Source organism: Bufo gargarizans, chromosome 9 (genome assembly GCF_014858855.1).
Source record: "Bufo gargarizans isolate SCDJY-AF-19 chromosome 9, ASM1485885v1, whole genome shotgun sequence".
NCBI classification, from domain to species: Eukaryota; Metazoa; Chordata; class Amphibia; order Anura; family Bufonidae; genus Bufo; species Bufo gargarizans.
In genome coordinates, this window is record NC_058088.1 from 189971518 (window position 1) to 190216642 (window position 245125).

The 245125-nt window shown below is 47.4% G+C and overlaps 6 protein-coding genes, 3 non-coding genes and 1 pseudogene across 14 annotated transcripts; 8 read left to right on the forward strand and 2 right to left on the reverse strand.

Moving 5' to 3' along the window:
• Positions 1 to 1204: 1204 nt before the first annotated feature.
• Positions 1205 to 33041, reverse strand: LRSAM1 (leucine rich repeat and sterile alpha motif containing 1). 3 transcript variants are annotated; one of them, XM_044306252.1, is made up of 25 exons: positions 32901 to 33041; positions 27101 to 27208; positions 26515 to 26571; positions 26091 to 26135; positions 25714 to 25791; positions 25563 to 25631; positions 25357 to 25441; positions 21579 to 21700; positions 18679 to 18769; positions 18476 to 18606; positions 18096 to 18125; positions 14238 to 14360; positions 14020 to 14153; positions 13786 to 13830; positions 13092 to 13162; positions 12683 to 12782; positions 11614 to 11701; positions 11251 to 11325; positions 8754 to 8834; positions 4398 to 4493; positions 3887 to 3985; positions 3675 to 3806; positions 3516 to 3588; positions 2366 to 2502; positions 1205 to 1953 (listed from the first exon to the last, which is right to left on the reverse strand). In XM_044306252.1, the coding sequence occupies exons 2-25, from the start codon at positions 27173 to 27175 to the stop codon at positions 1828 to 1830; spliced, it is 2163 nt and encodes a 720-aa protein (XP_044162187.1). In that variant the 5' UTR covers positions 27176 to 27208; positions 32901 to 33041; the 3' UTR covers positions 1205 to 1827. The 3 variants fall into 3 exon arrangements, with proteins under 3 accessions (XP_044162187.1, XP_044162185.1, XP_044162188.1); XM_044306250.1 differs by having other exon boundaries at positions 14020 to 14159; XM_044306253.1 differs by lacking the exon at positions 8754 to 8834 and having other exon boundaries at positions 14020 to 14159.
• A 254-nt stretch (positions 33042 to 33295) lies between these two features.
• Positions 33296 to 36353, forward strand: RPL12 (ribosomal protein L12). The gene is made up of 7 exons (XM_044306017.1): positions 33296 to 33463; positions 34738 to 34811; positions 34915 to 35013; positions 35418 to 35499; positions 35756 to 35842; positions 36106 to 36218; positions 36302 to 36353. The coding sequence occupies exons 1-7, from the start codon at positions 33427 to 33429 to the stop codon at positions 36305 to 36307; spliced, it is 498 nt and encodes a 165-aa protein (XP_044161952.1). The 5' UTR covers positions 33296 to 33426; the 3' UTR covers positions 36308 to 36353.
• On the forward strand, positions 34539 to 34662 carry LOC122919988. The gene has a single exon (XR_006386866.1). It is a non-coding gene; the product is annotated as a small nucleolar RNA SNORA65 (small nucleolar RNA).
• LOC122919989 lies at positions 35142 to 35269 on the forward strand. Its single transcript, XR_006386867.1, has one exon. It is a non-coding gene; the product is annotated as a small nucleolar RNA SNORA65 (small nucleolar RNA).
• LOC122919990 lies at positions 35570 to 35695 on the forward strand. The gene has a single exon (XR_006386868.1). It is a non-coding gene; the product is annotated as a small nucleolar RNA SNORA65 (small nucleolar RNA).
• A 14327-nt stretch (positions 36354 to 50680) lies between the features above and the next one.
• Positions 50681 to 55967, forward strand: ZMYND19 (zinc finger MYND-type containing 19). 3 transcript variants are annotated; one of them, XM_044306654.1, is made up of 7 exons: positions 50685 to 51068; positions 51866 to 52023; positions 52119 to 52178; positions 52463 to 52569; positions 52654 to 52794; positions 54206 to 54386; positions 55351 to 55967. In XM_044306654.1, exons 4-7 carry the CDS (start codon positions 52469 to 52471, stop codon positions 55492 to 55494), a joined length of 567 nt encoding a protein of 188 aa, XP_044162589.1. In that variant the 5' UTR covers positions 50685 to 51068; positions 51866 to 52023; positions 52119 to 52178; positions 52463 to 52468; the 3' UTR covers positions 55495 to 55967. The 3 variants fall into 3 exon arrangements, with proteins under 3 accessions (XP_044162588.1, XP_044162589.1, XP_044162591.1); XM_044306653.1 differs by lacking the exon at positions 51866 to 52023 and having other exon boundaries at positions 50681 to 51068; XM_044306656.1 differs by lacking the exon at positions 51866 to 52023 and having other exon boundaries at positions 50685 to 51096.
• Positions 55968 to 65282: 9315 nt separating this feature from the next.
• Positions 65283 to 73801, forward strand: DPH7 (diphthamide biosynthesis 7). Of its 2 annotated transcripts, none has more exons than XM_044306494.1 (11): positions 65283 to 65335; positions 66913 to 67076; positions 67162 to 67298; positions 68117 to 68204; positions 69014 to 69105; positions 69191 to 69357; positions 69639 to 69711; positions 69950 to 70015; positions 70990 to 71123; positions 71199 to 71636; positions 72622 to 73801. In XM_044306494.1, the coding sequence occupies exons 2-10, from the start codon at positions 66936 to 66938 to the stop codon at positions 71588 to 71590; spliced, it is 1290 nt and encodes a 429-aa protein (XP_044162429.1). In that variant the 5' UTR covers positions 65283 to 65335; positions 66913 to 66935; the 3' UTR covers positions 71591 to 71636; positions 72622 to 73801. The 2 variants fall into 2 exon arrangements, with proteins under 2 accessions (XP_044162429.1, XP_044162427.1); XM_044306492.1 differs by having other exon boundaries at positions 70957 to 71123; positions 72622 to 73800.
• Positions 73802 to 80864: 7063 nt separating this feature from the next.
• Positions 80865 to 82445, reverse strand: MRPL41 (mitochondrial ribosomal protein L41). The gene is made up of 2 exons (XM_044268459.1): positions 82349 to 82445; positions 80865 to 81511 (listed from the first exon to the last, which is right to left on the reverse strand). The coding sequence occupies exon 2, from the start codon at positions 81499 to 81501 to the stop codon at positions 81094 to 81096; it is 408 nt and encodes a 135-aa protein (XP_044124394.1). The 5' UTR covers positions 81502 to 81511; positions 82349 to 82445; the 3' UTR covers positions 80865 to 81093.
• Positions 82446 to 85810: 3365 nt separating this feature from the next.
• PNPLA7 (patatin like phospholipase domain containing 7) lies at positions 85811 to 214944 on the forward strand. Its single transcript, XM_044269148.1, has 36 exons — positions 85811 to 85879; positions 107102 to 107133; positions 107796 to 107870; positions 109451 to 109538; positions 123507 to 123589; positions 124322 to 124413; positions 125016 to 125156; positions 125686 to 125845; positions 126603 to 126683; positions 130503 to 130631; positions 132066 to 132146; positions 134083 to 134248; positions 137800 to 137883; positions 140369 to 140469; positions 142220 to 142378; positions 153763 to 153840; positions 155953 to 156158; positions 162289 to 162420; positions 162573 to 162696; positions 167223 to 167336; positions 168863 to 168938; positions 172885 to 173017; positions 176223 to 176303; positions 176759 to 176927; positions 178915 to 179097; positions 182984 to 183102; positions 190258 to 190414; positions 194593 to 194709; positions 196779 to 196848; positions 200479 to 200595; positions 201024 to 201172; positions 202783 to 202935; positions 203922 to 204032; positions 210733 to 210817; positions 212118 to 212227; positions 213504 to 214944. The coding sequence occupies exons 2-36, from the start codon at positions 107104 to 107106 to the stop codon at positions 213579 to 213581; spliced, it is 4032 nt and encodes a 1343-aa protein (XP_044125083.1). The 5' UTR covers positions 85811 to 85879; positions 107102 to 107103; the 3' UTR covers positions 213582 to 214944.
• LOC122946507 lies at positions 156719 to 159466 on the forward strand (annotated as a pseudogene).
• Positions 214945 to 245125: the final 30181 nt, after the last annotated feature.

The following is a 245125-nucleotide window of genomic DNA, read 5'->3' on the forward strand; positions in this document are numbered from 1 at the left end:
GGACGGTCAATGATTTGCCTGCTGTCCGGGAGGGGGGCAGAGTCCGGTTACACATGAGCGTTCTATGTTCTATGGCTCCGGGTCACTAACATATCCTAGACCCCTATAATGACCTCAGGTCCGGGAAACTGATCCCCCCCCCCCCCAGGCACAGCAGCGATGACAGCACGTAGGATGGGGTCCGAAATCCCCTCCGCGGATCAATATTGGGAGTGTAAAGGGCGCTACTGATGTCAGGAACCGGAGGTCTATTAAAGGGTACCTATCATGATCTGATCTGTGAGGGTCCGGATGCTAGAGCCCCCCCAGCGTCTTCGTCGGACCAATACCTGGACACGCGCCTTGTCCAGATGGGACAATCCCTTTAAAAGGGTTTTCTGAGACTTATATACTAATGGCCTATCCTCTGGATCTGATCGGTGGGGGTCCAGCGCCCAGGACCGCCGCCCATCATCTGTTTGAGAAGGCAGCAGCGCCGCAGCTTTCCCTAGGCCATGTGACGTCACGTTCATTGGTCACATGACCTAACCGCAGCTCATCCCCCGCGATACCAAGCACAACCACTATACACTCTACGGAGGGGATGCTCAACCTGCGGCCCTCCAGCTGTTGTAAAACTACAACTCCCATCATGCCCTGCTGTAGGCTGACAGCTGTAGACTGTCCGGGCATGCTGGGAGTTGTAGTTTTGCAACAGCTGGAGGGCCGCAGGTTGGGCATCCCTGCTCTACGGCATGAGCATGCAGAAGGCCACGACAGCTGATCGGAGGGGGTCTAGGGTTTCAGACCCCCACTGATCAGATACTCATAGGTCATCAGTATATGTCTCGGAAAACTGTTTTAAAGGGATTGTCCCATCTGGACATTAAATGGGATATGGATGTGCCATAAATGTCCAGAAGGGAAGGGAAGGGGGTCCCACCTCTGGGACCTGCTTGTATCTCAACAACAATGGACGCAGTGCACATATGGTGTCCTCTCCATTCACTGCTATGCTGAGCGCGCCTATTTTCGGAAGCGCCGTAGCAGTGAATGGAGGGTGGCAGCTCATTTGAGAGAGGAGCGGGTCCCAGAGAGGAGACCTCCACCTATCAGACATTTACATCACATCCTGTGAATGTCCCACATGGGACAACCCCTCTAAACGGACCTCCTGTAACTGCAGTCACAAGCGCCGTTCGCCTTCCTAATTTTTGATCTTTGGAATTTTTATTAATTTTTATTTTAACACAGCGTTCACATTCACAGTATTTCTGGTGGGTTTTACCCCCTTTCATTCATGTGGGAGGAAAGAACCTCTAGATACAATATTTGGGAGGTCTCTCGAGCAACATGGCACCCTTCATACATACAGCAGGACAAAGGCAGACGGATACCTCCGAGCCGACTAAGCCAGGGACGTATTCCACGTCATCCTATAATGTAATAAATTAACCTATAGTACACGTAAAATTACATAGAAAATAAACAGTTTTACAAATGGCTTTAGCCTTTTTAAACCCTGGGCGGAAACAGCAGAATATATATATAGAGCTGAAATGACCCAAAAGAAACACCCCTCTCACCCCTGAGATACTCAAGTACTCAAGTGTCAGTAAATAAAGCTGCGCAGGGAGCGGAGAAAAATATATAAGGGGCGAGAGGCGTCACAAAACCGCGACCACGCCCTGCAATACTGTGACTATCCACTGGGGGCAGACTACAGAAGTATCGCTAGCGGTGGCATACGGAACTAGTCTACCGCTGCAGAGGGAGCCAGGTCTTTACAGCAAATTTTGTTCCTTCATGTAATGCCGGAGGGCAGCAGCGGTCTCCTCTTCTCTGTTCTTAAGTGCTCTGGAAGATGCGAATACGTTGGCTGATGTCCCTGCGGCACAGGGGGCACGTCTGGAGGGCGTCTCCGCAATTGGTGCAGCAACAGACGTGACCGCAGGGGAGAAAGATCGCTTGGGCCTGAAAAAGAAAAACGGCGTGGAGTCGTAATATCAACCTTGGTCAGGGGTGGCCCTGTGGTTGCTTCTGATTGGCCGAGAGAGCCTTAATTAGCATATAAGGCATGGAAGCTCCACCGTACTGGGTCTAAAGGACCCCCATACATTAGATTACCGTCGGCCAATCCAGAGCATTACAGAAGGGCTGGTCGACTCTCATAGAAGGGTCGGGCGCAGTAAATTTCAATGAGAGAAACCACTACCAGAGGTGTCTAGCAGCAGTTTTCTTCTCCCTATAAAAACATGCATGCTCGGCCAAACTGAGCATGCATGTGTACAGCTACTGAAGGAGTATGTGCACTGTGATGGTGACATATACTACTTGGTGCTAAATCTGCTTTTGCTACTTGTAATGACTCCAGGATACATCTTACCTCTAGCTCCATGCAGACCACGCACTCAGAGATCCTGTTCGCCACATCAGGTAATGGGAGTTTAGGAGAGCTCGGGCTGGGCTGGCCAGCTGGGGGGGCGCTGGGTCCCACCTCGGAGGGTGTCAGTTTGGGCGACTCTGTTTTGGAATGAGAAAGACTCACATTACAGCAGCATACTGGAGCGTTAATACTCATTAAGACAGGATCCTACAGACAAAAGAGCCTGGAAATTGATCTAGAAGGTGCAAACTGATCCAGAGATCAGATCTCCTGACCAGTTTTGGAAATACTGTTGATATGTTTGTAAGGACACAGCGGGGAACCAGAGGGGTCTGAATGATGAGGGTCCTACTTCCAAACCATGCGTCTTTATGGTGGCTCTCCCTATGGCACTTTTAAGAACCCTTTAAATTAGCTGCCATTGAACACCCACCTATTCCTTAAGGGACAAGAAGGTTAGATAAAAAAGAAAAACGATGGGCAGAACTAATACACTGTTTATTGCTTAGTGCAAGCACCTCGTGGGCGGAGCAAGGCACAGTCACTCTCCGCCCCTGCAGATCCTGTACTAGGCATAACACAGTATCACTTATACCTAGAGTATTTGAAGCGGTTGTCCGACATATCTCCATTTCATCAAGGCAGCCCCCCTGACTTGAGCATGCTCTTCTTTGCCCTGTGCTTAATCGCGCAGGGCAAAGGCATTTTTTGGAGTTCCGGTGACATACCGGGCTCTCCATGGGGATGCCAGGCGGAGGCTTACACACAGCAGTGAGCCTGGTGATGTCACCGGCTTTAGCGCTGCCCTAGCATCAGAGCCGGTGACGTCACCGAACACGCTGCTGGGTGGAAACCTCCGCCCGGCCGTGTGTTATTGTAAATAAAAGAGCCCGTGCCCCGCGCGATTCAGCGCAGGGCAAGGGAGCGCATCGGAGCATGACATGCTCCGATGCTAACATCAGGAGGGCTGCCTGGGTGAAATTATGGGTATGTCCGGGTTCAGCTCTGAACCCGGACAACCCCTTTAAGGGTGTTTTCCCATTAAGAGTATTTATCACCTGTCTAAAGGAAAGGTTTGTCTCCAGCCAACCTCCTGGCCCCACAGATGGCTGCTCTACACAGGCTGCACATAGCAGGACCCATAAATTACCTCTCCTGAGTCTCCGAATCTCTCGAGCCTTCTCGATAATGGAGATCTGCAAGCCAACTTCTGCAACGCCGATCTGCAGTGAGAGAAATACACCTCCATATAGAATCCTGCTTGAGCGTAGTAAAGCCATGCATACGTAAGAAGATCCTGCACAATTACCTTCTTGAGATCAGCAGCCGTCATCTTCTCCAGCATCTCCAGACAGAACCTATGATGGGCAAATATAGGCAAATACTTCTCGGCTGAAAGCTCCCTGAGAAGGTCCACCAGTTCCTGCTCCAGCCCTTCCTCCTAAGAAACAGAGACAAGACCTTGAGTTCCAATGAAGATCAAGTAGTTGACAAGAGGGCGTGAGGTGATCTAGAACCCACCTGAAGTCTGAGAGACAGAGGCTTCTGATTCAGGAGCCTCTGGTACTGGATCAGCCAATAGTTTTCTTGCTTGGCCTCGCTCTTTGCATCCATTTCCATCTGGAGAGAGGTGGAAGGACCCATTAAAGATACTCCATTAATAAGACTACCCTACTGTGGCCACAAAATGTCTAGTTGGGTACATTTCCATGTCATGGTCATAGTTTTCTCTTAAAGGGGTTGTCTGGTGTACAAAACCCACATTCTTCGTTAGCGGGATAGGGAGGGGTCTTCACTCTGGAGGACCTAGCCATTGATTTCAGTGGGTTTCTTGTAATACTTCATTTTGCCTGCGGTGGTGCTGCAGGGAAACTAAACACTTCTTGCCAGGTTCCCCAGCCGATCACAAAAGATCAATGGAGGTTCCAGTTGCAGGACAAGCTAAGATCAGAAGATAATCTTCGGGGCACCCTTCTAACAATAAAGGATGGTTCATAGTGGACGACCCCTTTAAGATCTCTGAAGAACTCACCAGTACGGCCAACAGCTCTTCTTCTCTCTGTTTCTTGTCCTTAAGAAGCTGCTGCAGGAGATCACTTAGTGCCTGGCGCTGCTCCGCTATCATCCACTGGTGCAAGAAAAACACAGTCAAATACAAGAGGTAATGGGGACCACCGAACACATTTTTGGAGAAAATTTAGTCTTGGGGGAGGGGGCAGGATCCTAACCTAATTGGACTATATATATTGCTCAAAGATGGGATTGGGGGGGGGGGGGGTACTGGGGCAGCAGTGGGTCAAGCGTGATCTATGGATAGATGAGCTGCTAATAGGAAGCAATGGTGCAAAAAAAAAAAAAAACAGAATGAATCGAGCAATTCACCTTCATGTACCCAAGGCATAACTTTCTGTGATAGAGGGTAGGGTCTTTGGTAGGGTATTGGCATTTGGGCCTAGGCTGGCCCTACAGTATAAAAAATGTATATGTATCTGTTTGAGAATCAGACATGTAGTGGTGTGAGAAAGTATTACCCCAAATGAAACTAAAAAATTGTGACCTGCAGTACCACTTTTCACCACACCAACAGGGATTTTTTTTTTTTTTTTGCATAGACAACAATGCAACAGCGCCACCCTCTAAGGTTGTGAAGTCAGACCAAATGTTAATGTAATAACTATGGATCGAAGCAAACCACAGAGATGTCTGGTGCCGCCTATCAGTCAGCACAAGCTGCTTCACCATCTGCATATTTCACAGGAGGAGGAGAAGCTGCTCCTTTAAATGAAGAATTAAAGGGGAATGAACCATAATGGCGGGAGCGTGCATACTTCTGCTATATGTGTGACTAGCATCAGGGTGACGAGATTTGGATTTATTGTTACCAGTGACACAAAACAAGCAAACATATAACTTAAAAGACAAGAACAAAAATAACACAAAGCTAAGAACATAAAGGAAACACAGAAGAAAGACGCAAAGAAGGAGTAGAACAATAACTCTCATCCTAACTGCATTATAGGAGTTCAACTAAGCTGTTAGGGGTCTGTCTGTCAACATGCTTGGACTGGACAAATGTACGTACAAAGTGACTCCACCAGCAGAATAGTGAGTGCAGCTCTGGAGTATAATACAGGATGTAACCCAGGGTCAGTACAGGATAAGTAATGTATGTACACAGTGACTGCACCAGCAGAATAGTGAGTGCAGCTCTGGAGTATAATACAGGATGTAACTCAGGATCAGTACAGGATAAGTAATGTATGTACACAGTGACTGCACCAGCAGAATAGTGAGTGCAGCTCTGGAGTATAATACAGGATGTAACTCAGGATCAGTACAGGATAAGTAATGTATGTACACAGCGACTCCACCAGCAGAATAGTGAGTGCAGCTCTGGAGTATAATACAGGATGTAACTCAGGATCAGTACAGGATAAGTAATGTATGTACACAGGGACTGCACCAGCAGAATAGTGAGTGCAGCTCTGGAGTATAATACAGGATGTAACTCAGGATCAGTACAGGATAAGTAATGTATGTACACAGTGACTGCACCAGCAGAATAGTGAGTGCAGCTCTGAAGTATAATACAGGATGTAACTCAGGATCAGTACAGGATAAGTAATGTATGTACACAGTGACTGCACCCGCAGAATAGTGAGTGCAGCTCTGGAGTATAATACAGGATGTAACTCAGGATCAGTACAGGATAAGTAATGTATGTACACAGTGACTGCACCAGCAGAATAGTGAGTGCAGCTCTGGAGTATAATACAGGATGTAACTCAGGATCAGTACAGGATAAGTAATGTATGTACACAGTGACTGCACCAGCAGAATAGTGAGTGCAGCTCTGGAGTATAATACAGGATATAACTCAGGATAAGTAATGTATGTACACAGTGACTCCACCAGCAGAATAGTGAGTGCAGCTCTGGAGTATAATACAGGATGTATCTCAGGATCAGTACAGGATAAGTAATGTATGTACACAGTGACTCCACCAGCAGAATAGTGAGTGCAGCTCTGGAGTATAATACAGGATGTAACTCAGGATCAGTACAGGATAAGTAATGTATGTACACAGTGACTCCACCAGCAGAATAATGAGTGCAGCTCTGGAGTATAATGCAGGATGTAACTCAGGATCAGTACAGGATAAGTAATGTATGTACACAGTGACTGCACCAGCAGAATAGTGAGTGCAGCTCTGGAGTATAATACAGGATATAACTCAGGATCAGTACAGGATAAGTAATGTATGTACACAGTGACTGCACCAGCAGAATAGTGAGTGCAGCTCTGGAGTATAATACAGGATATAACTCAGGATAAGTAATGTATGTACACAGTGACTCCACCAGCAGAATAGTGAGTGCAGCTCTGGAGTATAATACAGGATGTAACTCAGGATCAGTACAGGATAAGTAATGTATGTACACAGTGACTGCACCCGCAGAATAGTGAGTGCAGCTCTGGAGTATAATACAGGATGTAACTCAGGATCAGTACAGGATAAGTAATGTATGTACACAGTGACTGCACCAGCAGAATAGTGAGTGCAGCTCTGGAGTATAATACAGCATGTAACTCAGGATCAGTACAGGATAAGTAATGTATGTACACAGTGACTCCACCCGCAGAATAGTGAGTGCAGCTCTGGAGTATAATACAGCATGTAACTCAGGATCAGTACAGGATAAGTAATGTATGTACACAGTGACTGCACCAGCAGAATAGTGAGTGCAGCTCTGGAGTATAATACAGGATGTAACTCAGGATCAGTACAGGATAAGTAATGTATGTACACAGTGACTGCACCCGCAGAATAGTGAGTGCAGCTCTGGAGTATAATACAGGATGTAACTCAGGATCAGTACAGGATAAGTAATGTATGTACACAGTGACTGCACCAGCAGAATAGTGAGTGCAGCTCTGGAGTATAATACAGCATGTAACTCAGGATCAGTACAGGATAAGTAATGTATGTACACAGTGACTGCACCAGCAGAATAGTGAGTGCAGCTCTGGAGTATAATACAGGATGTAACTCAGGATCAGTACAGGATAAGTAATGTATGTACACAGTGACTGCACCAGCAGAATAGTGAGTGCAGCTCTGGAGTATAATACAGCATGTAACTCAGGATCAGTACAGGATAAGTAATGTATGTACACAGTGACTGCACCAGCAGAATAGTGAGTGCAGCTCTGAAGAATGTATGTACACATGACTCCGCTGTGGATCTGATCAATTGGTACTAACTCTTTTCATCATTAATCCTGACATCTTCCATTCCGTGTGCTTTTCTCGTTATACTCTGGATCTCCACAGATGGCGACACATTATTCTGTTATTTTCCTGAGGTTTAGGTTGAGGGGGATTTCTCATCACAGAAAACATATTAATACGGTGTCTGGTTTCCAGGTCCCCCTGTGGGAAATTGCTCATTCTGCAAGGGGAATCCATGGCCAACCTCGCCGTTCCCTGCAGTGACCACTACAGGGCAGAAGTAGTACAACATGCGGCCATTCAGCTGGACAACCTGCATCTGCCAGAGCAGATAGTCTTCTTAGAAGGGGGCCCTAACCTTGCAAGGGACCCCGCACCTAACCTCATGTCTGTAGGAGACTTGAAAACTATAGATTTAAAATATAGTATTTTGATGCATCAGTTCAGATTCCCTATGTCACGTTTCCACTGGGGGTGGAGCTAGAAATAAGGGGTGGGGCTGTGACAACCTGCCATACACCTTCCTGGTCGTTACTTTTTTGGTGGAGCAACTTTTTGAATTTCAAGTTTTTATTCACTTTTTTTTCTCCTTGTCCCTTAAAATTTGCCATTTGAGTCTGACCACCAAGAGACGAGACATGAGACCCCCGAGCGTTAGTGACGGGAAAGGACAAGACTGACGAACGGACAAGACAAGACTTAAGATTGAGAAGAAACCAGATAAGACTGAAAGCAAGACGCCCGGGGCAACCATTATAATATGAAGCTACAGTGAGGCTCGAGGCACTGGCTACCTGATGCCTCACTGGTCCCAATCCCAGCTATTCTGATCTACGACGATACCATTATAACACCAGCGGGCCGTCCTTACGAAGGGCAGCATTTAAAGGGGATGCACAGGACTAGAAAAACATTTAAAAAGGCTTGTCCATCCCTGTGCAAAAGTCCTATCTCGTGTTGCAGCTCCACTGCAATACCGCACACAACCTGGGGACAGGCGTGGCGCTGTTTCTGGAAGACGGCAGCCATGTTTTTCTCATCCCTTTAATAATGACGGGAAAATCCCCCACCCCTGACGCCCAGGCAAAATATATAAGAAGCTTCCGGGAATTTTTTTGAAATTTTTTTTTCAGACCTCCCGGGGTAACCACATACCTGAAGTTCCTCCGTTTCCAGTTCTTGCCTCTTTACCTCCAGCTGAGTCAGATGCATTAACTCAGCTTCTATTAATAAAATCTAGACAGAAGATGAGACAGCAGGGGTCGGATGAAAAGGATCTCACCATCAGGAGTGATCGTGCTGATGGAGCAAAGCCTTTGGGGGAGGGGGGTTCTCTGCAGCAGCCTAGGGGTTAACTCCCAGGGGTGCATTAGGCTAGGTATTGCAATGCATGCATCAGACGTCTAATGCTACCTGCATACAACGCAAAGCAAAAGTAGCGCCGCACCGGTTCGCAGGTTGCGTGAGGTATTGCAGCTCAGCCCCATTCACTTCAATAAGGGTGTGCTGCAATACCGGACACAACCTGAGGACGGGGGCGGCGCTGTTTTTCTAATGCCAAGCAAATGCTTAACTAACAATTCACAATCGGTTTGGCTCTCATGGGGCAGAGGAGCCGCAGGGAACATACATCGGATCCCTCCTCTGGCTAAGAGCGGATTCATGGAATTGCTATTTAAGCAATTCCCTGCTTAATTCTTCCAAAAAGCTACAGAGCGACGTCGTAACTGGGGGTTGAAGCAGGATAGTCGCCGTCCATAGAAATACATTGAGTCATGCGATGTGCAGCCTTTTTCATATATTTTCAGCCAATGAGCAAAGGCTTTACTCCCAGACATCTCACAGCTGAGGGTTCGTTACAATGGATCCAGCCTAGACCAGGCATGCTCAACCTGCGGCCCTCCAGCTGTTGTAAAACCACAACTCCCACAGTGCCCTGCTGTAGGCTGATAGCTGTAGGCTGTACAAGAATGCTGGGAGTTGTAGTTTTGCAACAGCTGGAGGGCCGCAGGTTGAGCATGCCTGGCCTAGACAATGAGCTTTTCACACCAGCGGCACAAATCTCTTTCCTGTCCTGATATAAGAACACTGAATAGAATGGATGCAACTGTAGCAAATGCTCAGCGGTGAAAAGCTATTGGATCTTATGGTCATTTCCTCGTCTGGGTGCAAACAAGAATGTTGCTATTCATTGACAGCAAGCAGGAATGGACATGTAGAACTTATACCAGTCGAAAGATTTGTGTATTTTGAGATAAGCGGCGGCGGTGGCGACTGGTAGCCGCTCATCTGACTTCATGGAGGTAACGGTTAAATGTAAAATCGCTTTTTCGCGTCTACGGCCTATAACCTCCACAATGGAGACGGCAGATTCTCCCCATTTTCTTCATCGAGAGATGTGGCGAGAGAATAAAACTAAAAAGAGCAAAAGCCAGGCGGAGGAAGAGCGCAAAACAGCATGCTAAAATGTCAGCGATGAAGGGGAGCGCAGTTCATCTACTAAACCCTGGGGCCAAAGTATTTACGGAAGAGGATACGATAAACCTGCATTTCCCAGTGTCAGGCAGCAGCCTGCACAATACACCGTGCGTCCACTATTAAAGGGGTGTCCCAGGACTGGAATATTCATGGCCTCCTGTCCTAAGGATCAGATCGGTAGAGGTCCGGCTCCTGGCACCCCCATCCGCCAGCTGCAGCATTCCGGCCAGCTCCTCGTTCCCTGCGTTGGTTACCAGTGGCTGTGCCGGGTACCGCAACTACACTGCCCGCAGCTGTGCCATCTAGGCTAGGGCATGTGTCGCACCAATGTCACGCAACATTTTTTGTAATCATAGTCAATGGTGTCGCAAAGCGACATGCTGCAACCTGGAGGAATTCTTTGCCACTTTCGTGTCGCAGTCGCAGTGCGACACTGTTGACCATCGTTATATAAAATATCATGTGACTTTTCGACGACACATGTTGCTGTGTAGCCCTAGTCTAAAAGGGGTTATCCGAGATGCGCCGCGGTCCCATGCGGACGCCACTTCTAGGATTGCGTGCCATACATTGGGCACGTGATCCCAACCTGGAATGATAACCTGCAGAGCAAGCGTGAGTCTGAATCTCGTGCCAAAGTGCTGCGAGAGATTCACACTTAAGCAGGAGCAAAGGGTTCTCACCTCAGGCTGGGATCACGTACCCAATGTATGGAATGTGATCCCGGAAGTGGCAGCCGCATGGGGTCACGGCGCATCTCAGATAGCCCCTTTAAGTAGATGGGAGAGAGCTGCAATACCAGGGACAGCCACTACAAAATGTATGGTGCTCTATCTGGCAATCAATGATAGTGTGGTGCAGCAGGATAGACCCCCATCTCTCCCATATTGATGACCTAGCCCAGAGATGCTCAACCTACGGCCCTCCAGCTGTTGTAAAACTACAACTCCCACCATGCCCTTCTGTAGGCTGTCCGGGAATTATGGGAGTTGTAGTTTTCCAACAGCTGGAGGGCCGCAGGTTGAGCATGCCTGACCTAGCCTAAGGATAGGCATGAATATCAACGTCCTGAAAACCCCTTTAAACACTGTATTATGAAAAGTTCTGCAGAATTTCTAATGTACTTTACGTTTTCTTTACACTTTTTCAAGATCTCTTGTCTACACAAACCCACCTGTTCTCGTATCTGCCGATGCATCAGGTCTTTCTTCAACTGCAGGGCCTCAAAGGCGGCCTTCTGAATTTCTGACTGGAAGTGAAAGAGTTAACAACCGTTACGGGGTTTTCTGCCCCTGCGCATGGTTGGGCTCCGCTCACACGACCATGTCCGTTTTGAGGGCCGCAAAACATGGGACACTGGCCGCGTGCACCCTGGACTGCGGTGCAGACCCATTGGCTTCAATGGGTCCGCAATCTGCAAGATGCAGCGAGGAATAGGACATGTCCTATATTTTGGGATGCGGCCGCATGGAACAAGGGCTCTGCGGTCTGCAAAACGGACACGGTCGTCGTGTGGATGGAGAGACGTCTTCCTTACCTCCTGCAGGATCTGGCTGATGGCTTTACTCTGATCCAGTTGCTGCCACATCTGGATCTGCTGAATCTTGCGATCCATCTCGGCCAAGCTGTTAACAGGGGCAATGGGCACGTATTAGACATTAAATCTCTTTCGGTATGGTCCTGTGCTGATGATCCCCCGAGGCTGCATGCAAACTACTCCACCTAATCTCCTAGTGTTCTATAGCACGTCCATCCTAACTTCCTATGCCATATCTTCTCTGCTTGTCAGAGGAGGAGTATGCTACTGCGCTTGCTCAGCATCCCCTCTGACAAGCAGAGAAGATGCTGAAGGTCCAGAGACAGACTGCTCACCACACCAGGGATCCCTCCACACCACAACAAGGAAGATCCTGATATAACAACGGGGACCTCCGCTGATCAAGAGAACAGGGGTCCCGTAACAGGGACTGCCAGAGAAAGTAGAGCACAGCACTCGGCTATTTCAGGCAGTCTGATGATGTCATGCTCCGCCTGCCACTCCATCCATGATCAGTGGGGGGCCCTAGCGATCGGATCCCCATTGATCAGATACTTATCCCCTATCCTGTGGATAGGGTATACGTTTGTATCTTAGGACAACTCCTTTAAAAGATCATGAGTTAGGGGTGCAACATGACACAGGATGCCATAGCGAGATTCCCTGTGCTATGCTCGGCCCTTCGACATACTACAGTGTTTACGTTTTCCACGGAGCGTCCCTTTAAAGCTATGTTTAGCCTGAGAAGCCTCTGACGAGTCAATAGTCGCCACAGTGGGACCATGAAAGCCATGGACAAAGAGAGAGAGCTTCTTCTAGTAATGTTAGATTTTCCCTTTAAGTCCCGTAGCTGTAAACAATAAGGATGTTTTGCAAATCACTTATCACCGACTGAGCCGATCCCCGCGGCCGCACAGATAGGAAATAATTGACGGACAGTCAGCGATCCCCAGCTTACTGTCTAATCATTAGCATGCGCCGGTTATTAGCTGACTTATGATGAGGCACTGCACAATCATTGACAGCTCGGGCGCGTCGCTCGTGTCAGTGGTGGGTTTTTCCATCTCACCTGGAGCAGGTCTGATAAACCATCTCCTGACGCCGGGACTCGATGGCCACCTGCAGCAGCTTGTTCTTGTAGCTTTCCACTAACATCTGCTGCATTGCAGCTAAAGAGAGAGAGAGATAGAAGAAAACGCCGTCAGGACACATGTAATGCAGGTTGGAGCAGGTTTTATTGCCATTGGAAACCCAGTAGCTATAGGGGGTGGCAAGGGTAGCAATTGCAACAGGGCTCCTATGGCTAGACTACATGATATGGGGCAGTATGCTATGTATTGAGCACTGCATCCCATGACGGTCCAGAATCTCAGACTCAAGGCTGTCCATATAGCTACTGAAGGGTTTGCTACTTGAATGGCACCATGCAGAAATCCTGGAGCACAGAGGTGTTAGGTGGAGAAAGAGGCAGTACTTACACGCCACCTCCTTACGGCGCAGGTTGTCAGCTTCTTCCTGGGTAATTGCCATAAGCTGCTCCATTTTAATCCTGCAAAGCAGATGTGTGTAAGATAAATAGATAGATAAACAGACAGATAGACAGACGGACAGAGAGATAGATATGAGATAGATAGATAGATAGATATGAGATAGATAGATAGATAGATATGAGATAGATAGATAGATAGATAGATAGGAGATAGATAGATAGATAGATAGATAGGAGATAGATAGATAGATAGATAAACAGACAGTAAGACAGACGGACAGAGAGATAGATATGAGATAGATAGATAGATAGATAGATAGATAGGAGATAGATAGATAGGAGATAGATAGATAGATAGATAGATAGGAGATAGATAGATAGATAGGAGATAGATAGATAGATAGATAGATAGATAGATAGATAGATAGGAGATAGATAGATAGATAGATATGAGATAGATAGATAGATAGATAAATAAACAGACATATAGATAAATAGATAGTGAGGAGATAGATATTAGATAAATATTAGATAGATATTAGATACATAGATATATATTAGATAGATAGATAGATGATAGATAGATAGATAGATATTAGATACATAGATATATATTAGATAGATAGATAACCATCCACCCGAGGCTCTAATAATGAAGATCTGGGTATATTACTGGCACCCACCTCTCATCCTCCAGGGATTTCAGGATAGACTCGCTCTGCTTTTGTCTGCAAAATAATGAGAATATTTAATGAGACTTGGCACCTACTGCAAAATGGAAAAAAAAAAAGTGCTCTTCGCTGTAGGTAAATGCAGAAGGAGCAGAGCGTTGCGATCCCCACCGATCAGCCATTTATAGGGCATGGGATGAACATGCCCTATACTCTGTGTATATTGATGCGAATACGTGCATTTACCTGCGGTTCTCCTCCAGCAGGTGAGAGATCCGGTACGAGATCCCCTTCTCCATCAGCTTGAGCTGTTCCTGCAGCTTCTGCCGGTCGTTCTGCAGCTGGCGATGATGCTCTGTCAGACCCTTCTCCAACCGCGACTGCTCCTGAGCAAAGAGAGATTCAGACCCCCAATATATGTAATATGATGTGCCTGCCACCACACAGGGGCACCGCGCACTCACCTCCCGCACCGTCTGTAAGATCTCATTCTTCTGAGAGTTACTCTGTAGGAAGAGCTGGGCGTGTTCCCGCTGCCCCAGGTCCAGGCGACGCTCAAAATCCAGTTTTTCTAACATTTTCTGTTCCTGGAAAAAACAGGCAAAGGATAAAATGAAGTAAAGATGCTGACCCATGTATAATAATGTAAAATATACAATACAATACTAAAATATATAATCCAGTACTATAACATACAATACTATAAAAAATATACCATATTTTAAGACTATAAGACGCACCTAGGATTTGGAGAAGGAAAATAAGATTTCTTTTTTTTTTTTCATCAGATCTCAGATCAGACCCCTATGCTCCATCCGCCTCAGATCAGATCTCCCATCCGCCTCAGATCAAACCCCCGTGAGCCTCAAATCAGACCCCCATGATCCTCAAATCAGACCCCCATGATCCTCAAATCAGACCCCCATGATCCTCAGAATAAACCCCCATCAGCCTCAGATCACACCCCCATCAGCCTCAGATCACACCCCCCATCAGCCTCAGATCACACCCCCATCAGCCTCAGATCACACCCCCCATCAGCCTCAGATCACAACCCCCATCAGCCTCAGATCACCCCCCCCCATCAGCCTCAGATCACCCCCCCCATCAGCCTCAGATCACCCCCCCATCAGCCTCAGATCACCCCCCCATCAGACTCAGATCACACCCCCCATCAGCCTCAGATCAATCACACCCCCCTTCAGCCTCAGATCAGACCAGACCCCCCCATCAGCCTCAGATCAGACCAGACCCCCATCAGCCTCAGATCAGATCAGACCCCCATCAGCCTCAGATCAGACCCCCCATCAGCCTCAGATCACGCCCCCATCAGCCTCAGATCACACCCCCATCAGCCTCAGATCAATCACACCCCCCTTCAGCCTCAGATCAGACCAGACCCCCATCAGCCTCAGATCAGACCAGACCCCCATCAGCCTCAGATCACACCCCCCATCAGCCTCAGATCACCCCCCCCCCATCAGCCTCAGATCAATCACACCCCCCTTCAGCCTCAGATCAGACCAGACCCCCCATCAGCCTCAGATCAGACCAGACCCCCATCAGCCTCAGATCAGACCAGACCCCCATCAGCCTCAGATCACACCCCCATCAGCCTCAGATCACACCCCCATCAGCCTCAGATCACACCCCCCATCAGCCTCAGATCACACCCCCCATCAGCCTCAGATCACACCCCCCATCAGCCTCAGATCACCCCCCCCATCAGCCTCAGATCACACCCCTCATCAGCCTCAGATCACACCCCCCATCAGCCTCAGATCAGACCAGACCCCCAATCAGCCTCAGATCACCCCCCCCCCCATCAGCCTCAGATCACCCCCCCATCAGCCTCAGATCACACCCCCCATCAGCCTCAGATCGGACCAGACCCCCATCAGCCTCAGATCGGACCAGACCCCCATCAGCTTCAGATCCAATGTTAAAATAAATAAATAAACGTACCTTTCTTGCTCAGGACGCTGCTGCTTCTCTGCCGATCTACTCGCCGCTCCCTGGTCTTCCTCCAGTATACGCTGCACTGTGACCTGATGTCGCACAGCGTCAGGTCATAGTGCGCGCCTATGTGCACTACGTCCTGACGCTGAAAGCCTGGAAGAAGACCAGGGAGCCGTGCAGCACTTCCCTCACTACTCCCCGTGTCTCCTGCATACGGATGTCATTAGCATTCGGACTGTAAGACGCACTGCCACTTTTCCCTTCACTTTTGGGGGGAAGATGTGTTTTATAGTCCCAAAAATACTATATGATAATACTATAAAAATACATAATACCATACTATTCTAATATATAATAAAAAACTATCATTTATAATTTACTGCTATAATAATATTTAATATAATACAATACTATAGTATTATATAATATACTGGTATAAAAATATATAATTTATTGGTATAATACAATACTATCAGAATATATAATTTACTGTTATATTATATACAAGTCAACACTATATGCTATGTTTCGCCGTAAGACGCACCTAGATTTTAGAGGACAATAAGAAAAAAAAAAATTCATCAGACCTCAGCTCAGACCCCCAATGTTAATAAGTCCCCAAATCAGACCTCCATGTGAATGACACCCAATAAGACCTCAGATCAGACCTCAATAATTCCCACAATCAGACCTCCATGTAAATGACCCCCATGCTGAGATCAGATAAAAAAATAAATAAACGTATTTCCAGCCGTGCGCTGTGCTGTGACCCGACACGCACGGAGTGAGGTCACTGCGAGCCGACGTCCTCCCACTGTGCACAGTCACAGCAAATGGCCAAGGACCAGGGAGCGGTAAGTATAGAGCTCGGGGACTGCTGCGTTCCCCGCTTCCCGATCCTCCTGTACTAATGAGCGCTTCCATAATGAAAGCGCTCATTAGAATTCGCTCCATAAGACGAACTGAAAAAGTGCTTTAAAAGTGCGTCTTATAGGGCGAAAAATATGGTAACAGAATATAATAATATACTAATATATAATACAATGCTATACTATATATTACAGTATTAAACTATACATAATACTAAAACTGTAATATTTTAACATATAATACAATACTAAGAATCTAATGCTATAATACAATACTATAACATAATGCTACAACAGTATATAATACAATACAATGCTATTTAAATATTTGTCACCGGCAGTCAGATATTCCAGCGATCTATGAGATGAGCTCACTCAGTTAGGCCTCATGCACACGGCCGTTCCGTGCATTGGGGGCCGCAATTTCCGTCCCCAATGCACGGGCAACGTCCGGGACGGATTGAGATCGATTTAACGTGAATGGGTCCGTGATCCGTCCGCACCGCAAAAAAAAATAGAACATGTCATATTTTTTTGCTGTGCGGAGGCACTCCGTAGTGCTTCTGTGCCTCCGTTCCGCACCACAGTTCCGGATTGCTGTTTGCAGGCCGCAATACGGCCACGGCAGTGTGCATGAGGCCTTAACCCCTAACAGATCACAATTTGCCCCCATTGCCACAATATGCCCCCCTTGTCTGATAGGTGTTGGTCCCACCTATGCGACCCGCACCTACAAGGAGAACGGAGCGGGGAGAGCTGTGGCTGGAGCACCCTGCCCCTGCTCCCATTCATTTATATGGGGCAGACGGAAATAGCGGAGCCCCATAAAAATGAATGGAGGGCAGCTGCGCATGCGCAGTGCTCCCTCTGTTCATTTCCCCGCTCCGTTCTCGTTGTAGGTGCGGGTTCCAGAGGTGGCGATATGCCCCCATTGTATGTGATGGGAATACCCCTTTAAAGGGGTTTCTGGGACTGATGACCTGTTGATGAGCAGCTCCATACATCATGTAGTGGCCGTTCTCAGGTACTGCAGCTCAGCTTCCATTCAAGTTGTATGGTGTAGAGTCATCGATCCATTCAGACAGGAGACTCAGGGACCCCCATGTGTTAGTCATCATAGGGGAACCAGCACTCGGAATCCCAGCATTCACACATTGATCACCTACATTTAACACTTCGTGTGCCCTAACAGCAGGATTGTAGGTGTGTAAGGGGTCTCACAGTCCTCAAACGTGGCCTGAAGCTAAATCCACCACCCCCCCATTCCCAATTAATCCTCCAATCAAATGGTTAACCCTTCAAGATGCGCGGTTCCTCCGATTCCGGTCACTTAGCGGGAGCGTATATCAGGCTGCCCATGCCCTCTACTGCCAAAAAACATTGCTCCAGACTAAGGACCTGCACCTCCTAAAGCGGGCGGTCATCAAGCGGCTAAAAACAGGGAAAAACCTGAAAACTTCTGGGTTTTACTCATCCTATCAGAGACCGACTCACCTTTCTCTTCTCATATTCGGAAAATTTGTTCTGCAAGACAGAGAAGACCGGATTATGACAAGCCCTGACTAACAGGTGTTTCCATTCGCTGGCAGTAAGAAGAGATTTTGAAAATGGTGACGAATTGGAAAATACATGAGAAAGTGGCAGAAGGAGATATATGAAACCCCTTTAACTTTCAGAGTCTCTTATGTGCCCAGATCTGACCACTGGATGGTACAGGCCCAAAGCCTGAGGCTGTACTACTAAGACAGACCTCATATACAGGAGCGAATTCAACACGGCTGCTATGCAGGTGCAGTTTACATTGCTTATGCTCTACCAATGGAGGGGGGGGGGGTCTCTTCCCTATAGATAGTTATCCCGCAACAGATACCAACCTGCCATTCAGTTTCCTCTTTCAAAGACATCAGATGAGCGCCATCTACTGTATCTGCCGCAGCATCGCAGGTGTCGTTCTCCAGGACGGAGAGCAGGTACTGGGAGGGTGGGCAGTACTTTATGCCCAGCTCTGCGGGGAGAAGATTATGATGGTCACCCGTGATACATCCACTACTCCCGGAAGTTACAAAGTCACGCTTACCCTTGCATAGATACTGCTGGATCGCCTCTGTCCCCTCGCTGCACACTGAGGCTGGGGGGAAGACCATCCCCAAAGAGTCCAGAGTCAGGGTCTATAAAGAAAGAGGAGAGGCCATGACTGTAACAAATGAATAAATTAATATGAATTAATATCGCCCTCTGCCGTTGTCTTATCCATCTCTGGGAAAGCTGGGTGACAACCAATATGGCTGCATCACAACTTCCACAGTGTCATTCACCTGATTTCCCAGGGTCCTTAAAGGGGTTCTCCAGAAATAATGATTTTTCTTGGCAAGTGTCCTCACCCTGCCTCTTACACAAAAGAGTCATACCTACCTGCTACAGGTTGCCTTCCGCGACAAGCAGCATGGCACTGCTGAAGACAGACATTGGTTGCAGTGAAGCATGTGACCATGTCCATAAATACCGCATGGACATCTGGGAGGCAGCAAGGAGCATCGGAGCGGCGGGGGCAGGTAAATATGAATAATCTGTTTATGGAGAGAGGCTGGGGGCACTTGCAAAAAAAATAGTTATTTATTCCCGGAGAACCCCTTTAAACCCCCTTCATGACACATATGTACGTGGTGTGTATGGAGTGGGCTTAGGAAATGACTTTGCACCAAATGCGGCAGGTGCCGGGACAGGTGATAACGCCGCAAGGAAGCGGATGTCCACTAGAGGGAGCTCACTGCATACAATCATACATTGAGACTGGTGAGCTCCCTCTAGTGGTAGAAGACAAACTGTATCCTTCACATTTAGGGCCCATTCACACGACTAGGGCTGCAACGATTAATCGATGTAATCGATTATATTCGATAACTGGATTCGTTGTCGACGAATCCAGTTATCGAATAATCGCAGATTCGTTGCTATGCGGGCGGGCGGTCGCTGCATCTTTATTTTACCTTTTTACAATGACGCTCCTGTAACAGCCAGGCAGAGCGGACGGCGGCGTAACGTCACTCACTCACGTGACGCGCCTGCTCCGCCTCCTTCATTCATGAGGTGGGCGGAGCAGGTGCGTCACGTGAGTGAGTGACGTTGCGCCGCCGTCCGCTCTGCCTGGCTGTTACAGGAGCGTCATTGTAAAAAGGTAAAATAAAGATGCAGTGATTAGTCCGACTTATAAGCATCGGGGCCGGGGCTGTTATGGGGAGGGGGGAGGATCTGTCTATGGCACTGCTATGGGGAGGGGGGTCTGTGTATATCACTGCTATGGGGAGGGGGCAGGATCTGTCTATGGCACTGCTATGGGGAGGGGGGTCTGTGTATAGCACTGCTATGGGGAGGAGGGGGGTCTGTGTATATCACTGCTATGGGGAGGGGGCAGGATCTGTCTATGGCACTGCTATGGGGAGGGGGGTCTGTGTATAGCACTGCTATGGGGAGGAGGGGGGGTCTGTGTATATCACTGCTATGGGGAGGGGGCAGGATCTGTCTATTGCACTGCTATGGGGAGGGGGGTCTGTGTATAGCACTGCTATGGGGAGGGGGATCTGTGCACTGTTATGGGGAAAGGGATCTGTGCACTGTTATGGGGAAAGGGATCTGTGCACTGTTATGCCCATAACAGTGCACATATCCCCCTCTCCATAACAGCGCCACCCACAGATCCCCCTCTCCATAACTGCGCCGCCCACAGATCCCCCTCTCCATAACAGCGCCACCCACAGATCCCCCTCTCCATAACAGCGCCGCCCACAGATCCCCCTCTCCATAACTGCGCCGCCCACAGATCCCCCTCTCCATAACTGCGCCGCCCACAGATCCCCCTCTCCATAACTGCGCCGTCCACAGATCCCCCATAAGTGTCGCCCACAGATCCCCCATAAGTGTCGCCCACAGATCCCCCATAAGTGTCGCCCACAGATCCCCCATAAGTGTCGCCCACAGATCCCCCATAAGTGTCGCCCACAGATCCCCCATAAGTGTCGCCCACAGATCCCCCATAAGTGTCGCCCACAGATCCCCCATAAGTGTCGCCCACAGATCCCCCATAAGTGTCGCCCACAGATCCCCCATAAGTGTCGCCCACAGATCCCCCATAAGTGTCGCCCACAGATCCCCCATAAGTGTCGCCCACAGATCCCCCATAATAGTGTCGCCCACAGATCCCCCATAATAGTGTCGCCCACAGATCCCCCATAATAGTGTCGCCCACAGATCCCCCATAATAGTGTCGCCCACAGATCCCCCATAATAGTGTCGCCCACAGATCCCCCATAATAGTGTCGCCCACAGATCCCCCATAATAGTGTCGCCCACAATTTGTTTTAATATGGCCTTTGAACATAATTTTTCAAGTAAGATCAGATAAACCTGTTTTGTAATTTTGTCGTTTTTCCCGATTAATCGATTAATCGAAGAAATTAATCGGCAACTAATCGATTATTCAAATAATCGTTAGCTGCAGCCCTACACACGACTGTATTTTTTTATCCGCATCCGTTCCGCAATTTTGCGGCTTGGATGCGGACCCATTCATTTCAATGGGGCCTCAAAAACTGCGGACAGTCCGCATTCGTACTTCCGTGTCCCCTCAGAAAAGATAGAACATGTCCTATTCTTATCAGTTTTTGTGGACAAGAATAGGCATTTCGATCATATGGAAGGACGCTCCGATCTGCAAAACCAGATACGGTTGTGTGAATGAGCCCTTAAATCAAGGCAGGGGATTTGGAGCTCTGTCCCAGAAAGATGCAGATGTGACTGGTCAGTGAGAAATGTATTTAGGGGTCCCTGGGCAGCTAGGCAGGTTTTAGGTGAATGATCCTCCATGCCATTAAAGGGACGGCTGCAATCTGCCCCTGTATGAGCGTTTGTGCTCATAGAGGGGGTCTAGGACATCCACACAGGGCCTACAGATAGGTATACAGGACAGGTTCCATTAATTACCTCCAAGGTGCGGACATGGGCCAGGGCCGGAGGAAGCTCGCTCAGTCTATTCTCGCTGATGTTCAACGTACGTAGACAGCGCAGACTACCGACAGTTGGAGGAAGCAGCTTCAGCTTATTCCCTGGTAAGAAACCGACAGAAATGTTACCCAGATGTACATACGAGATGAGCGGCTGTCAGACACCGCTGATGTATCGAATCTGACGTACAATGGAAACTTTTGCAACTCTGTGCTTCACTTATTTTGTGATTCAATTATTCACAATTTTTTAAGATTTCTGCTTGCTGTGATTGAACGGATTCCACCTTGTGTAGAATAAGAAGACATGTTGGTAAGACAGCTGTCTAAAGCCAGACATACACTGATGGCTATGTCTCCAGATGGTTGCCTGTCCCACCGAAGTCATGGAGTTTGCCTTGCTTTCAGAAAGTTTTCAGACCCTTTCACTTTTTTCACATAAGGTTATCTTGCTCCTTGTGCAAAAATAAAAAAAATTCCAGCCCCGTCCCTCAGTACCACTTAAGAAAATGAGAACAGAATGTTCAAAATGTTTGCAAATTTAGTAAAAAAAGGAAAAACTAAAACCTTCTGCTTGATATAAGTATTCAGCCCCTTTGCTGTGACACTTGACATTTCGCTCCCATTTCTCTGAGATGTTTCTACACCTTGTTTGGAGTCACCTGTGGTAAATTCAGCGGATTGGACCGGATTTGGAAACACACAGCCCTGTCCTATATAAGGTCTCACATCTGGCAATGCAGATCAGAGCAGAAACCGAGCCATGAGGAGGAGAGAACTGCCTGTGGAGCTCAGAGACAGGATTGTGTGGAGGACGTATCTCAGCTTGTCACGATGGAGTGATCCAGCTAGTAGACGATCATGAGGCGCATAACCACAACCCGATGCAGGATACAACAAAGTTTATTACGAGACAACGCGTTTCGTAATAAACTTACAGATTTCTTTTTATATATATTTATTGATGTACTTGCCCACTCAATTGAGTGGATTTCCTCTCTTTTATCTATACATTTATTTGTTCATGCAGATATATACCCATAGATCTCTATATATCAAATTCCATATACGACTTTTAAACGTACATATAAATCTATTTATTTTCTATTGTATTTTTTATTATCCATGTTCCTTGTAGACTTGATAAACGCGTTGTCTCGTAATAAACGTTGTTGTATCCTGCATCGGGTTGTGGTTATGCGCCTCATGATCGTCTACTAGCTGGATCACTCCATCGTGACAAGCTGAGATACGTTTTCCAATATTTACCCGAGTGGCGACCCGGCCTTCGCCCCAAAGGTTCTTTGACGCATCTGGCAGCACCAACCTGCGACCTAAAAATCTCACAGCCTACATGCAATACGGTTGCACCTAATTTCAGTGCAACCAAAACAGGTGACTCTATCGTATCCACCTGCTTTTTGAAGGAAGCTCGACTTATTTACCCTATGAGCTCCTCTCTCACCCTTTGGCCGTAACCTTACAGGATTGTGTGGAGGCACAGACCTGGAGAATGGGACAAAAAATGTCTGCGGCACTGAAGGTTCCCAAGAGCACAGGGACCTCCATAATTCTTACATGGAAGAAGAACCCTTCTTAGAGCTGGTCGACCCACCAAACTAAGTAATCGAGGAGAAGGGCCGTGGTAAGAACGGTGACCAAGAACCCAATGGTCATTCTGGCTGAGCGCCAAGATCCTGTGTGCAGATGGGAGAAACTTCCAGAAGGTCGACCATCACTGCAGCCTCCACCAATCTGGGCTTTATGGCAAAGCGGCCGGAAAGAAGCCTCTCCGCAGTAAAAGACACAGGAAAGCCGCCTGGAGTTTGTAAAAAAGCAGCTCAAGTACCCTCAGACAGTGAGAAACAAGATTCTCTGGCCTGATGGAACCAAGAATGAACTATTTGGGCTCAATTCTAAGCATCATGTCTGGAGGAAACCAGGTGCTGCTCATCACCTGCCCCATACCACCCCTACAGTGAAGCATGGTGGTGGCAGCGTCATGCTGGGGGGACAGGGAGACTGGTCAGGGTGGAGGGAAAGCTGAATAGAGCAAAGTAGAGATATTGTTAATGAGAACCTGATCCAGAGCTCTGGACCTCAGACTGGGCTGAGGTTCACCTTCCAACAAGACAGTGACCCTAAGACCACGGCCAGGACAACACAGGAGCGGCTGAGGGACAACTCTGTGAATGTCCTTGAGTGCCCCAGCCAGAGCAATGAACCTAATAGAACCTGAAGATTTATGTCCCGAGGAAAGGGGCTGAAGACTTATGTCCCGAGGAAAGGGGCTGAGTGAAGACTTATGTCCCGAGGAAAGGGGCTGAAGACTTATGTCCCGAGGAAAGGGGCTGAAGACTTATGTCCCGAGGAAAGGGGCTGAAGACTTATGTCCCGAGGAAAGGGGCTGAAGACTTATGTCCCGAGGAAAGGGGCTGAAGACTTATGTCCCGAGGAAAGGGGCTGAAGACTTATGTCCCGAGGAAAAGGGGCTGAAGACTTATGTCCCGAGGAAAAGGGGCTGAAGACTTATGTCCCGAGGAAAGGGGCTGAAGACTTATGTCCCGAGGAAAGGGGCTGAAGACTTATGTCCCGAGGAAAGGAGCTGAAGACTTATGTCCCGAGGAAAGGGGCTGAAGACTTATGTCCCGAGGAAAGGGGCTGAAGACTTATGTCCCGAGGAAAGGAGCTGAAGACTTATGTCCCGAGGAAAGGAGCTGAAGACTTATGTCCCGAGGAAAGGGGCTGAAGACTTTCCGAACACACATTGTATAATGTGTACGGCCAGCTTAAAGGGAACCTGTCACCGAGATTTTGTGTATAGAGCTGAGGGCATGGGCTGCTAGATGGCCGCTAGAACATCCTCAATACCCAGTCCCCATAGCTCTGTGTGCTTTTATTGTGTAAGAAAACAGATTTGATACATATGCAAATTAACCTGAGATGAGTCCTGTCCCTGACTCATCTCACGTACAGGACTCATCTCAGGTTAATTTGCATTTGTATCAAATATATTTTTTTAAGCAATAAAAGCACAAAGAGCTAAGGGGACTGGGTATTGCGGATGTGCTAGCGGCGATCTAGCAACCCATGTCCTCAGCTCTATACCCCAAATCCCGGTGACAGGTTCCCTTTAAAGGGCTATTTCCATCTTGGACATTGTGGGTATATTATTAGGATATGCCCCCAATGTCTGATAGGTGCAGGTCCCACCTCGGGGCACCTAAACTTAGAATGGAGCCCGCAACGTGCTAGACGGCGCACCACACATACACGGCTGCCCTCCATTCATTTCTATGGAGAAGTCCCAGTGAAATGAATGGGAAATTTACTGCGCAAGCGCGGCCACCATTCCATTCACTCCTATGGAGCTTACAGAAATAGCTGAACCAACACAACTATTTTCAGCAATACCATAGAAATGAATAGAAGGCGGCTGCGCATGCGCGGTGCGCCCTCTGGCACTTTGTTCTAAGTATAGGTGCAGGTCCCAGAGGCGGGAGCCGCTCTCATCAGACATTGGGAGCATATCCTAGCGATAGGTCCTCAATGTACAGGATGAGAATACCCCTTTTAAAAAAAATGTGCAGCTGTGTGAGCAAGGCAGGTTCTGAGCCTCTGTGCAGAAGTCATGTTTCCATTCACTGACAGCAAGCAGAGCTTTAGACAATGGTGAGAAATTGAAACACAACGTCTATTGGAAAGCCTTGCTTTTTATGTAGGGAAGATTTTCCATGGAGTTCGACGACTGCACCCACCTTTCACATTCAGGGTCTGCAGTTGGATCAAATCCCCGATGGAATCAGGGAGCGAACGCAAGACGTTCCGTTCCACGTTCAGCACCTGAGAGATGAAAAATGGAGAATAGACTCAGTCTTAAATGTCTGGTCTTACACCTCAGGGGCCCTCCATTACGGTCTATCAATGACCCCCCCCCCCCCTATCATGGTCGCCGTTCATGTACCTGTAAGGATTTCAGCAGTCCTATGTCAGCAGGGAGGGACGACATCTGGTTATCATGGAGATCGAGAACCTAAGCGGAAAAAAAAAACTGGCTGGGATGAATGACGTCTGGAGGTAGGTGATCTGCAGTACATGGGGCTGTAGGTACTTACCTTTAAGGCGGCTAAGTCCAGGATTTGGCAGGACTTGGGAAGCAGAGAAGTCAAAAAATTGCTGTGAAGAATCAACACCTGTGAAGAGAAACCCATCAGACGTCCTTTCCTAAAACACTCTGTGCTGCTGGGGGACACTGCTCCTATCACTAAGTAGAGTGTGGTGAAATCCGGTCACTGCCTCCTAGGAGATCAGCAGGCTCCTATCCTGAAATACTCTGTGCTGCTGGTAACCACACACCTCTTGCTATCAGCCTCTGCTGTCCGTCCTCCCATCACACATATATATATATAGGCTCCTCCGAGCTGTAATTACCGGACAAAGACGTGTCCCGGATGCTGAGAGTTATAGTCCCAGAGCAGAGGATATTACTGACCTTCTTCTGCAGGACCCGACAGGTGGAGAAAGCAGCATCAGGGACCTGAAATCAAGACAGAGCCGGAGGATGGGAGTGATCATTCATTATAGGTATAGTATATGATAGATAGATAGATAGATATGAGATAGATAGGAGATAGATAGATGGATAATAGATAGATGATAGATAATAGATAGATAGATATTAGATAGATGGATGATAGATAGATAGATAGATAGATAGATGGATGATGGATAATAGATGATAGATAATAGATAGATAGATGGATGATGGATAATAGATAGATAGATGATGGATAATAGATGATAGATAGATGGATGGATGATGGATAATAGATAGATAGATAGATAGATGGATGATGGATAATAGATGATAGATAGATGGATGGATGATGGATAATAGATGGATATTAGATTCACACCTCGGATAATTCACATTTTGAGATGTCCAGGATCTCGTCCGCTCCCGCCTCCTTCGTCTGTAAATACAGGAATATAACTCGGATTCTGATTCGGCTCAGTCGGCCCGGACACTGACTGATGCAGCAGAGATGAATTTGTCATTTATCTCTTTTACCTGCAGTCATTCTAGACCCACCAATAACACAACATGACTTCAACCAAAAGTACAACCTCAGCTCTGCTATATCTGTCTTAAAGGGGGAAGCCCTTGTGACCACACATCTCACCGTGGTCGTGTATTTGGCAGATGAGGGGACACCTGTTGGGTCACCTCTGCCGGGAGCGGCTCAACATTTTCTATAAAAAAGAATATGGGTCTCATTTAAGTGTCAGACGCTGCATCAGCACTGCTGTATCACTGCCATGGCAGCACACAATGAAGGTCAGTACCGGGGCCCCTAGGTAGGTGGTTCTGGACTGTGCTGGAAATGTGACAGAACCTGAGAAGATGATCAGTGATGGAGAACGAGTGCAAGCTCTTCTGCTCCACTGAGTCCACATCAGTGAGGTCATCTCCTGGCAGGAGATCAGCGGCGGCCAGCTTACCAGGCACATCTGATATTCTAGGCGTTTTCTCGCCTCCCCGCTCGGCTTCTGCTTCTTGAAGAACAGCGGCATCATAACTGGCAGCGCGATCCTCCGACAGACAGCGAGCTGTAAGAGAAGACATGCAGAGCTCAGCCCGACAACTCCACCAGACCACTCCCTGACAGCCGCTGCAAGCACAGGGCGCGCAGAGACAGCAGCCGCACGCTGGCAGCCAGGGGACTCTAGAGCCGGCAGGGGGGACAACTGCATGCTATAAGATGGGGGGGGGGACTCTAGAGCCGGCAGGGGGGACAACTGCATGCTATAAGATGGGGGGGGGGGACTCTAGAGCCGGCAGGGGGGACAACTGCATGCTATAAGATGGGGGGGGGGGGGGACTCTAGAGCCGGCAGAGGGGACAACTGCATGCTATAAGATGGGGGGGGGGGGACTCTAGAGCCGGCAGGGGGGACAACTGCATGCTATAAGATGGGGGGGGGGGACTCTAGAGCCGGCAGGGGGGACAACTGCATGCTATAAGATGGGGGGGGGGGGACTCTAGAGCCGGCAGGGGGGACAACTGCATGCTATAAGATGGGGGGGGGGACTCTAGAGCCGGCAGGGGGGACAACTGCATACTATAAGATGGGGGGGGGGGACTCTAGAGCCGGCAGGGGGGACAACTGCATACTATAAGATGGGGGGGGGGTCTAGTAAAGGCAGGGGAGGCAACTGCATACTATGAGCCGGGGGGGGGGACACCTAGAACCGGCAGAGGGGACAACTGCATACTATAAGATGGGGGGGGGTCTAGTAAAGACAGGAGAGGCAACTGCATACTATGAGCTAGGGCGGGGGGGGGGGGACACCTAGAACTGGCAGAAGGGACAACTGCATGCTATAAGATGGGGGGGGGACTCTAGAGCCGGCAGGGGGGACAACTGCATGCTATAAGATGGGGGGGGGACTCTAGAGCCGGCAGGGGGGACAACTGCATGCTATAAGATGGGGGGGGGGGACTCTAGAGCCGGCAGAGGGGACAACTGCATGCTATAAGATGAGGGGGGGGGGGGGACTCTAGAGCCGGCAGGGGGGACAACTGCATACTATAAGATGGGGGGGGGGGGGTCTAGTAAAGGCAGGGGAGGCAACTGCATACTATGAGCCGGGGGGGGGGGGGACACCTAGAACCGGCAGAGGGGACAACTGCATACTATAAGATGGGGGGGGGTCTAGTAAAGACAGGAGAGGCAACTGCATACTATGAGCTAGGGCGGGGGGGGGGACACCTAGAACTGGCAGAGGGGACAACTGCATACTATAAGATGGGGGGGGGATCTAGTAAAGGCAGGGGAGGCAACTGCATACTATAAGATGGGGGGGGGGTCTAGTAAAGGCAGGGGAGGCAACTGCATACTATGAGCTAGGGCGGGGGGGGGGGGGGGGACACCTAGAACTGGCAGAGGGGACAACTGCATACTATAAGATGGGGGGGGTCTAGTAAAGGCAGGGGAGGCAACTGCATACTATAAGATGGGGGGGGGGTCTAGTAAAGGCAGGGGAGGCAACTGCATACTATAAGGCAGGGGAGGCAACTGCATACAGACAGAGGGGACAACTGCATACTATGAGCTGGGGGGACACACCTAGAACCGGCAGAGGGGACAACTGCATACTATGAGCTGGGGGGACACACCTAGAACCGGCAGAGGGGACAACTGCATACTATGAGCTGGGGGGACACACCTAGAACCGGCAGAGGGGACAACTGCATACTATAAGATGGGGGGGGGGGGGTCTAGTAAAGGCAGGGGAGGCAACTGCATACTATGAGCCGGGGGGGGGGGGACACCTAGAACCGGCAGAGGGGACAACTACATACTATAAGATGGGGGGGGTCTAGTAAAGGCAGGGGAGGCAACTGCATACTATGAGCTAGGGCGGGGGGGGGGGACACCTAGAACTGGCAGAGGGGACAACTGCATACTATAAGATGGGGGGGATCTAGTAAAGGCAGGGGAGGCAACTGCATACTATAAGATGGGGGGGGGTCTAGTAAAGGCAGGGGAGGCAACTGCATACTATAAGATGGGGGGGGTCTAGTAAAGGCAGGGGAGGCAACTGCATACTATAAGATGGGGGGGGGTCTAGTAAAGGCAGGGGAGGCAACTGCATACTATAAGATGGGGGGGTCTAGTAAAGGCAGGGGAGGCAACTGCATACTATAAGATGGGGGGGGTCTAGTAAAGGCAGGGGAGGCAACTGCATACTATAAGGCAGGGGAGGCAACTGCATACAGACAGAGGGGACAACTGCATACTATGAGCTGGGGGGACACACCTAGAACCGGCAGAGGGGACAACTGCATACTATGAGCTGGGGGGACACACCTAGAACCGGCAGAGGGGACAACTGCATACTATGAGCTGGGGGGACACACCTAGAAAAGGCAGAGGGGACAACTGCATACTATGAGCTGGGGGGACACACCTAGAACCGGCAGAGGGGACAACTGCATACTATGAGCTGGGGGGACACACCTAGAACCGGCAGAGGGGACAACTGCATACTATGAGCTGGGGACACACACCTAGAACCGGCAGAGGGGACAACTGCATACTATGAGCTGGGGCGGGGGGGGGGGGGACAACTAGAACCGGCAAAGGGGACAACTGCATGCTAACAGACAGGGGACTCTAGAACCGTCAGGGGGGATAACTGCATGCTAACAGACAGGGGGATCTAGAACAAGCAGAGGAGATAACCACATGCTAACAGACAGGGGTTCTAGAACAGGCTGAAGGGACAACTGCATACTATGAGACCAGGGAGGGGGGGGGGGTTATCTAGTACAGGCAGGGGAGGCAACTGCATACTAACAGAGAGGGGGATCTAGAACCAGGAGAGGGGACAACTGCATACTAACAGAGAGGGGGATCTAGAACCAGGAGAGGGGACAACTGCATACTAACAGATGGGGGGGATCTAGAACTGACAGGAGATAACCGCATTCTGGCAGCCAGGGGACTCTAGAACCGGCAGAGGGAACAACTGCATACTAACAGACGGGGGTAATCTAGAACATGTAGAGGAAGCAACCATATACTACCACTCGGGGTAAGATAGAAAAGGCAGAGAAGTGAACACCCGCTCACCGACCCTCAGGGAAATCTTCTAGAACAACCCGACAAAGTTCTCCTGACAGAAATCATCAACCAGAACAACGTCCTAATAAATGTCTATTCTGGAATCTGCAATTATTGAGGGCGATCGCATAGAAGAAGGTGCGGCACAGAACATGTATATTAATGTGACCGCAGCGTGACCATCCAGTGATTCACACCCAGAACTCACCTCTGCTGAACCTGCCCGGGTATCACATAGTATCATGTATGTCCAGCATCACTGCTCCACAGACTGCGTGCGATACCGCCTGCTGAGCTGTGTATCTAAGCCTGCCCTGTGTGATACTGTCTGCTGAGCTGTGTATCTAATCCTATCCTGTGTGATACTGTCTGCTGAGCTGTGTATCTAATCCTCTCCTGTGTGATACTGTCTGCTGAGCTGTGTATCTAAGCCTGCCCTGTGTGATACTGTCTGCTGAGCTGTGTATCTAATCCTATCCTGTGTGATACTGTCTGCTGAGCTGTGTATCTAAGCCTGCCCTGTGTGATACTGTCTGCTGAGCTGTGTATCTAATCCTATCCTGTGTGATACCGCCTGCTGAGCTGTGTATCTAATCCCATCCTGTGTGATACTGTCTGCTGAGCTGTGTATCTAATCCTCTCCTGTGTGATACTGTCTGCTGAGCTGTGTATCTAAGCCTGCCCTGTGTGATACTGTCTGCTGAGCTGTGTATCTAATCCTATCCTGTGTGATACTGTCTGCTGAGCTGTGTATCTAAGCCTGCCCTGTGTGATACTGTCTGCTGAGCTGAGTATCTAATCCTCTCCTGTGTGATACTGTCTGCTGAGCTGTGTATCTAATCCTATCACGTGTGATACTGTCTGCTGAGCTGTGTATCTAATCCTATCCTGTGTGATACTGTCTGCTGAGCTGTGTATCTAATCCTACCCTGTGTGATACTGTCTGCTGAGCTGTGTATCTAATCCTATCACGTGTGATACTGTCTGCTGAGCTGTGTATCTAATCCTATCCTGTGTGATACTGACTGCTGAGCTGTGTATCTAATCCTATCATTTGTGATACTGTCTGCTGAGCTGTGTATCTAATCCTATCCTGTGTGATACTGTCTGCTGAGCTGTGTATCTAATCCTATCCTGTGTGATACCGTCTGCTGAGCTGTGTATCTAATCCTATCCTGTGTGATACTGTCTGCTGAGCTGTGTATCTAATCCTATCCTGTGTGATACTGTCTGCTGAGCTGTGTATCTAATCCTACCCTGTGTGATACTGTCTGCTGAGCTGTGTATCTAATCCTATCCTATGTGATACTGCCTGTTGAGCTGTGTATCTAATCCTATCCTGTGTGATACTGCCTGTTGAGCTGTGTATCTAATCCTATCCTGTGTGATACTGCCTGCTGAGTTGAGTAACTAGCCTGTGACATGCCGCTGAGCTCCAGCTTCCTCCCGGTGTCACGTGTACACGCGTGTAGATATACCGCATTCCTCGGAGGTGTACATACAAACAGCCCTGAGGTTATGTTCGCAGGTAATCTGATTGGATCAGAGAACAAGGATACGCAGGGAAACGGCACGTATCTAAGCTGCCTGCCCTCAGGATGTAAACACTCATCGAGAAAATAAATATACTGCCCCCCCCCAATAGAAATGTTGGATTGCTGCAAAACTGGTCTCACAATAAACGATTAAAGGGAACCTGTCACCGGGATTTCGTCTATAGAGCTGAGGACATGGGCTGCTAGATGGCCGCTAGCACATCCGCAATACCCAGTCCCCATAGCTCTGTGTGCTTTTAGTGTGTAAAAAAACCCGATTTGATACAAATGCAAATTACCCTGAGATGAGTCCTGTACGTGAGATGAGTCAGGGACAGGACTCATCTCAGGGTAAATTGCATATGTATCAAATCGTTTTTTTTTTACACAATAAAAGCACACAGAGCTATGGGGACTGGGTATTGCGGATGTGCTAGCGGCCATCTAACAACCCATGTCCTCAGCCCTATACACAAAATCCCGGTGACAGGTTCCCTTTAAAGGGAACCTGTCACCAGGATTTTTTGCATAGAGCTGGGGACATGGGCTGCTAGATGGCCCCTAGCACATCCGTAATACCCAGTCCCCATAGCTCTGTGTGCTTTTATTGTGTAAAAAAAACCTACACCGCATTTTTACAATGCCACCCTAGGCTGGCGAATGCCGCTGTATGGCAGCCGTCCGAGGCGTATACGTTAAACATGGGACAAAAACCTGATGTGAACACGGCCCAAGACCAGAGACGTCGTTTCATCCCCAGGGACTTATTCAGATCAGTAAACGTTGCCCCTCTGCCCACTTTGATGCCAGTTCTTGTGCCCAGAACCTGTCCCGGGCTCCGCTGACCTGGGGCGTCACCCTCTCCGAAGTCATTTAACCCTTTAAATGACACTCTCCTGTGCCCACTTTGATGCCCACTTGTGTGCCAGTCATTTCTTTGAACTGGTTCCCCCTCAGCTTTTTATTTATTTATTTTTACTGGGAAAAGTTCTCCTCAGAATCAATAGAGAAAACATGACAAATACTAATGATGTGACTATGTAGCCACCTCCAGACATACAGGAGCCTAAAGCGGAGCAGCCACAGTACAGAACAGCTTTACTGACAGCCACGTAAGGTGTGACGGGGGGTACTCACCGATGAGGGGCGCTACAGGGTCACACCGGAGCCCCTCACCGTCCTGTCAGCCCCTCCAGCTCTACAGCCAGCCATCAGACTCTTCCGGGTGTCCAAGCGTCGTCACGTGACCCACAGAACACGCCACTCGCAAGGCTCCCTCTAGCGCTTCAGTCGGCGCATAGCATTCCAAGGCTTCTAACTGACCGGTTATAAGATTTGTAGATTTACCGGGTAAGTAATACAATATAAGCGATTATTAATGATACCGGGCGGTTATAATCGTAACTTGTACGTTATATCTCCCCGTCGCGTAACTAAGGGTTGCCAGCGACAAACATGGCCGCCAGCAGCCGTGGGCAAAGAGGAGTCTTCTCGCGAGACTTCGAGCCCTTGATTAGGCGGCGCCCCGCTAACTCCTCCCTCTTTCTCTTGTCGCTTCCCAGCTGGTAGAGGTGCAACTTGTCTTCGGTCGTCCCGAATCCGGGTTCATCCGACACCGAAACCGGCCCGAGTGAAGCGGATACCCCTTTAGTCCGGCACAGCCATGCCTCCTAAGTTCGATCCCAACGAAATTAAAGTCGGTACGTGAGGCGGGAGAGGGAAATGTGAGCCGCCGAGCGGAGCCCCCCTTCCACGGGCCAGGCCGCAGCGCAGGAGCTGGGCGTGCGGCCCTCACGGTACTTGTCTGCCGGGGTAATGTGAACAGAGGCTTATCCCGCCGGGGGGGGGTGAGGGCGGGGGCCGTGGTCCCGGTTGTTACCGTCTGTCCGCATGCCGTATTTGGTGTAGTAGCTGCGCACGTGACCTGCTCCGGAGAATACGGTAATTCCTCATTGTGAGTGACGGGCGCCGCGGATTCTAGACCCCTGACCGGCAGAGTAAAGCACATGGCGGCTTTATTAATATCTTGGGCTGGTGTGCTCCCTGACAGCAGAGGGAGTGACTTTAAGGGGGTCTTGATTCAAGGGGTCCTCCAATGTAGCCTATGGGACACGTGGAAAGTGTTATCACAATAGCCTGTAGTCTGAGTGATATGGGATGTTGGGGATTGTGATGCACTACTACTCCTGATGGTGTTAGGGTTACTACATGTGCCTGTGGGGGTACAGTCTGATTGACGGGGGGTCCCTGTGTCTTGGGCCCTCTCCAGGGGATGGGTCATCAGCGCAAGTCTTGGAAAACCCCTTTAAAGGAGTTTCTCCTGTCGTCCTCAGGATTGGTGATAAGTCAGTGGTTTCAGGGAGTCTGACCACTGGGACCCCCCCTCCAGCCATGAAAACTGGGGTCCATGTCCTCGGTTTGCATGTGCTCGCTGTGGCTCCATTCAAAGTCTATGGGACTGCCAAAGATGGTGGCGTTCAGCGCTCGGCTATCCGGGGCCCTAGTGTGCACGCCTGACCACTGTCCGTTCAAATCCAGATTGGGGCAGTGGGACCCCCAGTGATCCCCTGATTAGGGAGCGCCCCTTTAATGCTATAGGACTAGATCAGCTCTTGATGTCTGTCTATTGAGCAGCATGTTAATAAGACTACAACTCCCAGCATGTTTGAGTTGTATTTGCACAATAGCTGGCGACTGCTGCTATAACATATTATATCCTAGGATGACCAGTGTAATGTATCCAGTAGTATTTCGGGTGGTCGTGCCCTCTAGCCGCCCGCCACTATGCCGGTCTTCTGTGTCTTGGTGTAGTCCAGTGGTGAGCTTATAGCAACCTCCACTTAGGAAACAGGGCTGCTCTGCGTGTGGACTGCCCTGTGCCGAAAGATGGAGAACACGTCTGTGCCCAGTCGGGGGCGTGCACCTGATGCGCTGAACCTCCATTCATTTCACTTTGCTCTGTTTTTGGTCGTAGTTTTCCTGAGATGCACCGGTGGGGAAGTTGGAGCCACCTCTGCTCTGGCCCCGAAAATCGGACCTCTGGGTCTGGTAAGTTTCTTGAGCGCAAGTGGGACTGGGATAAGCGGCGCCCAATGTGTAAAGCCACTGCTGATCTCCGCTATGAACTCTAATGCTTGGTTTCTTTCTCCAGTCTCCCAAGAAAGTTGGTGATGACATTGCCAAGGCCACCGGTGACTGGAAGGGCCTGAGGATCACCATCAAGCTGACCATCCAGAACAGACAGGCTCAGGTAACGCATCCAGCCGCGATGGACCTGGGGCATGTTTCGGGTGTCTTAAAGTCTGCGCGATGACCTCTGGGGGGTGCATTTTGACTTTTAGGGTTGGTAATAAGTTAATGAAGAGGTTTGTACAGCTGCCCGCCACTGTGCTGGTCCTCCAGTGACTTAGTATAGTCCAGTGGTACGCTAAGAGGGAAGCCCCATCTTAGGAAACAGGGGTCCTTCCCCATGTGATTGACCCTGTGCCGAAAGACTGGGTACACAGGACATCTTAAAGGGGCCGCAGCTCGTGCAGCACCCCCATTCACTTCTATGAAGCTGAGCTGCAATACCACCACTGGACAGGTGCGGGCTGTCCCTGGTGATATGCAGCCGTCTGGTCATAACCTAAGGTCTCCGTCTTGTTCTTGCAGATTGAGGTCGTGCCCTCCGCCTCTGCTCTGATCATCAAGGCCCTCAAGGAGCCTCCCCGTGACAGGAAGAAGCAGAAGAACAGTAAGTTGATGAGCTCTTCAGTGCGGGCTGAGCCGAGGCGCCTCATGCCTCGCAGATCTTTGTACAGCCACCCGCCACTATCGCAGCCTGATGTGACTGTGTATAATCCAGTGGTGAGCTAAGAGAAGATCCCACCTTTAGGAAACAGGTTCCCTCCACCTGTGAGTGACCCTGTGCCGCAAGGATGGGGACACATAACGCCTGGTGGTGTCCGGGCCGCGTCCTAACCCCTGCGCCTCTCTGCTCGTATTAACAGTCAAACACAACGGCAACATCAGCATGGACGAGGTGATCAGCATCGCTCGTCAGATGAGGCACCGATCCCTGGCTAGAGAGTTTTCAGGTAAGGACCCTCGAACTGTCTGTGTACGGCTGCAACGCAGTGTGACTGTGCCGCCATCGAGCTGAGTGGAGGTGCAGAGCGATTCACCAGTTACTCCGACCCTAAAATCACAATTTGTGGTTCTGGGGGTCGCAGCAAGTCACACTGTAAGCCCATTCAGTTCAATGTCTGCGTGGCGATCTTTGGTCACGTGATGGATGCCACGTAGCCCCCAGCGTAAGTTGGTGCACAGTGCCGAGCACTTAAATCTGCCTCCTCCATAGGAACCATCAAGGAGATCCTGGGCACATCACAGTCCGTGGGCTGCAACGTGGACGGCAGACACCCGCACGATATCATCGACGATATTAACAGCGGCGCAGTGGAGTGCCCAGCGGTAAGTGCACTCTGTTACACACACCGCCTGATCCTCGCTACTTCTGTCACCTGACGGCTTTTCATTTTTTTTTCCCCCCACAGAACTAAATGTGAGAAGAGGAGTTAAACATTCAATAAAAGATTTAGATCCACACAATCTGTCATGTCTTGATTTACAAAGGGTCAATGACTTGGTTATTATGATGGGGCATCTCAAGGCTGAGATCGGGGGGCCCGTACAGAGCGGCTTCTGTCAGTGACGGTCTCCAAATTGTAAAAAAAAAGGAGACTATGCAGCAGCGCCCTGCGAATCGGATAAAGTACAATAATGCCAAAAATTATAGTGCTAATGCTGCGCTTATCTATAAAGTGAGATGCTTGGCCAATGCATTTTGTACAAAACCTGCTCACTACATTCATTGGAAGCAGTCTAGCACAAGGAAAGGTAGAGTGGGCTCGGCGTGCAATGTTGGTACCTGCATCCCTTGTAATGGAGGCCATTATGGCACCAAAAATGGTAAAAAGCAGAGTGGATCCAGCATGCATGAGGATCCACACTCCCTGAACTTTATGGCGCATAACGGGTAGTATTTAGTGTTAGGACCGTCTAACAGAGATCGCCTTGACGTTCGGCAGATGGGCTCAGATGGTTTTGTACAAAATGCATTGGCCAAGCATCTCACTTTATAAATAAGCGCAGCATTAGCACTATACATTTTTGGCATTATTGTACTGCTGCATTGTCGTTTTTTTTTTTCCTCTAGGTCTTTGCCATGGCGGCGTGCACCTGTGCACTGGGAGGTGCTGACTAACCCCCTTTTTTTGCAGGTCTCCAAATTGTAAGACACTTAAAGGGAACCTGTCATCAGCTTTATACTGACCTCCCTGAGGGCAGCCTACAATAGGGACAGAAATGCTATCAGCTAAAAGTGGTTGCTGAGAACCAGCATCATAATCATTGAAGCCCAGGCCTTTAAGAGTCAAATCTACTTGAAGAGTCCTGGTATCATCTGCTGCTCTCCTGTCCATCTGCTGATGACTGGCAGTTCTCTCCTAGAGAGAAAGGGAGACAACTAGGTAAAAGACTGTCAGTCATCAGCAGGTGGATGAGAGTGCAGGAATAACCAGGACTCTTTCCCAGGCCCAGTCTGCAATGATTGTGATGTTGGTTCTTGACGACCACTTTTAACTTATAAATGACCGACCGCTGAAATCTGCTCGCCTGTCTCTACTTTATGCTGCCCATGCTCACAGCAGTATAAAGGTTATGACAGGTTCCCTTTAAGGAGTTGTGCTCTACTTTGTGGCCTAGAGACAGGTGTAGGTGATCATCTAGACCAGTGTTTCCCAACCAGTGTGCCTCCAGCTGTTGCAAAAAATTCCCAGCATGCCTGCACAGCCAAAGGCTCTACAGGCATGCTGGGAGTTGTAGTTTTGCAACAGCTGGAGGCACTCGTTGGGAAACGCTGATCTAGACTAATTCGCTCCTTGTCCTCTGCCGCTTGTCTGGGGTCCCTCTTCCGGTTTGCTGTCGCTTCATCTGGCCGCTTCTCCCAGCAGCGGAGGCCAGGGATTGGGCGAGTATTGCCAGAGTGGGTCACGGCTGGTCTGTAATTGGTGTAAGACCCCCTTTTAAGCTGCCTTGACTCCTCCCACATCCAGTCCTTGACGTTCTGCTTAGAAGTCACTAGGGGTGCTCTAGACGTGGGTCCTATTTTACTAAGGGTCCCATTAAGTTCCTTAACCATCATTCCACAGGATGTGAGAAGTCGGAGCTCACCGGTGACTACTCCCAGGGGCCCCTGCGTCCTGTCCACTCTTTGAACGCAGTGGTGGTCGAGTGTGCACTGTGCTCAGTCCAGGGACTGTAAGGTTGCATAACTCATTAGCTCTGTAACATCCATCCAGTTTATTCATATGAATGACTGCTTCAAAATTATTTTCAGTTTAATATACTGCTTAAATACTCTGCACTGCCTACAATCTGTTCTGCTTCCTGGTAGGAGTTGATGGGCTACAGGGAAACATCTCTCCTGATGGTGATGGGCAAGGTGGAGAATGTCACATGCCATGCCTGTTGTGATGGGGTAACAGGTGACCCCCATTTATGGTTTAACTGGTTAAGTAGGCCTAAGGCTCTGACCATATTGAAATGTCTCCTCACTGGGGGCTCCTGTCACCCCCGTCTCCTGCAGCCCTGACTTTGACTCTCAGCCATGTTGTATTCAGTGGCTGGGAGTTGTAGTCCTGCTGCAGGATATGGAACATAGGCCTTATGTCCTGGATTGTGAGGATAGGTGTGAAACCCAAGGTTCTAATCGCCTGCCTCAACATATGGCTGGTGCTGTATGAGAGGGTATCATTAGTCTTAGGGACTCTAAAATGCACCCATGAGGCTTCAGGTGCATTAATGAGCGGGTGTTCAGCTAGAGGCGCCACATATGTGGGTCACCCAGAGATGGGTCTGTGTCACAGCGGTATATGACGGCTCCTCCCGGCCTCGGCTGCGGTCAGCAGTTTGGGGCACTGGCAGGAACGAGTTATACAGAAAACATCTGCCGGGTCAGCGGCCATCACTCGGGCGCTGAAGAATATGCACTGAAATCCTCACCGCCTGAGCAGGTTCTGATTTTCCATTAACACTCGAGAATCTGGGTTCAGTCTGCAATACATACGGTTTTCCAGTAGCAGATCAGACGCATGGCTGTTTGGGGCGGTTAACGAGGCAGATTTTCCACATAGAGGCCGAGTGAGATGGAAACTCCGTCCTGTGCAGAGACCAAAGCTGACCACATCTGGTTCTGCAGCAGCTGTGGCCAGGAACGTGTGAGGACCCCCCCCCCCCAAAGTGCATAGGAATACACTGCGTGCTAGCACAGGTCGGGTATACCGTGGTACGTGTAGAGAAGCGAATGAGCACTGCCACGTCCAGTGCAAAGCAGGAGCACAGAGTGTGGTTTTAGGGAGGCTTAACATCACTGTTATTTTTCTGTTCTGATCCGTCAAAAAAAACGGATCCTGTGCGTCATTTATGCAGATTTTCGGCAACAGCTGTTACCATCTGAGGATGGAAAAAAGTCCTGCATTCAACACCTTTTTTTTTTTTTTTTTTCCTTTCGGATCTGTGGCGGAAATGGCTCAACTGATGCACAGAATTCCTTTTCCTTCCTTTTTTTTTTGTACTTCTGACGGATCAGAGCAACCGGAGAAATAACCGTGATGTGAACTCTCCCTTACCGAAGCCCTTGCGCAGTATTTTTAGGCGGGCCTGATAGTCCTTCCAGACAGTTCTTGAGGACCATGCGGTGACAATCTGTTACATAAGTTCATCTCAGGAATCCGGTCCCTGATTGTTTGGGGCAGGAGTCGATTTAAAGGGGTTCTCAAGGAATTAAGAAAATACCCAAATATTACTATAAGTATATTCCCAAATATCTTTCATTAGTTATAATGGCTGGCTTTTTCTGGGGAGCAATTATTAGGAGAAATAAAATGGCTGCCGTCCTATGAGCGCACACAGAACCTGTCCTACAGGTGAAACGTGAAAAATTTGAATATTGTGTAAAGTTCATTTATTTCAGTAATGCAACTTAAAAGGTGAAACTAACATAGGAGACTCCTTACAGGCAGCGAGATATTCCAAGCCTTTGTTATAATTTGGGTTATTATGGCTTACAGTTTATGAAAACCACAAAGTCACAATCTCAGGTCCCCTTTGCTCAGGGGGTACGGATTAATTAGCTGACTAGTGTGAGACGCTTTGAGTCTAGAATATTGAACCTTTTCACTAGGGATCGACCGATTATCAGAAGTAACTATATTCAGGATTTTGTACATTATCGGTGTCGGCATCTAACCTTGCCGATATACCGATAATGCGCATAAAGCGAATACTAGTATGCGTCAGGAATGGGGAAGAAGCACAGCAAGCGCTTCCGATACTCACCCTCCCTGGTCTTTTGATGGGGCTGGCGCTGCACTGTCTTGAGTAACAGTGCAGCGCGGGCCGAAGAACACGGGAGCGAGACGCCAGAGCCGCGGCGCAGGAGAGGTGAGGATTGGTTTCCCTTAGTCCTAACAGTGGCACAGATGGGGTATTCTGCCCCCGTGGACTGGTTAGGACAGGTTGAAATTTTATTGACAAGTTAAAGTAATTAACAAGACCCTCCCACCCCAATAAAGAGGGGGATCAAACCCCAGTCCTCAGGCAACACTGAAGCAACCAGGGGGGGATATTTGTGTGCCACTGTTGGGACTAAGGGAAAACAAATTATCGTTAGAAATTAACGATTCCCTTACGTCCTAACCAGTGGCACAGATGGGGATTAGCAAGTTGCAGGAACTTGGTGTACGGCTCAAAAACAGAAAAAGCTTGGAGTTCTCCAACTCGTTTTGCAGAAGTGATAGCCAATAAAAAAAAGTAATTTTCCAGGTTAGGAACTTGAGCTCCACCTCCTCTAAGGGCTCAAAGGGGAGAGATGATAACCCCCTGAGCACGCCCGTTAAATCCCATACCGGGATAGGTTTAATTATCGTAGGCTTTAACCTTGAAGCTCCTCTAAGGAACCTCTTGATAAGGGGTTCTTGAGAAATGGACCTGTTGAGACAAGCCAAGATCGCAGAAGCTTGCACTGTGAGGGTCGAAGGTGACAACCCTTTATCCAGACCATCCTGCAGGAACTGTTAGGATGGTAGGTATGGATACATAAGTGGATGACAGCTGACGACTGGAACACCAAGTTGAGAAAATCTTCCAAATTCTTGAATAAGATCTGTTGGTAGCCTCAGATCTGGAGGGCTTTAGGGTTCTCAAGACAGACCCCCGATAGCTCAACCTCCAGGCTGTCAGGTTGAAGATTTGAGGAGGTCTGAGTGTCCCCCGACACCAGTACTCTCTCTGGGGGAAGCCTCCAAAATTGCCCCTGACTCATTTAAATGAGTTGGGTAAACCAAGCTCTTTTTGGCCAGTATGGAATGATGGCGATGACTGACGCTTGGTCCTGCCTGATTTTCATCAATACCCTCGGAATCAAGGAAATTGGAGGGAAGATATAGGCCAGCCTGAACCTCCATGGGATTGACAGTGCATCTATTGCCACCGGGTTGTCCTCCCTGTAAAGGGAGCATCACCTCTCCACCTCGGTGTTAAACCTCGTTGCCATGAGATCTATCTCTGGCATTCCCCACATGAGCGTCATCTCCTTGAAGATGTCTGGATGGAGAGACCACTCCCCGGTTGGAGGACCTCGGCTCAGGCCATCTGCTATCATATTGTGAACTCCACGAATGTGGACGGCTGATAAGTGGGTGAGGTTCAATTCTGCCCAATCCAATATCACACCTATCTTTCTCAGGAGACTTTGTGACTTCCTGCTTGTTGATGTACATTACAGCAGTCATGCTGTCTGACTGTACTCTCACAGCTTTGCCTTGAATGCAGGGAGCAAAATAAAAAAGGGCTAGCTTGATCGCCCTGATTTTTAGGAGATTCGATGATAATAACTTCTCCTTAGGTGTCCAGATTCCTTGGACTGTCTTGTCTAGAAGATGTGCTCCCCAGCCTACTAGGGATGCATCTGTGGTAAGTATGATCCAAGAGGGTTGGATCAGGGACTTGCCGTCCTCGAGATGGATCCACTATCTTAGGGAGGATCGGGCACGATAAGACAGGGAGTGCAGGGAATTTAGTCCCAACGGACTGTGCTTCCACTTGGCTAGTACCTCCGATTGTAGCGGACGTAGGTGCCATAATGCCCAAGGAACCGCCTCTGCGGTTGATGACATTAGTCCCAACATTCTCATCAAAGTACGAATGGTTACCTTCCGAGGTACTGAGAGAGAGCGGGCAGAATTCTGAACAGATAGCCTTCTGTCGGGAGTAAGATGAATAGTAATTTCCACTGAATCCACCAGGAATCCTAGGAACTTCACTGAGGTAGCTGGTAGGAGCTGGGACTTGTCCCAGTTGATTATCCAACCTAGCTGGTGGAGGAAGGCTACAGCCTGCTGAATGTGTTGGGACAGGATCGCTTGGGAAGGGGCTCTGAAGAGCCAGTCGTCCAAGTATGGAATAATGCTCAGACCCTGAAGTCTTAGAGCTGCCACAACGGAAACCACCACCTTGGTAAATGTGTGTGGGGCAGAAGAAATTCCAAACAGGAGGGCCACAAAATGAAAGTGTTTTAGGACTCCCCTGATTTGCACCGTGATCCTTAAGAATCTTCTGGACCCAGGATAGATGGGAATATGGAGGTAGGCATCCTTGAGGTCCAAGGTTGCCAGGAAATCCCCTGGCAAGAGAAGATTGGTCACTGACTGGATAGTTTCCATATGGAAACGCTTGTGTCTGATGAACTGATTGAAGTATCTCAGATCTATGATCATCCGCCAGTCTCCGGTCACCTTGGGTACCAGAAAAACTGGGGAATAGATACCTGCTCCCTGATCTTGAAGATGCACCTCCTCTAGTGCCCCTTTTTGAAGATACTCCAGAACATAGTTCTCCAAAATCCTCTGTTTGCTGGAAGGAAGCAATTTTGTTTGAACAAACTTGTATCCCTGAGATATAATACGAAGAACCCACGGGTCTTGGATGAGTCTAAGACCCTAGAAAATGTTGTAGGCGACTGCCTACAGGAATATGGGGAGCAGGGAGTTCTGGAAATCCAGTCAGACCGGCAAGGTACCCAGAGCCTCGAGGAGGCCCGCAATCAGAGCGTCGAGGACTTCTTGGGGGGCTTAGAGACTCTGGAGGATCTTCCCCTCTCTACAGGAGCCCCAATCTCTTTGGGCTCTAGGCTGAGGTCCCGAACTGGACCCATACCTCTTGCCCTGACCACGAAAAGGACTGTTGGGGAAGGGATTTGCCCTTCTTGTCCGACAGTCCCTCCATTATTTGGTCCAGCTCTGTTCCAAACAGTCTCCCGGGTTCATACGCCATGGCGCAAAGATTGCATTTGGAAGTAGTATCCGCCTTCCAGGGCTTTAGCCAAAGCAGGCGCCTGCCCGCCATGGACTTAGAGGCCAATTTTAGTTGTTGTGGAGCTGAGTGTCACGGACGGTGTACAGGAAACAAGACAAAGCAACATGCATATATGACTCACTGGATCCAAAGCTAAGGAACCAAAAGGGAGACCCCTGCACAAGACCTGAGACTTTCCCTGGCTGCTCAGCCTATGCAAAGATCCGAAAGGTGGGAGGTTGCATATCCACGTACCTCGACTATATAACCCCTGAACACCCTACAATAGTGAGGGGACACAACCACCGGCTCCCTACTCCAGACACGGAGGGAGTCACGGTCACCTGGGATCCAGCAAACAGAAAATAACAGATAAATGTTCAGCACTTAACTTTGTAGCAGACAGGAAAACAAGATCAGCATGCACACACACTCCAAGAGGAAGTATAAGCCGCCCAGTAATGCATTCTGGGGAGGAATTTAAAGGGAAGCAATCAGTTCAACTACATGACAGCTGAGAGAGGCTAACGAGATGATGAACTGAACATCACAACAAAGAAAAGTCAAGGAGGAGGTTCTGAAAGGCTTCTGTCAGAGCTTCTCAGCTGTCTGGTTGTGACAGTACCCCTCCCTCTACGAGTGGACTCCGGACACTCAGAGCCCACCTTCTCAGGATGGGACCTATGGAAAGCCCTGATGAGACGAGAGGCCTTAATGTCCGTCACTGGGACCCACATCCTCTCCTCAGGACCATAACCCTCCCAATGAACAAGGTACTGAAGAGAAACCGCGGACAAGACGAGAATCCACAATCCTAGAGACCTGAAATTCAAGATTCCCATCAACCATAATCGGAGGAGGAGGCAAAGGCGAGGGTACAATAGGTTGAACATAAGGTTTCAATAAGGACTTATGAAAAACATTATGGATCTTCCAAGTCTGAGGAAGATCAAGACGGTAGGCAACAGGATTGATGACAGACAGGATTTTGTAAGGCCCAATAAACCTAGGACCCAACTTCCAGGAGGGAACCTTCAATCTGATATTCTTGGTAGACAACCACACCAGATCACCAACATTCAGGTCCGGACCAAGCACACGTCTCTTATCTGCCACACGCTTATATCTCTCACTCATGCTCTTTAGATTATCCTGAATCTTTTTCCAAATAGATGACAAAGACGAGGAGAAATCTGTCCTCATCAGGTAAACCAGAAGACCCCTCTCCCGAGAAAGTCCCAAACTGCGGATGAAACCCATATGCACCAAAAATTGGTGACTTATCAGAGGACTCCTGACGACGGTTATTTAAAGCAAACTCAGCAAGGGACAAAAAAGAACACCAATCCTCTTGATTCTCCGCCACAAAACAGCGCAGATATGTCTCCAGATTCTGATTGACGCGCTCTGTCTGGCCATTCGACTGCGGGTGGAAAGCAGAAGAGAATGACAACCGAACCCCCAAGCGAGAACAGAAAGCCTTCCAGAATCTGGAAACAAACTGCGTGCCCCTATCAGAGACTATGTCTGAAGGAATACCGTGCAATTTGACAATGTGATCAATAAATGCCTGCGCCAGCGTCTTAGCATTGGGCAAACCAGGAAAAGGGATGAAATGCACCATTTTGCTAAAACGGTCCACCACCACCAGAATCACAGTCTTCCCCGAGGAACGAGGCAGGTCCGTGATAAAGTCCATGGACAGATGTGTCCAAGGACGGGAAGGAATGGGTAAGGGAAGGAGAGGACCTGATGGCCGTGAATGAGGGACTTTAGCACGAGCGCAAGTCTCGCAGGCTGCCACAAAACCCTCAACCGACTTACGAAGCGCAGGCCACCAGAATCTCCGAGCGATGAGATCCAGTGTGGCTCTTGCCCCCGGGTGCCCAGCAAGGACCGTATCGTGGTGTTCCTTAAAAATCTTGTGTCTTAAAGTGAGAGGCACAAACAACCTCCCAGGAGGACAAAGATCAGGAGCCTCTGACTGGGCTGCCTGCACCTCTGCCTCCAATTCAGAAAAAAGAGCAGAGACCACCACACCTTCAGCCAAAATGGGACCCGGGTCTTCAAAATTCCCGCCTCCCGGAAAACAACGTGACAGGGCATCTGCCTTCACATTCTTAACTCCAGGGCGGAACGTGACCACAAAATTAAACCTAGAAAAGAACAAAGACCATCTGGCCTGTCTCGGGTTCAGACGCTTGGCTGACTCCAAGTAGGCCAGATTTTTATGGTCAGTAAATACGGTAATAGGGTGTCTGGCTCCCTCTAGCCAATGGCGCCATTCCTCAAAAGCCAACTTGATGGCCAACAATTCCCTATCTCCCACATCGTAATTTCTCTCTGCGGAGGAGAGTTTTTTCGAGAAAAAGGCACACGGTCGCCATTTGGCAGGAGAGGAACCCTGAGACAAGACCGCCCCCACACCCACCTCAGAAGCATCAACCTCAACTATGAAGGGTAAAGAAATATCAGGTTGCACCAAGATGGGAGCGGAAGCAAAACTCTCCTTGATATTAGAAAAAGCCTTACGCGCCTCTACTGACCAAGAAGAAAAATCTACCCCCTTTCTGGTCATATCAGTGAGTGGTTTAACAATAGAGGAATAATTCAAAATAAACTTCCTGTAATAATTGGCAAAGCCCAAAAAACGCATCAGCGCCTTCTGATTCTCAGGAAGCTCCCACTCAAGCACAGCGCGGACCTTCTCGGGGTCCATGCGAAAACCAGAAGCGGAGAGAAGAAACCCCAGAAATTGAATTTCTGGAACCGCAAACACACATTTTTCCAGTTTCGCATATAATTTATTCTCCCGCAGGATGAGCAAGACCTGACGTAAATGTTCCTTATGAGTTTTGAAATCAGGAGAAAAAATCTAAATGTCATCCAAATACACTAATACAAATTTTCCCATCAAATGATAAAAAATGCTGTTCACGAAATGCTGAAAACGGCTGGGGCATTCATCAAACCAAAAGGCATAACCAAATTCTCAAAATGGCCCTCAGGGGTATTGAAGGCCGTCTTCCATTCGTCTCCTTCTCTGACCCTGACCAGGTTGTATGCCCCTCTTAGATCTAATTTGGAAAAGACTTTAGCCCCAACAACCTGGTTAAACAGGTCCGGGATCAGAGGAAGCGGATAAGGGTCACGAATTAGTGATACTGTTCAGCTCCCTGAAATCCAGACAAGGTCTTAAAGAACCATCTTTTTTCTTAACAAAGAAAAAACCAGCGGCAACAGGTGACTTCGAGGGTCGTATGTGTCCCTTTCTCAGACTCTCAGAGATATAAGCACGCATAGCGATCCTCTTCAGGTTGGGAAAGATTGTATAAACGAGATTTAGGCAGCTTGGCGTCTGGGATGAGATTAATAGGGCAATCGTACTCCCTGTGCGGGGGCAAATCCTGAACTCCACTCTCAGAGAAGACATCCGAAAATTCAGAGAGAAAAGATGGTACAGTCTTAGTAGCAACCTCAGAAACAGATGTCATGAGGCAATTCTCTCTGCAAAAGTCACTCCAACCATTTATTTGCCTCGCTTGCCAATCAATGGTGGGGTTATGTTTAGTGAGCCAGGGTAGCCCCAACACTAGAGGGGTAGGGTAAACCGCTAAGGACGAAACATGACACATCCTCAACATGAGCATCACTCACAATTAAACGGATATTGTGAACTATGCCCTTTAATGATTTCTGAGAAAGTGGAGCGGAAATCAATAGCAAAAACAGGAATATCCTTTCCCAAAGTGCATACCTGGAAACCATGAGTTATAGCAAATTGATTATCAATGAGATTGACAGCTGCTCCACTATCCACAAAAATCTCACCAAAAATGTTCTTGCTCTCTAGCGCCACCCTAGCCGGCAGGACAAAACGGGAACTACAAGCAAACGGAAAACCTTCAATTTCCGCCTCAACCCTGCCAATAGTAACAGACGGAACATTTTTAAAAGATTTTTTCCTGTTTGTTTCTTTATTACTCCCAGAAAACTGCCTGAATCTCCTAGAAGGACAAACATTTGCCAAATGATTTATACCTCCACAACAAAAACAAACCCTCCCATGCGAGCTGAATCTTCTATTGTCAGAAGCAATCAACCCCAGCTGCATGGGCTCCTGCTCAGAAGGGGCTGACAGCGACTGAGACTCCTGCGCACAGAATGGGACCGCTGCACTGTCCTGGAACTGAGTATGACAGGAAGGAGAGATCTCTCCTCTCTCTCTAAGACGCCTGTCAATACGAACGGCCTGAGACATAGCAGAGTCCAAAGAAATAGGCCTCTCATGAAAGGCAAATGCATCTTTCAATCCCTCTGAAAGACCATGGCAAAATTGACTTCGGAGTGCAGCATCATTCCAACCAGTATCAGCTGCCCATCTCCGAAATTCTGAGCAGTATATTTCTGCGGATTGTTTACCCTGGCATAGGAGACGTAGTCTAGACTCCGCCAGAGCAATACGATCCGGATCATCATATATCTGACCCAGGGCTAAAAAGAATTCATCCACTGAACGGAGAGGCCGTGCCCCCTCCGGCAGCGAAAAGGCCCAGGACTGAGCGTTACCTCTGAGCAGCGATATAATGATCCCCACCCTCCGTTCCTCATCACCAGAGGAATGGGGAAGAAGGCGAAAATGGAGTTTGCAAGCCTCTCTAAAACGCACAAAATTCTCACTACCCCCGGAGAACGTATCCGGGAGCGAGATCTTAGGCTCAGAACAAACTCCATGAACGCAAGCTGAACCGGTCACTAGAAACTGAGAAAGAGTCTTACGGAGATCAGCTACCTCCAATGAAAGACCCTGGAAGCGTTCAGCCAAAAGTGAAACCGGATCCATGCTTGAGACGGTTTTGGCGGCTTATAATGTCACGGACGGTGTACAGGAAACAAGACAAAGCAACATGCATATATGACTGAGTGGATCCAAAGCTAAGGAACCAAAAGGGAGACCCCTGCACAAGACCTGAGACTATCCCTGGCTGCTCAGCCTATGCAAAGATCCGAAAGGTGGAGGTTTGCATATCCACGTACCTCGACTATATAACACCTGAACACCCTACAATAGTGAGGGGACACGACCACCGGCTCCCTACACCAGTCACGGAGGGAGTCAGGGTCACCTGGGATCCAGCAAACAGAAAATAACAGATAAATGTTCAGCACTTAACTTTGTAGCAGACAGGAGAACAAGATCAGCGTGCACACACACTCCAGGAAGAAGTATAAGCCGCCCAGTAATGCATTATAGGGAGGAATTTAAAGGGAAGCAATCAGTTCAACTACATGACCGCTGAGAGAGGCTAACGAGATGATGAACTGAACATCACAACAAAGAAAAGTCAAGGAGGAGGTTCTGAAAGGCTTCTGTCAGAGCTTCTCAGCTGTCTGGTTGTGACACTGAGTCACATAAAAAAAATCAATGGCTAGGCCGGCCGTCTTACAAGAGGCCAGAATGTCATCCCTAGAGACCCCCTGGTCCAGGTCAGACTGAATCTGGGCGAACTTGGTTTTAAGGAAGTTCGCCACTTCAGAAGACGCAATAGCGACAGAGGCAGAAGCCGAGGAGTAAACACGCCTAAAGGCGCAATCAGCCTTCCTGTCCATCGGATCCTGAAGACTTGAACTGTCAGTCTGATGGCACCATAGTCCTCTTGAACAACTTAGAAATGGCCATGTCCACCTTTGGAACTGGCCCCCACGAGGACAACTGATCTTCTTTTATCGGGAAGAACGACTTGAACCTTTTGGTCAACACGGGACCCTTTTCTAGTTTCTTCCACTCCGTCTTCATTAGGGATAGGAGGAAAGCGTCCGCTTAAAAGGCCCGCTAGGCCCCTTAGAGGCGGATGTTGAGGCTTCACCCTGATCAACATCCTGGTCCCCCGACTGGATGGATCTCAGCAGCCGCTGGGCCTTTTCAGGAGGGAAGAAGTAGGCGAAACAGTCTTCATCCTCGGAAGAAGAGGAGAGAGATCCGTCTCTGGTATCCTGACCCGACACCTCCATGGCCAGATGAGGAGAGGAAGGTCTCCGGCGCTTGGATATAAGAGCCTGCTTCAGCTCCGCAATGGAGGAGTTCTCTTGACTCATGTTAGACTCCATATAACCCTTCACCCAGTCTACTACATCATGAACCGTAGGTTCCTGCTGGGGAAGAAGCTTCGCCCTACAGGGTGGACATCGGGAATACGCATAGTTGTCGTCCAGGACAATCTGGCAGTCGTGGCACTGGAGATGACGTCTCTTGCCAGGATTCTTCCTGCCAGGATCCCGATCACCGTCCCCGGTAGATGACATAGCTGCCAAAAGAGAAAACAGAATTAACTGTTGCGTTAGGAGAAGGAAAGGAAATTTCAAGCAAGAAGATCTTTTACCCAGACAAAAAAACATGAAATGCTAGAATCAAAAGAAACCCGCAAGGGTAATTATAAGCGCAAGCTGAACAGAGGAACCCGCTGAAAGTGTAAATCCAATACAGCCTAAGCAAAGATAAGCAGAGTAATAATACAACTGCGCTCCAGGAGGCTGACTGACCCTTTAAACCAGCTTTAAAAAGCCTGACTGGCGCAAAAGAATAGGCCTTTAAAAAAATGTAATTATTTTATGGGCAGTAGCTCGCCACAGGGAGCGATGGGTGGAAAACCTATATTATAAAGTAATACAATATAAGGACAAGCTCGGCCGGGAGGAAGAGAAAGGAAAAGGGAGGAAGTGACGTCACTTCCCAATATGGCGGCGCCCACCGGAACAACGCCAGCCGCCGAACCCCGACATAAGCGCACTGCCAGAGGACCTGCAACGCGCATACACAAGAGGAAGTCCCGCCCCTGCACGGACACTCCGCCGAGAAAGGTACCGCATAGCAGCAGCACCTAATGCGGCTAAAAAATCAAGGGGACAAGCAAAAACTGACCCCAACAGGGGTAAACCTGCATAAAGATAGAACAGGGGTCCCCCGGGATGGGGACTGGGGTTTGATTCCCCTCTGTATTGGGTGGGAGGGTCTTGTTAATTGCTTAATTACTTTAACTTGTCAATAAAATTTCCACCTGTCCTAACCAGTCCACGGGGGCAGAATACCCCATCTGTGCCACTGGTTAGGACGTAAGGGAAGGCGTCATTATGGGATCTCAGGAACCTGAAATTAAGTAGAGAACAAAAAAAATAAACTAATTGCAGGATATTAGCGCCTTAGGAAGTGCGTCGCGGCGTCCGGGAGCGGCTGAAAGCTTACACACGATGCTCACCCTGAGGCTCTGAAAATCTATTGAAAGCACAACTCCGGCCATGCTCTGTGTGATGGAATTTGTAACTTTATAAGATCTGGACAGGCTGCAGTCATGTTTTTGAAGATTTATCACTGTACTGGCCCTTTAAATCCTGACACCTGTTGCTCCGCCGTGACGTCACCCGCTGGCGCCTTAAAAAACTATTTTTCCCGCGAAATTGACGTCGATTTCCAAACGGCCCCGCCCCTTCCCCTCGTGGCGTCATAAACAGGCGACTGGCTCCGCCTAGTGAGCGTTCTAATTGGTCGGCGTATACCGGCTGCGCGCAGAAGACTTTCGTTCGCTGCCTTCCCTGATTGGTCAGTCGGCGTCCCAGGGCCCGCCCCTTCTGGGTGTCGCCTGTGAGCGCGGTAGGGGGAGAGGCGGTGCGTGGCATCCCAGGTCTCCCTCGTGTGGCGTCGGGGCGAGCCCGGTCGGTCGGTCGACCTTTCACGTCGCCGGCGGCCGTTACCGTCGAAGTGGGAGGGGCTTCGACTACCGAAGACGTGGCTTTAACCGCGGGAGGCGGGCGAGAAGGGGGACAGTGGCGTGCGTGGTGTCACTCCCTCCTACCACACCGACCATGACTGACTTCAAGCTTGGCATCGTGCGACTCGGTCGGGTGGCCGGCAAGGTGAGAGCCGGGGTCGGAGCGCCTCACGGTCAGTCGCCCACCTGTCGGTTTATTGAGGTAGAATCGGCAGGTTAAACACGTTGTTACGTTCGCCTTGTGTGGACACACCCGCTGGTGGGAGGGGTCTAGCTTGCTCCACCCCCTGAGCGGCTTGAGTTGGGTATGTCGCCTTTTTTGACGCCTGTCACCTCAACCCACCACTTGGTGGCGCCCTGCACTGACTGGAAATGTGCATAGGCTTGGGCGCCCTCTGGTGGTCAACTCGAGTACTGCATTAACATTAATGTATTTACTCCTCCACCAGGGGGCGCACTGATCACCACGAATTACCTTTCTGTGCATGTTTTTGTTGAGGGGAGGGGAAATAGAGGGGGAGTAACTAGTAAGTCTACACCTATCTGAATTTGGGATGCTCTGTCGCCCCCGTCTGTCTGGTTAGTGATATATATCACTGTAGGCCATGACCCTGTCCTAGTGGCTGATAACTAGCGTGTATTCAGTTGCTAGGTGCCCTGCAGGGCCGGGTACTAGGAGCCGTGGGGTATAATTGGCTCCCGAACTACAACTCCCATCGTGAAGGGTTGGCTAATGATTTGGCTGCCTTCCTCGTGCCTCATTAACCTCTCGTTACCCTGGGTGGTGCTAGGTTTGAGATTGTGTAAGCCCCGCAGGTTGTTCCCATGTTGGGTGTGCCTGTACCCAAAGCTGACAGCATCTAAGGACCTTAGTCATTAGTGCATGACACCAACTGCAGCATTCTGATACGCTTTATATTCAAATTCCTCATCCTTTTCAAGATCACTGCTTGCTGTCAGTGAGTGGGGGGCGTTCTTGTTTGCCTCCAGCGGCTGAAAACCTTCACAGACCCAGTAATTGGCACGGCGGAGCATCTGTCACAATTGTATCCAGCCTTGACTGATCCATTATATCAATTGATGTTTCCATTCACTGACAGGTAGCAGAGACAATCAAAAAGTGGCGGGAATTTGCGGTATCCGGTGACTAGATTTTAACTGTAATATTTTTTTTTTTTTTTTTCCCTATTTGCAGATAAAGTATACGTTAATCGATGAGCAGGACATCCCGCTGGTGGACAACTATTCATTTGAAGTAAGCAGTTTTATTGTAGTCATTTAAAAGGGTATTCCAGTAGGTAAAAAAATATCCCATATCCACACACTATCAGATCGGTGGGGGGGTCTGAGCTGTAGGAACCCCACTAGCTGAATACCCCTTTAAGTTATGAACCTCTAGGTGCCACCTCCATGGGCAGCGGCTGCCGCTCAGTCATTATAATGGGTGCCCTGTAATACCACGTTTCACCAGCAGGGGTTGCATTGAGCTTCTGCACTCTAACACTCGGCTAATTTTGCCCTTCCTTTCCCCTCCCCCAGGCTCGGATGGAGGTGGACGCTGACGGGAACGGCGCGAAGATCTTCGCCTACGCTTTTGACAAGCACAAAGGCAGGGGGTCCGGGCGTCTGCTCCATGAATTATTATGGTAAGTACCGGGATATGTTGGTACTTCTGGGGTTACTTTATTCCCCCTGTCATCAGATTTTAACCTTCTCCTCCTGTTTTTTAGGCAGAGGCATAAAGGAGGGATCGCTCCCGGCTTCCAGGTCCTGCACCTCAACGGCATCACGGTGGATAACAGACTGGACAATCTGCAGCTGGCGCCCTGGGGCTGGAAACCGGAGGTGGAAGAAGTGTCAAGCAAGCAGAGGTAATGACTGCATGATGTACCCCACTGAACGTAGGGCGCTGCTGCTGAATCCAACTCCTAGCACACACTGACCGTCTGCAGTTGTAGTTTTGCAACTGCCAGAGAGATGCAGATTGCAGACAAGAGACTGGAAGCAAAGCTATAGCTGGTGCCGCAGTCGGTGTATGTATGGTGCCAGCAATTCCCTGTAGAACCTCCAGCCCCATAGGGGGGAAAGTCCAGGGACCAGACAGTGACAGAGCCCTCTGCAGCTTGTATTATACTCCAGAGCTGCACTCTCTATTCTGCTGGTGCAGTCACTGTGTACATACATTACTTATCCTGTACTGATCCTGAGTTACATCCTGTATTATACTCCAGAGCTGCACTCTCTATTCTGCTGGTGCAGTCACTGTGTACATACATTACTTATCCTGTACTGATCCTGAGTTACATCCTGTATTATACTCCAGAGCTGCACTCACTATTCTGCTGGTGCAGTCACTGTGTACATACATTACTTATCCTGTACTGATCCTGAGTTACATCCTGTATTATACCCCAGAGCTGCACTCACTATTCTGCTGGTGGAGTCACTGTGTACATACATTACTTATCCTGTACTGATCCTGAGTTACATCCTGTATTATACTCCGGAGCTGCCCTCACTATTCTGCTGGTGCAGTCACTGCGTACATACATTACTTATCCTGTACTGATCCAGAGTTACATCCTGTATTATACTCCAGAGCTGCACTCACTATTCTGCTGGTGCAGTCACTGCATACATATATTACATGCTTGCACAATGCATTGAAGCTATTGCTAGTAGCCTTGAATACTTTAGAGACTGAGGCTACCACAATGAACAAACGTAGTGCGGGGAAGACGTACAGTCCTTGGGAACACGGCACTCAAGGGAAAAGCTCTCAGATGCCGCAGTCACAATTGACCACAGGATCTGAGGGGTGAAATGTTTGCGGTGTGAGGCTCCATTCACACGTCCGCATTCGTTCCGCAATTTTGCGGAACGGGTGCGGACCCATTAATTTTCTATGGGGACGGAATGGATGCGGACAGCACACAGTGGGCTGTCAGCATTTGTGGAGCGCGGCCCCGCTCTTCAGGTCCGTAGCTCCGCAAAAGATAGAACGTGTCCTATTCTTGTCCGCAGCTTGGCGACAAGAATAGGCATTTCTATAGGGGTGCGGCGGGTGTGTTGCGGATCCGCAATTTGCAGGTCCGCAACACACCACGGACGTGTGAATGGAGCCTTAAACAGCAGATCCCCGGTGGTTATGATGTTTGCGGTGCTATCTTTAAAGGCCTGGCTTCGGCCGTACATGTATGGCAGAGGTCGGGAAGGGGTTAAAGTTTTGGATATCCTGCCTGAGAATGCAGTGTTGCTGACTGGGTGTGAACTCTCTTTTAGGGAGCAGTCCCTCTATTGGCTGGCGATACAGCAGCTCCCCACTGACCCAATCGAGGACTTGTTTCCACTGCTGAACGTCACCCGCTGCTACAACGCCAATGGAGAAGTCGTCCGGGAAGAGGAGAATTCCTGCACTTACTACGAATGTCACTACCCCCCATGCACCATGATGGAGAAGCAGGTATGTACGGGGCCCCCGAATAGGAGGAGTGCGTCTCTTATTCAGTGGGATCCCTGCTAAAGAAAGGACAGGGGTCCCCAGGTTCCCCCAAGATGGTGCTTGGAGACACCTATTCTTAATGGCGACCCCCAGCGATCATATATTTATAACGTGTCATGTGCATGGGTTATAAATATTGTGAAGGGTAAATCCCCTTTAAATTCTTCTGACATTTATACTGTATTATGGCTATTGCAGGTTCTGCGGGGGCGGGTTTACCAAAAAAAATCCCTATTGTCATGCTCCACCCCCGCAGTACCTAATCTAGGCAATACACAGTGCATTATTTTTTTTTCCAGTTTTCAAGCAGAAGTGAATGGAGCAGTGGTTACTACTAATCCATTTACACATGGGTCTCTGGGGGGCCCCCCCATTCTTGTAAACTGTTGGGGCCCCCCATTCTTGTAAACTGTTGGGGCCCCCCATTCTTGTAAACTGTTGGGGCCCCCCATTCTTGTAAACTGTTGGGGCCCCCCATTCTTGTAAACTGTTGGGGCCCCCCATTCTTGTAAACTGTTGGGGCCCCCCATTCTTGTAAACTGTTGGGGCCCCCCATTCTTGTAAACTGTTGGGGCCCCAGCAATCATACATATATCACCTGTTTTTTATATCAGTTATAAATATTAATTGGAAAACAAGATTTTAATTCTTGGGACCTAAATCAGGCTGTATAATGACTATTGAAGGTTCTGCAAGGGTGGGGCTTAAATAAGAATCTCATCTTGCTCCTCCCCTGCAGTACCTAATCTAAAAAAAAAAATAGTTTTTTTGTTTTGACTAGTTCTTGTTTGGCCCTTTTAAACGGAGTTGTGATGTTAGTAAGCAGTTTTTTCTGCACAGACAGCGACCCCACCTTATTTATGTCCGTCTGTTATTGCAGCCCAATTGTATTTTAATTTAATTGTATTTATTTTTTATTTTGCAGTTACGTGAATTTAATATATGTGGTAGATGCCAACTAGCAAGATACTGTGGTACCCAGTGCCAACAGAAAGACTGGCCCGCACACAAAAAACACTGTTCTGAGAAGATCCGGATCATGAACTGCGAGCCGGACCCCGAGCGGTGACTGGAGCGGCGCGGCTGTTCCATTGCTGTACATGCTCCATTATCTGTGTCCATAGAGGCCGGGAAGTTGTGTTTTTTTGCACACGTACGAGTGACTGGTCGCAGAGGCCCAGAGGCACTGAGGATAATCCTGTGACGCTTGAGTTGGGGGGCGTAGGACCCTGACGCTGGACAATGCCGCCCCGGGTGGAGCGGGGCTCCTCCAGTATTACACACTGACTACTGTGACCGCTCCGGCCGGGGGCCCCTAATTTATGTCGTTTGTAAATTTAAAGTTCTCTTGTTTATTATTATTATTTTTTGCCGTTTTTTATAATGTTTTGGTCTGAGCGCCCGTCGCTCCCCGGATCGGCGTTCTGCCGTATATTTTGTGCCAATTTTTCCTTTACCAGCTCCGAGGCACAAACCACGTGGACGCATCAAGTTTGGGATCTGGAATATTATGCATGTAAATTAAAAGAAAAATAGACTGTCGCTGTCTGGTCTGGCACCTGCTTCCTCGGGGGTGGGTTTTAGGGGGAGGAGGGGCCTATCACTTGCTCACAGTGGAGCAATTTTTTATTTATTTTTTTGAAGAAGAAGAAACAGCGCCGTTCTTGTCGTGGCAGAGTTTGTTATTGCACCTATGTTAAAAAAGAGGGGGTATAATTAAACCCTAATCTCCGCAGAGATAATAGTACCCCGAGCACAGCGCCTTCCTTCGTATAGTGGCTGTGGTCGGTATTGCAGCCCAGGCCCATTCATTTAGGACAGAGCTGCCCATATGCCGTGTGACCGATAATGTCACCAGTCAAGGAAGAGGTCGCAGCCTTTAACCCAGTGCTGTGGCCCCTTCCAACATTTAATTGAGGGTTGGGCCCCTGCCGATCTGATGTCGATGACCGATCCTGAGGCTGGGTCATCACTAATTAAAGGGACACTCCACGACCCAGCAACCAAAGGTCATGGTGCAAAAGAAAATGAAAGACCTCTCAGGAGAGTCCCGGTCCAGCGCCGAGCTACTGGCTCTACGTCCTCGGTGCTGCTTCTGGAGCGCTCTGCACCAAGCCCGACTATGGGTTCCTGGTCTTGGAGAACCCCTTTAGTAAGTATTTGTATTCCCCATGTAATATCATTTCTGGAGCATCTATTCTTATTTTGGGCTCTATTATTCCAACTAAAATTTAGGGATTATAGATCCATCTAGGCGTTTCCAGCTGCAGGTGTGTCCCTGCACAGTCCGATATTGGCAGCACTGAGTGGATGACGACAGGGACACGCACCCTACAGGAAACTCGCAGATGGGATCGTCATTCGTAAACTACTAGTTGGAATAATAAAGGCACAACCTCTATCTACATATATAATATAAATATATATATATAATAGAGATAGAAGGACATATATACCTATGTGTATATGTACAGTGCTGCCCATAATTATTCATACCCCTGGCATAATTTAAAATGAATAAACAGGGCACTCAAGGATAACAGAGACCAGGTACTATAAGCAAATATTAGCTTTTATTACTACAACGAAAAAAGTTGATAAAACAATGTAGCACAATGTATCACAAATATAACAGATAAAACTATATATCATAAGGATTGTAACATGGGTAAGCTGTAGACAGAGTAAATTGTGTTTGATGACCAGCTGATAAATGTTCAAAAATGCGATCTAAATAGGCCTCTTAGTCCAATGGGAATGACTCCGAAAATAATGTCAGTATTTCATTAACTGCAGTATTTCAAATAAATATGGCGACGTCACGCCAAAGCAATCTAGGTAGCGGCGTCCCGCTCCTGAATAGCTTGCAAAGAGAGATAATCCGTTACCTTTCCTTCGACCTGTTGTTCATCCGATGATATTACTTTGAGCCTTCAGGTGTTTTTACTCCCAGAATATGCCTTTAGTTGTTTTTAGCACTATTCCATCAGGATATTGGGGTCGGCTCGTTTTTTCGGTTGCGGTCGGTTGGTTGGTAAATTCAATGTTTCAGTACAGCAATGGGGTGTAGCACCAGACGCGTTTCGGGGTTCAACCCCTTCCTCAGTGGCTGGTTAAAGGGACTCTGTCACCACTTTCTAACCCCCACTTTTAAAACTATAGTTCTGTCCATGGAGCCCCTGTGATTTCAATGGTGTTGTTATATGCGAAATCCGCAGGCTTGTTTTGATAAAAAAAACTTTTATCTAACCTGTCAGTCATGAGGATAAGGTGCCCAGGGCGTTTCTCCCGGTCTGAACATGCCGCCGCCGCCGTTGGTGCCCAGCTCCTCCTCTGCCTTGAATTAGCGCCGCCTGAATGTGAAGAAATACGCCTCCGGCTCTCCCTCAGTCCCCCCTCCTTCTTTTCTAAGATCCCGCGCGTGCAGCAGTGTTCGCGTTATCGGGAGGTTGAGCGAAGTGCGCATGCGCACTTCGCTCAATGAGGCTGAATCGAAAAGTCCGCACGGGCGCATCAGGCACAGGCCTGTGCGCACGCGCGAAATTTTAGAAAAGGAGGGGGGACTGAGGGAGAGCCGGAGGCGTATTTCTTCACATTCAGGCGGCGCTGAAAGGATCAGAGGATGAGCTGGGCACCAACGGCGGTGGCGGGCGGCATGTTCAGACCAGGAGAAACGCCCTGGGCACCTTATCCTCATGAGTGACAGGTTAGATAAAAGTTTTTTTTATCAAAACGAGCCTGCGGATTTCGCATATAACAACACCATTGTAATCACAGGGGCTCCATGGACAGAACTATAGTTTTAAAAGTGGGGGTTAGAAAGTGGTGACAGAGTCCCTTTAAATAAAAGGCTTCCTAAAGTCATTTTTGGGCGACTTAAAAACCTTTTTTATACTGCGATTTTTCACTATATAGTTCTCTTACCCTTTTTTGTTCAGTAGTTTCTTAAAAAAATGCACTTTTATAATATGTAAATTACCTCTCTACCAGCAGGTAGGGCGGTTACTTGCTGGTAGCAGCCGCATCCTGCTTTCAAATAAACGCCCCCTCCTCCTGTTGATTGACAGGGCCAGCGAGCGCTCTCATCCTCTGGCTGGCCCTGTCTGCGTTCTAAATCTCGTGCCTGCACCGTACCGGTCTTCAGTCGGCGCAGGCGCACTGAGAGGGGGACGCTCGCTCGGCCGCTCCTTCCTCAATGCGCCTGCGCTGGGTGTAGATGTGATGTCATCGGCGCAGGCGCATTGAGGAAGGAGCGGCCGAGGGGTATGAATAATTATGGGCAGCACTGTATGTTCCGCGATCACTCAAAAACGCAACCATCCATTTAAACGAAACTTGGTATACACATCCCTTGCTACCTGGAAATAAATCTTGCGGGGTCTCAGCTCTCTAGGACGTACCGTTCCTGAGATATTCCACAAAAATAACCTGCATTAGCCAATACAAGCCTGCCTCGTCATATCCCAACTGCCATACACACGGTCACATGTCCCTTATCAGCCAATAGAAGCTCGCAGGCCCTTAGTCTCCACATACACACAGTTTTACTCCAGGTTTCCATAACAACCCAGCCATTTTTCTTCACTGCTGTAGGTCAGCTTTAGGCTAGGGGGCTACACGACGACACATAGGGCACAACTGTCTATCTTGGATGGATTTTTTGCGACTGTTGTGTTGCAGCATGTCACATGTCGCAGTGTGTTACCATAGACTAACATTATAAAAATAGCCCGAGCATTAAAGGGGCAGGGCCCTGTGGAGGTCGCTGTTAAAGGGGCAGGGCCCTGTGGAGGTCGCTGTTAAAGGGGCAGGGCCCTGTGGAGGTCGCTGTTAAAGGGGCAGGGCGCTGTGGAGGTCGCTGTTAAAGGGGCAGGGCGCTGTGGAGGTCGCTGTTTGGCCTCTTGCACACAAGCACGACGGATTATGTCCGGATGCGTTCAGTGAAACTCGCACCATTTTGCAAGCAGGTTCAGCCAGGTTTGGCTGCGATTGCGTTCAGTTTTTTTCTGCGCGTTTTGATGCTTTTTTTCACGCACGTGATAAAAAACTGAAGGTTTACAAACAACATCTCTTAGCAACCATCCGTGAAAAACGCATCGCACCTGCACTTGTTTCCGGATGCGATGCGTTTTTCACTGAAGCCCCATTCACTTCTGTGGGGCCAGGGCTGCGTGAAAAACGCAGAATATAGAACCTGCTGTGATTTTCACGCAACGCAGAAGTGATGCGTGAAAAAAATAAACGCTCATGTGCACAGCCCCATTGAAATTAATGGGTCAGGATTCAGTGCGGGCGCAATGCGTTCACGTCACACATTGCACCCGCGCGGAAAACTCGCTTGTGTGAAAGGGGACTTAAGGGGGCAGGGGCAACTATTAAAGGGGCAACTGCTGTGGAGGTCACTGTTAAGGCAGCAGGGTACTGTGAGGTCACTGTTAAAGGGGCGGGGTGCTGTAGGGGTCACTGTTATGGGGGATACTGACGACGCACAGAAACATTAGATGCGGTGCAGTTATAATAATAGAAGCTCCAAAACTGTCCCGGGGAATACAATTACTTAGGTAATATCAGGAGGGGTTCCTCTTTAAGAAGTCCTTAAAAAAGTGCATTTTAAAAATGTCAGATATCCTGTAGGTGAGGGACGGCCAAGCAGCAGCTCTCCAGCCATTGTAAAACTACTATTCCCAACATGCCCTGCTGTAGGCAGTCTGGGAGTTGTAGTTTTGCAACAGCTGGAGAGCTGCTGGTTGGCCGTCCCTGCTGTAGGTCCTGAGGTCACTATAGCGTTTTTTTTTCCCCTGCAGAGCAGCGCTCTCTGCATCTACATGACTGTCTGATTCAGTGTAAAATCTAGAAACCCCCCCCTTAGGAATCCAATTTGCACAGAGAAATTCCTATAATCCAGGAAGTCTGATAATCTGGCACCTGTACAATACAGAACTGTATAGATCCGCCTGGTGCCCCCTATCCACACGGTGGAGTCCGATCTCAGGGACCCCCGACCTGCATGAGAACAGAGGTCCCATGTTCTTGGATTGTATGGAGCAGCGATGGGACATGTCCGCTGACGCTCTGTCCGTCACTATGGGACTGAATACAACGCTCACTGAGTAAGGGCTCATTCATATGGCCGTTTTTTGCTGAAATGTACGCAAAAAAAAACGGATCCGCATTTTTGCGTACATCAAAAACATACAGCTGTCTGAATGAGGCCATAAAGGAGCTGCACTGTCATGTGACCTTAGTTTGCAGTGATCTGCATAGGAGCTGTGTACACAAAACGGGAGGACATTTTTGCTCGTGTCACTCTAGATGTGTTGGAGAAAAAGAAGAAAGTGATTGCAGTTCTGTTCTCATGAATACAATCCATCCCTAGGCCTCGTGCACACGACCGAATGTATTTTGCGATCCGCAAAAAATACAGATGACGTCCGTGTGCATTCCGTATTTTGCGGAACGGAACAGCCGGCCCCTAATAGAACAGTTCTATCCTTGTCCGTAATGCGGACAATAATAGGACATGTTCTATTTTTTTGCAGAACAGAAATACGGAAACGGAATGCACCCGGAGTACCTTCTGTTTTCTTTTTTGCAGACCCATTGAAATGAATGGTTCTGTGTACTGTCCGCAAAAAAAACGGAACGGACACGAAAAGAAAATACGTTCCTGTGCATGAGCCCTTAGTTATAGAAACCTCAACCAGAGTCTGCAGCCTGCGCTCTCCCCCAAACACAACGCCTGATAGTCCCCGATCCAGGACTGAGGATCCTCATCCGTGTTCCTCTGAGAAGGTGATAGGATCAAGAGGGGATTGTGTGTGTGCACTTCCCTGAGAAAAGACCATGAACAAGCAGCAGATGTCAGTGTAGAAGACAGCAGAATTGTAAATGCAGCTCTGGAGTATAATGGAGGATCAGAACACGTAATGTACAGTCAGGTCCATAAATGTTGGGACATGGACACAATTCTAACATTTCTGGCTCTATACACCACCACAATGGATTTGACATGAAACGGACAAGATGTGCTTTACCTGCAGACTGTCAGCTTTACCTGCAGACTGTCAGCTGTACCTGCAGACTGTCAGCTTTACCTGCAGACTGTCAGCTGTACCTGCAGACTGTCAGCTGTAATTTGAGGTATTTACATCCAATCAGGTGAACGGTGCAGGAATTACAGCAGTTTGCATCTGTGCCTCCCACTTGTTAAGGGACCAAAAGTAATGGGACAATTGTCTTCTCGGCTGTCCCATGGCCGGTGCGTGTTATTCCCTCATTATCCCAATTACAATGAGCAGATACAAGGGCCAGAGGTCATTTCCAGTCTGATATCTGCATTTGGAATCTGTTGCTGTCAACTCTCAAGGTGAGATCCAAAGAGCTGTCACTATCAGTGAAGCCATCATTAGGCTCAAAAACACAACAAACCCATCAGAGAGATAGCAAAAACATCAGGCGCGGCCAAAACAACTGTTTGGAACATTCTTATAAAGAAGGAACACATCGGTGAGCTCAGCAACACCAAAAGACCTGGAAAACCACGGAAAACAACTGTGGGGGATGACCGAAGAATTCTTTCCCTGGTGAAGAAAACGCCCTTCACAACAGTTGGCCAGATCAAAAACACTCCCTAGGAGGTAGGTGTATGTGTGTCAAAGTCAACAATCAGGAGAAGACTTCACCAGAGTGAATATAGAGGGTTCACCACAAGATGGAAACCATTGGGGAGCCTCAAACACAGGAAGGCCAGATTAGAGTTTGCCAAACGACATCTACAAAAGCCTTCACAGATCTGGAACAACATCCTATGGACATGAGACCAAGATCAACTTGTACCAGAGCGATGGGAAGAGAAGAGTACGGAGAAGGAAAGGAGCTGCTCATGGTCCTAAGCATACCACCTCATCAGTGAAGCATGGTGGTGGTAGAGTCATGGCGTGGGCATGTATGGCTGCCAATTGGACTGCTTCTCTTGTATTTATTGATGATGTGACTGCTGACAAAAGCAGCAGGATGAATTCTGAAGTGTTTCGGGCAATATTATCTGCTCCTATTCAGCCGAATGCTTCAGAACTCATTGGACGGCTCTTCACAGTGCAGATGGACAACGACCCAAAGCATACTGCAAAAGCAACCGAAGAGTTTAAGAGAAAGAAGTGGAATGTTCTGCAATGGCCGAGTCAATCACCGGACCTGGATCCGATTGAGCATTTCACCTGCTGAAGACAAAACTGAAGGGAAAATGCCCCAAGAACAAGCAGGAACTGAAGACAGTTGCAGTAGAGGCCGGGCAGAGCATCACCAGGGATGAGACCAGCGTCTGGTGATGTCTATGCGTTCCAGACTTCAGGCTGTAACTGACTGCAAAGGATTTGCAACCAAGTATCAAAAAGGGAAAGTTTGATTTATGATTATTATTCTGTCCCATTACTTGTGGTCCCTTAACAAGTGGGAGGCAGAGATGCAAACTGCTGTAATTCCTGCACCGTTCACCTGATCTGGATGTAAATCCCTCAGATTACAGCTGACAGTCTGCAGGTAAAGCTGACAGTCTGCAGGTAAAGCCGACAGTCTGCAGGTAAAGCCGACAGTCTGCAGGTAAAGCCGACGGTCTGCAGGTAAAGCCGACGGTCTGCAGGTAAAGCACATCTTGTCCGTCTCATTTCAAACCCATTGTGGTGGTGTATAGAGCCCAACATGTTAGAATTGTGTCCATGTCCCAATATTTATGGACCTGACTGTATGTACACAGTGACTGCACCAGCAGAATAGTGAGTGCAGCTCTGGAGTATAATACAGGATGTAACTCAGGATCAGTACAGGATAAGTAATGTATGTACACAGTGACTGCACCAGCAGAATAGGGAGTGCAGCTCTGGAGTATAATACAGGATGTAACCCAGGATCAGTACAGGATCAGTAATGTATGTACACAGTGACTGCACCAGCAGAATAGTGAGTGCAGCTCTGGAGTATAATACAGAATGTAACTCAGGATCAGTACAGGATAAGTAATGTAATGTACACAGTGACTGCACCAGCAGAATAGTGAGTGCAGCTCTGGAGTATAATACAGGCTGTAACTCAGGATCAGTACGGGATAAGTAATGTATGTACACAGTGACTGCACCAGCAGAATAGTGAGTGCAGCTCTGGAGTATTATACAGGATGTAACTCAGGATCAGTACAGGATAAGTAATGTATGTACACAGTGACTGCACCAGCAGAATAGTGAGTGCAGCTCTGGAGTATAATACAGGCTGTAACTCAGGATCAGTACGGGATAAGTAATGTATGTACACAGTGACTGCACCAGCAGAATAGTGAGTGCAGCTCTGGAGTATTATACAGGATGTAACTCAGGATCAGTACAGGATAAGTAATGTATGTACACAATGACTGCCCCAGCTGAATAGTGAGTGCAGCTCGGGAGTATAATACAGGATGTAACTCAGGATCAGTACAGGATAAGTAATGTATGTACACAGTGACTGCACCAGCAGAATAGTGAATGCAGCTCTGGAGTATAATACAGGCTGTAACTCAGGATCAGTACGGGATAAGTAATGTATGTACACAGTGACTGCACCAGCAGAATAGTGAGTGCAGCTCTGGAGTATAATACAGGATGTAACTCAGGATCAGTACAGGATAAGTAATGTATGTACACAGTGACTGCACCAGCAGAATAGTGAGTGCAGCTCTGGAGTATAATACAGGATGTAACTCAGGATCAGTACAGGATAAGTAATGTATGTACACAGTGACTGCACCAGCAGAATAGTGAGTGCAGCCCTGGAGTATAATACAGGATGTAACTCAGGATCAGTACATGATAAGTAATGTATGTACACAGTGACTGCACCAGCAGAATAGTGAGTGCAGCTCTGGAGTATAATACAGGATGTAACTCAGGATCAGTACAGGATAAGTAATGTATGTACACAGTGACTGCACCAGCAGAATAGTGAGTGCAGCTCTGGAGTATAATACAGGATGTAACTCAGGATCAGTACATGATAAGTAATGTATGTACACAGTGACTGCACCAGCAGAATAGTGAGTGCAGCTCTGGAGTATAATACAGGATGTAACTCAGGATCAGTACATGATAAGTAATGTATGTACACAGTGACTGCACCAGCAGAATAGTGAGTGCAGCTCTGGAGTATAATACAGGATGTAACTCAGGATCAGTACAGGATAAGTAATGTATGTACACAGTGACTGCACCGGCAGAATAGTGAGTGCAGCTCTGGAGTATAATACAGGATGTAACTCAGGATCAGTACAGGATAAGTAATGTATGTACACAGTGACTGCACCAGCAGAATAGTGAGTGCAGCTCTGGAGTATAATACAGGATGTAACTCAGGATCAGTACAGGATAAGTAATGTATGTACACAGTGACTGCACCAGCAGAATAGTGAGTGCAGCTCTGGAGTATAATACAGGATGTAACTCAGGTCCAGTACAGGATAAGTAATGTATTGTATGTACACAGTGACTGTATCAGCAGAACAGTGATTGCAGCTCTGGAGGTTAAAGTTTTCTGATGGATACACAGGGAAGGAGAATGGATGTGATATGTCATTGTTGGAGGGCTGTAGAGTTTATCTGAATCAATTTCAATATTGCTTCTGGAAATGTCAACTCTTGTGGAACTACAAGGCTCAGCCTGCCCGGGTGACGTGACCTCTCTGTGAAATTCTGTTGAATGGAGACAATTGGTTAGTCTCATTCAGTAAAGACGGATAATAGCCATGTGATCAAAATCAGCCAATCAGGAGAGGCGAAACGCTATTGGACGAGGCTGTTGTCCATCATTTCTCTGTGGAGGCGGAGCCTCTTGTGTAGTCGACCCGGAAGTAGTTGTCGAGTTCAGGATTCTGTACGTGCTGCATGCTGGTGAGTGTGGCTGTCTGTGACGTCATCATTGTACGTTCTGTTTAGTATTATAACTTATCTGTGGTAGGCAGTGTGACGTCATTAGTGCAAAAGGTATGGTATGATAACTTCTGCATGACACCTCTGTCTGATGTCACCACTGTACATTATATACAGCATCATAACCTCTGTGTGATGTCATCACTGTACATTACATACAGTATCATAACCTCTGTGCGATGTCATCACTGTACATTATATACAGTATCATAACCTCTGTGTGATGTCATCACTGTACATTACATACAGTATCATAACCTCTGTGTGATGTCATCACTGTACATTATATACAGCATCATAACCTCTGTGTGATGTCATCACTGTACATTATATACAGTATTATAACCTCTGTGTGATGTCATCACTGTACATTATATACAGCATCATAACCTCTGTGCGATGTCATCACTGTACATTATATACAGTATCATAACCTCTGTGCGATGTCATCACTGTACATTATATACAGCATCATAACCTCTGTGCGATGTCATCACTGTACATTATATACAGCATCATAACCTCTGTGTGATGTCATCACTGTACACTATATTCAGTATCATAACCTCTGTGCGATGTCATCACTGTACATTATATACAGTATCATAACCTCTGTGTGATGTCATCACTGTACATTACATACAGTATCATAACCTCTGTGCGATGTCATCACTGTACATTACATACAGTATCATAACCTCTGTGTGATGTCATCACTGTACATTATATACAGCATCATAACCTCTGTGTGATGTCATCACTGTACATTATATACAGCATCATAACCTCTGTGCGATGTCATCACTGTACATTATATACAGCATCATAACCTCTGTGTGATGTCATCACTGTACACTATATTCAGTATCATAACCTCTGTGCGATGTCATCACTGTACATTATATACAGTATCATAACCTCTGTGCGATGTCATCACTGTACATTATATACAGCATCATAACCTCTGTGTGATGTCATCACTGTACACTATATTCAGTATCATAACCTCTGTGCGATGTCATCACTGTACATTATATACAGTATCATAACCTCTGTGTGATGTCATCACTGTACATTACATACAGTATCATAACCTCTGTGTGATGTCATCACTGTACATTATATACAGCATCATAACCTCTGTGTGATGTCATCACTGTACATTATCTTCAGCATTATTACTAGAGATGAGTGAATTTCATATTTTGAAATTCGTTCACCCTTAGTTTACTGGTAAAAGGCGAATTGCGTTATAGATTCCGTTACCACGGACCATAACGCAATTCTATGACGGAACGCATAACAGAATGGCTTTAGAGGGATTCCGTTATTCATTCCGTCATAATAGAAGTCTATGGGCTGCAAAACGGATCCGTCCCGTTTACATTATGCAGGAGAGGACTCTAAAGGCATTCCGTCACAGAATTGCGTTATGGTCCGTGGTAACGGAATCTATAACGCAATTCGCCTTTTACCAGTAAACAAAATTCGCTCACCTCTAATTATAACTTGTATATAAGCGGCGGTGTTGTTATCAGGGGGGTGATGTGGAGGCCGAGCGATGGCGGGACGCTGCAAGACCCAGACGTTACAGGTGATTGATACGGAGTACAGCGCGGACGCGGTGGAGTGGTGCCCGCTGGATGACTGGGGGACGGTGCTGGCCTGCGGGACGTATCAGCTGAAGAAACCAGAACCTGACGTGAGTCTGAACATAACGCCATATAACGTCCTATAGTGTAAGCCGTGTGTGCGTCTCCTCTCCATACCGCTCTCCCCTCCCCCAGGTCAGCGGAGAGGACAGCGACAACCCACACCTGCGGCTGGGCCGCCTTCTCCTCTATCACTACAACCCCCAGCAGTTCTTTTCTCCAGTGACCGAGGTTCAGAAGATAGAGACAGCCGCCATACTGGACATGAAGTGGTGAGCAGCGCGGCTTCCGTACGTCCCCCCGCTTTCACAGACCCCCCCCAGTACTCTGCCTCTCTGTGTGTAGTGAAAAATCTATTTCTCTAAGACCTCTGCGCACTATCAGTGAATGAAAACATCTTTCATTACCTCCGGCGGCTGATTGTCTGAGGGGATCAGGGTGGGCTTCTCAGCTGTTCACTGACAGCAAGCAGAAGGATCAAGCTTAAAGGGGTTTCCCTATTTTAGGCTTTTGTGGCCTAAACGTCTTATAGATGCAGGTCCCAGTTTTAGGAACTGCACCTATCCTAAAAACAGAGGTCCCCATCCCATCAAGGGGGTCGTGGTCCTCCTCATCCAGGCTGCATTGAATGCATAGGGGGACGCTTGGATGGGATCGGGGGAACGCCACTCTCTAGAGGTGGGACCTGAGTAATTTTGGGTAATGGGTTATCCAGGATTTTGATATCCTCAAAGTAGTCCATCAATATCTGATCGGTGGGGTCCAACACCCCGCACCCCCGCTGATCTTGTTTGGGGGCGGCTCCGGCGACAAAACTACACAGCTCCATGTAGTGGACAGAGCCGGAAACTGCAGCTTTCCTGCCATTGAAGTAAATGGCACCAGATTTATAGCGGATCAGTGGGGTGCAGGGTGTCGGACCCCGCCAGTCTGATTGGGGTGCGGGGTGTCAGACCCCGCCCATCTGATATTAATGGAAGGGTAGGCCATCGATATCAAAATCCTGGACAACCCCTTTAAGGCTATCAGCAGCATAGAGAGCAATGTGATCCGATTTATGTATGACCAGTGCGCTATTCTGTCTTCTCAGGTGCCACGTTCCGCTCTCTGAGAGCCCCGTTCTGGGTGTCGCCAATGCCAAGGGCGTCCTGGAGCTGTATAGATTACAAGGCCAAAAGGTAAGTGCCCGAAATCAAGACCTCAGGCAGGAATATAGGAGCAAAGCGTCACCGGAGTCCAGGGCCAGACTATAGGGCAGGCATCCTCAACGTGCGGCCCTCCAGCTGTTGTAAAACTACAACTCCCACAATGCCCTGCTGTAGGCTGATACCTGTAGGCTGTTCGGGCATGCTGGGAGTTGTAGTTTTGCAACAGCTGGAGGGCCGCAGTTTGAGGATGCCTGCTCTAGGGGATGTGCAGTCATGCTGGGGGTTATAGTCCTTAAAGGGGTCATCTCAGGATGCACACTTATCTCCTGTCCACAGGTATCTGATTGGTGGGATCCCCCACTGGTCAGGAGGATCGGGGTCCTAAGCTCCCTGAGTGGCGTAGATCAATCCGTTTTTTATAGGTGGAGCTTTGTACTCGGCTGCCCCATAGACGGTGAATGGAGCGGTGGTCATGCAGGCACTATTCACACATAGGGCTCAGGGACCACCCCTGTCCTAGTGATCAGACCCCCAGTGATCATGCATTTATCACCTACCAATAAAAGGGGGCTAACCCCTTTAAACGTTGCAGGTGACTGATGTCAACATCTGCCAAAACATATCCGTATGTGTGACAGGTGTATATAGAAATATTAGAATACGTAAGGACCCCTTTAAGTACCATAAACCGGCCATTGAGAGTAGCGGGATCAGGCACTGTGCACTAGTTTCCATTGAATTGAATGGGCCTGAGGTGCAGTACCACACGTACCCTGTGGGCGGCAGTGGCGCTGTTTTTGCCGGCTCTCCTCGGCAGTGTCTCCGTGTTCTTCCAGTAGGAAAGCTCCAGAGTGCAGCCCGTGTGCAGCGCGGATTTGGGTGACGAGTGCCTGGCTCTATCCCTTGACTGGTCCACAGGAAGGAGAGAGAGGTGAGACCCTGCACCGCCGTTTTCCGGATGGCCGCCGCCGATGAATCGTCGTAACGTTTCTCTGATTTTTCTCCCGCCGCCGCAGCACTTCTCCTGTGAAGATCATCTGCAGCGACTCTCGGGGCAGGCTCAGCCTTCTGCACGTGGAAGAGTCGGCGGCGTCCGTGGACGTCACGTGTCAGTGGAAGGCACACGACTTCGAGGCCTGGATCGCCGCCTTCAACTACTGGAACTGTGACATCATCTACTCAGGTCTGGCCCAATATGAGGGAAATTGGTGAAAGTGGCGCAGAGCCGATTCCCATGGCAACCTCTGCTCGCTCTGGGATGGGAATCTGCTGTGAAACTACAACTCCCAGCATGCAACATGCTTGGCTGTTCTTCTAACTCCTATAAAAGTGAATGGGGCACTATGGGAGTTGTAGTTCCATAACAGCTGGAGTGCCAGAGGTTGCTGATCCCTGCTCTAGGTAATTGCTACCCCTTCCCTTTTTGCGCCAAGGCTAACGATCTGTGCGTGTCCCTGATTCCAGGGGGAGATGACTGTCTGCTGAGAGGATGGGACACCAGAGCGACACCGGACATCCCAGTATTTACCAGCAAAAGGTAGGACCCCCCCAGTAAAGGCTGTCCAGGATTAGAAGAACATGGCTGCCTTATTTTACAAACAGCGCAGCCACACCAGTCCATGGGTGGTGATCGGTATGGCAGCTCCGCTCCATTAGAGTTAATAGGTTGAGCTGCAATACCACACGCAACCTGTGGTCAGGGGTGGCGCTGTTTTATGTTTTTAAGAAAGCAGCCAATCTTGGACAACCTATATAATCAGTTTTATTTCTCACAGGCATTCAATGGGAGTGTGCAGCATCCAGAGTAACCCTCATCGGGAACATGTTTTGGCTACGGGAAGGTGAGCAGTGTGTGCCAGCCCCACATAATAGACTCTGTGCATTGGCTGACATGTCCCCTATTAAAAAAATAAAATGTATATTATTATAGCGCCACCTGCTGGTGTTCTGCAATTATTACAGGATATGCCATAGTCATACATGACCAGTAGGTGGCGATGTATGACTTTAGTATTAAATACGAAGAATGGAAGAAAATCCCCAATGTTTCATTAAGGACATGTTCACATGTGGTGGGTTTTCTCCCGTGGAATAACTGCAGCGTATTAAGTGGTTGACATTTTACAAAATGTTATCCCTACACTGCAGAAAAATAGGGGTGGAAATTGACCTGCGATGTAGAATTAAAAGGCTATGGACACCTTTGGGAATTTTTTTTATGCATTTTACTTCTTTTGGTCATTTACAAAAAATAAATTCTTTCAATTGGTCTTTATTAAAAAATTTCAGCAGTTTTTGTGATACATGGAGGTTATAAACCGGTCTCTTTGCAAACTGTCGTTTCTGAGTTCCATCACCTGATGGCTCATGTGAAGCCTTATCTCCCATACCCTGACCTCATAAGAACATGGCTTAAATCAGTTTGAAGAGAGTCTAGCAATAATGAGGTCAGGAGATCAGAGGTAAGGCTTCACATGAGCCGTCAGTTAATGGAACTCAGGAGCAACATCTGCAAACAGACTGATTTTAAACCCCGCGTATCACAAAAACCGCTGTAAATGTTTGATGAAGACAAATTGAAAAAAAATATTTTAGCCCAAAATGAGTAAAATGCCCCGAAGATGTCCATAGCCTTTAAATCCACAGCGTGTCAGGTTATGCTGCGGATTTCACACCTCGCGATAAATCTACAAGTAACACATGGCGGATTCACGGTAAAATCCGCAATGGTAAATCCTCCCCACATGCCTGTATTCTAAGCCTGTCCCATTTTGGACCCTAGTTATGACGAGCACGTTCTTGTGTGGGACTTAAGGCAAATGAAGCAACCGACATCCGACACCCATGTACAGGGAGGAGTCTGGCGGCTGAAGTGGCACCCCACAGACAGCGCCCTCCTGCTGGCCGCTTGTATGCACAGTGGCTTCCACATCCTGGACTCCGGCTCCGGTAAGCCCCAGCATTAGGAGAACCGGATTCAGTTAGCCCCACATTCTTCATGAATTGCACTTTGCCGCCCTCTAGGTGGTTGCCCCATCCTGTCTTCGTATGTCCTCCACAACTCCTTGGCCTACGGAGCCGATTGGTCCAGAGCGTTACTTCCGGATGCCTCCGTGCCCAGTCCAGAACTGGAGTCCTTAAAGGCGGTGGAGTCGGATCCTGTCGGCAGTCAGAAGCTGGCGCAATCCATGCAGAACCTGAAAATCTTCTACGAGTCGCCCACCGCCAGCTTCGACGTCGTCCTGGAGGACGACTCTGGAGGATACGTGCCGGAACCGAGCGGAACGACCGACGACCGTCCGGTCACTGGGGTCCCCGGACAAGCGCAGACTGACCTGCTGGCCACGTGCTCCTTTTATGACCACGTTTTACATGTCTGGCGGTGGGAATCCCAGAGACTAAACCCTGCGGAGTGACCGTCTACTGCCGCTCACCGGTCGTTACAATGGTCTACCTCCTGAGGTGCGTTTTTGTTTTCATGAGCACCCATATTAAGGCCCTACGACCCGCCAAGCCCCCCAGCCCTCCCCTGGTTTATGTGAACTGAATTTAGATCACCATAGGGTTCTGTGGAGGTCTAATCTGGGGGCACTAAGATGACGGATGGGGGGTCACGCGCTAAAACTACATTTCAAGGGGGGTAACTTTTTTTTACTCATTTTGGGCTAAAAAAACCCCCACATTTTTTCAATTAGTTTTTATTACAAATGTTCACCGTTTTTGAGATACAGGGGTTAAAAAAAACTATTTGCAGAATGTCTCTTCCGAGTTCTGTCAGCTGACTGCTCATGTGTAGCTCTGATCTCATAAACACTCATTTAAGCCGTATTGTTTAGGTATAATGAGTGTTTATGAGGTCAGGAGATCAGAGCTACACATGAGCCGTCAGCTGACATAAGTCTGAGACATTCTGCAAATAAACTGATTTTTTAACCCTTGTATCTCAAAAATGGCTGACCATTTTTAATAAAGACCAATTGAAAAATTGCCCTGAAAGTGTCTATAGCCTTTAACAAACTTAAAATGGGAGGGAGCACAGTAAGTATTCATTCTACAGCGCAGTTTTAAGTAGAACAGCCTTTCGTGCAGTCAGTTGTACAGGATTAGGCCTCTTGCACATGACCGAATGTATTTTGCGATCTGCAAAAAAACACGGATGACATCCGTGTGCATTCCATATTTTTCGGAACGGAACAGCGGGCCCCTAATAGAACAGTCCTATCCTTGTCCGTATTGCAGACAATAATAGGACATGTTCTATTTTTTTTGCGGAACAGAAATACGGAAACTGAATGCACACAGAGTAAAACTTCAGTTTTTTTGTGGACCCATTGAAATGGTTCCGTATTCGTGTCGCAAAAAAAAACGGAATGAAAAGACTTTCGTGTGGAAGAGGCCTTAGAGGCTACTCCATTTCATTATCTCCCATTTTCATTTGTTCCTTTAGGTCTCCTTAAAGAAAAAAACGTAAATCAGGACCCTGCACAGAAATCAGCAATAATGATACTTGCCTCCATGGACGAGAGCGCCATCCGATTGCATGACAAGTAACATCGGAGGCCGTATACCAGCAGCCGTTACTGGCGATATTCCAAGCACCCAGCAGCATCCGGTCGTGTGTATATATATGAATTTTTTTTAAGAAAAATAAATAAATGTTCCTCTGTCCATGAAACCCTGAGCCGTGGACGGGTCTCATACATGAAGGTTCAAGGGGGTTACCACCAGTGGTCCAGTACCCCTGGATAGAAGACCTCAGGCAGACAGCCTTTGGGTGGATTCACATGTGGCTTAATTTTAAGCCACGGACAAATACACCATAAAATTTTACGCCACGAGTGGCTCAAGAGCTGTTGATTTTCCCGTAGGGAAATTGTGTGTAGAAAAGCTAAGTGGATGAGATTGAAATTAATTTTCCCCATGACCCAGGGGGCACCCGCAAACCAACCTTAAAGGGATTTTCCTGGAGTTCCGTATTGATGATCTATCCTCGGTCAGTCAATATCTGATTTTGGGGGGGGGGGATTCAGAGACTGTTCAATAACAACGTGGTGCCCGTAAACCAATCCATCAAAAGCTGTAAAAGCCATATGGCGCTCCTTCCCTTTTGAGTCCTGCGGTGTGCCCCCACAGCAGTTTACCACCACATATGGAGTGTTGCTGTATTAAGGAGAAAATAAGTAATGGCTTTTTCTCCTGTTTACCCCTGTGAAAATAAAAAAAATTGGGGCTAAAGCAATATTTTATTGGAAGAAATGAAATGTTTCATTTGCACAGCCAAGTGTTTCTAAATTCTATAAACGCCTGTGGGGTCAAAATGCTGAGTACACCCCTTAATACATTTCTTGGAGGGGTGGTTTCCAAAATGGGGTCACTTTTGGGGCATTCCACTGTAGGGGTAACTCAGGGTCTCTTCAGATACAACATGGCGCTCAAAAAGACATTTCAACAAAATCTGCCCTCCAAAAACCATATGGCACTCCTTCCCTTCTGACCACTGCCACGTGCCCATACAGCAGTTTACGACCACGTGTGCGGTGTTCCTGTAAACGGCAGAATCAGAGTCATGCATATTGAGGTTTATTTTGCTGTGAACCCTTGCTGTGTTGCAAGAAAAAAAAAAAGATGTATTAACATAAAAAATCTGCCCAAAAAAATTAAATTTTGAAATTTCACCTCCATTTTCCTTTATTTCTTGTGAAACACTTCAAGGATTAACAAAGTTGGTACCGACAGTTTTGTATAATTTTAGGGGTGCAGTTTATAAACTGGAGTCAATCATGGGTGGTTTCTATTACTTGAGCCCCTCAAAATCACTTTATAACTGAATTGGTGCTGGAAAAAAAAAAAATTGTGAAAATTAGAAAAATTGCTTTTAAAATTCTAAGCCTTCTAACGTCCTAAAAAATAAAATGACATTTACAAAATGATGCCGACATAAAGTAGACATACGGGGGATGTTGATTGATAACTATTGTGAGGTATTTGTGTCTGTCTTAACAGTTAAAATTTTACAAAATTCAGATTTTTTTCAATAAATAAAAGGAAAAAAATATTGCCCCAAATTTACCGTTAACATGAAGAGAAAGGAGCTGATACCTGTGGTGCTGGGGCTGTTAGTACATCTAGTGATATACTCAACTGGCTCACTGTAGATATGGTCCAAGAGAAGTTAAATAGGGTAAATGTGAACAAGGCTCCGGGTCCAGATGGATAACACCCAAGAGTGCTTACAGAGCTCAGTTCAGTCATTGCTGTGCCCCTGTTTATAATTTTATAAAGCTTCTCTAGGTACTGGTACAAAGGCAAGTGATTGGCACAAGGCAAATGTGGTGCCCATATTCAAAAAGGATCTTGGTCCTCTACATGTAATTATAGACCAGTTAGTTTAACTTCTGTTGTGGGAAACATGTTTGAAGGACTCTTAAGGAACTATATACAGGAGTATGTGACTGTAAATAATATCATAAGTGACAACCAACATGGGTTTACCAAGGACAGAAGTTGTCAGACTGACCTGATTTGTTTTTATGAGGAGGTAAGTAGAAGCCTGGACAGAGGGGCGGCTATGGATGTAGTGAGGTAAGTAGTAGCCTGGACAGAGGGGCGGCTGTGGATGTAGTGAGGTGAGTAGTAGCCTGGACAGAGAGGCGGCTGTGGATGTAGTGAGGTGAGTAGAAGCCTGGACAGAGGGGCGGCTGTGGATGTAGTGAGGTGAGTAGAAGCCTGGACAGAGGGGCGGCTGTGGATGTAGTGAGGTGAGTAGTAGCCTGGACAGAGGGGCGGCTGTGGATGTAGTGAGGTGAGTGTTAGCCTGGACAGAGAGGCGGCTGTGGATGTAGTGAGGTGAGTAGAAGCCTGGACAGAGGGGCGGCTGTGGATATAGTGAGGTGAGTAGTAGCCTGGACAGAGGGGCGGCTGTGGATGTAGTGAGGTGAGTAGTAGCCTGGACAGAGGGGCGGCTGTGGATGTAGTGAGGCGAGTAGTAGCCTGGACAGAGGGGTGGCTGTGGATGTAGTGAGGTGAGTAGTAGCCTGGACAGAGGGGCAGCTGTGGATGTAGTGAGGTGAGTAGTAGCCTGGACAGAGGGGCGGCTGTGGATGTAGTGAGGTGAGTGTTAGCCTGGACAGAGGGGCAGCTGTGGATGTAGTGAGTTGAGTAGAAGCCTGGACAGAGGGGCGGCTGTGGATGTAGTGAGGGGAGTAGATTAATAAAAGGAAAAAAATATTGCCCCAAATTTACCGTTAACATGAAGAGAAAGGAGCTGATACCTGTGGTGCTGGGGCTGTTAGTACATCCAGTAATATACTCAACTGACTAACTGTAGATATGGTCCAAGAGAAGTTAAATAGGGTAAATGTGAACAAGGCTCCGGGTCCAGATGGATAACACCCAAGAGTGCTTACAGAGCTCAGTTCAGTCATTGCTGTGCCCGTGTTTATAATATTTAAAGATTCTCTAGGTACTGGTACAAAGGCAAGTGATTGGCACAAGGCAAATGTGGTGCCCATATTCAAAAAGGATCTTGGTCCTCTACATGTAATTATAGACCAGTTAGTTTAACTTCTGTTGTGGGAAACATGTTTGAAGGACTCTTAAGGAACTATATACAGGAGTATGTGACTGTAAATAATATCATAAGTGACAACCAACATGGGTTTACCAAGGACAGAAGTTGTCAGACTGACCTGATTTGTTTTTATGAGGAGGTAAGTAGAAGCCTGAACAGGGGGGCGGCTGTGGATGTAGTGAGGTGAGTAGTAGCCTGGACAGAGGGGCGGCTGTGGATGTAGTGAGGGGAGTAGTAGCCTGCACAGAGGGGCGGCTGTGGATGTAGTGAGGGGAGTAGTAGCCTGGACAGAGGGGCGGCTGTGGATGTAGTGAGGTGAGTAGTAGCCTGGACAGAGGGGCGGCTGTGGATGTAGTGAGGGGAGTAGTAGCCTGGACAGAGGGGCGGCTGTGGATGTAGTGAGGTGAGTAGTAGCCTGGACAGAGGGGCGGCTGTGGATGTAGTGAGGGGAGTAGTAGCCTGGACAGAGGGGCGGCTGTGGATGTAGTGAGGTGAGTAGTAGCCTGGACAGAGGGGCGGCTGTGGATGTAGTGAGGGGAGTAGAAGCCTGGACAGAGGGGCGGCTGTGGATGTAGTAAGGCGAGTAGTAGCCTGGACAGAGGGGCAGCTGTGGATGTAGTGAGGTGAGTAGAAGCCTGGACAGAGGGGCGGCTGTGGATGTAGTAAGGCGAGTAGTAGCCTGGACAGAGGGGCGGCTGTGGATGTAGTGAGGTGAGTGTTAGCCTGGACAGAGGGGCGGCTGTGGATGTAGTGAGGTGAGTAGAAGCCTGGACAGAGGGGCGGCTGTAGATGTAGTGAGTTGAGTAGAAGCCTGGACAGAGGGGCGGCTGTGGATGTAGTAAGGCGAGTAGAAGCCTGAACAGGGGGGCGGCTGTGGATGTAGTGAGGTGAGTAGTAGCCTGGACAGAGGGGTGGCTGTGGATGTAGTGAGGTGAGTAGTAGCCTGGACAGAGGGGCAGCTGTGGATGTAGTGAGGTGAGTAGTAGCCTGGACAGAGGGGCAGCTGTGGATGTAGTGAGGTGAGTAGTAGCCTGGACAGAGGGGTGGCTGTGGATGTAGTGAGGCGAGTAGTAGCCTGGACAGAGGGGCGGCTGTGGATGTAGTGAGGTGAGTAGTAGCCTGGACAGAGGGGCAGCTGTGGATGTAGTGAGGCGAGTAGTAGCCTGGACAGAGGGGCGGCTGTGGATGTAGTGAGGTGAGTGTTAGCCTGGACAGAGGGGCAGCTGTGGATGTAGTGAGGCGAGTAGTAGTCTGGACAGAGGGGCAGCTGTGGATGTAGTGTTTCTGGATTTTGCAAAGGCTTTTGATCCTGTCCCTCATAGAAGTTTAATAGGTAAAGTAAGGTCTATAGGCTTGGAAAGTACAGTTTAATTGGATTGAGAAATTGTATTAATGATATAGAAGATGGGAGTAGTAGTACTGTTTGTATTTTATCAGATGACACTAAGGGTACTTTCACACTTGCGTTTTTCTTTTCCAGCATAGAGTTCCGTCACAGGGGCTCTATACCGGAAAAGAACTGATCAGGATTATCCCCATGCATTCTGAATGGAGAGCGATCCGTTCAGGATGCATCAGGATGTCTTCAGTTCAGTCGTTTTGACTGATCAGGCAAAAGAGAAAACCGCAGCATGCTACGGTTTTATCTCCGGCGAAAAAAACGGAACAATTGCCTGAAAGCCGGATCCGGTATTTTTTCCCATAGGGATGTATTAGTGCCGGATCCGGCGTTCAGAATACCGGAATGCCGGATCAGTCGTTCCGTTATGCGCATGAGCAGACTGAAAAAAAGGTGAAAAAAATAAATGCCGGATCCGTTTTGCCGGATGACACCGGAACGACGGATCCGGCATTTCAATGCATTTTTTCGACTGATCAGGCATTTTTGGGGTAGCGCCACCCTGGGTTTCATTGCACACGGTTATTTCAGGTAAGCTCTGGTCTCCCTTTGCCCCCCGCTGATTGTGTGGTCAATTCCAGTCCACCGGCACTTTGCCCTGTTTGATACAATTTCCATCTTTACATGTGGGGGTGCATGAGCTGACCGTGCTTTACCTGTTATTGTATGATTCCATCTCTGCATTTGCTTATTACATGGACTGGGCACTGCACCCAAGATCGCTTATTTCCATGTCAGATATTATCTACATTACATCTCTTCATTTGTCTCAACCGTGTGCTTCTTCCTCCCAGGGTGGTGCTGTTTTTTCTCCGCTCCCATCACCTTGTTTCACGGCATCTTATGTATGAATTTACCCTTCTCCCCTTTTTTTCTGGAAATCTTTTTAACTTATTGTAATAAAATTTATATTTTTGGTAATATGAGCTCTCTTTTCATTTGTTTCAGGCATTTTTAAGACTGATCAGGATCCTGATCAGTCTTACTAATGCCATCAGTTAGCATACATTTTGCCTGATCCGGCAGGCAGTTCCGGCGACGGAACTGCTTGCCGGATCTCTCTGCCGCAAGTGTGAAAGTAGCCTAAGCTGTGTAGTACTGTACGATCTATGGAAGATGTCCATAAACTACAAGCTGACGGGAACACTGAGTGATTGGGCATCAACTTGGCAAATGAGGTTTAATGTGGACAAATGTAAAGTTCTGCATCTTGGTAGTAATAATCTCTGTGCTTCATATGTCCTAGGGGATGTAGCACTGGAGGAGTCACTTCTAGAGATGGATTTGGGTGTCCTTGTGGATGGTAGATTAAATAACAGCACAATGTCAATCAGCTGCTTCTAAGGCCACCAGGATATTGTCTGCATTACACGAGGCCTGGACTCGCGGGGCAGGGATGTGATATTACCACTTTACAAAGCGCTGGTGCGGCCTCATCTGGAATACGCAGTCCAGTTCTGGGCACCAGTCCATGGAAAGGATGCCCTGGAGCTGGAAAAAGTACAGAGGAGAGCGACTAAACTGATAAGGGGCCTGGAGGGTCTGAGTTATAGGGAAAGATTAAAAGAATTGAATTTATTTAGTCTTGAGAAGAGACGTCTAAGGGGGACATGATTAACCTGTACAAGTATATAAATGGGCCATACAAAAAAATACGCTGAAAAACAGTTCCATGTAAAATGTGCTCAAAAGACAAGGGGGCGCTGCCTCCGACTGGAGAAGAAGAAGTTCAGTCTCCGGAAGCGTCAAAGCTTCTTTACTGTAAGAACTGAGAATCTGTGGAAAAGACTCCTCAGGACGTGGTCACAGCAGGAACAGTTTCAAAAAGGGTTTAGAAGAATTCTTAAAGGGCTTCTGTCACCCCCCATTTAGCTGCTTCTTTTCTGGGTGTAGTGTGACGTCATCAGCGCAGGCGCACTGGGGAAGGAGCGGGCAAGAGAGCGTCCTTCTCTCAGAGCGCCTGCGCCGAATGAGGACCGGTACGGCGCAGGCACGGGATTTCATGGGCAGACAGGGCCAACGGGAGGAGGAGAGCGCTCGCTGGCCCTGTCTATCAAGTGGAGGAGGGGGCGTGTGTATAGTCCGAGGAGGGGGCGGCTACCAGCAAGTAACCGCCCAAGTTGCTGGTAGTGAAGTAATTCAATAATTTGCATATTATAAAAGTATGATTTTTACTGAATTTACAGCACAGAGACAGGTAACAGTGATATATATGGACTCAACTGACATTAGCAAATAGCTAATGTCCGATACCGAAAATGGCTAAATGGGGGGGGGGGGGGTGACAGAAGCCCTTTAAAAGTAAAAGACATTAAGGCTAGATGCACACGACCGTATGTGTTTTGCGGTCCGACAAAAAAAAAAAAAAAAAAATGGATGACATCTGTATGGCATCAGGTATTTTTTGTGGATCCATTGTAACAACGGACAAGTATAGGACATGTTAAATTTTTTTTTTTGGGGCTACGGAACGGAGCAACGGATGCGGACAGCACACGGAGTGCTGTCGGCATCTTTTGCGGCCCCGTTGAAGTGAATGGGTCCGCACCCGAGCCGCAAAAACTGCGTCTCGGATGCGGACCCAAACCACGTTCGTGTGCATGAGGCCTAATGCTTATGAAAACGTGTAGAAATCTGAGTCTCACTTCCTTCTGGGATTCGCGTCCCCCCCGATCCCTTGGTTGAACTTGATGGACTTACGTCTTTTTTCAACCGTATTAACTATGAAGTACAATGTGTCACCAGAAAACAATCTCAGTATCAGTCAGATAAGTAAAACCAGTCCAAAGTTATTACCACATAAAGCGAAAAAACAGGCCTGGGCAGGAAGGTGAAGACTAGCCCAGGGTAGAAGGGGTTAAGCAATTCCTGCCCACACACTGCGGCAGACATTGGTTGGATGTGAAGTTACCGTACATTGCAGATAGCCACCAGAATCTGCAGCGGAGCACTCCAGGTGTTCTAAAACTACAACTCCCAGAATGCTCCATGCACTTCTATGGGAGTTAGACGAACAGCCGAGCATGTTTGCATGCTGGGAGTTGTAGTTTCAGAGCAGCTGGAGTGACGAAGGTTGCTGGTCCCTGCCACACAGTTTGGCTGCAGGGCGGTTGTGCCTTGTGGAAATATAAAGGGTTCATTGGCCGGACCCCATAACAGAGCTTTGTGCAGGAGCCATGCACTGCTGATGGCTGATCCTTGGGATGAGCCCTCAATATCTGACCAGTGGGGGGCGCCGCTATATAGACAGCCAAGCGTCCGAGAGTTGGACCCCCACCAGTCTGAAACTGATGTCCTTACCTCATCTATAACTGTGGGAGATTAATGGGGTTGTCTCACCTCAGACACCCACACTTATTACTAGAACGGGACCCCCCCCAAAGTGCACGGAGAACAGCTGTGCAGGCGAATGGAGCTGTGGCTGCGCTTGCTCTGCAATTTGGGAACTCCAATAATAGTGAATGGAGAGTATTCAGCGCATGCGCAGCCTGCTCTCGTTCACTTTGGGGTCCCTGTTCTAGAGAGAAGTGCGGGTCAGCACTATCTTTTTGCACAACGGACCCCATCCAAGTGAATGGGTCCGCGATCCACATGTGGCTGCCCCACGGTCGATGCCTGTCAATTGCGAACCATTTGCGGTCCGCAGCACGGACCCGGCCAGCACATGGTAGTGTGCAAGAGGCCCTACTTGTCTGTTCTCCCATAGAAGTGGAAGGAGAATCCTGGGAGTTGTAGCCACGGCTCAGGGCCCCCCTCTGAGTCACCGGCTCTCGCTCTGGACGGCCGGTCACCTGATCAGAGCTGTAGTACTCATGGCCGCTCCAGGGGAGATGCCTGGCTTGCTATGGTTTCCGCATTAATAAATCGGTGTTGGCCGCGTTGGGTATTTTCCGTTTAATTACCAAACTCAGCGCTATAACATGGGGTTAACTATCGCAGTCCGATCGCGGCTACTGGACGTAATTCTTTGGGTACAGCTGGAATAATTTGCCTTCTTGCGTGGGTTCGAATCCGTACTTTTCCAGGTTATTGGGATCGAAGGTGCCGCTCTCAATGTCCTTCTGTATGGCCGGAGCGGCGGTTTCCAGGAACAGTTTCTTGGCGGTCATCTTTTCCTCGGTCACGGCCGGAACCTTGTAGGAGACGTACGGCCGCAGCTTGAAGCCGCTCAGGTCCGGGACTATGAATTCGGGCACCATCTCCTTCACTCGGACAAACTTCTTGTTGGAGGTCAGGAAGCCCACCCTCTTGGCTCCTCTACCCCTGTTGAAGGAGTTAGGTCCCATTTTGCTAGTGATTTTGGCCATTCGGTCGGATCCCCGGACGAAGCCGCGGGCGAGATTCTGAAGCAGCCCCATTGGTGGCTTACTGCAAGAGAGAAAGGGTGAGGGCGGCCATTTTATTTCAAGAAGTTTCCGTAAAATTCCTTTAACCACCACCCCCCCCCCTTCCTGCCGTAGGTGGGTGACCAAAAGTACAATATTTATGACCTAACCTCAATATCTGATCAGTAAGGGGTCGGACGCCTCGCATACCTACTTTTTGGCGGTTTGAAGAGGCCGCGGTGCTACAGTAAGCGCTGCGGACTCCTCACAGTACAGTGGCCTGGGACTGACCTTGTGACGTCATTGGCCGCAGCATTCACGTAGCACCGCCTCAGCGGAGTGCCGAGTCGGACCCCCACTGATCAGATGTTGAGGACCTATCCTCCTATCAGCGTTCTACTCCCGGAGGACCCCTTTAATGCAATGCACTGCCCATTCGCTGCACGGTTTTGGCTTGGGAGCAGAGCCCCGAGAGGTACCGTCCAGCTGACACTTTACTGCAATGGTCAGGCTCAGGGCTAGCTACGTGACTGACGGGTTAACCCCTTAGATGTCACAATAAATAATGACTGCGGCATCAAAGCAGTTAGATCAGGGCTCAGAGATTTCAATGTCGCCCCCGAAACACGCCAATGGATTTCTATGGCAGCAAAGACTTAAAAAAAAAAAAACTCCCAAATAACAAATGTACAAATAGGGGTCACTAGGGTCAGACTATTAGAGGGTGATATTAATCACATCACAAATGGAGGGTCTTAGGAACAAATCCTAGGGGCATGATAAAATCACATCACCTCGTCCTCCTCCTGACTCGTAATAAGCCCCTAGATGATGATTTTTAGGGTCCCCTAGAAAAGAAGGCTAAGGGTTAACTTCTCACCTTCAGACAGCGCCGTCCGTGCAAAACGTCAGCGTGCTAAACCTGCCGCAAAGCAAATCCGTGCGTTTCAAGCCTCCTTCTGAGCGCAACATCCGCCCAATCATCGCGCAGTATTAGTATCGGCACGCGCTGATTGGCCACTTGCCTATGGGAGAAGGCGGAAGCGGCGCATGCGCGATCCAGTCAGGGGCTTGAGTGGCAGGCGGGAAAAGCTGGAGCAATTGGGCAAGGGTTTTCTGAGGTAAAAAACGAAGACGGTAGTCGGGAAAATAAAAAAATCATGATAATGCAAACTCAATAAAAGTGAAAAATAGGAGAAATATGGATAAAGTAGCGTATAGTAAAGAATGGTGCCCATGGACATAAGAACAGACCTAAAAGACTGGTTAAAATTTTTATTTTTATTTAAAATTAGAAAACAATTCCAGTACATTTTTTGTAACAATTTTCAGGTGTTTCTCAGCTATAGCTGTCCCAAGGAAAGTTGGGTGACAACAAATATGGCTTCCCTTGTCACCCAGAATCCTGCGTGGCAAATACGCCCCAATTCCCACACGCATGAATTTTTTTGTTTTGTGGCATTTTTTTCGGGCTTTTTTTTTTCAACAGCGTCTTAACGCAAGTAATTTCTTCATGGTGTTTTTAGGAAGTGATGAAAAAAATGGCAAGAGCGCCAGCATGCTGCATTTTTGAAAATACGCAAAAAAGACTAAAAATGTCACCTAATGAAAAAAAATGCCAGTAGCTAACAAAAACAAACAAGGCTTGTGTGTCCTTCCCATAGACCTTCAGTGGAGCTGGCGTTTTACTACAACAAAAAAATAAAAAATGCCGCAAAAAAAGCCTGAAAGCGCGGAAAACGCCACCAAAATCCCATGTCGATTATTCTAGTAATCAAGTATTCTACTGATTAATCCAACTATTAATCAAGTACTCTAATAAGAAAAAACTAATTAAAAAAAAGTTTTCTATAAAAACTGATCAGTCCCGCCGTGCCATCAGCTCCCCCCAGTGCCATTAGATTCCCAGGTGCCATCAGCTTCCTCCCCTAGTGCCATCAGCTCCCCTCCAGTTCCATCAGCTCCCCCCAGTGCCATCAGCTCCCCTCCAGTTCCATCAGCTCCCCTCCAGTTCCATCAGCTCCCCTCCAGTTCCATCAGCTCCCCTCCAGTTCCATCAGCTCCCTCCAGTGCCATCAGCTTCCCCCAGTGCCATCAGCTCCCCTCCAGTTCCATCAGCTCCCCCCAGTGCCATCAGCTTCCTCCCCTAGTGCCATCAGCTCCCCTATAGTTCCATCAGCTCCCCCCAGTGCCATCAGCTCCCCTCCAGTTCCATCAGCTCCCCCCAATGCCATCAGCTCCCCTCCAGTGCCATCAGCTCCCCTCCAGTTCCATCAGCTCCCCTCCAGTTCCATCAGCTCCCCCCAGTGCCATCAGCTTCCCCCAGTGCCATCAGCTCCCCTCCAGTTCCATCAGCTCCCCCCAGTGTCATCAGCTCCCCTCCAGTTCCATCAGCTCCCCCCAGTGCCATCAGCTCCCCTCCAGTTCCATCAGCTCCCCCCAGTGCCATCAGATCCCGTCCCCCAGTGTCATCAATTTCCCCTCCCTTGTTCCATTAGTTCCTCCCCCAGTGCCATCAGTTTCCCCTCCAATGCCATCAGTTGCTCTCCCAAGTGCCATCAGCTCCTACCAATGCCATCAATTTCCCCTACTGCCATCAGTTTCCCCTCCAATGCCATCAATTGCTCCCCCAAGTGCCATCAGCTCCTGCCAGTGCCACCAGTTTCCCCTACTGCCATCAGTTCCCCCACTTCCCTCTTAGCCATCAGTGCCCAGCCACAGCGCCAGTGAACTAAAATACCGTACTTACTTTTCCTGCAGGGGCGCTGCTGACATTCCAGAGATCTTCCATCCTCTTCTTCACGCGCTGCACTGGGACCTGATGTCACAGAGCGTCAGGTCGTAGTTTGCGCGTATGTGCACTATGTCCTGACGACAGGATCCATTGCGGTGCCGGGCGGCGGGAGACCACGGAGCATGAGAAATAGCAAGCGCTTCACTCACGCTCCGTGGTCACATGGCACAAACAATATTTTTTGCGATGGACAAATCTGACACGTAATCCGCATGCCGTCAATTTTTTCCTGTACATTTTACCCTTTGCAATGCAGATTCCGGGGCGGATTAGTCCGCTGCGGTGAATGACCGTACGGTTAACGGAATTTTATCTGGTTTGTGCCGATAGTTTAGCCTTTTATGGTTTTGCTGCGGTTTACGGCATATCTCAGTGATATCACTTTTCTTTTTTTTTTTTTTAGCAAAATTGTGGCAAAAAAGATGATTTCACTGCGAGGTGTGGACTCCCCCAGGGCTCTGTTCACACGTGCGTCGTGACCACAGTAAAGCGCCTGAGCAGGTGAGCAGCATAGACTGCCTGAGCAAATTCATCGCTTGGGGGATTAAAGGGGTTCTCCGGGAACGGTTGGTGGCAGGGTGCCAAAGTTGGGGGAAAAAACTGTTACGAGTGCTTCGGGTTCAGCGCCAAACTGCCGGATCGGAATCTGCCATCTACATGCAGGTCAATCAGTGGCCCCAGTAGTGACGTGTGTAGGAACAACAAGTCACCACAGATTGGCCGGCAGCGGTGACGGCACGCCGCGCATCAGGTCCAGCGACGAGCTCCGCTCTGGACCATGGGTTCACGGTCTGAGGACCCCTCTCCTGAAATGTCTGTTTTGATAACTCTGTGCATCCTCACGTAATAACTTTTCTGGAGCAGCTATTCGTATGCCTCTATGTTCTACCATTCCTCTATTATTCCTAATAGAAGGTTATAAATGATTTGGCAGCAGTCAATGGGTACCATTGTCTGACACTATCCAATCAGTGCTGGCATTGTCAGACTGTGCAGGGTAACACCCAGCTGGACCTTTATGGCAGACTGCTAGCAATTCATTTCTAAACTTCTAGTAGGAATGATAGAGGAATAGATGCTCAAGGGGGTGCACGGAGATACTAAAACAGACATGTCAGGAGGAGAGGTGACCCATGGTCCAGCGCAGTCAGTGGCATGTTGTTCCTACACGGGTCACTACTGAGCTCCCGGTCTCGGAGAAACCCTTTGATCTCCCAAGGCAGAGTCTATGCTGCAGTCATTTTCAGACTGTTGGAGGAAGCCTGAAGTAGATGGGGGATATGTTGGGAACTACAGTTTGTGAGTGGCATTGTTTGTGGAGAGGGGGCAGCTTGTGGCATCAGATCAGGCTCGTGCTTTAGGTCACCGTTTCCATGGATACATGAATAAGCCTTTCACTATGCCCCTGCCCTGCTGAGCCACTCATTATCAGCGCGCTCACAATCTCCAGAACGTACACGTGGGGGGCGGACACCGGAAGTGCCGGGGGCGGAGGCTTCGCTGTGATTGGTCAGAGCTCTACCGTCCAACAGCCAATCCGCAGCAGGGAGCTGCAGTCATGTGAGAGGCCTGTCAGGTAGGGGAGGCCGGAGCAGAGCGTTGTTTACGGGACCGCCGGTAAGTGTGTGAGGGGAGGGTTAACGCTTCAAAAGGCTTAGGTCGCCGTTCACACTGCGGGGCAATGCTGGTGTCTGTCCTGCGGGGTCATCTCATTGTAGGCGGTCGTATCTGTGCGTGTGGACCAGAGACCTAGAAAGGTGACCCGGTAATGAGAATGGAAACTGCCCAGAAAGTTACAAGGGGGTTGTCAGAGCTGCTGACAACCTGATACCAGGGACTGTAAAGCTGTGGGGTGAATATATCTATACAGTACATGGAGATATATACAGTGATACCTGGATATAGTGTATACTGCAGGGAGATGTCTGTATACAGTACATAGAGATATATACAGTGATACCTGGATATAGTGTACACTGCAGGGAGATGTCTGTATACAGTGCATGGAGATATATACAGTGTACACTGCAGGGAGATGTCTGTATACAGTACATGGAGATATATACAGTGATACCTGGATATAGTGTACACTGCAGGGTGATGTCTGTATACACTGGGGGTGATACCTCTGTATACAGTACATGGAGATATATACAGTGATACCTGGATATAGTGTACACTGCAGGGAGATGTCTGTATACACTGGGGGTGATACCTCTGTATACAGTACATGGAGATATATACAGTGATACCTGGATATAGTGTACACTGCAGGGAGATGTCTGTATACACTGGGGGTGATACCTCTGTATACAGTACATGGAGATATATACAGTGATACCTGGATATAGTGTACACTGCAGGGAGATGTCTGTATACAGTACCTGGAGATATATACAGTGATACCTGGATATAGTGTATACTGCAGGGAGATGTCTGTATACAGTACATAGAGATATATACAGTGATACCTGGATATAGTGTACACTGCAGGGAGATGTCTGTATACAGTGCATGGAGATATATACAGTGTACACTGCAGGGAGATGTCTGTATACAGTACATGGAGATATATACAGTGATACCTGGATATAGTGTACACTGCAGGGTGATGTCTGTATACACTGGGGGTGATACCTCTGTATACAGTACATGGAGATATATACAGTGATACCTGGATATAGTGTACACTGCAGGGAGATGTCTGTATACACTGGGGGTGATACCTCTGTATACAGTACATGGAGATATATACAGTGATACCTGGATATAGTGTACACTGCAGGGAGATGTCTGTATACACTGGGGGTGATACCTCTGTATACAGTACATGGAGATATATACAGTGATACCTGGATATAGTGTACACTGCAGGGAGATGTCTGTATACAGTACCTGGAGATATATACAGTGATACCTGGATATAGTGTACACTGCAGGGAGATGTCTGTATACAGTGCATGGAGATATATACAGTGATACCTGGATATAGTGTATACTGCAGGGTGATGTCTGTATACACTGGGGGTGATACCTCTGTATACAGTACATGGAGATATATACAGTGATACCTGGATATAGTGTACACTGCAGGGAGATGTCTGTATACACTGGGGGTGATACCTCTGTATACAGTACATGGAGATATATACAGTGATACCTGGATATAGTGTACACTGCAGGGAGATGTCTGTATACAGTGCATGGAGATATATACAGTGATACCTGGATATAGTGTACACTGCAGGGAGATGTCTGTATACAGTGCATGGAGATATATACAGTGATACCTGGATATAGTGTACACTGCAGGGTGATGTCTGTATACAGTACATGGAGATATATACAGTGATACCTGGATATAGTGTATACTGCAGGGAGATGTCTGTATACAGTACATGGAGATATATATACAGTGATACCTGGATATAGTGTACACTGCAGGGAGATCTCTGTATACAGTACATTGTTATACACAGCATGTATTTCTCTTCTATGTACTCCTATTCTTTGTATAGAGATTGCGGATATGGTCGCTGTATACTGTAATCACTGTGCATTGTGCGGTATACACAGGTATAACTCCTGTATACAGTGACATCTGTAGTCGCGTTAATAAGGTAAAGTGCGAGGTCCCTTCTGGGATCCAGTGATGGCTGTCGCTGATGTAGACTGTGGTACAGCACTGAGTAGTCTGCGTGTCTAATGACGATAGGTCTAGAAACCAGTAGTAAGAAACTGAAGAAGTCCTCGTCATCGGTGTCAGGTTTTGGGGCACTGCGGTCATCTGTCTGCTTGATATTGTCCTATATGCGCAGTCATGGCTGCTGTCTCCTGTACAAGGCCCTAGCCATGGTGCTGGGTAGCGTCATATAACCAATATCTTACAGCAGGGAGTGGAATACATGTGCCTTAGTTACCATTAAGAGCATCACGTCTCGTGATGTGTCCAGTAAAAGGTTTTATGCCTACCCCGGGATTTGATCTGGTAATGGCTGCTCATGTAGACCCTCTGCTGTAATCACTAGCACGGCTCCAGTTTCTGCATTGGTCGGTTTAGCATAGCAGTGCTGATGGCGGTAGTACAGAGTGCTATCAATTCCTTTGTGGTTTGTGTGTTCCTTTTTCCCCATTTCATCCACCATGACGGCTACACATAAGATTGACATATTGACCTGTATAGGGGCAGGAACACATAGAGTTTAAAAGGCCACCACCCACTCTCACCCTCAGTGTTTCCTGTCCCTATGGAGCACCTCACAGATCTCCCTGGGGGATGTGAAGATTTTATGCCAAATTTAATTTTCGGATACCTTTTAAGAAGAGAGGGTTACTTCTTGTCCTCCTTCCTCCTGCGGTTGCTACTAAAGCTGGGCAGAGGGCATATACGGGAGTAGACTCTTGGGCCTGTTTTCACTCCATAACACAAGGTCTCCCTTCTCTTCTGTGAGGAAGCAGACCGGAAAAGAAAGAGCATGCTGCACGCCGTCCTGCTCATACGCGCAGCAGTCTACGCTCTGTTCCCGGAATTGCTGGAGGGGGCGGACCCTAGGATCACATGGAGAGCGCGTGCGCGCACACTGGTGACCCAGCTGGGTGAAAAAGAGGCAGTGAATTCAACCTGCCGCTGCCTTCACTGTGTTTCCTGCTCCGGAGATATGTCAGCTCCTGATGCCCCTGCAAGCCAGATGGATACCGCAGACCCACCCTCAGCTACTCCTATCGTGAGTTCCCCTGTGGGGAAAATATCTGTGACCTTGCATATTTCATGTGTTTTTAAAATCTCTGTTACCCGGTTGCTCCTCTCTTTATAGGGAGTGAAAGATCCCAAAGTTAAATCCAAATACACAAGATGCGCAACTTGTGCAAAAAGACTCCCTGAAAATCACAAAAAGAAGCTCTGCCAGTCTTGCATTAATGAGCTCCTAATGGAAGAGCAACCATCTATCCTCATGGAGGTTAAATCTATGATTCAAAGTGAAATTAAATCCTCCTTGGCCTGCCTCAAGTCTGTCCCTCCTGCCGAAAAATCCAAAATGTCGGTTCCATCCTCCTCTGATGCAGAGGACGAGGAGGCTTCCACCTCTAGACAAAATATTGAAGAAGAGGGGGAAATCGTGGAAGACAAAAATAAATATTACTTTTCTTCCGTGGGAAGACGTAACCCAGAATCCCTGGGCCTTAGACATTGTAAAAAAATGGCTACAGGATAGAATTTTCCTCAATCCCTCCAAAAAGATTTCAAATAACATCCCACAGTCGGAACGTGTTAGCAAAAGTTTGGCAGGGAGTCCTAGACTTTAAAAAAAAATCAGGCGTGGTATTAGAAGTTCCCGAACCAAAAAGGGAAGGGGCTTTTATTCAAAGTTACTTTTAGTCCAAAAACCCGACTGATCTTTCCGTACTATTATAAACCTAAAAGGGCTAAACAAATCTATAACCTACAGAAAATTCAAAATGGAGTCAATTTCATCAATAATTCCCCTAGTCAAAAAAGGGGCATATATGACATCCATCTATCTAAAAGATGCCTACTGCCATGTTCCCATCCCTCAAAAGTCACAAAGATGCCTCAGATTCGCATTGAAAGATGAAGAGGGCTTAGGGCTCTTTCACACCTGCGTTCTTGTCTTCCGGCATAGAGTTCCGTCGTCGGGGCTCTATGCCGGAAGAATCCTGATCCTAATGCATTCTGAATGGAGAGAAATCCGTTCAGGATGCATCAGGATGTCTTCAGTTCCGGAACGGAACGTTTTTTGGCCGGAGAAAATACTGCAGCATGCTGCGCTTTTTGCTCCGGCCAAAAATCCTGAACACTTGCCGCAAGGCCGGATCCGGAATTAATGCCCATTGAAAGGCATTGATCCGGATACGGCCTTAAGCTAAACGTCGTTTCGGCGCATTGCCGAATCCGACGTTTAGCTTTTTCTGAATGGTTACCATGGCTGCCAGGACGCTAAAGTCCTGTTTGCCATGGTAAAGTGTAGTGGGGAGCAGCATACTTACCATCCGTGCGGCTCCCGGGGCGCTCCAGAGTGATGTCAGGGCGCCCCAAGCGCATGGATCACGTGATCGCATGGCACGTCATCCATGCGCATGGGGCGCTCTGACGTCATTCTGGAGCGCCCCGGGAGCCGCACGGACTGTAAGTATACTGCTCCCCCGCTCCCCGCTCCTACTATGGCAACCAGGACTTTAATAGCGTCCTGGGTGCCATAGTAACACTGAAAGCATTTTGAAGACGGATCCGTCTTCAAATGCTTTCAGTTCACTTGCGTTTTTCCGGATCCGGCGTGTAATTCCGGCAAGTGGAGTACACGCCGGATCCGGACAACGCAAGTGTGAAAGAGCCCTTAGTCAATCATTTCCAGTTCTCTGCCCTACCATTCGGCATATCATCCGCCCCAAGGGTGTTCCCAAAGCTTAAAATTTTTTTCCCTATTTAGACGACTTCCTCATGATAGGAAATTCAGAGCTGGAAACGTCCACACGAACCAATTACGTGATATAAAAAAAATCTCAGAATTGGGCTGGTTGATAAATGTGAAAAAAATCTTGCCTAGTACCAGCGACAAAAATGAAGTTCTTCCGGGTAATGCTAGATTCACTTACCCAGACTTCATCTCTCCCACAAGAAAAGTTGGAATCTTTCAGGGAGAGAATAAGGAACTTCTAGTCTCAGAGACAGTGCTGTATCGGAGGGGCCATGAACATCCTGGGAATGATGACCTCATGCATTACAGCCGTAGCATGGTGTCAGGCTCACACCAGGATAACACAAACCTGGATTCTAGGGAAATGGGACAGAAAACAGTCCTCCCTAGACAAAAAGATAAACGTCCCTCACCACGTAATGTCAGATTTGAACTAGTGGAAGGAAAGGAAAAATCTGTCAAAAGGTGTAGCAGCCTGGCTAACAGTTCCAGAAATTCTAATTATGACAGACACAAGTGGCATCAGATGGGGGTCAAAAGTGGCCTCCTCAAGCTGGCAGGGCAAGTGGTCAGACCGAGTAAAGAGCAGATCATCAAACTACAGATAACTGCGAGCGGTCTGGGAAACCCTAAAAGTATCTCAAGACTTGTTATTCAAAAAGCATCTGAAAATATTTTCTGACAATACAACAACTGTGACCTATCTAAAACACCAGGGAGGCACACGATCTCCAAGCTTGAAGGGACTGGCAGAAAAAATATTCTTCTAGGCAGAGAATAATGTCCTTTCAGTTACAGCAATCCATCTCAAAGGTTCAGAAAACATAGAAACCGATTATCTCAGCAGAAAAACATTAGACCCAGGGGAGTGGTCTCTAAGTCAAGATTTTTTTCAGAAGATTTCCAAAAGATGGGGAGTACCTCAAATAGACCTATTCACTTCAAAAACAAATGCGAAAGTAAGGCGTTTCTGGATCCTTAAATCCCAGAGGAGAACCGTGGGCTGTCGACGCTTTCTCAGTCAGGTGGACTTGGAACCTCGCATACGCCTTTCTTCCCTGGGCCCTAATCGTCTTGCAGAAGATATTAACGGACCCGGTAACGTTGATACTAGTGGTCCCCTACTGGCCCAAGAGAAGCTGGTTCTCCATCTTAAAGGAGATGGCTGTGGAAGAACCGTGGAAAATAGCATTTCAGAAGGACATTCTATCGCAGGACCCAATCCTTCACCAGGACCCCAGCCTGTTCAAGCTATCAGTCTGGATCCTGAAAGCGAAATCTTAAAAAGTAAAGGGCTTTTGGAAAAAGTCATTAATACTTTGAAATCTAGCAGGAAAAAAGTCACCTCTGCTATATATCTCAAAATCTGGAAAAGATACTGTAGTTGGCTAGGGGAAGTCTCCCTGTGTATCCAGAAAATTTCTCTAGAGGAGGTTGGATATCGGCCTTAGACCTAGTACGCTAAAGGTCCAGATCTCCGCCTTGGGGGGCCTTCTATGATATGGACTTAGCCAACCATAGATGGATAAAAAGATTTATAGGAGCTGCCTCCAGACTAAGACCATCTCTAACCTCAAGGGTTTCCCAGTGGGATTTAAACTTGGTCTTTAAAGGACTAATGAAGTCTTTGTTTACTCCTTTATCGGACATTTCAATTAAACACCTTTTTATTCAAAGCATAATTTTTAATGGCTATAACATCAGCTAGACACCTGGGAGAAATTCAGGCCCTCTCCTGCCGAGAACACTACCTTTTGATTTTTCCGGACAGAATACTACCGAGATTAGATTCGGGTCTCGAATTTCCATAGAGATCAGGAAATCATCCTACCTTCCTTTTCTACAAACCCACAAAATTCAACTGAAGTACAGTTCCAGCTCCTGGACGTAAGAGATATACAATTATCCAGTACCTGACGGCTACTACAGAATTTAAGAAGGGGGCGTGGCCTGCTAGGCATGTGAGCGGTTGCACGCTGTGAGAGCTCCCGCATCTGCCCGGCCATTTATCCTGTTTTTACCCGAATACAGCGGAATCTTTGAGCCAGTGTGGTCGGGGGATAGAGCGACTCAGCGCAGTGACAGGACCGGCGGCTGTGGTTGGTGGCAGACACAGACATGTCGAGGAAGCGGGAAGGCAGGGGAGCTGATAGAGAGTCCCAAGATGGCGCCGGGATGAACACGCCGAAGCGGAGGGAGCGCACTACGGAGCTGCAAAAAGACACAGCGGCTAAACTGAGTCAGTTTGTGAGATCCTCTCAGGCAGCCACTAACGAACAACGCCTGGAATGCCAAGAGGAAGCGCCACCGGACTGTGGGGACGACTCTGACCGTGAGGAGCGGGTTCCTGCCACTGCCACGCGGCAGAGCGCCAACAGGTATGCGGCCTTACAAGTGTGTGGAGAGGTGCCGGAGAATGAGCCTGGCGATTCAGATGGTGGGGAACCTACGCTAAAAGATGTGCTACATGCCATCTCAAAATGTGGCAAATCCCTCAGTGCTTTATCAGTCCAGGTGGGCGCAATTAAGGAGGACATTTCCATTATACGGCATGACTTCAGGAAGCTGGCTGAGCGTACCACGGCTCTAGAGGATAGAGTGGGAGAGGTGGAGGATGAGGTGCAGCCTCTAAAGAGGGACACTGCTGAGCACTCCAGATTGCTGAATGTTATAGCGGCTAAGCAAGATGACATGGAGAACCGTTTGCGCCGCAACAACGTGCGCATAGTGGGGGTGCCTGAGAAGGTGGAGGGGAGGAACCCCACTGAATACTTTGAGGCATGGCTGAAGGAGGCGGTGGGGCAGGATGCATTGACTCCTCTGTTTGCGGTCGAACGGGCCCATAGGGTGCCGACTAGGCCTTTGCCTCCTGGGGCGCCTTCGAGAACCGGGATATCCTCTTGCGCAAGGCCAGGGAGCTACCAGAACTTTCCATTGATGGACACAGAATCTCACTGTTCCCGGATTACTCTATGGAGGTACAGAAAAAGAGGGCTCGCTTCCTGGAGGTTAAAAAGAGACTGAGAAACTTGGAGGTCCCATACGCTGTTATATCCGGCTAGATTGCGTGTAGTGGCCCTGAATACCACCAGTTTCTTTGAGGATCCTAGAGAGGCGGCAAAGTGGCTGGACAGGAACGAGCGGCAGATCAAGATGGAGCTTCAAAATCCTACTTAATGGGACTCAGTTTTCATTATGCTAGTGACTATTTCAATGTCTTTTCTGGTTTCCCTCTCCTCCTCGTAGTTATGTAAGGAGTTTATTTACCAGTTTGGCTGCGGAGGATGGATATCCAGCCGCCTGCCTGAAGAGACTTTGCATTTGTCCGGCGGGTATTGGCACTACTGCCTTACCTACATACAGTTTCCTGTTACAGGTTATATATCGGTTTATGGTGCAGCATTATATGCCCCAATTAAGAGAGTTGTGGAAATGGAGGAGAAACTGTGCTGGGTTATGGGCACTGCGAAATCATAATGCACTAAATGTATGTGAAAATGTATCCGTCACAGGTGTAGGAAGGGACGCCTTTAACTGTTTACAAACTGATTGTGGGTCGGGATATTATGGGTGAATCAGTGGATTATCCTGAATGCCACTGAGGGTTATATATTTCTGCTCTAAGCGACATGTTTTCACCCGGGTAAGATGGGGGAAGCTAAAGGGAGATTAGTTATTTCTAGTAGTAAAGTGACTGTTTCTAGGTTACCAATGAAAAGTTAGGTAGCTAGTTTAGGCTACGTCCCTCCGGCGGATAGCCGGGGAATATTGCTGGACTTACCGTTTGGTACAGCATACTCCCACGGGCCTAATTTCTAGGCGTGGTGTGGGGCCAATCGGTTAGCCCAGTGAATTGTAGATTGAAGTTGAGTTGCTGCCACCTGATGGCGGATTTACAGTTTGGGAAAGTTTTGGGGCGGGGTTCGGGACAAGACAAGTTGTGGTATGTGTGGATGCATGACGGGATGTGTGGGGAATGGATGCGGAAGTGCCGTCCTCCAGAGCACAATGTCAGAAGTGTCGGAGTAAAGGGTGAGGTCCTTATTGTGGATATGAGATTATACTGTAACACTAATGGCTGACTGTGTTAAATTCTTTAGCTGGAACGTACGTGGGATCAAAGACAAGACTAAAAGAAAGGCGATTTTGGAAAGCGTCCGTCCGCTACATCCTCTCATATGCTGCTTTCAGGAGACACACCTGTTGCCGGAACAGGTACATTTGCTTGGAATGGCATGGGTGGGGGCGGGATTTCACTCCACATATTCTACGTACGCTAGAGGGGTCAGTATCTTGGTACATAAGAGTATACCGTTCTGTTGCCTTGCTAGCAAGGTGGATGCTGAGGGGTGCTATGTATGTATTTATGGTACCCTATATAACCAGCCCTGTGTGATATGTGGAGTGTATATCCCCCCCCATACTCCCCATTAGTACTTAGGAAAGTTCTTACCTTTATGATGGACTACCCAGGAGTGCCAACTATTGTGTTGGGAGATTTTAATAACGTGATAAATCCTGAGATGGATAGGATGGGGATACAGACACGGGATTTGGGAGACTGTACGGCTTTTGGTAGACTCTTGCGGGAGGTTTCTTTAGTGGATATTTGGAGGGAGAGGAATCCGCAGGTTAGGCAATATTCGTGCTGTTCTAGTACATTTCACTCGCTGTCTAGAATTGATATGGCGCTAGTTAATGCAGAAATGGGAACAGTGATACGTGACATTGCATACCTTCCCCGACAGCTGACAGATCACTCTCCTCTGTCAGTTTCTGCAGCTTTTCGGCCAGCTAGAATAGGTAGAGGTACGCTGTGGTCGTTTAACCCTTTCTGGTTGCCTATTTTGCCGGAGGTAGGCGAGGTCAAAGGACAATTAGAGGAGTTTTTTAGGCTTAACTTACCTACCAATACGAGGTTAATAGTCTGGGACACTATGAAGGCCTTCTTGCGAGGGTTACTTATAGCACAGGTTAACAGGAAGAAGAGTGAGACTAGAGCTAAGGTGCAGGAGTTGGCGCGAGCAGTGGAGGCGGCGGAAGCTAACTATATAATGGAACCAGTAGATAGACGCAGAGAATTGTGGAAGGGGGCACAGAAAGAATTGGACGATAGACTATTACTGAATGCTAGGAATAAGCAATTCTTCCAGAAACAACTGTATTACGAGGAGGGAGAAAAGACAGGGAGGATGCTGGCTCTAATTTCCAGGGCCCAGCGTCCACCTAATTATATAGCAGCTCTTAGGGATTCAGATGGAGTTCTGTGTACTGCTCAGGAGCGCATATTGGAGATTATGAGGGGGTTTTACTCTGATTTATATGCATCTCGTTTGTCCGCTTCTGATGAGGACATGGACTCCTTCCTTGAGGGATTACATATGCCTAGACTCACTTCTGAACAGTGTGGTAAGTTAGACTCCCCTATAACAATTACTGAGGTGGAATTGGCGCTGGCGAGTATGTCAAATAATAAGGCCCCGGGTGGAGATGGCTTGCCAGTGGAGGTCTACAGACGTTTTGCCTCAGTCATGCTACCTCAACTAGTGGAAGTCTTTAAGGAGGCAATGGAGCAGAAAAATCTGCCTTCTAGTATGACTGAGGCAACTATTGTGGTTCTTCCGAAGCCGGGTAAAGATGTTCTGGAGGCGGAATCATATAGGCCAATCTCATTACTTCAAGTAGACATTAAATTACTGGCTAAGGTCCTGGCGAATCGTCTGAATTCGGTTATAGCTACTCTTATACACCCGGATCAAGCTGGCTTTATGCCAAATATGGCTACGGCGGTTAATATTAGGCGCTTATACTTAAATATCCAATGTCAGAGACAGACCTCGGAGGCGGCGGTCGCATCTCTAGATGCGGCCAAAGCTTTCGATAGTGTAGAGTGGAGGTATCTTTGGAAGGTATTGAAGAAGTTAGGGTTTGGCCAGTCATTTATTGGGTGGATTCAGCTCTTATATAGTAGACCGTCGGCTAGGGTTAGGGTGAATGGCAATCTGTCAGATAGCTTCACTCTCCATAGGGGGACGAGACAGGGGTGTCCTCTGTCGCCTCTGTTGTTTGCGATAGCGATTGAGCCCCTGGCGGCGGCCATTAGATCTTCGGTGGGGATAAAAGGCTTCCAATACGGGCCCTTAGAGGAGAAAGTAGCACTATATGCAGACGATCTGCTATTATTTATGGATAATTGGAGGGAGTCTCTACCGGTGGCGATGGAAGTAATCAATGGGTTTGGGAGAATGTCAGGCCTGTGCATAAATTGGAATAAGTCGGTACTGATGCCATTGACGGCGGACCATACTAACATCAGTGCATGTGTGGAGGGTTTGCAGGTGGTTCAATCTTTTAAATACCTGGGTATCCAGGTTTCACGCAGTGAGCTAGAATTTGAAAGGTTGAACATTACTCCGCTGCTACAGAAGTTTAGACAGAAAGTCAATGCGTGGACAAAACTGACACTATCAATAATAGGCAGGACGAATCTGATAAAAATGATTCTGATGCCACAACTTCTGTATGTGCTACATAATGCCCCTATATGGCTTCCTATTAGGATCTTCCGTGTAGTTAACGCAATATTCAGGGACCTTATCTGGAAGAAAGGCATCCCACGTATTAAATTGGAAACATTGTGCAGACCAAAGACTGGGGGAGGTTTGGGGGTTCCGGATCCAAGGATGTATTACTTGGCGGCACAACTGCAGCATATGAGAGGATGGGAGTCGACGGATGGCTTGGGAACTGCAAGTAAAATTATTCAGTCTCTCGTGGGCTGTCAAAACCTGAGATCTGCTCTGGAGGATGGTACTTTTCTTGCGAAGGGTAACGCATTCAAGACGCTCCATTCCATTCATAGGGTTTGGTGGAAGGTCAGAGAAATCATTGGTATTCAGGGCTACTCAGATATCGCCCCTATTTGGCCGAATTTTATGTATACTGAGGTGAACAAGGTTAGTGGAGTGAAGGTGTGGAGTACTTTGGGACTAAAATATATGGGTCAATTGTTTGATAATAATGTTCTTAAAGAATTCTCTAGTCTACAACAGGATTTTGGGCTGCAGAAGTCCCAATTCTATGTATACCTGCAACTTAGGCACGCGTTAAGCGCTCAGGACAAAGTAGCAGCGGTTGGCCAAGCACAGAAAAACGCAGTAGTAGACCTGGTAAAATCAAGTGGAGGTACGAAAGGAGTGATATCATTAAATTACTTGTGTCTTATGGAAGCGCAGTTTAAGAAGCAGGAATTCCGGTTGTATGACAAGTGGAAAAGGGATGCCCCGGATTTAACAGGGGAACAGTGGGATGCGGTCCTAGAGGATTTTACCCAAGTTGCAGTTAGTGAGGCTCAAAGGGTATCTCAGCTCTTGTTACTGCACAGAGTATACAGGACTCCGGTCCTGCTGAAAAAGATGGGGTACAGGAGTGATGATTGCTGCCCAAGGTGTGATGTAGCGAACGCAGATCTCGTTCACTTGATGTGGAACTGCCCCAGGCTGAGGAGGTATTGGGTGGGGGTAGGCAAATTGGTGAAAACCGTTTTTGATGTGGAAATCAGTATGAAAGTGTCGGTATGTTTGTTAGGGTGTGTGAATGCTGAGAAATACAGTGTTCTGTCTTTGTTGTTAATATGAAAAATCTTTAATAAAAAGAATCTGATTCAAAAAAAGAATTTAAGAAGGACGACAACCTCCTTATTCAGTTTGCAGGTCAAAATATGGGGGAAAAAGCTTCCAGGGCCTCTATAGGTCGTTGGATTAAAACCACGATATCCTGCTGTTACTCAATGGCGGGTCTTACTAGTCCCACTGACGTTAGAGCCCCTTCCACTAGGGCAATGGCGTCTTCTTGGGTGGAAAAAGCTGGCGTTTCCCTTGACAGGATCTGTAGAGCTGCTGCCTGGTCAAGTAGAAATACATTCATAAAGCATTATCGTATAGATGTCTCGGCTTCTACAGATCTGAACTTTGTCCAGAAAGTTCTGCAAGCTGTAATAATAATAATACTTTATTGATATATATGTTTGCACCCACCTTGGTAATTTGTAAACAGTGAGCGTGGATGGTGGCCTTTTAAACTCGGTGTTTCTGCCCCTATAGAGGTCAAGGGGTCAATCTCATGTGTAGCAGTCATGGTGGATTCAAGGAAACAGAATTACCGGTAAGTCTAATTACGGTTTTCTTGAGGATAATTATTGAGCGGTGACTGGAGAAAGCAGATGGTTAGAAGGCAGGTAATGAGATAATGTGTGTGTCTGCGGCTCCCGCTCAGCGCTGGGTGTTCTTTCCTCTCCTCGTCATAGTGTAATGCAATAGTTGTGTCATTTGGTACTGCTGAAGTGCACTTCTTGCTTTCCTTCTAGAAGTTGTTTGAATGCGCAGATCTTTAATCTAAGCCGGTTGCATCACGCTGACTTTAGTACTTCGTCACCTTAATGCTATTAGTTCCTGATTTCATATCCTTGGTCAGCACACAGTATTGCTGCCATTAAAGGGGTTTCCAGGATATTTGAACCATCAGCAGCATCCACCTGGGGACAAGCCACTGCTGAGGTCAGACACTGGCTGCAGGGGGTCACGTGATCCCGTCTGTGCAGGGACTGGAAGTCCGGTGAAGACCCCACAGGAACCACAGAGTAGGTAAGTATAGCTCGCGTCACTGGGGTCAACCCTTTTAAGTGTGTTTGGTGCTCCTAGATGTGCACCCTGCTGCCGTGCAATGTGACTCAAATCCTGCTTGTGCTGAGCCGATCGGGGAAGCCTCACAGATGCATCATGGCTCATTATTGGTGATTACTTTTTCTGTTCCTAAAGCAGTTGAGTTTCTAGTATTTTTAGGACATACACAGTTGAGTCCCATTATTCTGACACCTTCTTACGTTCACCGTCGGCAGTGCGTAGCTCATGAAGGAAGTCAGTGTGCCGAGCTGGCTCCGTGTATATGTAAGGTGTTTGATAGGCTGTCTGTTCACATATCACTCGTTGCTGTCATGAATAAAATGGGCAATTTAGCAGAGTTACAGGAAGAGAGGATTATTGACTTTCAGGCCCAGGTGGCAGTATTTCTGAACCTGCGCAGTTTGTGAACTGTTCATGCACTGCTGCGGTGAAAGTGTATGGTGAGTGGACAAGTGGCGACATTGTGAATAAGAGACGTAGAAACTGCAGAGCTCATGTACCATTGATGTGAGAGGTGAATGTCGGCTCTGAAGGAGCGCAAGGGCGGACGAACTCACTCCCAAAATGAGCCAGGGGCTACAAGACCTATCTACACAACAGGTCAGGGAAAATTACTGCGTATGGGGCTCCTGAGCAGCAGGACGGTCACTGCACCTCTGATAACCAAGTTGCATCGGCAGAAAAGGCTTAAATTTTGGCGGCAGTATCGAAATTGGACTCCGCTCATTGGCACAGGGTTGTCTTCTGTGGTAAGACACGTTTTCTGCTTCATGGAATGAATAGACATTGGTGTGTCAGGCATCAAACGCCCTGCGGCCATTGCTGGAAGAACACAAGCTGGTGGGGGCAGCGTTCTGGTCTAGGGGAGGTTTTCAGGGCATTCTCTGCACCCACTCATCCATGTTGAAGGCACTCTAAACCGAATTGGGTGTGAATCCATCCTTGCAGATCACCTACACCCATACATGCTGATTGTCTTCCTTGGGGCGGATACAAGCTACAATTGTCCAACATTGGTTGGAAGAGCATGACCAAGACTTCAAAGTCCCACCCTGGCCCCCTAATTCCCCAGACTTGAACCCAATTAAGCATCTGTGGGACCACTTCGATGGTTGTATTTGCTCAGTGGATCCCCCTCCAGCAGCTCTGGGATGCATTGCAGTCAGCATGGCTCTACATACCGGTGACAACCTACCTGGACGTTATGGAGTCACTCCCAGCCCATTTAGCTGCTGTCCATGCTGGATATTAGCTGGTGGTCAGAATAATGAGACTTGACTGTGTATGTATGTTGGTCGAGACCACCTGCCCCCTCTATTAGCTGCAGCCCCGAGGACCTGGGTCATTTTTTGCATTATGTGGATGGTTTATCAGTCATTGGTGGCATTGACGACTATTGTGTGAAGAGAAGACAGAAGTCCAGGGTGTCAGTAAGGACCCTTGATCTTCGGAGCAGCACTTGGAGTGTGGGTGTTCGGTGCTGACGCCCACAGGCATTAGTGTGGTAGGGGGTCACTTATTTAATAAATGCCTAGCAAGGATTATACATTGAGGAATGTGAAGGGCTCTTCACTGAATGAGTTGCAGGTCTGCACGGCCACTTATAACCCTTTCAAAGACGGCAAAGCGTCCAGCCCTGGACTGATCTAATGTTTGCAGTGGTGACCCCCACCTTTATTTTTTTATAAGGAAATAATGAGCTGTTTTGGTAATAACGCGCCAAAGTCACCAAAAATTGTTTGGCCATAATAAATGATATCAAAGGGGTCTTCCAGGTTCAGGATATTGATGGGCCAGCCCCAGGATAGAAAATCACTCTCTCAGGTAGTGGGAGTCTGACTCTCAGCACCGCTGCCGATCCACTGCGTACCGGGGTCTGTTACCTCATGCCGTCTGCCTTCATGCCGTCTACTTGGCGGCGGTGATACGCAGTATTGCTCCTTTTTTCCTGTTCAAATGGAGAGATTTCCTCCACAGCTGCTACTGCAAAAATACAGGTAGATGGACTGAGGTAAACCACAATGGTGCCCCTGATCGCCGAGGGTGCGGAGCGTCGGCCGCCCCATGTAAACCATGAAGAGGCTGCAGCACTCGCACAAGCTTTACGGCCCCTTCTAACAGCGGGTTGGCAGAGTCTGACCCCAATGGTCTGATATTGATAGGGATAGGCCAGCAGAACCCAGAAACCCCCTTTTAAATATGATAACCCTGATGTTTGCGGAGTGCAGTAGGGTCCCGTCTAATGCTTCATTATAGTCAAAGCTATACTCAGGTTGAGGATTCAAAGTAATCGTTTCCGACACATGATAGCGGCGCAGTAAAGCACACTGAAGCGCTGCGAAGGTCAGGTTTTATTTCAAGATGTTCCAGACAAGGGTTTCGGTTCGGCGTCTGTTGTAATTAAAGACCCACGTCTGTCACCAGAAGGGGAAAAAAAAAAAACTGTCCCGAAACTGTAAGTTCTTAAATTATTCTTCAGTAACACGTTGTTTAGTAACACGTTGTTCAGCTGGTTATACCTGATTTTTGGAAAACTGGGTGCCGACAGAAGTAATCACCGGTATAAATCCGGTTTGCCAATCCTGGTTGGGAAATCTACATTAATTTGGGAGTGGGGGCTGTATTGTGCCTGCCACGTGCTAAGAACTGGCAGTGGTTTACCCAAATTGCTGAAGATTCTCAGCAAGTTCAGGTGACGCACATGGCTCCCCACACGTTTTTGCCTCTGTTTTTTATTTATTAATTTTTTTTATACTAGTTAGAAAAAAAATATAGCCTTTTTTTCAGTTTTGCTAAATTAATTTTTTGTATTTTTTTTTTTTTTAAATTTTTTTTTTTTGGGCAGTAGCAAAAAATTAAGCACTTGTGGCCTGAGTTTCATATTTCCCCTAGACTATCAGATAACATTTGGAGCTGTCGTATTTAACGCAAAAGTTCAGAAAAACGCCACTAAAAAAACTACTTGTGAAGGCATCCTCACCTCTACTTGCTGAGAAACCACCGTCCTGCAGCCGCCTGGTAGAAACCCAGCCTAAGGGCGCATGCACACAAACGTATTTTCTCTCAGTGTCCGTTCAGTTTTTTTTTTGCAGACCGTATGCAGAACCATTCTTTTCAACATGTCCTATTATTGTCCGCATTACGAACAAGGATAGTACTGGTCAGCTGTTCCGTTCTGCAAAATACAGAGTGGACACGGACGTCAAAATACATACGGTCGCGTGCATGAGCCCTAAAACTGAGTGAAATGGCCATTCTGGCCCCTGAAAAGGCCAGATGACGACCTGCAGAGGTCAATTCAAGGGCCTTAGTTTCACCTGCTGACATTGGTACGAACGGCCACCTGTGTTATAGATGGACAAGCCGGGTGCGGCCGTGGTGGGAGCCACTTGGTCATGTACCTACCTGTGAGAGTGAGTTATCGGGTGTGTGTATTTCCTTCCTCACACGTGTGGCTGAGCGTTAACCACTGTCCCTGCTCTCCTTTCTGTCTCTTTTAATGCTGACCCTGTCCTTAGTTGAGGACTTTCCTTCCCATAATGCCTGAGCTACAACCTTCCTTCATGCAGTCCTTACAGGAGGTAGGTCCTGTTCGCTCCATTCTGTCTGTTGATTCATCTGTTCTGCTGACTATCTAATAGCTGTCACCATCCATTATCATATCACTCGTCGTCCCTCACCCATCTTATAAGTTGTCTTTCTAGCTTGGCCGAGGGAGGAGGTAAGAGTAGCTGCCAAACCGACATGGCACTGCTTAATCTTCAGGGAGTCAGCTGAAGCTCTGCCTGGGGACTGTCTGCACACCATAGAATTGGTGGGGTCCCCAACAAAATGCTTTGTATAGCCTGTAAAAAAAAAAAAAAACACATTTTTTTTATTATTTATTTATTTTCATATTTAATTTTTTACAGTAGTTCTTTTCAGGTGGGGAGGGGGATTTTTAGTCGCACAACTGTTTTCTAGTGCTTTTTCAGACACTTTATGGTCTATAGGAGGTAAAGGCTATAGACACCTATTTATGATTTAAGTTTTACAAATTTTTGGCAATTTTTTTTATTTTTTCAATTGGACATTACTGAGATACAAGGGTTAAAAATCAGTCTGTTTGCAGGCTGTTACACTTTTTTTGTTTTCTTTGAATCCCATCATCTGACAGCTCATGTGATCACCTCCCTCTCACTTGGCTGGTCCTGTAAAGGGAATCTTACTTTACTTACCTTCCTAGCCTGCGATGCCCTGCTGGGCTTCCTTGCTGAAAACATCTGGTTTGACGTGGCTGCAGCCAATCACTGGCTGCTACAGCAACTGGATCCCCTTACGTCATGTGACCATTTTTCATGATAGAAAGGGATCTGGTCACCACCCTGGCCAGTGATTGACTGCAGGAGGCGTCAAACTGGATGTTTTTTTTTTTTTGTTTTTTTTTTTTTTAGCAAGGGAGGCCAGCCCTCCTCCCCCCTACTCTTGCTCATTCCCTTTTAATAAATGTTTGAGGTCAGGAGATCAAAGATTGGAGCTGCACATGAGCCGTCAGATGACAGGATTCAAAGAAAACACAATCTGACTGCCTGCAAACAGACTGTATATTAGTAACAGCTGAATTGAAAAAAAATCTTTTAGCCAAAAATGAGTAAAATTCTAAATGCCCCTAATTGCAAAATGGCAGGGATGGGGGTTAAAATATTGCATGTTGTACTTACCGGTTCAAACCTCCTCCGCTCCTCTAAGCTGCAGGAAAGACAGGTGTGGCGCCACTGGAGTGTGTAAATTGTTTTATATTAATAAAGGGGTTATCCAATTCTAAAAAGGGCCCCTCCTATATATCATACTTGCCTTGCTCCCCGACACTTGCGTCTCTCCGGATCCCTGCATGGCCGCCGCTCCATCTCCCCATCGCGCAAATCAAAACATCCGGCGATGTGGGGGGGATGCAGCCAATAGCATCCCTAACATCACAGGTGACGTCGGCGGCGGGGTAAGTGTGATCTATAATAGGGGCCTGGGCATTGTGGGGGCATGTCTATAATTGGATAACCCCTTCCATGCAGTTTAGCCTTTTTTTCAAACTCGGACAAGTCCTTTTATGCGTTTATCTCCACTTGTGGTAGTGTTCATTATGTGGGTTGTGTTTTGCCGGTGGCGGGGATTGTGCAATGTGTTTTTGTCATGGTGCAAAGTTCCTTTTTATTTTTAATTTTTTTTCCTGTGTCTTTTGTTCTAGCTGCACGAGTGGCTTCTTTGTACTTTTCCACTTTGTCATTCATCCATGAAATAGTTTGTGGTCATTAAAGAGTATATATCCAGGAAATTCACTGAGGCGTAGCTGGTGGCCCATGAGCCCAAGGGGACCGAAAAAATCCTCTGCCACAGAAAACACGCCAATATTAGGCCCCATGCACACGTATCCATTTTGCAGTCCGCAAATCGTGGATCTGCAAAATACAGATGTCCATTCCACAAACAGATAGACTATGTCCGCAATATGTGGACCACTGACCTTTTGAAAACAATGTTGTGTTTCGGCCAGGCAAAAACCATTGCTTGCAACTTTTTTTTGTCTGGCTGACAGACGTTATTTGTGCCCGATCAGGCCGTGTGAACGAGCCTTTGAGGAGATCACACGAACGTGTGATGCCCGTTGCCGTATTGCGGACTTCCTTTGCGGATCCGCAATACACGGCACCGTTCCATGCCCACTCCGCATCACAAATGCATTTCAATGGGTCCGCAAATCCGGAGATGCGGAACGGAGGAACGGAACACTACAGAAGCACTACAGAGTGCTTTCTGGGGTTCCGTGCTTCCGCACCGCAAAAAGATAGAGCAAGTTCTATCTTTTTGTGGAACGGAAGGATCGCAGACCCATTCAAGTGAATGGGTCTGGGATGCCCATGCGCCTGCCCCACTGAAGGTGCCTGTGCATTGCGGACCGCAATTTGCGATCCACAGCACGGGCTTCACACGTTCATGTGAACGAGCCCTAACCGAGATGTGAATGAGGCCTAAGTGATCCACTGCTTCATTCTGGACAAAAAAAGTTCTAATAATCCATATGCAAATGATAAGTGCACCGAGGGCAGGCCCAAGCCACTCTGAGCACCGCTGCTCTTCCTCCTTCTTCTGCTAACCCCTTCCTTTCCTTCCTAATTGACTGGACCAGACGAGATTATGACTCTGCAGGAACGTGTCCCTGTAAATCAAGAAGAAGAGGGCAGAGGAAGAAGGAGGAGCAAGGGTGCACAGAGTGGCTTGGGCCTGCCCTTGGTGCACTTATCATTTGTCTATGGATTAAGGCTACATGCACACGACCGTTCAGTTTTTTGCGGTCCGCAAAAAACGGAAGCTGCCCCTGTGCCTTCCTCAATTTGCGGAACTGAACGGGCGACCCATTGTAGAAATGCCTATTCTTGTCCGCAAAATGTACAAGAATGGGACATGTTATATTTTTTTTGCGGGGCCACGGAACGGAGCAACGGATGCGGACAGCACACGGAGTGCTATCCGCATATTTTGCAGCCCCGTTGAAGAAAATGGGTCCGCACCCGAGCTGAAAAATCTGCGGTTCGGATGTGGATCCGAAAAACGGTTGTGTGCATGAGGCCTTATAGTACTTTATCACCAGAATAAAGGAACGGATCGCTAAGTGAAAGGTATCATTCAGCTGAGATGGCTCTTCAGGGCAGTGTAAGCTTGGATTTCCTGTGGACACTCTCCCTTAAAGGATAGTTTCGGATAAGCGAACATTTTTTACCTATTGAAATACGGCTGCGTTTCCAGGACCGATCACTGCTGCTCTGCCCGGGTCTCGCAACATTATAATGACTTTATGATGCTGAGATCCCGCCGGACACAGTTCTATTGTAGTGTAGTAGACCCGCAGTCGGGCAGGAACTCACAGCTCCGTAGATCATTATGATGCTGTGAGTTTGGGTTAGAGGAGTAGTGTTCTGTCCAGGAAACTCAGCTGAAACTGACCTAAAGCTTACGTGTCTCCTTGGTTCAGATTGCGAGGTTCGCACGCTTGTTTTGCACTGTCCCTTTCTCTATTTCTATTGTCATTTCCCAGGTAAAAGTTGGAACTTGAGAGCGAGCCCCTCATTCGTTTCTTTGTGTATACTCCTGTCAGCTCCATCTCCATATGTTGTCTCCCCCTTAAACTACATTTTAGGGGGATTCACACCTGGCTTTCTTTTTCGTTCGCTGGATGCGGTGGTGTTTTCTTGTCTGTGGGGGGTGCAATGTGCCTTTTTTAAAAAAAAAAAAAAATTCTGGTTTTATTTGTGTGAAGTTTGTCCTGGCAGCAAACAGTTTAAAGGGAACCTGTCACTGGGATTTTGGGGATAGAGCTGAGGACATGGGTTCCTAGATGGCCGCTAGCACATCCGCAATACCCAGTCCCCATAGCTCTGTGTGCTTTTATTGTGTAAAAAAACCGATTTGATACATATGCAAATTACCCTGAGATGAGTCCTGTCCCTGACTCATCTCAGGGACAGGACTCATCTCAGGGTAATTTGCATATCTATCAAAGCAGTTTTTCTACACAATAAAAGCACACAGAGCTATGGGGACTGGGTATTGCGGATGTGCTAGCGGCCATCTAGGAACCCATGTCCTCAGCTCTATCCCCAAAATCTCGGTGACAGGTTCCCTTTAAAGAATGCAACATTTTATCAGTATCATTCTATTTCTATATTTTAATAGATTGCATTTGTTTTTTGCAGATATGGCTGATGACAACAGCAGCTGCATGGAGGTATTGTATACGTGTATGCTCTGTACTTGGGTATAAAATGTTATTATGGTACGCTATGCAAGTTGTCACAGTAAGGAGGAGAATTGGGATGACAGGAGTACTGCTAAGAGCCTGGCACTGGCAGTGATTTGTACTCGGTAACTGATTTTGATCCGCCCTTACTTCAGCCCCTTTGCCCGGGAAGGGGGGGGGGGGGGGGGCTGAAGCCGCTTTCATTGCAATTGTCCACAGTGTCACAACACTGAAAGCTGATCCACTGACCTTCTAACCAATGGCAGTGGCTTCTAGCAGCTGTCTGATGCATGGTATGAGGCTCGGCAACTGGAAAACTGTATGTTGTGCCAGTGTCACGGGTAGAAGTTGCGTAGGTCTATTATTCTGCGCTATTTCAGTTTTTGATAACTCCTCGACAGTCTGCGATGGGGCTCCTGACACGAGTAGGAGACCTAGTACTTTTTGGAAACGCAGTTTGCCCTGCTGAAGGGGGACTTGGCAGGTTTCTCGCCATGTTGACCGAGGAGAACCCAGATTCTCAGTCTTTGATTCTAGAGGTCAATCCTTTCATGAGTCAATTTTATATCTGTTTGTGTAGTTTTTTTTTTTACTATATGTGATATGTACTATACATATATGTGATAATCTGCTCTTTTTGCCTTTTTTAGCCGGCCTTTTCTATGGGCGTAGACCTTCGTAGCAGAGTTCTCCAGTTTGTGGAAGAGCGCCTCCAGACGACCATGGTAAGACAAAGACTGTAATAGCAGTTACTATTGAAGGCCCTTTGCACACAACAATTTTTATTTGATTGTTTTGTAGGACACATTGACTTCAATTGGTCCACGTCCGCATTTTGCAGCCAAGAATAGGATATTGTAAAATGGACATATGGGTGCAGAAAGCAAATGGATGTTCCATTCTGCAAAAATAATATTTCCTATACTTGGCTGCAAAATGCAGACCACGGACCCATTGAAGCCAATGGGTCTGCAAAAAATAATAATTTCATCCATATTTTGGAGACCACAAAATGCATCCGGTTGTGTGCATGAGGCCTTATGCTGTCAAATATAGGTTCTGCAAAATCACACAACAGAAAGCCCATTGTTTGACTACAACTATTCTGATAAGACTTAGGGCACAGTAGCATGGAGCAGAATTTCCACTGAGAATTTGCTGTGTTACATGCAACTTTGTCTCGGTTTTTGTTGCCTGTTTGCGTCAGAATTCAATGTGCATGTTTACTTAGCACAGGTTGTTTTTTTTTTTTTGTAGCATACTGATTAGATTTGGTAAAATCTCCTCCACTTTGCTGCCACTCTTTAAAAAAAAAAAAAATCTGCCACATAAGGCTACTTTCACACTCGCGTTCACAAACGCTTCTGTTCAGATAATGCAACCGCATGCTTCCTTTCAGAATGGATCCTTTTTGTATTATCTGTAACATAGCCAAAACAGATCCATCTTGAACACCATTGAAAGTCAATGGGGGACAGATCTGTTTTCTATTGTGCTAGATTGTGTCATAGAAAACGGATCCGTCCCCATTGACTTACATTGTGTGTCAGGACGGATCTGTGCCTCCGATGCGTCAGGCGGACAGAAAAACACTGAAAGCAGCGTTTTGGTGTCCGCCTCCAGAGCGGAATGGTGACTAAACGGAGGCAAACTGATGCATTCTGAGCGGATCCTTATCCTTTCAGAATGCATTAGGGCAAAACTGATCCGTTTTGGACCGCTTGTGAGAGCCCTGAACGGATCTCCGAAACGGAAAACCAAAACGCCAGTGTGAAAGTAGCCTAACTGCCGAGTGTAGCAATACTCTTGCTCCATCAATCGAGAAAAAATAAATAAATTAAGGCCAGCTTTAAAATGTTTTTTTGGTCGTTAGATAATGAGATGTGAAGCGATTCATACGAGCAGTTTTGGCAATGGAAAATGATTCCAGTTGTTTTAAATATGTTTGCATGTATTTCCCTTGAGCAACTTGCGGCCTAGTAAGTCTGCCCATGCCTATTATATAAAGTCAGCAGGACCAGATGACTATGATGGCAGAGGTCAGAAGAAAGAAGGATCTGGCATGCTGGGATTCAACATGCTCAATCTTTTGTTTCTGTGGGTGATGATCTGCTGCCAGAGAGGTCTGACAGCAGCTCACTCCCATATTTCCATTGTAAGCACATGCACGCTGGGTCCTGTGGTGAAGTATGCAGGTACAGCTGTTGGCCTGTCAAGTCTTCAGCTGACGGATATTTTGCTCAGTCCTTGGGGATGAAGTCTTCTCTCTTAACTCCCTTTTCCCCCTCTTTTCTCAATCCTACAGCTGACTGGAATCCTGATCGGAGCCGTTGTTGCCCTTTCCCTTATTGGGATTGTAGTGTTTATTGTCTACAAGAAATTTCGACAGTCCAGTAAGTATTTTGTGCATGTTACAATTCTTTTATTATTTCATAACCCTACTCGGACATATTGTTAGGTGCTCATGCACACTCCAAATCTTTTTCTCTTACTGTAAAGGAAAGTTCAGCAGACTGCACTCTACTATACAGTGGGCCACGGCAAAAAAGCATGCCGTGATATTTATGTAATATATATACAGTGCTCCAGATGGCGACTAAAATGGTCGCCAATGCGACTTAGAATTGCAAAATGGCGATAAGCCTTTGTAAGTCCTATCGCCATTTGCGCCTAGACCCTCCGCTGCTCTGCCTCTTTAAGAAAAAAAGGCTTTCATCCAACAGACATACGCTTCAGACGTCTCCTGCTGGGTGAAGCTCCGCCCCTCACGCTACCCGCCATAGAGGGTGGGTGTGGCTTGGGTTCCTGCATCTTGTGCTCCTGCTTCCAGCAGTCTGGCAAGTTTGGAGTTAAGTCTGTGCTATGGAGCTGAGCTGCTGGAGACATTTCAACTAGGGCCGCACAGAGCTCCCCACACAGTCCACGGCTGATGAGACGAGACGAGTCGCCCATATGCAGATTCATTAGTGTGTTTTATAGGACTGGGTCCCCATGAGGTCACAAGGAGAAGCCAGAGATCAGTAAACCCTGTAAGAACAAGTATGAGCACCGGCTGTGCTGCTTTAACACCACAGTATGTCGGTGGGATCTACTGTCCTGGTCTGCATAGCACTGCCGTGGTCGCATAACATTACATTGATTTATGATGCTATGTAACCCTTAGCGGTCTGGAATGTACTGGACTGACCTAATGCTGTCAGTGTTATCCAATACATTCCAGAACTGTAAGGGTTACATAGCATCATAAATCCAATATAATGTTATGCGACCCTGGCAGTACAGAGCTCCTGCAGGCACACTCTGGTGTGAAACCAGCGCAATCCTATCAATGCACAGACCAGTAACCATTTCTGATCATAAATCATATAATCTATTCGCCTTATTCCACAACACCAGTATTCACTTCCACATAGGGAATAGCAATCAGCTGTCAACCTTCCCGTCAGTCTGTGTTACTGCTGGCAGAATGATGAAACAATGAGACTCCCCCGGCCTAGGGGTTCGCTCAGCAGTCCCAAGGCACGCAGATTGACAAGCAGAGATTGCCGCCTATACTGCGCACGTTCTAGAAAAGGAGGGCGATGTCCGTGCACGGCTCCTTACTGACACGTGGGTGATGGGCAGAGAAATAAAAAGAGGGAAAATAGCACTGAAGCAGCCTATAAGGGGTTAAAGGGGTTCTGCAGTTTGTTTAAACTGATGATCTATCCTCTGGATAGATCATCAGCATCTTATCGGCGGGGGTCCGACACCCGGGACCCCCGCTGATCAGCTGTTTGAGAAGGCAGCAGCGCCACGGCCTTCTCACTGTTTACCGCTGGCTCAGTGACGTCACGACTTGTATCAACTTGCCTGGGCGCGGCTGAGCTTTGTTCACTTGAATCAGTTTAAACAAAGTGCAGAACCCCTTTAAGCACAGGCTAGTTCAGCTGCCAGAGGAGGTCTCATACCATTCACTGACAGGCAAGCAGAGGGGTTGAGAATAAAGAGTAAAGCTCCTGAAGTATTATATTTTTATCTGTTACATTATATATTTTTCCTAAATGTAACCCTCCCCCCCACTGTCATGCTGGTCCCATCCACACGTGATACCTGCTGATGTGGTCACTGGTTGCAGTGGCGACTCTCAAGTGATTTGGCCTTTTAAGGAGTGCAGTGCAGGATAACAGGCCGAACTGGATAGGCAAATGTCTTTTTTCGGCCTTATATACGATGTTACAGTGGGGATAGTTTATTTTAACCCATTCTGTGTCACATATAGAAGAATACTGGTTTGAAACCCCCTAAAAAAAAAAAAAAACCTCCTTAAAGGGTTTGGATACACTAATTTCTGGACCTTTGAGACTGGCAGGACCTTTGTTGGTGATCATACTTTCCTGATCCCCAGTGCGGGGTCCCGGCTTATTTGCTTCCCAGCCTCCGTTGCTTGTCTTGAGTCCCTTAATGAAAACTTCCTATTTGATGCCGTTATAGCCAATGACTGATCATTGCTTTCCTTGCATTATGTTAAATGGTCATGTGATGCAAGGGGAGCAGATCTCCACTGTGGCCAGTGATTGGCTTGATGCCACTGCAGCGGAGGCCCGGAAGCGAATGAGCCAGGACCCAGCACCTAGAGATTACCAACGTGAATCTGGCTAGTCTGACAGGTCATGGAAATGTGTGTACAACCCCTTTAACGGCGTGGGCTGTAGCTTAGGAAACCCCATGCTCCTAAGCATCCCAGCTATATTATATGCATTTTAAATTTGGCTCCTAAATTTTTCAGGTTGATATTATTTTTAGTCTGCACTGATATATACACATACACCATGCATTCGCATTCGGAAAGTCTTCAGACCCTTTCATATTTTTCACATTTTGGTACGTTGCAGCCGTGTGCTAAAATATAAAAAATACCAGCTTTCCACTTCACCACCATGACGGCCCAGAGAGATTGACCCCTGACCTCTGTAGGGGCAGGAACAGAGATAGGTTTAAAAGGACCCCTCCCACCACCATTCACCAGTGTGTTCCTGCCCCTATAGTGGCCAGGACAGAGTAAAGTCCTCTCTGGCTTCCAGGGAGGTGAAGTGGACCTCGTTTATTATTTTCTAGTACCTGGGTGACCGCATCGGTGGTGCTCTTGCCTCCCTTGTGGCTCCTTTTCACCCAGGGATGCGTCCCCTGCTCTCCGGCGGACTCGTTCTCAAGCTGACAGGGGACGCCGGGGTCACGCTCCCTTGTGAGGGAAGCCTGCCCTGAAATGCCGCGGGTCGCCTACCTCTCGGAGGTAGCCGACCGGAAAGACGCTCGCGGCCGTCGCGCGCGTCTGACGTCACTTCCGGGCCGCAGGCCGGAACCCGGAAGTAGATGGTTTTTCATAAAAAGGACGCTAACAGCTTTCCCGCTGCGCTATCTGCATCGCTCTCCTACCAGAGATGTCGGACCAGGAGAAGGAGACACAGCAGAAGGAGCAGACCGCTCCAGAGCGCCCTAGCGTGAGTAGCCCACCTGGGCACGGCGGCTTATTAGTTGGCTACAGGGGGAGGTTGTGCCTTAGAGAGTAACCACTGTCCCCTCCCCCTGGTGGTGTCTGCTGGTATACTGCATTTAATTTTGCTCCTATACCAGATTGACATTAATTAAATGGGCTGCCTCTCTCTCTCTCTCGCTAGGCCAAACTTACTTTAAAAAAAGTTAAGAAGACCGCCAGATGCATCCAGTGTACCGTCAGGCTTCCTGAGGATTACACAAAAAAACTGTGCAAGGATTGCATCACTAAGATAGTGAGAGATGAACAGCCCTCAATCATGCAGGAGTTCAGATCCATGATCCAGGAGGAGGTTAAATCTTCTTTGGCCTCCCTCCGTGAGGATACCAGGGAGATCCGCCCACCGAAAAGACCCAGGGGGGCAGACATCCCCTCTGACTCCGAGGATTTAGAGGAGGATGCATCATCCTCTAAAAAAGAGGAAGACGATCACCTATCTGAGGGCGAGATCATTGAGGACTCCAGAAAATTTTTCTTCACTCCCAGTGAGATGAGCGACCTTCTAAAGGCGGTCAGGGATACCATGGGGGTAGAAGATGTTCAGCAACCCCATACAGTTCAGGAGGAAATGTTTGGGGGATTGAGGGTCAAACGCTCCAGAGTATTCCCCATAAACGAAAATATTAAGGAGATGGTGATGGATGAATGGGCCCATCCAGAAAAGAAGCTGGGTATATCCAAAGAATTCAGGAATCGCCTTGCATTTGACCCTTCAGACTCAAAAATTTTTGACGAAGTCCCTAGAATCGATGTACAGGTGGCCAAGGTCAACAAGAGAACCTCACTTCCATTTGAGGATTCCTGTCAGCTAAAGGACACGATGGAAAGAAAGGCCGACAGCTTATTAAAAAGGTCCTGGGAGGCGGCTATGTTTAGTGTTAAGACAAACATAGCCGCTACTTCAGTCGCTAGGTCTATGTACCTATGGCTGAATGAATTAGAGGATCATCTAAGCAGCAAAACGCCTAGGGAACAGATATTAGATTCCATTCCCTTGTTAAAATCTGCTACAGGTTTTCTTGCGGACGCCTCTGCAGAGACAATTAGATTTTCGGCAAAGGATGCAGCCCTGTCCAACGCAGCCCGGAGGGCGCTTTGGATGAAATCTTGGTCAGGAGACATCCCTTCCAAGATGAAATTGTGTTCCATAGCCTTCTCGGGCGAATACGTGTTCGGCCCTGTACTGGACACGATCCTTGAAAAGGCTACGGATAAAAAGAGGGGTTTCCCTGAGGATAGGATCCCTAAAAAGAAACCTTCCTTTCGTGGTCAAAATACCCAAAGCAGTTCCTTTCGTGGTAAAGGAAAAACCGGACGTTGGAGTTACCCCAAAGGGGGGAGAGGTAGAGGGTTCTTGCTTAATCCCCAAAACAAGGGCGGTGAGAAACTGTGACGCCAGGATAGGGGGAAGACTATCCCTACATTTTGCTCAGTGGCAACAGACTTCTCCGAGCCTCTGGGTGCAAAATCTGGTCAAGTTTGGATACAAAATAGAACTATCTTCCCCCCCTCCGAACGTATTTCTGATTTCTCACCACCCTTCTCCTTTTCAGTACAGCCAGATCTGGAAGGAGGTCCAAAATCTTCTGGACCTAGGAGTAGTAATTCCAGTTCCCGAACTTCAACGAGGGCGGGGGTTCTACTCCAGCCTCTTCTTGGTAAAAAAGCCGGGGGGCGCCTTCCGCATGATCATAAATCTAAAGAGGCTAAACAAATTTGTGATCTACAAAAGGTTCAAGATGGAATCTTTAAATTCTACCATCCCCTTAATCCAAAAGGATGCGTCCCTCTGTACAATCGACCTGAAGGACGCATATTATCATGTTCCCATTCACTCCCAGTCTCAGAGGTTCCTGCGCTTTGCAGTAAGGGATCACGAGGGGTCTGTTCACCACTTCCAGTTCGTGGCTCTCCCCTTCGGGCTGGCCTCAGCCCCAAGGATTTTCACGAAACTGGTGGTAGAGATGGTCGCCTCCCTGAGACCTCAGGGGGTGACGGTGGTCCCTTATCTAGACGACTTTCTACTTATTTCAAACACGGTAGGTCAGTCTATAGCAGATCGAGAAATCTTCTGCTCCCTTCTGACATATTTAGGTTGGGTGATAAACCTAAAGAAATCCTCCCTAGTTCCGAATACCAGGGTAAAATTCCTAGGGGTTTTGCTGGATTCAGAAAAACAAACAACATTCCTTCCGGCAGAAAGAATCCAGAACCTACAGTCATCAATCAGAGCCTTCCTGAGACGTCGCTCCTTCTCGTTCAGAGAAACGATGAGCCTTTTAGGTCAGATGACAGCCTGCATTGTAGCAGTCCCATGGTGCCAAGCCCATTACAGAGCCCTTCAGTCCTGGCTTTTAAGGAAATGGGACAAAAATCTGACCTCGTTGGACAAAAAGATCCTGATCCCGGGCCACGTAAAGTCTTCAGTCCGGTGGTGGCTTCACACAAGAAATTTAGAAAAGGGCATGGTCTGGTTCAAGACCCCAGCAGTGCATATTCAGACCGATGCCAGCCTAAAAGGATGGGGCGCAAAAATTTACTCCGATCTGTACCAGGGAGACTGGCCTCCAAGGATTGCAGCCCAGTCCTCCAACTACAGGGAGCTCAGGGCAGTTTGGGAGACAATACGAACAGCTGCTCCAAAACTACAAAACCAACATATAAAGGTCTATTCAGACAATATAACGACCGTGTCCTACCTCAAGCATCAGGGGGGCACACGATCTCAGAAGCTGGAATGTCTATCCAGGAAAATCTTCCTCTGGGGGGAAAAAAACGTAAAATCAATATCGGCAGTTCATTTAAAAGGAAGCCTAAACTGTGCAGCAGACTTCCTCAGCAGGACTACCATAGACCAGGGAGAATGGGCCTTAAACGCCGAGATCTTCAGTTTGATTGTCCAGAGATGGGGTCTTCCAGTAATAGACCTATTCGCCACAAGGACAAACGCAAAGGTATCAACCTTTTGCTCCCTAAACCCAAGGGACGGGCCCCTAGCGATCGACGCCTTCTCCCTGCACTGGGACTGGGTCCTTGCATATGCCTTCCCTCCATTCCCATTAATCCCAAGGGTTCTCCAGAAGATCATCAGGGACAGAGCCAGAGTAATCCTGGTCACCCCGTACTGGCCCAAGAGGAGCTGGTTCTCGATCCTAACCAAACTCTCTCCACAGGAAGCATTTATTCTCCCAAGGAGAAAGGATATCCTGATCCAGGGGCCGGTTCTCCATCCCCATCCGGAAATCTTCAGCCTCTCGGCCTGGATCCTGAGTCCAACCTCCTAAGGCAGAGAGGTCTCTCTGAGGGTGTTATATCTACCTTAAAGGCCAGCAGAAAGAAGGTGACTAACTCCATTTATTTCAAGATCTGGAAAAGATTCTGCACCTGGTCGGGCGACGAAGCCCCAGATCAAACCAGACCAAATATACAGAAGATTCTGGATTTCCTTCAAAAGGGACTAGAGTTAGGGTTAAGTCCTTCTACCCTGAGAGTCCAGGTCTCAGCACTTAGCGCCTACTTCGATTCCGAATTGGCCAGCCATAGATGGATCCAAAGATTCCTAAGGTCTGCAGCCAGACTAAGACCGTCCCTCAGATCGAGGATGCCTACCTGGGACTTAAACATCGTCCTTAGAGGACTCACAGGTCCACCCTATGAACCCATGGACGCAAGTTCCCTGAAGAATCTTTCTCATAAGGTGGCTTTTCTTATAGCCATAACATCAGCAAAAAGACTGAGTGAGATCCAGGCATTGTCAATAAGACAACCATATCTCAGGGTACAGGAGGACCGTATCACCTTGAGGCTAGACCCTACATTTTTGCCAAAGGTAGTAACAGACTTCCATAGGAACCAGGAGATCATTCTGCCCTCCTTCTGTGTAGATCCTAAAAATTCTGGTGAGGAACGTTTCCATACGCTAGACGTCAGACAAGCAGTACTAAAATACCTAGAGGTCACTAAGAACCTGAGGAAGGTGGACAACTTATTAGTGCTCTTCGGTGGTAAGAATAAAGGGAAGACAGCTTCCAGATCTACCATTGCCCGTTGGGTAAGACAGACTATTACAGACTGCTACAAGATCGAGGGCATCAGTTGTCCAGAGGTCATTCGGGCTCACTCCACAAGAGCGGTATCTGCCTCCTTCGCTGAAAGGGCAGGAGCTTCCTTAAATCAAATATGCCAGGCTGCTACCTGGTCTAATGTTAATACCTTCATTAAACATTATAGGCTCGACTTATCCAGGTCCTCCGACCTCGCATTTGGTCGCAAGGTCCTTCAGGCCGTTGCCCCACCCTAGTTCATATATAATCTGTTATGTCTCTCTGGGCCGTCATGGTGGTGAAGTGGAAAGCCGGAATTAGACTTACCGGTAATTCATTTTCCACGAATCCACCATGACGGCATGATATCCCGCCCTAAAAAAAAAAAAAAAACCTTGGTATGAGGTAATACCAAAAAAAAAAAAAAAAAACACAACACTTTGAGTTGTCTCACTTGTAAACTGGTGATTGTAGCACTATAATCTGGAACTCACTGGTGAATGGTGGTGGGAGGGGTCCTTTTAAACCTATCTCTGTTCCTGCCCCTACAGAGGTCAGGGGTCAATCTCTCTGGGCCGTCATGGTGGATTCGTGGAAAATGAATTACCGGTAAGTCTAATTCCGGCTTTTCCCCCCCATCAATCTCCTATAATGAGAAAGTAAAAACAGAATGTTAAAAACCTTTGCTAATTTGTTGAAAAGGATAAACTAAAATCTTGCATTGACATAAGTCTTCAGGCTGTTTCCTCGGGACATATATCGCGTTCCAAATTATTATGCAAATTATATTTTTCTCAGATTTTGGTCAGTTTTCAAGTCCTCAACCGTCAGAGTATAAATCAAGTTTTATGGAACAAACTTCCCAATGATAATCAGGGCCGTTCGGGACGCGCTCCATGTACAGGACGTTCCTTCGTCCTCCTCCCTGGAGGCAGTGTCCTTCCGCCGTTCTAAGCGGTCCACGGTGGTTTTCCCCAATCACGAGGATCTGGACGCGCTCCTTGCCAAGGAGTGGCGTCACCCTGACCGGCGCCTTCATCTCACCAAGGCTTCTGATGTCCCTTATCCCTTCTCAGAGGATTCGGTTAATCTCTGGACGATTCCCCCTCTGGTGGATCCTCAGGTCGCTCGTCTGGCGAAAGCTACTACGCTTCCCCTGGCTGATGCGGCTTCCTTGTCGGATCCCGCTGATAAACGGGTCGACTCCTTGGCCAAGTCTGTTTTCATCGCAGCGGGCGCCGCCATCCGCCCTGCGTTTGCCGCCTCCTGGGTGGCCAAGGCATGCGCTATCTGGGCAAAGCAGCTTCTCCGTGCCTTACCTGCTGACTCTGACCAGGGGGACTTGGCAGTGCTTGCCTCCCAGATCTATCAGGCTTCCAAGTTTCTTTGTGACGCCTCTATGGAATCGGCTCGCCGCTCTGGGCGTGCGGCCGCCAACTCTGTGGCTATCCGCCGCACCATCTGGCTTCGTTCCTGGGCGGCGGACTCCGCCTCCAAGAAGGCTCTTATCTCTCTTCCCTTTCTTGGTGGAAAGCTTTTTGGGAAACGCTTGGAGGAGCTCATCTCCGAGGCCACGGGAGGTAAGAGTTCTCTTCTTCCTCAGAATCAGCCTCGCCGCCGTCGTTTCCCCGGGTCGTCCTCCCGGACGCAGTCCTTTCGTTCCTTTCGGGCCCCTCCTGTCCGATCTGACAAGAAGCCTTCCAGGCCTTCCTTTAAGTCCAGGCCCTCTTGGCACGCCAAGCCCAAGCCCTCTCGTCCCCAGTCCACTAAGCCTCCTTCCGCATGACTCGATCCCCGTCATGGTGGGAGGGCGCCTGCTCGTCTTTCGGGATGTTTGGCGGGCAAACGTAGAAGACGCTTGGGTTCTCGAGGTGGTCTCTTCTGGGTACAGGATCGAATTCACCGATCTTCCGCCCGGTCGTTTCTTCTTGACGTCCCCCCCCATGTCTCCCGCCCGAGCAGACAGGTTTTTTCAGGCCATTCATTCCCTGCGTGCTCTGGGGGTCATCGTTCCGGTTCCAGAGTCAGAACGTTTTCGGGGTTTCTACTCGAACCTATTCACTGTCCCCAAAAAGGACGGCTCACTCCGTCCTATCCTGGATCTAAAGGCGCTCAATCACTTTGTCCGGGTCCGTCATTTCCGCATGGAGTCCCTCCGGTCTGTGATCGCCTCTCTGGAGTTGGGCGAGTTCCTGTCGTCCATCGACATTCAGGATGCCTATATCCACGTTCCCATCGCTCTCTCCCACCAAAGGTTCCTTCGCTTCGCGGTGGGTTCTCTTCATTTCCAATTTGTAGCCCTTCCCTTCGGTCTGGCTTCCGCTCCGAGGGTTTTCACCAAGGTGTTAGCTCCCCTCGTGGCTCTTCTTCGTGCCAGAGGGGTCGCCTTGGTGCCTTACCTGGACGACCTTCTGATTCGGGCCCCGTCTCCGGAGGACAATCTGTCCAGCCTGAGCATCACCCTCTCGGCTCTTGCTCAGTTCGGGTGGCTTGTCAACCACTCCAAGTCCTCCCTTATCCCACGCCAGAGGATGCTCTTTCTGGGCATGCTTTTCGACACTCGCCTCGGGCGGGTGTTCCTTCCCACAGAGAAGGTCTCTTCTCTTCAGGCGGGGGTGCATCTTCTCCGCAGGCCGTCCTCTCTGACCATCAGGACGTGTATGCGCGTCCTGGGGAGGATGGTGGCCTCATTCGAAGCCATTCCTTATTCCCAATTCCACTCTCGGGACCTTCAGATGTTCATCCTATCCAGGTGGGACAAGTCCCCGGAGGGTCTCGATCGCCTTGTTCGTCTCCCCCCCCTCAAATTCGCCTGGATCTCTCCTGGTGGTTGCTTCCTCGGACGGTGTCCCTGGGCCGGTCCTTCCTTCCTCCCAGTTGGCGGGTGATCACGACCGATGCCAGTCTCTCGGGATGGGGAGCGGTGTTCGAGTCCCTCTCGGTTCAGGGTCTGTGGTCTGTTCAGGAATCCTCCCTGCAGATCAACGTTCTCGAACTCAGGGCAATTTTCTTAGCGCTGTCGCACTGGACTTCTCGTCTGCGCGGCCTCCCGATCCGGATTCAAACGGACAATTCCACCGCCGTGGCCTATCTGAATCATCAGGGGGGCACCAGGAGCGTGATGGCCCTGCAAGAGGCCTCTCAGATCCTGCGATGGGCGGAGGACCACGTTCCCGTTCTCTCCGCCGTCCACATTCCCGGGGTCGACAATTGGGCGGCAGACTTTCTCAGTCGTCAGCTCGTCGACCCGGGCGAATGGTCTCTCCACCCGAAGGTGTTTCATCAACTGTGTCTCCGGTGGGGAACTCCGGACGTGGATCTTTTCGCGTCTCGCCTGAATCACAGACTTCCGCGCTATGTTGCGCGGTCCAGGGATCCACAAGCTCTAGCGGTCGATGCCCTAGTTCTGCCTTGGTCTCAGTTCGACCTTCTGTATCTCTTTCCGCCCATCCCTCTTCTGCCTCGAGTGCTCAAGCGTCTCAAGGCAGCCCGGGTGCCGGCGATTCTGGTGGCTCCGGATTGGCCCCGCAGGGCGTGGTACGCAGATCTCGTGTTCCTGCTCGCCGACGTTCCATGGCGTCTTCCCCTGCGCCGCGATCTCCTTTCGCAGGGCCCTCTGTTCCACCCGAATTTACCGCAGCTTCGTTTGACAGCGTGGCTGTTGAGACCGCGGTCCTGAAGGCCCGTGGTCTCTCGGACTCTGTCATTCAGACGATGCTTCGCGCTCGGAAGCCCCAGTCGGCCCATATTTACTATCGGACCTGGAGGGCGTATTTTGCTTGGTGCGAGTCCGCACGTTTTCGCCCCCTCCTTTTTTCGGTCCCTAATATTCTGGCCTTCCTTCAGGCTGGCTTTGATAAGGGGCTTCGCCTGGCTTCTCTTAGGGGGCAGATTTCTGCCCTTTCGGTCCTTTTTCAACGTTCTGTGGCCGCGCGGGCTCAGGTTAAGACTTTCCTGCAGGGTGTCGCTCGCCGAGCCCCTCCTTTTCGCCTTCCGGTGGAGCCGTGGGACCTGAATCTTGTCCTCGATGCTTTTCAGTCCTCTCCTTTTGAGCCCTTGGCAGACATCTCTCTGTCGTTTGTGTCGCTTAAGGTTGCCTTCCTTGTGGCAATCGCCTCTATCCGTCGAGTTTCCGAACTGGCGGCGCTTTCCTGCCGGTCGCCTTTCCTGGTGTTCCATCAGGACAAGGTCGTTTTGCGTCCCGTTCCTTCCTTTCTTCCTAAGGTTGTCACCTCGTTTCACATCAATGAGGAGATTACCCTTCCTTCCTTCTGCCCTAATCCTTCTCACCCTCGGGAGAAGTCTCTCCATTGCCTGGATGTTGTTCGGGCCCTCCGCTGGTACCTTCGCCTCACGGAACCCTTCCGTCGTTCGGATTCTCTTTTCCTGGTTCCGGCGGGTCCTCGTAAAGGTTGGCCTGCCTCCAAGGCCACCATCTCTCGCTGGGTTCGGTCGGCTGTCAAGGAGGCCTACGCCGCGAAGGGCCGTGCTCCCCCTTCCAGGTTGACCGCTCATTCGACTAGGGCAGTTGGGGCCTCCTGGGCGGTGCGTCATCAGGCTTCGGCTGCCCAGCTTTGCCGGGCCGCCACCTGGGCGTCAGTTCACACTTTTTCTAAATTTTACCACATTCATTCCCTGGCTTCTGCTGACGCCAGCCTGGGGCGTAAGGTTCTGCAGGCAGCGGTGCTTTAGGTTGCCGTCTTGGCATTCTTCTTCCCTCCCTCAGGGACTGCTTTGGGACGTCCCATGGTGCTGTGTCCCCCAATGCCACGCACGAGAAAAATGGATTTTTTGTACTCACCGTAAAATCCTTTTCTCGTAGTAGGCATTGGGGGACACAGATCCCACCCTTTCCTTTGGAGCATTTATTCTTGTTCGTGGTTCCGGCGTTTGCTTGTGGTTGTCGGGTTCCCCAGTTCAAGACTTGTTGGCACTCCGTTTCTTTTTGGTTCAGGTGTGGCGTTCCTACTGCTTTTTGTACTGACTGAGTTATTCTGGCTCTAGCAGAGGGGTATAGCCCACCTGGGTGGAGCCAACACTTTTTTTGTTTCTAGTGTCAGCCTCCTAGTGGCAGCTGGGCATATACCCATGGTGCTGTGTCCCCCAATGCCTACTACGAGAAAAGGATTTTACGGTGAGTACAAAAAATCCATTTTTTCCCATTAAGGTCGACCTAATTCTGCCAGGCACTTCTGTTGGGCTGTGCATGTAGTGACGTTAGGTGCTTTTGATCATCAAAAGTGCTTTATGTCGTGCCAAGAATTTACCAGCAACTTATACATCACCTTGCTCTTATGCCGTCCTTCCCTTTATTTTTTTCATGGAAAGGGAAGGACAATGTGGTTGACTGGTTTTACTTACAACTTAATCAGCAAGAAAAGTTCCATAATAACTGACAAAAATTAGTAGAACTGAGCCCATAGAAGGGGGTCCTGTGACCTGGGGAGCATAATGTGATTATGTGGTCATGAAAATAGCATGTCCGTGATCCTTCCAAGCTGAAGCGATCTCTGATCTCCTGGGAATACAAGAGACTTGGTAATTACCAAGTACATTGCCTGACTGATACAGCAGCACAGACCCTGTACCGTCACTCACCCGGGGTGCCCAGCGGCAATTAAAGGGTATTTTCCTGCTAATTCAGTCAAGGCGATACAAAGCAGTATGTCTGCAGTATCGCTTCTCTCATGAGCTATCGCAGCGCCTCTTTCTCATGTGTCGCTTTTTTTTTTCTGTCTTCGTCCACTTGTGGGTAGTGGTTTCTGTGGGTGCGCTTGCACAGGCAGGATTCCTTGTGTCTTGTCCATTTCCGTGCTCGCTGCCCACTGGCCGTCACTGCGTCTTTGACCCCGACCAAAACATGAGCGTCACACACGGCACCAGGGAAAAAAGGGCATTTGTGGTTTGTTTTCATAAAGGATCTGAGCTTTCACACTGCAGGAATATAGCTTTTTTGTCGCAATCTGCACAAAGTTGCAACAAAATGATGCAGTTGTGCCAAAATCTGCGCACAAATTGCAGTTAAATGAGGCAGTTTTGCTTCTATTTTGTGCAAGAGCCATGTTTTGAGTGTGAAAGCTGTTACAACATCGGTGAAGCTTGTTTTTGTGCTCGCTCTGCTGTTCCTTCTCTTCATACATTTTTTTGTTAAAGTGGCCGTGGATGTAAGGGGCACATATGGGAATATACTGATTTATTATCCTGTTTGTTGGAATTCTCTTTTGTTAACTGGGTTGATTTTCCTTATGTAATAGGTCTAGGAGTTGGAATCTGTGTTTTTAAATTATATATTTTTTTGTTTTGTTTTTTTAAAGGAAAAGTTTGGAATGTGTTGAAAAATCAATATAAAAGAAGCATCACTGATCTCCTCGACTCCCTGCCGTTTTGACCCTTTATTGAGTCCCTGTCTACCTACAGGAAATGCTCGCTCATCCAATCGCTAGCTGAGGTGGGTCACTGTTGCAGTAAGTGATTGCCTGAGCTGCTTTTCCTGTGGGTCAAGAGGGACCAGTAAATGGAGACCAGAAGGGACCCAGTAAGGGTTGGAACGGCGGCGCCACTGGTTCATTGAGCTCCTTTTATAATTTTTAACCCATTCTGCCCCATTTCTTAAAAGCATTTTTTTTCTCATGACCACTCGTTTAATCCCCCTGCTGTGTTGGTATCATTAGACCTGGGAGATCTAGGACTCTTGGGAGGCATACAGTCCTACACAGCCATGCCATTTTGGTCACAGCCCACTCTCAACCCGCTTAGTCACCTTTTCCTCATGCCTCTCTTTGCAGAACAGCAGCAGCCGGAGGTACCACGTTATCGCTTCCGGAAAAGGGACAAAGTTATGTTTTATGGACGGAAGATCATGCGCAAGGTATTGATTTTAATATTGGGTTTTCTTTTATTGGAAATTAATATGCAAAGAGGTGTCTCCCAAGGAATAGAACCATCTCGCCAGCACCACCTCTTGGAAGTGACTCCCTGTGTGTCAAAATCCGTCTTGGGATATGACACGGGAATGTTGGTTCTCATTTCTCTTGGAGCATTCGCAAAAAGTCTCCATACCATGGAGTACTTCCAGTAAGTCTCTGTGTAAGACTGGTCTCTTTATGGAGATTCGGCACCCTGCCTAAGCTTTAGTGGAATTAGAGCTTCATCACCGTGTTCAACAGAAAGATGCAGCTGCTGACGACATATTAGCTCCAGTTATTCACGCTGAGATGCCTTACATAAGCAATAATTCACCCACTAGGTTTGAATAAGAATGATTAGAAAATAGCTTGTCATATCACTGTTTCATTTGCCACTGTTAAAATCTAGGACGTGTATTAATTTCTGTTCTGCAGTTCCTGTTTGTGATCACCAGATGGCATAAGCACTCCCCTTTTGCAGACGTACAGTATATGTTAGGGATTCTATGGGAGACTATTCAACAATATACATACAAAAATCACTTCTAAAGTTTCCTAGTTCTATTTATTTGGAGCAGGTTAGCCTTTTTTTTTATTTATTTTTTATATATATTTATTTTCTTATTATTGTTAGCTTAGTCTAAGCTACTTTATTGTGTGCTGCAAGACAGTGATGGCTTTGTGCTATTCTGCAGGTAACTACTCTGCCGAACACTCTGGTGGGTGGCAATACAGTTTCAAGACCACGAGTGAGGAAACGGGTGAAGGTCCTGACGCTGGCTAAAAGGTAAGGAAGAAGTACACCATATTGGGACATGGAGGGGACGAGCATGGCATACAGCAGTGTTCCTCGCCTCCAGTCCTTAGTCCTCACCTGTTGATCATATTTTCAGGATTTCCTTCATATTGAGCGGGTAATATAATTGGTGTCAATGCATCAGGACTTACCACAGGTATTCATTCGGTGGGATATTCTCACATCCTGACTGGCAGGTGGGGGGCCCTGATGACTGGAGCTGAGGAACGCTACTGGTATATAGAATAGTTCCAGTACTCCCATTGATAATTAACCCCTAGAGGTCAGAAATGGTCATATGTATTCTTTATAAGGGCTGATTCATACAGCTGTGATTAATCCGGAAATCTGTGTTTGTCAGCCGCGGCTCCCCCAAACCAAACTGACTGCATTATGGTGTTTGATGATACACTCAGTTCCTATGTGATTGCAGGTGTACTGTACTCACAGATAAGCGTTATCCACAAATCTTGACTTGCTAGGAGCACACGCGGACAGGAATTGTACAGCACACATGACAAAGGAACTCTGTTTAATCCACTTTTAGAGGGATATATTTGTTCTTTTTATTCGTTTTTTTTTTTAAAATATAGAATACTTCGTTTTAAGAAGGAATATCCCACCTTACAGAAGAAAGAGCCTCCTCCTTCCCTTTTGGAAGCTGATCTTACAGAATTTGATGTTAAAAATTCTCATTTGCCCTCGGAGGTGTTGTACATGCTGAAGAACGTACGGTGAGTACTACGTGACGACCTCTTGCCCGTTCTGTGCAGGTTCTGCTGCCCCGTGCATTAAGCCTTCGTCGCACATTTCTTACTCTTTTCATGGTCACGAACATTACCAAATGCTGCTACAACTTTAATAGCGAGCTCTGACCTCTTTAATGAACATAAATTGCTGCATTTCAATAATGCCCATGTGTCAGGAGATGGATAACTGCTCTCTAATAGGGAAATTGAGCTTTAAATTTTTCTAAAAACCTTTTGGTCTCTGTAAAAAAAAATTGTAAGGTAACCTGCAAATTATCCCAAGAGAATTGCAAATTTCTGATTTTCTGGCATCTATTTTGTGAGCACTTATTGGGCAACTTATAGTATTGTCTCGGTTGCTTTAGGACATACTTTGACTAAATGCTTCCATTATTTCTACTCTTTTACTTTACTGTTGGCTGTTTTATGTGTCATTAGGAGAGGTTGCAGCCATGTTAACAAATCTTATGTTATAATTGTCTGTGATTAATTGCCACTTTGTCCTTTTTGGCAGAGTTCTGGGTCATTTTGAGAAACCTTTGTTCCTTGAACTCTGCAAACACATGGTGTTCGTACAGCTTCACGAAGGAGAGTACATTTTCCGCCCAGGACAGTTGGATAACAGTATTTATGTAGTCCAAGATGGGATTCTGGAAGTATGCATTCAGGAAAGTGTAAGTACACTTTTTATGGCTAAATTATTAAAGGGGTTGTTTCATCTCATACATATCCTAGTCATATAGGTGCGTTTCCCACCTGACCATCAGGTGTGTTGGGGTTAAGGATAAGCAAATTGAATTGCGGTGCCATAAGTTTGACTTTGGGAGCAGCCACTGTTCATGTGCCACTACCCAGAAATGTAGCGACGTATGCACAGTTGGTGCTTCCAAAGCTGAATTAGAGCTGCACTTCTACTTGGACCAAGATTGTCAGGACTGGATGAGATGTTAATCAACAGGCAGGTGGGGACATCCCCTCACAGGTGAAGAATTCTTGCTAATGAGACGAATCGGCTCATTCATCTCTAGTATAGGGCCCTATTGACTCTCCCCCCAATGGAAGACGTCAAAGAGAGAAGGATCGGGTTGCTGGATTTTAAGTGCCTGTTGCCTTTTATTCTCAGACTGATAAGCCATCACCAGGGGTGTCTAACAGCTGTGGCTGTCCCCAATCAGAACACGTGCGTGCTCAGCTGAGTGTACGTGTGTATGTGGGGGATGAGAGCGTCAGCTTTCTATATGGCCAGCTTTAGTCTAACATGGCCTTCAAATGGTAATGGTAGATTGTGTTCAGGACTAGTGTCTCGGCTCTGGGTGATATTTAGGACATTTCGGTTAGTGCTAATGCATAGCATGCATTTCCGTTTTCTGTGACACATATATACTGTATATATGAGTGTCTTTCATGTGTTTTTTTTTTTTTTTTTTCCAGGATGGGAAGGAGATGGTGGTGAAAGAAGTTTTGGCCGGAGAGAGCGTACACAGTCTGCTCAGCATCCTTGATGTCATCACCGTGAGTTCAGCTCTTCCCGTACCTAATGTGCAAGATCAGATGAAATGACTATGGGACGCTGTATATGAAAAAGGACATTGCTGCTTTCTTCAAGAAACAGTACTATACCAGTAAACTGGTATTGCAGCTCAGCCTCATTCATTTCAATGAAGCAGAGGGTAGATTGGGAATACTTCAGCTGTCCTCCCTGGATCTGCGCATGTGGAGGAATATCCACCAACGACCCAGGAGGGCGGATTGGGAACTATGAGAGGTCCTCCTTTTTTCTGCTATAGGACACGGGCCCAGCCTGGTACCACAAATAAATAAAAATAAAAATGTGCGTTCATATGGCCCCCCTCATCACTGCAGGACCACCCTGGTCCTGCAGTGATGAGGGGGGGCATATGAACGCACATTTTTATTTTTATTTTATTTATTTTGAAACTAGGATGCCCAGCGTCAAGTGGGCCGAGAGGCAGGAAGGGGTTAACTGTGTTAACGTTTAAGGCACATTGCACTGGAGATAAGATTTCAGATAATCTGGTGCCGGCTTCAGAGGTGGCTGTCCAGAAAGGGTTAAGCTGTTTTGAGGACCGGGGGCGGAGCCTAGCGGCTTGTGGGAGAGGGAAAGTGAGGCAGGAAGAATTTGCGCCACAGCGCACCCCCACCCCCTGTCCAGAGATGTGAGTAACCCCCTAAGTGCCCTGACACTAGCGGATCGCATATGGGGGAGTGAGGGACCTCCTCCGCTCCCTTCCTTGCCTGTCGTTCGGTGCTCGGTCCCGACCCGCAGCGGATGAAGCTGCGGCCGGGCCTAAGTTTTCGCGCACGGCCGTCCTGGATCTGTCGGTCAGCCGGGGCGCAGAGGGATAGAGAGCAGAAGCGGACGCTTGCGCCCACCTGCCGGGTGATGTCACCCCGGACTGGGAAGATCGCGGGCCGAAATTTCTTGCGGCGGCCGGCATCATACAGGCGTTAACCCTGTGGACGCCGTCTCTTCTGGAGCGGCGCTTGCTGGTGCCGACTCCCGATAGGGTGGATGGTGGTAGCTGCGGGACCGGCGGGGACACCACGGACGGCCGAGTAAGCAGCGCCTGCGAGGATGGTATTAACCCCCTAAGTGGCCGCGTAGCCGGCAGCCTAGAGGAGAAATGAGAGGGGGTCCTGGTGCTACAACAACATAGTGTAGCACAGATCTGCTGCCACCTAATATGAGCGCCCTCAGATCCGGTCTGCTGTTCATACTTGGCAGAACCTAGTGAGGCCCCATTAACAGCAGCAAGTCCGCCCCATATCCTGCGGCAGAAAACCCCTCTAGTTTTTATAAATAAAGCCTTGTGTCTGGTTCCTGGTGCTCAACCCTAGGCAACTATGGAGGGGGAAGAGGGATAAAACATACTTGCCTAATCCCGTGTACTCACCTCATCTTCATCCTCTTCTCTTCACCCTCCCTAAGTGGGCCCATAAGGTTACCTTCTCCAGCAGGGTCACCTCCTCAGCAGCTGGCACCGGAGTGGCAGGATTCTGATATGGCGGGAGGGTCTTTTTGGCGGACCTAGGTGACCCCTTGGCTGGCGGGATGCAGGGGAGCGAGGCTGCCCTGATCCACCTTGTCTTCTGTGGGGCAGGCAGCAGTACGGGTGACCAGCACTCGCGCAACTCAACCCCGGGAAAACAGGGAGGCAAGGCGTCCACTGTTTTCCCATCTGAAGAAGGAAAAAAATAAACTAAAATAAAAAATCTTCAGGAGCTTCCCTGCAGAGCAGGGAGGTCTTGCCTCATATTGACACTAGAAAAAACTGAAGCTCCTCCTCAGGCTGGAGGGGGTATAGCTGTTGGTGGATGAGCTAACAGCTTTTACTAGTGTCAACGCCTCCTAGAGGACATAGCTATACCCATGGTTTCTGTGCCCCCCAATGAATATGGGCAAGAAAAGGTAATGTTATACATCTACATGCGATCACACAACGCCACAAACGTGGCGCTCCTCTCGCTGCTTCATTTGGTAGCAGTTGCATTTTATAGCAGTTGCATTTAAAAAAAAGGATGAGTAATTTGGCAGTACCCGGCCTCTGCTTCTGCGGACATCCAACATGTATTGATACTAGGGATGAAACGATTACTCGATTTGAATCAAGCAATTCGACACAAAAAAAATCCTTGATGCAAATTTTTTGCATCGAAGATTCGTGTGTGTCACGTGATCACGGAGCGGGAGTGAAGTGCTTGCTATTACTCCCGCTCCGTGGTCTCCCGCTGGCCTGCAGTAGTCACCTTTCCATCCGGGGGCCTCCGGACCCTCCACAGCACATCCATGGTCCCGCTCCGCACTGACGACCTGACGTTCGCACGCCGTGACCTGACGCGCTGTGTGACGTCAGACGCAGAGCAGCGCGGAACGATGTAGTGTTTGCGGCGCCCCTGCTGGAAAGGTAAGTTGGTGCGACTAAGGCCGGGTGCCCGGAGTGCACAGCGTCATAGCAACCGAACTGGGGAGAGCTGCTGGCACAAGGGAGGGGGGAGAGCTGCTGGCACAAGGGAGGGGGGAGAGCTGCTGGCACAAGGGAGGGGGGAGAGCTGCTGGCACAAGGGAGGGGGGAGAGCTGCTGGCACAAGGGAGGGGGGAGAGCTGCTGGCACAAGGGAGGGGGGAGAGCTGCTGGCACAAGGGAGGGGGGAGAGCTGCTGGCACAAGGGAGGGGGGAGAGCTGCTGGCACAAGGGAGGGGGGAGAGCTGCTGGCACAAGGGAGGGGGGAGAGCTGCTGGCACAAGGGAGGGGGGGGAGAGCTGCTGGCACAAGGGAGGGGGGGAGAGCTGCTGGCACAAGGGAGGGGGGGAGAGCTGCTGGCACAAGGGAGGGGGGGAGAGCTGCTGGCACAAGGGAGGGGGGGAGAGCTGCTGGCACAAGGGAGGGGGGGAGAGCTGCTGGCACAAGGGAGGGGGGGAGAGCTGCTGGCACAAGGGAGGGGGGGAGAGCTGCTGGCACAAGGGAGGGGGGGAGAGCTGCTGGCACAAGGGAGGGGGGGAGAGCTGCTGGCACAAGGGAGGGGGGGAGAGCTGCTGGCACAAGGGAGGGGGGGGGAGAGCTGCTGGCACAAGGGAGGGGGGAGAGCTGCTGGCTCTGGGGGGAACTGAAGCACTTGGGCTGATCCCACAGGGGGGAAAGAAGGGTGTTGGGTACTGATGGCAGGGGGTCTGTGAGTTTTTATAAAGGAAAACAGTCTATTAATTCATTTTTTCTTATTAGAATACTTGATTAATCGTAAAAAATTATTGATGGCATACTCAATTACTGAAATAATCGTTTACTGCAGCCCTAATTGATACTCTCGATGATTTTTCATTATTCCTGCCCTTGGGATATTTGTCAGCGGTGTTGTGTTGTGTTTTGTTTTTTTCCCAGAAATAATAAATGAAAGCGGGAATGATTACTGTTCCTCGCAGCGTTAGATAAGCAGATTCTATGAGGATTGAAACCCTCCGCTCACTGGGCGCCTTCTAAATTATCTGTTGATTTGCCCTGAGAAAAGTAATATTTTTTTTCTCAATTTCCAAGAGCCTGGTTCTGTATTGTAGTTTTAATATTGCATTTCGTTGGGGGAGGGTGGCTGGCTGTTGATTTGAGGGCTTGTTAGCGACTGGTTTGTATTAAAACTATGTCATCACACACCGACTTCTCTTTTCACAATGTCTTTAGATGCAGCTTGTGCAGTCAAATATTAGTAAGGTTTTGACGATTTTAGTAGTGGAACTGGCAGGTTTGTTATCACCATGATGGATACCGAGAGCCAGCAGCATTTTACCTCACCATATCAATATATATTGCTTTTTCCTCAGGGGCATCCGGCTCCTTACAAGACCGTATCAGCCAGGGCTGCCACAGCATCCACCATCCTGAGACTTCCTGCAAATGCCTTCCAAGACGTGTTTATCAAATACCCGGAGACACTTGTGAGAGTGGTGCAGGTGATTATTGTACCCTATATTATTGTGTCGGGGTATAAACTATTGGACCCTACATAGACTTATGTCCCCCGAGTTGCAAGAAATCATAGGGCTCCATAGAAAAGTAACCCTGGGACCCACTATCTTCACTTACCCCAGCTAGAGATTTGAGGATATTGTTTTGATTAAGTGTGTAGATTAGGGAGTCTACTTCTGTGACATCATCTACATTTACTGTTACCTTGCTGATCTCTTTCCATAGTCTGTGATAAAAACGCAACATTTGCATGCCGCCACTAGGGGGAGCTCAGTGCAAAGACATTATTATGGCTTACGTTGCACTGTATAAACTCCTCTGCCTTGAGCTCCCCCTAGTGGTAGCTGCAGGCAGACAGCTTTGTAACATGTGAAGAAGAATTTATATATTTTGCCAGTTGTCTGGTGTAAATACATTTGAGAAATTTGCTGTTCAGGATGAGCGCCATGTTTTTGACACACCTTTTCCTTTTTTCTGACACAGAAGTCAGAGGGTGACTTTTTTCTTCTTAAAATTTTCTCTGCTAATAAAAAAAAAAAAATCCTGTGCTTTGCATTCTGCAGTGCCTGGGAGTGTTTGACAAATTAGTGGCGTAGGGGTAGGGGGCCCATACTAAGTTTTTCTATGAGATATGTGTAGACCCATGCTTAGGGGCCTGTTGCCATTTTATATATATATATATATTATACACCACATTGTATACCATTGTATGGAATAGTCACTATAGACACTTTTTTTTTGCCTCCACCTAGTAAATAGAGCCTTAGGGATACATTTGGCATGTACTCAATCAGTTTTTTTGCCAGCATAGAGCCATAACTTGGTGTAAATAGGCCCTTATCTGTCCTCTCTGCCCTCCCTTCCATTATCTTCCAGCAACTGTTCACTGCTTCTCACCTCTTGCATTTCTTTCACAAAGGAGTTGTACCCCCCATGCCTATTAAGGTCCATTCACACGTCTGCAAATTGCGGATCCGCTAAACAAGGACACCGGCCATGTGTGTTCCACATTTTGTGGACCACACGTGGCCGGCACTATGATAGAAATGCCTTTTCTTGTCCGTGGCTGCGGACAAGAATAGGACATACCCTTTTTTTTGCGGGGCCGCAGAAAGAAAGTGCGGATGCGTACAGCATATGGTGTGCTGTCCGTATCTTTTGCGGCCCTATTGAAAATGAATGGGTCCGCACCCCTTCTGCAAAATTGTGGAACGGATGTGATCGTGTGAATGGACCCTTAATCTGCTTGTTTCACCTGGGTAAATGTATTATTCTACCAGAAGTCTTTAGAGATCATAACCTATACTAGATCGTATCACATTTTAATAAGTAATCTGTGTCTGACTGTAAATACTAACTGGGTATGCTTTAGTCTCAAAACCAGTGACTATTAATTCTCTTTTACCCATGTTTCCCAGATCATCATGGTCCGGCTGCAAAGAGTGACATTTTTGGCTCTTCATAATTACCTTGGTTTGACTACAGAGCTGTTCAACTCGGTGAGTAGCCCCTTAGGGCTGATTCACATGAGCAGATGCCGTGTGTGTCATCTGCAGCGTGAATGACAGCCAAGCCCCATTCCGGACAGCAGAGACACGGAGCATTAACATGATTAATAATCCTCCGTCTCGCTCTCTGATCTTTTTACTACAAAATCACAGTGAGATAAAGTTGTCACTGTGATTTTGTAGTTAAAAGGTCACAGAGAGGCACGGAGCATTATAAATCATGTTAATGCTCCGTGTCTCTGCTGTCCAGTGCGGGTCTTGGCTGTCATTCACACTGCGGATGACACGCACAGCATCCGCTCGTGTGAAAGAGCCCAGAGATGCCAGGACAGTGCTCTCTGCTCTTTACAAGTATGGAAGAAGGGAATAAGGTACAGCGCCACCCTACATCAGAATAATAGACATTGTATGATGTCCTCTCCTCACAGCTACAAACCACAAGGGAGATTAGAGAGCACCAAGAGTATATATACACATACTGATAGACTAAGGGCACCTAGTGTGTGTGTTGTTTTGTTTTTTGAAACCTTCCACCAGACAAAAGCAAGCAAACTTGATTTCAACCATAACGATAGTTTTCCAGGTGTTTTTTTATTTTTATTTTATTATAAAGGGTTGGATGAGGTATTTCCAAATTTGTCCCATGCCAGTAAATTCTATAAAATAAAAAATATTCCTACATGGCCATGTGGCAACTGTTTTTGTAACAGCCGGCACACAGACGTTTTTTGAACTAATTAAAGGCAGTGGGGCTAGTCACATGGCCGCTTTTCTAAGAGCCAGTGAATGACGACTGTCCAAAAGTAGGACCCCATTGAAATCAGTGAGACTGTTTACAATGGCCATTTAGACAGGAATGCGCCTATCGGGGCAACCAGTAAGGGCATTCTTTATACTGGGGGGCACTAATGGGGGCGTTAGAAATACTTGGGGTCACTAATGGGGCATTAATAATACTGGTGGGCACTAACGGGCAATAAATCGTACTGGAGACGTTATGTATACTAAGACACAGCAGGGGTTGGGATAAATTATTTTTTTTGAATTAATACGTTTTTAATGATGGTTGAAAAAAGGCCATGAAAAATGGACGGACATTTATTTTTATTTTTTTCTTGTTGTGTGAATGTAACCTTAAAAGTCCTGTTTTGAACAGACCTTTGTGTGCCTGATTGATCCAGACTTCAGGTATGATTTACCACCTCTTCTCTCTCGTAGTTGAAATTAATGGAGCAAATCTAGTCGTCCTATCTACTGTCTCTGTCTCACTTTTCTGCAAATTCGTCCCTCGCCGGCTCTAAAAATGAACAAACAGCCAATTAGAGCTCCACAAATAGACATGGTGTCTGGCCGAACATATGTTCGCAAATTCCTCCATATCTCCATCCTAGCTAATGAGCAAATTCTTGGGATTTCTAGATCAATTGTGTTGTGCTCCTTCTGCTTCACACCTCGTCTCTGAATCGGTTTGTCTCATTTTTGTGTTTTTGTTTGATCTTTTAGTTTTCTTATGCCTTGCACATTTTGTAGCCTTCAGTTCAGGACAGTTCTTGATCTAAACTGAGGCAATGATGCTGGGGGTGAGGGTTTAAAATCTTCCCTTACCCCTGTAAGCGATTATAGTTTCACTACCGCTTATAAAGGAAGCATTCCCAATAACATTGCTCAGGGAGTGGACTGTTGGCCTAGATGAGCTCTTGGCCGACAGCTATCTCCATGTATTGGCAGCATGGCGCTTTCACAGTACAGTGCTGCCCAGAAAATGTTATTATAATGGGGAAGAGGGGGCTTATGCCGGACAGCCAGCCGTAGGTCTGTTGTGCACACAATTAAGCAAAGGCGACTACCGGTAGTTACTGTCACTTTAATTGAAACAACTCAGCAAACTTTTGTAATCCTATTAATGTGCATTTAATTTGTTCAACAGGAGAGCCAGGCCATTCCTTTATTGTCAGTAGCCAGCCTGACCTCAAGCACTGGAAACGCTAAGAGCGTCAGAAGACCGATGAACAGTATGTCTATTGAAGAGGACCACTTGGATCGGACTGAGAAGCCTGCTGAGTTCCAGCCAGATCAGGATCCAGGGATTCTGGGTGCGTCTGTGAATCCGTTATGATGCTATAGTGGCTTATAATAATCGATTAAAGGGCTTTTCCAGAACTTCGATATTAAAGGCCTGTCGTCAGTCTAGGTCCTTAATATCCTATCGTCAGGGGTCTGACACCCGCTACCCTCCATCGATCAACTGTTTGAAGAGCGCTGCATCCAGTGATGTCATGTTCTCCAGTCACATGTCCTAGACACCCTGACACTCACTAGAGCGCTATGGCCTGCTCAAACAGCTGATCAGAGGGGGTGTCGGGTGTTTGATCCCAAGATCTGATATTGATGACCTATCCAGAGGAGAGGTCATAAGTATCATGATCTTAGATAACCCCTTTAATCCACAACATTAACATGCGTGTAAATACATGCGCTGCATTGCTATACTGTATCTTGTTACAGTCAGTTTTCATTGCAACATAAAGAACAATAGCAAATCAGTCACCTACCGAACATGCTGTGTTTAACTGCAAAATGTCAGTAGGGTGTCCTGTTATCCCATTCAGGATAGTGAAACATCTAGCCACCTTTTGTAGGTTAGGCCCGATGTGTGTTGCCTGTAGTAGGATGATCCTGTCACAGAGTGGCGCTGCAGCTCTTTGGGCCACTTGTTAGTCTATCGTATTACACAAGAGGATGAGAAACAACGACGAGTGCTGGTGTAAAGGATCTGGAGCCTTTTACATGTCTCCGATTTCTGATTGATTTTATGTTGCAGTAACATATTCTGTAGGTCTGCACACTTGCACATGTCCCTACCCAGGGGGCTCACATTCTGGTTTCCGTAACTTAAAGGGAATGTTTCATCAGAAAATGACCTACTGCTTAAATGATGTTTTTATCTGGCCCATAGTTTTTTTTCTTTTTCCATGTCATTCTACAGTATGGAAAAATATTCCTATTTTCACACTGGCCACAGGATTCACCATTTGCAATAAATGATGGTCACAGCTTAGGCTACTTTCACATTAGCATTTTCAATTCCGCTATTGAGATCCGTCATAGGATCTCAATAGCGGAAGAAAACGCTTCAGTTTTGTCCCCATTCATTGTCTATGGGGACAAAACTGAACGAAACGGAATGCCCCAAAATACATTCCGTTCCATTTGGTTGCGTCCCCATCGCAGACAGAAAAACGCTGCAAGCATAGTGCCGGAGGTTAGCCATCACTGGGATAGGTAATCAATATGGTGGGGGTCCAACTCCAGCACCGCCGCCTGTCAGCTGTCTGAAGAGACTGCGGAGCTCCGGTGAGTGCAGCGGCCTTTTCACAGCTTACCAAGCACAGCGCCGTCCACTGTATTGCAGCTCAGCCCCATTCACTTGATGTCACATGGCCTAGGAGGAGGCCCGGCACTAGTCTCTTCAGACACCTGAATGGCGGGAGTGCCAGGAGTTGTAAGGATAGGCAGTCAATATAAAAATCCTGGACAACCAAGATCGATGGTGCCGAGTTTCTTACATCTGGAGAGTGCCTCCTGAGCAACACTCTCTCAGCAATGTTTGCAGCTTGTTAAATTGTAGCAGCGTGACTACAGGTGTCCGCGAAGATGTTGTAAGTGTGACATGAGCAGATATTAATAGAACCACAATGATCATGTGTAACACTGCGTTATCAGCGTGATCGCAAGGCGTGCAGCAGTATGACAGGAGACAATGAGGCCAGGGCGCTGTTTTTATTTTTATTTTTTATAAATGTAAACTCCGTTAGGCTACTTTCACACTAGCGTTCGATCGGATCCGTTCTGAACGGATCCGATCATAATAATGCAGACGGAGGCTCCGTTCAGAACGGATCCGTCTGCATTATATTTGCAAAAAAAAGCTAAGTGTGAAATTAGCCTGAGCGGATCCGTCCAGACTTTTACATTGAAAGTCAATGGGGGACGGATCCGCTTGAAGATTGAGCCATATTGTGGCATCTTCAAACGGATCCGTCCCCATTGACTTACTTTGTAAGTCTGGACGGATCCGCACGCCTCCGCACGGCCAGGCGGACACCCGAACGCTGCAAGCAGCGTTCAGGTGTCCGCCTGCTGAGCGGAGCGGAGGCTGAACGCCGCCAGACTGATGCAGTCTGAGCGGATCCGCATCCATTCAGACTGCATCAGGGCTGGACGGAAGCGTTCGGGTCCGCTCGTGAGCCCCTTCAAACGGAGCTCACGAGCGGACAGCCGAACGCTAGTGTGAAACTAGCCTTATATGTTATGTCTGGTAAGTGTGAGAAACAACACAAACACAACCTAGCACTGCCCTTTCACCTTTTCGGCCTCTTTCACATGTCAGAGGTGTGCTGTCTGTGGTCTCCACTCTTGCGTATCCATTGACATACTGTGTGTAGTGGGGTTCTTGGAATTGCAAAGAATAAATGCAAACAATGTGCAAGAAAGTTCATTTTTCTAATGTAGTGAGCAATACATATAACCACAGAACACCAGAAACAATTATCTTGCAGCAGAGAAAAAAAGTTGGTGGCAAATTGTGAGCTTGTTAATGGTTATCTGAGGAGCGTTCTGCCACGATGAATGCACGAGGCACGGAAATCATGAAGATCTGCTGCTGGCAGCTCTCTTTGCAGTTGCTGACCAATGACATCCCAGATGTGCTTGATTGAAGACAAGTCCGGAGACACTGCAGGCCATGGTAGCAGGTTTAGACCATGCAGGCTGCTCACAGTAGCACGAGCAACATGCGGCCTAGCGTTATCCTGTTGAGAAACAGCTCCTGGGACTTTTTGAAGAAATCACCAGACCACTGGTTCCACAATCAAATCAATGGAATGCCAAGCTGTTAGTACCTGAAATGAAGACTAAAGTGGTCCTGCTGCCATACATTGTGCCACCCCCACCCCACCCCACCCCATAATCCTGGGAGTTGGAGCGGTGTGATATTCCCTTGTGAAGGCCTCTTCAATACACTGCTCACGTTGTCTCCAGATTAATCTCTGGCTATTACTGTGTCGGAAAGAAAAGTGAGACTCCTCGCCAAAGAGGATAGACCTCCATTCCAGCCTCCGTTACCATCTTGCCATGATAGCTTTTAAAAGCAGTGTCATAAGACCAATAGAACCTGTGTTGCCCAATGTTGTACAGATGCCTTCTGATGATTTGTGTAGATGCTGTTTGCCGCCCTAGGCTTAGGATGTGACAGTTTAACTTGCAGTACAGAATGGATCACTACAAGCCATTCTTCTAATCAGACGATCTGTCCGGGCAGAGGTTCTCCTCTCTGCACCTCTTGCTGTTACGTCATTGTTCTCCCAACCACTGGGACACACAGCTTAGAACCGTGCTGACATCTCGGCCTAGGAACGTAGTCATCTGCCAGAGTGATAGACCAAGTCCTCTCAGTTCAAGGATTTTGTCCCTCTCAGTTTGTCATAGGAGACGATAACCGGCTTGTCCTTCCTGGTGTTGCAATTTCAGTGTTGAGGAGTGTAAATTAGATCAAGTGATCCAAGTCCATCGCATTACATTGATCCAGGTACGTCCCTCCTGTTGCGGCGTTCTGCTAATATCGTTTCATACCTTTTCCCTCTAGATCCTAGCAACTTTACAGCATCTGACGGTCCGAGCACAGGTCATTGTAGAAGTTGCTCTACTTCCAGCCTTGGCGAAATCCCAGGTAAAGGAATAGCTGACTTAAAAAAATAAATAAAATAAAAATTCTGGTGGTCATTGTATGTAGAACCAATTAAAAGCATGAAGTCGTTGACGAGACTTTCTTATTCCTCGTTCATTTTGCCTCTGCGATGCTTTTGGCAGCAATGATAAAGAAAAGCTTTAGTAGCAAAGTTTTAGTTTGCTGCTTTTATTGCTAATTCCTAAAGCCTTATTCACAGAAGGTTTGGTCAAAATTTTAATCCAAAACCAGGATCGGGTCCTTAAACACTCAGCCCCTGTTTCTCCTCACTGCACAATCACAGGAGAAGTTTGAATGGAAAAATGACGGAGCATGTGCTCGCTCCATTCAAAGATTATGGAACAGATCCTGAGGATAGGTGACTCGTGTGTTTTGTGGGACAATTCCTTAAAGAGGTTTTCCAAGATTTTTACACTAATGACCTGTCCTTTTGGACATGCACAGCGCCATACATAGTATAGTGGCCGTGCTTGGTATCGCACTCAGCCCCATTCACTTGAAAGGGGCTGAGCTGCTCCTAGGCCGTGTGACACATGAACGTGTCGTCATTCGGCCTAGGAAAACCAGAGAGAAGGCCTTAGGACTCACAGGATTGGCGGTGCCTTCTCAAACAGCTGATCGGCGGGCATCCTGGGTATCGGACCACCACCAGTCAGATACTGATGGCCTATCCAGAGGATAAAAATCTCAGAAATCCCCTTTAAATGTTTATTTCTTATGCCCTATAAATATTCCATATATTCTTCCACATATGCAGTCTTGCTCTTCTCTCTGGTGTCCATCACTTTAACATAGGCGCGTCCTGTGTGTAGTCTTGTGTGCTTGAGATGACTGTATGCATGGTAAGGCTTCAGCCATTTGTAAGTAGAAATGGTTGCAGTCTCCTGGCAGACATGCGTTTTGCTCCTTCCATCCAGGCCCGAGTTCCCTTCCCCCGCCAGCATGATCTGTGATGTAAATGATTTTACTTCCTCCAACCCCCCCAACAATTAATTGGAAAGCAGATGATTTTTCCCCCCCCATCTCCTACTGTTCCTCCTCCCGAGAAGCCCCTATTTATATCTCCTCGTGTTAGATTAATTAGCACTTCTGTGGCATTCAGCATGTGAGCGGCGTGCTCCGCGGTAACAGCTTAGCTTTAAAACCATGAAAGAAGTTTTCTTTGGCAGCCTTGTGCATGTACGTCTTGTGTAGCTCCTGCTTATGAAAGGAGAACCGCCGGTTCATGGAGTATTAATTACATTTTCCCCTTCTACGCAATGGTGCAAGGGCATGCTGACTTTTAAACAACAAGTCTGCAGTCTAAAAGCAACTACCAAATCATAGCATCGGGCCTTTCTGCAAGAAAGCCTGGTATGGAACTTCTTTCATCCCCATTGTGTAATCTGCAAAGTTTGGGTTAAGCAAGAAAAGCATTCGAAATAGCTGAATTGGGGGGGAAGGGGGGGGGGCCTTAAAATTTTCAACGTTTGGACAGTCCCTATATGTTTTAAAGGGTTATATCCATCTCTTTAATTGGTGGCGTATCGCTATAATATTGTGACCAATGTCAGATAGGTGCTCCTATTTCCAGAAAACCCCCCTCCCAAAGTGAAGGAGAGTGCATTACACAACAGCGACATGCTTTCCATTCATTTCTATGTCAGTTCAGAAAAAAGCCGCGTGAGCATGCTCAGCTTTTTTTTTTTTTGGGGGGGGGGGGGGGGGTGTCCCATAGAAGTGAATGGAGAGTGCACTGCGCATGCACGACCACCTCTCCATTCATCTCTTGGACTGCTGGAAATAGCTGAGCCCGGTGCTTGTCTATTTTTGGGATTCCCATAGCGGAGAATAGACGGTGGCTGCGCTTGTGTAGTGCGCTCTTCTTTGATTTAGGGGCAGTCCGTTCTGGAGATAGGAGCGGGTCCCAGAGGTGGGACACACACCTGTCTGGTGGTATTTGCCACCAATATTTGAAATGGGAATACTTGCAGTGCGGCCTGGCCACAGAAGCCGCATGCGAATCGCCTCTAATTGTTCACATGCCAAGTACAGGGACAGACAACATTTAGCAGTAATTTGGGTGCAGATCCTGTGGAAGGGTCGCCGAGAGGAGAAGAGTGGGCCGCCTGGGCAATGCTTGGATTAACCTTCTTCCAGTGATGGAGCTGCTCTTGGCTCTTCACTAGGACTAATAAAAGGACCTGTAGCCCCCATATGGTCCCTGCATGTGTCCTGATAGCAGCTTTCTAGAGCAGACAAACCCTTTTTAGTGACCCTGTGGCCAGTGGTGGATCCAGAACCTCTGGTGTATAGCTATAGAGCCACTTACACCATCTGTCTCCCATCATCCTCTCAACATTATGAATGTGGACCCTTATTATTATATTGTTTATACATTTTTATTTGGTTCTAATTCACAAATAATAATTGCAGCATATCACGTATGATAATGTTTCCTGCCTTGATGCATATTTTTAACTTCTAGGAAGCCCAAAAGCTGCCAAATCGGACATGGACATGGCTTACGAGAGAGCACGTGTGAGCCTGACTCCTGACGACTTCCCTCCGAGCCCTGTCCTGAACAAGGTGGGCGCGTGCCGCAGTCAGCTCTTGTATTCTAGGGGCGTGAAGTGTAAATTGGGAGGCAGATTGAGCTGCTGCCTGCTTCTCTGCAGGCTTCTCATAATCGTCATGCAGGCCAGTCCTAACCTGTCCTCTCCTCATACAAAGATTCATAGATCAGCACTCGATGGTTTTCTGCAGATGGATGTAATGTGTCCACGAGTTCTCAGGGCACTTGTGTGGTTTTATAGGTTTATGTATTTTTTTCTTTCTGTTCATGCGTAGTTTAGTTTAATATACAAGGTCACCTTTTTTAATGTGTGTATTCCTTTCTTTGGCACATTTTGCTCCTGAATAGCATCTAATTTGTCTCCACGTAAGCTGAGCTTTAACCCCTTCTATCCTAGACCAGTTTTCCCCCTTCTGTCCAGGTCATTTTTTGCAAATCTGACATGTGTCACTTTATGTGGTAATAGCTTTGGAACACTTTTATTTATCCAAGCCATTCTGAGATTGTTTTCTCGTGACACATTGTTCTTCATGATAGTCATAAATTTGAGTCAATATATTTCACCTTTAGTTATGAAAAATCCCAAATTTGCAATCCCCCGGCTTCGGCTGTTACAGCGATGCCGGCGGATACAGAAGGGGCTCGGCTATCGGGGACTGCCGAGCCCCGCCAGTGATCGGCGGCGCAATGCTTCGTGGCTGCCCGATCACCATGACGTAATAGTACGTCAAAATGTGGCAAGTGACTTGCCGCCATGACGTACTATTACGTCATGTATCGGGAAGAGGTTAAAGGGTTTGTCCTTCTTGATGACTAATGTAAAGTGTGTTTTATATGGAACTTACCGATGCACCCCTTTTTAAATTTTTCTGCATCGTTTTAAGTATAGGTGAAGCCACGCCCTCTCTTCTCTATGTGGCAGTCCTGTCCATAGGATGCAGATAGAGGGACTTGTGACCAGACACGTCATTCAGCCTCCTCCATTGGAACACTGCGTCGGCCATCTGTGTGCGCAGGTCCTGAATATTGGGAATGTAGCACAGGCAAAGGCCTGATGCACACAATCTGCAAAACACAGAAGCCGCCCGTGTGCCTTCCGCAATTTGCGGAACGGAACAGGCGGCCCATTGTAGAAACTGACAAGAATAGGACATGTTATATATTTTTTTGCAGGGCCACGGAATGGAGCAACGGATGCGGACAGCACACGGAGTGCTGTCCGCATATTTTGCGGCCCCATTGAAGTGAATGGGTCCGTACCCGAGCCACAAAAACTGCAACGGTCGTGTGCATGAGGCCAAAGTGTGTGTTTAATGGAGGAGGCTCAGTGACAGATCTGGTCACATGCCTCCATCTGCAGCCATCTTCTAGACCAGAGGGAAGGTGGGCTGAGGGTTCACCAATATCGAGGGTGACGCAGGTTTTTGAGAAAGGGTACCATAGTAAGTATCACCTATTCAACCTAATACACATTTTTTGACAGGAGACATGGACGGCCTGTATGTTGTATATGGTGGCAAAATTTTAGGGTAACCATGAACTTACCGAGTCAACCCTTACATACAGTGTATTCTACGGGGTTGTGTTGTTAATTAACAGTATGTGTTATTTTCTATTTAGTTTATTCATTACTTTTCTAACCATCCTTATTATCATTATTATTTATTTTTAATCCTTATTAAATGCCGTAAAAATATTGCCATTGCATTTTTTTCAATCATTGAGCGAGACATGACCCTCCTGTTTTGTTCTGTATCCCCACAGCCTATCCTGAAGAAGTCAGTGACGGTGACAGAAACTCCATCAGCCGTCTATCATTACACAGCAGAGGATTTGTTGATCCCGGAGTTCAGTGTTAATAGACAACTGAATGCCATGTTTGAGGCCGCAAAAAAAGACTTGTCTACTCTTATAAATCTTGAGGTAAGTTCTTCAACTACATATTAAAGGGGTTCTCCTGGATTTACATGTTGATGACCCCCCTCCTCGCAGCTTACCAAGCACAGCACATCAATTGGATAGCGACCATGCTTGAATGGGACTGACCTGCGCCTAGCCCACGTGACCGATGAACGTGTCACTGGCCTCGGAAGATCTGGAAAGGGCTGCAGCCTCTTCAGACAGCTGTGTCGGGCCCTCGCCAATCTGATATTGATTAGCTATCCTGATATTGGTCATCAATATCAGAATCTCTGGAAAAGCCTTTAATCCTACTTAGAGGAGCTGTCGCCACTCCTTACTTGCCTTTTTTAATAGCTACATGCATCCCCATGTAATAATAATTCTGGAGCAGCTATTTTTATGATTCTATCTTGTACCATTCCTCTATTATTCCTACTAGAAGTTATGAATGAATTGCTAGTGGTCTGCAGTAAAGGTATAGGGGGGTATTAACCAGTTGGGGGGGGGGGTTGTCTCTGCACAGTCTCACTCTATCCAGTCAGTGCAGAACTGTTATTACATGGGGAATGTGTGAAGCTATTAAAACAGACATGTCAGGAGAGGGGAGAGGTCCTCTTTAAATCAATATCATGTGCAGGTCTCCTTGCTCACCAGCAGGTGGCGTTGTGCAGCTTTTTCTTGGAGCCCATAGGCAGAACACACTCTTCCTGTAGCTGATCAAATGTGATGGTCAGAGTTTAATTGGGAGCCACAGAGAGAATCGAAAAGAGGTTTTATACCCTGATCTGTAACATTATTAACAGAGATAAAAATCTTAATTGTTAACAAGCGTCTTTTACTATTGGATCACTAACTGGCTCGTTCAAAGTCTACATGCTAGAGCACCTGGCCATTAGCTTTTATTGCTAGTGCGTGCACGCATCACCGCAGGGGAAATGTAGTATTACACCGTGCTCATTGAGTTCCTTCAGTACAAGAGATCTCTCTGGTGACTGATTTTCCTAAGTAGAGAACTAATAAAAGCATGGCTGCACACCATTTCACATACAAACAATAGAACTGAGAAATGGGGATCATTCTAAATTAAAGTGGTATTATACCTACTATAAATGAAAAAATAGAAGCTCTTTGCGCACATTTTTAATCAAACGTGTGTCGGGCCATATACCAGGCGTCAAGGTGGCTTCCGCAGATGGGTACCTAACACTAACAGAACTGCCTCTCTTGTACTTACCTAAGCCTACAATATTCGGGGCAGTGTAGGAACCAGCTACATTTATACTCTGCTCAGTAGTCCCAGGCAGGTGGCAGTACTTATGTAGCTGGTTCCTACACTGCCCTGAATATTGTAGGCTTAAGTCCAAGAGAGGCAGTTCTGTTAGTGTTAGGGACCTATCTGTGGAAGCCACCTTGACGCCTGGTATATGGCCCGACACATGTTTGATTAAAAATGTGCGCAAAGAGCTTGTATTTTTTTCATTGATAGTAGGTATATTAACACTTTATTTAGAATGATCCCCATTTCTCAGTTCTATTGTTTGCATGTGAAATGGTGTGCAGCCATGCTTTTAATAGTTCTCTGTATGCTTGCTTTATGGATATGCACCTGTGGCCATGAATGTGCTGGTCTAAATTTTCTTGTAGTGATTTTCCTAAGTGTAAGGCCTCATGCAGACAAGCAGTATACCGTGCATCGCAAAACCTTTCCCCAAATTCAGTCCTTCTAGGGGAGATCTTTTCTAATATGTAACTTGCAGTTGAACGTGCTGCCCTTCTTTTTTTTTTTTTTTTTTTTTTTTTTTATATATACATACAGTTACAATCGTATTTTGGTCGAGTAGTGTGCATGGCCTCATTAAAATGCAGCTTGTATGCATGAGGCCTAATAGACGCTGGAATTAGGATTTAATTATGTGGGTGTATTGGGGCTATAGGTCGGCTCATGCATATGTAGTATGACATATAGACTGTATGCTCGGTGCTGACTGTATGACTGACTGAGGAAGGACCGTGGACCTGATTAATGATCACACATTTCTGAAGCACTTCAAGCAGACAGGTCAATACTTATTGACTGAGAGACCGTGCTTGGTACATGACGATGGCATGATGGCATGTGTTGTATGATCCATTATAACCTATCGATCTATAAACAAGCGACTCGCCGCGCATCAGACACAACAATGTGAGCAGTCGCCCCTGTGGCTGCCGCCATCATGAATGCCCCAGGACCTCATTTTGACAGTATTTCTATGTCATTGAAAGTACTGAGACTGTGAGTAGAGGGATTCAGACATAAAAAAATAAATAAAAAAATGTTACGTGACACCTCACTATGGACAAAGAACGTCTGCCTACAGTGAGCGCACCCATGATATTACATGGCTAGTGATTGGTTGGAGACTAGCAGCAAAACAATTCTCACTTTAATATTGCAAAGTTGCAGATTCCTGAAACTACTAACACAAGCCGCTTCAGGGAGTGAAGTAAGGCCCCGTTCACACCTCTGTCAAGCAGATCCGGCAGCTGTGCCAGAGGAGAACATCCTGAGAGATTTCACCGGATCTGGTTTTGTCGGATTCTCTAGTTCACCTTCAGATCTCCATTGACTCTAATGAGGTCTGGTGGTAATCCCGCCACTTTTTCCGGCATGAATGCTGTGTTTCGGCCAGACAAAAACAGTTGCATGCAATGTTTTTTTGTCCGGCTGACAGTTGACATTTGTGCTGGATATGGCATCGCGTGACCCCCAAATAGAAGCTGTCTAAGGAGGTCAACATTTAACAGGAGTAAATGTAATAGTTGCTTTTATTGCCGATCTGAATTAAATGGTTGAAAAAAAGTTGGGAAAACCCCTTTCACATGTGCGCCATTTTTTAGTGCAGTCCGTGTATGCATAAGATGGCACGAAGACGGGGAACTGAACATGTCGTCTTTCAGCATGCGACCTCCTAATAAATTTAGTGACTGCACAGAAGGAGTCAGAGACACAGGTAGGTCTCATCGTCTTGATCTCACTGGAGTTGGGATCAGATTGAGTTTGTTTGATAGAGAAGGAACGGCGTGAGGCCTAATGTGGTGTCTGCCGCACTGAATCTCCGTGGAGGAGCGAGTATGAACTCATCCAGGCCCCCTCTGAATGCCGTGGAACCAGAAGTCCCAGCTCATCCGCTGAACTAGCATTTACAGATGGAGCCATGTTAACGACTATATAAGAATGTGACCAAACAACGAACTACAACCTCTTCCCCCCCCCAGAGCATTGTCATCTCCATCTATACACCCATCCTGGCAGGACATTTGTACGGGGCACCATTGCTGTGCTGCAGGGCTCACTCCCAGGTGCTGCGTTGTATTACTTCTGTGCCATCTGCAGATTGCCTCGTCTCATCGTAAATGCTGCAGGCATCTCTAGCGTTGTTTAACCCTTTGGGATTCTGCTTGTTGAGCACTGGCCTTAATTAGTGTTTAGGGCAATGTACCTATTAAACTAATCTATTCGGGAATCCTTATTCTCCGCTCTATCATGGTGCGCCTTTGTAATAATCTTGCACTGCACGCTTGGCTCTGCTACGTAAGAGAAGCATGCCACCTTTTTGCAGGCCGGGCAGCTCTTCTCGTATCATCTTGTACTCTCATCGGGATTGCGATTTGGCTCGCTCCTACTGCGAGTCCGTTTGTAGCCTTGTAATTCAGTAGCTCAAGCTGCTCATTACATGTGTCTGGGATGCAGGCTACCGAGGTGACAGACGCTGCGCACTTGTGGGATGTTATTGAAATGAATGGTTGTGATCTGCGCGGAGAGCTATAATCAACATAATGCTACACGGCAAATAACAGAAATCTGCAAATTGACTCCATGTGCTCTGTAATATGCAGTGATGGGGGGGCAGCTATGAGAGTCCTTTGTACTGACAAGTGGCTTCATGAGTTTCCTTCTAATATAATGAGGGCGTTCAACTCTGCTGTGTTTTAGCTGGAATTAGAGAAGCAGCCTTTTGCTGTCCATACAGGGGCTGATTTCAGCCCTGGGGGACCACTGATGGATGATATAACAAACCAGTCAGGTTGTAAAGGGCCTTGTACACATGCGGGGAATGAGCTGGAAGTGTCTGTCAGCTGATTGGGGGGGGGGTTTGGACATTCACGATCATCGGTCTTTGTAACACTGACAGATTTTCTACCCATAATCAGCGTTGAGGCGACTAGTGCTCATTAATATTTTCATTTTACATAAGGGGTGAATGAGCCTTCATTGATATGATCACTCCTTCCCCCTACTTTATATTGCAGCACATCCTGCTGACCACCAATGATATTTTTTTATTAATTTTTTTTTATTTTTTTTGGGGGGGGGGGTTCACAATAAGCAATTGTTCTGCTCACTTTGATTATCAGCCTGGGTAAAAGCTGGGTATCAACTCTTACAGCAGCTCTGCTTGTATTCTATTCATGCACCAGTAGGCTCAGGATGAACTAATGCTCACTTATGATGGAGGACTGCACGGTAAGAGATTGTAGAAAAGAGTATTAGAATAGAATTTGTTTATACTGAAATACACCTATATTAGGCGTACTTCAGGCGCAGACTAACCGCTGCGCCGCAAGCTGCGACTTCTCCCCACTCACGCCAGGTCTAAAAGAGTGGGTGTGGCGGAAGGTGGACGGGCCGGCAGTTTTTTATAGATAAAATCTACATTAAAAGCTCAGGATATATATATGCACTCCATTACTGGCATTTCACCGATCATGTAATGCAGCCTCAGATATGCAGGTTTAAAGGGAACCTGTCACTGGGATTTTGTGTATAGAGCTGAGGACATGGGTTGCTAGATGGCCGCTAGCACATCCGCAATACCCAGTCCCCATAGCTCTGTGTGCTTTTATTGTGGAAAAAAACAGATTTGATAAATATGCAAATTAACCTGAGAGGAGTCCTGTCCCTGACTCATCTCACATACAGGACTTATCTCAGGGTAATTTGCATATGTATCAAATTTTTTTTTTTTTACACAATAAAAGCACACAGAGCTATGGGGACTGGATATTGCAGATGTGCTAGCGGCCATCTAGCAACCTATGTCCTCAGCTCTATACACAAAATCCCGGTGACAGGTTCCCTTTAATTCTTCTGGTTCTCATTGGAAACAGTCAGCAAGCTTGTTATCAGACCTTGTTGTAGCCATTTGGTGGACCTCCTATAAGGGCCCATCGATTTTAGAAGTTACATGATACAGTGTCGACTAATGAGATTGGCGGACGTGTTTAGGCAGGGCACTGGTCCATACACGGAGTGCCCCTGTCACGCCTGTGTGTGAGGGAGACACCACACTGGACAAAGAAGGAGAGGGAACCAGGCCTGAGAGCAAGGGAAGAAAGAAGGACACCTCCTACTTAAATCCCTAGTCACAATCCTGACTGACTATCAGTATGAACAGACCCCAAAGGTAGGTGTGTTCATACGCAGGAGTACCTAGAGTCCTAACTCGCCCTATAAGACCCTGGCGGTAGTGACAGGACTAAGACTACCTGTTCCTCCAGAAAAGAAGTCTCCCTCAGGCCTACAACAAAGGGCAGGAGAAAAACAACACACAGATACACCAAAACAAAATGCAAAAGGGAAAGCAAACACTTAACTTTCCAGTAGCTATGGCAGCAATAGGAACTCAGCTGAGAACCAAACACCAGCAGACCACAGATACCGCTGAAGCTATAAACCGCACAGCATTGTGGGAGAAGCAACTATAAATAAGGAAAGCTAAAAGACCACAATAGCAACACCTGGAGGTTAGAGGGGTGGCCAGTATCAGAAACAAGACAGGCGTCTATTGATCCACAAGGAAACCTGTCAGATCGTGTTGCCACAGATCTCGTGTCTGTGTGTCTCACAGATCTTCTGTCACCCTCTGTGGCAGGGACGTCCATATGTCTCGGGACGTCCGTGACAGCCCCGGTACATGTGTGCTCTGGTGATGAGGCCCATGTTCTTCCACGCTCTGTGATTATCGTCTGTCATTTCCTATAATGCCGCCTGTTACAATGTGTTGTTTCTGCAGGATGCGGATGCATTGTGCCTCTGTCTGTATTAATACAGTTTGTACCTGTTACCATGGTTCCCATTATTATGTGATACGAGGAAAGTTCCTGGAAATATGTTATACCTCTTCTCTTCCTGTCACATAGTGGGCCGGTTCAGGTTTCTTTGTAAGTATATTTGACATTCTGCAAAAATGTGGAAACTTTGCAAATACTTTTTCTCACTTCTCTTCTGCTGTTTTACTATGTCAGGCAGAAAGCAAAAGTTGAGAATCTCCTGTAGAGCAATGCATTGTGGGAGCTCAGGTGACAGTCACACAGCGAGAGCTGCAGGGTCATATGGCTGTCTGCAGAAGTCGGGATGGAACCAAATATATGTGCTTAGTGTGGGAACGGAGAAGAAAATGTCATTTAAAGGCTATGGACACCTTTGGGACAATTTTTATTTTTTTATGCTTGCAGTTTACTCATTTTGGGTTAAAAATTAGGGATGAGCGAATCAACTTCGGATGAAACATCCGAAGTCGATTCGCATAAAACTTCGTTCCAAGACTGTACGGATCAGGAGTTCCGTACAGTATTAGAATGTATTGGCTCCGATGAGCTGAAGTTACTGCTTTGCGATGTCTCGTGAGACTTCGGGTAATAACTTCATAAATTATTTGTACTGTAAAAAAAACATATCCTGAACCTGGGTTCGGTTCCAAGGTACCACTTGGAACCGAACCAGAGTTTGGGAAATGTTTTTTTACAGTACAAATTAATTTATGAAGTTATTACCCGAAGTCTCGCGCAGGGCTGTGGAGTCGGAGTAGGAGGCAATTTTGGGTACCTGGAGTCGGCAAAAAATTAACCGACTCAGACTCCTACTAGATTTAAATTAGAATAAATAAAAAAAAGCAAGTTTAAATGTCCCAATTCACAAAAAGTTATAATTACCGTATTTTTCGCCCATAAGACACACCTAGGTTTTTGAGAAGGAAAATAAGAAGAAAATAATTTTGAACCAAAAGGTGTGCTTTTGTTGGGATTTGAACTAATGGTAGTCTGTGGATGGCACTGTTATGGGGGCATCTGTGGATGGCACTGTTATGGGGGCATCTGTGGATGGCACTGTTATGGGGCCATCTGTGGATGGCACTGTTATGGGGCCATCTGTGGATGGCACTGTTATGGGGCCATCTGTGGATGGCACTGTTATGGGGCCATCTGTGGATGGCACTGTTATGGGGCCATCTGTGGATGGCACTGTTATGGGGCCATCTATGGGCACATATAGCATCTTATCTTATGTGTCATCCACAGATCACCCCCATAACAGTATCCCTGTGTAGTGAATGGGGGCCGGAATTTGTTTCTGTAATGGCAGCGGGGCCCGGTGCCTGCTTCATTCATAAAGTGGGTGGAGCAGGCGCGCGACGCAGTGAGCTACGCTACGAGTGCCCACCCAGCAGACTGACTGCCAAGAAGTTAGTAGTAAGTAGTACAGCGCTAGATTTAAGATGATTGGATTACTTTAACAATACCCACAAGTTAGATATGATTACCGTATACTACAGTGAGCGGGGCCCGGTGTAGTTGAATACAGTGACTGCACCGGGCCCCGCTGCCATTACAGAAACAGATGCCGGCCCCCAGCCCCTCCTCCCTCTCAGCCTATTCACCGGACGGTCGCAGCATTCGCCCCATAGGACGCACTGCTATTTTTCCCCCACTTTTGCGAAAAATACGGTACTTCTCTACTGTAAGAATAAAGGCCAATTCATGCAGTGCGTCACGTTACCGCAAAACGAACACGTTAAGTGACCATGAAGAAGCTTTTCACATGCTTCACTATACGGCACGCAACGCACAGTTAAGGAGCGGCAATACTTATACTTTCCATTGTGTTGCAGGGAACACAACCCCCATGGTTAACCTCGCCTCTCACTGATAACTGATTAAGTAAATATGTTTTTTGCAGGACTAGACACTTGTATAAGTGAAGGGAATGGATGGTCAATAGTTCAAGACTGAAGCTGTAAACCATTTGAAAAACTGCTGTCATTCAGCCAAGGCTATAAAAACTTGTAAACTCGATTGTTAGCCTAAACTTTAAACATGACTGTGGGATTCTACTGGGGAAATCATGTTTTACAATAAATGCCCCTTCCTGGATCCCCCCACTGCCCGATCTTCAGCAGAAGATCCGCACACAAAGGAGAAGGCAGCAGCTTCCTGGCCAGTAGTTCTGTGGTAATGACATGGATGCTGCCTTTCTTTCCTTCAAGGAATGTATAAAATACATTTGCATATTAAAGGGAACCTGTCACCCAAAAATCGCCTATTAAGCTGTTTACAGTACCTTATAGTGCTGTATAGTCGTTTCCTGATGCACTTTTTGTTAGTTTTGCAGCATGTATGCTCAGTCAGAAATCGATGTTATATTCAGCTGCTGCCCCGTGCTTCAAGTCAGGCTTGAAGTCACGGGGGCAGCGGCCTCGGCGTCTTACATGGCCCTCTCCCCGCCCCCTGCCTCTGTGACTGACAGCCGAAATCCGATTCCGGGACCGCGCTCAACGGCCGCATGCGCAGTAAAGGGCGGCAGGAGCGCGGTCCCGGCTGCCGCGCGTACTACGCGCCGTCTTACTTTCGCCGCACTGCGCATGCGCCCGACATCCTGTATCAAACGCGCCCGCGCCCGGCATCTGGGCGCGGGCGCGTTTGATACAGGATGTCGGGCGCATGCGCAGTGCGGCGAAAGTAAGACGGCGCGTAGTACGCGCGGCAGCCGGGACCGCGCTCCTGCCGCCCTTTACTGCGCATGCGGCCGTTGAGCGCGGTCCCGGAATCGGATTTCGGCTGTCAGTCACAGAGGCAGGGGGCGGGGAGAGGGCCATGTAAGACGCCGAGGCCGCTGCCCCCGTGACTTCAAGCCTGACTTGAAGCACGGGGCAGCAGCTGAATATAACATCGATTTCTGACTGAGCATACATGCTGCAAAACTAACAAAAAGTGCATCAGGAAACGACTATACAGCACTATAAGGTACTGTAAACAGCTTAATAGGCGATTTTTGGGTGACAGGTTCCCTTTAAATACAGAGGAGTCTGAGTCGGAAGTACCAAAAACGGAGTAGTCGGAGCATTTATGTACCGACTCCACAGCCCTGGTCTCGCGAGAAGGTGCAATAACAATACTTCAGCTCATCGGAGCTAATACATTCTAATACTGTACAGAGCTCCTGCTCCATACAGTATTGGAACAAAGTTTTATGCTGATCGACTTCGGATGTTTCATCTGAAGTTGATTCGCTCATCCCTATTAAATTTTTTTTATTTTTTTTGGTCTTTATTAAGGATTTTCTGCAGTTTTTCTGGTACATGCAATTAAAAATTTGTCTGTTTGCAGCTGACAACTCGTGTGAAGCCTTATCTCTTGTCTCCTGACCTCCTAAACACTTATTTAAGACATATTCTTATCAGTTTGATAAAAGTTTAGCTATAATGAGTGTTAGTGAGGTCGGGAGACGAGAGATAAGAGCTGCACATGAGCCGTCAGCTGATGGAACTGACAGTCTACAAACAGACTAATTTTCAATAAAGACCAGTTAAAAATTTTTATTTTTAGCCCATAATTAGTAAAAAAGCAATCATTAAAAAAAAATGCCCATAGGTGTCCATAGCCTTTTAAATGAAAGTTTGTGCAAGATAAGGTGAAGGCCGGTTCTCTGTAAAGTCTGACTCTTTAGGTAGAGGTCGGTTGGACGAGAGAGCGGTCTTTGGTCGGCTCAAGTGTTTGGATAATTTTTCCGTATAGATAATTTATGCGTTTGCCTGGTTATTTGCATATGTACTAATAACTATGGCTGTCAGGTGTCTTCATCTAATGCAGGCTGATCTTTCATCATTGCTGTGTAGATGAGTGATGATTGACAGGATAACGAAAGCGGTGTCTCTGATTGACATACGTGTCAGATAGGGAAAAGTGCTATAACTGACGGCAGGACCGCTCTGACCTCTCTGCAGAAGGCTCAAGTGTTTTCGGGATTTCAAGCTGTTTTTTCTCCTTCCATTTTTACGGTTTGATATGTGCTGCTGCTACATAACCTCCGGGCCTGTCCTGTAGTGAGAGTATCAGATCCTGAATCGGTAAAGGAGAAATACTTTCTGTTCGTCCTGTTGGAGCCTTCCCTCAGACGACTGCAGTATTTCCTCAAACCTCCAACAGAAGGCACCAGTCGGGTAAATGGGCCCCTATGGATATGTTGGTCATATACGCCAAAAGTAGGGCTGATGTGAGGTGAACTTTGCTGCCACAAGACTTGTCTAGTGGTGTCTTGCAGAAAGTGGATGATACCGGAGATCAGTAGCCTTTCCAAACTGCAAACCTAACACATCTGCTCCAAAAACTAATGAGCAGAAGTTGTAATATGTTCTGATTGATTACTGCTGGCCGCTATTAGACTTGTTATACATTTGTGTTTGCCGATCCAACAGGCTGTTCCTGCCGGATAAACCGGAACGCCATCCAGCCCCATTAACTATAACTGGGTCCAGCGGTGATCCGGCAAATTGTGCCGAGAATCAGCAGGACAAAGACCCCTGCACACGGCAGTGTGAAGCAAGCCTTAGACAAGGGCTCCTTACAGTTCACCGCAATCCATGATAAATTGCAAGATTATGGAGATCGCTCTGTGACTTCACTGTGACCAAGGCAATAAATCATGTGCGGCGTTGTGCATATGTTGAGGTTGGAGTCTTCCCGCTGTATTACCTGCAGTTGTACCGTTAGTAGCCGCGGCCTTTCTGTTCTCGGTAACCCGGGGGTTAATGTCTCCTGACAGCAGCGAGGGCATTGCTGCCGATCCTTTCCTGAACAGCTCCTTCATTATCTCGCTTATGAAATGAATCATGTAACAGATCCCCCAACTAAACCGAAATTGCCTCAAATAATTACAGCCCCATGCCGGATAATTATGTTAAAACAACACATCCCTTCATCTCCATGGCGGTGGCAGCCTCCCACATATACATGGCTGTCAGCGCCAGGCAGCACTGCTTATTATCCCCTAAATATATCCGAACCCCAGTGTGCGCCTCTCTTCTCCGTCCCATCCCAGTTTGTGTCTCTTGGATTTTTACATGTTTTAAGATTTCCATGGGTTGGAAAGATTCTGCCCGAGTGGTGCTGGGCAAAGCCGGACGTGGACACAAGAAGGATATCTGCAAGTATGAGTCCATGCAGCTGTCACACCAGCTCATGGAGACCAGGACTGTGGGCCATACTGGGATAAACCTGCATGATGTGATTGTGTGAAGTCTCCTTTGTGTTGTGCTCTTCCTTGGCTCCTGTTCCTTATTAGCGCATTTCTCTTGCTATCTCTCCAGGACCCATCACTGTTGAACGGTCGGTTGACTCTCCACCAAGTCAAGGGCGGCACAGTCCTGTCCAGACAAGGGGACCAGGTAAAACACTTCTGAATCTCATTTTAATATTTGTCTATGACCTCATGCACACGATCAACACGGACCGCAAATTGCAGTACGCAATGCACGGGCACCGACCGTAGGGCCACCGGTTGAGGACGCGGACCCATTCACTTGAATGCGATCCGCATCCAACGGTCCGCACTGCAAAAAAGTAGTGCATGCACTACTTTTTTTTGCGGTGCAGAGGCACGGACAGAAACCCCACGGAGCACTCCATGGTGCTTCCATTGGGTTCCGTGCCTCTGTTCCGCTCCGACCTTCCAGATTGCGGACCTATTCAAGTGAATGGGTCTGCATCCGTGATGTGGGGTGCACACAGCCACAGTCGGGCAACGGCCGTGTGCATGAGGCCTAAAACATAAATGGAGGTTTGCTAATGGTCACGGTGCAGTACTTTCACCAGACCTGCCTTCTGAAGCTAGCTTGAGTAGAAAACCATGTCTGAGCTGGTATATCAACCATATTGCTCGTCACCGTGTGTTTCAAAGTTACCTTTTAATGTGGGAATTTCGTTTAATGGTTTTTGCCATTCAATTATTACCTGTAATGTAGTGGGCATTGGCCATGTTCCAGACAGATGATCGACGGGCGCTCCCCCATTGTTGCCGGCTTTTAATTTATATGTGTTCTGTCTATATATGTATTTTATCACTGCTTAGTAATTTTTTTATTTTTTTATTTTTTTAATTATTTTTTTTGTCACTAAAGCCTTGTTAAGCCTATTTGATTCCCGTATCTTAGAATTCACGGTAAAACACACAGAAAGCATGGTTAAGCCATCACATATAAAATCCTGGACAACCCCTTTAAGGCCAAACCAGGTAATACAGGTTGAGGATTTCATTATTTTTTATTTTTTTTATCATCCTATCTCCTGATTATACTCCATACGCACATCTTACTTAATGTCTCCCAGATGTGAGAGCCATTGCTGCATGGTGTCCTCTCTCTGCAGACTGAATGACAGGACAATGAGCAGCAAGACCCCAGGTTTGATTCAGGCCTTTTCTCAGGTTCAAAACTATCCAGCATTCAGTATTTTTTTTTTTATCATCCCTCCTACACAGGAGCATTCATTGTACACACCAGCACGCCTCGTCTCCACTACCTCCAGCTAATACGTCCATGTAACCTGGGGAAAAAAGACCTGGTAGATTCAGTGACTGTATGTACAGCCAGACCTGAGGGAACATGACTGCAGGCTGCAGTGTAGACTTGTATCCCGTTACTTCTTCCTTGTATCTGGTAAAATAATGAGTGCACCAAGACCCGTCATTATTAACTGATAAAGAGTAAAAGTAATTCACACAGAGACATTGAATACGGCTGGGAAATAATTATAAAAGGATGCAGCTCTGGGGTATAATACAGGATGTAACTCAGTATCAGTACAGGATAAGTAATGTATGTACACAGTGACTGCACCAGCAGAATAGTGAGTGCAGCTCTGGAGTATAATACAGGATGTAACTCAGGATCAGTACAGGATAAGTAATGTATGTACACAGTGACTGCACCAGCAGAATAGTGAGTGCAGCTCTGGAGTATAATACAGGATGTAACTCAGGATCAGCACAGGATAAGTAATGTATGTACACAGTGACTGCACCAGCAGAATAGTGAGTGCAGCTCTGGGGTATAATACAGCATGTAACTCAGGATCAGTACAGGATAAGTAATGTATGTACACAGTGACTGCACCAGCAGAATAGTGAGTGCAGCTCTGGGGGATAATACAGGATGTAACTCTGGATCAGTGTACTGTAAGTCTCAGCTCTTCATGTTTGTTATTTCTTTATGTAAAAATGAATTGGTTAGAGTTGTATATCTTTTTTTTATTTTATTTTTTTATGTAAAATGCTTCTAATGTGATCTGCAGTAGATATGGGGTTATTGCTCACATTTTCCAGCATACAGTTGCTATGGGATTTATTGCAGTTTCTTGGCATTATATCTTTTTGCCATCTGTGTGTATTGATCGATGTAAATTAATTTGCTGTGTCTAACACCACGAAAATGCAAATAGGGGAACATATCGTAGCTTTATGTAGATGTTCGATTAACCCTTTTCTCCATGTTCCTCATTAGGATGTCAGTATCCGGTTTGTCATCTCTGGACTCCTCCATGTTTACCAGAAGAAGATTGACCGCGAGGAAGAGACCTGCCTGTTCATCACCCATCCAGGGGAGCTGGTTGGACAGCTCGCTGTTTTGACGGGAGATCCCCTCATCTTCACCATTAAAGCCAACCGTGATTGCACTTTCCTGTCCATTTCCAAGTGCCATTTCTATGAGTAGGTGACCTCCTGCCTTGTTCCATTTACAATGTTTTTCATTCATTTTAGTCATGTGAGAAATTACTTTAACATATCGTAAGGTTCTGTTCACACTGCAGTCATAGACACTGCAGTCAACAGAGCCACAACTGGTGTGGAAGATTTGAATTCCAGTAGATCCCAATAACTAATAATAAGACCCAACTGGTGTCTGTCAGGGTTGTGGTGTTATTGACAACAAAAACAGCATTACATTCTACACTTGGCAAAAACGCAGAGATCCTAATGGAGAACTTAGTCATCACTGTGCACAGAGCCGAAGAGCTAGTTTCATGGAAACCTATTACCAGTCTGTACACAGATCGAGGGGTGCATGCAAGTTACTGAAAGCTTTGATTCTACAGCCTTGAGCTTGGGGTGACTTCTCCAAATTGACACCCCTGATCGATACCTATTGAAGGCCAAACTGTCCCATTTCACCAGGGTTAGCCTACCTTCTAATGTGTATGGTGGCATCCCGACTGTCCCAAGACGACGGATGTCTGTGGTGAGAAAGGTCTCATGTGTTGGAGTTCAACATGACCAATCCTTTTGTAAGCTGCTTCCAGTGGCTTTCCCCCTTTTACAGTATATGCATGCTTAGCTGAGTATGCATTTATATAGGGGGATCGTTTGACAGATGTCTGAAGTATATGGCCGGCTTTATATCCTTTGTTTATTGGCCTGTTCTTTGAGAGGAACAATGAGGTTGTGCTGTGTGTGTATATAAAAGCCCCTTTACTCAGACGATTGAGCAGGTCATTATCAGGAACAAACAGTTCATTCCCGATAGTCGCCTAATCATAATTTGAAGAGAGCGGCATTTATGTGCGGCACCCCCCTCTGCTGCATGGTAATGAGCAATCGTTACTGCCCTATGCTAATTAATTGTTTCTAGGCAGCCGATTGCTCTTTGCACGGGAAGATCTGCTGCCCAGAAGTGATGCTTTTGGTGTCTGCTGCAGCATTTGCACCTTTACAGAAGGTAGTTATCAGGAATGAGTGCTCCTAGCAGCCCATGTAAAGGGGTCTTAGGAGATCCCATAGTATCTTTATGTTCTCCCGAAGCTCTTGGCTCCCAGAGGTATGAAGGTCCATACATTGGCTGCAACAGGAAGTTGCTGAAGTTGCAATTTTGGTGCAATGTGCCTCTTATAACAGTGACTTCCCGTTCACTTCAGTGGCACACTTGTGCAGCTTTCCTAAAAAAAAAATGGACGGGGAAAAGGCAGAACATGTCCCTGCATTAACCGGAGTGTAGATCTAGCCTGACAGTAGCAGTTTGCTGCAACCATTGTAGAACTACAAGTCAGAGAATGCCATGCAACATTACTGCTTGCCCGGCCTGGCCTGTAGCTGTGGACATATACCTCTTTGATATATTTCTCTGCTGTTGAACATGGCACTGGCTGAGACGGCTCTTTCCTTATGTTGGTGCTGTACATTTTACTTCTCTGGACACTGCCTGACTCGGTGTCTGTCCTCTCGCAATGTATAAAAGACGAGCTCAGGTCCGTCGGGTCGTTACATGTGACATAATGGGAGCAGAGCTTGTTATCTGTCTCCAGGCGTAATTCCCTGCTAATCAGCTGCAGGTACGTCTCCTCAGGGCTGCCCTAGATTTTGGTTCTTGAACTCTGTTTGCTGGTGAGAGCAGAGTTTGAGTTTTTCTCTCTGCGCATTTTTTTCATATTTCTAGCAAAACCTCATTTCCACCCTGTTAGCCCTTGTCTGACTTGGGACATAACTATGAAGAGTGACAGTTTTGGTTGATTTGGATTGAAATATATAGTATATATAGTAGGAGGGGAGAGATTTAATCAAGGTTGGGAAAAAAAAAACAGGGACATATCCACTGATCTGCTTATCAAGCCGAAATCAGATTTTTATTAGAAGATTTCACCAATTTCTGTAGGACCTGCTGACAATCTAATGCCTGGGATGACTGCCAGACAGCCATTAGGGTTCAGTGGCTGGATCTCTTCGCTTGTCCTAGAGATAAGCGGCACCAGACATATCTAACAGCCACTTACTGCCTTCCTTCTCTTAAAATAAAATCTGTGTTTTGCATTGATTGACTACCATTTCTAGTAATATTGATGTCAGTAGGAAAAAAAACTGGTAAAAAAAAATAAAAATAAACCCAAAATGATAGATAGTCTTAGCATGCTGTACTAAAAGACAGGCTAAGCTCTTTCTTGTCCGACAGCCCAAGATGGCGTAGGCTAAGGCTACTTTCACACTGGCGTTTTGGTTTCTGTTTGTGAGATCCGTTCAGGGCTCTCACAAGCGTCCAAAACGGATACATTTTGCCCATGATGCATTGTGAATGGAAAAGGATCCGCTCAGAATGCATCAGTTCGTCTCCATCCCGCTCGGGAGGCTGCTTGCAGCGTTTTGGTGTCCGTCTGACGAAACTGAGCCAAACGGATCCGTCCTGACACACATTGTAAGTCACTGACACAATTTGAGACAACTTGTTAAAAATAATACAAACTGATCTGTTCTGAATGGATGCAGACAATTGTGTTATCTGAACAGATGCGTTTGTGCAGGTCCATGATGGATCCGCACAAAACGCGAATGTGAAAGTAGCCGTAGGGTTAAGAAGCTGCCTCAAAAACTAATCCAGCGGGGTCTCTCGGGCTTCAACACGGAGAATTCAAAGCTTCTAGTCAGGTTCTGGCCATCGATGGCAGAGGACATCGTCTCGCTGATACTGTTGCAAAGCATGTGTTACTTAGGCGTAAAGCGGTGGTTGTGAGATGTGAAGGCGTCAACATTTCTGTCAACTTATACCGTAACAAACGTAAGTACCTTGCTTACCCGAGAGAACACATGAACACAAACCTGTGGGCCATACCACTTCAGAGCACCCAGCCGGATCTCCTGGAGAACTGTAGGAGGAATGCTTCCACACAAGACAGAGGACAGGCTGCTTTGGGAAGGCTGAAGGTCTTTGATGGTATCCCACCTCCCAATGACAAGAGGAAGCGTATGGTGGTCCCTGCTGCCCTGAAGATCGTGCGCTTGAAGCCAAGAAGAAAGTTTGCTTACCTTGCTCGCCTTGCCAAGTTGGCTGGAAGTACCAAGCTGTGACTGCCACTCTTGAAGAGAAAAGCAAGGCAAAGGCCAGTCTGTACTACAAGAAAAAGAAGCTGCTCATGAAACTGAAGAAGCAGGCAGAGAAGAATGTCGAAAGCAAAGTTCTAAAGTACACAAATGTTCTGAAGCAGTTTGGTATCCTCGTCTCAATATCCACACAGGTTTTGGAAATAAATATTTGAAGGGAAAAAAAAAGACTGGCCAAATGTCGACGTGCTCTCCAGGTTCTTCACGTTTTTTTTTTTTTTTTTCTTTGTGCTACTATGACAGTGGAACAATCCCATTTTACGGTAGGTTTTTGGGCACGAGTTTTAGTGCAGATTCTGTGCCGAAAACCTGTGCCCGCCATTGTTTTCAATGGGAGGCCGTGCTGCAGCTCATGTGGCTCAGGCTTTTTCACACCCGTTTTGTTCCATTCTTGGCGTGAATACTTTGCGGACCCCTCACAAAGCCATATTGGTAGCCTGCTCCAAGTTTAGTTCCATTCAATAGAGTTAAACCTAGAGCGGCCATTGCAGAAATCAGCTTTGCCGTGGGATACGCTAAGGATCTTGTTGCAGACAAAATCATCTTTGTGAACCTGCCCTTACTTTCTCTTCATGTTCTGTCGGTTGTTCTTGAAATAATGTTGGGATGTACAGCCAGCGTACTCACTAATCAACACAGACGTGGGCTGCATTATTCATGTGGGGGGCGCAACGAGAAACTAGGCCATGTTAACACAGGGAAGACTGTTATTTATGGCGGGATCCAGGTGCTCCTGCAGTCGAGGAGCAGTGGGATTATGTCATCACTGCTGCAAATACAGAAAACTAATTAAACCCCAGCAGAAGAGAACTCGGGGAGGATGAGAGTCATGGATTGGAAGCAGAAGTGGATATAAGGGTACGTTCACATCAGCTTTCAGTCCAGCCAGCACGGAAACAGCCTGCCATAGTATCTGGCATAGCCTGAATATGTCTGGAGCCACCAGATCCCCATTCAGAGATTCGGCATAAGTACCGGGATTCAGCCAGACAGATATCTCTGCATATGGCGGTTTTTGTCTGTCCGACAGGCGCCATTTATGCCAGAACAGGATGCCAGTTAACGCTAGTGTGAACCCAGTGTCCCTGTTGTGCTAAACCTTTCTGTGCTACAATTCCTAGGTTGGTGATCGCTCTCTATTGCTCCCTGTTATCAGCCACTTATGCTCTGACGTGACGGTCACAAATGACCAAATAATCTGAAACAGTTTAAGCAAGTAATCTCCCTGTTTTGTGTATGCAGCTCCCATGCAGACTTCACTCTGATCTACTGAATATATGTTAGAGGCAGAGCAGATAGAAAGAGTGCATGACTGCAAGATCTCACTACTCCCATAGTTATCAGGTCTGCAGGGGAGCGGTGTACATAAGGTTAGGACTATTTTCTGAATTCTGCTTCATTGTTTAGTTGCAATCTGATGCATCATTCACAGGAAGCGAGCAGCTTTCTTTCTGTCGTTGGTCCGTTGTACCTAGCCAGGACAGAAGCAGGGCCCACGTTGGGAGTAGTAGTCTTTTGAAAGCAAGAAAAGTATATATATATTTCTGTGCAAAATCTCTAAGCTTAACCTTATTAAACCATTTTATCATAGGAGTCACTTTGTCACAAGTGAGACCTTCTTGTTATCCTCGGCTGCCAGTCTTCATCTTTCGCCTCCTGCCCTTTTCCATTCCCATTGCAGTTAGTTGGCCTTGATTAGATCAGAAGACAGAGCGGGGCTAATCCTGTTAATCAGCGACACGGTGGTCTGCACAGCGATCGTGCTGACAAGTCGTGGGCAGCAATGCAATGTCCTGGGGTTAAATACTAGCTTTATGGAATATGCTCGTGAAGTAGGAGTAACTAGGTGCGCTCGGTATTATCATAGTCGAATTAGTAATTTCACTCCCTGTTCAGAGAATAAATCATCCTTATAATCATAATGCAGATGCTAATAGATATCCTATGGAAAAGTGGAGATCTTCCTGCATAACCTATAGTAAAGCTGGTCATACACAGATGAATCTCAGACAAACCTGCAGATTTCAGCAGGACCTGCTGTCCACCCTAATGGGTATGGGGTTGTCCTGACTCTACCCCGGCAGTAGATGTTGGGGGAAAAGAAGGGTTAAGCATGTTGGATTTTTATTATCCCAAGTTCTTACACGTGATAAGATGCTGCTAAGAGATGTCTCATGTGTATGTGGGGCTGTTGGCAGCTGTGAGGGTCATTCTTCCCTTAAAGGGATCGTCTCACGTCAGAAAAAGGCATTTATCGCGTAGAGCAGGCGGCCGCGATTTCCAGAACTCTAGCTGTTCTGAAACTACAACTCCCAGAATCCTCATTTTAATTCCATGGGAGTTACAAGAACAGCCAAGTAAGTGTGCATGCTGGGAGTAGTAGTTTTACAGCAGCTGGCATGCCGAAGATTGCTGATCCCTTATGTAGAGAAAGCCAATACAAGGCACTTACTAATGTATCGTGATTCTCTATATTGTCTCCTTTGCTGGCTGGATTAATTTTTCCATTGCATTATACACCACTCACATCCAGCGGTTGCAGCCACAGTGGATATAGGTGGCCAGGACAGGAGCTGCTGCGCATGCGCCTATGTGTGCTACCACGGTCTCAGCCGCCAGAGAGGCCGGTGCCTTTTCCTATAGTGTGCAAGCACGGCCACCTCTGATGGATTGCAGGGTGGTCGTAACCCCTAGATATGAGCAGTGCATCATGTGATGGAAAAATGAATGAGGCCAGCAAAGGAGGCAATATGGAATCACAATACGTTAGTAAGTGCCTTGTATTAACTTTCTCTGCATGATAAATGCTGAAGTTAGAGGACTCTAGAAGATTGCCAGAAGATCTGAGACAGACTTCTCAGCTTTTGATAGACATAACCTTTCCTCTTAATACAGCCATTACCTAAGTGTTGGTTCTTCACACCTGCCGGAGCTGCACATCAGATGACAAAAGCCTTCATGTATTCTGTGTTTGCAGGATAATGAGGGAGCAGCCCAGCGTGGTTTTGGGGGTCGCTCATACGGTTGTGAAGAGGATGTCGCCGTTTGTGAGACAGATAGATTTTGCTTTGGACTGGATGGAAGTAGAGGCTGGACGTGCCGTCTACAGGTGAGACCATCAATACTACAGTATATCCTCTTGTATTTCTGCAGAAACCAGGTGATGGCTGCACTAGCCCTTTAAGATCATATGGGATGGTCGACCTTGAGTGTTAGTTTGGAAGCTGTAGACTCATCTTATTCAATTTCTTTTTTTTCCAGACAAGGTGATAAATCTGACTGCACTTACATTGTTCTCAATGGACGCCTCCGATCTGTTATTATGAAGGATGATGGAAAGAAGCAGTTAGCTGGGGAATACGGTCGAGGAGATCTGATTGGAGTGGTAAGAAAAAGCCGCATCTCTTCTAAATATTTCCATCAAACCGTCATAGTTTTGCAGAAGATATTGGTTCCCTTAGACTCGGGAGCAGCTTTTCTCACCTCAGTATGTTCTTTCCCGTATGTAATGACCAGGAGGTCACTAGAGAAGCTGCACAGGCCAAGTGCTGCTGATGGCAGCTGCTATTCATACCACATAGGCAAAAAAAAACTTGCCAAATTTGCTGAGTATACTCTCACCCAGGACATCAACTGTATATATTCAGTGTAATAGTTTTCATATTGATGCGTAGATTTTACTGTACTTTAGCTAATTTCCCTCCTTATATATCGACCGCTGTCTGTCGTAGAATCCAGAAAGATAAAGGTACCATATAATCATCTGAGTGACACATCTGGCACATAACTATCCATTTAGCCGCACTACCCCAGATACGCCGTCCTTCTAGTGAGCATTAAAATTCAGCTCCATTTAATTGCTCGGCTCGTAAATCTCCAGACTCTGGAAATGTCTTCATGCCTGTGGGAACAGAGGTCGAGGCAGTCGTCCAGACCACGTGGTTCCCATCTGATTTATCGCTGCCATTTTTTTTTTTTTTACTCGGAGTCGGCAGAATCCTACTGCGCAGTCCTATGTTGTCTACCACTATATGACAGCAGGCGGATGCACAGTCATATCCCATATTTTACACGTGTCTTACCACAGGTCATATAGGATGGAAATAGATTCCAACATTGGTGTTACCCGTTGGGAAAATCTCTGCGAAGTAAACGCAGTTTTCCTTTTTCCCGCTGGATGATTACTTTCGAGACTTTCATGATGCTTCATTGGCTGTAGATAAAGGTTAATGGCTGGGTTCAGGTTGCAGCAGTCATTTTAAAGGGGTTATCCAACCCCTATAATTGACCCCCTTAATGCCCGGGCACCTCATATACTTGCTCTGCTCCCTGGCATGACTGCCGCTGCATCTCCCCGTTGTGCGGACTAAAACATTGGGGGGGGGGGGGGGAAGAAAATAGCAGGCTGTGACGGGGCCGAGCCTCCCTAGCATCGCGGGTGACGCCAAGGAGGCTTGTCGCAGTTGCGGCCTGCTATTTTCTGCCGCCCAAATCCCCCCTTAAACCCAACCCCCTACTTCCTCGCCGGATGTTTTGATCCGTGCGACAGGGAGATGCCGGTGCCAGGGAGCAGGTAAGTATAACCTATATATGGTGCCCAAGCATTAAGGGGGTCATTTATAGGGGTTGGATAACCCCTTTAAGTCAGAGTCACCGTGGCTTTGTGATGTGCAGTCCTCACTCTCTCTTTCTGGTTCTGCCTGTTTTAGGAGACTGATCCTGTTCAGCGTCCGCCCCTGTGGAATTGATTAGCACCAAGGGGGGGAAATTATAAAAGTTACTCTTTATATTAGGCAGGATTATAATGTTACAGCCAAAAAGAAAGTAATCCCAAGAACAAGAAGAAGAAACTCCAAAAAAAAAATGCCCCCCTTTCATCCAGTGCTGATAGACTGAAGTGTTGGTGTAATGTACTGCGCCCAGTATAGCTCAGCAGCGTTCCCGCGGGTCGGGCCTGTCTGGATATAGCGCTGACCCTGTTATCTGCTTCTTTTTCTGTCTCCTGGACCAAAATAGTCAGTGACGCATTAGCGCAGCGTGCTTTATAGTTGCTAGGTAAGATGCTGTTTCCATATTTTCCTATAATCCCCACTAATTGGCCTTGCTGCTGGGTTTTTAGGTCCCACAGGAGCAGAGCGTCGGGGGTCAGCTGTGACGTGATGCATCATTCATGCTCACAGATGCTGAGAGACGTCACAATGGGAGCCTGGCAACAATGGGAGCCTGTCATTTAGTTACTTTGATATGGAACTATTACAACTACAATTTATTAACTTCCGAGATCTAAAATCTGCCGCTCTCTTTTCCATAATTTCTGTTATCCTCATCTGTTCATGCCAGATCTCCAAAAAGGTGCCCAATAGCACAGGTGCCGCCATTTTCAGAAAGTGAAGCTCAGAAAGAGTACTTGTAGAGCGAGTGGTTCTCCTTCGTCCATGGCACTATGACAGCATTTGGATATTGTAGAGGGGGTTCCTCCACCTGACTCCCCCCTTCTCTCTATCAATGCCCGACCATTTGTTGCAGGTTGTGCCTGTCCAGTTTCAGCCGATCACATGGATGTTCCGCAGCCCTTTAAGCTGGCCATACACACTAGATATTTGCCCACAATCCTGCAGGTGTTGGGCGAGTTTGGCCACACACTACTAATTCAGTTTTGTCCGGCAGCCACTTACCCTGTTGAAATCACTAAAGATTGGGATACGTTTTAGATTTGGCGGTCAGACCTATTTTGGAGGGACCGGCCGCTCATCTAATGTTGCTCTCACTTGATGCCAGATATTTGTGTCTTCCAGCCAGGAGGGGAATTGGGAACTCAAAGTGGCCCTGGAAAAAAGCGTAAATGTGGCCGCATGTTGTAGGCAGGGCCAAATCAGTAGAGGGTGGAGCCAAACCAAGTGGGCGGAGTCAACAGGCCATTAGGATGGTTCACACGGCACATGCACACAGATTACCTCCCAACTTAAAAAAACAAACAAGGAGGGATAATAACAGGTGTGCTTAGCGTGCCATAACAAATTTATGCCCCATTTTGTACCCCCTTCACAGCCTTCAATGTCCCTTTAGTGCCCCCACACAATGCTAATACTGGGAATTAATTCTGTTGTGACTTCTATCCAGCCACTGGGTGCCAAAGGATCTGAAGGCAGGTGGCATTAGCAGCCTGTTAGGAGGAGGGCTGGCAGCATGAGGATGAGAGTGCAGCAAGGCTGCCTTTGACCTGGTGCACTTACATCAATACACATGGCAGCCGCCGGTGACTCTGCCGCAATGTGTGAAGTGAGGGGCATGATCCACAGCGTATTGGGGCCATCATGTGTGACAGCCGCTCCTCTTATAACGCTCCAGTGACATTACATCCTATGTGACTGATATCAGCCGCTCCTCTTATAGCGCTCCAGAGACCTTAAATCCTATGTGACTGATATCAAATAGCGCTCCAGCGCTGATATAACCTCCAGAGGGCAGGGGGAGATGTCAGAAGGTGAGGTGGTTGGTGGGCAGGGATCTGTGATGGGCAGGGGGACACTAGAGTTGCAGGGGCTCTGAGAATTACACTTGAACGCAGGTGATGGGCAGCACCTTCCGGACTGACCGCCCCCTACAGTAACCCCTGCTGCTGTGTGTAGGAGGGATGCAGAGACCAGTGAGGGGACTTCATACTTCCAGCACCGCACATGGGGCACATTACCTGAGGTGAAGGCTCGGACTCTCTGCCGCCAGTTCTCATCTTTTCCTGCAGCCACTGTAGGTCCGGGAGGAGTCCCCACCACCTTCTCACACAGACTATCACACTGCAGAGAGGAGGGGGAGCTGCCTTCTCTTGGGGTCAGTAAACTTTAATAGGGGCCACCTGGTGGGGGCAGCTGTTAGTGGCCCCTATTTTGCTTCTTTGCATCAGGGTCCCTGACAGCGCTCCGTACCCGTAGTACTGACGGTGACCCTGCTGCGCTGATGCACACTTGTATGATAATGATAGTCTGGACCTGCAGCCTGTGCAATGTAACTGCCCCGCTGCACTTCTCATTATCATGGCCGGAAGCTTGTGATGTCACACCGCGCAGGCTGCAGGTCCATACTATTTTTATCATACAAGTGTGTGTGCCGCTGCCCTGTAATGTGTATCGGTGCTGGGCCAGGGGCAGGCAATAAACTTGGGAACAGTTAGGCAGGGTGCACCGGCCCACTACATGGTAAAAGGCTATCGGTCCACCTGGAAGTTTCCCGGTGGGGTGAATGGCCAATCCGCCCCTGCTTCCAGCGATGGAGAATTTTCCAATCCGCCCAGTAATGCTGTTGCGCAGACCACTCCTCTTGATCCACACATGGCATTATCCAGACTCTCTCTCCTATTTCTGCTCCTCACATCTCGGACTTGGCGCTCAATTTATTTGTTAACAGTTTGTCTGATACAACAAACCTTCCGCATATTTCTCCCTCCATGAGCTGTGTGATAAATCACCTCTCTACAGCAGCTGGACGGCGGACTGTAACCTATTCGTGGCTGCACCGTTTTTGAGATCAGTAGGAGGATCAGCTGCACTTCCAAGCAATAAGCCGTAATTAAGAGGTCCTCCGCCTACATTTATGAATATGATTGATACTGCAGTGACATCGGACAACCTTCTTTGTCCTTAATGTGACCGGGGAAGGTTTTTATTCACTGACATTAAAATGGTGATGGATTAAAATGCTAATATATTTATATTAACAAGTTGCAAAACCCTTCAGTATACAATGACTCCATGGCACAGCTGTATAATTGCTGATGTGAACATGGATGTTATTGGAATGATTTTTTTTTTGCAGTTGGGCCATTTCATATCTGTTCTTCTCATTTTTACTCGTACTAGAAACCCAGACTGTAAAACTCTACATTGACCTTACCATGTCCTCTCATTGTGAATGCAGGTGGAAGCCCTAACGCACCAACCCAGAGCCACAACAGTCCATGCCGTAAGGGACTCCGAGCTTGCTAAACTACCCGAGGGGGCACTGACATCCATCAAACGCAAGTTTCCGCAGGTATGCCGCACATTATAACCAAGCTACAACCACGTTGCCCCACAATAAGCACAAGCTTTATAACGTTATTATCTTCCAGTTTCATTTCACTTTTATCTTCTGCGTCCTTCCGTGCAGCACTCCTCTCCAATACAGGCCTATAGTACTGGGCATCCTTAGCTTCTTGGTTCATGAATGTAATTCCTGGACCATAGAACTGCAAGGAAAGGGACTCAAGGGTATGTTATATGTGAATGCAGAGCATGTGGCGTGACCCCTCTATCTTGGCATGTTCACATAATGGAAATTCCATTGGGACCTGCAGCATAAATCTGAGGCTGATTCTCACAAGGACAAGAAAGGACAGGCCAAGGTTTTGTATTCCCACAAAGCAGATTGTAAATACACTGTCTGGAAAAATCTGCACCATATGAATTGTGGAGCAAATTCCCATTAAAACCAATGGGCTTATGTTTAGAGGATTTTGGCACACCAGAATCCTCCTCACAAATCTGCCACGTGAATATGCCCTTGTAGTTCATTGCCCGGCACATTTTTAGACTACAGGAGTAGTGTTGAGCGAACTTGTGTTTTAAGTTCGGCGTCTAAAGTTCGGGTTCAGGTTATCGAAGTATCCCGTTATGGATTCTAAATTCCGTTATGGTCCAGTGGTAGCGGAATCCATAACGGGATACTTCGATAACCCGAACTTTAGACGCCGAACTTAAAACACAAGTTCGCTCAACACTATACAGGAGGGTAATAGACTTGACACCATTATATCGTACAGAATAGTAGTTACTGGGAGCTGCTGCGTGCACGTGATCAAGTTTACTAGTTTTGTGAGTCATCGTCTCGGACTACGTCAGGAGTTGTCAAACTTCATGTTCTTTCCTGATGACAATTGTCTTTTTGAGCTGAGATTATTTCTGACGGTCTCTGTATTGGACGGCTCCACTTTCAGCTCCCCTCAGCGCTCAGACATTTTACATCCGCACTGTGGTGTCACATCTAATACACTGGCGAGGACCCGAGGCTCGCTGAATAATTTGTAGCTGACTTGAAGGCTTGCCACTACCGAGAGACCGTCCACAAAGGTTTTTTGAATTACACGCTGGTTTTGGCAGTTTTCTCCCTGAGGCCATAGAAACGTACAGAAGTATAGCAGATCTATACACGGGACTAGAGAAAGTGACCCACAGTACACGGAGCTTCTGCCTTCATATATTTCAGATAGAGGGCCGTAACTCCATTACTTGGTAATTATTATAACATTGTGTATGTTACTTGTCCTCTGAAATATATCACGATGCATAAAATGGTTATGTAAGGGTTAATTAATACCACAGGCACAGGACAGTATCCTTTGAGGACGGACAATAGTAACAGTGAGAGATAATTCAGATGAAACTCAATTACCGAAATGCATAGAAAATCAATAGTCACCCTTTTTTACGCCAGGCTCCCCTGCTATTATCAGCTGATTGATAGTGTATAGTAAATTGGCCAAAACTCTCAAATTAATTCACAGGTTTTTCTCCATTCAGGTGGTGACTCGACTTATCCATCTACTTGGAGAGAAGATCCTTGGCAGCTTGCAGCAGGTCAATGGGCCCCTTACAGGTGAGAAGCAGCACTTGGCTGGCTTTAATCTCTCCAGTTGGCAAAGTGCTGAATTGGCATATTTAGGAGGGTGGCGGAGAGCCAGCTCGTCGTAAATCATTTACTCATTATCTCCACACATACAGACGAAGGCAGAGAATGCCAGCACGTGAGACGGGAAGGAAAGAGCTGTGCACATTGCCATACTGCTCTGAAATGCTGTATGCTATTACCTATGGAAACTCATTTACGGTCTCCGTGATCAGCCCCTGGGATATCTAGTCCTGGTGATCGTCAGGAGCGCTCATTAACCTTCCCTGTATGTTCATGATGGTCATTCAGTTGTAGGACTGTGAAATGCGTTGGTATCAATAGGATAAAGAAGGCAGGGTGTGCAGTGGGCACTTAGAGTCTAGACAGGACCAGAAAGGGGATTTCAAAGAAGATTTTGAGCTGTTATTGTCTTACACATTTCAAGAGCAGCCTGGATGAGGAGAGCAGTCCTCTCTTGAAACATGTGGCCCTATAAAACATTTTAGGTCTTTTTTAAAAGCCAATTAGGACCTGCTTGATCGTACGAAGGGGGGCTGTCCTTTCAGCTGCTCCTCTCCTTATCACAGCTCAGGGGGTCTGTCCTTTCTCCATTAGCTCTTTCCCTATGACTGGTGACAGTTGAAGATTTAAACTGAGCATGTGTGACCACCTCATTGAAGTGGACATGAAATGAGCAAAAGAACAAACAGCAGATGGCGCTATACAGATACATTTTACAGCTCAGTGGCTACACAAAATTTTTAATTGCATATAATTGCAATTGTATTCAGAACTAGGTGCTGGTTTGAAAATGTAGAATGTTTTTTTCGCGGCACAATACCCCATAACTTCAGGAGGCTGTAGTTTTCCCTTCCTCCGGCTGCATGTTCAGGACCTTCTCAGGCCCCCAAATATCAGTCTAGTGTTATGAAGCCGCTATCCAGCAGCTGTGAAGCTACAACATGGCGCAGCAACCTATACCCATTATGCATGCTGAGACTTGTAGTGTCACAAGAACTGGAGAGCTCGCAGAGCACTGTTCTTTACAGTATACCTATAGACGGCCACTTCAGGACGCGGCCGGTGGTTATCACACTTCCTTCCTGTAAGATTGACGCTCGCTGAGACATTGCAATTCCTTTTTATAGGAGATAACAAGCGGCATCTGGGTAATAATGTTATTATTAATTCACCTGAGGGGTCAGCGCATTGATTGAAAAATGGAGATCCTGGCAGCAAGCTAACCCCTGCAGCGCTCTTTGCCCCGACATGGCGTCTCTTGTGCCCCATCAGAATGTGGTTATTGCTGCTTTCTGTACTACCGGCTGAAGCTTTTCCACATAACCTGTTCCCGCTGTTCGGTCAGTGACTATAATCCGCTGCTCGGGATGTTTCCTTGGTTACGATGCGGTGACTCATCTGTCCCAGCTGAGTGCAAGCAATCGCTCGTCTGGTATGTAAGTGACATTTACTTGCATCACTGGTGGGTGCTGCTTGTGGCCGTTTGTGGCCTTAGCCCTTGCACACAGCGGCTGAGCCTGTCCAGGAGCCACAGGTTTGACTCCGGAGCTTCACTTGTCTTTGCTTCATGCACAGTTTTTCGGTGCGGTGCGAATGATTAGATGTCACTTGTAGTCTCTGAAGACAGGAAGTTCTTGGCCAATTCCCTTCATTTTTGCACTAAATAAAATGTTTGTCTAAGAAGTTTTTTTGACCTTTTGAACCAGTTTTTGGAGGAATGAACTATGGTCATGGCTCTGTATGTATGGCCAATCCCTACGGGTTGTGCTGCCTGATATAAGGGGCCCCAGGAGCACCCCCTTGCTTAGGGGTTAGATGATATCCCTGCAGCAGGGCATGCACTGGAATTAGTAGGGGGTCTGTGGAGTCCACTGATCTCTGGCTATGCCTTGTTGTCGCCCATGACTGCAAACCACACTCAATGCTGGTCTCGGTAGATAAAATGGCGTCCTGAGCAGAGCATGTGACAGGTTGACTATGGCTGGCGATGCACATTGGACTAATGTCTGCCAAACAGGGCCGGCTGACCATCCAATGTGTGTTAGGCCTCCTGACTCTCCACCCACACGTCAGGGATGTCGGAGTTTATGTCCAAACCTACTGGGAGAGAGAAGCTGCCTCCAGGGGTGACTGGAGGGACAGAGGTGTCTGGCAACTTACTCCCCATTGAAAACACATGCATGCACAGCCAACTGGTACACTTGTATGCAGAGGGTCAGGAGGAATAGCTCTGAAGTGTATTGCCAACTTTAAGGATACCCCTCCCCTCCCGTTTTATCTATATGGTGACTTCTTAATCTCGTACGACTTCTTGGCCGTCCTCCCCATTTACCGTAAATCAACAGGAATCTAATAGAAAAACATGAAAATATTCTGATAAAAAAATTACCAAACTGGTTAGTACTTTACTGGGAGTTTATGTGGAGAATAACTATAAAACATCTCTGTTCATCTTTACTGATCTGCAAAATCTCTGTGTGTAGCAGTGACCGTATAATGGCTGCTGCACCAATGCTATGTTCATATGGAGTGTTTGCCTGATTCTTGAGCCTTAAAGATGGAGGCCACTCAAATCCACAGACCAACAAGAAGATTGTCGCTGTCTGTTCGTGATCTGGTGTCAATAAGGAGCAGAATAAGGTGCTGCGTAATGTATTTAATATCAGCGGGCCCCCAAAATCTATGTAACCTTGTTATACTCATTATTTTGAGCGATGACCCGTATCCGGTAACATCAGCTTTTGCGCTGACACTCGGGGATTATATGGTTACACACGGGGACGAATTCTGCCTAATTATCCGGTGTATTCTCCGCTTGTTAATCACAATAAACCTCCCCGCCGTACAGCGTAGGAATCCTCCGCCGAGCTCCACCATGAATCAGCACTTCGCTGTCTCATCAGTCATTGTCACGTAAATCCCAGCCGTCTTTTCGCGCTGACCTGCGAGGGGGCAGATTCCATTTCACTTGAAAATTGTATGAGCCGAGACTCAATTGTACTTTTTTTTTTTTTTTTTATCTTTTCAATTCTTTTTTTCCCTTTTGCTCTAAACGAACGTGTTTGAGGTATCTTATTGAAAGTATTCCCAGCAGGCACCGAGGCGAAGCAGCGAGGTATAAAGAGCAGGCCCCCGCGGCACAGACCAGACCCCCAGCCGGCGCCGAGTCTTTTTAAAGACTGAAGACTTGCTGCTTTCCACAATGAACACGTTGCATAACTCGAGCGTTTTGTAAAGGATTCAGCTGCTAGTATCTGCCCCAGGTTTAACCCTGTCTATTCCTGGGTCTATCTGCAGCCTCTCTGCCTGTATCATGCACTGCATAAATATACATATAATGAACGTGCAGGTGTAATAACCATGAGCGTAGCGATTACTGACTGGTAACCCCCCCCCCCCCCTGTGATCGTACATAATAGAACAATGAGATGTGAGTTTCCACCTCCAGATGCCGTGCATGCTTTTCCCTATTATAGCCGTCTGCCATGTTGTATGTAGGTTTTCTTTCTTCCCACCTTTTTTGAAGTGACAAGAAGATGCTTTGTAGTCGCCGTTTCCAGTGCAATCTAGTAAATTACTTATCGGTGGATGACAGAATCAGGGCAGCGATCGTCTTCTATTGGTGACCGTTCCTGCTCTCCCATACGTTCCAGGCTGGGGAGCAATGTGACAGTTGCAATGGCATTTTGTGGCCATCAACAATCCGTCTCTAATAATACCGCCACAGCTTGCTTGGCCTTACCCTTATGGATATATCTGGTAAAACCACAGATATTAGTGGAATGGAATAATAATTTTTTGCCGCCCATGTAAAGGCCTTTCAGACGGTTAAACGTCTTATCGTCCACACTTGGCGCCCAATGCAGCACCACTGAATATATGTTAACCCCCCATTATTTTCTCCCATCTGCAGGTCACGGCTTCGGCCTTCACACCGCCGGCAGCAAATGGGATTCCGGGAATCCATCCAGTAACCTCGCCACAGTAGCCATATTGCCAGTATCTGAGGACGTTCCTCTTACAGCCTTCACCCTGGAGCTGAAACACTGCGCTCTGCGCTGTAGGTAAGTCACTCCTGCACCCAATTTTCACGCTAATGTTGCCGTAGTTAGATTTGACCCATCGTACTACAATAAAGCAGAGCTACCCGCTGAGCCGCGCCATCCATTATTTAGTCATCTAGTGATTTGGTAAGTGGGGAATGGACACAAGTGGGTTTGTAATTTAAATTAATTTTTTTTTTACTAAAGTGGAGAATCACCAGCACAATAATGAAATGTTGGAGATGAGTGTGAGGACGATGACCTGCTGCGGGCGCTGTCAATTTGCATCTACAAACCACAGTGCCCTGGACTGGTGTATATAGTCCCAGTATGGGCTGGTATATGTCACCACACTGGATCTGATGCCTCATGGATACAGATGAGAGGGTCATATTGGTGGAGCAATGTCAGTTTTCCAGCAGCAGAAATCTCTGAGCCGTGCCGCACATTATAGATCGCCCTGGCCTGAGATCAGACATGTCTCCTCTTATGTATCCGAGACCTCTCAGAAGTTCATCTTCGCTTTCCCTTTTACATTCCCTCAGCAATAGATCGGATTCGGCTGCAGACCAGAGAGATTTGTGTGAGTCAGAGGTGCGCTGCAAATATTACTTATTCCTGTCCTCATCCTTTTAGCGTATAACAACTTGGCAGCGCCAGTATCAGACCAGTTGGCAGAGATGCCATGTAGCCTAAGATCTTCCTGGAAAGTAATGATGGGAAGCAGATTTATGTCCGTAGTAAAGGCTTTTTACCCACAGTTTTTAGTTGGTGCCAAGTTCAGGGAATAATAAAGTAATCCATTCAGTGTCATGTATTTGCTATTTTGCTGCCTCTTTCCATTCGTAGCTTGTGAGTCTGTATGTGAAGATGGTTTATTTGTCATCCTCCTCCTTCCTGCAAGCGATTCGGCCCACTTGCTTTTCGTCTACGCGTGTGTGATTTAAAATGAGTGATAATAACATAGGTTATCAATTCTTCACAGTTTCCAAGGAGACTTCGGTAACAGGGACCTGGTCCCAGGAAATGCAGTGTACACTTTCCTCCCACGGCCCTTTCTTTAGCACCACCGCAGGGTTCTGACGATGATCTCTTCTAAGGTTGTCGCGCTCTTTATGGCTCGGCTCATGGCCGCTACAAGATAACATTTGCTCCATTTACCTCCGTCCCCGGCAATATCCTTTCTTTTCTAGCACAGCTGCAATCGGTGTGCACCAGGGTCAGATTTTAAGGTTGCTTGTGAAGGTTGGAGGAGAGCCTGACCAGTTGAGATAGTGAGCTCGAGAATATGGAGGAAGCACAGGAGAAATCTTGGAGACGGTTGTGCAAGGAGCAGAGAAGGAGATCTTGTGAGGATCGCACATTACGTGTAGGGATGCATGAAGCCATTAGGTTAGAGCTGGATAGAGGGGACAGGTTGTGGATGGCCTTGCTTGATTATATTTTGCCTGGATAGCTGGGTGATCCTCCATAATGGCAGCCATTAGTGTTTTAGTGGTAAGATATGGCTTAGGGCTCGTTCACACGACCGTGTAAAGCCCATGCTGTGAACCATAAATTGCAGTCAGCAATGCACGGGCACTGACCATGACCCAGCCACATGGGGATCGTGGACCCATTTACTTGAATGGGTCAACGATCCCTCCGTTCCGCAAAAAGATAGAGCATGTTCTATCTTTTTGCAGTGCGGAGGCACAAAAGCACTCCTTAGTGCTTCCGTAGTTTTCCGTACCGTGCTTTCGTTCCGCATCTCCAGATTTGCTGACCCATTGAAGTGAATGGGTCCGCATCAGTGATGCAGAATGCACACGGAACGGTTCCGTGTGTGTTGCGGATCCGCAAATGCGATCCGCAATACGGCAACGGACAGCACTTGTTCGTGTGAACAATCCCTTAGTCATATACGCCAATACCGTTGCTTCTTGATGTCAGCCATGTTCACAGTCCCATTTCTCTGGGTACATATGGCAGACAGTTTTCCAGGGGAGGGATCCCATGCGTCTGTGGTGACTGCCGCAGCTGGCGATTATGTCTTGGTATGGCTGGCATTCAGGGCTCCTCTTGGCACTTTCAGCTCTGACGCAGGTGTCCATTTCCCAGTTAAAACTCTGTGTATTATTCATGTCGTCCGCCTCCGGCATTTTTGCTGAATATTTAATATAATTAACCTTATCGTTGCCAGGAAGCAGGATAGTACACCAAGCACTGTGACCAATAAGGTAGCATTGCTTTGTGTCACCGGAGTCTGGGGTGCTTTGTCCAGATTGCTCACGTAGCGGCCGACGTGGGAAGGGGATGACGTTGACATTTAGTTTTACATCTGCTGAGCGGGCAGGGGGCGACTCTGACAGTAAATGGAGTTCTCTTGGGTGCTTTGTTGTGTCACTGAAGCAGAGTTCCCGTCCCCCTGCATCATGTTCAAAGGGTGTCGGGTCCATAAATGTAGAGTATTCACTTCCAGGATCTGACGGAGCTCCGAGCAAGGAGGGCAATGCAGCTGAAAAGTCATACACAATGGAAGCAAAGCACTTGACTAATTGAGGGTGTGACACTGGGATCTCCATCAGGAGCAAGTTCCAGGTAAACCTCTGTGACCCTTCCCCTTTGATGAGTTCCCGGCAGTTGGATCAGTCAGGGATGGCGTATCCTGATGTGCAGATGTGTTATGCTTCTCTCTATTGAGACGAGAATTTAGGTGAAATATAGGTCAGGGATAATCTTCCGCTGAACTCTCCGTTATCAGCAGTTCTTGCCTCATTTTGAAATGGATTTAAGCGGATCATCGAGACCAGCGATACTTCAACAACCATACAAGAGGCTAAATCATGTCTGCCACTTCTGGCAGTATTGCGGCTTTATGTCAGGCCTGTTAGTGCTACACGATCATCAGATGTTATGTTCCCAGTGAACCGTTCAGGCCGACATAAAAGAAAATGCGGTCACAGAAGTCATAAATATAAAGTCTCTCAGACGTGGAGGAAATAATATCTCAGACATGTTATGAATTGTAGGGACACGTTAGTCCCCCCAGTGACCTCCATGTTTCATTAATGCCGGGGGAAGCAGTGAGTTGTATTAAAATATTGATCTTAGACTACAAAGCAGCTGCTTCCTACAGATCCGATCGGGCCACGCCATGGCTACATTATGCCTGCTTTAGATGGACATACGTGTGTTATATGCAGTAATAGGATGCGCTTTAATGGTTTTGTCTCTGCTCTTTAGGCCCCACTTTGCTGCTCACCAGTGACAATATCAAGCAGCGTCTGGGATCGGCCGCTCTCGACAGGTCAGTACAGACTCAACTTATCCTGTAAGATACTGATGTACTGGTCCTTATTGTGGGCCGAGCTTTCTCCAGGGTCCTCTACTATCACTGACTTCCACTATATTTCTCTTCCACTTCTTCTGATACAGTTTATGTAATACACACTGGCTGCCAGCACTATTCAAAGTCGTCAGACATAGTAAAATGGCAGTCTTCAACCTGCTGCTCTCAGCAACTGTTGCTAAACTACAAATCCCAGCATGCCCTGATGGCTAGAGACTTCCACTCTTCCAGCAGCTGGAGAGCCACAGGTTGGAGCCCATTTTTGTGAAAGGAAAGTCTGGTAATGGTTGATGCTTAGTAACAGCGGGCACCACTAGCAGGTGACGCAGTAACATTCATCCTGCCATAAAGAGCTTCTCCGTGGTACTTATCCAGTGGTTGTGGTCTTCATCTAAACATCTCTTCATTCACAGCGTCCATGAGTACAGACTTTCTAGCTGGCTTGGCCAACAAGAAGACATCCACCGAATTGTCTTGTATCAGTCTGACTATTATCTCACGCCTTGGACACAGCGCTGCATTCGACAAGCTGACTGCATCCTCATCGTGGGGCTGGGAGAGCAGGAGCCTACTGTTGGAGAGGTGAGCGTGGACATAGACTGTTAGCATCGAGGTTTGCTAACCTAAGAGGGGCTGCCATCAATAAGTTATCGGAAACGAAGGGGGCCATCAATGCCATACTGTTGTGGGTATGACGCCCACAACTTCCATCGATCAGCAGAATGACTACCGCAATGGCACCATCAGTATTTTTCCAGCCACAGTGGCGCATCCATGCATGTGAGCTGCAGTACCAGCCCGGATGTACAGATGCACACTGTATGCTATTTTCTAATGTAATGGGCACATATATGAAAGGATTTATGCCACTTTTATGACTCAATAAATGTTGCACACTATATTCGCAACTTTTTACACTTTTCAAAAGGATCGGGGCCTGCAGCAGCTCAACAGTTTTACTATAGGAAACACAGTCAATCTGCCTCTGTGTTTCTCAGAATCGCTCCCTGTACACACTGAAGCAATACTGTAATAAGCCTGCAGCTTTCTTACCACTGTCCTGCAGTAAACTGTACGCGCCATTCATGGCAGCCTGTATGCTGAGAAGGGCTGCTCAGAGGCTGCAGTAAACTGTACGTGCCATTCATGGCAGCCTGTATGCTGAGAAGGGCTGCTCAGAGGCTGCAGTAAACTGTACGCGCCATTCATGGCAGCCTGTATGCTGAGAAGGGCTGCTCAGAGGCTGCAGTAAACTGTACGTGCCATTCATGGCAGCCTGTATGCTGAGAAGGGCTGCTCAGAGGCTGCAGTAAACTGTACGTGCCATTCATGGCAGCCTGTATGCTGAGAAGGGCTGCTCAGAGGCTGCAGTAAACTGTACGTGCCATTCATGGCAGCCTGTATGCTGAGAAGGGCTGCTCAGAGGCTGCAGTAAACTGTACGCGCCATTCATGGCAGCCTGTATGCTGAGAAGGGCTGCTCAGAGGCTGCAGTAAACTGTACGTGCCATTCATGGCAGCCTGTATCTTGAGAAGGGGCTGCTCAGAGGCTGCAGTAAATTGTATGTGCCATTCATGGCAGCCTGTATCTTGAGAAGGGGCTGCTCAGAGGCTGCAGTAAATTGTATGCGCCATTCATGGCAGCCTGTATCTTGAGAAGGGGCTGCTCAGAGGCTGCAGTAAATTGTATGTGCCATTCATGGCAGCCTGTATCTTGAGAAGGGGCTGCTCAGAGGCTGCAGTAAATTGTATGCGCCATTCATGGCAGCCTGTATCTTGAGAAGGGGCTGCTCAGAGGCTGCAGTAAATTGTATGTGCCATTCATGGCAGCCTGTATGCTGAGAAGGGGCTGCTCACAGAGTCGACCTTGATGCCTTTTGTATTTTGGGGCAGCATTAGGTAATTTAATTTCCCTGCAGTCTTATCCATGGTACCGCTCCTTATATTACAAAATGTGTTATGAAAAGGTTCTGAAACTAGCAATTTTCTGAATTTAATGCTGATCCTAATGGCTCCATGGCAGCTGAGCCGCCCCAAGTGTTTACATGTATGGGTCACTGTGGTTCAGACATGACCAGAATATAACGCTGGTGGTTTTATATTGCCAGCCTGCGCCATATGAAATTAATGGCCTTGGAGTTTTGTAGCTGAAGTATTGGTTTGATTTCCACTTTATTAAAGATCCTGCCTGGACGTGTAGCGGGCTCATGTAATCATCAGAGAGCTCGGCTTCTCAAAACCATATATTCTGTGTGCGTCTAACGAGGTTCAGCAATGACGGCTGCAGCGCAGGTTTATTTATACTAGGACAGATTGTGTTCAGTGACAGGCTGGTACCAGGCTGAATGACATTAACTGTTTACAGGCACTCTGCATCGATATCGTAGGCAGACCTGACAGCCAAGACCTGAAGTGTAAATGGGCAAATGAAAGGATATACTCCCATTTTGGAGTCTTTTTAAAGGGGTTTTATTAACATTTAATACAAGAAGCTTCCATTTTAGTGAGGTCCATTACTCACTTATTTCCGTTCTTTTTTTTCTTTTCTTTTTTTTTCTCCCCTATGACAGCTTGAAAAAATGTTGGAGAACACAGCCGTCCGGGCACAGAAACAGCTGATCCTTCTCCATAAAGAGGATGGGCCCCCGCCGTCCCGCACGGTCGACTGGTTGAATATGAGGAGCTGGTGCTCCGGTCATCTACACCTGCGCTGCCCTCACAGAGTTTTCTCCAAGAGGAGTCTGCCAAAACTGGTAAGGAGTTCAGCCACAAAATGGAGTAAGGCCAGTTTTGAATGAGCGTTTGCGGATCCGGGTGATGGCTGATTTTCCTGGGCTGACCCAAACTCACTCCATTATAGTGATCCACCCTTTTCTTACGATAGAAATGGCAAAAACTCTTGTTGTTGCCTTGATTCATTCACGTCTTGATTACTGCAACGCATTACTAATCGGTCTCCCTCTCACTAAACTCTCCCCTCTTCAGTCTGTCCTAAATGCTGCAGCCAGGCTCATCTATCCATCCAACCGCTATACTGATGCTACTAGTCTGTGCCAGTCACTTCACTGGTTGCCCGTCCACCACAGAATACAGTTCAAACTTCTCACCCACAAAGCCCTCTACAGTGTTGCACCTCCATACATCTCCTCCCTCATCTCCATCTACCACCCTACTCCTGCTCTCCATAGTGCTGCTCCTCCATACATTTCCTCCCTCATCTCCATCTACCACCCTACTCGTGCTCTCCACAGTGCTGCACCTTCATACATCTCCTCCCTCATCTCCATCTACCACCCTACTCCTGCTCTCCACAGAGCTGCACCTCCATACATTTCCTCCCTCATCTCCATCTACCACCTACTCGTGCTCTCCACAGTGCTGCTCCCCCATACATTTCCTCCCTCATCTCCATCTACCACCTACTCGTGCTCTCCACAGTGCTGCTCCTCCATTCATCTCCTCCCTCATCTCCATCTACCACCCTACTCCTGCTCTCCACAGTGCTGCACCTCCATACATCTCCTCCCTCATCTCCATCTATCACCCTACTCCTGCTCTCCACAGTGCAGCACCTCCATACATCTCCTCCCTCATCTCCATCTACCACCCTACTCCTGCTCTCCACAGTGCTGCACCTCCATACATCTCCTCCCTCATCTCCATCTACCACCCTACTCCTGCTCTCCACAGTGCTGCACCTCCATACATCTCCTCCCTCATCTCCATCTACCACCCTACTCCTGCTCTCCACAGTGCTGCACCTCCATACATCTCCTCCCTCATCTCCATTTACCACCCTACTCGTGCTCTCCGCAGTGCTGCACCTCCATACATCTCCTCCCTCATCTCCATCTACCACCCTACTCCTGCTCTCCACAGTGCTGCACCTTCATACATCTCCTAGCTCATCTCCATCTACCACCCTACTCCTGCTCTCCACAGTGCTGCACCTCCATACATCTCCTAGCTCATCTCCATCTACCACCCTACTCCTGCTCTCTACAGTGCTGCACCTCCATACATCTCCTCCCTCATCTCCATCTACCACCCTACTCGTGCTCTCCGCAGTGCTGCACCTCCATACATCTCCATCTACCACCCTACTCCTGCTCTCCACAGTGCTGCACCTCCATACATCTCCTCCCTCATCTCCATCTATCACCGTACTCGTGCTCTCCGCAGTGCTGCACCTTCATACATCTCCTCCCTCATCTCCATCTACCAACCTACTCCTGCTCTCCACAGTGCTGCACCTCCATACATCTCCTCCCTCATCTCCATCTACCACCCTACTCCTGCTCTCCACAGTGCTGCACCTCCATACATCTCCTAGCTCATCTCCATCTACCACCCTACTCCTGCTCTCCACAGTGCTGCACCTCCATACATCTCCTAGCTCATCTCCATCTACCACCCTACTCGTGCTCTCCACAGTGCTGCACCTCCATACATCTCCTCCCTCATCTCCATCTACCACCCTACTCCTGCTCTCCACAGTGCTGCACCTCCATACATCTCCTCCCTCATCTCCATCTACCACCCTACTCCTGCTCTCCACAGTGCTGCACCTCCATGCATCTCCTCCCTCATCTCCATCTACCACCCTACTCCTGCTCTCCACAGTGCTGCACCTCCATACATCTCCTCCCTCATCTCCATCTACCACCCTACTCCTGCTCTCCACAGTGCTGCACCTCCATACATCTCCTCCCTCATCTCCATCTACCACCCTACTCCTGCTCTCCACAGTGCTGCACCTCCATACATCTCCTTCCTCATCTCCATCTACCACCCTACTCCTGCTCTCCGTTCTGTTAGCGACCTAAGATTAATAACCTCCATAATTCGTACCTCTCACTCCCGTCTTCAAGATTTTTCTCGAGCTGCACCTACTCTCTGGAATACTCTGCCCCGGAATACTAGGTCAATCCACAACTTCTCCACCTTCAAATGTGCCTTAAAAACACATCTTATCAAGCAGGATTACTAAGCTACCTAAACTGACTTTTCCCGCCTAAACCTTCCCCCACCAACTCCTCTGGCCTGAACTCTATCCTCTAGTAGTCCCAAATCCGAAGCCGGGACCACTCCTGTGAGTTCAATAATGGCTCGAATCCTACTTATCACAATCAACTACCTTATGTGTCACCCCCAATTCCTCATAGATTGTAAGCTCTTGTGAGCAGGGCCCTGACTCCTAGTGTTTCAGTTGTATATTAGCCAGTTAGTTTTGTTTTATACATGAACCCGATCAATTTGTGAAGCGCTGCGGAATATGGTGGCGCTATATAAATAAATATGATCTGTGAGTTGAAACTCAGCCACGGGTCCTCTGTACTCACAGTATTATTTGAGTACAGGATAGTAGACCCATGGTTACCCAAGCTGTGATTTGTCCAGGAAATACGATTGAGGCTACTTTCAAACTAGCGTTCGGGGCTCCGCTTGTGAGTTCCGTTTGAAGGCTCTCACAAGCGGCCCCGAACGCATCCGTACTGACCTAATGCATTCTGAGTGGATGCGGATCCGCTCAGAATGCATCAGTCTGGCACCGCTTGTCCTCCGCTCCGCTCAGCAGGCGGACACCCGAACGCTGCTTGCAGCGTTCGGGTGTCCGCCTGGCCGTGCGGAGGCAAACTGATCCGTCCAGACTTACAATGTAAGTCAATGGGGACGGATCCATTTGAAGTTTACACAATATGGCTCAATTTCAAACTGATCCGTCCCCCATTGACTTTCAATGTAAAGTCTGGACGGATCCGTCTTAACAACTTTCACACTTAGAATTTTTTCTAAACTATAATGCAGACGGATCCGTTCTGAACGGATCCCATCGTCTGCGATATAGGAGTGGATCCGTCTGTGCAGACACCAGACGGATCCGCTCTGAACGCAAGTGTGAAAGTAGCCTGAAGAGATTGAGCCGGCACTTTGTCAGTTTATTTTCCCTGAAAGAACAGGTAAACATAGTGCTCAGAGTGCGCCAATTATAAGGCAACGGGGGAGACTGAATTTTCTACTATTTATGCCCTATTTTGATCTATAAAAAAAATTAAGATACTGGTCCTGTTTTGGTGCCGTATGGCGGCTCAATCTGTGCTGCACGTCGTCCATAGAAGGCATTGTTTTGACACATTTAGTCCACATTATTGGTCATGAGAGGGTTAATAATGAGAGCGGGCGGCAGTATTGCCAGTATACCTGTACTGTACATCAAATGCTTAGATTGCCTTGGCGGCCATGTGTAAATTAGGTGGGCACCGGCACTGTAAATGACTATAATGTCAGAGTTACTATAGAAACCGTTTTCCCTGTCAAGCTTTCACCATCCGACCGCTGCGCAGCCGCTGAGTGTTTGTGTCTGCTATAAAATCTAGTTTTGGGGTTTAATTGCTCTCGGTTTTCACAAAGCGTTGACAATTCTCATGTAGATCCCTGATTGAATTGTGTATATGATTAAGGAGCAGGCGGAGGGAATCGGCAGAGAGATAAATGTTTTACTTTGCAGACATGTAGCCTTACATTATCTTCACCTTCGAAACTGGCTGCTTTTTTATGTATCGCTCCCTCTATGATATTAGTATTGTACCTGCAGACGAACTGACAGTTGTATATAATTTGCTTCCCCCATTTTGGCAGATTGAGATGTACGAGCGCGTGTATCAGAAGCCACCAGACCGTCACTGTGATTTCTCCCGCCTGGCCCGTGTACTAACAGGGAACACCATCGCACTAGTACTAGGAGGAGGAGGCGCCAGGTACGTGCTTTATTGTGCTGTTGCCTTTTTCATAAGGAATTCATTGTCTTCCAGCAAGGGGTTGTGCAGTGCTAGTATATATTGATGACCTATCCTCAGGATAGGTCATGAGTATAAGTTTGGCGTGGGGTTCAGGGAGGACCGCTGTCGATCAGCTGTTTGAAGAGGCCGCGGCGTCACTTCTTTGCTGCATACCATCTAGCTCGCAGCAGCGATGCAGTGTAACTACAACTGTGACGTCCACTTGAATGAGACGAGCAGTTGTAATTACATTGCACTGCCACTACAAGCTAGATCTTGGCCTCTTTAAACAGCAGATCGGTGGGGGTCCTGGGAGACAAAAAGCCACAAATCTGAGCATAGATCATCAACATACTAGCACTGCACAGCCCCTTTAAAAGATTGTATACTATTAGAAATGGGTGAATATATTCACCGCTTATGCGTTACACTATCGTGGATCAGTTAAAAGGGGTTGTTCATCTTCTGGGGGTCTTTTGGCAGACATGGATGTTGACAGTAGGTGTTCCGAGCTCAGCATCAGCAATGGGGGAGCAAAGAAGCAGGACCCAGCAGTGAGGAGAGGGTAAATATGCTTCCCTCCGCATGTCCAGCCACAAAGGCAATTCTGCCAAAAGACCCCCTTCCCCCAAAGAAGATAAACAGCCCTGTTTAAGGGGGTTGTTCACCCCCGGAGATCTTTGTGGCAGAAGCCCCAATGTGGCCGGACCTACAGAGTAAAACCTGCTTCACTTTGCTTCCCCAATCTGGCTGCAAGTCTCAGTGGCCGGCCGCAGCAGTGATGGCTTCCCCGTGTGTCATGTGACCCAGTGACATTACGCACAGAAACACATCACCACTGCAGCAGCCACGTGACCCGCATCAAACTCGATGCAGGGGAGCAAAGGAACCAGAAACCAGAGCTGGGGATCAGGCAGGTATTATTCCCTCCGCAGGTCTGACTGAACGATCCCAGGGGGTGAACCCCCTTATACCATCCATCAATAGAATACATTGGGTGAATCCATCGGACAGGTTTGTGGTTGGTCTGTCTCTTTTCTTCTAGAAACAGCTCCACATCTGCCCACAGGTTGTGCCTGGTATTACAGGTCTGCACCAGGAAGTAAATGGAGCTGACCTGTAGTGCCTCACCTGACCTGTGAACAGATATGGAGCTGTTTTTAAAATAAGCGGCCATTTTCTTCCCTTTTTCTTACCATTTTTTAAGCATGCACATTTGAGGCCAGACATCTAATCCTACAGATTCCAGTGCAGATCGATTCTCCGGGAACCATTCCAGAGAATGGTCACATTAGGAAGAAAGATGCACATGTTGTGCGCGCTCATGAATGACCTTCCCCGTCCTCCACTCCTGCCACAGAACTTCACCAGGTCTTTGTCTTCTGAGTCCGTTACACAAAAGAGCCTTTGTTCCATCCCCTGCAGGTATCTGGAGCACTATGGCCGGGGATGAATTGGCATATTGTGTATCATTCAATTATCGTTTCTTCTGCTGTGCATTGTATGAACCAGTCTAGGGCTGACATCGCAGATTTGCAAATCTTTCCGTCCATAGCTTTACATCCTGCAGGGAATTTAAGGACAGACGATAGAAACACAGAGGACACTGCTCTCCCCAAACACAATTCCACCCCCTCATATCATCGGAGCGTAGGCAGGGCATCTGTTACCGTCTCTCGCTTAAAGGGCAAACCATGTTGTATCCAGCGAGAGCGCGATGTATCTTACACAGCGAGAAGAATTGCATCTTTATATAGGGGATCGTTCCCGTGCAGGGGTCAGAGGCAGCCAGGATATGTCATGTGAGATGGAGGCAATGATGTTTCTATTTAGTGTGCAGAGATTCTCATATGTGTATAGACCAGTGAACTCCCAATGAGGGACTGAACTACAACTCCCAGCATGCCCTGCAGTGATGTAGTCTCATTCTCTTGTCCTTGTTTTTTGCTTCTGGTCTTTTGAAAGTCAGGATAATTGTGCATTTCTGTCTTTACAGCAAGTGCCAAATTATCAGAGTTCGTGGATTATTAGATGCTGGATTAAAGAGATTAATTAAAGGGGTTACCCAACCCCTAAAATACCTCCCCATATGCCCGAGCCCCTCACAAAGGTTGTACTTAACTGGCTCCCCGGCACCGGTGTCGCTTCTGATGCCCTCACGGACTCCGTTGCATCTACCCATCGCGCGGATGAAAACATCCCATGTTAGGGATGTGAGGGGTCGGAGAATAACAGGCCACAACGGGAACAAGCCTCCCTAGCATCGTGGGTGACGCTAGGGAGGCTCGTTCCCATCGTGGCCTGCTATTGTCTGTGATCCACGATGGGGAGATGCAGTGGCCACGCGGGCTTTAGAAGCGACGCGGGTGCAGTGCAGCCAGGTAAGTGCAACCTCTGTAAGGGGCCCAGGCATATTGGGAGGCAATTATTCTCCAGGTATTAGGAAATGATTGGTGTAGAAGGACACTTTTTGACATTGGTGCCTCTTGTAGGATTTGTGGTCATGCACTCGATCACATCCCACGTTAATTCAGGTCAGCAGAGGCAGATCTCCGCCGTCTCATTGGCGCTGTGCCTCGAAGGGTAGCATTTTCCAGCATGCACTGAGTAGATAAATGAATAATGAGCGCAATCTCTCTGATATGCCCAAGGGCAGCACTTATGATCTTCTGACTGACTGTGGTGATGAAGCATTATATGAGGGCCGCATGTCATTCTGCGACCCGGCTCATTCGTGAGTCTTATCCCCGTCTTGTCTTATCCCCGTCTCGTCGCCCCGGTTATATACAGTTGAGAAGGTTAATTATGGATGATGCATTAGGAACATACTGTATATCCTGAGCTCCAGCCACAGCAAGTACCCAGAGAAACCTGTGTGCAGTACAGTCCATTGCAGGTCCACGGATCAATGTGGGCATAACCAGAGCTGGCACCAAGGAAGGCGTCCGTCTCCGAGGCACATGTCCCCTCTCTGAGGCCTCTGCTGCTCAGTTCCCAAACTCTACAGATGACCGTAAATAGGGCTGGTCTGATGACGAACATAAACCGTATACTGAAAACTATCAGGATGGCAGTGGTGATCATCATCGGAAAGCAGCAATTGCAGGTTATTCACACAGATTGCACAGAAAGAATCATGAGCAGAGATGACCGTCAGAACAGCGCTGTGTAAATCTCGTCAGTGTATGTCATATATTGACTCCCCAGAGCAGCACGCACTCTACCACGGGCACCCCAGTGCGGGTACCAGTCCTGGCTAATCAGCTGCTGACATGGAATAAACATGGGAATGGCGCAGAGAGAACCCACTTCTCCCTGCATGTCTCACACAACGTCTCTGACGTGTTTAGGAAGCAGAACTCATGTATGTCATCTGGGATCAGTATCATCCTGTGTGACATGTATGATGCCAGCGGAGACAGCTCCAAATCTGACATTATTGTATAGATCCAAATGTTTTTGTCAGCAACAACTTGGTGTGACCGTCTGTTTAAAAATTGGACGGAAACAAAATCCAAGGTAAAAGCTGAGCTACAAGATTCTACCAAACGCCTGGGATCAGCCAACTCCAGGTGCAGTGATACTACAACTCCCAGCATACACAATTGCTTCCCTGTTCTTGAAATTGGTCTGTATAGAAGGAGAAAAGGCGCTGTCAGCAGGAGTCAAATACCAGGTGAGTATTGGTAAAAAGTAGATCATTTATATTTCCAGTCGATGCATTTCAAGGGCGGAGCGCCCCCTTAATCAGGACAGTAATCGCATGTTATCTATATACAGCGATTTTTAAAACCATTTATGTCGCGCAGGCTACAAATCGCTGTATATAGATGACGTGATTACTGTCCTGATGAAGGGGGCGCTCCGCCTTTGAAACGTGTCGACTGGAAATGAAAATGATCTACTTTTTACCAATACTCACCTGGTATTTGACTCCTGCTGACAGCACCGATACAGAGGTTCCCCTTTCTCCTTCTATACGGACCATTTCATCCCGACGACCGCATCCACGGCACGGGTAGGAACCAAGGCAGCAGCGCAGGCCCCCGTACGCTGATCGGGCAATATTAGCCAAGTAGAACATAGCTGTTGTGACTCCTCACAACAAGAGTTGGTAAGCGCAACTATGTTTATGTTCATATTCTAAGAAAACCGCACCACACATGAGGCGCTGCCTCCTGTCCCTTTCTTCTCTTTGTTGTTCTTGAAATTCCCATAGAAGTAAATGCTGGGAGTTGTAGTTTCACAATAGCTCGAGTGCTGGAGGCTGCTGACCGATGACGCATTGACGTTCTGAAAATGTAAAATCTATACCTCAGATCAGTTTACTACGAGATCCCGCGATGATTTTGTTACATTTTGTTTCCACTGTAAAACACTTTGGATTTTTCGCTGCCGCATCCCAGGCGGAAAATCGACAGCGTTGTCTATTGCCCAGAACTTTCCATCTATAGACTCCAGAAAGTTTCTTGGTGCCGCTTAAAGGGTGAAAAGAGATAATTTTCAAAGCAGGATAAATTAAATTATTTAAAATGCGTAGAAATGGGCAAAGTGATTGCAAACGTATATCTTCTCTCCAAAATGGGAATAATCCGACCAGATCAGGGACATTCCTCCTGTGGGTCACTGTGGCTCGTGTTAGATAAGTAGGATCTGTAATTCTTGTAGACTGTGCAGGAATAGCGCGGCGTTCTGTCACGTACAGACGGGGAATCGAGGCAAGAAATCAAAGATCTTTTTCTTTTAACAAACTGCGCATAGAGAAGCGTAATTAGACTTACCCGAGGATAATGTCTGCAGATCACTTCAAGGTCGGAAGGATTGAGATTCATGTAAATCAGCCTCAAGCTGACGGCACGTAATCTGCACGTCTTTGGTGGAGAGCCAAAAATACCATTTACAATTAAGTAATGAGTGATGATAACCAAGCGACATAATGATAATCAGCAGGAGAGGAGACTGCGCCGTCCTGGGGGGTTAACACTTTACTCATCACAAGCGCTCCTGTGCTTCAAGTGCATCTCCTGTCTGATCTTCATGTGGAGACGTCCCTCAGGACGATGGCTTGAGACACACGGCTTTGGTTGTATATACACTGTCCTGGCTATTCACTTTCAGGCTGCGTCAAGACCTAACGGGGCCCATAGAGAAGAGAGAGCAGGGGCTGTGCTTTTCTGTGACAACTGGGTGAATTGGTAGAATAAGACACTGCCTGCTTTATATTGAAGCTTTGGAACCATTGCAATGGATGTTTAACTCCTTAGTGGACACCAATACGTGTTTTTATTGTTGGCGAGTCTGCTTTGCAAGGGTGCTCAGCTGCATAGTGTCCAATCCCGGCTGTTTAACCCCTTCGATGTCAGGATCAGTAGCTGTCGTGACATCTAAATGATTTCAGAGTGGGGCAGGCTCCCTTTTTCACCCCTCATCAGCCGACCTGCAATGTGATTTCAGGGTGCCAATGGCTGCTATGACAGCGATGGGCCTAAAAATGGCCTCCAGGTCTGCCATCTATGGAAGGGGCAGGGCCCAATAGGGTGACTGATCTCTATAGGTTTCCTTGTGCTAAAGAAAAAGTTCAGGTTTTTCCTTATAAAATGCTAAAAAAATAAATGTAAAAATATTTTTAAAAAAATGCATAATACGTACTGCTGCATCTGTACAAACTTGAACAATACTACTAGCATGTTATTTATCCCACATGTTCAACAGTTAAACAAAAATGCAAAAATTTAACTTTTTTGTTCATCTGCCTCCTAAAATAATATTATAATAATAAACTAGCTGTCCTACAACTCTGTCAACGGAAAAATAAAAAAGTTACAGGTCCTGGAATATGGCAATATTTTAAGTGCTTTTATTATCTGTAAACCTTAAAAGGGTTTGTTTATGGATCCCGAGATCTCCCCATTCATTGTTTCAATTGCTCTGCTAGATTTATTTTAAGCTGGCAGCTCAGCGGTGTGTCCTTTCTGCTGCAGCTTTCACCCTGTCACAGCTGGGGAGGGTTCTTTCTGCTGCAGCTTTCTCCCTGTCACAGCTGGGGGGGTCCTTTCTGCTGCAGCTTTCTCCCTGTCACAGCTGGGGAGGGTTCTTTCTGCTGCAGATTTCTCCCTGCCACAGCTGGGGGGGGGGGGGGGTCCTTTCTGCTGCATCCCTCTTTCTATCACAGCTTGGGGGGAGGTCCTTTCTGCTGCACCCCTCTCCCTGTCACAGCTGGGGAGGGGGTCCTTTCTGCTGCACCCCTCTCCCTGTCACAGCTGGGAGGGAGGTCCTTTCTGCTGCACCCCTCTCCCTGTCACAGCTGGGGGGGGGGGAGGTCCTTTCTGCTGCACCCCTCTCCCTGTCACAGCTGGGAGGGAGGTCCTTTCTGCTGCACCCCTCTCCCTGTCACAGCTGGGGGGGGGGGGAGGTCCTTTCTGCTGCACCCCTCTCCCTGTCACAGCTGGGGGGGGGGGGGGAGATCCTTTCTGCTGCACCCCTCTCCCTGTCACAGCTGGGAGGGAGGTCCTTTCTGCTGCACCCCTCTCCCTGTCACAGCTGGGGGGGGGGGGGTCCTTTCTGCTGCACCCCTCTCCCTGTCACAGCTCAGAGGACAAGTCCTTTCTGCTGTATCTAGTGGGAGTTGAATGGATGGAACTGAGCATGTTTGTCCACCTCATTGTGGTAGACACAGAAATTAGAAGAAGAAACAGCAGGTGGCGCTATGTGGATAGATTTTATTGAATAACTCGGCTGCTGTGTTACATTTTTAATGATCTGCAATTACAAAAGTATTCAGATCCAGGGGCTTTTCTTAAATTGTTGAATATTAATCATGACACAACCCCTTAAAGTGAATATGAATGTGGTATCACAGTAGTCATACCGACGGGTAGTGCCGGCCACAGTCATGTAGAAGCAAAAGGAGCCTGAGCAATGTAGTAATATCATTATATTGGGGGCGAGCCAGAACAATATAATATCACTGGATAACTTCTATATCTTTGTGCTGCACATTGGCCGCGGTGGTCGCTCCTCATGACGTCCTGCCGCTGAGTGCCCAGAAGAGCTCTGCCTGTATCCGGAGACTCCGGGGGGGCTGCGGATTCTTAGGTTCTGGACGTCTTGCTGACGCCTTTTTCTCTTTTTCAGGGGCTGCTCGCAAGTGGGAATCATCAAAGCTCTGACCGAGGCCGGGATTCCCATCGACATGATCGGAGGGACCTCCATTGGGTCCTTTATGGGGGCGCTGTACGCAGAGGAGCACAGCTTCAACCGCACAAAGATCAGAGCTCGGGAGTGGTGCATGGTGGGTATCTCCTCTACGGGGCACTTAGTAGGATGACTTACAACAGATTATCTGACCAATCATTGGTCAGATGGCCGTTTACACAGATCTTTTGTTATACACACCAACTATTGGTCTGATTGGACAGAAATTGATCAGATAATCTATTGGTGTAAGTGCAACCTTAGGCACGTGAACAGAGCGAAACCCATGGTCACCTGTACAATCATCACCGACCATTGAAAGCAATGATCTGGGGAAACATCTCCTCCTGAAGATCCTGGTCCATAATACAGAGTGTGAAGCCCATCCCCTCTATGGCAGGGGGCTGGTGGCACCAGGGCACAGAAGATACTGTAACCTCTGCAGCCCACCTAGTTACCTGCAAGGTGTATCATTAATGTGACCATCCAACCGTCTGGAATATCTGCTAATCCGTCATTACACTGGTGTCACTAAATCTGCTCAAAATACTCATCTCAACTTATATCATGTCTCCAATCGCATCCAGAGCTGCTTTCACACTTCTGTCAGTTCTGTTGGGCTCCATCCACACTATGCTGGGAATTTAGCACAGCCTGCACTGCAGAAATCTGGCTTCAATAAGTTACAAAATAGGGTTTTGTCACTTTTTTGGGACTGACCTGCTCAAAAATTTTACACCACTCGCTCCAGGTTTCAAAAGTGAGTGGGAAAGTGAGTGTGGTGAGCTGTGTTAATGAGTTTCCCTCCAGATATAATACCACAACTTCCAGGCAGCCCCTCAGCCCCTCAGCCCCCAGCAATTAATGCTCCGATGCTCCCCCTTGCTGTATAGCGCAGGGCAAGAGCTTTTTTGTTTATAAACGTACACTGCTAGGCGGAGGTTTCTGCCTAGCAGTGTTCCTAATGACGTCACCAGCAATGGGCGGGCTTTAGCACCACCTAGCAGAGACCCATACGTCAGCAGATCTAATGAAAATGCCCTTGCCCTGCGCGATACAGCTCAGGGTAAGGGAGAGCATCGGACCATGAAATGCTTTGATGCTCATATCGGGGGATGCCAGGGTACAAATGGGGATATGTCCAGGTTCAGCTCTGACAACCCCTTTAACAAACCACAGGCACCATTTAATACATTTTATGCAAAATACAATTTTCATATAGATGCATTCAATAGAATTTTATATATTTTATTATAAAATCGGTAATTATTTTATATTATATTATTACTAGCTGAGGGACCCGGCTTCGCACGGGATATTTCATTTATCTCATTTATTGTTTGTGTGTGTCGTTAATATATCAACATTATCCACTACAACAGTGACCTCTACCTTACTTCGCCCCCTTAACAGTGACCTCCACAGCCCCCCCCACCCCTCAATACTGACCCCCCCCCCCCCCCCCCCACACACACACACACACACACAGTGCCCTGTCTCCTTAAAATGGGACAGTCACAGCAGCCCACCCCCTTAACTTTGACCTTCACAGCAGCCTGCCCCTTTAACAGTGAGTTCCACAGCACCCCACCCCCTTGACAGTGACCTCCACAGGGGCCCGCCCCCTTAACAGTGACCTCTACAGCCCCCGCCCCTTAACACTGACCATAGGTTACAGTTCTCTTAACTGACCACCACCATTCCCATCCCCCTTAACCCCCTTTAACAGACCTCCACAGTGACTGCCACAGTTCCCCACTGACCTCACTGTAACCTGCTGCCCCTTTAATAGTGATCTTTACAGTGACCTCCACAGCAGCCTGCCCCCTTAGCAGTAACATGCACAGCGCCCTCCCCTTTAACAGTCACCTTCACAGTGGCCGCCCCTTCATTAGTGACCTCCACAGCATCTCACCCCTTTAACAGTGACCTCCACAGCGGCCGCCCCTTTATAAGTGACCTCCATAGTACCCTATCTCCTTAACAGGGATTTCCACAACACCCCACCCCCTTAACAGTGGCCTCTACAGCAGTCTGCCCCTTAACACTGACCTCCATAGCGGACCGTGATCTCCACAGCAGCCTGCTCCTAGGGTGGCCAGAGGTCCGGTTTAAGGCCAGACAGTCCAGCTTTCAGACTCCCTGTCTGACGCAGGGCCTGGACGGACACAGGGATGTTCTTTTGAACAGCTCACTCTCAGACAGCAGCACTGTGCTGTCTGAGTGTGAGCTGCAGGGAGAAAGTCACCATCCCTTTCCACCTCTGCACTTTTACCTTCATTTTTTCGATTCCTGTGAAGTGGGAGGGGGAGTGGCCTAACCAGATGGTGGTGTGGCTGTGTGACCTGGGGGCGGGGTTTTTAAGTCCGTCTTTTGAGGGTGGCCTAAATGGCCACCCTACCTGCCCCCTTAACTGTGACCCCCACAGCACTCCGCTCCCTTAACAGTGTCATCCTCAGCACCCTGCCCCTTTAAAGCTGACCTACGGAAACCTGGTGTAAAAGTGTGTGTATGTGGAGACCAAGGGCCTGCGAGCTTCTATTGGCTGATCATGTGTATGGCAGTGTGTTTTGATATACGATATATCAGCATAGGAAGAGAACAGAGACAAAAAAAAAAAAAACGGAGGCGTAAATCCTAGTGATGCCGCTTTATGAAAAAGTGTGCAGTGATTCATACATCTGAGCCCAGAAGTGACCTGTATGGAGAGGGGCCTTGTGATGTGTGGGGAGAGCCGTGATGGGGGTCCGCCGTGTAGACGATTCTCCTTAGGAACGTGACGAACCCTTTAAGCTGGAGACGGGTTAATCTTCTGTTGTGTATTCTTATTGTTCCTGTCCTCTCCTGAGGGTTACGCTGCTCATTACTCATTTGCGGCAGTAATCTGGAATGGGATTTGCGGTTTGGCCTCTGGCGGCTGCGGTACCCCAGATACCTACTGTTGGGGGCACAGAGTGTAATTCTTACCTGTCTGCTCCTACAGTAAAAGATAAGCGGCGCAGTGGTGTCTGGCGGAAAGGCGGCAGTGACCTGCATCTACCTGCGAAGCGTAACTAATGGTGACATTACTTTGCAGCCGTATGGTTTGGCTGTCATCGGATGCTCTGTGACCTAGTGGGTCACCGAGAACTAATTGGTATAACTGCATCCCAGGACAGGGTTTCCGTACTCCCCTCGCTCCGCTGTGTATTAGGAGTGCGGTACATGGCGTCCCCAGTAATGTCTGCTTGTGTGTACAGATGTAGCAGAGCTGACTTTGCATTATTCGTACCTCCTTGTGCCTAACAGAGCAGATAACGACTGTGACGTCTTAGTGATGAGTGCTAAGTGACAAACTCAGCACTGCTACATCTGTGTACGTGGCCTGGCAATGAAACATTACAGATATGGAGTCTCCCATCAGGGGCCACATTACTGGACAGGAAGTTGGGGTGCAAAGGAAAATGTATTCCCCTTAATGAAGTCCTCAGAAGCTGCTGCTCCACGTGTTTGCTGCCGGCTCCGAGTTGAGCAGCTGACATGTCTGACCGTCTGGTTGCTAAGGATACGCAGCATAAGACCAGCAGTCCTTTATATGGCAGCACGTCCCTAGCAACCAGTCTGTCTCCCGCATGGAGCCTTCGTCCAGATTCTAGCAGGACAGACGGACGCTGCACTGGATCCCGGCGGACACAAAAATCCCACATCCAGGGTTGAAGGCTCTAGTATGTGTCGTGCAGACACTTGTCATGGTGGTGCTGCTCCTCGCAGGGAGGATGATGAGGGTCACAGGAAAACTGTAACCCTGTAACAGAAGAGATCTATTACTTGAAGTAGTCCGGGGGATGCTGGGAGTCGCTCCTGTGATTATACAGGTCACAGGAGCTCCACAGACATCTGCAGTTAGCCTCAATCTAGGTGAAGCATGGGGGACAACTGGTTTTGGCCACATGATCAGGGACATGCATGATGGTATTAATTCCATTACCCATGGAGTTGTCTCAGAACTACAAGACCCAGCATGCCCTGACACCTGAGGAGAGGGGTTTCAGTGACCAATACAAGCTGTAAAATCTCAACGACAATGTAAAATGGTGGGTCAGCATGTCCCTCGCCAGGGAAATAAAATGTCTGTATTTACACCAAAGAGCTGATCTCCCCAGGGTGGAGTATGGGCCGGTGAATAATGATACGGAAGAGAGAGCGTTGTCGGTGACGACCAGCAGCTGGGATTACATGGGATTACTGGTCAGGAGAATTTTAAAGTCACAGTTTGTTCTTTCATCTTCCTCCAAGGACATGACCTCTGTTTTTAAGAAGGTTCTGGACCTCACCTACCCCATCACCTCCATGTTCTCCGGGGCGGCCTTCAATAACAGCATCAGCTGCATATTCAAGGACAAGCAGATAGAGGTGAGCACCACTGCGAGGACTATCCCCCTCATCATCACAGCTAGTGTCTGTATGTGTGCAGTCACTGGTGTATTACAGATAGAAGTGAGCACCACCTGGGGGACTATCCTCCTCCTCATCACACCTACTGCCTGTATATACATGTGTGTGCAGCCAAAGCAGTCCCTGGTACACTACAGATAGAGATGAGCACCACCTGGGGGACTATCCCCCTCATCATTACTTCTAGCCTCTGTATGTGAGTAGTCACTAGTGTATTACAGATAGAGGGGAGCACCACAGCGGGGACTATCCCCCTCATCATTACTTCTAGCCTCTGTATGTGAGTAGTCACTAGTGTATTACAGATAGAGGGGAGCACCACAGCGGGGACTATCCCCCTCATCATTACTTCTAGCCTCTGTATGTGTGTAGTCACTAGTGTATTACAGATAGAGATGAGCACCACCTGGGGGACTATCCCCCTCATCATTACTTCTAGCCTCTGTGTATGTGTGTAGTCACTAGTGTATTACAGATAGAGATGAGCACCACAGCTGGGACTATCCCCCTCATCATTACTTCTAGCCTCTGTGTATGTGTGTAGTCACTAGTGTATTACAGATAGAGATGAGCACCACAGCTGGGACTATCCCCCTCATCATTACTTCTAGCCTCTGTGTATGTGTGTAGTCACTAGTGTATTACAGATAGAGGGGAGCACCACAGCGGGGACTATCCCCCTCATCATTACTTCTAGCCTCTGTACACAGTGCTGCCCATAATTCTTCAATTTTGACTTAAAGTTACTTTTATTCAACCAGCAAGTAATTTTTTACGGGAAATGACATCGGTGTCTCCCAAAAGATAATAAGACGATGTACAAGAGGCATTATTGTGGGGAAAAACATTTCTCAGCTTTTATTTACATTTGAGCAAAAAGTGTCCAGTCCAAAATTATTCCTCCCCTTCTCAATAATCAGTAGAAAAGCCTTTCTTGGCTATTACAGCAATCAGACGCCTCCTATAATTGCAGTCCAGCTTTTTGCAGGTCTCCACGGGTATTTTTGCCCATTCATCTTTAGCAATGAGCTCCACATCTTTCAGGTTGGAGGGTCTTCTTGCCATCACCCTGATCTTTAGCTCCTCCACAGATTCTCCATTGGATTCAGGTCTGGACTCTGGCTGGGCTGCTCCAAGACGTTAATGTTGTTGTCTGCTAACCATTTCTTCACCACTTTTGCTGTGTGTTTTGGGTCATTGTCCTGCTGAAATGTCCACTGGTGCCCAAGGCCACGTTTCTCTGCAGACGCCTGATGTTGTTGGTGAGAATCCTCATATATTGCTCTTTTTCATGGTGCCGTTTGCTGTGATTAGGTTCCCTGGTCCATTGGCTGAAAAACACCCCCAAAGCATTAGGTTCCCACCACCATGTTTGACAGTGGGGATGGTGTTCTTTGGGTTGAAGGTTTCTCCTTTTTTACGCCAAATGAAGGAAACCTCATTGTGACCAAACAATTCAATCTTTGTTCCATCTGACAATAACACAGAAGACCAGAAGTCGTCGTCTTTGTCCAGATGAGCTTTTGCAAAGGCCTAGCGAGTTTTTGCTGTGCCTTATCTGGAGAAGTGGCGTCCTCCGTGGTCTGCAGTGTGCAGTGTCCGCTGGATTGTCTGCCTTGAGACATTGCCACCAGCAGAGCCCAGATTCCCCAGGATGGCCTTGGTGGTGATCCTTGGTTCTTTTTCACCTCTCTAACCATCCTCCTGGCAGCACAGGGGTCACTTTTGGCTTCTGACCACGTCCTCTGAGATTTTCCACAGTGCGGAACATCTTGTATTTTTTCCTTAAATGTAAATAAAAGCTGAGAAATGTTTTTTCCCCCACATTAATGCCTCTTGTACATCGTCTTATTATCTTTTGGGAGACACCTATGTCATTTCCCATCCAAAAATTACTTGCTGGTTGAATAAAAGTAACTTTAAGTAAAAATTTGCCAGGAGTATGAATAATTATGGGCAGCGCTGTATGTGCAGTCCCTGGTGTATTGCAGATATATAATTTACCTGTGATTGTACTTTGTTTTTAGGATCTCTGGATTCCATATTTCAACATCACAACTGACATCACTGCCTCCGCCATGAGGGTGCACACAGACGGTAGGTGTCCTCAGCAGTCTGTCACGCCCTTTCTTGACCCCCAGGAAGATTTGTTATCACATTATTAAGATGGTGACCAATTGTATGATTCCATGTGCCATCAAACAGATCCCTGAAGATTAGTCTGGAGAGGAGGTGGCTGGCGTGTTCTTAGGTGAAATTAAAGGAGCTGTCCAAGAGTTAACCATTCCACACCCCACCCCATCCCATGTACTGAGTGCTCCAGTACGGCGCGTAATCACCCTGTAAATAGGACTGGAGCATCTGTGCTGGGGATTGAAGAGGTGCATGCCGTTTTCTATATATATATATATATATATATATATATATATATATATATATAATATATAATATATAATATATAATATATAATATATAATATATAATATATAATATATAATATATAATATATATATATATATATATATATATATATATATATATATATTCCTGGACTCTTGGACAACCCCTTCAAGCACTTCATAGCGCTCATTAAAATCAATGGGCCTTCCATGTAATGCACCAACAAGCAGACTGAGATCCGCACACTGTGATTAGACTGCACACAGTATCTGTAGCATTGCCCTGTGCGCCATGTGCTTTTCTGACTAATTTGATCATCCCGCATCCTCCATTTCTCGCTTTGTAGTTCATAGCAGAACATCTTGTTCAGTTCTCCAGATAGTAAATGAAGCTGTGGTTATACCCGGGCAGATAAGAGGGAGAATCTCCTTGTACATGATGGCTGACAGGGCGGCCCTCCTACTCAGGAGCGCTCTCTTATCTCGTCGCTATCCGTTCTCATTATACTCTCTTCCCCACATTCAAAGCTCCCTCAGATTTTCCGGCAGGTGACTCATGGAGATAGCAGGGACTCTCTCCATCATTAATTCTCAGTTCTGCAGCTCAACACCCACACAATAGAGTCCTATGGACCATCTGCTGGCTTCCTGACATCGCCCGTTACGTGCAATCGGAAGTTGCACTTCAAGATGATGATGATGAGCGCTCAGTCCTTCCAGGAATGACCTAGGATGGTTGATCATTTAATATTTACACGTGTCAAGTGGTGACAGCCTGCAGAGCATTCTCCGCCATACAGAACCCATGCAGTTGCTGTTCTCAGGCGACATCACTTTATCCTTGTAGATGGCACTTCTCCATTTTGTTAGGTTAGGTGGACTAATATGGGGGTCAGTCCGAGTATATCAATGTAAATCTCTATTAATAAAGTGCAGCGTGCTGGAGATCCCCACATGTCTGGGATTTGTGTGCTGTGGGGTATGTGAGAACCCGCAGAGCCAACCCAGCTGGACTTCTGGAGACTTAGAATGAATGGCGGTACTAGCACAGATTGATTAGTGGATACTGACAGGTTCTGGTGGAGTGTCAGCAGGGGACCGCATCCCGCAGATCGCCATAAATTATTATGTATCCTGGACAAGATGGAGGCTAATACCCTCACAGTGATTTATCGCTAGAGAGGTTCACATGTGTCCCTGTGTGCCGATATACAATTACACTGTAGGGTAGGACACCGCAGTAAAAAAGGACACCTGAGGCGCTATCATCATTTCATCAAGCCCTGTGTCCTTCCAGGGTCATGAGCACGATCTATCTATATAAAGAAGGACGTGTGTGTATATATATATATATATATATATATATATATAATCTGTGTGTATGTATGTTTTACGATCACTCAGAAACGCAACCATCGATTTCAACTAAACTTGGAATACACATCTCTTGCTACCTGGGAAGAAATCCTGTGGGGGGTCCTCCGCCCCTACACAGCAGCTGCATGGAGTCTGTTTGCTCCAACTGTTTTTGCAGCACACATATTGTTCTGTAACTCAAAAACTCATTGATCAATTTCTACTAAACTTGGTGACATATCACTTACTATCTGGGAAAGAATACTGTGGAGGTGACATGCCGGTACACAAGGAGTTTGTATGTCTGTCTGTATGTTCTTTATGCGCGACCAAACGACTGGATCGATCTTTACCAAATTTGGCACACAGGTACATCAGGTCACCGGGAAGGTTTTAGACCGGGTCTCTGCTCTCTAGGATTGGCATTAGCCAATACAAGCCTGCAGATCTTTCTCTTCATATCTCAACTGCCATACACACGGTCACATGACCCTTATTAGCCAATAGAAGCTCGCAGGCCCTTAGTCTCCACATACACACAGCTTTACTCCAGGTTTCCATAACAACCCAGCCATTTTTCTTCACTGCTGTAGGTCAGCTTTAGGCTAGTGCTGTGCGACAATAAGTCGCACGACACATAGGGCAGAACTACACTGCTACATGTGTCTCATGACATGTGACATACTGCGACGCGACAGTCGCAGAAAAATCCAGCTTGGATAGATTTTTTGCAACTGTCGTGTCGCAGTGCGACACCATAAACTATCATAAAAATTGTTGAGACAAAATGTTGCGCGACATGTGTTGTCCTGTAGCCCTAGCATTAAAGGGGCAGGGCGCTGTGGAGGTCACTGTTAAGGGGGCAGGGGCCACTATTAAAGGGGCAACTGCTGTGGAGCTCACTGTTAAGGGAGCGGGGTACTGTGGAGGTCACTGTTGGGGTCCATTCACATGTCTGTAATTTGGGTCTGCATTAGTTCCGCAATTTGTGGACCCATTCACTTTCACTTTCAAATTGCGGATCGCACATTGCAGGTGTCCGTGTTTTGCGGATCTGCAAAACACTTACGGACGTGTGAATGGACCCTTAAAGGGGTTCTGCACTTTCAATTAACTGATGATCTATCATCTGGATAGATCATCAGCTTCTGATCGGCGGGGGTCCGACACCCGGGACCCCCGCCGATCAGCTGTTTGAGAAGGCAGAGGCGCTCCAGCAGCGCCGCGGCCTTCTCACTGTTTACCGCCGGGCCGCCCGCCCACTGACGTCACGACTTGTATCAATTAAAGTGGGCGCGGCTAAGCTCTGTTCACTTGAATGGAGCTTAGCCGCGCCCACTCTAATTGATACAAGTCGTGACGTCAGTGGGCGGGCAGCCCGGCGGTAAACAGTGAGAAGGCCGCTGCGCTGCTGGAGCGCCGCTGCCTTCTCAAACAGCTGATCGGCGGGGGTCCCGGGTGTCGGACCCCCGCCGATCAGAAGCTGATGATCTATACAGAGGATAGATCATCATCAGTTAATTGAAAGTGCAGAACCCCTTTAAGGAGTGGGCCCCTGAGGAGATCACTGTCAAGGGAGTGGGTGCTGTGAAACTCGCTGTTAAAGGGGTGGGCTGCTGTGAAGGTCAAAGTTAAGGGGATGGGCAGCTGTGGAGGTCCCATTTTAAAGTGGTGGGGCACTGTGGGGGTCAGTGTTAAGGGGTGGGGGACTGTGGAGTTTACTGTTAAAGGTGCGAGGTGCTGTAGAGGTCACTGTTATGGGGGATACTGTCTATATCTTTTAACGACACACAGAAACATGTAATGAGATAGATGAAATCTACCCGAGCGAAGCCGGTCCTTCTGCTAGTGTCCTGATAATGAAGAAATGCTGAGAGCGTCGTCAGTCACTGTAATAATGAGTGCGGAGAACAGGCCGATCCGCGCTCCCTGTCCTATAGACGTCTTCACCTGCCTTCTCTCCTCTTCTCAGGCTGCCTGTGGAGATACGTCCGTGCCAGCATGTCTCTCTCCGGGTACATGCCGCCTCTCTGTGACCCCAAGGATGGACATTTGTTAATGGATGGAGGTTACATCAACAATCTGCCAGGTACGCAGCGTGACTGCTGTGGGAATAAATGGAGAATAGGAATATCCTGACTCAGCAGTTATAAGGTGTAGGAGGGTCGTTGTTTGTTTTTGTGGGGGGGGGGGGGGGGGGGTCTGAGTACTGCACATATGTTAGTATTGATTTTAGGGGCAGGGATTTGGTCGGTAATAAAGTATTATCATGACGCAACCTCTTTGTTTCCCAAAAGCATGTCACCCATGACCAGCAGCAGCTAAATGTCCCAGTGTAGGCCCGGCCTGAAGAGGTTGACAGCAGGGGACAGTAGCTTCCAGCACACGGAGAGAAGACGTGCAGGCCAGCTGGGGCTGACTTTAACATTTCACGCAGATGTGTCTTCACACATTGAGCTCTCCTAGCAGCAAAAGGTTAATTTCTTTGCTCTGTAACCGCTCCATTTTGCCCAACAGCCGACGTTGCCCGCTCCATGGGCGCCAAAGTGGTGATAGCCATCGATGTGGGCAGCAGAGACGAGACTGATCTGACAAACTACGGCGATTCTCTGTCCGGTTGGTGGTTGCTGTGGAAAAGATGGAATCCAATAGCGGAGAGAGTCAAGGTGAGACTTCCAAGGTACAAGGAGGAACTGAGCTTCCAGCTCCCGGGGGGCGCCCGATCCGAACCATGGCTGTCAGATGAAGTGATGCAGAAGCCTCAGAGCAGCCGTGCATTCATGTGGAGGGAATGAGAATAGATTAACCAGTGCAAAATGAATGCTGCTTAACCACTTGTGCGCCTCAGTCCACTACAGGCTGTTCCCACACAACTCAAGTAACTGATTGTGTGCAGTTGGATGAATTTACTTAAAGGGAGTCTGTCACCTACTCTGAGTCAGATCGCGTCCTAGAACGTTTGCCCTCCATTAAAATAGTATCTCTCTTGTGTCTGTCCCACGTGGAGATCCTGCAAAAAGTACTTTATAACATTATGCAAATTAGCTGTCACAAGTGCCCGGGCCCCTCAGCTACGTGCACAGATAACCGCTCCCCTTGCAGTCCTCTGGACCGCCCTCCTCTCCTACTGCTTCCTCCTCCTCTGGCTTGGAGATCTCGCGCAAGCGCCGGGCCTGAGCATGCACACTGTTAAGATCCGTGTCTCTGCATGTGTGGGCCCGGCGGTGGCTGGCGCTCTCTCAAGATCTCCAAGCTAGAAGAGGAGGACGCAGTAGGACAGGAGGGTGGGCCAGAGGACTGCAAGGGGAGCGGTTATCTGGGCACATAGCTGAGGGGCCTGGGCACTTGCGACAGCTAATTTGCAGAACTTTATCAAGTACTTTTCAGGATCTCCACGTGGTACAGACACGAGATGTAAACATTCCATACCACGATCTGAGCGGTCTAAAACTCTGAGTCGGTGACAAACTCCCTTTTACTGTATTTACTCACCTTTTTTCTATTATCTATTCCTGGATAATCCTGAGGATAGGTCATCATTATCTATTCCTGGATAATCCTGAGGATAGGTCATCATGATCTATTCCTGGATAACCCCTTTAAAGAATATTCTACTGTATTCTTTATACAGCTCCGATGATGACTTGTGTGTCTCCATGGCAGCAGACGTATCCTTCGGTCTTGCTTAGTAACCAAATTTACAACAGTAGGAAATGATACATATGGCAGGGAGTGACTGCAGGATCAGACCACACTTTGTGTGTCTGTAGTCTGTTACCATGGAGACACAGAGTGACTTTCTGTTATTGGTATCAAAAAGCTGACTTACAATTCAGAGCAGGTTCAGAGTATTTCAGTGAAAATTGCAACTTTAATTTCTGCCACGTAATGGGGATCCACAGCCGGCCCTGAAATCCACACAGATTTTTTTTGCCGCGTGTGCATGAGGTTCTTGAGGACCCTATTCACATGCATTGTGCTGTAGATTGTGGAGTCCACCAGGCCTGAACGTGGCCTAAACTGTGCAGATGTAGAGGAACCCGTCATACACAGGTTGAACTGCATTAGTTTTCTGTGTCTTTGGAGGAGCGGAGAAATCTAGGCGTCGCTCTGCCGCTTGTGCCCTGATGCCCCCACCGGTCGCAGTTACGAAAGCAGGCACATTCACAGACAGGTAGTCTATTGTATTCTGTCTCTTCTTGGCTCGACTTTTGGTTTTGGGTCCAAGTGAATTGGTGGCAGTGACTGCACCCGCTAATATCCCGTATTCCCCCAGGTGTTGAACATGGCAGAGATTCAGACACGCCTGGCCTACGTGTGCTGCGTGCGTCAGCTCGAGATGGTGATGAACAGCGAATACTGCGAGTACATCCGACCCCCCATCGACAGATATGGAACACTAGAATTCGGCAAGTTTGACGAGATCTGTGTAAGTTTCATCGTCTTACCATGGTGATTTTTTTTTTCTGGGGGGTGTCATAATATAAAACCAGTAGGGCCGACCGATCTGCCCTAGCGTCACACTTGGGTTCCGAAAGATCTGGGAGTGAAATGCGATCATCTGAGCTCAGAACTCACATTTTCCGGTAACCCCCTCCGCTCGCAGTGCAGTCGCTTGCATTGTATTTGCATTGCCGATGAGTTCTGTGGGTTTGCAGTCAGGGCCGGTTTAAGTTTCTTGTCATTTCCTGAAAGTATTTTTGCAGAATAACTGCAGAAGGTCCAGATTAGCATGAAAAACAGATCGTCCTTGCAGAAGTGACCCCCTTATCTCCTGCAGCGCTGGTAGCATTCACAGCCCTTCATAACTCATAGGTGACAGGAGAAAGCTGCTGGTCTCTATTAATTAGACTGCGCAGCCAGTGAGCGCCTCCGTCTCACCAGGGATCGGCTGACGTCACTGCTGTTTACAGGACATAGATGTGTTCAGCGGGGAGCTGGTATTAATTAGGACGTATGTATGTCACATCCAGAGCTGCATTCAGAATTCTGCTCCATTCCTGTTGCCCCGTGCAGGGCATCAGGATTCAGGTGCACATAACACCATGGGAGGTTACATGAAGACTTTTGTAAGATGGCGGTATCCTGATCGCACAGATTGAGGTCCGGTCCTTGACTGTAAATGCACACATATCCCGTACAGGAGCCATTACAGGTTGAAGCCTGATGACGGGGACCCTAATCATTCTAAGTCTGGAGGAACCGGGAGGATGCAGTCTGGTGTCTGCACTGGGCACATTGTAAAATCTCTCATTTATGTGGAATTATCCAGGAAATAAATGACCCTTAGGAGCCCCCCCCATCCCAATAACCTAATGTGTGACACAGGAATGCCATGCACTGAGGGTAACAGGAGGTACGAGCGTCCTAGTGCAGTGCCCATGGGGAAGCTAACCTTTTCTTTCCCAAATGCAGGATGTCGGATACCAGCATGGAAACACAGTATTTAACGTGTGGGGCCGCAGCGGGGTCATCGAAAAGATGTTGAAGGATCGGCAAGACACCTGTAAATCCAAAACTTCAGACGTAAGTCCTCCATATATTAATATATATGTGTATCTCTACGACTGCTGACACTGACCTGCGACATCAGCCTGTATACGAGGCCACAGGGACCCCCCACACCCGATATAAAAATGATATGTGAAGAAGACTTCTCCCCTCTGCATTCCTTATATAATGACTATGCTGGAGCATCTTTTTATATAATTGTTTTCTATTCCTCTGTTATTCCTGCTGGAAGATTCTGAACTGCCAGCGTTCTGCATTCATGGTCCATCTGGGTGTTACCAGTTGGGGGCGTGTCCCTGCACAGTTTGACACTAACACATAGATGGACCATTACTGCAGACGGCGTGGCAATTCATTCATACACTTCTAGGAGGAATACTAGAGGAACAGCACAACATAGTCATAAGAATAGATGCTCCAGAATTATTACAGGGGAGGTGACAGGTCCACATTAATGGATATCTCCAGCCTGATCCATTGCATTGTGTAGACCAGGCATGCTCAACCTGCGGCCCTCCAGCTGTTGCAAAACTACAACTCCCAGCATGCCCGGACAGCCATCAGCCTACAGCAGGGCATTGTGGGAGTTGTAGTTTTACAACAGCTGGAGGGCCGCAGGTTGAGCATGCCTGGTGTAGACTGATTGTGACAAGCTGTGAATGGCATAGAGAATTCTAATGGGAGTGTCCTGATGAGGAGCTCAGCAGTCGTATCATTAGTGACCCACATGGCGGGTAAAGGGCACGATCCCTTCCCAGGAGGGGGGAGCTCCAGGACATGAGTGGCCCAGAGGTTTATAGACATTTGAGATTGTCTTGTACTGTGTAAATTGTTTAATGGAGACGTCAAGAAGACAAATCTGTGCAAAGGGAGCAGAGCGACTTCAGAACTGACCAATATACTGATGGTGGTCCCTGTTCTAAGCCACAGGGGGCAGTATTGGGCCACCTGCACAGATTGCTTATAGCATAATACGGAACTAGGGAGGGAGATTCATCAAACTTCATGTACACTTTGTGTAATTGTCACGTGCGGAAACTGACCCGAAGTGTGGATTATAAATCACAGAATGTCAATTGTCTCTGCAGATCTTTAGTGCAATGGAAACGGTGAGATCAGTATAAAAATTCACACAAAAAACACCACAAAACTGAGATAAATGGTGTGGAGTTTTATTCGAGTTTCATGCATAGAAATACACATGTGCATAGGAGCAGTATTATAGTAGTTATATCCTTGTACATAGGAGCAGTATTATAGTAGTTATATTCTTGTATATAGGAGCAGTATTATAGTAGTTATATTCTTGTACATAGGAGGCAGTATTATAGCAGTTATATTCTTGTACATAGGAGCAGTATTATAGTAGTTATATTCTTGTACATAGGAGCAGTATTATTGTAGTTATATTCTTGTACATAGGGGGCAGTATTATAGTAGTTATATTCTTGTACATAGGAGCAGTATTATAGTGGTTATATTCTTGTACATAGGAGCAGTATTATAGTAGTTATATTCTTGTACATAGGAGCAGTATTATAGTAGTTATATTCTTGTACATAGGAGGCAGTATTATAGTGGGTTATATCCTTGTACATAAGAGGCAGTATTATAGTAGTTATATTCTTGTACATAGGAGGCAGTATTATAGTAGTTATATTCTTGTACATAGGAGGCAGTATTAAAGTAGTTATATTACTGTACATAGGAGGCAGTATTATAGTAGTTATATTCTTGTACATAGGAGCAGTATTATAGTAGTTATATTCTTGTACATAGGAGCAGTATTATAGTAGTTATATTCTTGTACATAGGAGGCATTATTATAGTAGTTATATTCTTGTACATAGGAGCAGTATTATAGTAGTTATATTCTTGTACATAGGAGCAGTATTATAGTAGTTATATTCTTGTACATAGTAGGCAGTATTATAGTAGTTATATTCTTGTACATAGGAGCAGTATTATAGTAGTTATATTCTTGTACATAGGAGCAGTATTATAGTAGTTATATTCCTGTACATAGGAGGAGTATTATAGTAGTTATATTCTTGTACATAGGAGCAGTATTATAGTAGTTATATTCTTGTACATAGGGGCAGTATTATAGTAGTTATATTCTTGCACATAGGAGGCAGTATTATAGTCGTTATATACTTAACCATATTTCTTTTTATTGAAAAAGAGCAAGAAATCAGGGTCAAGGCCCATACATGACATTTCAGTGGTGATGACAAATCTCCAAATGCTCATCTGGCATATACATCATGCATAGACAGTACAATCAATCTTGTCATAGTTAGTAAGAAACATCAAATAAAAATGTAAAAGGGGAAGAAGGGGAAGGAACAATCAGGAGGGAGAAAAGGGAGGAGGGGGGGAAACGAGGAAGTGAGATAACTTCTGCTCTATCATGTAAAATTTCTGTGAACTTTCCATGGGGACCACAATCTTAAGAAGCGGGCGCGTGAGTTAGTCTCCCAATGCGCAAGCTCCTCAAAACGGTAGATCTGGTCCACCTTGTCGGACCACATAAGAAGAGTCGGTGGGGAGTCATTCTTCCACAAATATAGTCGTTATATACTTGTACATAGGGGCAGTATTATAGTAGTTATATTCTTGTACATAGGAGGCAGTATTATAGTAGTTATATTCTTGTACATAGGAGGCAGTATTATAGTAGTTATATTCTTGCACATAGGAGGCAGTATTATAGTAGTTATATACTTGTACATAGGGGCAGTATTATAGTAGTTATATTCTTGTACATAGGAGGCAGTATTATAGTAGTTATATTCTTGTACATAGGAGCAGTATTATAGTAGTTATATTCTTGCACATAGGAGGCAGTATTATAGTAGTTATATACTTGTACATAGGGGCAGTATTATAGTAGTTATATTCTTGTACATAGGAGGCAGTATTATAGTAGTTATATTCTTGTACATAGGAGGCAGTATTATAGTAGTTATATTCCTGTACATAGGAGGCAGTATTATAGTAGTTATATTCATTGTACATAGGGACAGTATTATAGTAATTATATTCCTAGGAGCAGTATAGCAGTTATTGTAGGGCAGTATTATAGTAGTTATATTCTTGTACATAAGAGCAGTATTATAGTAGTTATATTCTTGTACATAGGAGCAGTATTAAAGTAGTTATATTATTGTACATAGGAGGCAGTATATAGTAGTTATATTCTTGTACATAGGAGCAGTATTATAGTAGTATATTCTTGTACATAGGAGGCAGTATTAAAGTAGTTATATTACTGTACATAGGAGGCAGTATTATAGTAGTTATATTCTTGTACATAGGAGGCAGTATTTATAGTAGTTATATTCTTGTACATAGGAGCAGTATTATAGTAGTTATATTCCTTGTACATAGGAGCAGTATTAGAGTAGTTATATTCTTGTACATAGGAGGCAGTATTATAGTAGTTATATTCTTGTACATAGGAGGCAGTATTATAGTAGTTATATTCTTGTACATAGGAGCAGTATTATAGTAGTTATTCTTGTACATAGGAGCAGTATTATGAGAGTTATATCTTGTACATAGGAGCAGTATTATAGTATTATATTCTTGTACATAGGGCAGTATTATAGTAGTTATATTCTTGTACATAGAGGCAGTAATTATAGTAGTTATATTCTTGTACATAGGAGGCAGTATTAAGTAGTTATATCTTGTACATAGGAGGCAGGTATTATAGTATGATATTCTTGTACATAGAGGCAGTATTATAGTAGTTATATTCTTGTACATAGGAGCAGTATTAAGTAGTTATATCCTGTACATAGGAGCAGTATTATAGTAGTTATATTCTTGTACATAGGAGCAGTATTATAGTAGTTATATTCTTGTACATAGGAGCAGTATTATAGTATATTCTTGTACATAGGAGCAGTATTATAGTAGTTATATTCTTGTACATAGGAGCAGTATTATAGTAGTTATATTCTTGTACATAGGAGCAGTATTATAGTTATATTCTTGTACATAGGAGCAGTATTATAGTAGTTATATTCTTGTACATAGGAGCAGTATTATAGTTTATATTCTTGTACATAGGAGCAGTATTATAGTAGTTATATTCTTGTACATAGGAGCAGTATTATAGTAGTTATATTCTTGTACATAGGAGCAGTATTATAGTAGTTATATTCTTGTACATAGGAGCAGTATTATAGTAGTTATATTCTTGTACATAGGAGCAGTATTATAGTAGTTATATTCTTGTACATAGGAGCAGTATTATAGTAGTTATATTCTTGTACATAGGAGCAGTATTAGTAGTTATATTCTTGTACATAGGAGCAGTATTATAGTTATATTCTTGTACATAGGAGCAGTATTATAGTAGTTATATTCTTGTACATAGGAGCAGTATTATAGTAGTTATATTCTTGTACATAGGAGCAGTATTATAGTAGTTATATTCTTGTACATAGGAGCAGTATTATAGTAGTTATATCTTGTACATAGGAGCAGTATTATAGTAGTTATATTCTTGTACATAGGAGCAGTATTATAGTAGTTATATTCTTGTACATAGGAGCAGTATTATAGTAGTTATATTCTTGTACATAGGAGCAGTATTATAGTAGTTATATTCTTGTACATAGGAGCAGTATTATAGTAGTTATATTCTTGTACATAGGAGCAGTATTAGTAGTTATATTCTTGTACATAGGAGCAGTATTATAGTATATTTCTACATAGGAGCAGTATTATAGTAGTTATATTCTTGTACATAGGAGCAGTATTATAGTAGTTATATTCTTGTACATAGGAGCAGTATTATAGTAGTTATATTCTTGTACATAGGAGGCAGTATTATAGTAGTTATATTCTTGTACATAGGAGGCAGTATTATAGTAGTTATATATCTTGTACATAGGAGGCAGTATTATAGTAGTTATATTCTTGTACATAGGAGGCAGTATTATAGTAGTTATATTCTTGTACATAGGAGGCAGTATTATAGTAGTTATATCTTGTACATAGGAGGCAGTATTATAGTAGTTATATTCTTGTACATAGGAAGGCAGTATTATAGTAGTTATATTCTTGTACATAGGAGGCAGTATTATAGTAGTTATATTCTTGTACATAGGAGGCAGTATTATAGTAGTTATATTCTTGTACATAGGAGCAGTATTATAGTAGTTATATTCTTGTACATAGGAGCAGTATTATAGTAGTTATATTCTTGTACATAGGAGCAGTATTATAGTAGTTATATTCTTGTACCTAGGAGCAGTATTATAGTAGTTATATTCCTGTACATAGGAGCAGTATTATAGTAGTTATATTCCTGTACATAGGAGGCAGTATTATAGTAGTTATATTCTTGCTACATAGGAGCAGTATTATAGTAGTTATATACTTGTACATAGGGGCAGTATTATAGTAGTTATATTCTTGTACATAGGAGGCAGTATTATAGTAGTTATATTCCTGTACATAGGAGGCAGTATTATAGTAGTTATATTCTTGTACATAGGAGGCAGTATTATAGTAGTTATATTCTTGTACATAGGAGGCAGTATTATAGTAGTTATATTCTTGTACATAGGAGCCGTATTATAGTAGTTATATTCCTGTACATAGGAGGCAGTATTATAGTAGTTATATTCTTGTACATAGGAGGCAGTATTATAGTAGTTATATTCTTGTACATAGGAGCCGTATTATAGTAGTTATATTCCTGTACATAGGAGGCAGTATTATAGTAGTTATATTCTTGTACATTGGAGGCAGTATTATAGTAGTTATATTCCTGTACATAGGAGGCAGTATTATAGTAGTTATACTGCCACCCTCTCAGTTCAGTTCAGTTCTCTAAGACCAACAGTTTAATGGACACTTTTAGGCAAAATGTGCACAGAGCCGTTCCCTTTTTTTTTTTTTTTTCCTTCGTTCCTCTTGACGGCTCCAAACTGTAATAAGAAATACGGACACTTAATTGCAGAGTTCGGTGCAGATCGATGCTCGGTCTTTGCAGGACGTGGTAGACGTTCAGCCCCATTGACTGGATTCAGCGCAGCGATGACATTTCTCAGCTTTATGCCTGTGAATATTTACGAGGTAAAAGGAAAGTTGAAGCTTTTTTCAGTTTGTCTCATCGACGCTGTGAGCTGCAGGGGGGCAGTCTGCACATAGAAATCTTAGTGTGGAGCCAAAATGTCATGATTGCAGCCACCCAGGGCCTCTGCGCCGGTCACTCAGCCGCATACAGATTGTCCAAGTGCAGGGCAGAGCGATCTTGTCACGTGGGGAGGATTTCTGATGAGGTTTGGGAGCCGCTTGCAGCTCTCCTTACATCTCCTACACACTTAAAAACAGGCCCAGAGGACGCATTGACCTTGATCCAGCCGCAGCTGTGGAGCTGAAGGGTCAGGAGTTCTCAGCCTTTAGCACCCTGAATTCTTCAGACGTCCCCCAGGGCAGTGCAGGGTGTTAGTGCGCTCCATAAAGGACATTAGACACGAGTGAAACGATGCCGAATTCACCCGCCATTGTGACCAAGAATTAATTTACTAAATGTGACCCTTATGCATATGAAATCTGGTGACCTCAGTAGGACAGTGTTGTGTGGATCTTGCGCTGTGACGACCGGGTCTTTTGCACTTGATATTTTCTATAAATCTGTGAGTTTTGATATCAGCCGCCATTCACACTGTTACTCTCCTCCTCTCCGCAGCTGAACACTTGCCCGAGCGCCTCTTTTACAGATCTTGCGGAAATAGTGTCCAGGATTGAACCTGTCAAAACGGCTGCGGTGGACGGTAAGTGCAGAACCTCAGAGTAGCGGCACTTACCAAAGCCGTGGACATGGAGGCAGTATATAGCCAGGTGCATGGTGCCACTCACATAGGGGGACGCAGCGTAACTGTTTTATTAATTGCTAATTAATAAAATGTATTAATGTAGCTGAATAAAACCCCTGGCATGCAGTTATATTGCGGTACATTAACCCTTCTCCTGTCCGGATTAGCTGAGCAGGAAACCTTCGGTATAACTGCTTTATTGCTGTAACTTCCTGGAGGGCAGTGACTGGCGGCTTTCCTCACAGGAGCAGGACTCGTAAACGCCAGAGCGAGGAGAAACCCATACATCATCCATTGAGCCGTTCCTCATGTCAGGAGCGTGTGCAGTGTGATGGACCCCTTCACATAAACCTGCGGCTCTCCTGACCATGCTGGGAGTTGGCCTCATCACATCCGTGCGCACTCCCAGAAGTGGAGATATGTCCTACACTGTGGAGCTTGTATGACAGAGCAGAGGTACACGTGGAATCCCTTCATGTGGTATACACTGTATGTACCTCACAATCTGAGAATGTACAACGGGTCCCAAATAGCCTGGTCCTGAAGGGGTTAAAGGAGGCCTCTTGCAGGATTACAGGGCGTTCTCTGTGTCACCCGGCTAAGAAGTTAATGATTATAATTATCTGTTATTCTAAAGGTGCCGTTCTGTTCTCCGCTCTAGGAGTTCACTGCAGTAGAAGTGTCAGTAAGAGTCCATGAAAGCTGACGGTTCTCCTGCAGCTGCATCATTAACTATTGCTGCGCGCACACGTTCCAGAACTTGCAGGCTTTTATGGAACAGGCAGAAAGGGTTAACATTATGGATTGTAGCATCAATTAACCTCCTAAGGATTGGGGGAGAGTTACAGTCGCAGTTTGGGCTCCCAGACAGGATGCCAATAGCGATATTATACAGAGAGGCTTCTCTGTGGTCATAAAGAAGGTGAGGGTCGCTCTCCGGACGGCGTCTCCTGCCGCTGTTTCCCGTCAGCACCAGTCGGTTCTGGCCAAGCCTCCTGTCGACTCTGCTCCTGGTTTTTACATCCCTTAATGGTTCTTACTGGGGGAGGGGAGATAACCCTATTAACCTCCAGTGAGCAATAGGATGAAGCCAGTATTTTATTTCTTCTACATGAGGAGCGGGCACCAGTCCATCCACCCTGTAATGGGAGTATTCCAGCTCCTCACCTGTCAGCTTCTCAGCAGTAATCTGCGATAATAGTCACAGGCCTGGGAGTGGCGCTCTAATCCAGCGAGGTAATAGATGTCTCTCTTCCAGATGAATCCGATTATCAGACAGAATATGAAGAGGAAGAACTACCAGACCCTAAAAATGAAGATTATCTCAACTTCCTGAGTGCCCAAAACAATGAAGCGGTTTCTGATAGCGTAAGTAGATGAGGAGCAGCAGGCGGATCGGGGCGCGTTCACACTGCAATGCCACTGCACGTGGAGACCTCTACACGTCATATACACACGGCTTTCCTGTGTGCAGAGTTAGGGCTCTTTCACATCTGCGTTCTTTTCTTCCGGCATAGAGTTCCGTCGTCGGGGCTCTATGCCGGAAGAATACTGATCAGGATTATCCTGATGCATTCTGAATGGACAGTCCGTCCTTCATGATGTCTTCCGTTCCGGTACGCAACGTTTTTTGGCCGCAGCAAATAGCGCAGCATGCTGCGCTTTTTGCTCCGGCCAAAAATCCGGAACACTTGCCGCAAGGCCGGATCCGGAATGAATGCCCATTGAAAGGCATTCATCCGGATCCGGCCTTAAGCTAAATGTCGTTTCGGCGCATTGCCGGATGCGACGTTTAGCTTTTTCTCAATGGTTACCATGGCTGCCGGGACGCTAAAGTCCTGGCAGCCATGGTAAAGTGTAGTGGGGAGCGGGGAGCAGCATACTTACCATCCGTGCGGCTCCCGGGGCGCTCCAGAGTGACGTCAGGGCGCCCCAGGCGCATGGATCACATGATCCATGCGCATGGGGCGCTCTGACGTCATTCTGGAGCGCCCCGGGAGCCGCACGGACTGTAAGTATACCGCTCCCCTGCTCCCCGCTCCTACTATGGCAACCAGGACTTTAATAGCGTCCTGGCTGCCATAGTAACACTGAACGCATTTTGAAGACGGATCCGTCTTCAAATGCTTTCAGTACACTTGCGTTATTCCGGATCCGGCGTGTAAATCCGGCAAGTGGACTACACGCCGGGTCCGGACAACGCAAGTGTGAAAGAGGCCTAAGGATCTCAAATACTTTCTGTGGATCCATTCTCCACATGCTGAAAAGCCGAGCAGAGACGATGACACAGTTCAGAGCGCGGAAAAGCGATGCTGCAAATGATGGTATCACCAAAGGTTCAGGTTCCCTTTAGAGTCTCAAACTTAAAGGGCCCATTCACATGGCTGTATGAACGGGTCCGCACCCGTTCTGTAGTTTTGCTGAACGGGTGCAGACCCATTCTTTTCAATGGGGCTGCAAAAGATGCAGACGGCACACTGTGGGGGGGGGGGGGGGGCGGCGGCAGAGAGAAAGAGAGAATCTTCCCCGTTTTTTTGTTAAGAAATCAGTGAATCTAAAACAGACTGAAAATTAGTCCTAGCCATGCTTTCCATATGGAGGGGTCACTAAAATAGAGGAAAACTGACTCTGTTCTTCTCTACAGGATGAGGAGGCGGACATGGCAGTACGACAGCGGTCAGTCAGACGGCATGCAGGAGCCAAGACGTCAGAAAACAGTTGAGATGATCCGTCTGTACTCTCAGCCCTTGGGGTTCCTCTGCTTTGTACGGTTCTAGTGGTAGTAGTTCTTATGGTCCCCGTATTCCTCTCTGGCTTGTGGGGACTGACGGAGCCAATATTTGATGCAATACAATTCATAGCGAGTGACGGTCACAAGATCTCTTCACCTGCGAGACAGTCTGTAGATTGTAGCTGCCGGTGGTGTGAGCACCTTCTCTATCCCAGGGAGCAGCGGTCTCCATGTGTGATGCTGCTGAAGATACCGCGGGGTTGGGGTCATTATTTGGCATTTGCTTCTCTACAGCAGAAGACCACTCTCATCTGGTAGGGTCTCCCAGGTCCCTGACAAATCCAAAAATTCACCTTGAAAGGGACTAAAGCAAAGCAACTTATATTAGTATAGATTTTATTTTATTTGTAGGAGATGAAATATATGCAAGTCGTGCAGAGCTGAAGTTAGTATTTTGTTATGTATCAGTAACCGCCTATGTCTAAGTGCCTAGATTGTCAGCTCCAGGGACAAGGTTTCATTTTATTACGTTGGTTGAGTAAACGTGTGACAGAGGCTGATGCCATAGGTAATAGATGTATATACTGCTGAACATAGATCCGTGCTTTACCAGGAGGCTGCTGAGACCGCGGAGGGGTTTCCTGTAGGGGGGAGGTCGGCCCCGGGGCTCTGCCTCTTGCACTCCCCGATTTGCACATGTAAACCTAATATTTATTGCAGCTGTCAGTAACGACTGGAGGACCTTACTACATGTATGTATGCGCCTGCATTTTCCACTCTTATCTTTACGGGGTTCTTTGGTTTCTGAGGCTGGTCGGCCATATCGGTTATCCCGCACAACCCACCCTAGGTACATGCATGACCGCATTCCTAACACCCATCAGGCTTCATTGCACCAATGATGAGCAATTCTTACTCCACAACTGATTCTGATGCTTTGCACCTCGCCATAGATAGAGCAGTACTAATGATGCGCACTAATAAATGGCTTGATGTGAGAGGCCCCCTTTATGGAAATAAATGAAATATGCTTGTGTTGATATTCTGCATATGGGAAGGATGCGGCCACAAGCTTCAGCATTCATAGTCCGGCGGCGTATGAACACGTCTCCTGTGCCGTCCTCGCTGGGCTACCATCACTCTTCATACCGGTTTAATTGCCAAATTCCGACACATCACTTCCAGCCAAAGATGAGCCCTGCCTGTCCAGGAGGCACAGTGTACAGTAGGGAAGGGGGGGGGGTCGTGTCCTCAGTGCAGGGTATTTTGGGGTGAAATGGCAGTGACTTATGTGAGAAAATGTGTCATCCGTGTACTGAGATCTTTTGTATAATAAAGTCTTTTGGCGATTGATCGGCCATTGTCCTGCTGTGTGGTCTCTTCATCTAGAGTCCTCTGCCGAGACAAAATCATCAGGGGCACCGGCACCCCCAGACTAAGGCCCCTTTCACACGGGCGAGTTTTCTGCGTGGGTGCAATGCATGAGGTGAACGCATTGCACCCGCACTGAATCCGGACCCATTCATTTATATGGGGCTGTGCACATGAGCAGTGATTTTCACACATTACTTGTGCGTTGCGTGAAAATCGCAGCATGCTCTCTACATTCTGCGTTTTTCACGCAACACAGGCCCCATAGACGTGAATAGGGCTGCGTGAAAATCGCAAGCAAGTGCGGATGCGGTGCGATTTTCACGCATGGTTGCTAGGTGACGATCGGGATGGGGACCCGATCTGTATTATTTTCCCTTATAACATGGTTATAAGGGAAAATAATAGCATTCTGAATACAGAATGCAAAGTAAAATAGTGATGGAGGGGTTAAAAATAAATTAACTCAGAGTCCACTTGATCGCATAGTTGCGGATCTCTGTCTTCTTCTGTAATGTTGAGCTGCCGGCTAAGGACCTGTGGTGACGTCACATCACATGGTCCCTCACCATGGTGATGAACCATATGATGAGCACAGTGATGTCATCAAAGGTCCTATTCCTGTGCACAGCAAAGAAGAAGACAGAAGAGATGCCGGCTGTGCGATCAAGTGGATTAAGGTGAGTTCAATAATTTTTTAACCCCTCCAGCCCTATTTTACTATGCATTCTGTATTCAGAATGCTTTTATTTTCCCTTATAACCAAAAAATTCCAAAATTCCTATCTCAAAAAATTAGCATATCATGTAAAAGGTTCTCTAAACGAGCTATTAACCTAATCATCTGAATCAACTAATTAACTCTAAACACCTGCAAAAGATTCCTGAGGCTTTTAAAAACTCCCAGCCTGGTTCATTACTCCAAACGGCAATCATGGGTAAGACTGCCGACCTGACTGCTGTCCAGAAGGCCATCATTGACACCCTCAAGCAAGAGGGTAAGACACAGGAAGACATGTCTGAAGGAATAGGCTGTTCCCAGAGCGCTGTATCAAGGCCCCTCAGTGGGAAGTCTGTGGGAAGGAAAAAGTGTGGCAGAAAACGCTGCACAACGAGAAGAGGTGACCGGACCCTGAGGAAGATTGTGGAGAAGGACCGATTCCAGACCTTGGGGGACCTGCGGAAGCAGTGGACTGAGTCTGGAGTAGAAACATCCAGAGCCCCCGTGTACAGGCGTGTGCAGGAAATGGGCTACAGGTGCCGCATTCCCCAGAAACAGCGGCAGAAGCGCCTGACCTGGGCTACAGAGAAGCAGCACTGGACTGTTGCATGTCATTCGGAAATCAAGGTGCCAGAGTCTGGAGGAAGACTGGGGAGAGGGAAATGCCAAAATGCCTGAAGTCCAGTGTCAAGTACCCACAGTCAGTGATGGTCTGGGGGCCATGTCAGCTGCTGGTGTTGGTCCACTGTGTTTTATCAAGGGCAGGGGCAATGCAGCCGCTATCAGGAGATTGTGGAGCACTTCATGCTTCCATCTGCTGAAAAGCTTTATGGAGATGAAGATGTCATTTTTCAGCACGACCTGGCACCTGCTCACAGCGCCAACACCACTGGTAACTGGTTTACTGACCATGGTATTACTGGGCTCAATTGGCCTGCCAACTCTCCTGACCTGAACCCCATAGAGAATCTGTGGGATATTGGGAAGAGAAAGTTGAGAGACGCAAGACCCAACACTCTGGATGAGCTTAAGGCTGCTATCGAAGCCTCCTGGGCCTCCATAACACCTCAGCAGTGCCACAGGCTGATGGCCTCCATGCCACGCCGCATTAAAGCATCCTGGGCCTCCATAACACCTCAGCAGTGCCACAGGCTGATTGCCTCCATGCCACGCCGCATTGAAGCCTCCTGGGCCTCCATAACACCTCAGCAGTGCCACAGGCTGATGCCTCCATGCCACGCCGCATTAAAGCATCCTGGGCCTCCATAACACCTCAGCAGTGCCACAGGCTGATGGCCTCCATGCCACGCCGCATTAAAGCATCCTGGGCCTCCATAACACCTCAGCAGTGCCACAGGCTGATTGCCTCCATGCCACGCCGCATTGAAGCCTCCTGGGCCTCCATAACACCTCAGCAGTGCCACAGGCTGATTGCCTCCATGCCACGCCGCACTGAAGCATCCTGGGCCTCCATAACACCTCCGCAGTGCCACAGGCTGATGCCTCCATGCCACGCCGCATTGAAGCAGTGATTTCTGCAAAAAGATTCCCGACCAAGTATTGAGTGCAGAACTGAACATAATTATTTGAAGGTTGACTTTTTTTGTATTAAAAACACTTTTCTTTTATTGGTCGGATGAAATATGCAAATTTTTTCAGATGGGAATTTTGGGTTTTCATGAGCTGTAGCCAAAATCATCCATATTAAAACAATAAAAGGCTTGAACTCCTTCAGTTGTGTGTAATGAATCTAAAATATATGAAAGTCTAATGTTTATCAGCACATTACAGAAAATAATGAACTTTATCACAATATGCTAATTTTTTTTAGAAGGACCTGTAGTTTTCCCATGGCATAGGATGAAAACAGCAATGCAGCCGTGTACCTAAATAACACCGCCCTCCTCCACACCCACCATTCAACGGAACTTATAGGAGAGGCAGGGTGGGGGGGCTAGTAAGTGCTTGGATTTCTTTACCATTTACACAATCTGTGCTTGCTGTCAGTGAATGGTAACTCACTGGAAACACAGAGCTCTGGTATATGGTAACACGGCTTGTATCTATCATTTGGACACGAATAGGGCAGGTTTTCAGGGTCATGTGCCCCGGAAGTTGAGTGCTGTGAGGCACAAACGAGCCGCTTTGCCATGGACTGGGAGGCAAACCAAACCTCTTGACCAGGATGAAAGAAAGCCTGGCTACACTTCTGTCTGCATGTGATTGTTTCTATTCACTGACTGCAAGTTAATATTCCATTGGAAAGTGTTCCAGACCAGAACACATGCAAATCCTGGGCACCATTATCCCCTGGTCAGGTGCAGGGGGTAAGAATCGCCCCCTCTGATTATCTGAACCCCCAGAATTGTCTGGTTCACATTAGAGACGTATTCAGTATAATTAGCGCAGATTCATGTCTGTACTTCTGTACCAGATGACAAGCTCCTCCATCTGTCCAATCATTAACCGCTGAGGTACCAGATTGTTGCATAAAATTTCTACAGCTTTAGGCCTCATGCACACGGCCATTGTTTTGGTCCGCATCCAAGACGCAGTTTTTGCGGCTTGGATGCGGACCCATTCACTTCAATGTGGCCGCAAAAGATGCGGACAGCACTCTGTGTGCTGTCCGCATCCGTTGCTCCATTCTGTGGTCCGCAAAAAAAATATAACCTGTCCTATTCTTGTCCGTTTTGCGGACAAGAATAGGCAATTATATTAATGGCTCTACGTGTTGTTCCGCAAATTGCGGAATGCACACGGATGCTATCCGTGTTTTTTCAGACCGCAAAACACACAACGGTCATGTGCATGTAGCCTTACAGGGTGGACTGGAGGTCCCACACGTGGGTCAGGCTGCCACCAGTGGAGGAAGGTCCATTTAACCCAATAATGGTGAGATTTGGTGCAGAACTGAAGAGGCAATCCACCAGCAAATGTGAATGTGTTTCTAGAAAGTTGGGTGCTTTTGTGACGGCTGCCATTACAGTTGCCACCCAGCTTTCCAAGAGCACTGAGCAACGAGTCTGCTAAGTTCTGCCGTGATGGGGTTTATTCACACATTGTGGTTTTTGCAACCATTTGGGGAAAATGCAGTAAAAGCTGCAAGGTGTGAACAATCCCAGATAAGAGCTGAGCAGTGAGGGAGGAAGAGGAGGAGTTAAAGGGGTTGTGTCACTTCAGCAAATACCATTCATCATGTAGAGAAAGTTAATACAAACCACTTACTAATGTATTGTGATTGTCCATATTGCTTCCTTAACTGGCTGGATTCATTTTTTCATCACATTATACACTGCTTGTATCCATGGTTACGACCACCCTGCAATCCATCAGCGGTGGTTGTGCTTGCACATTATAGGAAGACGTGCCGGTCTCTGGTGGCCGGGACCGTGGGACCTCACAGATGCTGGTGTTTTTTTTTTTGGTGTTTTTTTTCTATAATGTACAAGCACAGCCACCACTGATGGATTGCAGGGTGGTGGTAATCATGGAGACGAGCATTATATAATGTGATGGAAAAATGAATCCAGACAGTTAAGGAAGCAATATGGAGAATCCCAATACATTAGTTAGTGCCTTGTATTAACTTTCTCTACATGATAAATTCCATTTGCTGAAGTGACACAACCCATTTAAGAACTTGTCATTAGTGTGCATTTCCTTTTAAAAGTGGAAGCTATAGACGGTGGAGCCGGCCCGCGTCACTCAATATCAGTGCACTTATCCACCGCCAGCGATATAAGGCGCACGTATGGCAGATCGATGCCCCGTCCAGCTCCTCTCACCAGCCTCTGTTAATGTGCTTGTTTATCTGGCACAGATCTGTTCAGCCGGCTCCATAACCTTCATAGGAAAACCACAAAATGACACACATCTCTCAGTCCGCTAATGTCTGAGTCATCGCCAGTAAGTGAATTATGGATGAGCGCCACTAAGGAACTGTACTATGGCACCGCAAAGTAAAAGATACCTATGTATGCACCTCATATCTAGAAAGAGGGCCTGCTTTATAGAAAATAATCCCCTGGTCCTATGTTTACCATTTTGAGGCAGTTTTTCCAGTAACTTCAGCCCTCATAATACCGCTAACATAGTGCCGCCATATACAGCCCACATAATACCACCATACTGCTCCCAAATACAACACATATCTACACCCAGATCCAGTACACTGCTGTGTGCACAGAACCATCTATGTCCAGATCCAGTACACTGCTGTGTGCACAGAACCATCTATGACCAGATCCAGTACACTGCTGTGTGCACAGAACCATCTATGTCCAGATCCCGTACACTGCTGTGTGCACAGAACCATCTATGACAAGATCCAGTACACTGCTGTGTGCACAGAACCATCTATGTCCACATCCAGTACACTGCTGTGTGCACAGAACCATCTATGACCAGATCCAGTACACTGCTGTGTGCACAGAACCATCTATGTCCAGATCCAGTACACTGCTGTGTGCACAGAACAATCTATGTCCAGATCCAGTACACTGCTGTGTGCACAGAACCATCTATGACCAGATCCAGTACACTGCTGTGTGCACAGAACCATCTATGTCCAGATCCAGTACACTGCTGTGTGCACAGAACCATCTATGTCCTCATCCAGTACACTGCTGTGTGCACAGAACCATCTATGACCAGATCCAGTACACTGCTGTGTGCACAGAACCATCTATGTCCAGATCCAGTACACTGCTGTGTGCACAGAACCATCTATGACCAGATCCAGTACACTGCTGTGTGCACAGAACCATCTATGACCAGATCCAGTACACTGCTGTGTGCACAGAACCATCTATGTCCAGATCCAGTACACTGCTGTGTGCACAGAACCATCTATGTCCAGATCCAGTACACTGCTGTGTGCACAGAACCATCTATGTCCAGATCCAGTACACTGCTGTGTGCACAGAACCATCTATGTCCAGATCCCGTACACTGCTGTGTGCACAGAACCATCTATGTCCAGATCCCGTACACTGCTGTGTGCACAGAACCATCTATGACCAGATCCAGTACACTGCTGTGTGCACAGAACCATCTATGTCCAGATCCAGTACACTGCTGTGTGCACAGAACCATCTATGTCCAGATCCAGTACACTGCTGTGTGCACAGAACCATCTATGACCAGATCCAGCACACTGCTGTGTGCACAGAACCATCTATGACCAGATCCAGTACACTGCTATCTGCACAGAACCATCTATATCCAGATCCAGTACACTGCTGTGTGCACAGAACCATCTATGACCAGATCCAGTACACTGCTGTGTGCACAGAACCATCTATGTCCAGATCCAGTACACTGCTGTGTGCACAGAACCATCTGTATCCAGATCCAGTACACTGCTGTGTGCACAGAACCATCTATGTCCAGATCCAGTACACTGCTGTGTGCACAGAACCATCTATGTCCAGATCCAGTACACTGCTGTGTGCACAGAACCATCTATGTCCAGATCCAGTACACTGCTGTGTGCACAGAACCATCTGTATCCAGATCCAGTACACTGCTGTGTGCACAGAACCATCTATGTCCAGATCCCGTACACTGCTGTGTGCACAGAACCATCTATGTCCAGATCCAGTACACTGCTGTGTGCACAGAACCATCTATGATCAGATCCAGCGCATCGCTGTGAAGCATCGCCTACAACGCTTGCCCCATCCAAAAAATGAGTAAATGTAAGTCTATAAAGGACTTCTATCCGTTTTGGGAACTCTGGGTAGCAGCCAAAATGGTCAGATTGACAGCTATGATTTTGACAACGTGCAGACGTCGGCACTAAGCCCTCACTCTGAGGTCGCATACACAGTAGTAGTGCGGGTCCACAGATCTGGATACACCTAGCCCTCTATGGGGCCCTTGTGTTCCACCTGCCATACATTGGGATGTGCCCTCCGATGCTGTACTACAGAGGGAGAATCTGATATGTGGAGCATAGCCGCGCAGAGTCCCCGCAGGAATGTGGAGATAAGATTATCGTGATAATGAGTTGCTTTAGATCGCAGTGTAACATATTGTATTATATTGTGCACGTGAAGCAGCCGTCACTGTGAGACCCCCGCCACAAAGCCTGACAAATGGCAGCGAGACCCTGAGGAATACTATAAACCCGGGAAGAGATCGAGTGTCAGTGGAACAATCCCAGTTGTCGGGAAGCAATGCATTTTCCAACTCGGCGAGCGTCATATCCATCATAAAGCTATTTATACCTTTAAATGTTACAGGACGAAGACCATCCATCCCTCGTGCCCCCCTCCCCCTATTACCCCTTTAATTATTGTATACGTGAAGAGATTGTAAGCTCTTGGGGGATACTCCAGTGTTGTCAGGAGTTCAGGTTGTGTAAATCTGTCCTGATATAATAGACAGTGGTTTGCAACTAGAGGCTCTATAGCTGTTGTGGAACTACAACTCTCAGCATGCTTTGCAAACCAGTGGGGGGTTTCATATAAGATGAGCACATTGCTATAAATTCCTGTGGGCGTCCAGCCCCCTCCGCCTTCATCCCAGGGATGCAGAGATAATCTTCATCGAGCCGGAAAGAGACATTCAGTAACCGTATCCTTCTGACCAGGCTGTGACCTGGACGGGGAGGGAATTTCTATGTAGCCTCGGATTTATAAAGGTGCCGGAGGTGTGCTCCAGGCCCGCAGTGATACATACATTTATCCTACGTGACAGCTTACATAACCTACCAGGGAACATCACGTGCGGCCTGCCAGCGAGGAGCACAGCGCAACACTGAGACCCGGACCAGCAGCTGCAGAGCCCCTCAGGTTTAGGCTATAGATCCCCCCAGTGTAATGAACTGCACCATGTATGATCAGAAGAATATTCCAAAAAGTAGACACGGAGCCTAAAGGGTATGCACGCCTCTGATCACCATTTTATAGCTTGCGGATAGAATTAATTTACAAAATCAATGTAGTTACTGTGTACATACATTACTTATCCTGTACTGACCCTGAGTTACATCATGTATTATACCCCAGAGCTGCACTCACTATTCTGCTGGTGCAGTCACTGTGTACATATATTACTTATCCTGTACTGATCCTGAGTTACATCCTGTATTGTACTCCAGAGCTGCACTCACTATTCTGCTGGTGCAGTCACTGTGTACATACATTACTTATACTGAGTTACATCCTGTATTATACTCCAGAGCTGCACTCACTATTCTGCTGGTGGAGTCACTGTGTACATACATTACTTATCCTGTACTGATCCTGAGTTACATCCTGTATTATACTCCAGAGCTGCACTCACTATTCTGCTGGTGGAGTCACTGTGTACATACATTACTTATCCTGTACTGATCCTGAGTTACATCCTGTATTATACTCCAGAGCTGCACTCACTATTCTGCTGGTGCAGTCACTGTGTACATACATTACTTATCCTGTACTGATCCTGAGTTACATCCTGTATTATACTCCAGAGCTGCACTCACTATTCTGCAGGTGCAGTCACTGTGTACATACATTACTTATCCTGTACTGATCCTGAGTTACATCCTGTATTATACTCCAGAGCTGCACTCACTATTCTGCTGGAGGAGTCACTGTGTACATACATTACTTATCCTGTACTGATCCTGAGTTACATCCTGTATTATACTCCAGAGCTGCACTCACTATTCTGCTGGTGCAGTCACTGTGTACATACATTACTTATCCTGTACTGATCCTGAGTTACATCCTGTATTATACTCCAGAGCTGCACTCACTATTCTGCTGGTGCAGTCACTGTGTACATACATTACTTATCCTGTACTGATCCTGAGTTACATCCTGCATTATACTCCAGAGCTGCACTCACTATTCTGCTGGTGCAGTCACTGTGTACATACATTACTTATCCTGTACTGATCCTGAGTTACATCCTGTATTATACTCCAGAGCTGCACTCACTATTCTGCTGGTGCAGTCACTGTGTACATACATTACTTATCCTGTACTGATCCTGAGTTACATCCTGTATTATACTCCAGAGCTGCACTCACTATTCTGCTGGTGCAGTCACTGTGTACATACATTACTTATCCTGTACTGATCCTGAGTTACATCCTGTATTATACTCCAGAGCTGCACTCACTATTCTGCTGGTGCAGTCACTGTGTACATACATTACTTATCCTGTACTGATCCTGAGTTACATCCTGCATTATACTCCAGAGCTGCACTCACTATTCTGCTGGTGCAGTCACTGTACATACATTACTTATCCTGTACTGATCCTGAGTTACATCCTGTATTATACTCCAGAGCTGCACTCACTATTCTGCTGGTGGAGTATAAGAAGCTTACATAAGATGTAGGGTCGGCATCAGCACCGGGTAAACATGGGGGATGTAAGAACTTGCTGAATGCTTCTTCCGCTGAGGCTGGAGTACACACTGACACTGCAGCCCCCCTCACCTGGATCCGGCCTGTATGGCATCTACCTGAAGCACGCAGTAATGAGGGCTACAGGTAGGTTGCCATTTACCAGATTGGCGCTGGTGCAGCGCTGTTCTCTCTCAATCTTGTGAAGCTGTAGTCATACATAGAAGAACAGATTGGATCCCTGGTGGCAGGAGGCGGCTGAGATCTACGTACTGCGCGACCTGGTATTTTTATCTGCCTTGTGATACCACTGTGACTGAGCGGGAACATGTGCCAGGCAGGAGCCGGGCAGCTGAGGAGGGATTGATTATGACAGAGCTAAATCACACAGAATATTGTGGCAGCTGTACAAACACGCCAGGCTGGCATCAGAGGGGCTACAAGATGGCAGCTGTGCAAACACAGCCTCTTCCCAGAGACATCTTCATCTTCTTATTATATATTGTGCGGAAGACGCAGCAACCAGTCAGTGTAAAATCAACAACAAAGTCCTTCACGTGGACGCAGACGATGCATTGGTTACATCTGGGGATCAGGTCCAGTCTAAGACATTACATGCAAAAGTCCAGCATTTGTCTGAGACCTCCCATAAATATAGGGGGCGCTGTTGCATCATTACCTGTGGAAAACAGTAGTGACCTGTAGTGCATGCAATGTGATCATTACGGTGGGTGGGGGCATCGTGGCCACAAAACTTCACATAACGCTTTTCAGGGTTTTTTTTCTGGGAAGGCCAAGTAGCAATTTAACCCAAGGCTGATAGGAGCGTTAAAATAAATAAACGCTATTGGTATTGCTGGTTTAAACCTTACTTTGTTGCCCCAAATTTCATATGTAAAAAACAGGCTTCAAGAGGAGCCGTCACGGTGCGGCCTGATGAAGCAATAAGGCTACTTTCACAATTGCGGCAGAGTGATCCGGCAAGCAGGTCCGTCGCTGGAACTACCTGCCGGATCCGGCAAAACGTATGCCAACTGATGGCATTTGTAAGACTGATCAGGATCCTGATCAGTCTGAAAAATGCCTGATCAGTCAGAAAATCATTGAAATGCCAGATCCGTCTTTCCGGTGTCACCCGGCAAAACGGATCCGGCATTTATATTTTTCACTTTTTTTTCCGGCATTCCGGCATTTTGAATACATTCCTATGGAAAAAAATTCAGTCAAGTCTTCAGATTTTTTGCCCGTAGCATGCTGCGGTTTTATCTTTTGCCTGATCAGTTAAAATGACTGAACTGAAGAAATCCTGATGGATCCTGAACGGATCGCTCTCTATTCACAATGCATGGGGATATGCCTGGTCAGTTCTTTTCCGATATTGAGCCCCTAGGACTGAACTCCGTGCCGGAAAAGAAAAACGCTAGTGTGAAAGTACCCTAAATTAGTGTTTCCCAACCAGTGTGCCTCCAGCTGTTGCAAAACTACAACTCCCAGCATGCCCGCACAGCCAAAGGCTGTTCAGGCATGCTGGGAGTTGTAGTTTTGCAACAGCTGGAGGCACACTGGTTGGGAAACACTGCAATCACAACGCAGTGAATGTTTCTGAACCAAAAAGTATGTCAGAGGATGGTCGGGGTTTCCCCACATTCGTTCCTGGAATACTTTACTTTCCCTGGGATAGCCGCCGTAATGGTCCCTCCCCTTGATACAATTTGCGCATTCAGCGCTTTCCCCGGAGGCTTGCCTTTTGAAGTTATGAGGCGTTCCGACAGTCGGATAAATACAGGGAAGTCGCTCACATCCGACTGGCTGGCCGCATCAAGCCACTGGATGGGGTGTATTCCCCTTTAAAGCTTAGTGGTCACCCGGCGGCGTGCGGCCATCCTAGCGCCAATACTTCCACCAGAGCATCAGAGTTACTTTCAGGCAGGGATATTATGCGAACAAGGTCTCCTGTGTACGGCTCCTGATGAAGTGCTAACAATAAGAGCACAGAAACGCGTTGAGCCACGTGTATTTGATCTTATCCTAAAACCTGGGATTGATCCACGGTACTGGCCATACTAGATGCCAGACTGTAAGCATCCTAGGGAGATTACTAGTTAAATTCTCTGGGATAATTGTCTGAACCAGTACCAGTGGCTCCTGTGAGCTGGCCTTCAGACAGAGGAGGGTCTGAGCCCTGTGAATATGAAATTTGGGGCAACACACCCGTAAGTTTTAAACCAGTAATACCAAGAAAGTTTATTTGTTTTATTTTAACGCTCCTATCAGGCTTAGGTTAAACTGATTATTGTGTAAGGGACGTATACCACTATACTAGCTTTTAGAAGGCCAAGTAGCAACTAAAATGGAAGCTGTTGTAATTTAGGAACCCGACTTGTCCTTAAAAATGAGGGGGAAGGCAGCACTGGGTGGCTGTATCTTCTTCGCACTCATCGTTCTAGGTAGGGATGAGTGAATCGACTTCGGATGAAACATACAGTACAGTATTAGAATGTATTGGCTCCGATAATCCGAAAATATTACTTTGCAAAGTCGCATAATAACTTCAGTAATTAATTTATACTGTAAAAAAAAACATTTCCCGATCTCGGGTTAGGTTCTAAATGGTACCAAGGATCATGTGCTAGCCACCATATAGCCAGAGATAGAGCCATTAGAAACTAGGTTGGAAGTGAGATCTGCAAGCTATACGTGCAGATCTAATTCCCTGGCTCATATCTCTAGCTGCTATACAGCCTTAGATACAGCAGGTAAAGCCGCCCCCCCCCCCCTGTTCTACAGCAGGTAAAGCAGGCCCCCCCTGTTCTACAGCAGGTAAAGCAGGCCCCCCCCGTTCTACAGCAGGTAAGCAGGCCCCCCCTGTTCTACAGCAGGTAAAGCAGGCCCCCCCCTGTTCTACAGCAGGTAAAGCAGGCCCCCCCCGTTCTACAGCAGGTAAAGCAGGCCCCCCCCTGTTCTACAGCAGGTAAAGCAGGCCCCCCCCCGTTCTACAGCAGGTAAAGCAGGCCCCCCCCGTTCTACAGCAGGTAAAGCAGGCCCCCCCCCCTGTTCTACAGCAGGTAAAGCAGGCCCCCCCCTGTTCTACAGCAGGTAAAGCAGGCCCCCCCCCCCATTCTACAGCAGGTAAAGCAGGCCCCCCCCCCATTCTACAGCAGGTAAAGCAGCCCCCCCCCCTGTTCTACAGCAGGTAAAGCAGCCCCCCCCCCCTGTTCTACAGCAGGTAAAGCAGCCCCCCCCCTGTTCTACAGCAGGTAAAGCAGCCCCCCCCTGTTCTACAGCAGGTAAAGCAGGCCCCCCCCCTGTTCTACAGCAGGTAAAGCAGGCCCCCCCCTGTTCTACAGCAGCTAAAGCAGGCCCCCCCTGTTCTACAGCAGGTAAAGCAGGCCCCCCCTGTTCTACAGCAGGTAAAGCAGCCCCCCCCTGTTCTACAGCAGGTAAAGCAGGCCCCCCCTGTTCTACAGCAGGTAAAGCAGCCCCCCCCCCCGTTCTACAGCAGGTAAAGCAGCCCCCCCGTTCTACAGCAGGTAAAGCAGCCCCCCCCCTGTTCTACAGCAGGTAAAGCAGCCCCCCCCCTGTTCTACAGCAGGTAAAGCAGCCCCCCCCCCGTTCTACAGCAGGTAAAGCAGCCCCCCCCCTGTTCTACAGCAGGTAAAGCAGCCCCCCCCCCTGTTCTACAGCAGGTAAAGCAGCCCCCCCCTGTTCTACAGCAGGTAAAGCAGCCCCCCCCGTTCTACAGCAGGTAAAGCAGCCCCCCCCTGTTCTACAGCAGGTAAAGCAGGCCCCCCCCCCTGTTCTACAGCAGGTAAAGCAGGCCCCCCCCCTGTTCTACAGCAGGTAAAGCAGGCCCCCCCCCTGTTCTACAGCAGGTAAAGCAGCCCCCCCCCCGTTCTACAGCAGGTAAAGCAGCCCCCCCCTGTTCTACAGCAGGTAAAGCAGGCCCCCCCCCTGTTCTACAGCAGGTAAAGCAGGCCCCCCCTGTTCTACAGCAGGTAAAGCAGGCCCCCCCCTGTTCTACAGCAGGTAAAGCAGGCCCCCCCCCGTTCTACAGCAGGTAAAGCAGGCCCCCCCCCTGTTCTACAGCAGGTAAAGCAGGCCCCCCCCTGTTCTACAGCAGGTAAAGCAGGCCCCCCCCCTGTTCTACAGCAGGTAAAGCAGCCCCCCCCCTGTTCTACAGCAGGTAAAGCAGCCCCCCCCCCTGTTCTACAGCAGGTAAAGCAGCCCCCCCCCCTGTTCTACAGCAGGTAAAGCAGGCCCCCCCCCTGTTCTACAGCAGGTAAAGCAGGCCCCCCCCCCTGTTCTACAGCAGCTAAAGCAGGCCCCCCCTGTTCTACAGCAGGTAAAGCAGGCCCCCCCCTGTTCTACAGCAGGTAAAGCAGCCCCCCCCCATTCTACAGCAGGTAAATCAGCCCCCCCCCCCTGTTCTACAGCAGGTAAAGCAGGCCCCCCCCTGTTCTACAGCAGGTAAAGCAGGCCCCCCCCTGTTCTACAGCAGGTAAAGCAGCCCCCCCCCCCGTTCTACAGCAGGTAAAGCAGCCCCCCCCCTGTTCTACAGCAGGTAAAGCAGCCCCCCCCCGTTCTACAGCAGGTAAAGCAGCCCCCCTCCTGTTCTACAGCAGGTAAAGCAGCCCCCCCCCTGTTCTACAGCAGGTAAAGCAGCCCCCCCCGTTCTACAGCAGGTAAAGCAGCCCCCCCCCCCTGTTCTACAGCAGGTAAAGCAGCCCCCCCCCCTGTTCTACAGCAGGTAAAGCAGCCCCCCCCCCTGTTCTACAGCAGGTAAAGCAGCCCCCCCCGTTCTACAGCAGGTAAAGCAGCCCCCCCCCCTGTTCTACAGCAGGTAAAGCAGCCCCCCCCCCCCTGTTCTACAGCAGGTAAAGCGCCCCCCCTGTTCTACAGCAGGTAAATCAGCCCCGCCCCTGTTCTACAGCAGGTAAAGCAGGCCCCCCCTGTTCTACAGCAGGTAAAGCAGCCCCCCCCGTTCTACAGCAGGTAAAGCAGCCCCCCCCCCGTTCTACAGCAGGTAAAGCAGCCCCCCCCTGTTCTACAGCAGGTAAGCAGCCCCCCCCCCTGTTCTACAGCAGGTAAAGCAGCCCCCCCCCCTGTTCTACAGCAGGTAAGCAGCCCCCCCTGTTCTACAGCAGGTAAAGCAGGCCCCCCCCCCCCGTTCTACAGCAGGTAAAGCAGGCCCCCCCCCTGTTCTACAGCAGGTAAAGCAGGCCCCCCTGTTCTACAGCAAGTAAAGCAGCCCCCCCCTGTTCTACAGCAGGTATAGCAGCCCCCCCCCCCGCTGTTCTACAGCAGGTAAAGCAGGCCCCCCCCCCTTTTCTACAGCAGGTAAAGCAGGCCCCCCCCTGTTCTACAGCAGGTAAAGCAGCCCCCCCCTGTTCTACAGCAGGTAAAGCAGCCCCCCCCCTGTTCTACAGCAGGTAAAGCGCCCCCCTGTTCTACAGCAGGTAAATCAGCCCGCCCCTGTTCTACAGCAGGTAAAGCAGGCCCCCCCTGTTCTACAGCAGGTAAAGCAGCCCCCCCCCCCCGTTCTACAGCAGGTAAAGCAGGCCCCCCCCCCCCCCCTGTTCTACAGCAGGTAAAGCAGCCCCCCCCCTGTTCTACAGCAGGTAAAGCAGCCCCCCCTGTTCTACAGCAGGTAAAGCAGCCCCCCCCCCTGTTCTACAGCAGGTAAAGCAGGCCCCCCCCCCCTGTTCTACAGCAGGCCCCCCCCCCTGTTCTACAGCAGGTAAAGCAGCCCCCCCCCTGTTCTACAGCAGGTAAAGCAGCCCCCCCTGTTCTACAGCAGGTAAAGCAGGCCCCCCCTGTTCTACAGCAGGTAAAGCAGGCCCCCCCTGTTCTACAGCAGGTAAAGCAGCCCCCCCTGTTTCTACAGCAGGTAAAGCAGCCCCCCCCCCCCCCCGTTCTACAGCAGGTAAAGCAGGCCCCCCCTGTTCTACAGCAGGTAAAGCAGGCCCCCCCTGTTCTACAGCAGGTAAAGCAGGCCCCCCCTGTTCTACAGCAGGTAAAGCAGCCCCCCCCCTGTTCTACAGCAGGTAAAGCAGGCCCCCCCTGTTCTACAGCAGGTAAAGCAGGCCCCCCCCCGTTCTACAGCAGGTAAAGCAGGCCCCCCCCATTCTACAGCAGGTAAAGCAGGCCCCCCCCCCATTCTACAGCAGGTAAAGCAGCCCCCCCCCCCTGTTCTACAGCAGGTAAAGCAGCCCCCCCCTGTTCTACAGCAGGTAAAGCAGCCCCCCCCCTGTTCTACAGCAGGTAAAGCAGGCCCCCCCCCGTTCTACAGCAGCTAAAGCAGGCCCCCCTGTTCTACAGCAGGTAAAGCAGGCCCCCCCCCATTCTACAGCAGGTAAATCAGCCCCCCCCCTGTTCTACAGCAGGTAAAGCAGCCCCCCCCTGTTCTACAGCAGGTAAAGCAGCCCCCCCCCCTGTTCTACAGCAGGTAAAGCGCCCCCCCTGTTCTACAGCAGGTAAATCAGCCCCGCCCCTGTTCTACAGCAGGTAAAGCAGGCCCCCCCTGTTCAACAGCAGGTAAAGCAGCCCCCCCCCCCCCCCGTTCTACAGCAGGTAAAGCAGCCCCCCCCCCTGTTCTACAGCAGGTAAAGCAGCCCCCCCCCCTGTTCTACAGCAGGTAAAGCAGCCCCCCCCCCTGTTCTACAGCAGGTAAAGCAGCCCCCCCCCTGTTCTACAGCAGGTAAAGCAGGCCCCCCCCCTGTTCTACAGCAGGTATAGCAGGCCCCCCTCCTGTTCTACAGCAGGTAAAGCAGCCCCCCCTGTTCTACAGCAGGTAAAGCAGGCCCCCCCTGTTCTACAGCAGGTAAAGCAGCCCCCCCCTGTTCTACAGCAGGTAAAGCAGCCCCCCCTGTTCTACAGCAGGTAAAGCAGGCCCCCTCCTGTTCTACAGCAGGTAAAGCAGCCCCCCCCCTGTTCTACAGCAGGTAAAGCAGCCCCCCCCTGTTCTACAGCAGGTAAAGCAGCCCCCCCCTGTTCTACAGCAGGTAAAGCAGCTCCCCCCCTGTTCTACAGCAGGTAAAGCAGCCCCGCCCCCCCTGTTCTACAGCACATTATTTATGTCACCTGTAGGAAAGGAGCCGGTCTGAAAGTTTGATGTGGGGTCCGGCCTTCCTAGTTACATCGCCAGCAGGTAAATTGTCCTCGGGAAAGGTCCCAGAGGTCCTGCCACCACCGAATAGTAAAACTCCAAAGCGTGATGTGATCTGGCTCTGATAGAAGTGACCTTTGCAGAGAGAGAGATCTCACAATATGTCACATTTACCCAGGAGCGAGGACTTTCTTCAGGGTAAAATACTGCTTGAGGAGCCTTGCCATACATCTACCGCTACTTTCACACTGGCGTGTTGGTTTCCGTCTGCGAGATCCGTTCAGGGCTCTCACAAGCGTCCAAAATGGATCAGTTTTGCCCTAATGCATTCTGAATAGAAAAGAATCCGCTTGGTTCCGTCTCCATCCCGCTCTGGAGGCTGCTTCAAGCGTTTTGGTGTCCGTCTGACGAAACTGAGCCAAACGGATCCATCCTGACACACAATGTAAGTCAATGGGGACAGATCCGTTTTCTATGACACAATCTGGCACAATAGAAAACGGATCCGTTTTTTTACCCATTGATGTCTTGGCTATGTTACAGGTAATACAAACGGATCCGTTCTGAACAGATGCAGACGGTTGTATTATCTGAACGGATCCGTCTGTGCAGATCCATGATGGATCCGCACCAAACGCGAGGGAAGAAGTAGCCTCCTCCAGTCTGCTTGAGGCTTAATACCGCGGTTTCTTACAGCAAGGTGCTGAATAGGAGATTTTTACATAAGATTACAACTTAAAAGGTCAATTAGGACGCGGGATCGCTGGCGACAGCTCGCACGGCGCTACCGAGAGACATAAATCTCTTCAGATAAGAGCCTTCCAAGGAAGATGTTGTATTGTGAAGCTTCTTCTGGCGATATACCGAGGAACCCAGACATCCTTATCTGTTCACCTACAGTCTATAAGTACAGAGAAGTATCCATGCTGCAGAGGAGGCGGCCTTCTTACCGTTCCTATTTTCTTCCTATTGGACAACTTTGCAAATACTAATCTCCTACCATTTAGGGACTACAGCTCTCATGCAGACCTATGTGTTACCATAGCTACAGTCTCTGCGTATTCCAATTCTGCAGCCACAATCCCATCAGTCTCCTACAAAGTGTATGTTAGAAGAAGTAGGACAGAAAGAAAGGAACGTAACTGCAGGGTCAGACTACACAGTGTTTGTTTGTAGTCTGTTACCATGGAGACATATGAGTATGCTTAGGAGATGTATACACAGACAAGCAGTATTTGCAGAGTTGCTCCACACATCGGAGCAATACATGGTCTGCAGGTCCCAGGATAGCCTCTCGTGTAAAGACAACACTCCCCCCAAAGGCATAGCTATAGGTGGTGGGGAGGTAGCAGTGCCATCAGGCCCTGGGGTGATGGGAAGCCCCACAGAGGCTTCCTTTATTGATTTTGCACTGGGATTCAAGAGCTTCTTACCCCTTAAAGGGATTAGAACAGTTTCCTTTTACATTAGGGCATCTGTATTACGGCTCATTAAGATGGCCCTAGTGTTTTACGGTTCGCAAATTGCGGATACTGGCCCATTTTGCGGACCGCACATGGCCGGTACTATGATAGAAAATGCCTATTCTTGTCCGCAATTGCGGACAAGAATAGAACATGGGGCCGCAGAACGGAACTACGGATGCGGACAGCACACGGAACGTCTGAATGAGCCCTTATGTTAAGGGCAGAACTGAACCCATTGAATGCCCGCCAGTCAGAGGATCTCCTTAAAAAAAAAAGGGCAGCACTCCAATTTTTTAAGAATGGCAAGAGCAGTGGAAAACAAAAAGTTGCAATTTTTTTTTGGCGTTTGTGCAAAACTTTGCAACTTTTCTATGCCATGACCCAATGGGTGTGAATGAAAAGATATACAGGATCCACTATCGCTGTCAGGAAGTGCATCACGTGGCCCCTTGCCCCGTTTATAAGCAGCTCACTTCTTCTGGACCCACACCATGCTCACCTTGAGCTATTTAATAACTGTCCTGTGCCCTCACGTAGCAGAACGGTCGACTACTTCCCCTCTGGCACCGGGGTCCAGATGTGTCTGCAACCTTGGTGCCCCTGCCCTCTACAAATAGCTATATGACCCGGGCTTGCCAGGATATTCACTTTATAACAAAACACAGGCGCCCACAATGTGCCTGTAGGTAAGGCCTGGAACCTGGAGGCATGCACGATGCCAGCTGTCAGGCTGATTGCTCATGGCACCAGTTGCCACCCTCATGTTCTACGGTCCCACGCACTGCCACCAGGCAGGAGCCCGGGACCAGACCTGGTCTAATATAGATATATAAGCCTGGCGCCATCATTAATCACACATGTGCGATCTGCTGCCATTAATTATTCAGAGCACTGCAGGACGAGGCGGGGAATTATTGTTTTTGGCACGGGCGATGTGACAGACGGCTAATTATTCCATAACTGGTGGTGACGGCTGCACAGCTGATGGTGAAGTAATCAGATCTATAGGCGAGCGTAGCAGAGCTGTGTACGATCATGAACGTGCCGCCAGCAGATTGTGAGGGGGGACGACATAGGAGGAGGCTGGATATAGGGTGCTGCAATTATAATACTTCGCTAATGTGCAGATACAGTCCTGATCAAAAGTTTAAGACCACTTGAAAAATGGCAAAAAATCCTATTTAGCGCGGCTGGATCTTAACGAGGTTCCAAGTAGAGCTTCAGCATGCAACAAGAAGAAATGGGAGTGAGACCAAATATTTTTTGAGCATTCAATTTAATTAAAACAACGAATAAACTGAAACAGGCTGTTTTTCAGCTGATCAAAAGTTTAGGACCACACCTCTAAAAATCCCCTAAACCCCCCAAAAACTGAAATCCAACTTCCAAACATGAGCTCAGTAATGAGTAGCTCCGCCGTTATTGTTTCGGCATGCTTGATGCAAGCGTTTCCATGAGGTGAGTGGGAACATTTCTCCAAGTGGTGAAGACGGCCGCACGAAGGCCATCTACTGTCTGGAACTGTTGTCCATTTTTGTAAACTTCCCTTGCCATCCATCCCCAAAGGTTCTCAATTGGATTTAGATCAGGGGAACACGCAGGATGGGCCAAAAGAGTGATGTTATTCTCCTGGAAGAAGTCCCTTGTCCTGCGGGCATTGTGTCCTGTAGCGTTGTCCTGTTACCACACAGACGAGGGCCCTCAGTCATGAGGAATGCTCTCTGCAACATCTGGACATAGCCAGCGGCCGTTTGACGCCCCTGCACTTCCTGAAGCTCCATTGTTCCACTGAAGGAAAAAGCCCCCCAGACCATTATGGCGCCCCCTCCACTGTGGCGCGTAGAAAACATCTCAGGTGGGATCTGCTTGTCATGCCAGTAACGTTGGAAACCATCAGGACCATCAAGGTAAAAAAATAAATCTCAGAGAATAAAACTTTCTTCCACCTTTGAATGTCCCATGTTTCTCTCTTGCAAAGTCCAGACGAGCAGTTCTGTGGCGTTCAAGGAGACGAGGTCTTTGAAGACGTTTTTTGTTTTTGAAGCCCTTCAGTCTCAGATGCCGTCTGATGGTTATGGGGCTGCAGTCAGCACCAGTAAGGGCCTTAATTTGGGTCGAGGATCGTCCAGTGTCTTGACGGACAGCCAATTGGATCCTCCGGCTCAGTGCTGATGACATTTTTTGGGGTCTTCCACTTGACTTTTTTGTTCCATAACCCTCAGGATCATTTAAGAAATTCCAAATGACTGTCTTACTGCGTCCCACCTCAGCAGCGATGGCGCGCTGTGAGAGACCCTGCTTATGCAGCTCAACAACCCGACCACGTTCAAAAAGGGAGAGTTTTTTGCCTTTGCCATCACAACGTGTGACTACCTGACAGAAGATGACAATGAATCCACATCTTTGCACAGATTTGGCCTTTTAAAGGCATGTGGTCCTAAACTATGGATCAGCTGAAAAACAGCCGTTTCAGTTTATTCGTTATTTTCAATTAATTGAATGCTCAAAAAATGTTTTGTCTCCCTCCCATCTCTTCTTGTTGCATGTTGAAGCTCTACTTGGAACCTTGTTAGGATCCAGCCGCGCTAAATAGGATTTTTTTGCCATTTTTCAAGTGGTCTTAAACTTTTGATCAGGACTGTATCTTGCGGTGTATGTCCCTTTAACAACCAGTCTCCTTACGTCCCTTCTGTCCATTATATCAGGTATTGATTATTACGTCTTGTCCGGAAACTGATTCAATCCCGCTAAAACACATCTGCTCACGGATCATTTGTCACACTGTTCCCGGACAAGTCTCCTCTGTCAATGCTGATCCTGAACCAGCCGCCTGACATTACCGCGCAGAAGACGAATATTTCCACACTGGAAAATACAGAAATGCGCCGCATGGAAGATTTATTTCTCAGATTGTGTCCTTTAGCGGACACATTATAAATGACGGTTGAATCCCCGAAGCCACAGATTGTAATTTTTTCCCATGATCAATCATCTATGTCATAAGAAAACACGTTTCTGCGCCACATCCAGGGTCTAGGGAACATGGTGGCAATATACCCCAAGTTATAGGGGAACCCCAGGTCAAATATGATGGGGCACAAAGGCTGAGAGGCCAATCTCAAGACCTTCCTTATACAGTTGCAAGAAAATGTATGTGAACCCTTTGGAATGATATGGATTTCTGCACAAATTGGTCATAAAATGTGATCTGATCTTCATCTCAGTCATAACAATAGACAATCACAGTCTGCTTAACCTAATAACACACAAAGAATTAAATGTTACCATGTTTTTATTGAACACACCATGTAAACATTCACAGTGCAGGTGGAAAAAGTATGTGAACCCCTAGACTAATGACATCTCCAAGAGCTAATTGGAGTGAGGTGTCGGCCAACTGGAGTCCAATCAATGAGATGAGATTGGAGGTGTTGGTTACAGCTGCCCTGCCCTATAAAAACACACACCAGTTCTGGGTTTGCTTTTCACAAGAAGCATTGCCTGATGTGAATGATGCCTCGCACAAAAGAGCTCTCAGAAGACCTACGATTAAGAATTGTTGACTTGCATAAAGCTGGAAAGGGTTATAAAAGTATCTCCAAAAGCCTTGCTGTTCATCAGTCCACGGTAAGACAAATTGTCTATAAATGGAGAAAGTTCAGCACTGCTGCTACTCTCCCTAGGAGCGGCCGTCCTGTAAAGATGACTGCAAGAGCACAGCGCAGACTGCTCAATGAGGTGAAGAAGAATCCTAGAGTGTCAGCTAAAGACTTACAGAAGTCTCTGGCATATGCTGACATCCCTGTTAGCGAATCTACGATACGTAAAACACTAAACAAGAATGGATTTCATGGGAGGATACCACAGAGGAAGCCACTGCTGTCCAAAAAAACATTGCTGCACGTTTACAGTTTGCACAAGAGCACCTGGATGTTCCACAGCAGTACTGGCAAAATATTCTGTGGACAGATGAAACCAAAGTGGAGTTGTTTGGAAGAAACACACAACACTATGTGTGGAGAAAAAGAGGCACAGCACACCAACCTCAAAACCTCATCCCAACTGTGAGGTATGGTGGTGGGGGCATCATGGTTTGGGGCTGCTTTGCTGCGTCAGGGCCTGGACGGATTGCTATCATCGAAGGAAAAATGAATTCCCAAGTTTATCAAGACATTTTGCAGGAGAACTTAAGGCCATCTGTCCACCAGCTGAAGCTCAACAGAAGATGGGTGTTGCAACAGGACAACGACCCAAAGCATAGAAGTAAATCAACAACAGAATGGCTTAAACAGAAGAAAATCCGCCTTCTGGAGCGGCCCAGTCAGAGTCCTGACCTCAACCCGATGGAGATGCTGTGGCAGGACCTCAAGAAAGCGATTCACACCAGACATCCCAAGAATATTGCTGAACTGAAACAGTTCTGTAAAGAGGAATGGTCAAGAATTACTCCTGACCGTTGTGCGCGTCTGATCTGCAACTACAGGAAACGTTTGGTGGAAGTTATTGCTGCCAAAGGAGGTTCAACCAGTTATTAAATCCAAGGGTTCACATACTTTTTCCACCTGCACTGTGAATGTTTACATGGTGTGTTCAATACAAACATGGTAACATTTAACTCTTTGTGTGTTATTAGGTTAAGCCGACTGTGATTGTCTATTGTTGTGACTTAGATGAAGATCGGATCACATTTTATGACCAATTTGTGCAGAAATCCATATCATTCCAAAAGGGTTCACATACTTTTTCTTGCAACTGTATGTGTAGGGGAAAGATGTGATATATGGTGCGGGAGGAGGATTTCTGTGCATCTTATGGCTCCTTGCTGCGCATTTACTGCCATAGGATGGTTGGTGCCCTTCTTTGGGGTCCAGTCCCACCCTCGGCTCTAATGCACTGCCCGTACAGCGGGTTAATGAAGGACACATAGAATGAACATTACAGCAGCCATAGAGAGTATGCAGACTATTTCAGCTTCTAAAATACATAACAATCCTTTTGTGTGAAGAAAAAACCTCCATAGAGAATGATGACCCTGCCAAAATGATGAGGAGGTGAAGACAGAGGCAGCCATGAGCTCCCTGATGATCCACAGCCGCAAGACACAGACTGGATGAACTTGCCTGTGGAAATCACACTCAGGAGGCGAACCTGTTCTCACGCTACGGGAAGAGATGAAAACACAACCATCAACCAGACAAGAGATGAGCAGAAATGAGGGCACTATAATAACCCAAAGACAATACGAGTAGTAGCATAAATGTCTAAGCTACACTGAGGTATTCCTACATGAGAAATTATATTATTCATTCTATAATAAAATTCCAATACTCTGTTATTTTATAATACATATTGTCTGCTATTACTACTATAACACTGCTCCTATGTACAAGAATATAACTACTATAACACTGCTCCTATGTACAAGGATATAACTACTATAATACTGCCTCCTATATACAAGAATATAACTACTATAACACTGCTCCTATGTACAAGGATATAACTACTATAATACTGCTCCTATGTACAAGAATATAACTACTATAATACTGCCCCCTATGTACAAGAATATAACTACTATAACACTGCTCCTATGTACAAGAATATAACTACTATGATACTGCCTCCTATGTACAAGAATATAACTACTATAATACTGCCTCCTATGTACAAGAATATAACTACTATAATACTGCTCCTATGTACAAGAATATAACTACTATAATACTGCTCCTATGTACAAGAAATATAACTACTATAATACTGCTCCTATATACAAAAATATAACTACTATAATACTGCTCCTATGTACAAGACTATAACTACTATAATACTGCTCCTATGTACAAGAATATAACTACTATAATACTGCTCCTATGTACAAGACTATAACTACTATAATACTGCTCCTATGTACAAGAATATAACTACTATAATACTGCTCCTATGTACAAGAATATAACTACTATAATACTGCCTCCTATGTACAAGAATATAACTACTATAATACTGCTCCTATGTACAAGAATATAACTACTATAATACTGCCTCCTATGTACAAGAATATAACTACTATAATACTGCTCCTATGTACAAGAATATAACTACTATAACACTGCTCCTATGTACAAGGATATAACTACTATAATACTGCCTCCTATGTACAAGAATATAACTACTATAATACTGCTCCTATGTACAAGAATATAACTACTATAATACTGCCTCCTATGTACAAGAATATAACTACTATAATACTGCTCCTATGTACAAGAATATAACTACTATAACACTGCTCCTATGTACAAGGATATAACTACTATAATACTGCCTCCTATGTACAAGAATATAACTACTATAATACTGCCTCCTATGTACAAGAATATAACTACTATAATACTGCCTCCTATGTACAAGAATATAACTACTATAACACTGCTCCTATGTACAAGGATATAACTACTATAATACTCCTCCTATGTACAAGAATATAACTACTATAATACTGCTCCTATGTACAAGAATATAACTACTATAATACTGCCTCCTATGTACAAGAATATAACTACTATAATACTGCCTCCTGTGTACAAGAATATAACTACTATAACACTGCTCCTATGTACAAGAATATAACTACTATAATACTGCCTCCTATGTACAAGAATATAACTACTATAACACTGCTCCTATGTACAAGAATATAACTACTATAATACTGCCTCCTATGTACAGGAATATAACTACTATAATACTACCTCCTATGTACAAGAATATAACTACTATAATACTACCTACTATGTACAAGAATATAACTACTATAATACTGCTTCTATATACAAGAATATAACTACTATAATACTGCCTCCTATGTACAAGAATATAACTACTATAATACTGCTCCTATGTACAAGAATATTTTTGTACATAGGAGCAGTATTATAGTAGTTATATTCTTGTACATAGGAGCAGTATTATAGTAGTTATATTCTTGTATATAGGAGCAGTATTATAGTAGTTATATTCTTGTACATAGGAGCAGTATTATAGTAGTTATATTCTTGTACACAGGAGCAGTATTATAGCAGTTATATTCTTGTACATAGGAGGCAGTAATATAGTAGTTATATTCTTGTACATAGGAGCAGTATTATAGTAGTAATATTCTTGTACATAGGAGGCAGTATTATAGTAGTTATATTCTTGTACATAGGAGCAGTATTATAGTAGTAATATTCTTGTACATAGGAGGCAGTATTATAGTAGTTATATTCTTGTACATAGGAGCAGTATTATAGTAGTTATATTCTTGTACATAGGGGCAGTATTATAGTAGTTATATTCTTGTACACAGGAGCAGTATTATAGTAGTTATATTCTTGTACATAGGAGGCAGTATTATAGTAGTTATATTCTTGTAAATAGGAGGCAGTATTATAGTAGTTATATTCTTGTACATAGGAGCAGTAATATAGTAGTTATATTCTTGTACATAGGAGGCAGTATTATAGTAGTTATATTCTTGTACACAGGAGCAGTATTATAGTAGTCATATTATTGTACATAGGGGCAGTATTATAGCAGTTATATTCTTGTACATAGGAGCAGTAATATAGTAGTTATATTCTTGTAAATAGGGGGCAGCATTATAGCAGTTTTTACATAGGAGCAGTATTATAGTACTGATATGCCGTGGTCAATTGTGACCATGGCACCTGAAGCTGCATTTCCTGGGAGAACTGCATTGTGATCAGAGAGCCTTCGGTTGTATATGAAAGCCTTTATGTCTCTGAAGAAACCAGGACTTTTACAGCTGTAATTCCTGTAGTGCACTGTAGGTGGCAGGGCTCTATGAGAATGTAGCTAATTTAAAATTTATTCCATCCGCAATTCACCGAAATGTATTGGTGGAAGTAATCTAATGATTGTTTATTATTATCTAGGATGACAAAAAAAAAAAAAAAAAAAAAAAATTATATATATATATATATATATATATATATATATATATATAAATATAAAAGTTTAAAATCACCCCTCTATTTCCATAATTAAAATAATTGAAAAATAAATCGATAAACATCACAGGCGTTGCCGCATCCCAAAATGTCCATACTATTAAAATGCAAAAATATTTATTCCATATGGTGAACAGCGGATCGGAAAATAAAATAAAAAAATGGTCAATTACACGTTTTTTGTTGTATCAACTCCCCCAAAAATGTCATAACAAGCAATATAAACTACAGATCATCCCTTAAAAAAAAAAAAAAGAGCCCTTACAGCTCTGTAGACGTACATACAGGGCCGGTGCAAGGATTTTTGCCAACACAAGTAAAGCTACATTTTGCCCCCCATGTCAGATTTCACCCCCTCCGTTTCACATCACATCACCCCCTTTGTGTCACATTTCTCCCCCTCCATCGTGATTTATTTAGGGCTCTTTCACACTTGCGTTGTCCGGATCCGGCGTGTACTCCATTTGCCGGAATTACACGCCGGATCTGGAAAAACGCAAGTGAACTGAAAGCATTCGAAGACGGATCCGTCTTTAAAATGCGTTCAGTGTTACTATGGCAGCCAGGACGCTATTAAAGTCCTGGTTGCCATAGTAGTAGTGGGGAGCGGGGGAGCGGTATACTTACCGTCCGTGCGGCTCCCGGGGCGCTCCAGAATGACGTCAGAGCGCCCCATGCGCATGGATGACGTGTCCATGCGATCACGTCATCCATGCGCGTGGGGCGCCCTGACGTCACTCTGGAGCGCCCCAGGAGCCGCACGGACGGTAAGTATGCTGCTCCCCCGCTCCCCGCTACACTTTACCATGGCTGCCAGGACTTTAGCGTCCCGGCAGCCATGGTAACCATTCAGAAAAAGCTAAACGTCGGATCCGGCAATGCGCCGAAACGACGTTTAGCTTAAGGCCGGATCCGGATCAATGCCTTTCAATGGGCATTAATTCCGGATCCGGCCTTGCGGCAAGTGTTCAGGAATTTTAGCCGGAGCAAAAAGCGCAGCATGCTGCGGTATTTTCTCCGGCCAAAAAACGTTCCGGTCCGGAACTGAAGACATCCTGATGCATCCTGAACGGATTTCACTCCATTCAGAATGCATTGGGATAATCCTGATCAGGATTCTTCCGGCATAGAGCCCCGACGACGGAACTCTGTGCCGGAAGACAAGAACGCAGGTGTGAAAGAGCCCTTAAAGAGGACCTTTCATGGGTCCAAACATTGTAAGATAACTATCTGTATATGTAGAGCGGCGCCCAGGGATCTCCCTGCACTTACTATTATTCTCCCGCTCTGTATGCTAATTGCTAGCATCGGAGCAATGGGGAGGATACTGCCCTTTTTCTCAATGGGCGTTCCTTCTCCCTGTAGCGCTGTTGTCACGGTGGGGAGTGGGGAAAACCCCCCGCCGTACGATGACTGGAGGATAAAGAAAGCAACTAGGCCTGAACACAAGGATAAGGGAGCAGGTCACCTCCTAATGCGTCCCTATACCTAGCCCTAACTCCTCATCGTATGAGCGGACCTGGATGGTAGGACGGCTCAGACCCTGGATACCGAAGGCCCTGAGAATCCCTCACAAAGGAGCTGAGGAGAGGACACGAAAGACCAGGAGTCTCAAAAGGCCTAGAAGCAGGGAAAGGAAAAGACCATATGCAGCAAGAGAATCGGCAGGTAAGAAAACAAGACGACACATTTACCTGCCGCTGCCACCACCACGGGAACCTGTGAATACGTACCGGAGCCCTAACACCAAACAGGACACCGTACCAGCTACTCACACAGGCATCCAGCACACCAGACTCCGCCAGGACCCCCATGCCACAAGGTGCATGGCAGCCCCAGGTGGCACTGCATACAGACTTGTGGTACAATAACCCCACACCAAACATGCAACACACGTAAGGGCGGGAAGACATCGCTGTCCCACTAGGAGGCCCTCACTCTGGGAGATGGAACATGAAGACCAGGAGCATAACTCCAGCACACCCCCATGGCTGGAGTACCACTGACCCCCGGCCTCTAGCCACAGGTAAGACCACGCCCAACAAGGTGGTTAACCCCTCCAGCACCGGACACAGGAGGAAACAACTGACAGGGGAAGTGCACACAGCAGCATAAAAAGCTACACGTTGCCGCAGGCAACAACATGCAAGGCAACCATGTCACGGCACACGCCACAAAGGCTGTGACACTGCCCCCGCATGCTGAAACAGCGACACGTTGCCACAGGCAGCAGCAAGCGTGGCATAAGTGTCACAGCGCACACCAAAGCAGCGCAGAGCTCACAGCGAGAAGGAACGCCCAGGAGAGAAGCTGATGTCTCCTCCTGTTGCGAAGTTAGTAGTAATTAGCATACGGCGCGGGAAACAGTAACGGGGGCCACAGCGGGTGCCCAGGGATAATAGTAAGTGCAGTGAGATCCCTGGGCGCGGCGCTACATATACAGATGAATAAATATATATATAAAAAGGTCCACTTTTCTGCCCCCTCTTGGCTCGGCATCTCTGCGCCCTAAGGCAGCCGCTTGGTCTGCCTTATAATAGCGCCGGGCCTGCGTACATATAAAAACATTATAGTAGCCCGAGTATGGTGATGAAAATAATTTCCCCCCCCCCCGAAGTTATTTTTTCAGTATTAAAACACGAGAAAACGATATAAATGTGGTATTGCTGTAATCGTACAGACCCGGAGAATCAAGGGAACAGGTCAGTTTTACTGCATGGGGAACGCTGTAAAAATGAAACATGTTTTTCAGTTTCACCTCATTTGTAATTTTTTTTTCCCAGCTTCTCACTACATTGTATGTAATATTAAATGGCGCAAAAACAAGTCCTTGCATAAACGTAAAAGTTATGGCTCCAGGAAGGCAGAGAGAAGGGTAGAGCGAATCGAGCTTCTGATCATAGATCCAAAGTCGATTTGTAAAAAAAACGTTGTTTGTAAGGGCTCATGCACATGACCGTATTTATTTTGCGGTCTGCAAATACAGATCCGCCGAAAATACGGATGACGTCCGTGTGCATTACGTATTTTGCGGAATGGAACAGCCGGCCCCTGAAAGAACAGTCCTATTCTTGTCCGTGATCATGCGGACAATAATAGGACGTGTTCTATTATTTTGCGGAACGGACATACGGAAATGGGATGCACACGGAGTAACTTCCGTTTTTTTTTTGTGGACCCATTGAAAAGAATGGTTCTGCATATGGTCCGCAAAAAAACACAACAGACATGGAAATAAAATACGTTCGCGTGCATGAGCCCTAATGCTGTTTCCGCATAGTATTTACAATATATTTGCTCTGTGTAGGAAAACTTAGTTTCGTCCGAAGTTGCGTGAGACTTCGGTAAATTACTTCGGTACTCCTATCTGCGAATTTAAAAATAGGAACCCGAAGTCTTGTGACCCGCCAGGACTGAAGCCGACTTCGGAATCTTATTTTATAATGTTTTTAAAGCCGCAGATAGGAGTACTGAAGTCATTTATCGAAGTTTCGCGCAACTTCAGACGAGGCTAAGTTTTCCTACATGGAGCAAGTACATTGTAAATGCTGTACGGAAACAGCATTAGGCCTCATGCACACAGCCGTTGTTCGGCCGTTCCGTGGATTGGGGACTGCAAAATGGGGTCCCCAATGCACAGGCAACATCTGTGCGGCGGCCGGGACGGATCGAGACCCATTCCACTAGAATGGGTTTGTAATCCGTCCGCACCGTAAAAATAGAAAACGTTGAATGGGTGCACACGGCCGGTGCTTGTGTACTGCGGACCCGCTGTATGCGGGCCGGGGACCGGACATGTGCATGAGGCCTTACAAATAAAGTTTTTTAACCAATCGATTTTGTATCGCTCAGTAGCTTGACTCACTGTACCTAGCAGAGTGCAAAAAAACTAAAACGGAGAAATGTAAAATCGCAGGGTCGCCATCCCTGTTTTGCGGACCGCAAAACACACAACGGTCGTGTGCACGAGGCCTTCGCCGAATATCAGGAAAGCACGTTCCCTAGAGGCGACATACGTGTTGGACCCAGAGCTTCCTGATCAGGAGACAATGTAAACCATTGCGTGGTACCGGACCGTTCTGGAGCGCGCCGGCGTGTCTTTGTAGCCACCTTCTACATTATAATAATTCTGTATAATAATGGATTTCTGTATGCAGAGAGCAGTGCATTATGGGAGCCCATGGCAGGTGTCTGCTGCAGTGAATTACTACGCTGCGATATTACACTATAATTTAACCTGTAAATGATAGCGATATACAGTAGAAGCCGCGCACAATACTCTACCTGCTGATTTGTACACAGGTAAAGCTACATTTTCAAATGAATCCCAATATCTGCTTTGACTTTGCACCAGCTGCTTGGCATTGATTGCTAGAGTCCTTTTTTGGCCACTTACCTCCCTAATACCCCCAACCAGGAATGCACTTAGATTGGGAGAGCAAGTGAAGGCTACAGTAGGTGCTCATCAGCAGCCTGGACCCTCCTCTCCCAGGATGATGGGGGT

What these genes read in the sequence shown, in the direction of transcription:
- RPL12 (XM_044306017.1), top strand. Translation starts at nt 33,427, where the DNA reads ATGCCTCCTAAGTTCGATCCCAACGAAATTAAAGTCG. An exon ending in TCCAGAACAGACAGGCTCAG is followed by an intron (nt 35,014 to 35,417) that starts GTAACGCATCCA and finishes TTGTTCTTGCAG; the next exon opens with ATTGAGGTCGTGCCCTCCGC. An exon ending in CCTGGCTAGAGAGTTTTCAG is followed by an intron (nt 35,843 to 36,105) that starts GTAAGGACCCTC and finishes CCTCCTCCATAG; the next exon opens with GAACCATCAAGGAGATCCTG.
- MRPL41 (XM_044268459.1), bottom strand. Translation starts at nt 81,501, where the DNA reads ATGGGGCTGCTTCAGAATCTCGCCCGCGGCTTCGTCCGGGGATCCGAC.
- ZMYND19 (XM_044306653.1), top strand. Translation starts at nt 51,018, where the DNA reads ATGACTGACTTCAAGCTTGGCATCGTGCGACTCGGTCGGGTGGCCGGC. An exon ending in TCGGTCGGGTGGCCGGCAAG is followed by an intron (nt 51,069 to 52,118) that starts GTGAGAGCCGGG and finishes CCCTATTTGCAG; the next exon opens with ATAAAGTATACGTTAATCGA. An exon ending in GCACCATGATGGAGAAGCAG is followed by an intron (nt 54,387 to 55,350) that starts GTATGTACGGGG and finishes TTTATTTTGCAG; the next exon opens with TTACGTGAATTTAATATATG.
- PNPLA7 (XM_044269148.1), top strand. Translation starts at nt 107,104, where the DNA reads ATGGCTGATGACAACAGCAGCTGCATGGAG. An exon ending in AAGTATGCATTCAGGAAAGT is followed by an intron (nt 125,846 to 126,602) that starts GTAAGTACACTT and finishes TTTTTTTTCCAG; the next exon opens with GATGGGAAGGAGATGGTGGT. An exon ending in GCTGGACGTGCCGTCTACAG is followed by an intron (nt 162,421 to 162,572) that starts GTGAGACCATCA and finishes TTTTTTTTCCAG; the next exon opens with ACAAGGTGATAAATCTGACT.
- DPH7 (XM_044306492.1), top strand. Translation starts at nt 66,936, where the DNA reads ATGGCGGGACGCTGCAAGACCCAGACGTTACAGGTGATTGATACGGAG. An exon ending in TGAAGAAACCAGAACCTGAC is followed by an intron (nt 67,077 to 67,161) that starts GTGAGTCTGAAC and finishes CCCCTCCCCCAG; the next exon opens with GTCAGCGGAGAGGACAGCGA. An exon ending in CTGTGACATCATCTACTCAG is followed by an intron (nt 69,358 to 69,638) that starts GTCTGGCCCAAT and finishes CCCTGATTCCAG; the next exon opens with GGGGAGATGACTGTCTGCTG.
- LRSAM1 (XM_044306250.1), bottom strand. Translation starts at nt 27,175, where the DNA reads ATGATGCCGCTGTTCTTCAAGAAGCAGAAGCCGAGCGGGGAGGCGAGA. An exon ending in CCAGCAGTATCTATGCAAGG is followed by an intron (nt 18,607 to 18,678) that starts GTAAGCGTGACT and finishes TTCTCCCCGCAG; the next exon opens with AGCTGGGCATAAAGTACTGC. An exon ending in GATTCGGAGACTCAGGAGAG is followed by an intron (nt 2,503 to 3,515) that starts GTAATTTATGGG and finishes ATTCCAAAACAG; the next exon opens with AGTCGCCCAAACTGACACCC.